This window comes from Strigops habroptila, chromosome 7 (assembly GCF_004027225.2).
Source record: "Strigops habroptila isolate Jane chromosome 7, bStrHab1.2.pri, whole genome shotgun sequence".
NCBI classification, from domain to species: domain Eukaryota; kingdom Metazoa; phylum Chordata; class Aves; order Psittaciformes; family Psittacidae; genus Strigops; species Strigops habroptila.
The window spans coordinates 53,457,626-53,745,983 of NC_044283.2; the positions used below are offsets into that span (position 1 = coordinate 53,457,626).

At 38.4% G+C, this 288,358-nt stretch overlaps 4 protein-coding genes and 1 long non-coding RNA gene across 11 annotated transcripts; 2 read left to right on the forward strand and 3 right to left on the reverse strand.

Moving 5' to 3' along the window:
- Positions 1–5,601: 5,601 nt before the first annotated feature.
- NPNT (nephronectin) lies at positions 5,602–53,729 on the forward strand. Its single transcript, XM_030492840.1, is given in 14 exon segments — positions 5,602–5,994; positions 7,399–7,499; positions 15,620–15,670; positions 23,445–23,537; positions 28,325–28,444; positions 29,245–29,364; positions 34,467–34,601; positions 35,684–35,806; positions 37,573–37,705; positions 37,707–38,182; positions 46,671–46,766; positions 47,149–47,247; positions 50,447–50,703; positions 51,764–53,729. Coding segments are annotated over 14 exon segments (1,971 nt in total). The 5' UTR covers positions 5,602–5,923; the 3' UTR covers positions 51,860–53,729.
- LOC115610820 lies at positions 51,843–73,946 on the reverse strand. Its single transcript, XR_003992346.1, has 6 exons — positions 73,130–73,946; positions 56,865–57,003; positions 55,475–55,580; positions 54,289–54,477; positions 52,505–52,667; positions 51,843–51,932 (listed from the first exon to the last, which is right to left on the reverse strand). It is a non-coding gene; the product is annotated as an uncharacterized LOC115610820 (long non-coding RNA).
- A 10,562-nt stretch (positions 73,947–84,508) lies between these two features.
- Positions 84,509–184,111, reverse strand: TBCK (TBC1 domain containing kinase). 5 transcript variants are annotated; one of them, XM_030492836.1, is made up of 26 exons: positions 183,996–184,111; positions 178,675–178,909; positions 176,145–176,217; positions 156,134–156,248; positions 154,325–154,398; positions 153,069–153,210; positions 151,764–151,824; positions 150,371–150,432; positions 149,582–149,643; positions 148,716–148,864; positions 147,649–147,787; positions 146,116–146,215; positions 144,134–144,183; positions 143,643–143,772; positions 143,193–143,291; positions 141,874–141,936; positions 140,870–140,996; positions 140,289–140,339; positions 139,455–139,538; positions 135,810–135,895; positions 128,207–128,243; positions 126,660–126,821; positions 115,518–115,693; positions 100,918–101,093; positions 95,955–96,114; positions 84,509–85,190 (listed from the first exon to the last, which is right to left on the reverse strand). In XM_030492836.1, the coding sequence occupies exons 2-26, from the start codon at positions 178,865–178,867 to the stop codon at positions 85,080–85,082; spliced, it is 2,682 nt and encodes an 893-aa protein (XP_030348696.1). In that variant the 5' UTR covers positions 178,868–178,909; positions 183,996–184,111; the 3' UTR covers positions 84,509–85,079. The 5 variants fall into 5 exon arrangements, with proteins under 5 accessions (XP_030348696.1, XP_032775959.1, XP_030348695.1 ...); XM_032920068.1 differs by lacking the exon at positions 183,996–184,111 and adding an exon at positions 180,587–182,126; XM_030492835.1 differs by lacking the exon at positions 183,996–184,111 and adding an exon at positions 180,373–180,444.
- A 218-nt stretch (positions 184,112–184,329) lies between these two features.
- AIMP1 (aminoacyl tRNA synthetase complex interacting multifunctional protein 1) lies at positions 184,330–222,083 on the forward strand. 3 transcript variants are annotated; one of them, XM_030492841.1, is made up of 7 exons: positions 184,330–184,407; positions 203,990–204,123; positions 204,857–204,970; positions 206,298–206,456; positions 209,838–210,049; positions 215,404–215,572; positions 218,963–222,083. In XM_030492841.1, coding segments are annotated over exons 1-7 (957 nt in total). In that variant the 5' UTR covers positions 184,330–184,405; the 3' UTR covers positions 219,130–222,083. The 3 variants fall into 3 exon arrangements, with proteins under 3 accessions (XP_030348701.1, XP_030348703.1, XP_030348702.1); XM_030492843.1 differs by having other exon boundaries at positions 184,337–184,407; positions 206,340–206,456; XM_030492842.2 differs by lacking the exon at positions 184,330–184,407 and adding an exon at positions 184,424–184,491.
- GIMD1 (GIMAP family P-loop NTPase domain containing 1) lies at positions 221,047–225,942 on the reverse strand. The gene is given in 3 exon segments (XM_030492844.1): positions 221,047–221,338; positions 223,891–224,306; positions 225,909–225,942. Coding segments are annotated over 2 exon segments (666 nt in total). The 5' UTR covers positions 224,284–224,306; positions 225,909–225,942; the 3' UTR covers positions 221,047–221,065.
- Between the last annotated feature and the right edge of the window lie 62,416 nt (positions 225,943–288,358).

Consider the following 288,358-nt stretch of genomic DNA (forward strand, 5'->3'; position numbering starts at 1 on the left):
GTATGAGTGATGCATAGAACCGTTTTCTTGTGTTCAAGTGTTTGGTTTCCCAAGGAAAGGAGGCAGCCTCAGACATTTGCTGCATGGTGTAAAACTGGACACGAAGAGCTGTAGTGCAATCTGCAAGACACATGCCATAAAGCTATAGGAGTTGTACTGATATTAGAACAGTGGGACCTTACAAAAATTATGTGGAAAACACTGTTACAGAAGTACGACTAAGCCAGGCTCCTTAGGAAACTTAGCCCTGCTTTTCACTGAACTTAGCTGGTTTGTTGTAAAGCTTTCCCAAAGTTTTTCTGCAGTAGAGCAGTGAATGCTGAGAGCTAACTGGCTGGAACAACCTGGAGCAGATAACAAGGATGCTAGTGAGTTATTGGAGGCATTCTGTTCAGTGCTGACAATCTGATTGCATAAAATAGTTTGTCAGTCATTAATTGAACAGGTTCCTAAAACTTTCTTCTCTTTCTCCCTTTTTCGAACAGAGTCAGAGGCCATATGCCTGTTTTTCTGCTCAGTCTGTGAAGGTAGATTTCACTCACAGGAGGAACTCTTCCCAGTTCTGTTCTGCTGCCTGCCTGCAGGTGGGGATCAATGCAGTGTAGTTTCTGGACCTGTGCACAAAAAAACCTCCTTAAGCCCGTTTTTTCCAGCAGTTGCATCTCTTGTTGCTGGCATCACTGAGAGGTGCAGGATGTGCAAGGCTGGGATTAGTGCAGGCAGTTTAGCACTAATTTTTGAAGTTGGCTGTGCTGTCCCGCACCATCTTTTACTGCATTCAATGATAGTGTTGCAAGTGAGGCCCAAGTAGACTGACTCCATAATGTTAAATTTGGGGGGGTTATTGTTCTTATCCCCTATGCAAAATACCTTTGGTACAAAAATCAGTAACATGGACAGTTAGAAATCTGTTTAAAAGACATGCAGAAGAGAATATGAAATTTTACTGTGCTTTGAAAGGTAAATTATTATTTGTTTACAGGGGAAAATAAATTCTTTACACTGTAACGAAATGCAGGAAACTTCAACAAGTGCCAGTATAGTTTTTAAAGAAGGATTAGGTATGTGTGGAAAAGAAATATTGGAAAGGCAAATTAATTTGGAAGGCCTGATGCAGAAAAAACATTCGGAAGCTTTTGAGTTCGTATTTCAGTGTTTATCTGTGCAGAAGGTAATTTGATACTACACTGGCTGATAGTTTTGATTACTTTCTTACCCTTTCAAGTAGGTTTACTAAGAGGGAAGTGGAGTACCAAGATTGATTTAGCTGATTCAATTGCTGGATTTTCTTGATGCCTCAGAGTTTTCTTATTAGCATGGAGCTGACAGAGATTGTTACCTAGCATATGACAGAGATAACACTCATTAAATACTACTTTTAAATATACCAGATATAAAGTTGGTTGAAAAGCAGAATTGCATAGCTGCAGGGGAAAAGTAATGATATTGAAAATTTTGAGGATAATTTGGACTTGGATTCTTTTCTTCTGTTCCATTTTGCAAGTAGTATACGTTACATTAGCATCACTAATGCTAATGCAGAATAGGATCATGTATGCCATTAAGTACGAGTGTTTTTTACATACATCATAGTGTGATTTAGTGACTTGCGGTAGTGTGGTATTTGTGGTTAACTTTCTTAGCCTCAGTGAGGGTGAAATACTTAGACGAGAGGAAGGATAAATTTGTGGTTTAAGTATGAAATAGGAAAATGGGAGATCTCTTTCTGGTTTGATGACAGATGATTTGATTTGTGGGAAAATCCTTTTCTGTTCCTTAATTTCTGCTTATGTAAATGGAAGAGTAACAAAAAGTATTGCCTGATTCTGCTGAATAGGGGAATTAATTCATTAATATTTGTAATGTGTTTTAAGACCACAATGAAGAAGTTAACATCAAAAAAGTGGACTTGGAAGAAGTTACTCATTTAATGCCTCCCTCAAAGAAAAGTTACCTGGCAGTAGATTGCCCTGACTGAAACATGTTTCAGTGGTGTGATTAAGTCCAATTCTTAGGTACCTGTAATGATGAAGATAAATGTATAGTTGTTTTTGTGGGATTTCTGTCATATCTGCCATATTTTATCATCTACCATTTCTACCATTATCTGTCAGCCTGGCATATCTACCACTTGTATCTTTTCAGCTCTTTATTTCTTAATATTGCCTGTCCAGTTGATGCCAGGGAGTATTCCAGAAACTGTTTTTGTTCTGTTGTCTTTTTCCCCACAGGAATGGTTGTAGCCACAAAGAGTGTATTAGAAACCTCTATTTAGCCCTGCGGCTGAAGTTTTAAACACTAAGACCAGTGGGTACAGTCTACCGCAAGTGAAGTACAAGTATTACTGTTAACGAGGAACAGATCCCACGCATACACAAAAGGTTCATTTCACTGGAGAAAACAAGTAAGCTTCATTTCAATAGAACTGGGTGTCCTGTTCTTTTCATGCTTTTTCAGTTGATGTAACTTGTATCAACAGCCACATGCATTGCTCACGGCATTGGTTCTTGAATGGAGTTTTACACTGCTCTGTATTGTTTTTTGGAAAAATCTGAGTGGTATGTTGAACTGAGCGGTATGTTGAACACATTCCTTTTTCATTGTACTGTGACAGGCATCACTCTGTCACACTCCCTGTCCCAGAAGCAGCAGTTGTCATCACCATCTTTACGTTCTGTAGCAGAATTAGCAATCCCCACTCTTTAGAGCACTTCTTCACTGTGGCACCTTATCACCAAAATTCAGTTTTGTGCGTACTTAGATGTGCCTTTATCACTTATGGGGTAGGATACTGCAACAGAATATATACCTAGGGCTTCATGTCCTGGGAAATTCTAGATAATTCAGAACCTAATGGACTTTCTAGTGACACAGGCAACTGCAAGTATTTTAGACTTTTCCTCTGCTCTCAACACAGAATATCTTAACACGTTTAAGGTCTTGCTTTTCATAGAAGGGTCTCAACACAAGCTAAATATATCCATGAGAGTGAAAGTCGGAGATGGCTAATGGTATGGCTTCTTTGGCACAAGGTATTATTGAGGGAATGGAGAAGAGTAAATAAGCATGGTGGAAAGGGTCACTATGCTTGTATAAAACAACTTTTCAGGCAAAATTTACTTTCCTACTTGCAATTGCTGCATGCTTTGTGACTTTCATGCACAAGGGTACAGCACTGTTCAAAGTACTATGTCTTCCTCTGTGTTTCTGCTTCACTGTTGCTAATTTGCAGCTGAAAACCTGACTATCACGTAACACTCAACCAAGTGTCTTATCGGTATCTTTGAAAAAGCTTTCTTGGATGCTTGTTCTTTTGCTCATATTCCACTCCATCCTCTGCCTGGGAGCTGGGTATGTGATAGTCATCCGTCCGAGTGCTTGATGCACAGCTGCTAGACTTTTATTGCTTATGTCTTGCTGAACATCAACTCAGCCCACGCTGTGGCTTCAGAATGTGCCAGGTTTTCACACTGCTTCGCAAAACATAAGGCACAAAAGTGCTTCTAGTAATATTTCCAACAACTTCTCCATCTCTGTCTTCTATATATCACCTTGATGCACACCCCCACAACAGTGGGGTATGGAAGACAGCTTTATACACCTTTAACTTGTCAAGAGATTTGGTCCTTTGCCAGCTCACTCAGTAATCCTTGTAGTGTCCTGGATATGAGAAACTACCTCATTAAGAAAACACCACTGGCATTGATAAAGCATTGTTAAATGATTTCAGAAATGACTGGATGTTCAGACCCATAGATGAGCATGGAAGTGCAATACGTGATCTTTCAATGGCTGGTTAACTGTTTTTTTTTCAGGCGGATGTTCCAAAGCAAATTGTAAAGGCAGAAGTTAACCAAGAGCAGACAATCATAATTGGAGTAGGCACCACGTCTGACCAGCGCGCTAGTATTAACGTACAAGAGTGCCAAACAGGCTGCTGAGGAAATCTTAAGTACTGAGTGCAGCCTGGAGAGATTAAACAATTTTACTGTAATTTGTGAGCATAGATGCTTTAAAGGAGTAGTGTATGCTTTAAAGTTGCGGTGTACGTAAGTCCACTGTGCATCTTTGCGTGAAAGGAATTGATTTTATGATATGTCCCTTTGGACATCAGAGGGAGAGTGTCAGGTTGCCCTAGACCTAATTCACAGTGACGTTCAAATGTTGCTTTTGGAACTTGTCCTGAACTTGACTGTGGTATAATTTGTGGACGCTTCTTTTCCTGCAAGTTGGGGAGATGCAGGCAGGTGCTGTTATGAGAAGGAAACTCCTGTGGTTATCACAAATAGGATTTCTCCCCTTTTAAACATAAAATCTTGACAGTGATTTCATTCTGCACGCTCTGTTATCCCACATCACACATACAAGAAAAAAAGCAATCAATCAGTCAGGAGCTGGAAATTGGCTCTGTATTTCAGCAAGAATCTAATCTGAGCCAGGTGCTCTCCTGCCTTTCCCAAATGCCACTGTGTTGTCTTCACTGTTTGGCTATCAGCTTCTAGTTTGAATGAAGGGAACCAGGTTTGGTCCTTGGTGCAAACCTCTGAGGGGGCTTGCTTGTTATCTAAGTGTAGGTAACAAGCACCTTTCAGAATCAGCATCTTGTAGCTGTTAACAGTTGTTTTTTCTCTCTGAAAAGTGCTGGGTTGAGGCTGTGGACAGAAAGCTTAGCATGGAGAACGCATGGTCCTGAAAAGGCGGCAAAAAGAAGGGAAGGAGAATTGGAGGGGTCTTTCTGCTGCAGAAGGAGGTAAAACCACTCTGGGAAAGGCTGTAATTTTCGGAAGCTTGCTGGCACAATTTGTATCTTGTGCAAAAAGTAGTTCCCTTTGCGTTGTGTTGCTTGAATTACCTGTGAAGCATTTTGAAGGTGGAAAATGCTCTGTACAGAACTACCAGCTCAAATCTAAAGCCTGAAGTTGTGTTTGGCATCCAAATGCTCCCTAAAGGATTTGGCTTTGTGTTACAGCACAACCCAGAAAATCTTTGTTTTCTGCTTCGAAGCTGCAGCCAGACCCTTAAGAGCAGCTGATGAGCTTTAGCCTTGATTTAGGCACAAATCAAAACCAATGCTGCAGCCTAGTCCAAGTTGTGGCCCCATCTGTCTGTAATCAAAGGGATCTCAAAGCAGCTCTGACACTAAATTGGTGACAGGATGTTATTAGAAGTGTCCCTCAGTAAGTCCTGAGAGCTGTAGTTCATAGAAATAAAAGTAACTGCTGTATGTTAGCATGTTGAGTACAGATGTGGTTGTTGCTATTGGCAGCGGTGTGAGGATGTCGTTACACACTGCATGGGTCATATTTAAACTTGTCGATTCTTTCTTCTGGACAAGGGCTGGGACAACTTTGTCACACACACCAGCATCCGAGAGCTAGTAATAGGAGTGTTTGAGCCAGAAAAAACCACATACACCTTGTAATTATTTCGAAAAGCTTTTTTCTGGGGGAAGTTTGGTTGGCAAAGGAAAGCCAAATCTTAATGCTCTTGGCTTTGGTTGTGGGCTGCTCGCAGAGACCAGTGGGTGGCCGCCCTACTTCATGAGAAGTCCCAGCTCGAAGAGCTTATAAGAACAAAGCCCACCCATCTTTGTGTCTTCACACCGGCGGTTTGCCTCGCCCGGCCCGTGTCGGCAGGAGCGGGGGCTCATCCCCACGACCTCCTGCACCGGGAGCTCACCAGCAGCCGGGGCCGCGCCGCTGGGCGCCCCTCCGCGGGGAGGAGGGAGGCTCGACCGCGGGCGCCTCTGCCGGGGGCGGCCGGTGCTGCCGCACCCCGTGCGGCGCCTCCTCCGCCCGGCAGCGCGGCGGGCGGGCAGAGGGACGGGAGCTCGCTGCCGCTCCGGAGCTGTGGCAGCGCAGCCGGACCCCGGGGCCCGCCTTGAGCGCGGCGGTGCGGAGCGCCTCCGCCACCGCTGCCGGCCATGGAGCTCTCCCTGCGGCTGCTCCTGGCTTCCTGCCTCTCCCTGGGGGCGGCCGGCGAGTTTGACAGAAGGTAGGCGCCGGCTTCCGCGGGGCGCTGGTCGGGGCCGGCCGAGCACTTGGTGCTGCCTCGGGCAGGTTGGAGCCCCCGCGGGGCGAGCGGAGGGAGCCCGGGCTCACCTCTGGCCGGGCGGGGGGCGCCGTCGGTGGTAACAGCCCGCGGGCTCCTGACCGCCACCACACCGCCGGGGCACGAAATGGCGGCGGGGGACTTGTTACTGGCCCCGGGGCTCCCGCCCCCCCCGGCCCAGGAGCGGTGCCCGCGGGCACAGCCGCCTGGCTGAGGGGCCCAGCGCCCCGTCCCATCCCCGCCACCGGCCGCAGGTGGAGGCGCGGGTCCGGCGGGACCCGGAGCCGCTCCCGGGGCTCCCTGACGGGCTGCCCCGGCCCCGCGCCCCCCGCCCGGTCCCCGCGCGTTGCTCGGCAGCCCAAGTACGGGTTGAGGTACAGAACGTTTATTGCTCCGGTGGGGTCGCGTCCTGCAAGAATTAAAACCGAAGCACTTTGCGTGCTGTGAAAATCAAATCAGTTTATTGACGCCTCGAGGCATTGAAACAGAATACGGTGAGGATCGCAACTCAAGTTTTAACATGAAGTGAGGTGAAAATGGATGCTCGGAGAGCGGGTGCCTCATGGGTCGTGCCGAGCGTGTCAGGTGTAGGGAGCGGCTGCGAGGCGGGCCGGGGAGCGAGCGAACCCCGCATGGTGCTGCGGGGAGCCGGCGCGGCGGTTCTGTCTGTGTGCGGACACATCGGGCAGCGAGATCCCCCCTCCAGGGATTCCCTTTAGGCTTTGTTCAAAGGCGGTGGGTTTCAACCTGCCGTTAAAAAACATTAACAATTTACGTCAATACTTTGTAATTGCTTGGGACTGTGGTGTCTTTTCCTTGGAACAAGGGAAGATTGTAGCTCTTCTGTTGTATTTAATTTCTGTTCAACAGTTCAGGAAGCTTTTGTTTTGATTTTTTTTTTTCCCCTTTAATGTTTCAGTGAGAAAACGTGGCCGTATGTTGCGAAATAAACCAATGCTGAAACTTTCTGATGGTGGTTTATTCCAGGTTACAAATTGTTTCAGACTTCTGGAATTATTCAATACCGGCCTGGGAGCGGCAGCAGTGAGCATACTGCAGAGCACGTCAGTTTTTGCAGGCTTTGTAGTCTCCCTGATTATCTTTTCCCCTCTTTGTCTATTGTCGTTTACATTTTCTGCACTAAACAAACAATTAATGATAGCGATACCATAGGCTCAGCTTAGAGCAGTTTCTGTTTTGTTTTGGTTTTTTTTAAGGTTTATATATCTCCATGCAGGAGAGGTTTTTGCTGGTCTTTGTCTTTTGGTTTTTTTTTTTTTTTAATCTAGAATAATTTTAGCTACTTTGAAAATGTTTCACCAGACTTTTTTGAACTGTCTCACTCAGGTGGCCCAGACAAATAGTCTCCTCTGCAGGACTGTGCCGGTTTGGGAGTAGAATTGACTGCTGCTGGGGCTGGGCCCGGTTGTCCTGGGGACAATGCCAACGTGAGTATCACTGCTGCTGGGGCTTCTAGTCACTTGTAGAAAAGGCTTGTACACACCTCGTCACCTCTTTCACATGTTCACACACATCCTTGCAACACAGGGCTTAGGCTTTTGCACGTGTGAGCCTGACTGACTTAGAAGGATGTTGTCATGTTAAAATTCTATCATTAACAGTAGTACTAAAAATCACTGTGATCAAATAGGGTAAACTTTAGTTGGGGCAAGGAGAATTTGGGGATTTCTGTTTGGTTTCTGCTTCATTTCATGCTCTGGTCTAATAGCCTGATGTAACACTACACTGTCATGTTACAAGCACTGCGGGGTGAGAATATTTGTGTCCAAGAAGGAAACCAAACTGTTGATATTTCACTTGGAAAGTCAATGGAACTGTTCCAGTTAGTATTAAGTTCAAACATTCTTTCAGTAACCCTAAATTAAGGGAATAAATCCAACTGACAGCATCCTTTTACTGGGTCACACGTGAAGAGAAACATCTCTGAGATTCTCACATCTGCCTAGAACCTTTGATATGATTGCAGGATAACTAAGGAGATAAGTCTTCATCATTAACTATATCTTCAAAAGGTATTCTGTGGTGGCAGCTAGCACTGTGTAGAAGTTAAAATTGTTAGGAGTGTCACAGAGACCTCAGCTTGTTAAAATTACAGCCTTTGACACCGGGAACACTTGCTCATGTGTTTAACAGTACATACATGAGTGATATCCCCTAAGTTTTTGCAGGAGTGAGCCTATAAATAGTAGTCTTTTTTATTTTATTAAGATGCAAATGTCTGAAAAGTAGATCATTTTCTGCCAAGTCATTTTCGAAGTAAACCAGGTATTAAATACTATCATTTGCTTAGTCTGCAGGGCAGTGACTATAGGTGGCAAATATTAGGCAGAAGATAGAAATAGCATTGGCAATGCAACTGTGGACTCTCAGCAAAGGTTTTGTTCAAATCTGTAAACAGCAAGGCTGGCTTCTTCCTTCCCAAGTGTGTTAAAAGCCTACAATGTTTAATAGGTATATAAGATGACTGGTAAAAAAAGCTTTGTAAATAAAGTACTTCTGGAACATAACATCCCTGATACTGGTTTTTGATGCAGAGTTCTCAGGTTGATATATCTCAGGCCATACCATGAATCATTTTGGTTTTTAAGGCTCTAATTGGTACCGAATAGTCAGTTCCTTGGGATGAATGATTATAGAGAAGGAAGGAGAATGTGAAGTAGGTTTATTGAGGCTACTCCAGAGATGATAGCATATATGTCCATCTTTTGTAGTGCAGTTTTATTTGAAAATCATTGAGCATTTAAATGTTTGAGGCTACAAAGGCTCAACTGGCAAGTATCAAAAATTCACATTGTTTTAAAAACAAGACCAAAACCAAAAAAACCCCAAAACATTAAAAGGGTATGTGGCCCTTTTGTTACACAAGTTGTCTCCTGTGTTGTGACCGTAAATTGCAGCTGAAAGTCAATTTCTCGCTATTACCAAGTCTGATTTGAGGTTGCATTTTTATGATCTTGGGAGACAGCACAAAAGTGATACAATCAAAAGATTCATGATTAAAAGTTGAAAACAAGACAAAAGTAATACTACACAAAAAGTATTTATCTTTTATTCTTTGAATTTTGTCAACAGGGTCACTTGTAATGCAAACTTTTTCAGATGTCATAAATGCTCGTTTTGTTTTTTTTTTAAGGCTAAAGCTGGGTGAATTCTCACCTCCTTCCACTGCATTTTAGTCCATTATTCACAGATTTGCTCTCCATGCACATTTCCAAGAAGTGCAGAGATGGATTTTACACGGTCGCTCCAGTACCTGGGACCAGACCTTCAAAAGAATACAATTATCACTTAGGTGTCTAAATGCATTTTTTTCCCATTTTTTTTCACGTAATGAGTGCTGATCATTTTCGAATCGCTGGTTCAGAAGAGTCTCAGATATTTGGGCAAAGACCTTATCAAAAACTTAGCAGCTCCTTCTGGTTTTTAAATGGGAGCCAAACTCAGCAAAATAAAGCAAGAAATCTGCCCCAGTTGTGGGTGGTGAAAATTCCAGTCATATCACAAAGTGGGAGATTACACTAAATGAAAGTGAATCTCTCTAGTGCTTGAAGTGAATCTTTCTAGTGCTTGCAGCCAAACAGAAAATCTGTAGTCAACTCTCCACCTTGGGAATGTGGCATTCAGTATGAAGGATTAACCTGGCACAGAAGGCAGCATTCCTGGCCTCAAAGGAAAACTCAAGTGTTTTGCTGTACAAAGGGCCAAGTACACAATTATTTCTCCTGTTTTCTCTATGGAGAAAAGCAGGCCGCCTAGTCCTGTCCCTCGAATGACATAAATGCATGTCAGACTTTCTCTACTAGATGTACCTTTTCTTTGCCATTTCTAGAGTAAATTGTACTTGCACAATGAAAACATGTATAGAGTCAGGCCTAAATATTAGTGATGAGACCCAGTTTACATGTGAGTCCAAAAGAGAAGCTGTAAATACTCAGGCAGTAATGCCGAGCTCTCCATTAGTAAGCTTGAACTGCTTTTCTCAAACTAGTTTGAGCCATCCTTGGTATGCCTGCAAGTGCTACACCACCTTTGGACTCTCACCTGCTTACTCATGCATAATTTACCATGTAGGCACTAATTACCTCCAAATTTATCTTTCTGACAACAAATGTAAGGTGAGAGCCATGCTGGAGCCAGAGCGTAACAAGAATATGGGCTCTGGTACGTGATAGGGTTGTCCCAGTTCAGAGACCTCTGAACCACGATGAGCCATGGAGTGGTGATTGTTAACATGCCTGGATACAGACTGCTGTCCAGCTGAGCTGCTCTACCAACCGTGTGTGGGCATGCCTTCTGCCCACAGTTATTGAGAAAAAGTTGCCTTAGTTTAAACCAACTGTGAGATTGAAGGTAATGGTTTAATTGTGACAGATGTTTAAGCCTATATATGTCAGCTCTTAACAGGGTAGGAGTGTGGCACAGCGAACAAGTGGTAACTCGTTAAGCCTTGGTAACTCAGTGTTCCTCATCCTCCATCCATAATCCATACATACAGTTGTGAGTGGAAAATGAACTGTATTATCTAAACTCTCTTTTGTGAAGTGTGGAGTAATTCCTTCTATGTCCCTTTGACTGACAAAGGAGTGCACATAGAGCATAATCATGCTTACTGCTGCTGGGTAACGCAAGTCAGCGTAACTCAGCTGTCTTTTTTACCCTTATAAACATGTAGGAAGAAGTTGAGATCAGGCTCCTCCTGTAATTTACACTCTTCCTTTAAAACATTCTCTGTCTCCCGGTAATAAATTAAGCCAAGACCTGTACATGTAAGGAAGTGATTATAAGTCTGATCTGTCTGTAAACTGTCAGTGTCAGCTGTAACATCTCAGCTAGTACAAATATTCTCTCTTCAGTGAGATGAAATTGCCTTCCCAATGCCCTTTCCAGTTCCAGCAAATGCACTTAGGTGTCCCTCCGACTGAAATGATCAAGACCTTTGAAGCAGGTTGGATGGGGTGGGTTTTTTTCTTCTTTCTTTCTTGCATGTTATGAACACCAAAGTGAGATCCACGTTTTAGACAACTAGATCCACTTTGAGATTGATATAAATATAGGCATATTTGCAAAGGGCATGAACAAACCTAACTCAAATTCATTGGCATTTCTTAGTCCCTGTAAATTGAAAATACATCCACACTTATTTAATGGCCTAATCTAGATTTAGAACTGTGAATGTATCTCATCACTAATGTAACTAAGTAGCTTTTCTGAGGTTTTGATCTGCTATGTAAACCAGGTTTATTGGTTAAACCCTGTGTGTAGAAAGGCTAATTTGGAAGCAGCAGAAATGTTGATAAGCAACAACTCTTAGTTTATGTAAAGTAACCTGATCATCGGTAGAGGTGATCCTTTACACTGGTGGACTCACAGCACCAGTGCTTTAAAGTTAGATGTTAAATATCCCAGTTGAAATTAGTCCAAAAATCCCATGTTGTGGCCCAGCCTCTGGGATTTACTTGCACCTTAGTAAGCAGTAGTGGGAATAATACCTGTAAGTGGGAGTAATCACACAAAAGCCTGCTTCTGTGAAAAAATATTATGTTGGTAAAATAGATGATGAGATGTGTGTAAAAATAGGGCTGTTGACTTGCACTTTTATGTGTTATTATTTTGCACACAGCAAGACTATAACCCAGAGCAGAGGGGAGGGTCAAAAGAGCTTTTCTGGATTTCTTCCCTCCAAGTAGGGGGTTTTGACTTCCTGTGACAAAACATCTTTTTGTATGAGCAGATTTATCAACAGTACCATTTTAATTCATAACTCCTTTTGCATTGTAAGGCAACTGCATCTCTGGTACTGAGTGTGTTGTCCTAACCCAGAACCCATTCAATGGGTTTTAAAGCATAAAGGGAAACCCAACTTGGGGCATGCATCATTGCATATATCTTGCACAAACACACTTTTATATGTGCTAGCAGAAAAAAATTGCCTTAGGAAGTTCATTCAACTGTTTTTGTTTTTTTGTTTTTTGTTTTTTAATATGTTATTCATCATTAATTTTCATTATTTGAAATACCTGGGGGAAGAGAACTTCGAGCAGTGGTAGGGCTGGCGCTCAGTTCTTGAAGCTGGATGAGAAATGTCAACAGCAGAATAGAAAACAGTTGTGTCCATTCCTGTGTTCTAGATACTGTAGTCTAGGAGACCTGCTGAAGCCTGTCATGTCATCCACCTAATGAGATGTCTGTGACAGTATTCTGCTGTCAGAGGTGGCTGTTTTCCAGAGTGTTTCTCAAGGAAAGGATAATCTAGGCCTTGCTGTCCAAGTGTCTCTGCTAGGTCAGAGGTGGGCCAAGCAGCAGAAAAGTCCTTGGGACCGCTGCTGACTGACTCTCACTGATAATCTGGTGTACAGAAATCAGCTGTGAATACATACCCACATAGTGAGCTCTGGAACCTGGTTAGCCTATCAGAACACTAAAATATGGGGTAAGAGAAGCACTCATTTCATGCAGAGACTTTTGTGAGAAGGAGTGTGATACTTTTTATTCTTCAGTATGAAAGTGGAGTTCTTTCAGTTTCCAACAGGCCATGCTAGGGGTTATCTGAAAAATGGTTCTTTGTGGACTTTTTTGCCACTAATCCATCTGGTTCCCTGAAAGGTGTTCTTAGAACTAATGGTCCACCTGCCTTGCTTTTAGCTGGCTTGCAAATATATCTGTAGTTCTCTTAAAAGCTGTAAAAATGGTTTCCACATGTTTGTCTTTCGTGAACAAAATACACCTGCTTTGCACTTGGCTGCATGTGTCTTTGTAATTGATTTGTATGCTAGTTATATGTTGTCAAGGCACAAAGATGTAGGCTGCCTTTTGCTTCAAAATTTCAGCTGCAGTTTAACAGCCAAGAACTGTAGAAAGAGATAGTAATTTAACACAGCTTTGAAAGGCCAAGCAAAAATTTTTTTTTTTTGCAGAAAAGCAATATAAACGATCTTGAATTCTCAGTCTGGATTACAGTTTGGACAACTCCTTTGCTAGAGGTGATGGCAAAAAGGGTTCCTTTTGCTGTGTTCACGTATGTACAAAATGCAAGGTTGGGTCTGCAGCTGCTTTAAATGGATGCAGATATACTGTCAGATCCTCAGTCAGCAGAGGATACTTTGAGATTCTGTCTGATGCATGGAAAGTTCAACCAACAGAAGATGCTTAATGGAAATGAAATCCGACTGAACATGGATTTTACAAGTTGTGATGTTATTTGATTACTTCACTCATTTCAATGTTGAATTCTTGTTAAACAATAGCAAAGTCGATAAAGTCTGTCTTGAGAGGGGGTTGTGAAGATGAATGTGCTCTATCAGAGCATGAATCTGTTATAACTCCATCTGGTTATCTCCCTGTACTGAAGTTTGACCTAAGGGAGCAAAACCAGAGTAGGTCAGCTAAGTAGTTTACCAGCAGCTTAAACTATGACAATTGGTTTTAAAGCACAGCGATAGAGCAGTCAAAAAGGTAGACAGTAAAATAGCCCATTAGTAAAAGTGGAAGTCAAGCCATCAGTTTACACCTCCTCTTGGCATTGCATCATTAAAAAATGTAAATTGAAGGGTGCCAGGTTAACATTTAGATTTAGGTGAACCTAGTGGGAAGCATATGATTTCAGGAGGCTTGTAATAGGACCTGCAAGAGGAACAGAGGAGCTTGTACAAGCTGATACAGCAGATGCAGGCATAACCAAATGCTTTGCTGGGAACTGTGCATGCTGCTGCCTTCTTAACAACACTTGTGAAGAAACTTACAGTGTCTATGCTGCTGCTCCTCTCCTAACGAGCTTAAAGACTATGTATCTGTACTGTGCAGAGCTGCTTACAGAGATGCATGGTGGTGGGAGGGGGAGGAAGAGGTGACTGTGTTCTCATTGATGCCTAGACTAAAGATTTTGTATAACCAATGTTGATGGGAGTTTACCCATATAAATCATCCTATACATCAATGGGAGGAGAGGCCATGAGCTGCTTAGGGCTTCTGTTTCTTGCACATAACAATGCTTTCAGTGGAAATGGCAATTCTGTATAGTCCAAGATGCACAAAAATAAAACCATTATTTCATCAATAACAAGCCATGAAAACACTGGCTCCCAGGAAAACAGGAGGCTGACCCACTAGCAGAAACCTCGTTAAAGTCAGTAAGAGTTTGTTCCTGAGTAAGTTTTTGTTACTGAATTTGTGGTTTAAGAATACAGTCTGTATTAATGCATCGTGTTGCCAATGTTTCATTAATATTAATATGCAGCATGTCTGCTTCTTATAAAATGACCAGTATTTTTGTGCATCCCTGGTACTTTTCAAAGAAAAGACATTTTATACAGAATTGCAATACTGCTTTAATACTGCTATGCAAGAAAAAAATGAGGTTTTGCTATTTTTATTCAGTTGGTTTTGTTTGAATTTGGTTTTTTGTTTTTTTCAGTGTACAGCTTCATGCTTTTAAAGCAATTATGACTCTACTGTGTTAAAGATACAGTATCCTTTTTCACTTCCTGGGCATCCCTCCTGCACTGCATACATAGAATGATAGTTTTGCAGTCCATTTTTTCTAAAGAAATCTCAACAGTAACATGACTTGACTACTTCCAACTGTAGTGTATTTGTATTTGGAGCTTCTCTCAAAGGCCAGCAACAACTTGGAAAGCCTCCATTTTAACAAATGCTAAGGGACTTTCTGGTTAAGACTAATTTAAACCAATATAAGTTGCAATCATATCAAACCCTTAAGCGTTGGTTACATACTACGTAAAATACAAAGAGGTGCTGTTGCTTAAGTCTCAGTCTTTTATAATAAGGCTGCGTAGCCTAATGAGCTATGCTGCTAACATTGATTTTATTGGCATATAAATTGATTTAAAATAAGCCCAAAACATAAACCTGTGTTTCCATCTTATTTAACTTTTGTAGCATATCTAGTTTCATATGGTAGTAAGAGCTGAAAAGGTCTCTAAACGTTAGTTATAATTTAGGTGACATTCACAATCTAAACATTATAAAAATGCCCAGTAAATTTATATGCCAGCATGTTTATTGGTTGCAGATGTTCAGATACTTAGAAATGGGTGTAATTTTAATTACTCTCAAATTAGCATCCGGATGCTAACCCTTTTTGTTTGCTCTGTGGAGATGCAGTATTAATATATACCTATATTTACACGAAAGGATACTGTCTCTTTAAGAAAAGCATTTATGTTTGGTTGATGGAAACATTGAACCTAAGCCATGAAACATGAGAATTTTTACAACAATGTACCAAATGAAACATGACAAAGTGTAGCTCCGTAGTTGATTGAATAAGAATAGCATCACGTCATTATATTTAATTACTCTTCTGTATCAGAATGTGTTTGTTAAATCTCATGATGAAATACTGATGTAAGGTATTTCCATTTTTAAATGTGTATCAGAATTTTCTTTATTTCAGAAAAGCTCTGAATGTTGAATGTGTGTAAGTCTCCAGGAATGTAACAAGTTGATAAAAGCCCCAGCCAAGTACATCCTCCTTCCAGAAAAAAAAAAAAAAAGCTGGAATTTCTTTTTTTGGATATTTGTTTTGCAGCGTTCCACGTCTTAAGGCAGAGAATAGCCAGCCTAAGGTGCCAGCCCAAAGGTTAGCTGAACATATTTCTTGAAATAATTTTGGCGAGATTATGACTTGGAGTTATGGCCTCTAAGTCATAAGTTTACATGAAAACTATAACACGTGACAAGAAGATGTAGATGTTCTTTTGTTCTTTCTCTTTTTTTTTCTCCCTTTTTTAAACATTTGATTTTGGGAAGATGAGAGGGGAAGGAAACCAACAGGGCTGCTTTATCCCAGTCACCTATCCAATACTTATTTTCTAATTTGTACTTTTCCCTTTTAACTCTTCTCCTTTTTCTTATTTTACCCTCAAGCCCTAGGCAATATTTTTTCCTTCCTGCAAATTGTCTATACTCCCATCATCATATTTACAATCTGTCACACTTAGGAGGCCTAATCTGCTTTCACACTATTGAATCATGTGCTGTGGGAGGTCATTTTGGGGTGGCTGAAGCACTTACTGTCCCCAGTGCCTTTTTTGCACCTCCACTACAGGGTGTCATTTCCACAACAGGGAAACTTTACAGCCTCTGCTCTACAGCAGTGTACAACCTGGTATGTTAGAGCAAATTAAATCAGCACTAGCTTACGCTGGTACCCAGGGCTGCAGTTTGCTGCTGCTTAGGAATTGTCCTTTTATTGTCCTCTGTTTACATATCCCTGTGGTGGGAGTACCAGTCTTCAGAAGGGGAGCAAAGTAGTCACCTGTTCAGCTGTCCCTGAAAGTCAGCTTTGTTACTGATACAGAAGTTACTCTGCTGGAGCCAGTGGGTGTTATATTCTAGGAAACAAAAGAGCAATAGGGCCCAGGTTGTCTTCTATCACCACACATAGACACACGCATGCCAGGCTGCTTCTACCTATTGGAATTCAGTAGACACACAGAAAGATTTGGGTAACAAACAGGCATTTGAGATGATAGAGCACCATTCTTTAAGCAATTATCATGAAGCATTTGAAATGCAAACATGAAAAGATTGGTGAAGCATGAAATACTACTTGCTTTTCTAATTTTGCATTCTGTTAGATCAAATTTTCACTGATTTTTAAAGAGTATTTAAGTGCATAAGCATAAGATTAACTTTCACTGGCTTCATTAAGACCTATTGATTTCAGTGTTACCCATGCTTAAGTTATGCATGCTTTCAAGTGCTGCTCTGAATAGCAAGGCATTCATGAACCATAGTCTGTGCAGTTTAGAAACACGTTTGGCAACAGTCATAACCAAGCAAAGAATTCACTGCACTGAATAGCCCACACTGGTTGCAGTTTATCATGTTAATGTGCTGTTACCAGAATCATACGTGCAAACTGAGTTACTGATTTACACAGGCAAAGTTGTGCATGAAAAATCGGGAGCTGCTTACTTAATGGAACCGTAAGTTTTAGATGGAAGCTCAAGGATGCATTTTGACAGCATTTGTTATCGTGAAAGTTACAAATAAGTACAAGTAATTTATGAAGAAATATTCAGACATTAGATACTACCATTTTATCTGATGATATTATTGGACTCTAGTTACAGAAGTTGGTTAAGGACATTTATTATCTTTCAGAAAATAGAGTAAAGAATGTTTTGCATATGAAATTTTCTGAAAATTAATAGCCCATTGCCCTAGTCAGGCTTATGAAGCTCTGCAGAGATATATGCTGTGACTGCTAATACACTTATTTGGGAAGCAAAGTTATTTTTTCAAAAGTAATTCTGTAATGTGAGTTATAAGTATGACATGGTTTTACCACCTACCGATAACCATGTGGTAGGTTAAGCTTTATGCATTCTCCTGTGTTTGTATGTAGTTGAACAAAAAGAAATATGTAACTCCAAAAGAGCTGCAATGATTTATTTTACAGATTAGCTCATACCTTTGGGATTGTAGATCAAAATCACTGTGAATAAGGCAGATTTACTTTCCTGAATATGTTTATGCAATTGCACAATTTGCAAAGAATGGCAAAAAGTAAATAGACACAGACATTGAGCTGAAGGGAGCTGAGGAATAGAAGTATAGAACTGGAGGCTGTGGTCTGTTAGCACCACAGGAAAAAGGGAGCCAGTTTCAGGTGAAAGAGGAAGCACAGAGGAAAGTTGCTTTCACCAACATGCAAGTCTTGTTAGAAAGTTGGCACTGGGGGAATGTAAGTAGTGAGCTTAAGATTGGAAGTCTGTTCTGCATTCAGCAGTGTAAGAGGATCCAGTAAATGTTTGTGAAGCTGAATAGTATGTAATCATCTCTGGGCTAATGCATAAATTACTTTCTGTGTTTGGGCAAACTGAATTTTAAAGAGCTGGGATTTAGTGTCAGAATAAGTAAGGGACTATATGTTGCTTGGGAAGAGAGGGCAGAAGCAAGGCTGTTCTGGCAGAGGGTCAGCATAGTTTGTTTAAGATACAGGTACTCTTATGCATATTTTTAGACTTCAGCGGGGTGAAAATGGAAGTTCAAGGACAGGCTGGACACCTGGCAGTCTGGCATTTTGAGGCAGATTTGAGTGAAGGGATGCAGAAAGAGCAATTAGACTTTGAGGAAAACTTCTGTTAATGAAAGCCTCTTGTGGGCATCATGCAAGAGAGAAAATGCAACGAATAAGAAATAAGCAATTCTAATGGAACTGTGTGCAGGGAGAAAATACAGATGAAATTTAAAAACTCAGCATTGCCGACCCATAGTGGATTGATTGAATGTGTTTTTCATTTGTTGTATTTGTACAACAGTTAAAAACTAATAATTCAGAATCGTTAAGTCATTCTCAGACACCACCAACAGCTAGTAGGGGCTGGGAAGACTGGTGGCTTCTGGCTTTTACACAAGCATAGTGTGTGCTAACAGCCAACACATGTTTCACCAGAAATTATTACTTCATCTCTCCCACACTTGAAAAGAAAAACCCCAACCCTATCCCAAACCTCTCATTCATGTTTCAATTCCTTGTGTAATTTTTACAGGAAGTTCAGTTTGTCCTGAAGCTTAAGTGAGACTTAAAATGTGGTATTCATCATCTTATTTTGGAGGAAAAGGTACTTCTTGCCAACGTTGAAAATAGGAACTTTGTTAGAGTTATGGCCAAATAAAAGGCTCTAGGATACCTGCTTGACTCCATGGAAGTTGGTGGGAACTGAGACAGAGCAATTCTTCATATCTGGCCCAAAGAAAGATTTTAAAATAAACTGAAATGAATAATTATGAGACCAGAGTTTATTTGCTGATGTTTCTTGAATGAATTGGGCAACAAAACTAAATGGAAAGTTTAGTTGTAGTTTATTCTGTGGCCTAGATGAGTAAGCAGCGGTTGACTTAAGATGAAAATAGTTGTGCTTAGGATTTCTTTCTGTTTATCTCAGTCCACATTACTACCTGATGGGAGTGCCAGTTTAAATCCTTGGAGGAATGGTAGGTCTTTGTTGATATTGATTAAACAATAAATTAGCAATTCAGATTTTAATGGCACTTGTCTGTACAAGTGTACTTTTAACATCTGTTTAAAGCAGTTACTATTATAAAGAGTAGAATGTTTTTGCTTCTTTTTGGCAAGCTTTTCAGACTCCAATCTTCTGAACTTCATTGCCCAAAGTGTGTAAGAGAGGTACTTTCTCAGCCTGGTGTAACTCTCCAATGTCTACATTTCCTTCTTCCTTAAGTGAGAGTTATTTAGCAGACTCAAGTCCATGGACGTGGCTTATTTCAGTCATTGCAAACACGAGCTGATCGGGGGAAGTGATGTTCCATTGGTTGTTGTGGTTGGTTCTGGGGAAATTTTTAAATTGTCAACATGCAAAGAATATTAGTTGGGAGACTTTTTTCCCAACTGCTTACAAGTCCAGTTGTGTTAAAGGAATGGATAAACTCCATGTGAGCAGGGCAACTGAAATACTCTATCTGGAATTCTGCAACAAAATAAGTAGAGTGGAAAATTAAAAGAAAAAAACCCAGTCACATCAGCACACATAGTGTGTGCCGAGACTCATACCAAACAGCTGAAATAACTGCCTGCTATTAAAAGAAATGCTGAAAGTTGGGCTCTATTTTATTTTTATACCTGGATCTCATTGTTGACCATGTTCAAACTGAACCCTTCAAGAGTCAGTGAGTGTATGTATCTGTGCTGCCCTGCAGGGGCAGCTTTTCCTTTGGAGAAGGGGGTACTTGCAGGCGGCAGAGGCTGAGCCACCCTGCCTCCCTGGCCTGGTGGCTCTGGTAGAGGTCAGCGGGAAGGGCATACTGATGTTCCTGGAACCCCAGCCAGGTGTGCAGGCTTCTCTGAATGCCATCAGGTTCTTAAGTCCTGAGCACCCTGCAAAGCCCCATTCAAGTTGATGGGAAGATACACAGTTTGGTGAGAGGGGCTTGGCTCCTGATCAGAAAGGCTGCGGGAGGTATCTGTGGCATTGGCTGAGCTACAGATGTTGCTAAGCTTACTGCGAAATGATTGTCTCTTGTGTATAGAAATCCTTCAGCTGTAACATTGTATTGAATTTCAGCAGCTGTGTATAAATAGATGCCTAATGCTTAAGTAGCCAAAGTGCGCAGAATGTACTCAAATAAACAGGACTTTTTCAAGTACAGTGTTTGGCAGCAAATGTAGGTTTCCAAATACCCATTTAATGTGGAAAAAAAAAAAGGGCACTTTGAGATGACTTTGACTTTATGGATAGTGGTTGCCAATCATTAGGAAACTGTGGCAGTAGAGATTCTTGATCTGCAGGCTGCTGAGGGGCTGAGATCTCCTTTAATGGTGACTTTTTAAAAACAGGAGAGAGAGATTTGTCATGTGATTTAATGCATTTCTTTATTATATCTTGAGATAGGAGGTAAACTAGATCAGGAGTTACTCACCTGTGTGTCATACAAGACATTAAGCACTGCGCAGTGTGGAGCTATGTTTGTTGAGATGTATTGGACTAGATGATCTCTTGAAGATCCCATAGATCTGATTGCTTGGTTTAATAACATGGCCAATGTTACAAGTTTTAGGTCTGTAGGCAGTTGTATATTGTTTTAAACAAATGCTAATATATAATTTTTGTTCCGGTACAATATCTGACTTGTTAACCGAGCGAATTAAGCAAAACATCTTATTCCCAGTGCAAACCTATTTGACCTTCCGAATTAGAGGAATATTTTCATTTCCAAGTGAAATGAAAATCTGATTTATTTCCTTACTGAATTCTGTAGCGTTTTCATCTTCAAGTATGAGATCTTTTTCTCTCTCTCTGAGCCACGGCTAATTTACAATCTATACAATTGAGGAAGGGACCAAGATGTTAAAAAAAGTCAGCTGGACTAAAATTGCCGCAGGTTCAGCTACTGAATTGTAACACTTCACACCAAGTTGATCACATGGTGCTATGTGTTTTTCAAAGAGTAATTATTACCTAACTGTATCCCACTCCACAATATGTATTTACTCTAAATTGCAGTTGGAATTTCACGGAAGCTTTCAAAAACATATTTGTAGTAATATCTGTTTCTTCGTATTTTACTTCTGTACTGTAGATCACATCTTTTTCTTTTTGTCCGGTGACTTCGAAGTCATGAAGTTGGGTCTTCATAGTCTTCATTTTGCCGCCATCACTTCTAATTAGACTTGATTCTATGATGTGAGGAAGACATCAGTGTCTACATGAGCTCTTACACAAAGAAGATATTTTTTTTTTCAGTTTATAGTGATTAAAAAAGCAGTAATTGTTTCCAAGTACAATGTTCTAGAAGTTTTTCATGATGTATCAGTTGCTCTTCAGTCAAATCTGTGCATTACCCAAGGGGATACTTTTGAAACATACCTTTTAGTGGTGTAAGCAGCCCCTTTCCCTAACTCTTTAACTGAACGGTGTTTCTGAATCTGAATCCTGTTTCTTTGTTTCTGGACAGTGTTTATTGGGGAAAAATAAATCTCTTGCATTAACTAGAAACATCTCCCTCTGTTACCTTTTAAGATACTCCCTTAAGATAGTTTTCAGAGAGACTGCACCATTGTGTTACAAAGATGCGTCCAGAGCAGTGCTATAGATTTAAAACAAGGTTTTCTTTTGTCAGGGGATAAAACTGGCCACATATGTATATATCTATACATATATCTATCTATATATATCTGTAGTGTTTAAACAAAGAAATGCCCTGATAATAAAGGGCAAATGCAATCCTAAAACTGGAGCAAACTCCTATGCTAACAGATGCTTCTGTGCATGTGTTTGTGGGAATTGCTCATTCTGGATGCTTTGAATCTTATGGAAAAGATTTTAGACCATCAGAGATGTGTTTGCATAGTTCTTCCACAATCAAAACTAATTTCTTCTTTGTGTTTTAATTTTGTTTAATTCAACCCTGTTGAACAGCTTGGCTAGAATGCAAGCTACATTTTTGAGTGCCTTCTGGCAGTTTTCTGTTAAATTACATCCTTAATATATCCAGTTATATGATACAGCCTGTTGTCAGATTAATTAATATTACAGCTGGATCTACTTAGTTACTTTGCAAATTTTAAATGATACTGTTAGTTTAGAAAATGAACTTAAAGCCAGGGTAAATAGTAACTCCTGATTACAGGGTGTTCAAGTTATGCCACGCTCTGAGTTCTGTTGAATTTGTGTCCATCTTGCTTAAATAGTAAGCACACCAGAATTTTGCATCTGTATTTTGTCATCTAATGATAAACAACATTCTACAGCATAGTAAATACTTTCATTTTCCAGTAAGTTGAAACAGTACATTTAGCAGTAGTAAGACATTTCTAATAAAAAAGACTTGGAAATATTGTTTAAAATTTTCAGTTCTAAAATAGTTTCCAGAGTTATGCAGGATTTGTTGCACTCTGAAATTATTCCTGTTAGCCAATCCTACATCTATAAATACATTTGTTCATGAATTGTATTCATTTAAAAGCAATGTTTGTTTTAAACCAAAGTTTTAAAAGTTTGGCTTATGAATTTTGTGTTATATTGAAAGAGGTACCAAAAAATGGCTTCCTAATTATTATTTGTTGGGGTTCTGTATTTATGCTCCATTTTCTAATTTCTCCATGGGGAATTAGAAGTTACCTGGCAAATTTGATTCTGAAAGCAGCATAGACCGTAACTTCACATTCTGAGAATAGATCTCTACAGCAGGTTAAGTAAGAAGTGCTCGAAGTGTCCTGAGAAGTGACTTGGAAGTGTGGAGTGATAAAGCAGCATATTACAGTCAGTGTTGCTTTCACTTTTACCCAGACCTTTTTGACTCCAAAAGAAAAAGAAGTAATTCTCATGCCAGAATCCAAACACACAAAAGGGAGAAATTCAGGCAAAACTTGCTTAGTAAGGGTATAAAGAGTGTTGCCTTATAGTCATAGAAGAAAACGGTGAATCCTGGAATCTCTGCTACTGCCTATCAGTGACTGAACTATGGCTTTGTTTGTATGTTGCCTGACACTGATGTACACATTTTCTATATAGCTGGGGTGTATGCCAGGTTTACCATATTTAATGGCATGGATCATAGTATATACATACAAGAGAGTGCAAGTGAAGCTCAGTGCCTGCTTGCTGATTAGGTATTAAAAGGGTTTAATATCCCAGAAAGAGCACAATGTAGTATTGTACAAAATAGATTACTAACAAGTATCTCGCTCTTCCCACGTGTATTGGGGTAGTGGTTGTTTTTGAAAGAGCACCTGGTGTTTGAACAGTGGTATTTAAAGCATGTAATGATGCTGAAGGGAGGAACATAAATGGTATGATTTGTTAGGTTGTTGCCATTTGTTTCAAACTAAAGCACTGTCAGCCATGACTGGAGTGGAAGAATAATGAGTCTTTCTCTATTCACAGCTATATGCCAGCCAGGATGCAAACATGGTGAATGTGTTGGGCCAAACAAGTGTAAGTGCCACCCAGGATACACTGGAAAAACCTGCAACCAAGGTAAGAAAGTGATGTCCAAGAAAGAGTTTTTAATATGTACTAACTATTTTAACAGTATCAACAGAATGCTGTGAAAATTGCTGGAAGCTGCGGTCTTGAACTAAACTCTTTGCTTTCCACTAAATGATAAGGAGGGAAAAGAACATGGTGATGAATGATTAAAGGAAGCCTTTTAGGCACTGTTGATCAAATATTCTTGCATGGTATTGGTAGCAACGTTGCCCTAGTAGATGTGCATGAGGTTTCTGAGGTGCCTGTTGACTGTGGTGTCCCAAATGTACATCAGTTCAGGTGACTACAGCCTATAGCTATTCTATTATCTGGTGAGACCCTTGAGTTGTGGAGTCAGGGTATGTGTTCTTGCCATGTGCCAATTCCACGTTAGGATGAAACCTGAAAGTGCATAGTGGATGCAGAGTTTGCTTCTGCTGGGAGGAAGTTCAAATTGCACGGGTGATTGTGACCTATGTTGTTATACTTGAATATAGCACCTATTCTCTTCAGTCTGTGGGCCATCTTTATCATTTCTGTTCTAGAATAATAATTAGCAATAACAGAAACTAGTGGTGTTGGCAGAGGAAATGTTGGAGTTCTTCCGCAAAGATGTGAGGCTTTCTAGGCTGTGTAAATGGTGCTGGGCTGTAAAGTGTGCTCAGGTTCTTGATGAAAGGCATTCATTGAGTGCAAGCACTGATGAACAAGCTTTATGTCTCATCTGTTCATGGGCCTCATGGATCAAGTTGTATTCCAGGGATCAATCCAAGAGAAGAACCCAGCGGCACAAGAGAACTGTTAAACCCTGACTGTGTGATGCTGCTGCTATAGCAATCTAGACCTCCCTTTAGGTCATTCAGAAGTTTGCACTTGTCAGCACTTGAGATTTATATATTTATATTTTTATATTTGGGTGTTTTTCATTTGTTTGGGTGTTTTTTGTTTGTTCTTTCCCTTTTAATGATGAAGTAATGCATATTACAAAGATCTAGTAATTTAATTTTTATTATGCCTTCTTCCCATCCTGTGAAGATGAGCAGCTATATACAAGTCCACCTGGTCAGAGCAGTGAAGCACTTCTATTCCACCCCCTGGATCATCATGCAAGAAATATAGCGTCAAGGGGTGAGATGGTGCTGTATTTCAGGTGGCGTGCTCCTTCTACCTGCACGGCTTGAAACACTAGTACAATTTCTTGCAAAGGGGTTGGAGGCTAATAGACCGATGGCTGTGATGCAGAAGCTGAACCTGTAGCGTCATTGGCATGCAGAGCAAATAACTGATTGTATTTCCTTGATGCTGTGTGCCTGTGTTCTGAAAAGGCTCGACTCTCCACCATACTCATGGTTGTAACTTGCTTTTATTTCTTTCCTCTGCTCTTCTTTCAGGGCCTGTACTTTTTGTTTGTTTTTGAGTTCCTCTGTAAAGAGTGATGGAGATTGTTTATCAAGTTAGGTAAACACAAAACTGTAATTTACATAAAGCTGGAAGTTGAAGAAAGGAGGGTTGTTAACCTCTGCATTTGGCAACTGTTGGTTGATCAGACTAAATGATGTGAACAAAACTCTCTCAGGGTGATACAAGTCTCCTCTCATAAGTTTGACATGGTAGTGTGATGATAGTTGCTGGAAATGAAAGCTGATCTACTGTTTATTGTAGGGTGGTAACAGTTTAATTTTTTAACTTGGTTTCTCATACGCAGTTTTGTATTTTCAAAGTCTTGAGTGAATTTCATATTGAATATTTGACTTCTGTGTTGTCTGATCCAAGTTAGCTCATAGGCAGAAAAAGGCAGAAAAGATCTGAGTGCTGGAATCTTCTGCAGAAGCTAATTAAAGAAGACAGCAGAGTGTATTGCTTCTTCCTAGGAATAAGCCCCCCATTGTTAGGTGTGCACTGAAGTCGCTCATTATCAAAGATCATGTGTGGTGCCACACAGTAGTCAAAGAAGTCACATCCGAATTTGCCAGCACAGCACTCTTTCCCTGCACTCACATTTTCATTTAATTTCTTTAAAAATAAAATACTTGTGCTCAGCAGCATGCACTTATGCTGTAGACCTGCTTTCCATAGTGCACACAACTCTCAGTTTGCTTTTATGTACAGTGCTGTCTTATGTTGTTTTGAAATTAAGAATACTGGTTTTGCATTGACTGTACAGCTGTGGGCAACATGGGAATTTAAGTGGCTGCACGATGAAATTCTCAAGTGCAGGACAGTGAGTGGACATTCCTGCAAGGAAATTAAATGGATTGGTTAAACTTCTAGAAGTGCTGGGCTTTATATTTTAATTTCCAGTGTGAAGGTTATAAGTGACTTAAATTATATTTTATTTGAAAGAAAAATGATGTAAAAATGTTATTGTCCTTTGAGTGTAACATTTTAGATTGCAATTTTTTTAGAGGAAACGTCTACTGTTTTCTCATTTCCTGTTTTGACGCATAGACATTTATACTGAGATGTCTTTATAGACATTGCTTTAAATACCTAATCGATAAGTGCCTAGCATTTGTTCAAGAACTATGATTTTTTGACTGCTAACATTAGCCTGAACCTGTTCTTGAAAAAATAGACTTTATTTAAGGAACGAGAAACATACAGAGTATATAAACAGCAGGAATGTTTTGACACTCCCCTAGACCATGTTCAGTACATCCGGACTCTTCTTAGGGAAGCATGATGTTAGAGATTATGGGTGCATGGAGCTGTCAGCATATCATACAGGCCTTTGTGTAGAACCAGTAGGACCTAGTCGTACAACGTGCCTCCTAGGAAACTGAGAAATGCTTGTCATGCAGTTACTGAGTATGTGCCTATCTGTGCTGGTGAGAAGAAGAAAAGTTGCATTTTTGCAACTTTTTTGGAAAATAAGACACATTTTTGGGAAAATAAGATGGGCTGAGCAGTATGCTCTTAACACACCTAACCTATTTACAGGCTGGCTTCTCTCTTAAGCAGCCATAGCACTGCCAGTATTTGTTTTCCTAAACAGTAGCATTCATTCGACTCCATAAGGTTAAAAATATCTTTCTCTCAATAACTCATTTCAAAGGCAAAATTGAAAAGCCGTGACCCATGAAGTTTCGGTTTAAGTGGAGTTGTGCTAACAGCCTAATTTATGCTACCTTGTGACCTCAGCTTTCCGTTACCTCAGCCAAGGTTAAAAATTTTTGACTTTTTCATGGCACATACTTTCAGCATGTTTTTTAAGATGTGAATCAAAGTGAGTCAAAAGCTGATGTAACGGCAGTTGTTCACAGGCAGGAATAGAATGAAGTGAAGGCAATAGAAATAACTCAGGCAAAATTCCACAAACAGGAAGCATGTGATGTGGTATCCTAATACAGTTGATGGCATCAACTTTTTAATATCAAGTTATTCTCAGAGTATGTTGCTAATAGCTGTCTATTTGTCAGCACCAGAGCTTTCATTTCTGTACTAAGAATATTTCATACCAGATGGTGGTGTAGTATTCAGAGTTCTATAGAAATATCCAATTATTTAAGGCTCGTAATGCAATCTATACTTTATGCAAGACAGCAAACTGAGAACAGTCATAAATTCTTATTGTTTTCAACTTGGATCTGTGGTTGTGGCTCTGGAAATAAGTGCAAGACAGTTCTTAAGGGTAAAGTCTTCAGGAGTATCTAAACTTAGGAGCTGACATGCAGTGGAATGTAAGCACTAGAAATTAGCCCAGGCACTGTTAAATTCCTGCTCTGTCAGCTTAATTTCAGCATTCCCTTTCCTCACTCTGTCCCTGCTTTTAGTTAAGTATTTTAGACTTAGCCCTGTTACACATTTATTTTGTAAAGTGACACTTGGTGAGAAAGTGCTTGATAGTGGAGATGGCTCTCTGAAAAATTCCTGGAAGTAACAGTGACTCCCTTACTGTAACAGACCTCCAGACATCATTGTGCAATATTGGAGATGAGGGTTGGTAATTCAGTTGTTTAAGTACTTGCTGGCTGGATTTGTGAGCAGATTTATTATTTTCACCTTTATTGCTATCTTTACTTATCAGTACACAAATAACTAAGTAACAAATTATTCTGGTTTATTCAGATAAACCCAACATGTATTCTTGGAAAAGAATTCTGAAGGAAATCCTCACTCAATCTTTACTTCTTGTTAGAAGCCTCGTCTACTAATATGAAAATTGTAGGCTGAATATTTTTGGTTTCAGTTGTGAATTCTGTATTAAACTATAATAGCCTTCATGGATAGTCCTTGACAAATATCACTGATGCCAGATACCTTTTTTCAGTATTTTCTGGATGGTAAGGAATAAATTTTCTCTGTAAGATTGTTTGAAGTAGGTTAGCACCAGCTTTCCTACCTTCCTCTGCGACTAATTTTGAAGCATGATAGAGAATCACTGAATCGCTATCAATATCACTGATAGCGGTGGCAGCAGTGACATTTGCTTTCTGCTTCCTCTTTCTCCACAGTTCTGGCTGGTCCTGGACATGGCATCAGTGTGAATAGTGGCAAGATGTGGGCAGCCTGAGCTTGTGCGTTCCCTAATGACACTTCTGTTGGTGTTTAATCTCATGCAGATACTGTCATTTTTGAAAGGATATCTGTGAAACAGATAATACATCACTTGGCAGGAGGGTGTGCACAGTGCTTCATGCAGGATGTTCTGCGCACTTGCTATCAGCTGGACTGCATATAAAAAGCTCATTGCCATATTTTTCCTTCTTTCCTCAGGAACTTGAACTAGTAGTTTTGTCACACATACTTTGTATGTTTTCTTTTCCCACCCCCTTCCCTTGTACCCTTAATTTTAGATCTAAACGAGTGTGGACTAAAGCCGCGGCCATGCAAACACCGGTGTATGAATACTTATGGCAGCTACAAGTGCTACTGTCTGAACGGCTACATGCTTATGCCAGATGGAACGTGCTCGAGTACGGCAAGGCTTGTTGCTTGCTTTTTTCCAAGCTCCTCAAGATCCCTGCTTGAGTTTCCCTGGGAAACTTTTATGAAATGAAGATGAGTAAAAGACTAATCTTGCTGGAAATTAGGCAGTTGCACAAGATGAGCTTCTTTTTTTCTAATGAAATTAGGCTGAACAAAACTAGAGCAAATATTTTGATTTTATTAGTTTTATTACAAGTTTCCCCAGAAGCATTCTTCAGTGCTGTAAATCATGTTAATTGGCCTTCAGGGACAAGTGCTTGCAGTTTTCATTGCGGCAAGACATCTGCAGCTCTGCTGTATTATGCCCTTATGAATGTAAAATCATTAAAGCTGCAGATGTTGGTTGTTTGACTGGTATAAAATTGTACTGTTGTCTCACTGGAGATCAGGTTCCTACTTGCTCCCATGAAAGTGGATATTTTGAGTGTTTGGACAGAGAGAAGGGGGGAGAAATTACTTTTAAGTAGAAATACTCCTATTTTAAAATGGCAGTGCCATCTAGGAGGCTTCATGTTCCTCATGGGGGCTGCATTCCATGAGGAGCATGCTACAATTGTGGCGATTTTATGTATTTTATTTTTTTCCCCTAGAGATGCAATCTGTGGAAAGTAAAAATTTACTAAGTATGTGTTTGCTCTTTAAAGCCTGAATGGATACATGTCAAATTTAACAAGCATTTTTCCTCTTCTGTCATAATTAAATAATGTCTTAATTCTCCAAAGCTTTCAGTCATTTTCTGGTACTGATCAGAGCCGTTACCTAAATACGTTCAATTATTTTTCCTTAGGTGCCCTTTCTTGCTTGATGGCAAACTGTCAGTATGGCTGTGATGTGCTGAAAGGGGAAGTGCGCTGCCGCTGTCCTTCTCCAGGACTACAGCTAGGGCCTGACAGCAGGACTTGCATAGGTAGGTGATCAAATGTAGGTTAATTTTCTTTTTCTCCAAAACGTTCTTATCCTTACACTGGATGCAGTTCCACAGAGTTTATCAGATGTATTTAGCATGCATCATACATGCAGTTTAAAGACATTACTAATGAGAACTGGGACAGGCATGTTGCTCAGGTGCACTCAGGTGGTGTGTGTCAGAGATCACCAGTGCTTTCCTCCAGTCCTGCAAGTTTCATTGACTGCTTAAAGCCTGTGCAGGCTGCTTGGTATCCAAGCTCTCAGCCCTTACCACTCTTGACACTGGGTCATTTTAAACTGTTGCTAACAGAGACTCCAAAATAACCCTGCATTAAAAAAAACCAGGAATGGGGAGGTCAGCTCTCCCTCATACCCAACACGGTGGTGCCTAGGCTCAGGGGGTGGGGGGATTTGAGTAAATCATTGAGATTATTCTTGGACAAGGTGAAGGTCCATGCACACTCCCAGTATTAATGAGATTGAAGCTACTGTCTTTCTTCCATACTGTGAAAGCTCCAGATTAATATAAACTCAGGAATTCAGACTGTCTGAAAGTGAAATGTTTTGTTCCCACATTCATGAACATGGAAAAGGTGCTTATGATTAATCAGGGCGTATTGTGCCACGCTCTACTATGGTCTGAAGAACAGCGTGACATGATTTCATTAGTTATTAACTATACGTCCTGAGTGGCTATGATGCTCCAGTGATTTTATTATTTTTATCCTATGCAGTGCTACAGTTCCATAGCCAGTAACAACACTTGGACTGAAAGAATATAAGAGAATGGATGCCCTAATCATCTATTTGGGTATCATGGCTGTCCATAGGGGAAGTGGTTCTCCAAGTGGCTGACCCATGCTGACCAAGAATTTGTTGGCAGAAAAAGGGACAGATTCTAGATCTTCTGATGTTAGGAGCAGGCTCAGCTCTAAGTCAGAGGCTTTCTGAAGTGCATGTTTGGCACGTCTGTCTATGCAAAAGAATGGGAAGAACAGGAGGAAAAAACCCATCGTTGTAACATGCTGAGGGGATTGAATTGTGATTAATCACTGGGGACATTGTGGCAGAGATCTTTGAAGAGGCCTGTGCCATGCCATAGTGAGTTGAATGATTTAAGTACAATCTCAAGGAAATTATACCAAATACAGAAATTTACCAGAAAAATACTTGCAAGATCCTTCTTCTCATTTTTATATTCAGGCAAACTTCATACTTTGAAATAAAGCACACTTTCAATGCCGAAGACTAGCACTTAAACCAGTCATATGAAGCTCTTTCAGTTCTTCAGTGTAGTTTTCAAAAGAATACCTTTTTTCCCCCAGAAAGGTGAAGAACTAGTGTATCCACATTTCAATTGCATGTGCATCATTCAGATTGAGCTCATAAACTAGTTTTTAAAAGTTCCCAAAAAAGTTTCAGAGCAGCCTTGTGCAATGCAGAGAAAGTAGTCACAGCAGGAGATGTCTGGCTGTTCTTTATGGGTCATAACATGATCTACTCCCCTTTTTTGCACCCTTTTTGTGTTCTCTCTCAAGTTTGAGTTGCAGTAAATACCTCCAGGAATTGAAGCTGTTTGGGACTAGGAACCATGCCTTTTCCTCACATGGGTACAAGCCCATCCCTGTTGGGGAGGTGTCAGCTCCAGTGAGGATCTGGATGTTGTTGCAGTACAAACAGAAGTGTAGATGATGGTAAAAAACCTGAAGTGCAGCTCATAAAATCCTTGTTTGAGGAGAGTCTGAAAGACAGCTGGGAATGTAATGCTTATTTTTAGCACAGGTGGAAATTCCTCTAGGCATTATTCTATTCTTAGTTTAACTCATGCTGATCATTCTCTTGTTAAAATGTTCCCTCCAGACAATCAGTAAAGAGCCACCAAAAAATTTGACTGTGAAGGTAAATTGTATAAACTAAGTAATGAATTGAAAAATAATTCAGCAAAGTATTGAGTGAAAATATGGATTAACTATGATTAATGACTCTTGAATCAACAAATCAATCAGTGTTACCAGCTTTTTGGATTGGAATTTTCATTTAATGAAAGTGAGCAGTTTACACATTTTCAGAAGGTCTGAGATTATTCGAGGACTGAAAAGAATTATTTTTACTGTAAAGTAAATTCTTTCTAGTTGTTTCTGTAAAGATGAAAATGCGGCCTTAGAATACTATTTTAAAATCAATCTCGTAGTTGTTTAGTACTTGTGTTGGTAATATGGTCATACAGCAAAAGAGAAGCAAGACTTTGTAATTTGACTTCTTTGTTGAACACTGACCATTACACTCATTAGTGCTGCCTGTATTGTGTGCCTTTGGAACGGTTCCCTGGCACTAAGTCTGGGCATGCACCTCTGTGGTAGACCAGGCTGAGATGAGAATACAAATCACCACTTCATGCCCTGGTTTTCAGAGGAAGCAGGTACGAGCCACAGCATGTTGCGGCAGACAAACAGCCTTACACCATTTGGTCCAGGTGTGAACTGGCATGGGTCCATGGACTTGAAAGAAGCCACAGTCACTGTATCTGAGTATCTGAGAACTGCAGAAAACCAATTTGCAAACACTTGCATACCATCTTCTAGCTAATGATTGAAAAGTGTTTTTTCCACCAGTAACAAGCATCCACGCATGTCTCATCATAAATGCAAGTGGTAGACTGTTCTATTTTCCACTATTTTTGTGTCAGTTTTCAACAGTGTATTGCTTAGCAGTTCAGTCCTGTATCTTTAGGATGTGTAACTGCCTAGAAAATTAAACAGTACCGCTACAATGCTCTTAGCATCTAACATACTTCTTGCCCTATGGGAATTTGCAAAAACATGAGTGTGTACAGAGGGAAGACAGACAAGCTACATTTGGTTTTAAAGAACATAATCCCTGCCATGATGAGGTCTATTCAGCAGCTAATCTTTTTCTTACTAGATTGTTTTTTGAAGTTGTGGTTTAAAGAATAAAAAAGCCCCAACAAAGAACCCCAACTAACATTAACCACGAGCCTGAAATTTGCAGCCTTGAAATAACATTTTAATAATGGGTAGAAAATTGTGGCTTGTAAATCAAATGGCAGTGAGGAACATGGTAGAATTTGTAAAACTGTTAACAATGTACTCAAAGACTAAAATGTTAATAATAGATTCAAATCAAGAGGCAGATTTATAGGGAGTTTCAGGCATGTGGAGAGATGCCCAGTATTGGCCTTGTTTTCTTTCTCATTCAGGCCTTTACCACAGCATTGCAGAAGTACTCTCAGTGGAGAGTAAAGGAGAGCTGCTATGTCAGAGCAGGCTGATGGGCCAGCAGTGTGGGAGTGCAGGGGGTGAATCCTTGCTGTCCTCAGTAATTCTTCATGAAAGTGGGACAGTGCCAGCAGGAGCCACTGGGAGAGCCTTTCTAGCCAGGGATTCATGGCTTTAAGTCACTTCTTTTGGCTGCGGGAAGCACAGCTTTGGAGATTCTGAAGCTACATCTCCCCTGCCTTGAGTAGCTGCTCTAAGGAACCAGCAGTTTTCTGGTAATGTTTTTTCTCTGCAGTGCAAGAGACTCAGGCTTCTCTCTGTCTCATTCAGGCCTCTTAAACAAGTAGCAGGGCATCAGTCACTCAGCTTTGTTTTGCACTCTTGACACCTGCAGCTGAAGTGCTCCTTTTGGGAAAAGAATTGCATGGAGAAAACCTTGCTTCGGCATAGATCAAGAGCCTGATAGAGCTGCAGAGCAAAGGCTTGAACTGTGCCCTGTAGATAACCAACAAACGTCCAGAGCAGCATGCGTCAGAGGCAGCCGTGCATGGCAGGTCTCTGCCTCAGTGAAGAATTAGGATTTAAGCACTCAGCAGACTTCAGCTCAATGCACCAGGGCTACAAAGTGAGTGATAGCGCAAGCAGCTTTTGCATGTCAGCCTGACCTCATCTGAGAGTTTCCCAGACAGTGAAAGCAGCACTGGGTGAGCATCGGCTGCTCCCTGGGCCTCTGCCTGGCTTGTTAGTCAGCATGAAGAGCAGTGGCTTCTGGGAGATGAGGGGCACCAGGCATTTACTGAGCGTCACCCGTGTCTTCCCGCTCCTCTCTCCTTGCCTGGACGTCGCTTGCTGAAGCATTGCTTCAGGTACTGCTGATAGCCCCTGGCAGGGCAAAGAGGAGCCATGTATATCAGCACCTCAGGGAGGTTTTAAGGTCATTTAGGTAACCAACTTCTCTGTGAGAGAGGGGTCAGCTACAGCGCAGGCACTGTGCAGGGGAAGAGATTGCAAAGACCATGTACTCAAAGAGCATTTTGCCTGTGGCAACTAACTGGTAGGAGACCCAGAAATACTGCACCCCTGGCATTAGCTTGAACTTTCTGTTTAGAGCAAGTCCTGAGCAGATGAAGATTTCCTGATATCATGGATTAGGGACACGTGAGATTTTTAAAAAACAAACCTCTTCCTGCTGCAGGGTGATGTACTTTGGATATGCGTGTATGATCTGTGCTACGGGAACAGTATTTGAGTCATGTTTCAGAAAAAGAACTACTGAGGTACTGTTTATTATTATTCTTTGCCTGTAAATCCAGGTGCTGCCTTTATAACCAGGCAGGGCTTAGTGAGACAAAAGAAAGTTATAGAAATAACAGAAAATAGCTTTTCTTCAGACAAATACCATGAAAATTTCAAGGAAGAGTGTTTTGAGGCCATGAAGAAGCTGTTGTGTGTTCTGTGGAGAATTAGAGAATGTCTCCTCTCCAAGGAGAAGGGTACCTTCTCCAAGGAGAAGGGTACCTTCACCAAGGAGAAGGATGGCAAGAGCATAGAGCAAGCATTCCAAATTCAGTAGCAATGCTTGTTATGCCAGTGCATCTCTTGTCACTCACAGTATTTGTAAAGGCTTGTGGCACTGGAGCCATAAAAATTAGGGCATGTGACCAAGAGCTGAACTGAGATGGCACAGCCAGAGGAAGTGGTGAGGTATTCCTGCTGGCTGGCCAGCTTGTAGCCAAAAGGACCTTATCAAAAATACTTTGCTTACTCTTCCTTAGGTTTTCATTATGTGAAACCAGTTTAATTTAGACAGTATAGATCATATTTTAACTGCTGTAAGAATAATGCAGTTCCTTTGTTTCCACAGATATTGATGAATGTGCTACTGGGAGAGTCATCTGTCCACAATTTAGGCACTGCGTGAATACTTTTGGAAGCTACATTTGCAGGTGTCATAAAGGCTTTGATCTAATGTACATCGGAGGCAAATACCAATGCCATGGTACTAACAACTTATTTCTTATGCGCATGTAATAGAGCTGTATATTCTAAACTGAAAGTAATGATTTAAAGAGGAATATTTACCTATGGTTGAAATGTTGAAGCAGGTTGTTTTAGGTTTTTTTAGGCCTTTCCAAAGCTTTTGTCCCCACAAGTTTCACTGTGCACAGGCAGTTCTGGGTTTGAAGCAGTGCATGAGCTTAGGCTATGTCTGAGCTGTAACACAGGTGTCCTTTGTAGAATGCCCCAAGATCCAAGATAAAATAATGTGGCTAGAGCAGACGCCAGCTCCCTCCAAACCTGGCTGCCTAACTTTCTTTCCTCTGAAGACAGGTGGGGAAGAGGCAGGGGTTGGGAAATAACCTGTCTTTGGACATGAGACTGGAATGCAGCTGGTGTATGACCTTCAACAAAGACGTTCCCAGGTCCCACTGTCTTAGTTTCCCAGTGCCTCAACTGGGAAACTGGTTATGGCCCTTTCACTGAAAAAAAGATCGTGTGGAGACAGTGAGGCATTGCTTTGTGTTTGTTTAAGTATATTTTTTCAAGAGAAATCTCTGTGCAGAGCACTGGAATTTGGGGATTTTTGCTTGCATCACTTACAAGAAACATGGAAATGCCATATGAGATGTTTCAAGCAGTTTCTACTTGGTGTAGAAACATCTACACAGATGTATAATAGAGGAAGCATTTAATGAAAAAACGGTTTGATGCCTGTGTGATTAAGAACATACAAATTCCTACACTCAATTTTTCTTTTCTTATCATGTCACCTGTAGAAGTGTTATTAAAATTGTGATCTGCATGATCTCAACTGCAGTCTACCCACAGCACATCATTGAAACTGGTGCTAAGATATAAGCTGAGCAATACCAGAGTTGCACAATTGTCCCTTTTACTCTCACATTTTTATCACCACATTGATTTGTGACTATCTTCCTTTTCCCTTTGGCAATTCAGTTTTATTAAACTTTTCAAAATCAATAATATTTTCCTAATGACCATACTTCTGTCTGTGTTTTTGCAGGGGAAAGTCAAGTTTCTTTGATGTAGATGATTTTTTTATGTAACTTTCTGTTGCAGATATAGATGAATGTTCCCTTGGCCACCATCAGTGTGGTAGTTTTTCACGATGTTACAATATCCCAGGATCCTACAAATGCAAGTGTAAAGAAGGGTACAGAGACAACGGAACAAACTGCATACGTATGTAACGCTCCTTTTAAAAGAAAGGAATTCTGAAAGTAAATGTGTCCTATGTTGTAAAGTTTGAGATACAGCACTATCAGGCTTAGTTTCTCTTACCTATTTTTAATACTTAATAAGGGGCCAGGGAATGTAGTCAGAGTTTTCTGAGTCTTAGCATGCCTTGTTAAAAATACCTTTCCCTGAGACATTTTCATAATTAGAAAGAAATTCACCTCTCCCTATTCACAGCTGGATTCTAGAGATTGCTTCAGGATGAGAACAACTGAGTAAGCAGGGTAGGTCTGGTCAAACGATACGTATTACTCATACCCTGTTGTTATGTACACTCTGCAACTGGCCCATTTCAGCTGCTCACCCCATCCACTCCCCATTGCTCCCCAGATGTGAGCAGAGCCGAGAGGGAGGATTTCTCTGGGCAAATTCCCTGTTGGAGAATTCCCTTCCTCACCTTTCTCTTGGGAGAAGCAGCCACCCCCCTTGGTACAGAATTGGTCACGCTTGACATCACTCCAGACTGTGCAGCTCTATCATATCTGTTGAATCTTTTTGAGGACTCTGAGTTCATATCTGAGTTTTGGTCTTTAGTGACTCACTGATCTCTTTGAAGAGCAGTACCATTGCGGACTTGTTTCCTTCGGCTATAGCTGTCTGGCTAAGGTGATTTTTCCCAACCTGAGTGCTTGCAAGCTTGCAATCATATGTGGAGACACTTCACACGTGTTACTGGACGTAGTCCCAAGGTGCATTTTAGATTTTAATGTACCATAATGTAAAAACCGCAGGGTATTCAAAAGAATAGTAATAAACAGGTGGCCAGAGAGAAAACCTTTTAACTTGCTATCATCAAACAATTAATTGTTTAACAAACAGTATTTCGTCATTTTAGCTGTGGGTTATACTTGAAACACTTGTACACAAAATATGTGACTGGAGTTCTTACTGGGGCTTTTAAGATCTCCGGTGTGATATAAAAAGCTTATTAGCAAATAGAAAATGATAAATAACAAACCAGATGTTCTTGTGTTTCATGTCTGCAGAAACTGCTCTTGTTAAACCAAGTTAAAATTTGTTGTCCTTTATAAAATACTGGGGAGATGGTACTGTAGGCACTGTCACCATGATGTAGGTGGTGCTCAGTTCGCCACATTTAATGGAGATTGAAAAAGTGCCATTTACTTAGTTTCCTAGTGTTTGGCAAAAGTAAGGATCTAAATGAAGGCTATTTGCTTAGGTTTAATATCTGTAAAATGATTAATACTTACTGACAAGAAGCAAAGTTTAGAAGAAGTGGGGAGGTCTGAAAGATAACTTTCTTCAGCCAAAGCTATATGCCTATCCATGACTAAAGTAATTGTAACGTTGGAGTCTTACTAAACTTGCTTCTGCTCCTGAGTACAAACTTGTCCAGTTTAGAGGGCTGCCTAACACACATCTTCCTCTCCATGCTTTTTTACTAACAGTACTTCTGGGTAAGCTTTGCCTCCAGAGAGCTAATCTCCAGAGAGCTGATGCTTGGGAGGAGGTGGGGATGGCTTTCAGCCATTCTAAATCATCTCTAAACTGGTGTAATGAGAAGTGCTTTCTAAACAGATGTGATAATTCAGCAGTGCTGATGCCAAAGTATGTTTCGAAGTAGTGGAAACATTCAGAAGAACAGAAATGATTTCAGCAAAGACTCTTGTGTCATAATGAAACATATTGCTAAGTTTCTGGAGTGAGAGATTCAGATGTCCATTTTGGTCCCATTTTGATTCTTTTTGCAGTTATTCCTAATGTTATGATTGAACCACCTGATCCGTATCATATATTCAAGGGCAACAGCATGCTCCCTAAGGGAGACAATGGTATAACCAATAGGATTCCTGATGTTGGAGGCACAAGGCAACCCCTCAGACCCTGTACCTGCTGTTGTTACAGAAAGACCAGTGGTCAAGCCAACGACTCGACCTACACCCAGGCCAACTCCTCAACCTACACCCAGGCCAACTCAACCTACACCCAGGCCAACGACTCAACCTACACCCAGGCCAACGACTCGATCTACACCGAGGCCAACAACTCGTCCTACACCCAGGCCAACAACTCGTCCTACACCCAGGCCAACAACTCGTCCTACACCCAGGCCAACAACTCGACTGACAGCAAAGCCAACCACTAGGTATGTGCCGGTGACAACAAGGCCAGTAAAAAGGCCTCCGCCTCCAACACCACCTCAACCTACAACATTAAGATCTACACTACCACCACAAACCACTCCCCTGATAACAACTGAAGAGCCTTCACACGTTCCCATTGAAACTACATCTTCCCAAGGAATTACAGATGACAACAGGATCCAGGTAGAGCCTCAGAAACCCCGAGGAGATGTGTTCAGTAAGTAATTTTACATATCCTTTCATTTATCAGAATTATAGATGCAGTGAGGTGAAAGCATGCACTGTACTGTTTGGGGGTTTTGGAACAATTTATCAAAGAAAACAAAGACATAAAACTAAAAATGGTCATAAGGTAAAGCTGCACAAGTAATTGATTTCATTACCTAACAAAAATGTGGGGAGAAAGTTCTGAATCAGTTCAACCCAAACTCTCATTTTTCTTTTCCTTCTGCGATTATTTGTGAGTATATTGTCTTGTATAAGTGGATAACCTAATTATGCCTTCAGAAAAAAGTTTTGGAGAAATGAAAGACATTTTATTGAACAGTATTGAAATGCAACATAACTCATAAATGGTCAATGGACTCAAATTCAGAGTCACTCTTAGCGTATTTCCATACCTTTAAGAATGGTAAGCAATGGGAGCATGTCTAATTACCTAAAGGCTGTTATATCACCTGTAGTGTATGAATTCAAATAGTTTTGGATGTTTATGACTAGATAGTGGGAAAATTGTGTAAAAATAACATAGAGGCTAATTTTATAGACTGCAGCTATGAAAACAGATACATGAAAAACTGAAGATAGTAAAGATTCTCATAGCATGAACACATATAATTTTAAGAGCTTCTCTGAAATCAGCAGCACCATTTCTACACCAGCTTCAGTGCATACCACGGAAGACATTACTGTCATATGCAAAAGTTACACATATCTGCCAAGAAATACTCAACACCCAATTTCTGCGTCTAATTTTAGAGACAGGGAGGACGGTTGGATCAGTCCTTCTTCTTCAGCTTGTTGTACAATAAAGCTGCTGAAGCAATGTAGTAGGAGGAAGTTTGCTGTCTCAGAGCAGGTGTACAAGCAACGTGGGAGTGTTTTTCCGGTTGTTTTGGCATCTGTGCAGTAACTTATTGGGCTATGCTCTTGTATGTTATTACACAGGGAAATTTTTTGTGCCTTGTAAGAAATGGTTTGTTTTCCCTGTTGACATTTTATCTATTGTAGACAGTTCAATAAATTTAAAATAGAGACAAAAGCTGACTTAGAATTTGTGAAGATAAATCCTGGTACTACTCGGAGCGCACTTTTGGTTTTTTCAATGTTATTTTTTAAACAATCTATATCCAGTTAAAAATACAAAAACATTTCTATGTAAGATTCTAAAAAGAAATATAGTAAAGACTCCCAAAACTTAATATATTTGGAACCAGTCATTAAAAATACAGAGTTCTTTGGAAATTATTCTAGACTCTAGCATTATGCTTCCCAAGCATCTCATGTTGGAAGTGTTATCTTGAATTCTAAATCAGAGGGATAGTTTTAAGCTATTTTCATGAAGTCATAACAATCCCCTGTATAAAGCTTATCATTTACAATTAGTCTTTCTGGATTGTCCCTAGAGGCTAGATTCTGAAGCTAATGCTTTCAGTACATATTCTTCAGATACAGGGGTTTGGGAAGCAGGAAAGTAGCAGTGTTTTAAGTTTGGTTTCTGACTGTAAGCTTACATTATGGTATACATAACAAACATGGGAAAAAATCATCCTTGCCAAGTGTTTATCAACTTTTTAATTAGGACAGCTGCCATACTTTGAGGTTGGTGATATACATAGCTTCAAAGCCTTTCTTGCACAATACAGCAGGATTTCAACAGGTCAAGCTCCGCAACTGTTACTGGCCTCAGTAGGTAATACAGGGACAGACAGCCCCTCAGATCAAGTCTCAATAGATAGATGTCTTTAATCCCATATTATTTTTGCTATCGCCTGCTAAAGATATACTTGATACACATGTGTATGTGACATAACCGTGTGACTGAAGGCATACTCCACTTGTGCTCTAGATTATAGGAGTTTGCATGATGATAGTAATGTGATCCTTAATGAAGCTGGTGCCTTTTCTCCTCTCTCTTTTATCTCTTATGCTCTCCTTTCCACTCTTTCCTTCCCTCTCTTATCTTCTGGCCACTTTGAAAGCATAATCTAGGTAGTTGCTGGGTCCCCTCCCACCTTCTCTCTGTCTAGAGGCATTTATGTAGTGAGTACATAAAAGCCTTTGTTTAGGATATGAAACCTACAGCTGAGTGCGAACCAGTTCTATTCCAGGAGAATGTGCTCCCATGTCAAGGAAAGCATTGCTTGTAGAGTAAGGTGTTACTTCACCTATTGAATCCTGATACTGTAGGAGTTTGTGGGGAAGGGCAGTAGGACTTCAGTTTTGTACAGTATTCAGAAGAATTACGGTGTCTTCTTAGATGGCTGCTTCCTCATGTGTTGCCGAGGGCTGTTGTATCCCAGAGAATCACAAGAAGTAGCATTTTATCACATAAGGATGGGCGAAACCCAGCACAGAGAGCACTGTAGCCAGCAACCACTAGCAATTCTGATCTTCCAGCTCTTAGCATCTGCTGAGGACCTCAATATTTAAAGTTGTGTTTTTAAACCAGGTTATCTTATGATGCATGGACTTTTTCCTTCCTTTTTTTCTCCCTCAGGCTCTGAACCCTTAGGCAGACTTAGACAAAGCAGCATGACAGTAAATGCTGCGTTGTGTACCTATCTGAGTAGGTGGTACTTCCATTGGGCAGTCCATGGCAAAGGGGTCGTTGGTGCGCTGTGCACTGATAGGTGTCCTACCGCAGTAGACCAAATCCTGCAAACATACTTGGTGGTTTAGGATTGCTCCGCATCAGGAGAGGAAGCATACCTGGGCAAGTGCATTTGTTTTCTGCAAGCAGCTCTCAAATTTGAAGTTTTCATTATTTAATCTTTTTCTGAGCTTACCCTTGGTGACTCGTTGCTCCCTGTTTTCTCCACTGTTATTTGACCTGCAGTCCCACACGCTGAGTAAACTTGTCCTAAGCATTCACTTCAGAGCACTCTTGAATATGCTGCTTAGCTTGAAATCAGTTGAGGACCAGTGAAATTGGTCTGTTCAGTGGCTGCAAAGGGCACAAATTATAATAATGCTGATAATGTTATCTAAATGCCTGTGGAATTTTTGAAAGGTACTGGGTTGTTGCTTTTCTTTAGATGCTTTACCCATTTTCTAAAGAAGCTGCAGTGACTTTGGGGAGCTCCTTTTTAGAGAACAAAAAAATGAGTATTTTTGAAAATCGAATTCCTACACTTGGCCTTTGAACCACTTAGTCAGATGCAGACAGTGGAATCTGGCACCAAGGATAATCTTCTCCTGATATGGATATGGGGGGAATGGCAATGAGGGAGGAATGCAGCAATGGCTTAATATTTAACTATTTCAGGGCTGATAGAAACTGCAGTGAGGTACAGAGGAATCTTTCCTGGTTACTCAGATGGATATAGAATGAACTGCTCAATAAGACTATGAATTCCTGCTGCCATCAGGATCTGGGTGATAAGCATTAAAAGCATAAACTTAAAGCATAATATGAGATATCAGCAGAACAAGAACAAAACCCCTTATCATTGTTAAAAGATAGTTCAGCAGCTTTCCTTCTTAGCCCTTAGTGGAGCTGAAAAGATTGGAATTAGGAGATCTTTCTCCTAACAGCTATTAAAAAAATTAAAGATTGGATTAAAACTTGATTCTTTCTGATCTCCTTTCAATAACTAAAAAGTCCTTACTACAGTAAATGCAGTTACATGATTCTTGAACCTGTTGAAAAAAGGGAAATACTAAAAACAAAGAATGTGGGGGGGTTTTATTCCATGGTACCAGTAAAGTAGCATCATTTTACAATAGCATTTTGATTGTCTTCTATTAAAGATGACATCTATTAAATAAATAATACATCTAATAAAATGTACTTGTCTTAGTATTTAAATATTGAAGATGATAGGCACTTTGTTCCTGTTTGTAATCTGGACCTAAATCAAATCATAAGACCTAGGAGACTTACATATGACACCCTCTGTAAATCTTCCAGCTAGATCTGACATGCAAGCTTCTGTAGACTACTTGTTTTAGCTGTGTTTCCCTGGAACTCAGGTGGCACTGTGCACCTCCTGAATGGCTGCTCATAGAAAAGCAGACAGGTTACTTTCCAGAAAATCTTCTGGAAAGATGTGTAATAAGATATTTGGTTTAGGTCAAAGTTAATGAGCCTTGTAACTGCCCGAAAAGGCAAGACTGGACTGCAGAGTGGTTGCACGCTAGCATCGTCTCTCCCCTTACATGCAAATGGTACTGTAGAGGGTGGGTCAGTCCATGAAAGCCCTTCCTGCAATAATTCCCACTGCAGAAATAGAGTCTGTGGAGTTTTAGGCAACATATCCTGGGCACTGCGGATATCCAGATATGTACCTCTCTGTTGCCTCTTCTTTTTAGCCCAGCATATATGAGTGTCTTCTCTGGAGGAACACAGGACGTATTCTTGTTTACCAAGTCTGACTGACCTCTGGACTACCCTTCCTTATAGCTATTTTCTGCTAGTTCTGCATGACATCTCATCACTTGTGGGGTTTTTTTTTTTTTGGAAGTGGAATTTAACAACTTTCAATTGTAACTATTCAGTTAAAAATCTTTGTCCTTTTTTTTTGGTTGTTTTTAACAAATGGGAAGTTTGGTCATGATTCTTGCATGGAATGGAATTGCGTAAGAACACAGTGATTGTTGTAAGGCAGAACACTGCATTCTTAGTAACAATTATTAATAACACAAAACTGCACTGCACATTTTGTTTTGGGATTGTAACACTAAAACAGTGCTTATTCTGTATTTACAAATAACCTGACATGTACACACTGTTTCTTATACTCCCAAACTTAGCAATTAGCAAGGAAATGAAAAAAAGTCCTACTGCTTTCCCAAAGGATTAAGAAACTGAAAAGAAAGCGGTCTTATGCAGTTATTAAATGTTCTCCCCCCACATTCATGCATCTGTGAAGAACTTAGCTCATGAACTTTGAGAATATGGTAGTGTTGATGTATTGGCTCACTCAGAGCTTATAAAATTCTCCAAGAAAAAGAGGCCAAGTTTATATTTAACAAGCTTTATCAAACCATTGAAGTTAAGTGAAAAGCACACTGATATGCTATATAAAGCACACAGAAAGGGTTTGGAAAGCTTGCGGAAAATAATTGAGCCAAATACTCTCTCCCACGATTGCCACTCAACATATTAGTCGTTACAGCAAAAAGAAGTGTACACATGGGTCGTATTTAGAGTCCTGCATCTCTTATGGTAACTCTTGTTTCATATCGAGCATACATTCCTTTAACTGGGTCTGAGCACTGAAGTGACTACCTTAAAGCTTTGCAAGATGTTCTTCTAGAAGTTCATAACAGCAGTGTTTGGAGAGGAATTTAGGGAAAAGTTTTGAAGAAATATTTTTTTTGTGGAGCTTTAATTATATAGGCAAACATATCAACTTTAATTTGGAGAATGCTTCTATGCGTGCACAGATGGAACTCAGATTCGTATAAAGTAGCAGTGCATTAGAAATGGTATTTTAGTAAGTAAACTGAAGTCATTTTGAAAACAAATTCCTAATATTTCCTGCAGTATTTTCGATAAACAAGAGCTATGGGGGAAGGAGATTGAGACTGTGACCCAAGTATCCTACAAATCTTAGAGCAAGGCAGTAGGTTTCCTCAATGCTCTCTTTCACAGTGTTCATTTAAAGCCTTGTAACTACCTGTCTGTGAGTCTGTGGTTTGAGCCTTTGGTCCCTAAGAAAAACTGAAGGTGCAGGGGAAGAAGAGGAAGGTACGGAGGTCCAGAGTGTCAAATTCAGTGTTAACTTAGATGAGAAGGGGATGCAGGCATCCCAACACTGGTGGTTGTGTGGTGGTCCGGGGGTGATGGCACTGTGGTGTTCCTCATGGGCTAGACTCCTCCTGGCAGCTCAGGAAGAGGGCAGCTTGCTTTCCTGCCTGCTCCTGTGGGCTGGCCTCTTTCCATCCCTGTGCCATGAGGATGTGGCAGATGTAAAGACACTTCAAGAAAAGGCTGTGTGTCCATCCCAGAGTAGTAGCCACAGTACATACGTACGCTATGCTCAGCAGTTGTGAAGCCAATGGCTGACTTGTTCTTGATAGTGTAGGAAACGTACAGGACCTGTTTACCTTAGTGCAGTCCAAGAAGAGGAAAAGCACAGTGATAGTCCCTGGGGGTGCAGCATAGATGTGTCTCATGCATGGGGACTGATGCATTCCATGGGGAGCAGCAGCCGGCAGCATGGTTGTAATGTGAGGTGAAACTCTGCTGTGAGGGCTTGTCTAAGGCACTGTCCTGCCAGAAATGGCCGCAGGTAACTTACTGGCTGGTAACTAACAGGCTGCCGTTGGTTTAGCAGGCTTTGTAAGTAAACACTTCTGCAAAATTTGCTGTCCCAGGTGGCTGCCCACAGTAAGCTCGAGGAATTGAAGTACCAGTTTTTAACATCCCTGAGCAAACCCACTGCAGCTGAATTTGAACAGTGCTCATAGCTGTTCCATGCACCACAGCAGTGGTGGTCTAGGCCACCACCTAGACATCTAGATACATGTGTGAACATGGACAGTTCACACATGTATCTACTCCATAAGCTCCTGCTTATGGTTGTCTGTGACTGTAGTGCAGTTAGAGCAGTGTAAGAGTGCGTATGCTGCTACACATCAGAAGAGCTTGTACCGCCGTAAGCACTGCTGTGCAGATGTGACTACAGCTGAATGATGTGCTTGTTCAAATGTCCTGCGTATACGAGAGAGAGTTCTTAGGACAGAGCAGTGTCCTTCTGTGAGGGATTAAAGGTGAATGATGGTTTCGGAGCATTCCTGTTTCAATTTTTTGCTGCCTGAGGTAAACAGTTGCTTTTTCTTTTATATAACTGAATATAGTATTTGTGCATGAATGTACTGCACACTTGTAAGGCTTCTTTCATGTTAATCTCAAAATTCTACTCATTTAAGCAAAAAAAAAAATCACATTAAACAAAACATCAAAAAATACTATTGCAAACAATTAACAGGCCTTTACTGCCCAAGCCAGCCTAAAGTCCTTGAGGCTGTGTGAGCATTAATATCCTAGACTGCAAACAGACATAATCTAAAATATACAAAAGATTAAAAAAGGAGATGTATTGATTCTTAAAATTACTATAATATTAAGGTGTTAATCAGTTTCCTACAGACTTCAAGCATTCTATTTAATTATACAAAATAGTATTAATTTTAAAATACATTAGCATTTGGTCAACCTTTTTATCGGGTGCTTATTTTGTCCTAATTCCAGAAAGCAAGAAACTCCTTGATTCTTATTTTGTGTTTGTCTCCTGCCTTTAGAGGAGCTCTTGGAGCGGCACTATTTACATGTTCTCCTTGTGCAAAAGAAGTTCCTTCTCACCTTTGATTTGATTTCCTGAAAACAAGTCTTTTATTTCAGTTTGGAATTGTAAATCATCTCAATTCTTGTTCTTGCTTGCCTAAGGAGCCTATAGAGACATGAAGATACTTAGTTTAGCAATGCAAATGGAAAACGTGTCAAGTTTTTAATATATATGTCACTTACAAATACTGTAGGTGCCAGAGGTGTCTGTAACATCTAAAGACATGTCTGAATTACTATAGTTATTAATTATGCACCAGGCCTGCCTCTAAAAGAGGAATTTCCAAGACAGCTCTATCCAGTGCAATCTGTTTCTCTCTAGCTGACAGCTATCCATCAGGCATGACATCGGTTGTTGTTTCTGGAGACTTAGCCTGGCACAGGGTCTGCAGAAGTAAGTGGAAATCTTTGTAGCCACCTGACTTTGGCAGCCATCGTTCCCACAAAGACCTCTTAGATTTCAGGTTGTCCTGGCTGCTGAATGCCTAATGATGACCTCTGGGCCTGTTAACCACGGAGAGTATTCCTTCTCCTTGCAGCTGAGAACAGCAGCTGAAGGGGAGACCATGCTGGAAAGCAGAAAGTATGGTTACAGTTGAATTCCAGTTTCCACTAGAGCCCCTCCTCCTCAGCTCTCAGTGCAATTCTGATCAGGATTTAGGGAGCTCTAATTCTTTGCAGCTAGATGGGTGTACCTTCAGCGATGTGCTGAAGGTTGGTTAGGTACATGTGGGCCCCTCCAAGTACCACTTCCTCTTGTTGAGATTCTCCTGTAACCATCTGTGGAAGGTGAGTGGATCACAAAGTTTGAGTGAGGGCTCTAATGTGGGTTTATTTTATTGAGAAATCACTATATTTAAAAGTGCATTTGGAGGGGAATAGTGTGTTTCAAGGTTAAAGCTTTATTCCTTTTTTCTTTTTTCCCCTGGTTCAAAAGGAGCTCTCATTTGAAGAGCCTTTAGCTGATTCTGGAATCACCTTTTACAGTGCTCAGGTAAATATTACACTGTAAATCATAAATCACATAGGCAGACAGTTTATGAATCTTCATGTCAAATATAATCAAATATATTGAATTCTCCATAAGAAGCACAATGCCCAGAGCTGCTCTGCTGTTTTTTATTAAAGATAAGGCAGTAAGTTACTAATCTCCTTTATCTCATTCATTTCTGAAAAACTGCTTTTCTCACAGTTCCACGCCAGCCTGGAGTGAGCAATAATCTGTTAGAAATACTTGAAATTGAAAGAGGGATTACCGCAGATGAATTTGAAGCAAACGATGACCCAGGTAAAGATCACATCTCCTGTTCACGGCCTAGGGTTTAGGATTTGTTGAGATTTCTTGGGGTTTTATATGTTTTTACAGGACTTCTACATCTTATGCCACTTGTTTAAACTATGCTTTAATAAAAAGAAAAACCGACCACATACATGAACCTTTGTAGTTTTATTTCCTAACAGATTTAGCACAAAAATAGTGTGAATTGTTAGTAACAATACTAGCATTCTTTTTATTGTTTTAGTTTTTCTTCTGCTGCATTTAGTTTTCATACTTAGTTGCTGGGGTCAGCCACAAGTGAAACTGCTGTAGTTTCCTAACCAAAACAATCCAAATCACTGGGGTTTGGGGTTTTTTAGGGTTTTTTGACTGTTTTCTCTGTTATGCCTAGGTGTGCTGGTACACAGCTGTAATTTTGATAGTGGACTGTGTGGATGGATCAAGGATAAAGATGATGACTTGCACTGGGAGCCAGTGAGAGATGCGTCAGGTAAGATATCTTTGTAGGCATCCTGTAGCGAAGAACCGCCCAGGCTTGAGGCTGATGAGAGTTCTCGCATTATGATGAGTTCCCACCTCTTCTGTGTGTGAAAATCAGAACTGAGGATTCCCAACATGAAAGAGCAATTGAGAATTTGCACTTTTATCATACCTGGTATCTTTGCAATAGGAATGTCTCTGAAGGAATAGAAATGTATTCAATAAGAGGTTATCTGTCTTAAAAGGATCAAAAAGAAAAAAAATGTGGACTAGAGAACAACTTTTATTTATGGCGAAACAAAGCTTATTTTTCAAACCACCACGCAAACATAATTATTTCCATATTACTAAAAAAATCACAGAATGTGCTGGGAATAGTCTTTGTTCTGCTGCCAGATATAATGTTCTACTTTAACCTCTCAGTTTGATTTTATTGAATTTTGCGCCAAGTTACAGCAACATGTATATAGGAAAACTGTTGAGTAAGTGGAATGAAGACAAGTTAGGTGCTCGTATGCAGAGACTGGGTATGTTTGGGATGGTATAAAGGGACCTTGCAATGAATACCAGAGGGAGCGTGTAGTTGCCACTTGCAGTATAGGTAGAAGCCAAAGCAGCAACCGCTTGTAATCGCTCACCTCTGCCACTGTAGCCCAGCAGAACTGCACATCTGCACTGCTGGAATTTGGTTGTATTTTGTCCCCTGCTGATTTTACTGTATGGCACTGAGAGGTTGGCTGTCCCTGCCTGCAAACCCTCCCCCTAGCAGAGCTTGCCCCACAGTGCTGGGGATTAGACACACATCTCTGGCTCTCCGTAATGATGGGATTACTTCATACCCAGAAGAGCAGCCTTTGAAGTGCACAATGCTTACATTATGTGAGGGGATGGTGGACTTCGGAAGGAAACGTGCTGTCAGGCAGTAAAACGTTACAGGTTAAGTTGAGAGAGGGTGAGGGCACTCAAAGCCATTTTCCTTATGCGCCACCACATCACAGATGTCTGCCTTACAGTGCCATTGATGGGACAGTCCTTTGCCACCGCAGCAGGTGACCTGGCACCTTTTCCAGGCTGTTTAGCTGGCTAAGTGGAAGTGCTATCTTCACTGACTGGGCAGGCCCCCTCCCCACCACATGCATGCTCTAGTCTCTCCTGTGCTGCTTATAACACTTAAAAGGTCTCAGGAATGACTCAGAGAGCTGAGCTCCTTCCTCCTGCAGATGAGAGCACAGGCAGCTGTCTCCTGCTTGCAGGTTGGCATTTGTAAAGATCACACATAATCCAAACATCTTTTTGATAAATGGATTTAAAACCACTTTGTGTCTGAGAAAGTCACTCAAAGCATGTTCATTACTTGTGCTCAGACATTGCTGTTAATACATATTAAGTTCCAGAACTATGATTTTTAACTGGGTTGTTTTTTTTTTTTTAAGCCTTTTTTTTTCCTCCTGTGTTGCTTCCCAGCCAGGGACAATCCCGGCTTTTTGTTTCCTGTGTATGTTCTGCTGCTGTTGACATAACCTGTTAAAACTAGTCCCTTGAAGTCACCCACCCACTCCCTCTGTCTGCAATACCTTGTTGCAAGGATTTATTTTCACAGCTTGTTCCCGAGTGTTTGCTTTCACCTTTCAAAGTTTGCTATTTATTGCTTTATCAGACTCTGCATTTTGAAAGGTGCCATGCAGAATGAAGCCTTACCGAGCTTATCTTGCATGCAGAAAATACTGATGTGAGGGGACCTTTTCCTGCAGGCATACGTTGGCTTTGTGCTTACCTAAATCTGTTTCCTATTGATTGGATTCAGTCACTGAAACTATCTGAAACAGATGCAGTTAATGAGTCAAGGCAGTAGTTTTACAGTGATATAATTGTATCTACAACAAACAGGTGCAGTTATTTAAACTCTATTATGCTTATTTTAGCAGTTAGTGACCTTGAGGCAAAACCAATGCATTAAAAGTACCCACAAAAAAAATCCACCATCAAAAACTCTAACAGCTCTTTGGGCAAATGTATCCCACTTCATGTCCAAATGCAGATCTGGGGGCTCAGACAGCACTATAATACCTCGCTTTGTTAAATCTCACTGAGACTGAAGAACTTAAAACCCTATGTAGTAGTAGGGGGTTGGAGACAAGGTTGGCTTTCCTTTTCAGTGTGCAACAAGCCCTGGTTCAGTGCCATTAAATCTCACACCTTCTGAGGAAAACTTTGTCGCTTTCAAAAACATAGAGCTCTGGTTGAGTAGTAGCAGGGTGACAATTTAAATGAAAAATATTTTACTATTCTGTAATTGAGTAAAGACTGTGTATGGTAACAATATTACAATGCCCCAGGATTTCTGCATCATTGGTTTCAATTAAGGAGCCTAAATGCAACCTTTACCTAAGATCATTAACCTTAGGTTTAATGGATGTTACCATACCTGAGATAATCTACTTTTCATGTTCATGTTCTAGGTGTTTTTATGAAGGCACCTTTACTTCATACATGATCAGAGATAAAAATAGGGTTTTGAATTAAGTATGCATGTTCACTGACAGCTTACTGTTAGAGAGGACTTCAGGGAGTGTATCAAGTTAACAGCCATTTGGAAACCAATATCGTTTCTAGCTTTCTGTATCTAATCCAGATTAAGAGTTTAAATTATGGTTAAATAAAAAAGCTGTCTGTGTTTGTGAATGGATACGCTTTGAGACTTAACTTGTTAACACAGTTCCCAAACAAAAGGAAAAGGAAAAAACAGAACTGTAGCTCAATTACATGGTATTGTTTATGCTGGCCTTCTCATTCATCTATCCAGTAGCAAAAACCTGCAGTTTACAAGGTGCGTAAATGTACACAGTAGCTTTAATGTCACTGTGGGTTCAAAGTCATGCAGTCACCAAGTGGTTGTCAGAAATGAAATTTTCATTTTCAAAAGAGGTTTTACTTGCTTTGTAAAAGAGAAATTAGATTGGTAAGACGTAACCTGGTACTAACGTAAACAGGAGAGTAGCGCTGTAAAAGTCTTATCCTGCAGGAGGCAGGTGCATCAGTTCTGGTTCACATTCCAGAAACTCTCTGCCTTATTTAAGGCTCACTGGACCTTATGGAGCCCTTTTTTTATGTTTTGATTTTTTTTAAATGACTCTTGCACATTTGGTCCTGCAACATAACAGAATTAAAAAAAACCCAACCACCACAACTAACTGGTTTTTCTCTTGCAGGCGGGCAGTACCTTACCATCTCTGACCCCAAAGGCAAAGAAGGAAGAGTAGCGCGTCTTATCCTGCCGTTGGGCCACATGGCTCAGGCCGGCGACTTGTGCCTGTCGTTCAGGCATAAGGTGGCTGGGCTGCATTCTGGCACCCTCCAAGTCTTTGTAAGGAAAACCGGTGCTCATGGACCAGCTGTCTGGGGAAGGAATGGTGGCCATGGCTGGAGACAGACACACATAACTTTACAAGGACAAGGCATCAAGAGTGTGAGTACCAATGCATGAGCTGCCTTTTGGTTTTTTACAGGAGAAGCTGAAGGACACTTAAGATGGGCGTAGCACTTGACTGTTTGTCTTCTGGATCCAATTTCAGCCTTTAATCCCTGCCAATGGAATCACATTAAGCATAAGAGAATCATTGTGCATGTTTTCATATTAGTTTTATGCAAAAAAATATCCCTCCTATAGCAATAGACACATAGGAAATGACAAATTATCTGTATTGAGCTACCTCATAAAGTCGGTTTTAAGGGAATCACCACGTAGGAAAGAGCAGTCTAAAGGACAATGGCCTGTATCAAGGTTCCTCATGAACAATGATTTAAATAATACAGCACCATGAAATAGGAAGAATCATTCCCTGTGGATTAGTAACTGGCTAAACCAGGGCAAAGATACTGAAAATGTCATTTTTGATACTGCTGGGAGGTTACATGTGCAATCTTGCACAGTTTTTTGCTCTTCAGTATACCTGCAGCTGATCTGGCCAAGGAGGTAAATGATGACCTAACTATGCCAGTAACACAAAATGGTTTAGCGCAATCAAAACAAGCTGTCTGAAGTACCATGGAGAATCTTTTAATACCTGGAAAGCTTAGAAACACTGGGTGATAAACTAATATCAAAACCTCAGCATTTTTCTTCAACCTCTGCTTAGTTTTGAAGGTAATTTCTATTTCAGATCTAAAGAAGGGACTGACTTAGGTGCTTCAGGACCTGGTTTGCTCTGACTTATATGTAAGGTGGTCTGAAAAGCTCACACATCATAATGTTCATGGTAGGAGCAGGCTACAACACACACACAGTATTTAGCTCCAAAATCAATATTAAAGCTGTAATTACCACAGATAATTTTCTAAAAACTTTACCTTAGCAATAGTAACAAAGAAATAGAAAAAAACAGACATAATTCTAAGCAAAAATAAATAGGCTTTTGTGAGTCAGTTCTGGTTGTCTGGGCTTTCTTACTTGTCGAGACATATCTTAACCAAGGCTTCTTTCATTTTGATTTATTTTTGCAGTCCAATTGTTCTATTTCTCTTCCCAGGTTATCTTCAAAGGGGAGAAAGGGGAAGGAAGAACTGGGGATATCGGACTAGATGATGTGATCTTGAGGAGAGGACGCTGCTCTGAAGATCATTAGCAAAGACAATGGACTGGCACAGTTGTCTCCTCTAGCCCTTCTCATGCTATTCCTACCAGGCTTTGAAACAGAACTGCACGAAAAAGAAGAAAAAGTTGGAGAGTTGACAACTTCTCAGTGGTCTGCTAAGTGCAATCTCACTGAAACTTCACTTAAAAACATGGAGGAGCATCTCCCAGGATTCAGGAACTCCAATCCCATGCCGGTTGTTTCTATTAATCCTTACCCCTAAATCATATTTTATATGTAATAAAGTTATCCCCTGTTACGCCTGGTGAGCACTTGTGAAAAAGGGAGAATTAATTACAAATGGTGGCAAAAGAAAGCTCCTGCTCAGCAAGTTTTAGTGTTAACTGATAGTTATCTTCCCATTATGCTACTCTTTCACTGATTAGATTTGACACAGTGGGATTGATCTAGCTTCAGTCACCTCAGATTAATGGGAGCCTGGAGCTGAACTTTGGCTTACTGCCACCGACCTCTGAAGAAGGGTTTGCTTCATATTCAATAGCATTTATTTTGGTGTTGCATCGGTATTAACAAAAAGCAGTTATAGAGAGTAGGCACTGCCTCCTGTAATATTGCTACTGCTGTGTTTTGTGTATATGTGTATGGTTATAACATATTTATGGTTTTAATACTTACAGACTCTAGTTGCAAGGTGATTGGCAGCTGTGCTTTCTTATTGTACAAGACAGGAGTTCAGCATGTTCTTTGATCCCGCTGGTCGTGCCAATAGATGCTTTACCAAAGTCAGTTAATGGTGCTTATTGAAAAACGCTGGTGCAGTTTTTCACATTGTAATATGCTGAAGGCAAAAAGACCAAACCCTTAGATGTAAACCAGCATCTGATTAATGCTGTACACGTTTGCATTTAGCTCAGGTGCAAGTCCCAAAGGGCTCTCAATCCCGCAAGGAACTCCTGGTTCAGTTGAAGACTGAGCAGCCTGGAGAAGAGAACGTGCTGCATCTTGTAAGATTGAGCCCATTGACCCCACCACAAATGTTCCCTTCCCACAGATGGCACAAGCCAAAAGGGCAGCCACAGTAACACTGCATGAACAATTCAGACCATGAAACGCCTTCAGTGATCTTTGTTAAATGTCCATATTCCATCCAACCCTTCTGTATATAATAAACACTTTATTCTTTAGAACTAGAACAACTATTAGACCTAGCTGGAACTAAATATTTATCAGAACTTTGGACTAATTTTTCAGTTATGTATCATGCGTGTGGTGTGCAGTTTCCCAGGGAATTCTGCATTTGGTTTGGGATTTTTTTAAATGAGGATCATCACCACCATTGCTGCTAATAGTTGAAATTTGACTAAGTAATTGTAACATGGAAGAAAATGACAAAAGATTGATAAAATGTTGTTTAGTGGTGCAGCCCTAAAGCTTCATAATGTATATATAGAAGAAATGGGTCTCAGATCTCTTAAATACTTAAATACAATATAAAGTAAATACCACTTTCATATCATGTTCTGCAATCATCATTAAAAAATATTCATGTTAAGCCTTGCACAAAGTCCACAGAGACAAAACTGCAAGACTGTTAGAGGTTGTATTCCCAGCCCCTAAGTACTGTTCTGGAAAGATTTCTGCACTTTGTCCCCTAGGACAAAGCAGGGTATGTATAGCAGAAGTTTCTTTGACCAAACAGTCTGCAAAACTGTACCAGCAAACATTTTGAAAAGGAAAAAAAAACCAATGCATTTGTAAACATTTTAAACTATTTTGCTTCAAATATGATTGTGATTTTTTTTCTTATGTTACTTTGTAATATGTCAGAAATATTTGTGAATAGTTGAAATACCTTGTCCTTATTTTAAAGTCATCAGTAAAGGAGGCTGTTACTTGTTACTAATTGGAAATCTTGTTTTCATTTCTGGGTTGAAACTCTCATTTTTATTGCAGTGAAATGAGCCAAAAGATGACAAGTAGCTCTTGTTACCAGACTTAAAAATAAAAGTGTATTTCAGTGTTTTCACTGTAATACAACGAGAGCATTATATGTATTATCCAAAAGGAAGAATGACAAATTTCAACCTACCTTTTTTTTAGGAACAGTTTCACAAGTAATTTAAGAGGTTCTGCGATATAAATTTTCCATTTTACCAGAAGCAGCAGCTACCATAGTTCCACACAGCTGCTGCACAAACTCTTCCATTCTTTGGCATCTTACATGCTTTTTGCTCCTTTACAAACGGCCCTTAGAACCCCATTTGAATGAATTCACAAGGTAAACAGAAATAAGCGCTCAGGTGCCACGGGGAGGATTTGAGGTCTCTGTTCTATTTCATCCTTACAGTCAAACAAGTAACACCATAAAGCCTAGTGACCACTGAAGTCTCTGCTGACAATGGTCAGTCTGTTTGAGTCTTGTTCTGCAGGAGCTGCTCTGGCTGTAAGAAGTCACTCACCTCTGCAGCTGGTTGTGCTGGGACACTGTATGTGTCATCTTCTTTCAGCGCTTCTGAAAAGGCGAGGTCGGATCAGTGGTTCTGCTGTGATGATCCTTCTCCAGCTCCTGCTGCTCCCACCCTTCCAGGCAGCTCCATTCAGCCACACACAGCTAGTACAGAGCAGATACTGCTGTCTTCGTGTCAGCCCTAGGGAAGAGATGGGAATATGGCCTGGGATCTTCCTCCGACGTAGGTTCTAACTGCCCTTCCTGCTTTGGGTTTTATAAATAGGTGACTGTGCCAAAATAAATTGCTGCTTAAATACTTAGGCAAGCAGAAGAAATTGCAGTAAATTAACATGAAAACATTTATGAAATGTACTGTATAACCTCTTGCTAGCTTAGAATTTAATGTTTTTAAATGATGTTAAACTTTTATGCCCCCCAAAAAACCTGAAAATAGTGTTTCTTCATAAGTTACAGGTACCATGACCAGCAGCAGTGTGTGCATTTACTGCATTTGCTGACATCAATGTGAGTACAATAAAAGAGACTGATACAAGCTTTCATTTACTAGTTCCATTCTATATGGTCACCTCACCCATCACCAGAGCCATGTTATTAAGTCACCAGTGAGTGCTTTCAATAGAGCCTTTTCATTCTGGAGAAAAGCTGCCCTGGGTTTCCTTCAATAAATTGCCCTACACTTGGAAGCCAAAGCATTAGTTTTAACATAGTTGGAGACTGCAATAACCACCCTCATGAGAGTCAGATTAGTCATGAGAAGAATGCTCATGACAGCAGCCACCATCATCTTATGCTGTCCTCTGGAGAAAAGATGCAACAGCAGCGCTTGCCTCTAATGCAAGAGCCAAGTCTCTCTATACACATCCCATTACAGCTTGAGCCTCCCTGAAGATGAGGCATAGTAACTGCCACAAAGATTGCTAACCTCAGAGACTTCAGCTCAAGCTGTGCCTTTGACAGTCATCTTGAAGCCTGTGCACTCTGCATTTAAAGGTAAGAGGTAAGAGGGATGCAATGAGATAAACTATAGCTGTCTGTCTTCAGGATTTTAACTGTGACTGTTGTTGGAGAGTCATTGTCAACTAAGGCCCAGTTAAATCCTATTCCATTTTAATTTAGTTAGATCCATACCTCAAACACCAAATTATCAAAGGTGTTCTGGTAGTTTCAACACTTACTTTCTTACTTGCTGTGTTATCCTCGTGTCCTCTAGTCACACACGGTTTTATGACTTCAGATTTTCCACACCAGTAGAACAGAGATGAGTGATACATTGGTGTAAACCTGCAATTTTAGAAGGAAATACGAGACATTTTAGTGGTAAGTTCCACTAGTGGCTTGAAAGAACACAGAAGCCTCCTCAAGCTTTGAAGCACGCCTTCTGCATCAAACTGACCTAGTGGTAAGTAAGTGAGGAAATGCATTCTGAACGTCCAGAATGCTTTATTTGGTTGAGAGGAAGAAGCCAACAGACTGAAGATCTTCACAGACCACAAAGACTACTTTAAGAGCACAGCCTGAAGCACCTATAGAGTTCAGACACCAGCTCCATGTAGGTTTTCAAGACCATAAATCCAAATTAATCTAATCCCATTCTAGCTGCTCTGCTTTTACCAATTCTCCTTGTGCACTTGTATGACCTTTTCCAAGCCCAAACCCTGCTCCTTTGCTTTGAAACAAATTGTCCTTAGAGAGTGCTCTTGCTGGTTGCTTTGGGCTGAGACAGCCTATTCTTTGGAAATCAAATGGTTTCTTTTTTATTTCTCTCTCTTCTTAAACTTGACAATCAGCCTGGGCAGCATTACTTACACCAGGGCAGTTGCTGCAATTACTGGATGCGAGTATTCACTGGACTGTTCATGTTAGGTTGCCCTTTTTCTCCTAAGGAATCCCTAATTTTACTCCAGAGAGTCAGATGGAATATTATGCTAACACATGCTTGATACATGTCCAAAGTATAGATCTATCCCTTATTTTCTTAATAACAAGTCAAACAACGACACAAAGTGGACCTGAATTACCTGAATAAAGACAGAAATAATTCCCTACTCTATAGATCAGGTCCTCCATCACTATTTTTCTTCAGGTTGCTTCCCAATAGTTCTTAAGAATAAAGCAATTATTTTTTTACTCTTAGTAATATGTAACTTCATTCTGTAGTACACGGGAAGATTTTTGCCACTTAACTGTTTTCCTGTAATCCAGCTGTTAAATGACTCCACAAGACACATGAAAAAGCCTCTGTTGCCATCAAACCATTCTCCTACAGGTATCTCAGACACCACATCTCTAGAGCAAAAGGGCCATCCCTACAGCATCTCTGTAGTGTGTACACTGAAACATGATGTATAATTGCATATACTGCCTGTGTGCACGCACACACGTGTGTTGTGCCCAGTGGGCTGAGGCCAGTCTTACATGTTGGAGCAAGGAAGCCAAGTATTTATCTAGCACATGGCATAAGGATGCTCCTCTCTCTGTGACACAGACAAATCCTGCCTTCCTCTGACCACAAGATACTACAGCACTTTCCCAGTAATTTTTGTTAACCTACTTCATGACTTTTACCTTCTGGTCAGGCCAGGAATAGTCATCTTCCACACTCTTCTCCCAGGTTTTTCCTTGTCGTACATTTTAACAGCCCATGTTCTCATTTCACACTCTCATCCAGAATTCTTTTGATACTCATTTCAAGTTTGGCAAGCGCCTGGAAAGACACAGTACAGTGTGTACTCAGAGAATGATTTCACTGCATTTGCATGCAACACCAATGCTAAAGTTTGGGATTGCCACTTCCATGGGGCTTCAGGGAGACACCATCATTGCTGTGATGCCCCAGCAGAAGGGGGGAACCCAGCCACAGCCCCATTCCGCACATCCTGATTTAAGCCATGAGAGGCACGCCCTCCCCGACACACTGCAGTCCTAAAAGACGTTTTCCTCAGACCCCATGTCTCAGGTTGTCACACAGCTGCTCCACGGTGGTTCTGCCAAAACAAAGGAACCGCTGCCAATTTGAAGTATGTTTTTACGTTATTCTATTCCCAGATGAGCACATTAATACATGTGTAGCACAAGTGCTCAGAAAGATAAGCAGCCAAAGTATACCCTGATATATGATTGGTAACAGATCAAAGACAACATCCAATTTTTAAATCAAGAAAAAAGCTGGCTGAGTTAAAGGAACAAATCTCTTGCCTATTACTTCACTCATTGGATCTTATTACCAGCATGTTGGGATGCCAGGTACAAGTAAACTTTTTCCCCTTTTCCAGATCTTTCCATGCAGATATGAACACTGAGAGTGGCACAGGGAAATGCACTCTCACATGCCTGGGTTCAGGTCCAGCACAAGAGCAAGAGCTCCTCATTTGGGAGCTCACACAGTGTGTGCCACCTCAGCTAGTGATGACAACTCAAGAGTCTTCAGCATCTTGACATCCAGCCCAATGTGAGCAGAGAACTAAACCCGAAAAAGCACTGAGCAGTGCCAGTTATGCTGTTAAATGAGGAAAGTACCTAGAAGACTGTCTGAGGTAAGAAATATGATCAGTAGGATTCAGAGGGGTGACCAAGAGAGACACTTTGAATTCCATCCTTCTGAAGTTCTGAGTTAGCTCAGGAAATGTTGTCATCTTTCCTCAGTTTCTTGGACCAGTTGGAGGACAGAAGAAGTTGTGATCCCATGGGGCTCTTCGAACTTTCCATCAGATGGGACGCTTAGTGTTCCCTCTTAAATATCAAATACACATGATTCTTGTTAATAGTCCAGGGGGATCCCTTTACTTACTCTGCCTTGGAGTGTATAAACAGGCCTCAAAGACACTGAAACTGTTCACTAATATTAACCACATATGTACACAACCGTATAGTGTACATCAATTTTCATAGAAACCAGGCACCTTTACTGCGTAGTTAGAGCTGTTATTAAACTGTGAGCAATTCACTCACCCTCCTGTCATATGCTACTGGTTCTATCCTGATTATAAAAGGATAATAATTGGCTGAACTCCATTACTGAAGGCTGATTGCTAAAACTGAGTGATGTTTCATTACCCACAAGGCACACCGGGCAGTTTTGTGGGGTGTTAGGAGACCTTGGCATTCTGGCAGCTTGTCTGTGTATCAGTGAGCAGCCCCGGCCCGCTCACATGCTCGCTGGAGAACTTCCTGTGAGCTACTCTGCCAGCTTTTGTTGGAGTAATTTGTCTGCCAAATAAAGATACGTGACTGAGGCTTGAAAAAAAAATAATTTCATTACTATGAAAAATAGGCAGAGAAAGTATGTGGTAGATCAAGGGATGCCTTCATCACCATATGGCCTTTGATCATGGTTTTGTCAGAGGCATGAGCTGTGCTGCTAAAGACACTGGGCAAATTCAAACTTTCATGTTCCCTGAGGTAGGTAAGGAGGAGATTTTCCTTCCCTGACAGGCAAGTCTGATTCCTTCCTAATGAGGGACCCTCAACAGAGAAGACCTGTTCAGTACCGCCCTCTGCACTAGCTGCTCCGACTGAAATCCCCTGCTTACTGCAAGTAGGTCCTAGGATACAGATAGCAAACTGCACAAAAAACCCAAACAGGGAAACATCCTGAGCATGTGGCAAACAGATCTGAACTATGACCCTCCAACAGGCTACTACAGGTGAAACCACAGGAGGCACAAATGGGAAACACAAGTAATCCTGCAACTGCACTCATCAGTATGGAACTGCAAAACAACTGGACTCCATTTCTGGCCCTGAAATGCACCGACAGAGACCTTGGCTGGTGAGCCTTCCAATGTCCATCCTGCCTGGAACAGCTGGGAACACAGCATCCCCAAACCACACGAGGCTGCCAACAGGGACAACAAGGTAATCTTGCAGCACGCAAAATAACATGCAAGCGGGACTTTCAAACCTGGCTACTAAAAACATCCTCAGAATGAAGACTGTGTCTCAGCTCTCAATATGCACAATGTTATATACCCGTGCTTTACGTCTCGGTGATGGCCAACAACTCCCTTAAGGGATGTGTATGGACTGCACAAACAAGCTCTACCCTTTGATGACTGCACTTTTAGGAAGACAAATGTCTTGCACCCATAAGGGAACTGTACAGAGCTGCAGCAGGACAGGTCACAGGCTGCACCGGCCTTTCAACTGAAGGGTGAGGCTGCCCTAGAGCTTCCCAAACATATTAAAGGGACTGGTAGGAATTTTCTCTCTGTACCTCTCCATCCCTGTTTATAGTGCTGTAAGTAAGGAGAGTAAACTTACTCACGTGGCAGATAAGGGAAGTGGGCAAACGCTTATATCGTGCACCCAGAGGTAGGCAAATGCCATTTACTTGAACCTACTCACAAATCCTACTGCTACACACTGTCCTCTTTGATACACACCGTCCTCTTTGATACACACCACAGAGACAGGTCAAGTAGCCTAACCTGCAACAGCAATTACTTAAAAGCAGTAGCACAATTAAAAGCCTCCATTATCCAGCATTATTGGAGGGGGGAGGAAGGGAAGCTTCTAAACAAGTTTGTCTGTAACTTCCAGAAGCCTGGACCTCCAACTGGTCATTTTGCCACTGCCACTGTCACAGTCAGGCAGGGCATGCTAAAAACAATTTGGACCATGCTGCCATTGTCTTGTGTGGCACAAGATCAGGTCCTTCATTAATATCAAACAAAACACCTTGCTTCTGATTTAAATGAATCCTCTTAGCTGCTCAGAAAAACACTCCTCCTTTTCTCCTGAAGGAATAGCTGAACAGAGCATCTAGAATGCCAAGAAAACCAAAAACATGTTACAAAGGAACTTGGGCAGCCATGGGACAAGCAAGTAGGTCAGACATTGATGAAACCACCGTGCTCTCTGAGCTGTTCATATGTGATTAATCTCATCTAATAGTTAATTTTTAACAGGCATTTCCCCCATCCCTTGCCAAGCAGTTGGCAAACTCACTGCAGAAGAGCCGCATGTGCTCCAGTAACAAACATCCAAGCCACATTTCGAACTGGATGTAGTAAATGCAGTTCTTACTCCAAGCAAGAAATGTTGTTTAAAATCCCATTTCTCCTGTATCTGAAAACAAACAAACTCTTTTTCCTACATCAAAGAACTGAAATGCAATATCCCTCCCTTCTCCACCATATTTGGTTTGTGCTACAGCTGTTTTTCTTCCTAACTAGGTACAACATGTCAATCCTCTCTCTTATGCAGAGCACTCTACAAAGCTCCAAAGTAGATTCCTTAATTAAGCAACAGCTACTGCCATTCAAAGTCTTTTACAAAGTGCATTTGCATCAACAGTAAACCAGGGTAGCATCAGGGCAAGACAAAGGGAGAGAGAGCTCTTGCAGCCTCACGTTTCAGCACACCACAGTTTTGCTGCAGAGCTTCCAGTCTAGCCCACAGTGACACCAACCTGTCAAAAGCTCTTCAGCAGACCTATCAGCAATTTTATAAGTGCTATACTTGAAATACTGGCACTCTCACATGCAAAATGCAAACCCTCAGGCTGTTTCCTCTGGTTCCAGTCTAGCGAAGAGGTGGTGCTGCTCACAATTATCCCAGCTGAGGGCTCTCATCCCTGGGTAGAGTGCAAAGACAATGCCTGCTGCCCAACTGCAGCGCCACAGCCAACAGTGCTTCTGCCAGCACCACTCTGGATGGGCCATGTTCTCCCAGTGGGAGCTGAAGTTTCCAGTGGGATAAACCAGGAGGGGCACAGTCTATGTTAACCCAGCTGCACTGCCCTGTGCACACACTGGCTCACCCAGGTGCCCCTGCATGGCATGACAGCAGCCATGGGCATCACAACACCCACACGCCTCGCCACAGTGCAGGTTCTAACTCCTGGCAGGACCTGATCCTACTGCCACTGCCCCTGGCTTCATTTAGGGCTGGAATTCCCAGTGTGAACAGATTCAAACCAAGTCTCTACAAATCAAACTGGAAGCCCCATTTGCCTCTGAGCCTTCCCGGTTGGGCAGTCCACAGGCCTGCACTACCTACCCCACAGTGCTGAGGCAGCCCTCACAGCAGGATACTGATGAGTACCCTCAACCAAGAGCAGGAGAATGGGCACTGGTGTCTCTTCTAACCAAGCCTTTGACTATACAGCAAGTAGCTAAGGCTTTGAATTCAGAACTGGAGTATTTCTTTACTTTGTCCATGGTAAATGCACGTGCGTTGCTTTGGAGTTGGATGCACTCACCGCAGCACACCACGTGGGGAGTGCTCACACAGCTCCCCATCCTCTGCATGGAGGGGGCACAGCTCTCCATCCTCTGCACAGGTTATTTCCTCTCCCCCTCTGCCTTTTCCTCCTTCTCACACAACTCTCAAAGGTTACCAACTGCACTTTTTCTCTTACCTTCCAGTTTGTTACAGGCCCCCAACCTTTTTTGCCCCCATCTTCCACTCTGTGCTGCTGCAGTCTTGAGCTTTTGACAAAAAACAGGCTATCAAAGCCTTTATCCTCAGCTGCATACTTTTAAGTTTAGCCCCCACCATCTACCAGGAAGATTCACATTAGGTATAAAGCACTGCACCTGGCAGTGTTTGCCAGGTCCTGCCCAAACAATAATAAAGTTTCTTTGCCTCAGGACCTTCTGAACCCAAAGACTGTTTTCTCTGGCACGAGAGACCAATTTACTCCTTGAGATGAATATTAAACAAACAGGATTTTTTTGACTGCGGGAACTAAGAAGCCAGAACTTTTTCCTGCAGCCACAGTCATACCCCTTGTGCCTGCTATTTTTAAAAGATTAATTCCTGTGGTGTTTTCCTAATAGCCATAAAGCAGCAGGGCATACTCTTAGACACGCTTTGCTATTCTTAACTTTGTCTATGCCTCATGAGTGTGGCCTTCCAAATAAAGAAAGATTAACCAGCTGTCACAAGAAGAAAAAGAAAAAAAGATGAAGAAGAAATTCTTCTCTTTGTAACCTTTCCTCTATTGCTTGTTTTCCCTGGGCAGCAGCTCAGACCTGGCAGGAAACCATCTTAGTTCCTGCCCTACGACTCCATTACATCTTGGAAATGTCCAAGTCCTGAATGTTGCAACACGGACCTTCTGCGTGCTAAAAAAAAAGAAAAGAAAAACCTGTACCTCTTGCCAATGTTTCAACAAGCAAAAACAGTGATCCAAACCCCAAGTGAAGTACTGTTGCCCATCCATGTAATAACTACACTTTCCATACCTGAAAAAATAACATTAGGAACTTCAAATGATGAAGGGGCCCCAACATCAGCCATTCCAATAATTATTCTGTTCCCTTCATCTCAGAAGATGACAGGTAAATTGAGTTTGTGACTTGCTAGTAATTCTAACAAAAGCATGAAGACCATAGCAAATTATGATACAGACCCATATTGGCTCTTGTTACAATAGCATTCAGAGGCACAGAGCAGTTAGCTGTTTTCTCTCCTCTGTACTTGTTCCGTGGTTTAAAATACAGAACATTTTTTCTAAGACTGTGTAAAGATAAACAAAGATTAAAATTAGGGAAACATCTCTTCCCCTGATTTCATTGTCTGAATCTTCATTAAACTCCTCAGTTAGCAAGGTCAGACCTCATCTATTTTCTGTTCATACACACAATTTATTTCTGCTTGCCCACCGTCCATGCCTGGTGAGAGCACTTCAAGCAACCAACCTCTCACTCCCAGCTCCTGACCCCATTTCTTTTCTCCCATCCTTTTACATTTTCAACCTCCTGGCCACCTCCTAATGCTAAAATCAGCTTTTTGCTGCCTGAGCCAAGACAAGAGGCAGTGGCAACATGCCCTTATGAAGAAAATACTGTCTCTTGCCATGTTTTCTGCCTGCCAGAGCAAGTCTGCAGCTGTCTGTCCTCTTCACCCTAACCCACTCTATTGCTGCTGCCCTCAGCAACATTTGTATGGCCACAAGATGTGGCAAGCTCTGGAGCAACCTCTCATGGCTCTAGTTTGCATCTTGTCACACTCATCCTGCTCCTGCACTCTGAGCCAAAAGCCTCTTTCAAGTCAAAACTGAACTTATCTGACACACAATGAGCCCAGCAGCTGTTATCAGCGGATTTTGAAATTATAAAGATTTCCCCTGCATGTTAATGCTTTTTCCCCTCTACTTGATGAGTCTGTCTTCAAACTCTGTCCTAGAGAGGTGGTGACAATAAGATAGTGTGAGATACATGCAGGTCAAAGCTTCACCCATTAGCACAGCCCACCTGTGCCACCTCCCTCCTGTAGCTCAACTACTGACTTCAGAGGCTAAGTTAATGTTACTGCTACACTATGAAAGTACATTTATATAAATTCAGGTGATAGCGAGGTTATAATAAAGGTTTTAGTTCAAATGGAGCTATGCTGATATCTCATCAGCTGATTTTCTGGCCCATGAATTTCAGCATCATTCATTTAATCAGAAATAATATTTAATTCTCATGCATGTCAGAATAACAAAATTTACTTTGCTTCTTCCACATCACACTTACGCAAAAAAATAGGTGATGGGTTGCAGAGCTCTCTCAAGCTGAACACTAATAATTGCTGGATGAGCAAACAATAGTTATTAACAATTTCTGGTTAACTTCAGAGGGCAAAAGGGAAGAACTTCATTCAACAAAAAAAGAGAGCAAAATCCCAAGAGAAAAAAGCATTTTTTCCTCCATTCAATATTGCTTCAATAATTCCAGTGGTTTATCTACATTTCTAGACTCTTTATTTGTTCTCCCAGGCATTGGAAATAAAAAATAAAATCAACTTTTGCCCTCCTCTGAACAAGCTACATTGAAGTGCAACAGACGACAAGCTGAACATGCCTCTAGAAGGCAGCCAATTCCAGTACTGCACCTTTATTTGTATAGGAGGAACAGCACATATAGACAGACATTTTTAATATGCATATTGCATATAAATATAAAAATATGTGTCTATGTATGCATTCAGGTATAATAACAAGGTTTGCTTGAGAAGTGCTGCCAACACTGGTCCGTGCTAGGCAGGCAGGAGCCGCCTTAGAGTTCCTAAGAAGGAACAACCTCCCCTAGTGCCAGTTTTTCCCCATCTCACAGGTGCAAATCCTCAGCAGTTTGTCAGGCTCTGCTTGTTATAAAACCCTTCAGCCTGCTGGCATTTCAAAAGGGTTCAAAGAAACATAACAGGAGCTAGTTAAAAATACACACCCACCCCACTCTAAGCCAAAAAATCACAGAGGCAAAGTCTGTACAGCCCAACAGCTCATCCTGCCTATCCCCCCCTCTTCTGCAGGACTCCTCTGAAACATCTGCTCTGTGTCCTTGCCTGCTGTGCTTTGAAAGCCCAGGCGAGCGCCTCTTCACAGCCCCTCTGCACAGACTGTACTCCTGTGCAGACCTGTGCTGTGCCTGGCACACAGAGGCTCTGAGCTGAGCTGGGCACCTCCAGGTAGTACCTGATGTAAACAGAAGCTGGAGAGCTCACGCTGCACTACTCTGCCTGACTTTCAGCCAGAATTTTTGCTACAGCTAATTTGAAACTCCTCCTCTTGGGAGACCACCCAAAACAGTTTGTACAGTTCAGGTCCTGCCTTCATCACCTGGACAAGCTTGAGTCCTGCAGCGCTTTTGGTCTTTCCTGGTTAATAAACTTCTTGGTCAGTTTGCAGTTGTCAACGCTGCTCTCGGGATCTGTCTCACATACAGCGATCTCATCTTACTTCAGAGCCAGGCAGCATGGTAACTGCAGACAACAGTGCCTTCCCACAGCTCACAGCAGCGCTCAGACAGGCTTACCAGCAGAGCCCAGGAGCCCATGCTGAGCTCCCTGTTGCTATTGCTAGGCTACTTTTGAAATTGGAACAAGATAAGGTCTGTCTGTGCTGTGTTGCAGCATGGATGCACTGTTTTATTACCAAATCCATTCCCTAACATAGGTTCACAGTTGTCTATCTGCTTACTTTGTGGCACAGACAACATCTCCCTGTAACTGCTTCTACAGCAACTTTCCATGTCAGAGGGCTTAGGCATACCCAAAGCCCGCTGCCAAACCATTCAGTTACGGCCATTGCTGCTCTTTCAGTCCAGCATCAATCTGTTTCCCACAATCTGGGCGAATCAGACCCAGGAAATGCTACACAGAGAAGAAGAAAAAATTACCAAGAAAACCACGAAAAATAACAACACCCAGGAAATGCAGGTAAAGCACCACTACCACCAGTATCCTGGCTCCTTGCTGGGCAAATTCTATGTACCAGATGTTCACTAACACTGAACAGTTACACAGTGGCAGCTTATATAAAAAAATAATGTAAACTATCTCACCAATAAAATAAGAGGAGGTTACAGACTGTGCAGTGAGTAGCCAGGCAATGAGGCTTCCTGCATGACAGTGCTGTTATTTTGACACTGTGCCAAATCCTGACAGCAGCCCTGGATTACTGCCTCTCAGCAATGCCTCTAGGCTGCTCTTCCCACCACGCAATTCATCACTGTCCTACTGTTAACATCAGCACGCTCTGAATGCCAAAGGCCAAGTTTTGGGTCAGTGTGTGTTTCACGCTACCTTAGTGCTGATGCAGAAGTGAAGCCACAAAGTAGCAGGAGGGGAGGCACCAGGCTCCCAGACTAGAAAACATGTAAAGAGCTGATGAAGAAAATCCTGTGCCATTGTAATACAAAGATTACTTTTGGAACATCGGTAATACCCAGATAAGGGATGCTACAATAATTAATAACCTTTTATACTGTGCTGTAGTGATCCATGAGAGATCTTACACTAAATGCTGTACAAACAGGGAGATTTCTTTCGGGGGAATCCCACCTACCATGTCATTTGTTTAAACAAACAAACAAAAAAAACCACCCCAAAATGGTGTTTTCATCTCTTCTCTAGGATATTTTTTATCTGAACAGACTCCTTTCGGATAAAGTGTTCTATGAAAAATGACTTAACCCTTGCAATACCCTCATGACAGTGGTACAGTGCAATAATCTCCCTCTCAGATGAACTCTGCATAGCCTGCTGACAGCACTTAAGGCATTGCTCTTTTCATTCACCATTACAAAATTGTTTGTCTCCTGAGTGTAAGAGTTTCATTTTAGGTCCTGCCAAGGCTAATATGCAGGATAAACACTCCCTGCACTCATGGCCTAGTGGGAGCTCTCTTAAGCACCTCAAGTTTGCTATGTAATACCTAGGGAAACATGATAATCAACATCTCATATGATACATTATGTCAGACTTCAGAATGCAAGGAGGATTTCTCTTCAGCTACCATGTCCTTAACCTCCTTTGATAGTGAAAATAAGTGATCCTCTGTAAATCTGAGACACTGTGACTCATGACACGAGAAAAAAGAAATCAGTCTTTCTTATAGGAATTGCTGTAAGCAGAGCTTTAGCTGAACAAGAGCTGTCCCACCAAAAGCACCAGGAACTGAGGAGAAGGAAAAAAAGAGAGAGAGAACACCACTACCCCCCCAAAACACATCCATTTAAAAATCATCTTCTCCTTCAAAATACCTTCCCTAAGAAGCACTTTTTTTTCCTTAAAAATATATATATATTCAATAACAACATTACCAGTATTTATTTTTGTTATCACTTTGCCAGTGAAACCCTGGGCCACTTTGTATAGTTCATCTTTTCTCCAAACAAACCCATAAATTCTTAGTTTTTATGGTGGTTGGCCTGGAATGAATATGCGCCCTGATACAGTGCAATGACATCTCGCTGAACTGTAAGTACTACACATTTCATGTGGCAAAAATATAGAATCTTCTTCTGGAAACAGTTTATAATTCAGAAATCTACATAGTCCTCCAAATGTCTTGGTTACTCAATTAAGTTCATAAAGAAAGAGAAGCCATTCATAAAATAACCTGTTAAGCCCAGAAAATTCAGTGCAGAAAATTCCTACCAGAGGACACACACCAAGACCTGCATGAAAAGATGATGTGAGTTTATCTTGGTTGGACTCTATCTGTAGAGTTTGTGTCAATCTGCAGAGTTTCACTGTCAGTACAGCTACTGCTGCCTGCACTGCCAAGCTAGAACAGACTAATTAAGTCTAGTTAACTCTGAATCCTGTCCCCGGTGTGTCCAACAAACCTCCAGTTAAGGAAAAACTTGCCTATTTTCATTTTCAGCAACAGTATCAGCTATTGAGACTTGTCAGAGATGCTGACATCTAAATATGCTTCACAAACTTCTGAGTTTTGACTGCTTCACTGTATTTCCTGAGTGCATTATGCCTGCAATTGTGCCTCTCTGAATCACACAGTTCATCTATGTCAAAATAAATTTATCACCTATTAATTTCCATTCTTCTGCTCACACAGTTATTTCACACCTCCAGCAGACAAGGGCAATGCAATCGCAGGGCATCAGGTTGGTAATTCAACAAGACAGAGGAGGTTACAGCATTTCCCCCCTCTGCAGTGTGTGCACTTGGCACTCTCTGACTGTAGGTTTCTGGCAAAACAGAAACCAGATACATTGTTTTCAGTTTTGAGAGAGCTCTTCCCTGAGTTGATGGACTTGGGTGTCCACTTTACCTCTTTCAATTTAAAGAGAGATGCAGTTTTTCTTGTTCTGCTGTGATTAAGGAAGGCTTTTTTCCCAAGAACCATTTCACAGGGAAGGTAATCCCTACATAGAAAACACTTCATAAATGACGGAAAGCTGAAAGCAACACAACAGAAAACAAGCATGTTTTAAAGGAGCAAGAGACAAAGGAAACTAAATCCATGGATCTGACACAGCAGTGGTATAGCTGGCTAGAGCTCCACTTCTTAACCATCCACATCAAAAACAAAAAAACCCCAATAAATCAAGACATTTGCTGATGTGGAGTAACTCAGCCTCTCACAGCAAAGCTCTCCATTTGATTAAAACCACTGCATGCTCTCTCTGTTTTGCTTTAACTCTAATTCTGCTTCACGATGCCTCTTTGTTACAATCAAGAGGGTGTATTTCTCCATGAGAAAGTACTGGCACAACTGTAAAGGAAATGTACTTATCATCACACTTCCACTCTAATGCCTGATTAATGCAAAAGCTGAATAAATTAGTTGTTTTCATATGTGGGAAATCAGGTGGCCAGCACCAGCTCTCTCCCATCCGAACATCATTTGACACTGCTGCCACTTACCAGTGAGAAGCATGGCTGCTCACTGAATGCTGCTCTGACAGCACAGCACTGCAGTCTCTCATTCAGAAGATGTTAATTCAATTAAGAATATTTTAAAACAGACAAAAGGCAACTAAAAAGCCTGTCAGTCATTGTATACAATTTCCCAGCTCCTGTTCTTTGAACATATGAGCTCATCACAGACCTGCCACTGATACAACATGCAAGCTATCAGTCTTCTGTCCACACTGTACAATGCCTGTATCACACAATAAGCAACCTCTTCACCTCATACATTTACTGAGCTCAGAGGCAGCATCTTCTCGTCCCCAAACTAATTTAAAAAGGTGATTGCTTTTTGGAAGTACCTTATAATGTTCTCAGCTTCCCAAAAAACTGTCCAAGAGACTTCAGACACTCAGACATGGTTCTTTCTAAAAATATACCTACAGGATTCCTTCTGTAGCATGAAAATGAAAGAGGGTTGAAATCTTGGATACATTGTGAAGACAAGTAAAATCTTCCTCCCAGAAATCCAAGTTAGCATTATTAGATGAAGAGCTATGCTTTGTCTACACCTTTCATCCCTGAGCCTTGAAGGAAGGCGTTCCAGGGGGACACGCAAACAGGATCTAGCACCGTGACCATTACAATGGCAGCTACAGGATTTATGTTCTAAGTACTGTAACAAACAGGTAAATGTTTAGTTCTGGATCCCTATACACACCACAGGGTGATTTAATTAGCAATACTTTATCTCTCTGCATAGAAAGCACAATACTGATGCAGTACTAAGGTAGTCCTCATATCCTTCATTTGCTGGAGATACTAGGTGTCAACATGAGGGGATCTGCCAACAGGGCTGGCACAGCCCAATCAGAACTTTTCTGTACTGTCGAGGGGGATAAAGTTCCTGTGGTGCACACAAAAAATTTGCTGGGGAAAACACTCTGGGTTATTCCTGCTTCAGTGTTTATCCCAGAAAAATAATCCAATGAAGGCTTTTAAAGTATTGGTATTAATTACCTTGAAACTGTAATATATTCATCATTCGAACTACAATAGCATCCAGAAAACCAACTGCAGTAGGACCTTACAAAAGCATATAGGAAAACACATCCATCTGCCAAATGGTATATGCTCTAAAGAGTCAGTCAGATCAAGCACACACTGGACAAAACCCAAAGTTCTAATTACATTAATTGAGCAGCCTCAACTGAGTGGCAGAAGCAAAAATAAACTTTCAGTCTTCCCAAACCAGTTTTGTATCCGTGTGTTCACGTTGTCTCACTGGTGGTTAAAAGAAACAGCAGTAAAGCATACAATTGCACAGCTTGAGCAATATGGTTCTCACAGCTCACACGCATCAGTTAATAGCACATGAGGAAACTTGAATATTGCTCTTCAATGCCCAGTCTGTTAAAGTTTCACGCTCAGATAACTCTACCAAAATTCTGGTATCAAATGACACATTATCGTATCATCCCATTGACTTGCACTGGAATACACTCCCTGAAATGCATTCAAGAAATGTCATAAATGCACACACCCAGAAGTTGCAAAAATAATACCCCTGGGAAACAAAAAAAGGAGGTAACAATAGCAGAATTCATTGCAGGAGCAGCAGCATATCAGAACAATGACATAAAATCAAGTCCTGACATGACGTACAGAAGTCATGCAGATCAAACATGACTGCTACCACTGTATTAAAAAGCAGGAAGGACAGGCAAACACTGGAACACATAGTCAAGTTTCCTCCTACAGTTCAGTATGGAAGTTTATGGCCAAAACAGTGTAATTTACTACGAGCTTCAGTACCTCACCTCAGTGTTCATTCAGGGGCAGATCAGATTCAAATGCATTTCTTTCTAACTGACAATTTTTTACTCACCATGAATCCTAGTAAGAGACACAGGGAATGAGACACATCCAGAAAAAACCCCAGTCTGAGTTGCTTCATTTTACTTTTCTCCTTTTGGGTTCAAATCTACATTGCTGCTCTTGGCAGATGCATTTACCAACAGGAGACAGTGACCAGATAGGTTGTCAGCTAAAAACGCATAATGATCGTCGCTGACTGCAGCTATCAGATTTGCTCTAGTGTTTTGACTGGGCAACTGAGATACTACTGTAAATGTAATAATTTTTTGCAGCTATTCACTATCAAGCTTGCTGCATTAATGTCAGAAGATTTCCTGTGTTCAATTTTAACTGTAAAGAAATCATTGGGCTTGATCACAGGCTGAGTGAGGATAACATTTATATCCTCAGAAATGGTAAAAGGAAAGAGAGGAGGGAAAATAACTGGCATGAAACAGAATCCGTGTCGCAGGGGAAAACTGAAGACTTGTATCCCCCTGGATTCTAGTTAGTACCCTGCCTGTCAGTTCCAAGCTGAATGTATTGCCACTGGAAGATACTGCAGTCTTGTTCAGTAGTTGTATACAAATCCCAAAGACAGTAAGGGAAACATGAGGATATGAAAGCTGGCTAACCCCTGAAAACCCTAAGCGTGAAAAAACAACACAGTGCTGCGATCAGTGATAAATCTGGTAAACAATAACTGAAATAGCCAATGGTTGCAAAAAGGGGAGCAAAGAAATTGGAAGAGAGAATCTGCTATATTGTATCAAATAAATTGCTTATTTCTCAAGAAATCTATATGTCATGAGTGTCCTATGGTGCACTTGTCATGTTAAATGACTGTTATCAAGACATAAGTGTATATCTGATAATCTTTTCTTTTGCATGAAATGTTCTGCATGTCATGTTTTGAACGTCTTCTGAGAATCTGAGCTGTTGGCTCACTGAATGAAAAGTGTACCTCATTCACGCATGACTGTGCCCAAGATTTCACAAAGAGGCCAGACCTACCTATGGGTCTCTGCAAAGCAAACACCAGCTTCAGTAAAGGCAGTAAACATGTGAATACCTCTTAAACAAATAATTACACTAGCGCAATACTGGGAGAACGGATGCATTCCAGACTTGCACTCAGTTGAGAGTTTCTGGACAACAAATTTGTTCAGCAACACTTGACATTAATCCCTTTGTTCTCTGTACATATTCAGTTGCTCCCGTGTTTTCTGTCGTTAACAGATGGACTCTGGGGAGCTGTCTGTTACTTGTGAGTACTCCAAATACTGAGGAAAAAGCACAATTTGTACTTTTTCTAATGGTAAAAAATCTTCTGTGCTGACAGTACATTATAAATACCTACACAAACATTTTACTTGACTTCAGGTTTTTCCAGGTTTCCCATAGCCCTTCTTTCCCCTCTGAATGGGTCTGAAGTTCAAACTCTTTCAGTAACGCATAACTGTAACTCCCACCTGCACTGCCAGTATTCACCAGCCCTACTGATATCTGCAGAGGCCTACTGGGAGATTGAAGACTCTGGATCTCTTGGATCAAGCTACAGCAAAATATTCTTTTTAATTAAGCATAATTTTGTATAATTAATCTGCACAGAAAGCATTAATTTTCCTTGCTATCTCAGATTTCCCCAGAGAAAAAAATCTTTACAGTTCAGACGACCCCCACACTTATCGTTATAAATCATTGTACCTTAATAACGCAGCCTGGAAGTACAAAGAGCTTCCCACAAACTCATTCTAATCAAAACAGAAATGCTGCCTTACACAGCATGCACACAAATTCCAGCCTTCAGTAAAAACAAATCCTGCCACAAGACTCTCCATAGAGCAAATCTGTCAGCATCACCGAGGCTCTCTCCATTCACAGCTCTGGTGTTTCACATATGTCAGCAACTCAGGAATCAACAGTACGAGCCAACTCAAACCACAACTCCAGTGACTAGGCAGTCTCGTTTCCCAGGCTTTGTCCTCTGTGGAAGACCATCCCCTAAAGCCCTGTTCTTATCTATCAAAGTCAAGGCTGTCTTCCACTTGTATTAATACTGCTCAGGATTTTGCCTGATGTAGTTAGAGATGTGCAGCACACTGTGTGCAGAGATGCCCACTTGAGCACCAGCTTTGTTAATTTGCCTTGGAGAAGGGAAGAAGTACTCCACCATGATAGCAACTTTGGGATTCATTTCATACAGCATCAACAGCCCTCATCCACCCTCCCAGTCCTGCCATTGTGTTGAGAATGATTACACCAGAGACAGAGGACAGTTCAGAAGGAAGTATTTAAAACTGAAAGGAAAAACACATCTCAGGCCTTGAGCGCATATTGGGCACCATACATTTTTAGGTTGTCTCTATTGTGCAGTCAAAGCTGAGCACATGCAGACAAGATACCATCATAGGTTTGCACAGTGTCACAATCAACTTTTCCCCAGCAGCTAATCTGTTTGAGTTGTGGGCTGGACAGACACCGCCAAGAAAGATGATTTTTTTGGATAAACGGAAATGAACTTTGGTCTCTGCTGAAATGCTTCTTTGTTCTTACCTCTTGACTAATCAGTCACAAGTTCTGAATAACCCTATATCATCTTCCCACAAGTAAGTCTGGTTTACCTTGTAGGGCAAAGTGGCATAATGAAATAACTATTCCCTGTAGAAATCATGCTCCAAAAAAGCATAGTAATTGCTTTCGATTTGGTCAGTATTTACTAGCTGCAATTTGTATACATGAGCGCAGCATCTTTTGGCACAACTTTGTGTGTAAGGCTCATCACTTTTGGAGAAGGGCAACAGCCTGTCACCCACAGCTGTGCTGGTATAACACAGGGGCAGCTGCACTAGGAAAGGTACCGAAATAGTTTCATGCACAGTTACCTGGTTTGGCAAGGACACCAGTGTATCAGATATCAGCAAGTTCACATTCTTCAATTCTTCCAGGAAATGCAGTTCCAGCATTGAGGGGACAATCCTGAAGAAAAAGGTAATAGGAAGTTCAGATTCTCCCTCTCTCATTCTCCTGCATGAAAGTTTCAAATTGTTATTTGATTTCAGAGAATTTGCCATTTATTGTTAATTGTTATGTCATTATGTCTGGAACTATCCACTTTTAAAAAAATAAATTAGTTATCCACTTGGAATAACAGATAACACAATGGCCTATGCAGACTCTATTAAAAGCTTTGCCTCTGCTTTCAGGGGCATATGTGCACCTGGGAAATGAGGCAGGCAGGGGAAGTATGCACGAAAAGACAGCCTATGTTCACATACAAGGAGAAGACCAGGAGTGTGCAGGACAGGCCTGAGAAAGAGATAGGGTTAGAAGCTGAGCACTTGGTGAATGATAAATTTTTTCCAAGTCTTTTTTCCAAGATTTTGACTGGCTGATTGACAAATCTGGGTAGAACATCTCTTATGCTCAGTATGTCTGTCTTTGGCACACTCATTTGTTTTCACTGACATGAGCTTTCCAAACTTTCAATCACCTGGATGAAAACAACATAATTTCAACTTCCTTAACACTTCACTTTTAAAAGCTACTATAAATAATGGCTTTTAGTCTAAATACTATTTTCTTTTAAATATTCAAAAATGTGCTGGGATAATTGTTACTGCTTGACTGCAAACAAGAACAACCCTATATGGGATGTATCTATGCATGAGAAATTCCATGGTTTCTAAAGCTACATGGTTATCATTAAAAAAAACCACCCCAAAACCACAAAACCCCCCAGCCACTCAAATAGGTGGAAAAGAAAAAGAAAGAGAGGGGGGAAGAAACACTTCTGAAATGCACTAAGTACATGTACACTCATACACAAAACCTACCTACAGTATGATCCTTCAGGAATTTAATTTATAGTTTTGGAGAGTTCTGTATGACCCAAGGTTATGGGCCTGTCTTGCAGCAAGACTTTGCCTGCCACTTCTGTGAAGCTCACACTGAACTAGACTTGCGTTGAGGGAGGATGATTACTTACTGTTTTGCACTCTAGGTGGGGATTGACAGGCAGGCTTTCAACATCAGCCAAAAAGCAATCAGCAATTACAAATTGTATTGTGTGACGAAGACCATGCTGTGCACATGTGGAACGTTCTGGCTGCACACTGTCTCCTTGCCAAGAGTTAATGAGATAATTTCTCTCCTTGGAGGCTATGCCACTGCTACATCCATGAGTAAAGGCAGCCTTTGCACAAGCAGTACCTCCCATTGAGCAGGCCCCTGAAAAAAAAACATTACCTAATTGTAGGCTGCAACTCAAAAGCGACAGCCAAGAAAGGCTCCTCCTGTCTCTGACAGTAACTGCTCCTAAGTGGGATGTATTACTTGAACGTGAGAAGCTACAGGATCTGTGTGCATACTGTCAAGGCTGTTTACATCCCTTCAACACACCTTTGGTAGGTGGCCTTCCTCTGTTTTGTTTTTGATTGTTTCTACCCCCTCCTCTTTCCCTCAAATACCATCATTATTATTATTCTAATTGCTATTGCTTAGCCTGATTAAAGACCTCTCTGACTATAGGAGGTATTTTTAATTTTGGTTTAATAAAACAAAACAATGCAGCAGAGAACCGTAGAGAACCCTCAGGTCTTTCAGCAGATTCAGGCAAAGCTTGATGTTTTGATCATCCCTGCTAATTGTTTCTAGCCAGATCAGAATAAAGCATTTAAGGTATTTAAGCCTACGCCTAACTTAAAGCTAGGAGTCATGACATTAGCTTCAACCTGACAGTGCCTCTGATCATCTGCATAATATCTTGCTGAATCAGTAAAACAGTGCAGGAAAGTAAACTGCATGCATGCTAGTATTTGAACTCCCTAAGATCTCTTAACAAAAAGCACTCCCCTGAAAATGAAATCTGAAACAGGGTCAGCAGAGACTTTAAGAGGATTTTGTAGTCAGCCTAAGATTTCACGAGGAAAATAAATGCAAGAGACAACTATTTTTTTTTAAATCAACTAAATGAAATCAGTAAGGACAAATCTCAGCAATGAATGCCCCATTTAAGCTTGTTCTATTGCAGAGGCAGAATGGGTGGTCTGCAAAACAGATTAACAATAAACACTAGAAGGATGGCTCTGTCAGCATTTCCCACTGAAACCATTTATGTAAATCCTGACCCTTATGAGGACAAATTTTCCAAGCTGAAGTCCAAATTTTTAAGTGTGTAGCAGTGAGTGTGGAGGCTAGATTTTCAGGAACTTGGGGCCCATTTAGACATTTAACGAAGGATTCAGATTTTTGCAAGTCCTTTGTGAAGTAACTGAAGACTTCTGAAAATTTGCTATGTGTTACAAGAAGCAGTTTCTGTTGCATGGAATAACCTCTACTTAACCTGGTTCATACCTAGTAGCACAGATATGTTTCCACACAAAACAGTGAGAGTCCAGTGCTGTAATAATCTATCAAGATCATCATGAACAGGTGAGGCTCTACAACAGGAAAACGCAACATTTCAGCAAGTGAACAGGTGTGCAGTGGAGATTACCCTAATCCTTAATGTAGTGGAACAATGGAGAAAAACAAAAAAAGGCAGCCAGGTTGTCTTTGCAACAATGGGAGGTGACAGTTCATGCCACTGTCTCAGGATATGATAACCCAACAGCAGCCCCAGTCCATGAGGGACATTGGTGCTCCTGTAACGAACAATGAGCAAGAGGCAGTAGTTTGAAGCACAGTCCTAGGTGTCAGTTTATTCTACCTTGTCAGGAAAGAGTAATTAGAGAATGCCTCCTGTTGCCTTCAACTGGCTCTTGCCACCCCCGCTGATTCTCATCCATCATCAGGAAGACTTCGCTCAGTGATTCATTATGAGAGGGCTGCCTTTTCAAGGGAGGCACTGAGGAATTTTCCACTTCTCCCTCCCCCTGTGCACAGCAGCAATCTCATTTCATTACAAGCCCAGGATCCTAACATCTGCGGCTTTGGGCATCTGCGAATAAGGGACAAGCAGTTTCCAGGAACAGGAGACACAATGTGTGCATTAAGAAAATCTTCTGAGAAAGAAACCTCATCACAGGTTTATGATAGGGAAGGTGAGCAAAAGGTAAGGGACTGTGAAAAGCTGAATGAAATCCTGGATGGAGGATGGAAGGGCCTATAAAGTACACAGCAAAAGCACGATCAGACAGGATGAAGGACAGCAAAGAAGCTTGGGCAAATACTGGTTTACCCACAGGACTTTAAGAAGAAAAGAAGGGTAAACATATATTTGCACATATAGTACCAAGAGGCACAGAGCATTTCAAAAACAGTGAGGATATTTGGAACAACTGAGCTCAGATAGATTGCAACAGCACTGGCTTCTAACTGCGCATTTTCCTGTTTTCTCCTTCAAAAGTAATTGTAAAATTTCTCTCTGCATGAAGTGGCAAGAGGACTTACTTATTTCAGTAAAGCACCCGGATTCATGTTTATGTGCATGCACTACATGTCTACCCAAATACTGCAAAGGAGGAACTGTCATTATTCCAGCTCCTTTGAGCTGTTCTAGCTAGGTTCAGAGGACCTTACAAAAAGAGCTAGCACTTTTTAACAGCACTGTCAGTTTAAAAAAAGCTGTTTGCTAACTATACTGCTATAGATGTATTTATTATACATGTATGTATATAGCATAGAGTTACATACTAAACTAAAGTCTGCATATTCATTCTTCCAGGTACATATTGTAAATGGGGCATCTTTCCAGACTTGGAGTAGGAGTGTCCCAGTTGATAAGCTGCCATTAGGCAGCACTGAAAACTGGTTCTACACTTAGGACATGCAATACTCCAGAGAGCCACTAAGTTCCTCTCTTGAGGACATCATCCTACATCTGATGTTACCTATCGTGGAAGCTGGAGAAACAACGTTGCTTGAAAAAACAGCTTTACTTGAAATGACAATTTAAAATCAGAGATACCAGCTCATTCAAGTTTTGAAGGGTTTGAGAAAAACTGTATTTAGAGTAGGAACAGAACCAAGGCAAATCAAATTAATTGATATAATGGCAAGAAAGTCAACCCTTTTGTGGAAGCTGCATGTTGTGTGCTCACTAAAAGTATGTTTCTGAAACTCCAGGTTTGAACAATACTTTTCAAGTAATTATAATTATACAGCAGAACACAGACTGTGCTACTCCTGTGCTCACTGCTGGAACTGCACGCTAAGCTCCCAAACAAGATAAAGTTCTTTCTGTGGATGCAATTGAAAAAAAAAAAAAACAGCTCTGACTTGTTTTTAGTCAACTTGCTATGAGAATGCCAAGTGAGAAATGTTTAAAGCTAAAACCCTGTCTTTCAAAGCTGTTAGAACAAGTCAGGAATAGTCAGAGGATGAATGTGTTCAATTTGTGTAAGAACACTGACAGTCTGAAACAATGGAAAACTAAGTAATGGCAGGATATCACATGCTAATTTATCTAAAATTACGACTGCTAGCAAAGGCTAAGTATCATATGGTTGTGTCCATGACATTTAGTTCTAAATTCTGGTCTAAATTTATCTGTTAACACAAATTATTTGTTCCTTATTGAATCCTTTTAATAGAGATCTGAAGTGAATAAGAAGTGGATGGTATAGGAAGAAAGAGATCCATCCAAAAAGCTTGACACTTCCTAGGTTGTGGTATTTTAGTGTAGCATATAAACATGTCAATAAGATTAGACCCCCCTGCTATACCTATGTGCAGGCCTCTGCCTATATTTCCCTATTGAGAAGCTGTGAGAAATCTGTTAGCAAATAGAATTTGGTGGTTTACTACTGCTGAGGCAGAATTTTTATGAGTAACAACCCATAGCAGGACACAAAAGCATTATGCAAACTGATCTGCTTCTCCTCTTCTACACATAACTTCTGTGCACACAACATAAACTCACTTGAATTGCTAAAAGAAAAAAAGAACTGAAAATTAAAAATAAAAGTACTTTCTTATTATACTCTGACCTCTGCTTTATAAGGCAGGCTATGATTTCATTGCTGGCATTCTAGGGTTACGAAGCCTGGTATTCCATTAATTTTACAGAAGGTGCCAATCTTGAAAAATCTAAGTATTGTAGTCATTGAAAACACACTATAATTTATTATGGCCTAACTGCGCCAAAGTGTTTATTACACACTGTTAACATGATTGCTGGATGTAGCTAACCAAAATTTATAACAAGCTTTTTAATACAAGGGCTTCTTCATCAGTAGTACTATATACTTGATGGATGCTGTGAATTGTATGTGGGAATGCTGAAATTCATTCATTAATAGCACTTACAAGTGAATGGATTGTTTACAAAATTAGTGATGGAGAACTCATGTTATCTATGTTTGGCTTCCCAAGAAAACAATTTGTTCCTAGGAGACAAGCATTTAGTCTTCAGTGTCTGCATTGTCCTCAAACTCACACATTTTAAGTGGTCGCAGTACTCACTGTATTTCTTTTTTTTAGACTGAGTAAAATTAGGAAGTGTAATTAGCCTCGGAACCGAGCCAACCGGATTATGCAAGACATACCAAAAGCCTGTAGCAAGGCAGGCAATAATAGCCTGATAACTCAAGCTACTGCCATAATCACTGGATCTCTTAAACCCCCACAATTATTTCATGTACCTGTTCTGCACTCACAGGACTTTTACTCCTTTGGCCAGCTCAGCTGGCAAGAGCTGATACCATCAGATGCCATGACTCTCTAGAATGGTGCAATGCCACATAACCCTAGAGAGACAAAGAAAAGACAAATTTAAGACTGCTTCAGTTAAGAAATATTAATTTAAACAGCAGTCTACAACTTTTCTCTGGATTGTTCCCATTGAATACAATGATTAACACATTGGTATCTGAGTTGCTCTACTGTATCTGGTTTTTCACACAGATTACTGTGTTTGGAAACTTGGTGTCTGTGCATTATAGAATATAGCTCCTAAAGCACATAAGGACCTATCACCAGGGAAGTAAAATATATGAATTACAAGAGTGCATGCACTGGGGTCTCTCTACCTTTCCAAGCAAGACCACTACCTGAGGTTAATCTGAACGTGGATTTACATTATGGTTAAACACTTTTTGGGGAAAAAAAACTTTACAAGAAGTACTTACAAACTGATTCCATGGTAATAAAACTCTACTGATTCTATTTTTTTTGATTAGTTTCTTTAAACTCTGCATAACATTGGTTTACTAAATGCTAATAGAAGATAACAGCCATACTGCAATATTGAATTATGTTTGATCACGTGCTTATGGTAGTACAAGATGAATTTGTCCACCTAAATTAATGGAATACAGACTCTGTTGTCATAGAACACAAACTGTTGTCCAGTAGGTATGTTGGTGTTACTATTTAAAAGGCACCACCAGTAGCAAACTTTGACCCTCATGGCTACTTGAAAGGCAAATGAAACACTATTTCTAAATCAGAAAGTGGTTTCTGGCATCAGCTCTCTACTGAGGCTGGAAATCTAAACAATGACAATACTAGCATTATAGCTTGGGATTCAAGGAAAACGGAAAATCTGTAGTTTTGCTAGTCTAATATACAAATCTGATGTTAGCTCAGTCAGCACAGATCAAGTTTCACTACTTGCCCTGGAAAGAAACACTCTTTTGGGAGGAATAACTCTTTCAGTCAATCTTCACAAGTTGGGCTAAGGAGAAAGAATTAAAAATAGCAAGATAATACTGATGGCAGTAGTTAAGTTTCTAACATGAAAGTGGGAGAGGCCAGTCTGACTCATCAGCAAAGAAAAGATAACTGGAAATGGGAGATTAAAAGGGCACACTCATTCCCACACAATTCCCAGACCTCCTAGTAACTCAATCTGAATGCTGTGAAATCTAAATAAAGATATAGCTAGTTTTTATATTAACTGAAGAAACTTGGTAAGCTACCAAAACTGCAAATGTAAATTAAATGTCCGGAAGGGATATTCTGGACAGCATTCACACTCTGCAAATAGGAGTAGCAAGCATGTCTCAGGTCACAAAACTAACAGGCTCTCATAGTACCTCCCTGAATAGTAACATGAGTGATAGAGCTGCTGAAGAGCTCATATTACCTGAGTTTTGGTTTGGGTTTTTTTTTTTGTTGAGTTTTGTGTGGTGCAGCTCTGAAGTACAGCTAAGAGATACTCCAGTATCTTGGGGTATCTTCCTTAGCTGGCTAGAACAGAAAGGGAAGACTAGATAGTGATATCCAAAAGGTCACAGAAATACCATTGCATCACTGTATTATGCTCGCACAGATTATGTCTACACAAAGGCATAGAGGGATAGCAAAAAGGAAGCGTAGTGGTTTTGTCAGTTAGCCTAATAATAGATTAAAGCCTGGAAAAAGAAACAAGGAAAGGATGGTACTGAAACCCTTTAGCCACCCTGACAAATTATTTAGCCCTTCACTTCTAGAGATTATTCAGGAGATTGGAAAAATAAATCACCTAAGTGAAAGAATACATCTCTGTCTTTGCAGAGCTGCTACGATTACTGTTTCTACTTCAGAAATACCAGAAAGAATGACTACCAAATACCTTAGACTACCAGTGGGGAGAATATAAATCAAAAGTGAAAACTCATGTTAAATTAAAGAAAAAAAAAAAAAAAAAGCAAAACCCAAACAACAAACCAGAAGTACCTGAAGTGAACCAGATTAATGGAAGCTAAAGTGAATAAACATAACTTCCTCCCTTCTGCTACATAAGGCAAGTTGTTCCCATCCTGAATTGGGAAGATACCATGGTCGTAGACGTCCTAGACTTAGAGAAACCAGGATGACAAAGGGAAACAAGATAGGTTCAGGAAAGGAGGTTCCTAGGATAAGAACAAATAGCCTTAGTCTTTGCTCAAAAAAGCAGACCAAATAGGACAAATATCCACCTGTAACGTCCCCACCTCCCAAAACCAAAACAAACCAAGCCAAAAAACCCCAACAACCCAACAACCATAAAACTTAGATGTAAAGTGTAATAAAAATCTCAAAGGACTATGTCTTGTCTAAAGGTGGACAGTCCAATGATCAGCAGGTCTGAGACTGCCAAAAAAGGGATTTGCTCTTTTTGCTCCTTTGCTCTGTTCTCCTTAGATGCCCACCTGGCATTCCTGTGGGGAATTTGGCTGTCCTGGCAGGAAGCTATCAGCCCAGGTGGCGGGAACAGATTCAGGATGTTTTTAAAATGGTAGGAAAAAACAGAGTAGGAGAGGCTGCCCTTTCCAGGCCAAACACTGGGAAATAGGATATTTTTCTGCTAGTAGTAGAAGACATCATAGAACACTAATATTTTTTTTTTCTTCCTACTAGATCTTATGGCATCCAGTCGCAGTCTAAAACAGATAATGACAATGGTACAGCTGGAATAAACATGGTGCTAGAAATGTACATGTTCAGAAAACCTGGCCTCCAGAAATCTTTCAAGAGCTCTACAAAACCTGACAACTGCTTGCTCCACCAGAGCAGTGCCAAAAATGGTGGGGTTACAGAGCAAATACATTTTGATGCTCTTAAACTTGGTAATACCTCGAAAACTAGACACAATTCTTTAATGATAAATCACCACAAAATGCAAGAGTTTTCCTTGTCTGTGGAAAAGGAAATCAGAAGCTAATTTTGTGACCAAGTGCTTGTCCTGCATAACTGAATTAAAGTAAGTAGGCATAGTATGCCTATTTATAGGCACAGTTTCAAAAATGCTGACTAAAGTAGTAAGTGCAGGTACATCAGAACCTGGCAGCCATAACTAGCTGTTAGCTACAGAACTTGCCAGGCAGTTCTATTCTCCCAGCATCTCTTAATCAACAGATCAGGAAAATCCCAAGTTGAATACTGTTTCTCAACCATTGTGGTTAATAGTGAGAAAGAGAGCTCTTCCATAAAGCTGCCTAATCCTTCTTTATGAGTATGTTTATAAACTGTTGGCCTCTTCTGGTAACAAATTTCATGTTTTAAGGTTGTACTTTCCACAAAAGATGGGATGTTCTATTTTGGTTGCCTCTTTTTCCAACTGAAGAGTTTCAGTCAACATAACTAACATTCTGACTCTGTTCTGTGTTCATTCTAACCCTGTGTATCGCATCTATGCCGTGTTCAAAATGTACCATAGGGGTTAATTCTCTGATGGCATAACTTGTTTTGTTAATTTCCATCCTCACAATCACTAATATCCTATATGGCTTTCTGGCTGCTTCATTTGAAATGATATCTGTCAAAAAATGCACTGTTGAATATGATTTAAACTGTTGTTCTCCAGGGCCTCATGTGTACTCTTTCATAGTGAATCTCTCTGACACTGAGTATCACAAGGTCTCTCCCATTCTGCATGCAGCCAGGCACAATTTGGATCAGCGGATGATTTTGCAGTATCAGGAAATTTGTTAGTAACCTCACTGTTCCTCTCTGTCTCCAGATAAATTTAAAGTTAGGGCCTCGCCAGAAACTCCTGTAGAATCCTCTGCTAACAAAGGAACGTGATGATCTGCCCCTAAGTTTCATTTCTGATCCCTTAACTCAGTCACTCTGCCAGGCATCTTGGATTTTTAAAGTCAAAAACTTCTTGAAAGCTTCAGTAAATTATGCTGACCTTAGACTAAAGAAAGCTCATATATGTATCAGCATGTTGTACTTGCACAGAGTTGTTTTAGACAAATCACTGCTAAAATAGAAAGCTAAAAGGTGTTTTCCTTCCCCCATACATTTTTTTACTCATCATACTTTTTCAATAAAATTCTCAAACCACAGCTGTGGCAAGACTAAACCTCCCTGAAGACAGCACATAATGCTAATGCCTAGCTTCTGAAGATTCAGGATAAAAACTGATCATCACACAGGCGAGAACAATGACTTCCTCTTTCAGCATCTTCTAAAAGGTCCCATCTTCCATGGTTCCAGTTAAAAAACCCCCAACCCAATCTCTCCTCCCCAAAAAAACGAAACCCAAACCCAAACCCACAGAACAAGTGATCATTTTGCCAATTATTTATAGAAACTATTCACAGCCTTCACTCCTACCTTCTCTCTCCTCTCATAACTGTCTGGTTTGGAAATCACTTATGACAGAAGAAAAATGAAATCACGTTAGCTGCTGCAGTGTTCCATTTGCCAAACTAAAAACTATTCATGCTATAAAATCCTCAGCTAAGGTGTAAGATAACCATACCTTCCAGAGCAAATCCTCATTACCCTAACAGTGCGGTTGTATCATATCAACTGCTGTGTCCTAGATAATGCTCTAATAAAGAGTATGGTGTCAAGTTCACAAACTAACAGACAACTGTAACCATTTAAACAGATCTTTGGTGCAATTTTGTTCATTTTATGAAACACATTTTAATCCATACATTTAAGTGATCATTAAGTGTCATGTCACACCAGTGTTTTCTAAACTTTAAAAATGTAGAAAGAGAAATCTGAAGTTTCTTGTCTTTCTTGTCTGTCAAATTCCCATTTAATTTCAGAGCCATACTGTCAGTCTCATATTATCACAACTGGGTTTGCTGGATTAAGGGTACTATTTTCAAGTAGCATTCTTGAAGACAGATTATTTTCTTTTCCTAGCCTTTTTTCTCCCACATTATTTTTAGAATTACGGACCTGACATGCTAGCAAAGCTAACCTGTGATTCTGAGGGGGAGAAATTAGGGTGGGTTTGTTTGTACATCTCCAGAAAGATGGTACTTGTCTGAATCAAATTTATATTTAACTTTTCAGCAACAGAGAGATGCCAATTCCTGTTTCTGCCTGTGCTTTCAATACTTTTCGTTTTGTATTGCAAAGTAATTTCCACATCTCTAGTGCACAGTCACCTTATGCCCTTTGTGGAAGCCTGCTTTCACTCATCCACAGCACTTGCATCCAGTTTAGTGTAGAAACAGGTTTATTGTCTTGATCTGTCAATTTAAAAGTTCATGTTTCAGGAGCAGGATTTTAAAAAAAAAAAAAAAAAAAAAAAAGGAAAATTGACACCACTAGCTGAAAGAGCAGAGAACCAAACAAAACTTTGCACCTCCACTTCATACAAGAGTGATTACTGTTGAATGTTTTCATATGAAAAGTAAAATTGCATTGTTTCTTTTTAAGGCATGAGACTCTAAAATGGGAAAGCACTGATATTTCTGGAGTATCTGATCTATAGTCGTAAGTCATAGTATTGTCAAAAGCCTACCTTTCTGGCAAATACAACTGTTTCAGACATTGTTGCATTTGCTGTGTTTGCGGAAATAGAATGTTAAATTCTCTGCAGAGGAGGCAGGCCTTCTCCACTTCTGCAGGATATGATATAGTTTGGATTGACTCAGCAGCAGCTCTTACAGTGACTTCCAACCCGGGACACATCTTTATTTCCAATCCAGATGAAAAAATGCTTTCTCAAAAAGAAAGTAGGTCACAAGATACAGCAATTACTCTTTAAAATATTCAAGAACACACTTTTCTCACAGGATACACACAGGCTACAGTTTCAGCTTGTAACTTTCAATATTCACAGTAAAATACTTTTGAAAAATAATCTATTTAAATGCAGCTTAGAGCCATCAAATGATAGTTTACTTTGTTCTGCATAAATATTTATAAGATACCAAATGTCAGCTGAGTTACTCTTTTTGTGTCCAGACTTGCTCAACTACTTGTGCACTACACCAATGCTGAAAAAGGTTTCTTGGAAAGCTTGAAGCTTCACAGTCTTCATCTGTTCCAACTGAAGCTCTATATCAAAGAATAAACACAAAGCTCCTGTGCTCTAGATCTGCAGGATAAGACACTGATCACCATGATAGCTTGTATAGTGAAGATGCCATAATGCCCTTTGGGTTTGGGATATCCATCTTGTATGGTAAGACTTCCATACTCAGACAGATTGTCCTGAACATTTACAGTCACTTAAATTTGCGGAGAAGGAACAGTGAGGAGACCAGTTGGCTTGATCTTGTTGATTCCTCCATCTAGGATGCACACCCTTGGGTACTTGTTTTTCACTAGATGAGCTGCAAACTGAAACAGACACATCATTAGCATGCCATACATTACAGTCCTTAAATCGAAATAACTTTGTATTCAGTGTGGCGAGTTATGCAAAAGAAAAAAATAATTGGGCCCTAGAAGTTCCTTCTTTGCACCAACTAGTCCAACACAGGAACCCAGGCCTGTGTTGAAACAGCTGGAATTAATTTGGTGGTCATGAAAGCATCGCTGATAACCCTGAAATTTATTTATCTCTGCTTAGGCAGCATTTTACCTCATTCTAACAGGATTTTCTAATCTTCAAGTAATCGCTGGAACTCCTCTCACAGCACGAAATAGCAGGTATTTTTCTCTGCATGAGTCTAATTCTCAGCTGTTTTCTGTAGAATCCCAAACACAAGCATCACAGTTTGATGGTATAGTATTTGCTTACCTGTCAAACTTGTCTAACGTGACTTGATTTCACAGATGTCAAATATGAATTTGGGGTCTAGCAGCTGCACTTCCCCTGCCCCCAGTCTGCCCATAGGTAGGTTACATAGTGCAAGCATATCTCCCTCCTCCCTCCCCAGTTCCTGAAAGCCTTTCTCCTCTATTAATCTATTACATAAACCAAACACAGCAGTTGCCAGTTTCCATGTAGCTGCTTCATGACAAGTTGCTACGCTGATGAAGGAACAATATTTTGTATATCAAAACAACAATAATGATAAAAAATATAAAAAAATACATATCAAAATATCAAAATAAAAAAAAAAAGGAACAATATTTTGTGTATCATGTCAAACTTGCCATTTAAATACTGACTGCAATATATTAAACAGCAAGCCACCAAAATGGATTAATCAGAGAAACTATAATACTTTTACTTTATTTCCAATAGCTGTGAGAAAAACTGCCCTGCCATGTCAGTCTTTGAGATGGTTGAAAAATTAGTACCATTTATAAAATCACTGAGTGCTTCCAAATGGGCTATGTAAAACACTTGTAATTCCCTTTTTGACTCTTTAAAATAATTTGAAATACTATTCCAGAACCCTGTGCAAATATGATGTGCAATAACTAACTTTGCACAAGCAACGAACTTCGCACAAACAACTAAATTACCAACTCAAGAACAGCAGTAAACACCCCATCCAAACTTTGTGCATGGGATTTCTTTTTACATTTACATTCCTTCTAATTACCTGTGATAGTATAACAGATACTAAGGCAGAACAAGATGTACTACATGATTACTTGATCAAGTACAAGTCCTGAAAAAAATCTCTTTACCAGGTAATAGTTCATAGGAGCAAAGTTTTAAACTCCTTCCATAGCCAGAACTTTTGCTTCACACTGAAGGTATTTTGTATACGCAAGGAATTTATTTCTGTTCACTATGTGTCAGACATAGCTACTGCATTCCTTTCTCTGTGTTTCAGGATGGATTTAACCAAGGAGTGAGGAACTAGTACATGATCTGTAACCACAGAAGACTTGTTGAGACAGAATAAGAGGTCATAGTGATCAGTCAAGACATTTCGACTGTTGTTTGCTTCAGTTACTTGCCTAAGGAAGACCAAAAAGAAGTTCAATCATCTCTTCCCCCATTAGTTTGGGTCAAGTCAGTACAGGATTCAAAGGATCAAATGAAAAAATCCCCATAATCAAACAATCAAACCAACTAATAGTAAAGTTAGACCATATGTGGATGCCATGAGAGCATATGGTGGATTTTCATGAGAAAAGTAAATGCCAGGCTTTTAGAGAGGCTCTCTGGTGCAGAGGTGGCGTAATATGCATAGAGATCACTAGGAGAGTCCAACTACCTCTTGCTATAAATCACAGTCCATGAAGTTATGATGTATAGTAAAACAGAGACAAAGATATTTGTGTTCGTCCAAAGTAGTGCTCAGCTGTGCATACCATGAGGTACAAAAATAGTCTCTATTCCTAGTGAAATACTCCTACCAGACATCTCTACTTCATATGTACTCATCTGTCACCTCACAGTGCTCTCCACCTGTGACTAATGGATGGCGCTCTGTCTCAGACACTAATGCTACCCATAACTGGCAGAAGTAAAAAACGGCCACAAGCGTTCAGACTGACAGGAAGCAGCATGTTATTTGGCAAGTACAGTGTCCCATGTGTCAGCAGAGAGATTCCATTCTCTCTGCTGACACATGTGTACTGGTAACTTTACACTTCAGATAATAAACGGTAAACTCTGCTCCAAGTTTTTGGATGCCCTAGCCATAATAAAACTACTGTTCCATGTAATCTGCAAAGAAAATATGCAAACAAATGCTTTGCATTTAGGAGTCGAGCATTAAGGCCTGTGTTCCACTGTATTTTAGAACTGCTTTAGTAACCAGGGTATGGCTGGAAATAAATTTTCTTCACTGCATATGACAAGAGGTTCCTTTATTAATCTTATGGTGAGGAATCTCTCACTTCTCACAGGGCCTCTGCGAAGCAAGCAACTGGAGTCTGTGGCTGTTAGCAAACGACAGGCAGAAGGCGCAAGAGCACAATGAGATGATATACCATGAGATGAACTGCCTTTTTTTTTCTTGTAAGTTGTCACAGAACAGTCTGCAGTTGTTTACCTATCTTCAGTGAGAAAGGCTGCAAATACAGCTCAAAATACTGCATCTCAACATCCAGCGAGGGAAAATACAGTAAGCAGAGTACTACAACTGGTACCTCACTACTGTGGGAATTATTTGCAAATCAGGAGTCCAGAGGCACGTATATTGCCATAAGCTGAGAGCTGCCATCATATTCCAAATATCAACCTCCAAGAGCTTTGTACATACACCTGTCTCCACAAATGCAAAGTGTCAAGGTTTAACTCATAGGGTAATAGGATTTGATCCAATTAAAGACATTCCTAGTTTTACCTTCTGCCTTCTCACATTGTGTCACTGAAAGTAGAAACAATACCTTTTAGTGAAGAGTAGATTTAGAAGTAGTCCCTAACTAGTATTGCAGTCTTCCTTTGACTTTTTATATAGTTCTGTTCCTCAGTACATATTTGTGCCTTCCTCTCCCAGACAGAGGAGTTCGTCTGTCACAGACATGAACAGGAACTTGTTCACCATGTTTCTGAAATGTTCCAGCACCACCTGGTAACTTTGCCTGCCAAAATATACTGTATGAAGCTATATTTTCAAAACACATGAAAGTGTTATTTCTGGCATGTGCACTTATGGAGGGACATGAGAGAAAGGACTATTTGAAATAGCTACACAGTTTTCTATCACAATGTGACCTTCATTAATGTTCAAATGTCAGTATCTTAAATCCAAGAAATTAATTAAAAAAAAAAATTTCCTAAAAAGTTGAAAAAAAATCAGTGATCCACAAAAAAGCTTAAGGTGCTCTTTTGAATTAATGCCACAGACTTTTTACAGCAGAAACTGACTCCTTGGACTTCACACATGGGCTCTATTTCCTTTCCAAATGCTATCATAATGTGCCAACTAGAAGTTTAATAACAGGTACCTGAACACATAATTTGTAGTCCACTAAACAACCTAATTTACAAAGGTGCTCTTAAGACAGAAGATAACATGGTGAGGAGATAAGCAAATGGGTTACATCATCTTTAGTAACCTGTAAACCACCTACATTTTAAAGAGAGATTTTCTGAAACCTATAAAAATAGTGCACAATTAAATTTCCACTATCGAGGTTGATTTTAACTAGAAACGGACCGTATGTCATTTACATAGTGATTATACTTTCTCAAATTTATCAAATGTTTGTGTTGACATTGCTTCTGAGATACATCTGTTTCCCCATACCGCCAATGGATCACAGTCCTCTGTTTTCATCTAGACAACACCACTAGTTGGAGGAAACGAGTTATGCTTATCTGAGGTAGAGGATTAGAGGGATGCTACAAGACCAAGCCTTTTTCGCTTTCTGCCTCATGTGGCCTTTCCTCAAAACACACTTCCCAAGAAAGTTCAGTTACTTACTGTGTTTTTACTGGCTGCATCTAGTCTTTCAATTGAACTTCCTCCTTCTACTTTCACAGCAAATATAACATATGAAAGGACGAATATGTGAGCAATTTGTTTAATGACTACTATATGATGGCCTTGGTGAAACGTACGGAAACACTGTTCCTCTATTAAGTAATGCATCAATTATTCGAGATAGAACAGCTTTCCTGGTGAGCATAACTGAGCCAGAAATTTGTAATTTACATTTGAAAGCATTCAGCTAAGACTCTTTTGGGCAGATACAAGAAGTCAGGCTTTCAAAGACAAGATCACAGCAAATTCATATCAAAATTTGGGCAAATATTAAACATTTTACCCTGTTTTGGTGCTGCCCTCAATACAAACAGCATAACAGGGCTGCTTCTTTTACTACCATCAAGAGCCTTAAGAATCTGCACGTCAGAACATTTATCGAAATGTTTCTACTACCCTGTTCCAAGCAGTGAAATCACAGCTTTTAAGTGTGCTGAATGTATTACACCAGACATGTCACATTTTTAGACTGTCTACAGCCTAATAATCCAACAGCTTGAGTGGCATCATTCCCAGCATCCTTCAGGCTAGTCATCAGGGTTGCTATGTACACATTATTCACCTTCAGACATTCTTGTGACAGGTTGTAATTAAAGGGCAAGTTGGGAGGGAAGGAAGAGTATCATACTGTACTGGAATACCAAAAAAGACTGCTGTGACAAATGTTACCAGGGTATAAATGTTAGTATCATACTCTGAAAGAGTCAGAAGAAAAAGAGATACTTTAGAAGCTGGAGAAGAAATATCAATCCAATTTTGTAGTACTTATCCATTGCCACAAGATTTTTAGTAGGTTTTAATTTATAAACACATGCTACACAAACCTCTTAAGGACTGCAGACTGTTTTGCTGCATGATTTCATTCAAGGCTTCACTCCGAAAGCATACCATAGTCAAGGTGAGCAGTCCACAGCTTTTTAAACAGCACTTTCCATACGCCACAATGCAGACCCAGCACACAAGATGCTTTTACTGAGCTACTTCTTTTACTTCTTATATTAAAGGGTCCAAGAGAAATGAAATGGCACTTGAACACCGTATCAACGAAACAGTGCCTAGTTAATGGTTACAGTAGTAGCATAAACTGAATGAAAATACAAAACACAAAAAGCACAGTTTTGTGCAAACACATACTAAAAAAAAGAAAGGGAAAAAAAAAAAGAAAAAAAAGAAAAGCTCTGAACTTACTGCTCTAATAAGATCAAGGAAAAATTCTTTACATGCAGACCTGGCCAAAAAGGAGCACTTTCCATTCCATCAGTACAAAAACACAGCAGTAACTTAAAGGTAACTTACATGCAAAGATTTGAAAACAAGCTTACTCAAACAAATATTTCAGGATAAATTTTACTGAGAATTAAAGTGAGAATAAACACATTTCTCCAAGTAATAAACTTGAAACACCTGCATTTCTAATTTTCCCCTTCAAAAATTTATAAATAAACCCTAACACCAGGCTGAGAGCGAGCACTTGAAAATGAAAACTCAATTGCAGAGATTTAGTTGTTGTAATGCAGCTAATTTATACTGACCAAAATATGTGCAGTGCACTCAATACAGTTGTATGGGTTGTAAAATTCAAATGCAGAAAGCAAACCTATTCTATTTTTGATTCAACAGAAAATAAAAAAGCTGCTAGTGAACAGAAATATGTAATTTTAGAGAGATACACAGCAGTTGGCTTGAATATAAAAATGAAAGCATAAGTCTTTCTGAAAGATTCTACCCCCCTCCAATCTAAAGACTGCTCTAGATATTGAAAATTGTTCCGAAGAATACTTGACAGTGTAAAACCTCTGTGATTTTCAGTACTTTTTACTAACACTACCCAAACTGCCAGTTTTGTCCTGTTTCTTCTTAAACTCTAGGATAAAAGTCTCTGGACCTTCCACAGAATGGACACATTCCCTCCTGAAGCAGTTAGCCAGTCCTCTTCAAAAGCTGATTCAGATACAGTTTAGGGAACATTCTCAGAGCTGAAAAACAGCCCCAGAAATTGATAATACTATGTTATAATGCAGTGGCCCTGAGTAATATGGATACAACCTAACCCATGCGAGCTCATACAAGGATAAGGGTGCTCTTTCAGATATGCAGCCCATGATGACAGTATAACTCAAGACTGACATGCCTGAATGAAACTCTGGATGCTGACAGCACCATTCCAGGATTTGGGTTCACCACCTCCCTCCCATCTTTCCTGTCCTTACAGATCTTCCAGATGATTGAGAAGAGCTGAGATCCTGCTTGCCAGCATCTATCAGAAGTCAGACATACTTCGTTAGGTAAGGTGGAAGGCTCTGCAATCCTTCATCTTGCTAACATCCAAACCTCTGTGTAATAAGGCACCCAGATGTGCCAAACAATGTCTACATCAAATAAGCAACTAAAATTTCCAGTAACTGTAGCCACTGGTCTCAGTAAAAATTAAGACAGAGAACCTATTTGGAGGTTTAGAAGTAGCCTGCTTTCCTTGGCACCTACTTCAGAAGAGGAAAAGGAACACTCAGATTCTGCTCCTGAGCCTCCATCTTTCATTTTCCCCCTTTCTTCTTCATACCTAGCTGGATGGGGGAATATTTAGGTCACCTCTACTATACCTTAGGCATTCAGAGGAAACTAACCCAAGCGAGACTGACAGGGGCAGCAGAACACTGCTCCTGGCTGGCAACCCAAGTATCTTTCTCAGGCTGTGTGAAGAGCAATGTACAGGTAACAGCAGCCTGGCTACTTTCTGTTGATGAAGGAAAACATGCATACATTATGCATGCTACAATAATACAGACTTTACAGAATAAAATAATGAAGACTTAACCATGTTTTGAGTAGAGTTACAACCAGCAGGATTGTTGCTGATTAACTAAGTCTTTCAGTCTCTTCAAAATACAAGTCTATTCTCTTCCTCTTTAAAGGCAACAAAGAGGCACCTGATGATTCCAGTAGTCTCGAGACTGAATGCAGAAGGGAGGGTGATGCCTTAACAAACAAACATGAAAAAACTATTCTGGGAATCATAAGGAGCCCCCTCCATCTCTGCAAAGAGAAAGTACCTTCAGTTTTCATTCACCTTGTTCAATCACTTTTCTGCAAGAAAATTTACAAGGAAATTTACAAGGAATATTTAAAAGGAAATGTAGAATCCAAAAGATGTATAGTGAAAACATCTAAAGAAATTTATAATCTAATTTCTATTTACTTTCACTCCAGATATTTCATTGGACCCTTCTAACTAAATGTATCTGTCTTTAGAAGCATGAATGCACCTGCCCTTTAGTATTCTATGCAACACCTAATCTTCAGATCGCCCTATGAAGATACCTATGGGTATCCGTTTGTGTTTTTAAGACAGGTTTGTAACAAGAAACCAACTTCAGCATGCAGGGACTTGCTTCTCCGGCAAGGCTTTTGTAAAAGGCCTGAGAAAGATGACAACAAAATCACTCAAATTCAGTGGTAACTGGACACTTTAACCTATGTGTATCAGATTTCATATAAGAAGAAATGCATTTTTTATAGTGTACTGAGAGAGAGAAAACGTTTCTTTCATACAGAAAATATAGGTTTTTTCAGGCTAGGAATATGCCATACTGAAAGAATCTTGAACCTGACCCTCTCCCTCTTGCCTTGAAAAGGGTCAGAAAGATCTCATGGAAAATCAGGACTGCTTGTCTTTGCTTTGAAGATAATTCATACATTTTATCTATTAGCTACTGTGATGCAATAAGAATGACTACTTTGCTTCAGTAACTTGTAGAAATTGTCTAGGCAACATATTCATAGCCGAATAACTTATCTAGACAAAAAATAATCAATGTAACAATCAGCAGTTAAGGTTTAGAATTTATTTCCCTGCTGTAAAGACACATGTTTTTTAAGCTCTGACTTACAATTTATCTGTCTTTTTCCCAGCCAAGAAATAAACGAGTTACTAATTATTAGACAGATTAAAGCGTCCTGTGTACTTTATTCTATTACAGCATTTAACTGTCAATAAAACGCATGTACCAAACCACAAGGAAACACATATACATTAAACCACCACATCACACAAGTAGAAGTGTGACACTGTCAAAACTGAGATGTTGGAGTATGATTTAATAACAGGCAAGGTATTTTCCTGTTCTAATTTCAGTCAACACTGTGGTAATAGAGGCAAAAAGTTGGAAATGAAAACAGATAATGGCTAAGGACCTCAGAGTTGACTAAAGGAGGGGAGATGAAGAAGTAATGTCACCCTTCCAAAAAAAGACCCAAAACCCAATTCCCATCCTACATATGCATAACTACCATCTGCCTTTGCACTTGCTGTATCTCAGACTTTGAAAGTGTCAAAAATCAGAAGACATGCTATTTGCCATACACCAAAAAAAAAAGCAGCTACAGTTCAGCACTCATATAAGTATTATTCTCCCAGCTGTAATGATCCCTTGCCTATACTGGAATTTACAAGGTACTTATCTATCAATGGATGTGGGAAAAGGGAATTTAATTCACTTAAGAGATGCTACCACTTGAAAGTTAAAAAGCAAAATAGAATCTGGTTGATTAACTCCAGCATAATGTCTTTTATGTAGAGGTTTCCTGCTATTTTCAGAGACAAACAAGTATCTGCTCAGTTACCAAGTGCCCAGAATCCCTTAGGAGAAGAAAGGCTGGCATGAAGTGAGAACCAACCTATCGGAAGGAGTATTCCGTAGAGAAGCACAAGCCAAGCACCACAACACAATGCCCAGTGCAAGCGCCTCTTTACAATACCTTTATGCTGCTAATGGCACATTCAGTAAGGCTCTTGTACATCAGCCAATCTATTCATTTAGCTTTAGGGTAAATTAAATGGTTTAACAAGCAGGATCACTCTGTTGTAATTCTGTCCTAAGGAAGCGTTCAACTAGAGCCAGAGCTATGCTGAAGTCTGTGGCACTCCTGGCTTCCTTTGCCTCCTGCTGGAACAGAGCCGGGATGAAGTTTTCAGTTTTCCCTCTTATCTATCAAGTTCTAGATAGCTTTTTCTTTCCAATTTAAATGTTTTATCATCTGGCACCAAATCAAATAAAAAAGACAGAAATAGAAAAGAAGTGCAAAAAGGGAAAAAAGGCTTTTTCTACACAAAGTTCAGTAGACTCAACTTTGCTTTTAAAAAATTTTTAATTTTTTATTTAAATGATGCCAAGTAAGCTACTGATATGAAGCACAATTGAAAGATTCAACCTTCTAATTATAAATAGCCCCATAAATAATCAGTATTTTTTCCACACTTACCCCCACCTCTCTCCTTCCTGCATAAATTTGAACCAAACATCTAACAGTGCCAATCTCCATATTTTTAATGGGAATAAATAGCACTGAATGCTTCTGAAAAATTCTCCTTTATGGTGGAGGGTATAATTTATGGCTCATTCCTTTTCAGCTGGAAATACATAACTCTGCTTAGAAAAAGTAAATTTTAAGCTGAGTATCTTATAACATTTCTTTGTACAAAATTGTTTGGTTTCCAAGCATTCACTTTTGCAATTTTTCGTATGATTGCATTACCTAGTAAAATTTAGAAAGTATCAGCTATTGTTTTCGTCAAGCCTCCAGCTATATAGTTTCGGACTGGTTAAATTTGTGAATAGTGGCAAACAGTTCTATGCAGTCACGCAGAGTAAAACTGTAACTGGCCTTAAAAAAAAAACCCACAAAAGGAAGGCATTCTAAGCTTTATCAACGCAGTCAAATTGAGGCTGGTTTTATATGTACTTTAAGGGTGCGATAGAGGTGGTGAGTCCCTACTAGTATTTAGGGTCCAGTATTTAATTGATTTGTGGTCAAACTGGTCAATCCAGTATTTTGTTGCTATTTAAAACTCTACACTCTTTAGTTAGACTTTCAAGAACTCTAAAGGCAAATCAAGAGGCAAAGTAGCATTTCTCTTTCATGGAAATGCTATAATATTGACAATCCCAGTTAAACTGGGTCAACATTGTCTCAGCTGCAGAAAGTATGGGTTTAGAGGATAAGCAGCACCCTTTCCCATGACTGAAGTACCTGCGTTTACTAAGCACACTGAAAGTTTTCTTTAGCTGCACTGCAAAGGAAAGATTCAATTTTCACTTAACAAAACATTTTTAAAAAAATCTGAGTTTGCATAAGAAGTCACTACATTACAGGAGAAAATTGTATCTTCTTAACTATGGTGTAACCCACAATCTGCACTGTTAAAAGCCTCTGTCTTTTCTGTCCGCCACACACTTGTTCCAGGTTATTCCTTTGTTCTGTTTTAGACAGACTACTTACAGTTTTCCTTTGTTTCAGAAAAAAACATTTCTGACTGGTCCTGGAAAACAGCTCCTAGAAAATTACTTGGTAGTATGTGGGATATCTCCCATTGACACTCATTAGTGAATACCAAAGCACTATCTTTTTCCTGTTCCTATTCCTCAGAAGGTTAGTGAATGGTTTGGATCTTACTGAGATAAATTAGGATGTTTGGTGTTTTACAATGTAACTGTTGAAAGCAGCTGCATAACCAACCATCAAACAGGTAAGGTGTCATTGAAATAATCTCCGTTTGGCTCTTGGCATTTTATGCACTTAAAGAGAAATATGTCTTGGTCTAGAAGCAGAAATGAACAGCAACAGAAAAATCACTCTCAATCCTGTCATCATACCCAAAGTTACTAATGAGAATTATCCGGACTCCAGCATTTATTGACTATTGTCTGCATTCATGCCATTGATGTATTTTTAAGTATAAACATACACGTTATAGTAATATACTTACAGCAGCTGTGTTCTTCACTGCATTTCCTACAATCACCACAACTCTTCCTTTAAAGCTCTGGAGTGTGGCAGTTGCTGGGCACTGGACAAGATCTCCTTCTGCAGTAAATGCTGATGCAAACGGGACATTGATGCTGCCAGAAATGTGGCCACGGTTAAAGCTTAGGAAAATCAGTTAAGGACATCTAAAAGGCAGAGAAATCTGTGGTACACGCAAAGCTGTAGAAGAAACCTACTCTTCATCCTGGCTGTCGTGATACAACAGTGCTGGTCCTTTGTGCTAGTGTATTTTGACTAACCTCTTTGACTATTTACTCTTATGCAGAAAACAACTTCTGACACTACCTAGAAAAAAAGGATGGAATGAAGAGTAGTTTTTTCATGAAGGACAGAGCACAGCACTACAGAAACTGAATGAAACACTTGGTGCTAAAGAACCAATATCCACAGTATACACATTTTTGTGGATTTTACTTCAAAACAACTCCAGTCTGATAACAGGAGCCAATTACCAATAAGCAGCAGGAGCACCTCTTCCAGAGAAGCTTTATGCAAAAGGAAGTACTTGCAATGAGAACCAAAACTAAATGAGGATTATTGGAAAATTTCTTTAGCCTTCTGACAACTGCCATGAGTCCCCTGCAATTTTGATCCAAACTGAAATTCTAATGTGCATGCACTCAGATTCCCAGACAATGAGCATCATGTATATTATCTGCAATCCCAGTAACAGTGAGTTCGTATTGGGTATTGAAAAGAAAACAACATACAAGTGCAAGCAACACTGAGATATAGTCAGTTGTACTTCACTCTCAAAGGATGATCATTCAATAAGATTTTATGAACAAATACTGAATGTGAAAGTCTCTTCCATAAAATTAAGCTGGATCACTACTACCCCACTTCTTATGAATTTGAAAATGCACTATGACCTTGACAAACCTCTGAATTACTTTCATGGACTGTACACACAAGCCTGGGAACATTCCCTTTCCCCAATAATAAAAAAGAAGAGCTTTGACAAGATGGGAAACAGCAAAGTTCTGCAAAAAAATTTACAATATCAAATACCCAATTAGTCACTCTTTACAACTGTACTTGCAGAAAGCTAGTTTAATTTATAATTAGATTCCAGACTCCTTTTTAAATATAGGAGGTGCCTTAAATGGAGGTAAGATTTAATTGACTTAGGTTAATATTAGCATGCTTTTCTTGTGATTTGTGTAACAGTTTCAGCTTTATGATCATTATTGTTATAGTTTGGGAAAAACATGGCTATATAAAAACATTTGAAAGAACAAAAGATGATCATGTACCATTCATTAATGTTGGTAGTTTGTTTCTATTTTGAAGGGGAAAATTATGACATCTCTCCTTCACTAATCTGTGCCAACCCCCTTTCCTCAATCCCATTTACAACCACATCACTCTCATTGCTACTGACCACAGTAAAAGTTCTGAAACAATCATCAGTTAGACAGAAAATTACTTCGGACAGATTTAGTTGCTCACACTTATGCCATGAGTATGCTTAACTGCTCAGAGAAACTTGACGTAATTTTTTAGAAAATAAATACATTTGACAGCAACATTAGTGCCAAACTAGATAGATCCAAAATGTATTTGCTGTCATTCACACACTCCCTAACCTTATGTGACCATTTAAAGCATTCCAGTACTAAGACAATTAACAAAAAGGCCAAGATTTTGTGCTATAGACTGAGAGACCGTAAGTATGCAGCTATAACTTTTGTAACAGGAATGGAAAACTGCCAGTATTTCTGCTAACATGCTTAATGAAATGAACCTTAGATGAATTGCTGGCCGACACAGACACTGCTTTGAGTATACTACCTTTCATTAGAAAGTTTTCTGTTACAAAGCTGTCTACTGGGGAAAAAGGGCCAGTAGCTGTTGGCCTTGGAATGTGAGCTTCATTAAAAAAAAATGCCTTAGCTTTCAAGTGTATCCTTATATGAAATATGAAACATGTTTGATACTTGATGAAAGTCCTCTCATGCTTTTTTCAAATCACACTGATAACAAAGTAAGAGTGAAGTTTAGCATTACAGACATAGATGATGAAGATGACTAACAACAAAACATATAAAATGACCCTATTTTTTAAACACCTCACAATGGTCTGTCATATTTTAAAACACACACTGCAGTAACAGAGACTGCCTGATTTTATTGTACAGTTTGCTGAAATTTTGTAACACAAAGACTGTTGTCTTACTGTGAGAACTGCACACAGTATTCCTATGTTTTCCCATGCATATGCAGAACCACTGACAGTTCAACAGCTTTCTACAGACCATATGTTTCCTTCTACAACTGCCATACAAGCCAATTCACTCAAGAGGTAATTTTCCTACCTATCAGGCTGCCTTTTTAATGGCATTCCCTACCTCCTAATATGAGATGGGTATGAGGATTTAAAGGACAGGACATTTTAGTCTACCATAAACTCCAACCAGGTGAAAACAGCAGCAGTGATTACAGCGCACTGTTCAAGCTATGAAGATTTTCTCTCCAGCATGCCTCCTTGTCCTGGTTTTGGCTGGGATGGAGTTGGTTTTCTTTATAGCAGCTAGTACTGTGCTGGGGAGTGGAGGAGAATGAGCAAGCAGCGGCGTGGTACTTCGTTGCTGGCTGGGCTTAAACCACGACAGCCCTCATTCAAGAAATATAAATGGAAAGTCTGACTAAAATTCTGCATTATGAAAGACAGCCTCATAAAACTCTTTTCTTCATAGCAGTCCAATGATTTCAAAACAATTGAAATTTTGAATCTACTCTGCTAGAATAGAATAGGATTAGTACGACACTAGAGCAGAACCTACTATCAAGCTATTAGGAAAGCTATAGAAACATTTAAGCAAACACCTTGCCTTTGATCCTGATAATAACATAAATAAATCCATTACTGTACACATATAACAGCCTTTCAGTGCAATGCCTGTAGTCCAGGCATTTCACATTACTCGCCCTCCTTCTGCATTCTCCTTGATGATTTCTAGGAAGTAGCTTAAATAATTAATAACAGAATGATGTATGTAGAAATAGAAACTTTATTTAACTTGGTAGTATCAAAGCTTTCTATGCAGTAATAATAAGCTTTTATAGTTTTTAATTTCAGGGAATTCTCTTTTAAACTGAGTCTGAAAGTATTCTCCCTTGATGAAGAAATTATCTCTCAGAAAATAGCCTGCATTTTTACTGTTTTCTGAATAAAGAGGATCATGTTTCAACAATCTAGATCCAGGAGTAAAGAAGCTGCTGAAGTCCAGAATACAAAGAGTCAAACTACTCAGACACACGTATCTCTACTCAACTGGAATCCCTAATTGATGCGTGAAATTAATACATGCAAGCAAAAGAAAAATTACTTTCTGTGTTCCTTTGACCATTCTGTCTTAACTACACAGCAGATCACATTACACATTCAAGTTTGGCATACAATAAAATTGTAATTCCTTGAAAAATAACAGATTTAATTTGGAATAGTCCAATTATAGTATTCCATTTACTATGTAAATAATAGATTTACGTCTACATATTAAACCCAAGATTTATTTTTCTACTTCACTCTACTTTGTAACAAATATTGCTAAAAATTTAATAGAGAAAAATGTTAGTTATGCAGTTAGTTAGTTATGCACTCTTACGCAGTGTTTTTCTGCATATACAATTACCTTTAAAGTGGTATTTTTACAAGCTAGATGAAAAATATGAAATTGAAACATTATTTATTTTAGCCCAAACATTGGCATCAATCCACCATTCACTTCACTGTCTTGAATTTATACTTTTCTAATAAGCATGCAGTATGTTAGTAGCATTTGTTAGACATTGGAAGATCTTTTCTAATCATACAGGTTTGGGTGCTGGTTGAATCTCTCTTATCGGAGATCTTTAAGATCAAACCACACATGTAAAACGAACAATTCTCCTTTCTGAAAGTAAAAGGTGGACTAACACTCATTATTCTTTTGCTATTTTTCCATTGAGTATTGTTTGCCCATTAAGCTAAAAACATTAATTCTTAATAGGCAAATGTAGATATATAAATAAGGTGTTTTTAAGCTTCTGACACACCAAGCTAAGAGTACATGTACCACAAAATCAACTTCTACATCACCTTTGCTATTATGAAAAGAGCAATGCTTAAAAAAAAGATACAAACCAATAATAAGTATATTCCCAAATACTCAGTATAATGCTCAGTATAATTACCTCGACTAAATCTTGTTATTAATCCCTTTTTTAGATGGATGTTGATGAAGATCTGTGTTCCTGGCAAAGTACATCTATAAGGGCTCCCCTTTCCAAATCCCAAACAAACCCAGTCCCATAACTATGCTACTTCAGAAAAACAATTTAAAAAATACTCTATATACAAAACCCTGTGTATTTGAAAAACAATAAATGAGTAAGGTGTTGATAAAAATATAGCTTCAAGATACCTTTAAGACTTTTCTGGTTATAAGCTAACTAGAGAACATAAGGCAGCCATATGGCTGCATTACCTGACAGTACCAAGAAGGCATTCAATAGGAATTGATTTTCCACTGAGGGACTGGCAAAGTAATGAGCTATCAACTTTTCTTTATCTCCCCTCCACTTAATCGGAAAGCCTCACACCCTTCCAAAATACTAAATGAGGAAGGTCTGCTGACAACTCCTGTCATAAAAAAGTAGCATTAAGGCACTCATGCTACTGATACAAAGCGGTTTAATTAAACCCACAGCTTAAAATGGGAAGGCAAAAATACATTTGTCCTCTTCTCTGCAATCAGGTCTTCCATGACAAACAAAGTCTGCCATTGGTCCTTCCACTGTACCTCTACCACATCCCTTTCCATTATCTATCATTCTAACATTTCACTGCCTGTAGACAATGAAGAAGTAATTAACACAAGCATGATTTGGCAAGGCTGGCACTCAGATTTGAAGGATACTCTTCACTGTTACGGATGTCCACCACCAGCAACTTTGGCTTGCTAGACTTTGTTTTCTTCACAGGTGTTTTGGAATGACTAGGTCCTGTCAACTCACACAAATCAATCAGATCTTCTGCCGAAATTCGTGGTGACACCTCTGCCTTCAGGTCATCCAACTTGATGGAATCCCTAGACTTTAAAAGAAGAAAATTAATCTTAGAGGTGATAGAATACATGGTGTTCTTTGAAACTCCTATTTATTTGACAACCTCAAAGTGTAACAACCCAGTTAGACAGAAACAGATCTTTTCCTTAGAACTCTGAAATAGTCTGTGTTAAAACTATCAATACAGAAAAGCTCCAGAGCAGTGTCAAATGCCTATCTGCCAATTATTCTGCTGAAGTTGTTAAAAATTAAAACTGATTGACAATCTGTGCAAACTCTTTCAGTTTGTGATTTGTTAACGAATTATTCACTGTGGCCGAGGGGGTTACAAAACGCACTAAAAGTTTCTCAGCATCAGAAGTTATGTAAATTGGCTAGAACGCATACTCTGAAAGGAGAAGCTGAAAGGCCTCATCCTTGGAGTGGGAAAAAAGGGTAGCGATTGTAGACTTGGCACAAAACCTGCATGGATGCCTCTGTAAGATACAGAGCTATCTAAACACCAGCTATCACCCCAGCCAAAGACCAGGCACAAATCAGGACACTAGAAGTGTAAGAAAACAGTCCTGTATTATAACCCAGAAAATTCATTCCTCAGTTTTGGGCGATGAGGAAATTGGGGGACAGAACTGTTTTTCATAAGAGAGCCTTAATGTGAATTATCTCAGAACTATTTCTAAGTGCTAGCATTTCTTCACTTTACATTCTTAAAAGATCATGCATATCTAAATGAAGCAAAAAAACCCAACCCCAAACCCTCCTTATTTTTGTGAATAGCAATGCAGATATCCTGTATTTTCATTAATTACCAACACATACAAATCTCTGAACTGCAGAAGAAAATAATTAAATACGGTCACCATTAGCCAGTTGTGAAAGCCATTGTCTCCACCTACCTTCGGAGATTGTTTTACACAGCTGAAACTTTTAAGTGCCATTACAACTACTTTCACCCAAAAGAATTAGCTTGACTCACACAAAATAAAACACAAGGGAAACCTCCAGCTTGTGCAAGAGGGTCACACTTGGATTCTTTACGAGCAATAGGCATGACCTAAGGCTTTTGTTCTTGGGAACATCAGGTTTGCAAATCTTATGTGAAGATCTAAAAGTCAAAGGACTGCTACAGTCACCTTTCCTATTATTACATACACAAACATGAGACTTTTTTCTTTAATCTCCCAGCTACCCTGGTGGGACTTCCAGAACTGTGTCTTCACTAAAACGTCTTTTTTCACTTCAAGTAAATGTTGAAAGTGCTTATTTTTAAAAAAACCTTTCATATACTATGTAATTAAAAATACATTAGCATGCACCATGGTGTTAAGGAGTTAATTTATCATCTTCTGCAACTTTTTTTTTTGTTGGTGCCACTGCCTCAATCTGAAAAATCACAGGTAAATAGTGAAGTTTCCATTATGCTTTAATCCAGCAGGTTGGCTACATACGCAAAAACAAAAACCCACCAGCAAAACCCAAACCATTATGGAACTCAACTTATTCCAAGAGTTATGTATATCAAAGATACACTCATGGAGCTTAGTCATCTTACAATAGAACTGGTTTGTCTTGAGCAACCATTGTGCTCTGGTTGAGCAGGAAGTCAATTATAGGCAACAGCTGTCTATAATTAAGTCTATAGCTGTTTCTAGTGAGTTATTCTGGCTTGTCAGGAGACAGGAACAAACAGAATGACTAGAATCAGGGAGCATCTTCTGAAAGATCTTCAGACTGTTTTAATGTCTTATTCTTGAGGAAGATGACCTATATTAATGAAATAGCTATTTCATCATGAAGATTTGCTTCTGCACTCTGCAGCTGTTCAGAACATGAGCACAGGCATACAGAAATGGACTATAGAAAGTAGAAAAATAGAAAGAATAGAACAAGTAGAACATTATCATATATTACCTTTAAGAATAAGTTATATATACAGGCAACATACAGGTCTTTCTAAAAGTACCAGAATGGCAAATTTTCTGCTTTGAAAAAATATCCCATTTCTATAATCTTATTTTAGATTGCAGTGATCAGACTGATTCATGACACTGTGCATATGGCCAATGGAAAGAAAACCCAAAAAAACCCCCCAAGAGAACAGGAGTAACACACTGAAGGAAATGGAAGCATTACTAACTGGTATTAGCCCAACTGACTATTGGTAGCTCTAGCTTTGTTTCATTTTCTAAATGTGCTAGTTTCTCATTTAACTTGAAGACTATTCCAAGTTTAGAGAACATGCCAGCGAGAACAGGGGTGCATACACATATTTTCCTGGATTATATCTCAGAAAAAAAAAAAAAAAAGACTTCTTAGTCCTTCTGCAGTTAGAAATGCCTTTGTTGTAAAGCATGTTACCAAAATGCACCCAAAATTACTCACAAAATAGGTAATTGTACTTCAGGGAATATATTAGCCCACCAAACTGCCTTTTCCATTATATGTGACAGTATTCAAAACAACAGAACTTACATATTGCTACTCTCAGCACATAATTTACTCCCAAATTCAGAATAATAGAGGTCACAATGCCTTATAATCAGAAAAATGCTTGATTTTCTGGATAATGTGTTATTTGTTTCAACAGAACAGCCAATGCCCACAAGGGAGACCTGTTTCTATAAAAATAACTGTGAGAGATGACATGGCCAACTCCCAGTTCCTGTCTAAAGCCCACCCCCCAGTCAAGTAGCTGGATTTCCCCAAGAAGAGTCCAAGGAAATGAATTGCATCAAAGGGGAGGAGGAGAAGAAAGAAAAAAGTCAAACTCTTCTCACAAACTTCAGACTTGCCAAACAAATTCAGCAGTTCGTGTCTAGGGGATTCACAGCAGGCACAAGCTTGCAGTATCCAAGAAAGGCATCAACATAGAAGGAGTAGTGATTACATAAATACACATTTAACTGAGACAGCTTAATTTGCCTGATGACTAAAACTGGCAGACATCACTACACCCTCCTCACGTGACACTTCTTCCTCAGGAGAACATTTGCGGAGCAACACTGAGGTGCGAAGGGAAGCAAGTCAGCTGCAAAGAGAGTTCAACCCTTGAAGTAGGGTCAGACGGTTACGAGTAACAATAAACGTGGTAGCAAAGTCAGGCACTATGAATGTGGACTATGCCAGTGAAGCTGGCTGAGATGAAATAATACAAATTAGGGCTTCTGGAGAAATATTTACATTATGATGGAGACTAATTACACAACTGCTTCTTTTATTTATATAGTTCTTGTCTAATTCAGCAGACGGGATGAATGCCTCAGGAAACAATAAAAGTTTAAGAGGAAAGCATGAAGTCTACAGCAGAAAACAAACAAAACCAGTCAAATTTTTCCTATACTGATAAAAAAACATTTTCTCCTTATCTGAAAGCATAAAGCCACAAGAAGTGCTCCACAAGTAAACACTGTCTGTCCTGTGAATAGGTTTTAATAACCAGGACATTTCTTTAACTGGGTTGAAAGTAAGGAGAAACACATTCAACTGTTAATTTTACAATCATCCCTGCTTTGACCTAGTATGTCCAGATCTGCTTCAATGGCATATTTAGTGATACAATTCCTCTATGTAGGCTTTGAACAAAGCTGCAGCCTAAAGCTCCTGTGGGAGCTCCTATTCAGCTCCTATTTTCCTGTGGGAAACAGAATTGCTGAATATTTTTTTTTTTAACAACTGTTTTATCAGATGAATTTATTTCCTTCAAATGCACAGTGAAATATATGAATGCACTTATAAGATCATCTTTCCTAACTATGTTTTAAAAATTGACTTTATCTGCTGTATCTGGTAACAACTGTATTTCATGTCAGGCATGTCCTCCAGGAATTTTCTAATGAACTGTCAGCACAAGCTAAACACAGCTAACAATAAACTGTCAATCCTTCTACCCGGTCCACCTCACACCTCTGTTTCATACCACTATTCTGCTATGGATACCTGTAGTTTGGCACTGGACTCAAGTTCAGGCAGTGCTTGAGGCTGTCATGGCCCCATAGCACCTAAACCTTGCCGATTCTTCTGAACCTTTAACACCCTTCCTACTGCCCTCTACAAAAGTATTTTAGCTGTTGTCTTCCATGTCAGTTACTACTCTCTGCCTCAGCCTGGCCAGCTAAGAGGAGATGCACGAAATGCAGGCTGACATGTTAGATAGGAGGCTTAATATTTGCCCTGACTGGTGGTTTCAATTCCCTGTTTAGGCTTTATTATGTCATTGCAGGCATCAGTTTCCAGCTGTGAAGAACCAGAAAGAACAGTAGGTGAGAGAAGGGCGAGGACCCACTTGAGATCACATCCTTTGAGGCTCTTGGAAAAGTTTAGGGCACTGATAGTATCTTCGTAATTATTTACAAATATCCAACAAATTGTGAACAGGCAGTAGTATCCAACTGAGATTTTTAGTTTCCAGCTAAATTAAGTTGCAGTTAGTTACATCTCAGGACAGCTGCTTACATCTTGTTGAATTTATCATCTGTGCTTTTTTGTTATAAAACATGAAGGGAAGGTGTAAGGATTATCCCACAAACCAAAATATCCATGCTAGTAATACTTATTAGTCTATTTGGGCTGCAAACAGGACAATTAAAAAAAAATAAAATAGCCAGCATAACCACTGGGAAAAGCTTAAGTCCAAATAGCATATCACATGTAAGGTGCTTGTTTCTTCCTTTTATTCATCCTTCTCCTGTCATCTAATTACTCTTTTCCAAGGCAGACATGGTACATAATTTCTAAAAAATCAGCCCTCACTCTTTCTTAAAAAAGGCAAAAGCTCTACTTTGAGCACAGTGTCAGAGGGTAGGTAAAAGTCCAGTTACACAGTTGTGATTTTATCATATCCTAACTTCAAGCATGAATCTTGCTTTACACTAGTCAGCTATAAGAAGTTGCTCATCAGGGAAGATTGCTTCATCAGCAGGCTGGTAATAGGAAAGAGTACTTACACTTAAGTCTGAGGTCTACTTGCCTTCCAGAAGTTTCTCTGACAACACCCTAAATTCTTTACTTTCAAAGTACTTACTCTTCTCACCCCATTAATTTTCAAATAGGCCTGGGAATTGCTGAGCCATATGCATTTACTGCTCTTAATAAGAAGAAATAGGCATTAAGAATTTATTATTATTATTTTTTTAATATTAGGAATTAAAGCTGCCTAAGCATTCTCCAATTAGAAGTCAAGCTTCAGAAAGATTAAAGCACTCCAAAACACGAGGCTGGCACAATCAGAGCTCCTATCTCTTTCTCCATTAGCCTGTAATCTCTTATAAGCATTTCAACTTGGCTATTACATGAAGATATACACTTTTTTTTTTTTTTTTTTAAATAAGCGAGTATCTTTAGTTCTGCTGAACCTGAACTGAACAGTCCCACCTGATAAAACACTGAGGCTATAAAGCAACTTTTTATCCATGGAAAGGATAGCTTTATCTGAGTAGAAGCTTTTGTCTTTGAAGTTCGTGAACCTTATTGCAGCAAATTTAACACAGAAGGAACTTCACCATGAAAATCATCATAATCGAAATCTGGGGTTCAAGTAAAACCATCTAGTCAAAGTATCGAAGTCCTTCATTAAAAAACCCCATTCTCTATGGATGATGTCATTCCAGGGATTTGGAATATAATGTTTTGTTTCTGAAACCAATGTATGCATGTATATCTAAAAGTAAGACGACAAAAAACCTTTTAAAACCATCTTAGAAGATAGTGGTTTTGAAGACTTGATCAAACAGAGGAAGAGACAAAAGCAGATTCAGACAGCAACCAAACAGATGCAACTCCAGATCAAGGCTCACACTAATTTGAAGCAAAGACATTTCTGTTTGTGCTTTTTACTTTAAATATCCATGATGGAAGAAAGCTAATATATTTTTTACAGTGAATTCCACCTAAATAATACTCAATCCCATGTTGCCATCATATAAGCTTTGTGATAAATATATTTTATATGTAGTAGCACTATTTTATATCAATTAAAACACAGCAGTCAGAAGAAAACTGGTAGAAGAGGGAGAATAAGCAAGAACAGGACACTTCAGGACAGATTTATAGGCAAAGCCACTGCTATTGGGCTCTTACCTAAAAAACAATTTTCAAGACAGTTTTCAGGAAGTATCTAAGAACAAAGCCAATTAAATAAGAACACTGGATTTTAGCTGCATCATCCAAAAGTATTTTATGACTGAAACCAATCATCACCAGCATGTTTGCACTCAGTATTTTCCATGCAAAAGTTTTTGCTTATATCCTTCATAATTAAGTAGATGAAAGTAGTACTTTATTCCCTAGGAACATTGTCCTTTGCATGTTTATCTTTGGTGGGGTGTTTTTGTTTGTTTTTTAAACAAATAGAATGACTACCTTGAATTCTGATGGCCCAGTAAGTTCTTAACTCCTGTACCAACTGAGAAAGAATGACGCTTAAATTCACTGTTACTGACAGAAAGAAGCCTAAACAGGCAGGTAAGTATTCTAATGATCACAAATAAAAATGAATACAGGTCTTTATACACTCCCTAATTCTTCTCCCTCCACCCCCACCATTTTTTGATGATCATTATTAGCAAAAGGTAATACAAAAAGGCTGCAATGTTTCTGATATTCGATCAGTATTATTTATACAGGAGGAGCAACCAAATGTCCAGATTTTAGGAACTGTTTTTGAAAATTTTCCAAACACTTTAAAGTTCTCAACACAACCACTCTAGCAAACTCATTCTTACACTTCAGTCTTCCCTTACCATCATATTCTGCTTCTCATATTCTCAAGTCAAGACATTGCTGCCTACCTTTGCTATCCTCCCTACCTCCCTTTACTTCCTATTTCTGAAGTTTGCTCCATTTCATTTTGCAAGCTGTACTTCTCTACCCCCTCTCCACCACACTGACTCCCCACAAAGATCTCAGCCCCAGAACCCACACCTTAAAAAGGAGTGTGCAAACAGCAACTTCTAGCCAACTGTCATCCATAAGCATCCTCCAAATGTTTTCATACATCATTGTAGGCAGTCTACAGGAATGTAAATGAGCTCTGCTTACCAAATAGCTCATTATTAAGGAAACCTCTCTCTCTTTCTCCCTGGAATAACATAATTGAGTGAGTAAGCTGAGTCAGTAGAGCAGAAAGACAAGTTACTCCTTGCATGCAGCTAGGCAGACATGCTGCAGTTTCATTAATGCTTCTGATACGATAAAACAGGTAAACACTTCTCACCAGTGCAGGGAACCATTTTAAAATAAAAAGCTGATCCATAATCCACTCATGCCTGAAAATACCCACAAGATGCTTTAACATGAAATAAAACTTGAAGTAAAAGCAGCAGCAAGAATGATCTTGCAAGCCTTCCCCACTTTACAACAGTGCCTCTTTTTTGACTCTTGATAGATGCTCTCTCCTTGACAAGAAATTGTATTATTTTGCCTTGAGAAAAAAAATACTACAGAATCTTAAACTGTCAGATTTCCTTGCCCTCTTTAAAACCAAAATCAACGGGAATTTTATACCACATCTCAATGCAAACTGTAACTGGAAGAGGAATTTCCCTTTCTCTCGCAATGTGATCACATATGTTACTTGGTGTCAGACAGAGACCTGGGGTTTAGGCAATATATCTTTTTTCAGGATTCAACTGTAGTTGCTATTTATCCATGATTTCTGTTCTCTGAACTGGCATTTGCAATGGCACCATTGCTCTGGGACATTTTCAGTTTGCAGGATGGGCTCTGTGGCTACCTTTTGCTGAAGGTTCAACTTTGCAATCAGTACGCACTTTTTCTTCTAGTTACGTTGTCACATATATTTGAAAATCAGGTTTTCCACTGGTAAAAATGACAGATGAGGAAAACAAAAAATATATATATATATATACACACACAGATGTAACAATTTTACTAGTAGATTAAGATGATGTTGACGCAATCACACAAACCACCAGACAATTTGTACTAGGCTATTAACTGCAAGAATGCAGCAATAGCACCAGGCAAGAGAGCTGCATTCAGGAAAGTCTTTTTCATCCTCTCACTGCACTTCCTAATAAAGTTAGATCATAATGACACTGCATCCTGTCTCAACCGAGAAAACACACAGCACTTAACCTGGGCTGAGGTGCATTAAGACAGGGATGCGATGGAATCCTGGATCCCAGGTTAGCCCTAGGTGGGGTCCCATACAGACCTATGTAGAGAAAAGAAACTGGGTAGGACAGAGGACTGGGGAGCAGAGGAAAGAAAACACCTTAGGCCTTTGATAGAAGTATCTCTGACATAGTACCCCCCCTCCCCATGTAATGAAATTAATTTCTATTACATTTTCTCAATAGCACTGTTACACAGCACTGTGCTCTAAGACGTAACTTTCACAGCAGTAATATATGGCATATATGTGGAGGAGTTAGTGCATGCTGGAATGAGAGTTGCTGTGAGTGGCAGGAGGTAGCTATGACTGTGGAAGCATAGTGTGTGAGATAAACTACTAAGATCCCTAATATATAATTGATCAAAGGCTACCAAACCCAGAATCTGATTTTAAAACATTTTCAAAACCAGACCCACCCCAACCCCCCCCCCAAAAAAAAAACCATTCCCACAAGATGCAGAGAGAGAGAACTGGGTAGATTTTTTCTTTTTCTCTTTTTCTCTTTTTTTAATTAATTTTACAGGTATAATTACCTCCCCCACCCCAGCACATTTGTTAATCAGTCATGGAATCCCAATTGTGTGAGGTCAAAAAGGTCAGATACACCCAGCTTTCAACTTCAAAGCAGGTATAATCACAAAGGCTTGTGAGGAAGGACTAGAGAGACAATCAATGAATCCAGAACCTGAGCCTACGGCTGCAGCAGAGAGTGCTCTGGCTGCTCCAACTGCTCCATTTACATTCACAGCAGACAAACATGTCCCAGGGAGACTCGGAAACTAAGCCTGTACAAAATATGTTTACAATCCTTGAATACAATCTAAGTGAGTGTCTAATGAACTATTAAAATCTCACATAAATAATATTTAGATTATTATAAACATACTCCTTTAATTCTGCCTCAACTAATAAAAAATACAGCCCATTTGTTTCAATAAGTTTACATTCAATTAAAATAATTGCTATTTATATTACAACCTTAAAATCCCACAACTTTCATTAGAGACTCGTAAATTAACATTTAACATCAGTTATTTCTTAAGCCATATATTTCTTGTTTTATCCACTCTGGTAACTGATTTAATGCCTTATCGTCTATCAGAAAAAGTTCTAAAACATAAGAAAATACATTCATATTTTTAAAACCAAGCAGAGTAAAGAAAATACTAAAAAGGCTTCCTTCACCTAATTTAATCTGCAGAAACAAAGTGCTGGAAGCAAGAGGTTTCCTTACACTCCCCACTTTTTGTTTTCTGGCTGCCTGGCGTAGAAGTATGAAAAAAACTTGGAAAAGCTAACATATACACAAAGGAAGTTCTGAAGCTTTCAACAATTCCTAAAAATATTTGCCAGAATATGATGAGCTTATGACATGCCTAAATAGTGAACTGTTTATTCACTCACAGGAGAGAGACATAAAAGTTTTAACCCACTCATCTCAAAAATGACAAATAAACCCAGCTTCGCACTCAAGTCAGAAAAACAGAAGCATCAAAGGCACATGCAAAATAAGTTAGAAGCATTAACTCAGATCTTGATTGGTTAATGCTTTGCACAACAAACTAAAGACAAATTTGAGGAACAGCTTTCTGCTGAGCTGTTCCTAGTAGAACAATGTTCCTAGTAGAATAGTAGAACAATGGAAGAAGAAAACAAAGACAAGTTCCCTACAAAACCAGAACACAAACCTGAAATAGGTCAAGGCAGTCAGAAGACCCTTGAGGCAGAAGATACATAACCACCATTATGAACAGAATAGACACTTCATTGCACTTTAACATTTCCTAGCTTATACACTGAAACAGAAATGTTGGTATACACTACTCATCATGATGCTTTTAGAAGAATAGATGGACTTTACACACCACTTATTAAAGGACTCAGTATAAACCTCGGCAATACATTTTTTATATGGACAAATATACCCTAGGTGCACATGGGAAGTTAGAAGCAACTGAGTGCTGGTATATTTATTGCCAATAGGCCCAAATTCCCATCTGTAAGAAGTCTGTCATGCAAGATATCCTTGATTATCTGCAAAGAAAAGTGAACCACCAGGAAAATTTGCTCATGCTACTTGTCCTGGGTTCAGGACACGACACTACTTTTGATAAAAACAAGTATTTTTCATGTTTGTACTGTTTCATCAAGCCATTAAGTCACCTTTCCGCTTAGGTATTTCTCCTACTTCACAAAAAATCAAAAGCTGAACTAGACTGTTGGCATTGACATCAGCGCAAGGAACAATAATCATCCGGTATACTATTCTCCAGTTGAATGCTTTAATTCCCCAACATTCAACAGGAACTCTCATCCTTGAAAAGGAGATTCGTAGTTGAAGATCAAGACAAAGGCATAATTGTATCAGCTTTGAGATTTCTGGGAGTCCACCTGCCACACCTGAGCAGACATTGATAAAGAAATTGCATCACTCTTGCTTTTATTTAGAAATATACAGGTAGCTGGAGAGAGTGTACACCTACCATGTCTATAATAATGGAGATACAGGCATAGAAGAAAATTGCTACATGACAAGTGTTATTTGGCTCTGTGACTCCTGCATATTCAAGAAAAACACTTTGGGAGTTTCCAGGGGAAGAAGTTCTTCAGGGGGAAAAAAAAAAAAAAAAAAATCATCTGTGCACTGCTCAAGAAAAAATGATAGACACAAAGCTGAATAAACTGCTATTAAAATCAGTGAATTTGAAGGGTTTTTTTCCATTCGTATTTTTGATACTTTATCTTTCTCAAAATAAACATGCAAACCCACTTAAGATGTACATTCATTTTCTCTGAAACTACTTCCTCCTTGAGATTTTATCTCAGTAGAATTATGCTTACTGGCTGAAAGAGTAAAAGATTAAGCAACACAACAAGTCCAGGAGGGAAGAGAGCACCCAAGCCTATTTACAAAGTTGGAAATAGATACCACTAAAATGAAAACTAAGTCACACTAGTGATAAAAAGAGTCAAAACAATTTTGTTTTGCTGACTGCTTATTTAGGCAGAAAAGTGTTCACCCAGGGGCAAGTACTTCTGATGTTATTATTAACCAAAGCACCATAAAATGTAGATATATACAAATACATGAGTAGCCAATAAAAAGCACTTAAGAAACAAACCGAAGCAGCTTAGAAAGAAAATACAGGTATAGGAGTAGGAGACAGCTGTGGTGTTCAGAATTGAATACACTGAACACTTAATGTTTCAAGAAATCATAAATTAACTTCAGCAGCAAACCCACAGCTTGCTTTGTAAAAGGAATTTTTTCTTACCTTACCCACTTTCAAATACAGAGGTGACCTACAAATATAAAACGAAAAATGCAGGGAAACAGCAAAGTCATTTTTCAAGATCTAGACTGACCAGCAAGGACACAATGGTGTTTTAGAAAATGCATTAAAGGCTACTGTGCATACTAAAGATTGAACTCAGATTCCACTGCTTTCAAGTAGGAAAAAAATGTTTCCTCATGGCAGCAAACACCAGTAGAGGACATGTCTGAAGATAGTTCCAGGATTAAGGGTAAAAACCCCAACTAACCACAAAACCCCCCCACCCAAAAAACCAAAAAAACAAAAAACCAAACCACCCCCAAACCAAAAGACCAAATGTTTTTTGGTGCAAATAGTACATTTCACCAATAATTTCAATTTTTTATTTCAGCACTGTTGCTCAAAACCCTGAGAAGTGTCATCTTATAAAGACAAATATCCAGAAGTACAGAACTGGTCACAACTGAGAGGTAGCTCATTAATGGCACATGTTACACAGGATTTTTGAAGTGTGAACCATGGCTCCTGAAAGAACCATAACACTCTCAGCTTATATGTATCTGTCTCAAAATCCGACACACAGAAATACAGCAATGAGGGCAAACACATTTGTAGACTGTAACTTAACATACGAATTGTCTTCTTTCTCATTCTGGTGTCCATGAGATAAGCTTCCTCTTTGCTACAGAAAAAGCCTGAATACGTTCCCCATTTCTGTATAAATTTCATAGTGCTGCTCCATATGATAAGCTAACCTCTCTGCCCCCAAAAAACCCACCAAGAAACAAAAAACCCAAAACCAAAACCAAAGCAAAACAAGCAGTGTGCTGTGTGAGGTGCCCCTGCAGCATGGCAGGGAGGTTGGAACTAGATGATCTCAAGGTCCTTTCCAACCCTAACTATTCTATGATTCTATGAAAAAAACCCTACAGTTCTACCCAAAAGATCCAATACACTTGACCTTCAAAAGAAGTTAAACCATCAGTTACACTACAGTAAATTAAAAGTGCTTTGTTGTTCAGTAGAAATGAAAGAGAAGGCAATAGATGTTACAGTATTTATTTTTCTTCTCTATAACATACCAAAACCATTAGTTTAATTTCTTGGAAACTGTGGAATAGATGAGCCTAGTTACTGGCATTGTAAACAAACACATTGTCTGGAATGAAAATAAAATGACTATCAGTAAAAAAAATACCCAACAAATTTCTTGGGAATTCAGAAAGAAACTTTGCTTGACCCAAAATAATGAATTTTTATCTTTGCTACAAATATAAATCTTTATTCTATTTACCAGTTCAGTAGACTATTGCTGCTTTCTCCCATCTCCGTCCTTGCTATTTCCAGGTCCCTTCACCCTGCTTGGCACAGCACATCCTTAGGATTGAGGAGACTTGCCGTTTTAGTCTCTTGTCATAATGTTAAGAAAAGCTAGCACATATACAAAAACATTTTCACCATTAGTACCTTCAGGCATCGGACCAGGCTGTCAAGAATGACTGCATGATCTCTTTCCCTGGAAGTTTTCATGATCTGACAAAACCAACCCCCGGGCAACCCCATCTGAATTCAGTATTGGGATTGTCTTCTGCAGGAATTTGTACCAGATGACTTCCTAAGGTCCCATCTGAACTATTCTATGAATATGCAGCCCTTAGCTCCTTCAGAAAATCTCTACATCTCTCTAGAACAGCACAGCAGCAGTTGTGTTGGCTACAATTCCTGTACGATGATAACCAATATTCTCCTCTCATTTTTTTTTCCAAATGCCTTTCTAGATCCACCTATCTCTTAAATCACTGTAAGTGCTTTGAAGTTTCCTTTTGTTTTGCATTTGCATGTCTAGCACTTGGAGCCCTAAATTTGTGGGTAAGGCTTCCAGAACATACAGCTATACAAATAAAATCAAAACAAAAAACGAAGAAAATTACTGAATATCAGATTCAGGTTTAAGGACTACTTAAAAAGTAAGATCCACACTCAAGTGTATCTTACACTACTTAGTTTGTTAGCCAATACACTACTTAGTTTGTTAGCAGTTGGGAAAACAATGGAAAGACTAAAACCTAATGCAATTGACCAAATAGACATCAGGTCTATATATACTACCCCTAGTATTGCAATGTACTCATGTATTCCAATTGTAGGAGAACCTGGAGGGAAAAAACCCAAATAAATAACACTGTTTAATTTTTAAGAGAATGACTAGATTTATACTGCTGAGAGGAAGGGAAGCAATCATTTCAAATCACCATTCTTAAGATGGTGTACCTGGCAAGAGAAACACCCATCAGATTTTACTGGAGAGAGGAGGGAAAAATATTCTTGCTAAACTGAGTATCTATTTAATGCAGATATACTGTTAGCCACTAGATATTCTTTGCTAAGACAAACACAGGCATAACTCATATACCATATACTACCTCTCATGATGACTTGAGCCATACCTTTGACCTGACATGCTAAGATGGAAAAAGCAGACAGAGTTGCCTGCATCACTTTCCAGTTAGCTATTTCTCACTAGCAAACTGTTGTTTTTACTATTTTTCTCCTAAGATAAAGCCTATTTGTAGTTTTACAGATGAGTTGTGGACATTGTTCTATTGTGGTAACAAACACCACAGAGCCAAAGGAGCATGAGTTGGGAGAGGCAGAAATACAGCACAAGAAGAAATAATTTTACTGGCATATACATCAAAGAAGTTGAAGTTCAAAGCAGTTGAGGTTAAGAAAAAAACAAACCCAAATAACCTTTCAGTTAATTCTCATTCACTGTATTGTTCATTAAAATTTATAATATGGCATAGGCTCTAATATTGTGGACTTACTGACAAACAAATCAGAACATCTGATGAATGTGTCAAACCCCTGTGCTTGGAAGTGACAACATAAATGCCAGTAACTGAGATTTGGTGGGTATTGTCTTCCTGTTTAAATTTTAAAGAGGTAAAAAAAAAAAAAAAAATCAAAACCAAACCCACCTGGGGCAGGAGAAACATGCAGTCTGAACAATTGTCCCCTCTCCAATTCCCAGGTCACTTACTAGGTCACTTCGAGGTGCTTCCTGATAGTCAGCTGAAAAGCAGGACATGGAACTTCTTGTGCCGTTGCTCTCACTGGCTTGCCGTGGAGGCTGCGCATATTGCCTGTATGTAGCACTCTTTGGGGTCCAGCGAAACAGGTTGATTGACTCACGAACACAACGCTCAATATCAATCTCTGATCAGGGATTTAAAGAAAAAACAAGAAATGCAAGCATGAAAAAAAATCAGTAAAGCCAATTAACCTATCTATGATATTGTTAAACAGACATATATCCATTTATACTTCTGTGTCTCTGCCTCTCCCCTTTAAAGGGCGCATAAATTTCAAAAATATTTTCCTATAAAAAAACACTTAGAATTTTTAACGAAAAACTAGCACAGACATTTTAGGTATTAATTTTATCCCCAGTTATGTATGGAAATCTGTTTAAGAGAAGTGTCACAGAACTTTGACCAATGCAAAGACAGGAATATAACAGAAGCCTAGTAATTGTAAGGCACCTTCATTAAATGTTTTTGCAAGTCAGACTATTGACTCTTGTAAGTATATAAGTACATGCAGTCCATCAAAAGTACATTTCACGTATGGACATCAGGATTTTTTGACCAACCACGTTTCTTATTTGTCGGTGCTAGAGTCAGACTGAAAGCTTTAAGTTGTCAAATGTTGTGTGGCCTGCCATTTTGACATGTTACCTATCTGGTGGAAAATGGGAGTTCTCAGCATTAATTTGTGTTTGATGGCAAACGCGATGGATTTGTTTTAGAGCTTTATTAAAAAAGCCAAATCAAAACAACAAAGTAAAAAAACACAGTCCAAACCTTAAAAAGACATTCATAGTGAAACATTTTCACTGAAGGAGTAAAGTGCTGTGTATGACAAAGCATTACTCAACCTGTAAGGAAAGCAGACACCCACCAAATAGGATGCATTCTAAAATAAGCTGTGGTCAAACAAAAATTACCAAAGCATACTGAAAAAACATGCAAAACAAAAAAGTAAACCTATTACAAATACAATTTTTGCAACACTAAGCATCCTGCCTATGTCTATCATCTAACAACATGTAACATAAAACTCATTAGTTTTGCATCTCCTGCCTGAAGTCTCATGAAAAGAACACTTATCCTAGCCTGCATTTAATGACAAACCCCGTGTAGTGTGCCAGACAAACAATGGGAACATTAGCACTACTTGTGTCTGTCCCAAGAATCTGTGGATGATTCATTACAGCACTCACAGTTAAGGTGGAAGCATCAGCTTCTATGAAGAAAATAGTGGCACTGTAACCAAGCTTTACATATCTCAAGCAGATTTACTGAATTGCCATGGATCACTCATTGCCACCAATAGAATTGATGCATTGCCATCAATCAGGCAGTTCCTCCAGAAACGTCAGTCATCTGCAGGGTGGTGAACGAATGAAGCTGAAATTGAAGCTTTGGCAGAATATTCTAGCGGGACGAGATTACTTACTTTGCTTAAAATCTGAATGATGTGATCTATTAATCTCCCATTCAAAAAGCTGACTGTATTCAGGTAGGATACAACCTGCAGCATATTCTTTAATTCCACTGAAGACAACATGCTTATGTGCTTCCTTTTGAAAAAATCTGTGACTAAAACTGTGGTTTGCCCGATTTTAATTCTAGCTCTAAAACCTTTTTGTGGCTGCAAAGGTAAATCACAGTTTTACTTACCCATTTCAGATTCCCAAGTATTATTGGGATAATACTTGCCAGAGATAGACAATGTGGTATCTCAACAGTAACTAGCGATTCATTCTGTGATGACAATATATTAGATTTTTCATTTTGAATATACTGCAATGGAAGATTGTTATTTAGTATCATTCCACGTAACTGGAGAATTTGACACAATTTCTAAATTCAGATAAAGACAGCAGTTACCTTTCACTGGTTGTTATTCCTAGAGCTCAGAATATACTCTGAATCACGGTCATTACAGTCGCTTTCTCTAAATTTCTAAAGACTCATTTTATTCATAAAGTTGAGAATTTCAGTTCAAGACTGTAGCACGTTTATGGCTTTTGTTTTTTTTCCTGTAAAGAGACAGCTATAACTGTGGGTTATAGCCCTGTCTCCTGAGATTCTTAGCTAAGGAAATGTCAGCAGTACTTTTGTAATATGTGAGATGAAAGCAGAATTTAGCCAGTAAAAAAAAATATCTGAACAACAATAATTAATAGCATGAGAAACATTTGGTTGTGAGAGGGCATAACAGCCTACAAATATCTGAAATTGAAAACAGAGGACTGGGGGATGGAATAGGAATGCTATGTGCAGTAGAAAGTTATGAAAAGGCCGAAAGCAGAAATTGAGATTGACAGAGCTAAACATTGTGACAGACTATCAAAATATTTTACCTAGTAACAGCTCTCTAATTGCAAAAGGAATCAATTTAGAGAATTGGAAAATGCAGCAATGGGTTTCCCTAAAAACGATATTCAGTTCTCACACACCAGGGTCTAAGTAAAAAATGTAGGAGTCTGTTGTTCTGTGATTCTTGGCTGTTTGGCTTCTCATTTCTTCTAAGCAGCACTTCAGGAGGGCAGCGGCCACGGCTGAAAATGACATTCCATGGAACAAGAGGGAATTTTAAATGGTTTGTGAGGGAGGCCATCAAAAGCCTAACACCAATTTACAGTCTGCTGACTAATTGATCTGCTTCTAAGTAATACAGAATAAAAATATAACAAGGAGATTGTGGTTTCCACAAATACTAAAACAAATAACAATGCATGCACATAGGCACATGTATGCCTGTATTTGGGAATGGTCAACATTTATTACCGAGAAGGGAGACAAAACTATTGGTAGTGAAAGAATTTACTCACATTCTTTTTCTTCTTTTTTGAAAAACAATTAGTTTTAGGATACTGGAATTACTACATTAGACTGGTGTAAATATTTACAGAATATTTATTAGTCACATTACATGAAGAGCCGTCACACTTGAGTAACCTTCAAGCCTGTTTTTACCCCTTGTTTGAAATTTCAGTTTAAGAAAAATCACTTTCTGTCCGTAATTAAAATGCAATGCAATCTTTTTCAGCCTTGCTGGATAAGATCTTTTCTCCTCCTTTTGGAAGTGTCTGCTGTGCTACTTCAATTTTAATTTCTTCCCATGCTTTTTCACATATATAACAAATGAGTCAGTCTCCAATTAAATGGCCATCTTTTGTTATCACACCAAGACCTAGCATTCACACAGTATTAATCCTGCTTGTACTCTTCCTGCTCCCAAGTAACAAGCCAGAAAACACTAATGCTTACACCTTATTGAAAACGTACTGTTGGTATGTCAGAAGTGTAGATATATCAAGTCAGTGCCAAGGTTCTTGAGCAGGACTATGAACAAATGAACAAAGAATACCTCCCCAGGATGCCAGACTACTTGACATGTGCGAACAACTTAGAAGAACATCCTTCTGAGAGCAGTCTCTGCATAAATCTCAAGCAAGAAAAGAAACATTCTGAAAACAAGCAAGAACAGAAACATTAGAATGGACAGGGAGGGCCTGCTCACTCATGGAGATGTATATGTAACATCTCTGTGCTCTCCAAGGTCCCAACACCGAAGTGTTCTGTAGTTTAAAAAGCATGTCTTCTAGTTTTATTCATACAAATTATTTTGCTGGAAAATCTGTAACAAAAACATGCTGACATAATATGATGCCATTAACTGTGAAGTATGCGCTAAAAAAATTTAAGCCTAACTTTAAACATAAAATAAATACCATAAAAATAAGTTCTCATTTCAGGATTTAGCATGTCTTTAAGCAGTCTCATTTTCAAAAAGTGCAGAGTGCCTTCCAAAAGCGAAAGTTGGCACCTGAGTATCTAGGAACTAAAAATCACAAGTTTCATTTTAAAACATTGGTTTTAGGAGTTCTGGCTCAACAAAGCTTAAGTATTTCACAGCCAGCCTGCAATCAGGCTTTACGAGAAACAGTTCCATGGCACCACCTAATTCCTCCATTATCGGGCATCAAAAGACTTTTCCTGAGATTTCTAAATATGCAAATAATACAGGAATTGAAAAAGGTGGGAGTGGAAAAGTAAATAAAAAGTGATCTAACAGCAATATCCTGGGTTTGCCATGGCCCCATCCTAATATTAAACCTATGGAAATGTTTTATTACTTTTCTGAACTAAACATCGTGGTTGCTCTAAGATGTTATTAATTTTGCTCTGTTTGTGCTAAATTATCATTCCCTACCAAGCTGCCACCTTCCTCTGTCAAGAGCCTCAACTGAAAAAGATGGCTCAGCCTGACATAGCTGCTTTTTAAGCTACATGTATATAGTGTTTATTATTAATTACAGATACAGGAGAGAAATAGACTGCACTTTAATGAGATGTTGGAAAGCAAGCATCAGTTTAAAGGCAATACACCTGTGACAAAAGCACACAAAATTTTTTAGTTTTACAGCAAAACTGGACATGCATACATTGTTCACAGCAAGCGAAAGAAAGTAATGGAGAAAAACCTAACACAAATGATTCTTTCTTAATGAAAATGTACACAGACCAAGTCTTTGTGTGCACTTAATCAATTCCAGAGCCTTTTCCTTGGGTAACAGGACACCAGTTAAGAAATTTGGCCAAAATAAACTGCTTCTGCATTTTGCAAACAGCTCAGATTTATGGGCTTGGTTTGACCTCTCCATCACAAATACTTTACTACCACCCTGCCAGGCAACATCAGCTTTCACCACACAGCCACATAAATAGGCCAGAAAACTTCTGTACTATAAAAGCTGGGAAGCTGAATAGGTCAGCCAGTTCAATCTCCAATTCCTGCTCTCAGAAGAGAGTGAGTGGTGGAAGGCCACCAGAGAAGATGCATCAGAGAAGCATCATCTTTGATGACACACAAAAAGATACATTAAGCCTAGATATTTAAAAGGACAAATCTAGGAAGAGAAGTGACATTTTTGTCCAACTTCTCTGTATCTATTATTCCTAGAAGGTTACTATAAATCAAAAAGTCAATGGAGAATTATTCTCTATATAATTTATTTCATACATTACAGGATAGTGGTGTTACTTCGCTGTTTTGAGGATACTGATTTGCTCTTACTTACACACATCAGCATCCCTTTCAGTGCATCTTGGGACAAAATTTCAAAGGCAATGTAAATATCAGTCATTAATTTATAACTCTTCAGCTCATATGAGAGAAGTCTTCATTCTTCTTTCGACATGGATGCTAAGTGTGTCTCTTTAAAGAGCTGCTGAGAGGACAAGTGCTGTTGGTCAAGAAGCCATCCTATTTTTTATGAAATGCAGCAGGTTTAAAGAAGTTGCACTTAGCTAGAAAAATGACTGGATACAGAAGCAAAGAAACAAACTATATACTGTGTCTTCAGACAGACTGCATGTTGCACGGCTGTAATAAGGATCAAAATTTCAATGCTGCATTAACAGGCTACCTTGTCTGAGAGCACATTACAATTCTTTCACTATCTTGGAATTAAAAAAAAAAAGTCTCCAGACAGTTTTCCACAGTCAATATTCTTTACTACCTCTGGATGATATTGCTGTTTTTGTTGTACATGCAACAGCTGAGCCTGAATGCCCGGAAGCACTGGTTAGTATATCAAAGTGAGATGGTCCAGGCCCTAGTGTCTAGTGCACACTCTTGCTTCCGAAGCACTAGCCTGATCCTGAACCAGTTGTAATGCTCATAATTTTAATGACAGGGAAGGGGGGGAAAAGAAAAAAAAAAAAAAAAAGAAATGGAAAAAGCAAAAGGAAGGAAATTATCTATTTACACATTTGTAAAGAGAAAAAAAAATTTCCCACATCCTGGAGCAAAGCTTAGATGAGAGTGGCCTGAATTCTGTCTTTCCACGCCTAGAAATGATAGTATTTTATTCTCTTATGTCCGCTTTCCCTATGAAGAGTACATATAGGCTCTATCAAGGAACAGGAGACATAAGCTGTGCATCAGTGATTTTAAGAGATGCACTAGGAAAGTTTTACTGATGAACTCACTTTACCCTTTTTATGAAATACCATCTCTCGAGACAGACAGTCCTTTGCTAAAGGATATTTGATTTTCTTCTGCCAGTGACAATTACAGACTAGAAAGAACACTAACATGAATACAGGATTTTGGTATATTTTCTTTAATGTGTCACCCACCAGTGTTTCTCTTTAGTCTCAAGAGGATAGAATCTATAAATAGAACTGCATTTTGTTCATGTCACTACAAGTGGAAAATGTGAATAGTTAAAGAATTCACAGCTTCAGGTAAAATGACATCAATCTTACACAATTTGACACTACCTAACAGCCTTGGTGAGCAGGTATGTCCCAACAAATTGCTCTGCTTCTGTACCAAAGCCAGGTCCCAACCCAACGGCTGTAAGCCATAAAAACCAAACCAAAACACACACGCACACACACAAAAAACAAATGGGGTGTTGCAGGGTGGGAAGGGGGAGGAGAGGAGAAAGGAAGGAAAAAAGCAAAAAGCTCACTTAATAGCAGCTACCCTCAGTTTATGCTTCATAAATGCCCCTATTTAGCAATGATAATCTTCAGGAATTGAATTGTAAAATACACCTGTCTCTACAGAAAACCATCTAACACAGCAAAGATGAGGAATATGTACAGAAAAAGATGTTTCTATAAATATCAGCCTGACTTACATCTTTCAGGAAAAGAAAACTGGAAACATGATTTCCTTTTTAATTCTGATACCTTTTTCTATTTCCAATCCATTTTTAATGTCATAGTTATAGTGCCATTATCATGTTCATCATGTGACAGAGACCAAATTGCTGATTTTCTTCAGCTATACTGTAATTTGGGAAAGCAGTCCAGCTCTGCTTACTCCATGGCAAATCACCTTTCAGTGTCATCTTCCACAAGTGACAACAGTTTTGAACTTGGGCAAGCTACAACAAAGCCACATGTCAAAATTTCACAGCTGAAGTTACAAAAAAGGTTTCATTTTAGAAGAGCTATTATGACTTCTCTTCCTCAGAGTCTTCATCTGAGCAATAGGACGTTTTCAAAACTGTATGATAAAAAGTCAAACCCTAATCAAATCACTCTATTACCTTTTCTTTTCTGATGCTCACTGGCATATAGAAGGCCCCACTGTATCTCTTTCAGTCTCTTCAAAGTTAGTGTTTTGATCTCAGAACTTACACTTTCATTCAAGAAGTGGTGAAACAATGGGAACAGAGACCAAACACCCACAAACAGCATGGGCTAGGTGGACAACTGCCATTTCTTCCTCCTACCAAACCGTAATTAACTAGATGCTGAACCACCAGAAATTCTGGCACAATAAAAACGTATGAATCATAGATGTGGGCAGACAAAGGATTTTCAGGAAGAAAAACAACAGAAAGAAAAATGGTAGCAACCTAAGGTCAGACATGTATCTGAAGTAGAGTCCTCTGATGCGTGCCTAATTCTGCTGCTGCCAGCAGAAACACATCATTCAAAACTGCACCATACAATCTTAGTGTAGAATTTCACTAGTTTTTAATCTATAGTCCATTTCTGAGCTGGATGTAATCCTTCTAATTATTTATTTGGTTTTCACCATCATGGGACTCAGCATTTTGGCATGTCACTACAATGGCAACAGATAAAATTGTTTCTCCTACATTTGAGAAACTCTGTTCCTTGAAGAATCATTTTTTTTTGTGGTTTGGCGATAGCTAGCTCCTTGACTACATGTTGCATCTTAAAGCTACATGCCTATGTCCTACAAAGTAGAATCCTCTATGTTTTCCACTTCAAGCATTTTATTGTAGCTCCCTGTTGCACTGTATTGCTTTTCCACAGCTAGTTTTTCTGGAACTCTCATCTGAGACCAAGGTCAAAAGACAGTTCTTCCAAAGAAAGAACTTTGACCTCAGATGAGAGTTCCAGAAAGACTAGCTGTTGAACAGCAAAGTTACAAAAGATCAGCTTATTACGTGAACTAACCTAAAAGGCTTATTTGAAACTATGTTTTGTCTCACATCTAGGCTTAGTGTTTCCCTATTCTCTAACAGCATCCATCCCCATCTTTTTGTTAGTTGCCCTATGCCTTCTGTAGTCCATAATCTCCCTATGTCAGTGGTGGTATTGGCATGGATCTCTGGAGGAAGATCTATCTACCAGGCCCTATATAGCACCGCATTCCAGGTGAGAGTGAGGTGGTTTATGAGATCCTTCAACTGTTTGCAAAGAGGTATACACATCCAGATGCTTCCTTCCTGGGTTTGTTTCCTAACAAAAGCTGCTGGTGACTCTGTACTACTTGTACAGGGGCTAAGGAACTTAGTAATCAAACCCAGCTACAGTAATCAGTAATCATAATTTTTGAGCGGCATAATGTACATTATCGACAAATAGAGCAAGATGCTAAAGACTAAGCTATAAGAAAACCTGCAAGTTTTAAAGCAAAGCTACCTATATAGCTAGCCCTCAATGCATGAAAGAGTCTTCTGGGTTGCAAATTTGCTAATACGCAAGATGGAAACATACCCAAACTGGCTTAGTACAAGTCAGTACTGGTCTGTACTGCGTCTGTTGCTGGTAGATCAGGAACCACATCATAGTAGTGCCAGTTTCATCATCCTCATTTTCCTGCCACATTCTTCCAGTACGTGTCAGATAAAAGAAAACCAAAGGTAACACATCCTGCAACTGCTCTCTTGCATCACCTGAATAAGATGAAGTTTACCAAATCTCAAAACTACACATAAAGAATTAGCAACGACTCCAGGGTTGGTTTTGTTTGTCTCAAATAGTATCTCCTAAATCTTCTCTGGTACTGATATGTTTAAATCAAATTTATACATAACAAAGCTCCTTAGACACAAGGAAAAAAACCCTATGAAAGAAAAAATGAAAGAGAATAAAATAACCCACCGGGGGGTAGTAATTTCCCAAACAACCTAATTCTATTTAAGTAATCAATAATGGCACTGTGCCCTTCTTTTTCTTCCCATCATTATCTTTTTTAAACAGTAACTGAAACTTTGTTACATGTGTTTCCAGTGAAATGGAAATAAAGCAGTGGGTTGGTTGGTTTTTGGTTTTTGTTTTTTGGGGTTTTTTTTAAACAAAACTTTAAATATACATTTTTGGAAATAACTACTGTAAAAACAAGAAATCTTATAGTGTTCCACAAAGTTGTATGATTGCAGTAAAATAGCCTTATCAGTCTGGAAAGCAAGTCACTTTCACTGGCAGCCTGAGATAAGCCATTCCAGTGCACAGAAAGCTTAAAAACCGCAGGAGTTTCAGATTGTTGAGCAACAATTGATTTTAGATTGAAATTATCACAGATGTTTTGAAGAACATAATCTCTTCCTCAGGGTGACCCAGTTTCAGGTGAAGGTTATTTATAAATTACTTTCAGAAAAATTCTCAGACATGGCACACAATTTATTTTAACCAAAATAACAGAAGTCCCATTTGGAAGACACAGGTGACAAAAAGTCAATACCCCTTAACCAGAAATAAGCCTCAGGTCAGAAAGAGAAGGCACAAGCTATCATAACTGTATGTTCAAAGAAGTTACTGATTCCAGAAGACTCAGCTAGTCCAATAACATTTGTCTTTTAAGTCACACTAGGATTGTCTTCGATCCCGATTCTTTTTTTCACTTAGTAGTTGATTTATGATACAGTTTGAACTAATCTCACAATATTCAACTGTGCCACTATTGGCATCCAAAAATAGTGTAGACATCACCAACATTAAAACAAATAAATCTTTTCAGAAACACCATTCTATCAAAACATTTCCTACCAGAGTATCAGCAAAGCTGTCCTAATCAGCAGAAAGCATGTACATTATAATCCTATGGATTTTAGTGATTATTGTATAAACAGTCATGTATTATGAGAACCAATGCATTCTTACACATGACCTCAGCATAAAGTACTTCAACTGTCAGTAAATCAGCAGGTTCAAGATAAATTGGAATATATGATTTAGAACCACTCAAGGAAAAAAGAAAAATAGGGTGAAACTACCGCAGGCAAGAAAATAAATATTAATGAATCTATATTTAGCTAAGACATGCAGCTAATAGATGGGGGGGGGGGAGGAAAGGAGGAGAGAGACAATCTTTCAGTTTAGCTCCTACCTTTTGGACCATCTGAAAATACCCAGTTAAATTTAATAAGAACATTTGAAATGACTAAGTATATAGACCGAAACTGAAAAATCCCACACCATAAGGAATGGCCTAATCAATTTCTGATATATTGAAAAATACAGTAGCAATTCCATTGTTACATACTGAACTCAAAGGTAGCAATAAAGCAAAATTTTGAAATCTGGATGCATGCTCAAGGGTATACAGTGGGAGAATTTGTGACAGTAATATTTAGAGAAATTGCAGAGCTTCATCTCTGACAGCTCACTGAACTCCTGAGAAACTGATTTACGCAACTATGAGCTTAGCTTCAGCCTGCTTGCTGCCATATCCTAGACTACTGCTAACCTCTGTAAACTCTGCAGTTGTGGAGACTGCCACACTTAAGACCTTTTAAACTTAAATGCTCTTACAAACTTGAATCTCTCATTGAGGTTTGGGCTTTTTTTTAGGGTTCTTCTGACGGCTTTACATTTCAAATGGAAACTGATTTAACACAGAGCAATACCAATGGCTTCTATACTGCTTTCCCTAATCCTTCTACATTAATTGCATCCACAGCAAAAGTTTAATCATTTTTGAAAGTAAAACAGGCTAGTACCAGCACCAACGTGGAAAAGCATTGTACAGAACAGCACTGATTTTTTTTTTCACTAAGAAATCCCCATCAACTGGATTGTTTCTATATACAGCATGTCTACAAACAGTTGCTTAGGAATTACTCAATATTGTTCTAAATTTCACAAGAAAGTATACCTATCTACACCTGGAAATAATAACAAGCTCACCCAATTCTTGCTGGTACAGCAAAAAGACTTCCGATTTCATCAAACTGTAGTTAAGACCTACATACTCTGACAGCGAGTTCCCTAAATCTACCACGATTTCCAGACACATGCAAGATTTGTAGTATATATTCACTTGCAAGCACATACTTTCTTCAGCAACACACTGGGGAGGACAGAGGAAGAGAGAAGAAATATTTTTTCTGTACCTGGCAAGTCTGAAAAAAGAAGAATGCATTCATTGAATCCATTAGCCAGAAGACGATCCCTCAGCTGTTGAAGTATTGCAACTCCAATACAGAACGGGAAAGAGGAATTTCCAAGCAGTAATGTATCCCACAAGTGAAAAATTTTGTGCAAAGGAAAGACATCTGCATGATGAACAAGCACAATAAAAAAAAAAGAAAAAGCTATAGGTATATAAGTTGATAAAAACATATACACACACAGCCTTTCTAATTTTTCCTCTCTTAGGGTTATTTTGCTTTTATTTGGCAGCAAAAAGGACTCAGCCTGTTCAGAAACAGGTTTGTCTTCATATGTAGTTTGATTATTCTGGAAATCATTAGTGTCTTCTTTCATTATTAAATATTTAGAAGTGTTCAGATTTTCATATTTCAAACACACAAAATTAGGGAATTTATTTTTCTTTTGGCACAGTACAATTATGCATTAGGACATGCATATCAGTTTTTCCAACAGTATGAAGACATTAATGAGTTAATCAATAAGCTCAACTACTTAAAATTAAACAAGAAAATGAGCAAAACACAGCAACAATTGGCAGAATAAAGAAAAGACAAGGAGAAAGGTCTGTAAAAAGTAGAGACATTTTACATATAAAGCTGAAGTTGGCTCTCCTAAAAGAAGCCATCTTCCAGCAAAATAGTCCTAACATTCTATTGCAATTCATTGCCAAGGAAACCATCTCCTTGGTTTTCCAAAGGTAGTGATTCTTATGAAAGTTCTTATGAAAGAATGGACAACTGCAAGAACCAATGCTTTACAGTCAATATCTTCAGAAACTGCAATCAAGAATCTCACATTAAATTCTTTGATATTTCATCAGAGATATAATCCATCAGCTCTTTTCAGAGCTGCCAATTTTTTTTTTAATTCAAAGTCTGCCAATGTTGACATGACATTAAAAAAAAAGTAATCAAAGAGATCTTTGAGGAAAGAAGGTTTTTAATTGCTTTCTGGACCTGCTGTATTAACTTTGTCCTTTTTCATTAAAAGCTTACCAAATTAGAAAGCTGTTTTAGTTCCTAACACACATGCACAAATCTCATAGTAAAGTAGTGCTAGTAAAATGACAATGCGTCAAAGGGCAATGAAAAAAACCCTTGTTTCACTGATCTTCAAAACCAAAGTTACTCTCTTTCTTACATTATTCGGGTGAGGGCAGGGGAAGCTGGTGAGGTTTGGTTTTCTTTTTTAACTATAATTGTATCTTTTTTCCAGTAGATAACAGCTTCCTTTGCACACCCCCTAAATCCTGCATGGGTAAAATAATCCAGTTCAAACTTAATAAAATTCTTAAAAAAAAAAAGCTAAATATTGTAAAATCATGGCACAAAGTATGTGAGAGGCACTGTTGAGATTCAAACCACAACACATATGCTTGCAAATTATAAGTGACCTAGTAAATGATAGACACACCCCACCAATTAGGAGGAAGTTAGCTGAAAATGTGAGAAAAATTATGCTGAAGAAATTTTGAACATTTAATCAGAGAAAAAGGGTGCATACTCACGTGTGAACATTGTAAGAAACCAAGGAATAGCATAAAGCTGCAAAAGGTGGTGATGAGGGAAGAGAACAAAAAAATGGTTTAAAAGTTGAACTTATCTGTGACAATTATCTTCTACATTAAAAATTGCCTAACTTGGCATAAATGTATCTAAAATAGGAAATAACAAGAGTGGCAGAACAACTATCACACAACTTTTAGCCTCTCGGAGATGCTCTTTCCTCCCTCAAGTTCCCATTCGCATTTCTTTCCAGTTATTAGTTTGTGATACTGTACTGAAAACAATAACAAAAACAACCATCACCCTCGCTAGGCTTATGTTTGCAAAAAATAACCCCCAAAGTCTTAAAGAACTCAGAAACGTGCTCTATTACACCTTAACTGTTCTCACCTTACATATATATACTGCTAAGTGATAACAAGCATAAACCAACTTCCATATATCTTTTTTACTATGGAAAAAACCCCTGGTTCTATATAAATAACTAAAAGTGCAAATCACAATTTCCAACAGAAAAATTAACTGTATCTACCTTTTTCTCATATGTTGGTATTTATTAAAAAGTATACTTGGCATTGAACAGCAATAAGAACAGTTTCATTCTCAGAAGCATATAGTGCCAGTTACCAACACCTAAAGTATTCATGTTGTTATACTGTGACCTTCAAAGGCAGGTGTCATCTGATTTGAGGCTGCTTCAGCACTTATACTACTACGAGACTGTCTAAGAACTTGTGCTGCTGCAATGGCTACAGAAAACCTTTAGTTTCTGCCAACTTTCATTCTCGTAACATCATATAGAGAAAAATTTAGTATGTATTAGAAAAGCTAAGCATTTATGTTACCTTAAGAGTTTCTTAATTTTCAATTAAACATTTAGCACGTTGAAGGCAACAGAATCTATTTTCCTGAAACACTGAACTGCATAGAAAGTCACCACAAATTAGGGATGCAAGAGCGAGATGATCATTGTTAAATTTTACTCAGTTGCATAGCTCATGTGCTCTGTTTTCCGCTTCTGAAGATTTACAGTTAGACTTAAAGCTTAATATATTACTTTTTAGCTCATAAAGTGCAAATTAGTCCTTCTATTGAGCTTTCCCTGGAAGCAAGCAAATGAGAAGCAGAAAGCCTAACTGATATTATGTTAATAAATTACTACTTATTCCATAAACCCTTAACTGGGTTATGGCACTGGCTAAACGATGCACACATTTGCTGAAAAGCTCTTTAGCACAGCTCTAAGTTTTATTTGTATGTCTTCATCTGAGCATCTAATAATATCTGAACCACACTGTCCATAAAACTAAAAAAGTCATGATGACCAGAGTGTTCACCACTTTCAGTATTCAGGAGGCTTTTATAAAGCTTGGCCTCCAACCAGCCAATTGATTTTAATGGTTCAAACTCCCTTAAACCGCCTGAAAATGGTGATATTTCTATTAGTGTTTTCATCTTCTAACACATTCATACTATTATTTCACCGAGTATATCTTTGCATGCCTTCAATAGATGGTTCTCTGCTCAATAACAACATACCCTGTTCCCTGAAATACCTCCTACAGTGGTTATGATCAGCCAATACCTGTTTGTCTGCTTGCTTTCAATGCAGTAGAAAATTAAGCACTCCTAAAAGCCTGAGGCTCCTCTTTGCTTCGAGGTACATATTATGCGGAAGTAATTTTGAACTATATTACTTCCTTGGTATTTAAAAGCAACTATTTCCTCCTTTTCATACATTTGATTAATATGCTTAACCAAAGCAGATCCACACTTTCTCCTAATTTCACAAACACCTCTATCTTTTATGCATTTACATAGAAGTATACAAGAAAATACACAAAATTTGAAACATTAAGCAGATTATTAAAAGGTAACCACACGGCAAAGCACCACTTTGCTCTAAACCATCATCACCAAACTTATCAACAGTGACATGAAAATATAGGTCAAACTACTTAAGTAGAAAGTATTAGGCAAGTTTTTATTGAAGGGATTTTTCCATCTCATTTTTGTAATGTTCTAAGATGAGGAGGTCTTGGTAAACCTGAAGAGGTTATGATTACTATTAATAAGCAAGCAAAGAAAAGCCACAACACTGGTCATATTATTCCACCATACAAGTCAAATTGAAAAACACAAACGAAAAGAACTGGACAGAGCCTTGAACCACGTGGTTTAGGGCAAGGTGTCCCTGCCCATTGCAGGGGGGTTAGAACTAGATGATCTTAAGGTCCTTTCCAACCCTTACGATTCTATGATTCTATGATTCTATGACTTGAAGTCCTTAAATAAATAGGCTACCAAAGTCTTAGTGAAGTGATTGCACTTTTAACATATTATTAGTAAATGCTGCCCTCTAGCAACCACTGGCTGGAACAGCATTGGGCCATGCTTCTGTACTAACCAGCTGCTAATGTGGAAGTCTTCAACCTCTCACTACTGAACACTGAAACATAATGGGGCTGTAGGTTTTACTGACACTTGACTCTTCGCAGCTGGGAAACATACCTAATGTTTAATCAAAGTATCGTTTGAACTCCTGGAACAGCCTGAGAATAAGTCACATTAAAATAAGAGCCTGTAAAACTAATACTAAATTTCTTTTAGAGTGAACTTGAGATCAGCAATGCCATAACTATCGTTTTGCTTTGCTAGCAAAATTCAAGCTCTTTTTTGGATATTTCTTATACATTAAGAAAACAGAAGTGCCCTAACAGAAGTTCCCAATCAAGCAATCTGAATAAATCCACATGGTTTTTTTAGTTACATTTGTCCTTATGCTTGGTTTCCTTCTCCATCTTTCCCTATCTCATTTTTCCTATCTAAAGCTTCTTTTCCAATAGTGCTCTGCTATAACAAATTCTGATCAATACCTGACCTTGGAGACGCATTTCATTGTTTTTCGACAGGGTGAAAATGTTTTACTCGCCCATAGTGAGATGGGCATATTTTGAAAAGAGTGCATCTCCCATTAGACACTCAAAGCTCTTAGAGATACTGGCTCAAATCTTGATGAAAGCCTTTTCCATGAGGATTTCATTAATTCCCTCCTATTACTGTCTGGATTGTTTCATATTTGACCGTTCCTCCAGAAGATGAGAGCTTTACACACTTGCGTCTACAGCAGATTGAGATTTCAGCTGCAAAGACAGTAGTTTTAAAGAAAATTAGGCTCAGGGGATTTTGATTCTAAAGATATTTCAGAAGAAATAGCAAGGTGAAAATGAGCGTTAATGTTTGTTGTTGGGGATAGTAGGGAGTATTAAAAGGCACACACAAGCTTCTTGTTCTGTGAAAAGTCTGTAAGAATTAAGTGGCTGTATGTTGTAATCTTGTATGATTCAAGTGTACCTTATGAACATTATAAGACAGCTACAGTGAAGATATGTACCTTTCCACAGGATAATGAAAATTAATTATTTAAAATTGAAGGTTTGAGTTTTCAAAACATCAAAACCGCCAACATTCTTCACAAGTTCTTGCTTCTTATGCATGTATGTAATACTTGAGTTTACCAAAAACCTTTAAGAAAATTCAAAAATCTCTAAGATAAAGTTCACCTTCTACACCTCAGAGGATTATAGAGCTGAGATCAAGGTTAAATAACTACAGTTTTAAAGATAACAAACACAATAGGAGTAATCATTATTCTTGCAGTCTTTCATAGAAGAATCCTCTCCTGACCATTTGTCACTCCGTGCAGTGTGTTATTATAAACTGGTAAACTGTCACGTCTTCACCATTATAAAAATGATTTATAGATGGATAACAAAACCCCTAATACATGCTAAAGCATTTATTTCACACTGTTTTCAGTAGTCAAGACTTTTTTATGCTGGAGCCTTTCCTTCTCAAGGCTGAAGTCACACTTACAGGAATATAAGAACTACCACAATCAATGGCAATGTGGGCAAGTATTCTTCCTCCAGCAGTGACTAGCTCATTTGCTCCAGGAGGAACAAAATTTTCTGTCTGTGAAGTTGCTGGGGTTTATTTGTTTGAGGTTGGTTTGGGATTTTGGTTTTTATTTTTAGTTTTTTTGTTTGGTGGTGGTTGTTTTGTTTTGCCCGATTGATGTATGTGTGGAACAATGTTGTCCAACAATAAGCTGGAATTGTCCTAACAACGCTGCCTCCCAGCTACTGCTTTTTGTTTCGACTGTCATTTGTAAAGAAAAAAATGTTTTTGCTCTCTACAGTTCCTTTAAGAGGGGAAGTGGAGAAGGAGGTGTTGATCTCTTCTCCCTGGTATCCAGTGATAGGACATGTAGGAATGGTTCAAAGCTACACCAGGAGATATTTAGACTGAACATTAAGAAGCATTTATTTACTGAGAGGGTGGTCAGACACTGGAACAGGCTTCCTAGAGAGGTGGTTGATGCCCCAAGCCTGTCAGTATTTAAGAGGCATTTGGACAATGCCCTTAACAACATGCTTTAACTTGGTTGGCCCTGAATTGGTCAGGCAGTTGGACTAGATTATCATTGTAGGTCCCTTCCAACTGCAATAGTCTATTCTATAAACCCCTGCTCTTGCACCTTTATCTTGTGTCTTCAAAATACATACATACATACTTAGGTTCAAGCCTTTATGGTGCCTAGACAATTAGTCATAAGTTTAAATGCTACGGAAAGGTGTAAAAATGTTTTGATGACTGGGGATGCAAAGAGAATGTAGATTTAGTTCGATTTTTAGCATTAAGATTCTACCCACCTATATGCACCTACACAAACAAAATTTGAAGAATGATCACTTTCCTCACAAGATAAATACACCTGCAAGAAATCTCTCCCCAGGATTCACCACTAGGTAATTGGGTAACAGAACAGAGATAAAGTACTTCAATTGTGGGATTTTTAATTCTCAGATGAAGACCTATTACTAACACCTCCTGCATATTGCCGAAACCAAGCTAGGGTATCTACTGATGACAGCGACTCCAGCACAATGTTATTAGCGACTGCAGCCAGACTTTGTCATCTCTGTTCATGGCCACCTGACAGCTGTGTCTAGTTTCCATAATTTGCAGCTGAAAGCTCTTCAGATTAATTTATAGCCATAGTTACCCTTTTAGTAATGTAGCACACTTCCTTGTTTTTCTTCAGTTCAAAATTGTCTGCTGTTGATGTTAGAATTATGCAGTAAAATACATAATGAGTTCTAAAGCATTATATGGGGGGAGAAGAGGGAGAGATGATAAACTTCAGGAAAGTGAGCAAAGAACTGTAAGATTCACCATATATATCCCTCTGTTTACATGTAAATCACATAGCCACAGCAATGTACTTAATCCAGGCCCTGCATCAGCTATTCAAGCTTCAGCAGTGTTCAATATTCTGAGAGCTACGTGACCTGAAGCAAATGAGACGGGTGCCAGGAAACACAATCTTTCCTGCAGCAGAGCCTGCACTTCAATGATGAAACACTAATCAGGGTTTACTTTGATAGGATTAGTACTCAAGCACAAAACTCTGGTTCAGATCACATTACTACAGTGCATATCCTTCACCTTTATGGATCCTGTGCTATCTTGTTAGAGGTACAAAAATCACTTCTCACTAATCTAAAAGGCACAACAACTTTTACTTGTTAAAAACAAAAAAGACAATTTAGAAAGGACAATGTCTCTTCAGAGGCTAGTGTTAATTTTAGAACTATCATTTGTACTCCATGAAAGTTGTTTTTTTTTAATACACCTCTGTTTTGTAATTATTTAGTACCTTACCTAATCATCTCTAGACTTTAACACTTAGAGACATTTGACTCTCACATTTCACTATGTATTGTCCATTGATTAGCACAACACAAAACCTAAAACATAAAGAACCATGCGATTTTAAACTATTCCATCTGACTTGCACCTTGAAGGTTTTCAGTGGAGAATTTTAAATGTATAAGGAGACACTAGAAGCTGCTGAAAGGTCAAGCTAACACGCAAGAGAGGCTGCCACAGAGTTCTCATGTAGGTTAGTAGCAAAAATGGGAACCTGTAAGATGGTCAGGGAAATTACATCTCTACTTCTTCAGTTGGAACTGGTATCCTGGACAAAATACACAGAGGAATTGCTTTGGTCATCCACAGCCTTTACAAAATAAGTATCAAGTGCATTTACACAGCGATGCTGCAAAACTGATTCTCCATCAGGAACTTAAACCATGCTCTTCAACCCCCAAAATATTTAGACTTTCTACATAACAATGTTCTCCCTTCTGTTCTCCCTTCTTCCCACCTTTCCTTTATTTCCCCCCACCTACCCTCTTCAGATGTGGGCTATCAGCAATACATGCGGTCTTCTCAAACATCTCTCTTTATAATGCAATACATTGGCTTTCTCTTCTGCTCATTTTAATGCCACAGTATCTTTTAAATTTGTATCATTCATAAATGACACTATTACATTAAAAACAACTCTACAAATGAAAGCATGTATCTGCTTTTCCATTACAATCTTTGTAAACAATGATAACGAGTATCTGCCAGTCCTGAAGATATACACAAATTCACCCAGGAATTGGTGAATTTGTACGACAAATGACTTTCAGACGCTTAGCCTTGCAGCTTCAACTCAAATTATTTCCTAATAAACATAAGGCTTTATACTGCTTACAGAAGAAATGCATATAAATTTCTTATAAAATTTGTATTTCTACATCAGCATCATTTGACTTCAATTCCCTTCTTCCATTTTGACTTCTCAGTCATCATCTCTTCTTGTCATTACCAAATTTCTAAGTGTCAAACGTAACATGTTATAGACAGTATCAATTAACAGTGTTCTCTCTATAGCCTTGCCTAAATCTACTTTTCAGAAACATCAATCAAACTTCAATGATGCTACAGTAGGTTGACAAACGTTTCTATAGTGTTATCTTGGCTTTCTGGACTATATATACCTCTCTAAACAAAGGAGGAAAGCTTCACTATTTGCGGTGATAGCTAAAAGCAAGCCTTTAAAGAAAGCCTTCTTTTGCCTTTTCCAACATACCCCTCCCTCTATAGCATTTTAGCTAAGTTCTCAGTTTTCATTTTCCTCTATCTTACAGACTTCTTCCAATGAAAGCATAAAACTTACAGACAAGTTATGCATGTGTCCGAGGCTTCTGATAGACTATAACAAATGACTGCTCAGCATCTTCCAAAGTATGACATATCTACAGATTAACCATCACTTATACACATTTTTTATATTATTTGCAAATATGCGTGTCGTCTGTGTTAACCAATGGCATTTAACTAGTTTTCAGAAATTTAGCTTTTAGTCATTTATGGCCATATTAATTTTTATACATTAATCCACACTTTATAAATAAAATTACATTACATAAAATTATATCTTTTAAGATGAATCTTTAAGTTATAACTGACTATTAGTACTTTCTTGTATTTACTATGCCAATGGAACAGGAAGGACTGAGGTATGTAAAACAACAATCAAAACTTTACCATTTTATCAGCATACTTGAAAAAGTCCATTAGTATGAAAGTTTCACTTATGTCAAACTGCTACTGAAATAGTCTGGAAAGGCATCTCCTCCAATTTGCCCTCATTTTCCATTTTTTTACTTCCTTTGAACAACACTTATAAGAATGCTTAGCACTTACATCTGGAATAAAACCAATTTCATTAAGGTGGTTACTCAGCTCTGGATCATGGAATGCAATCATCTGGGAAAACACTGTCAGGTATTCTGAAACAACAAGCAAATTCAAGATCATTGACAAAAACACGAGCCACCACATGCTGTTAACTCACAGATGAGCTGTAGAAAAGGAGTAACATTATTTTTTTTATTTTTTTTTTCCCAATCTAAAATAAAACACCAAGTGAATACCACTACTGCCCTCCTTGTCACCATTATATTCAATACAGAGGAAGAAATTATACATTTCTCTTCCTTAGTACTTCACAATCTGGATTTTCAACAATAGTTTACTTGGTTCATATTCAGGTTGTGCTGTTCGTTCAACATGCAAAGTTAAAGACTTTTCAGTATGACTATGACCCACAAGATACTGATGGAAGCAAATCAGAACAGGACTGTTCCAAGGATTTTAAATCTCCAAATTGTTTTAATGATAGACAAAGTTTATACTCTTTAAATTATATTCTATATGGTTTCTTTTCTACAAAGTTAAATTTTGTAATTTGGAAGTTTAAGGCAATGGGGCTTTAAGGTAACCATTTCCATGACCAGTAACACCTTGATATGTATTTTTTGGAATAGATAAGGAGAAATATTTATTGTAAAAGATAAAATGTATTACATCTTCAGCATGGCACATTAAGCTGACGGATACAATTTAATTAAGTTGTCTAAATAACACTTGCTTTTAATTGGAAGAGAAGCAGACAGCAGAACACAGACATTGACAGATTTCTCTCTCTCTCTGTTCTGCCCCTCTTCCAGTTTTGTCCACACTGTCATATGCTTTGTTAGAAGGAAAATGAAGAGGCAATAACATTGTAACTTTGTAACAGATGGCAATTCCTTTTCCTACATGCTCCCAAGAAGAGAGTAATGAGGGCCCAGACAGCTAGTTGAGGGGGAGAAGAGAGACAAAGAATGCGAATCCTCATCCCACGTCAGAATATGTGGACATCTCAGTGCATCCCCCAAATATAAGACCCGAAAGATCAAGTCCGCACAGCTCCACAAATTAACCATCCAGAGTTGCCATTGTTTTTTTAAAGTCTACTGTAAGGACTAGATGCCTACTACTGTCTCTCTTGGGGAAAGCAAATAACTCCCTATTTCTCAATTTGTCTTCACCCCTGAAGGGACAAAATCAAATTCCAATTCCACTGCTAAGAAGCACAGAAGTGGTTCTGCTGGGATAATTCCATGCTTAGACACCTTTAAGAATAGAAATGGGTCTAAACATTCAGTTGTTTACAGACTCTTATCTTACTCAAATCTTCATTATCTATACTCAAGTTAGCTCCTTTCAGGTTAAGCCGTCAAGTTAAGAAAAATCACTCTGTAAAATAATTCTATATGGACCACAAATTTTAAAAGCTGATTCTGCCTCAGGAGGACTGATCAACAATGCTCTTGTAAGAGCACAAGGGAAACAAGCCACAGTCCTACTGCAAATTATACTTGAAAGGATGCCTAATTTTCCAAGGTAAGTTACAATAAAAATTAAGATCTCTTGAGCCTCCTTCAGAAATTTCACAACTTTTTCTTCAAGCTGCAATGACAAAGCCCCTGCACACTAAACCTCTTAAGAGGTTTCTGGCATCTTATGAGTGCCAGCCTCTCCCCTCTGATACTGCACCTCTCTTATGCCACAGATGCTCTGGCAGCACTCAGATGAGGAGGTAAGTGGGTAAACAGACCCATACCAGGTTTTGTGTCACCACGGTGAGACTGCTTTGGAGCTACTCACATATCACATTTTCTCGGTTTCAAGCCAAACTTATTCACATGCATACAAGTTAGGGAGATAACTGAATCCATGCCTTAAATGCATACCACGCTACATTATTAATCATTTTCATAAAGTGCATTTCACATCAGTTTTATATTATGAAACAGCCAGTAATCACAAGTAGGGTACAGTAAACCAGTAATTCTACACAACCATACACATTCAGCCATATGTTGATGAAAACAATTTCACTATTAGCTTCTCTGAAGCACATTTATTTTAAAAATGAAGATTCATGCCCATGATGTTTCTCTACAGATACAATACAGGTTGATAAATATCACCTTTATTTGACTAGCCAGTGTCATGAAATATAATTAGTGGATGGGATTACGTGGTTAATTAAGAGTTTTTAAAAACACACAAATCTTCACAAAAATGTACCACTCACGTCCAGCCAATTGCTTTTGGCTAGAATTTCATTATATGATTTTTTTGTTTTGCATAATTGGGCATTCCGTACCCAAACCCCTCTAACTGCTCATTTCCTATTTTATGTGAGGAAATATATCTGATAAGCTGAGAAAAAACACCTGTCTTCATAATATAGGACAAGTTAAGAAATTAGGTATATTGAACTCTGCAGTTCAGAAGATTCTTCCTGTCCACCCCTACATGGAAGACACAAAGAAGCTAAGAAGCTAAAATTGCAGTAGGCAGTTAAAATGACACATTAACACTTTCTTCGAACCCCAAAAAGCAGGGAAATTACACAGAATTTTCACTTAAAACTGCCATTTACACATTGGCATTTGACATACAACCCCCAAAAGGATTAAATCAGGATACTGAATGAATCCTAAAAGGTCTCCCTGAGTCCCTGATGATGTCAGATGTTGCACAGGAATTCAGGAATGCCTACACCACTTTGGTTCACAGAATCCTAGTGAACTGTATTTCTAACTTTGGCCGATCCATATTTTTATAAAGCCCCTTAGGGATAACATCAGTGAACTCTAGAGAGCAAAAGTATTATTTCATGGAAGAATATACTCCTTTGAGAAAAGTCTTTATCAAGCTATTAGTCTTGAAGTCTAAAGAGGTTGTCTCCACAGGAGCATCTGATATAATACAGTTACTCTGTTCATCTTTAGACCTTTACTGCCCCTTTTACCCAGCAAGCACTCTTTCTTTACAGACAAAAGGATGCAAATAAGTTTTATTGAATAGTTTTTCCAAACTATTATTTTACATATTCAGTTCATAACACTTCTTACTCATTGTCTCTCCTAACAACTGCGTTCTCTCCTTATGTTAGCTCTCTCCCTATTATCCGGTACATAACTGCTTTTACGTCTAATTATATGTTGTCGATCAGTTCTTAATTTCACTTTGTTTTTTGAAGAAAAAAAAAATTATAGGCACTGTTTCTAAGTTGAGGACTTTCACAAGTTATATACAAAAGAATTTCTTTAAGAAAAATACAAGGACAGGAAGCCATGCTGAAACCCAGTATTCAGTAAGTACTCATAACTGCTTTCAATTAAAACCATTCATTACCACTTGGGGTTTTTTTGTGTTTTGTTTTTTTTTTTAAACTATTAATGGCTTTTCAAAAAGCTTACACAGAGCATTTCGGGTTTTTTCTCCTGCCTGAATCTTTACCCACTTGTTTTGATTCTATTTTTCTTGCACAGCTGTTGTTCTTACTTACCTAAAATAAACCTTTTGAAATAAATAGGTGGGTATTTCTACAGTGTGATTCTAATTGTGTTCCAATTTTGCAACCACTTGAAAAAGTGCATTTATAATCCAGTAATAATTCTACTTCTCTCAAAAAAAAGAAAAATTAAAAAAATTAAGGGACAGACTTACCTTGAATAACATGAGAATTATCCTTCAAAAAGAAGTTATACAAATACTTGGGGATAAAAGCAGACATGCAGGCATATGCTAAAGCTGAAAGAATTAGAAAAATAAATGCAACTACAGAGGTAGAAACGTAAGTATATCTAAAAGTTCATTATTAAGCAGGTCATAAGCATAAACTCTTAAATCAATCTATACACAAAAACGATTGTATGCACAGTAGCCATAATAGGAATCATTGTCCTAAGAAACTAGTTTTCCCCCCCACAGGCCTTACATAAAGAAAGCCAGGTGCAAGAGAACAGAAGATTGGACTACACTTATTCTGAACAAATCACATTCTAAGATGATAAAGGCCACATATCCAAAGGTGGTCGGATAAGCTTTTAGACATTTAAAACAATTATCAGCTTTTCTGATTAAAGCTAGTCTGGAGAGGTTAACAGTTAGGTTAGAAATTACACACTCACATTAAACAAGGCTGAATTACAGCTTCACTGAAAAAGACACGTACTAGAGAAACATTACTTGCTTTTCTATAATCAAAGTTATTTGTGCTTTTTATTATATATTCATTATTCTACTCAACAATTACGGATTATGTATTCATTATTGTATTCAATAAATGCAGGGTTTGAACCCCTGCTTGAAGAGTAGTACTCCATGTGTACTTTTCAAAATCCAACTGTTTCTTATGACTTGCGGCAACAAGAGCTTTAAAATTCCTTTGTAGCTACAGAAAGTTTCCATTTATAAGTGGGTGCACGTGTATATGTCTACAACTAGATAGAGATGACAGATTATGCTTCCCCTTCACCCCCAGCAGAAAAAGGTACTCACCTTCATTGTTAAAATTCAAGTACAGAAATGGTGCACACAGAGAGTCAAGACCTAAAAAGAGAAGAGCCACAAAGAAACAGCATAAAGAGCTCATTTATAACAATGCACAAAATAAATTTGCACTCCTGATACGGATTATAATTCTGCAACGTCAGGCTTCACCTGTAATGCTGAAAGCAACTGTGAAATCAATGCATGAAAGAAGATGTTGAACTGTAATGCTGAATTAATTATTCTGCTCAACGCTTCCAAGAAATGCAATTTACCATCCCAAGAACCTGCTCAGTAACTTCAGCAGTTTTATCTTAGAGCTGAACAATAAGCAACAGATTTCTTGTTTAAGTGACTGAAACTTCAGAAGAGTAAATATATAAGAAAGAGTGAGGTGATTTTTCATTACAAATTAAATATAAATTATTAGGATCTAAATTTGTAATAATCCACAGATTCCTTCTTCAAAAGAAACAGAAAGGAAAGTGCTCAAAAAAAAGCTTACATTGGGGGTAGGGAAAAAGGTGGAGGTATTTTTAAGTCAGCCATAGCTTTCCAGTTATCTGGCCTTGCCAACCAGTCAAACTCACCTTGCCAGTACACCAAATCAGGATGGGAAACGACCCAGGCCTTCAACACACGTCTAAACTTCGCATGACCCTCTGGTGATGACAGCAATTCATCATACTGATGGCAACGAGGAATATCAACTTCAATCTACATCGCAGCCAAGCATATAATATAAAGAGAAATCAGGATAAGTGGGGTAGTACTACAGCAATCTTGCAACGCTAGAGGTGGAAGTGAGCCAAAGAATGTAGGTCAGACCACCATCGTAAACACAATCAGCTTCCTCTATCACACTCAAAATCAAAACTGAAAGGGGACAGAGGACTCTAATAGCCCTGTTCAAATTAAAAAGAGGGATTTTTTTTTTTTTAATTTTTCCAGATTCATGTTTTTAAAAAGCCTTGAAAAAGGCAGAACGCAGATTACAGCTATAGCTTTTTTTCTGACCCAACTTTAGGACTCATTTCAGGTGCTACCATTCCTTTGCTCTAAAGGATAATCAAATCAGAGTTCTCAGAATGTTGTACCCAATTTGATGTAAAATATTTCTTCACCCAGCCAAAAGGAACAGCTGTCCCTTGTGATGTCTTTTTATGTCTGGCAAGACTTCCTGGAGAACCAAATTGCTCAAGAACCTATTTCTGTGAAGCACAGCTCACCTTACAGGATCTCAGGGTACTCGGCACTATCTGGTACAAGGTCCAACATGCACAACAAACATTCGCTAAAAACGGGACTTAGCAGTACATCAGTAATACTGTTCACTACACTCTGTTGCTGTTACAGAAACAGTGATTCTGAAGTAAAAAAGGAATTTGCTTTCCACGTATTATAACTTCAGTTAACTACCCGTTCCTCTCTGTTTTGCAAGATTCTTGCTACAGTATGAATAAGGTTAGAGGACAGGGGGAACCCTTTTAGTACTATCAGCCATATCTGTTCTAATAGGCAAATGTCTGTGGCTCTTGCAAAAGATCTTTGCATTACTTCAAGTGACAATATATGATAACACCAGAAGTCTTACTTGTCTATCTGTAGGAATCGGTGTGTCTTTATCAATGGCATCATATTTTGCTTGTATGGCACCCTAAATGTGGAAGAAGAACATCTAAATTTAGAAAGCCATTACTAACATAAATGCATATGACAATGTACACACTGACATACAGAAGTTGACTGCTTTTGTTAGGTCTTTTTTTTTTATTCCCCTGAAAAATATTCCCTAAATACAGAAAATTCTGACAGCTGAATTTTAAACAAAGCCATCTTTATTCTGTTATCAGGACATATAAACCTTTTTATGACCTCCTCAGTATGATCTTCAATGATTTTCAGTTGCTTATGCAGAAAGCTGTATACTTGATACGGTTTTCCATTTTCAAGTTAAAAGATGCTCTTCAATTTAAATTAAATGCTTATCTAAGGCACTAGGAAGTGGCTTTCTGCAACATCTCTGTAAAGGCACTGAATCCAGCTATACACATCCAATATACTCTTATACAGCCTGTCCTCGCATGAATCCCAAGAAAGGCATGTTGACAAGTCCATCTTAATATTATGGGACAGGGAAACACTATCTGCATTGTACAGAAGGTAAACTTATGAAACATGAGACCTGCCTCATCTCCCAAGACCCGGGCCACAACCCTGAGCAATAACTGCTATTTGCCTTTACAGATTTTTTTGGGGTCATATTATATAGCACTCAGCAGATCACCTCCTAAGCTAAATATCCTAAATAACCTGGATGTGTTATCTATGAGAACCTCTTTGCTGCACTAGTGCAAATTGCAAGCAGGGTAGATGCAAGAGCTGAGTAGTCAAGCAACCTCTGTGACGAGCTGTCATTTCTGGGACATTCCCTTCTAGTCCTTTGTCCAAAAGGGTTATATTTATTTATTCTCTAGTCTTTAGAGAAAGTGCATTGGTGAAAAAAATACATTTGATATGTTTCATCCTGGTTTGCCCAACTATTGCTGACTGCATTTGTCAAAAATATTAAAAATCAAAACAAAAAGGAAAAAACCTGTCAACGACCAATTGTATTTAAACAATCTAGTAAAATTTGACTCTGTAAGTAGTATTTTTCCATCCCATAATCAAAATTAAAGGCAGTCAAATTTGCATACATTCTCCGAAATCAAATAATATTAAGAAACAAAAAGCAAGTCTGAACATAGTCTTCGTTCACACAATTTCGTGACTCATTTTGTTTGAAATTCTAGTAATTCTACCTGACAAATCTTCAAATCCATTCCATCTTCCCTTTCAAATCCCATTCCTACCCCATTCCCTCCCCAATAAGTACTGGAACTTCTGCAAATGCCCTCCCATTACCCTCACCTCAACACCCAACAGGGCAGCCCAGGTTATGCCTCTCAGAAGAGGAGGGATGTCGACCCTGGCTTCTTTCCAAATTTGGTTTTTCTTATATGGGTAGGCCTTTAGAGAAGAAATTAACAGAAAAAGAAAAAAATGTTACCAAGTAATTGAAACAATTCACATCCCAGTTCAAATCCCCAGTTTGGGGGATGGTCTTTCCCCCAGAGGACAAATGCTGTCAGCCTAAACAGAGAATGGCAGTTGTACAAGTTAATTTAATTCCTAACTGGAAGGCGTAGATGGAGGACTACTGTTTGATGTTAAAATACCCATTCCTTCTCATTAATGCATTCACGTGCTTTCCCACTGTGGTGTCTTGATCTCTGCTCCCTTTTTCAATTACTTGGTCCTTTAAAAATCCTCAAATTAACAGATCAAATCTAATTATCCAGCATCAGAAAGGTTACATACCTTCAACAGCCTGTCAAACAGGACAATTCTATTTAGCTGGTACTCTGTGTCCCTCTCCCGGATGATGAGAGGAAGACTAGCAGCTGCAGACAGCTCTTTACTACTATTTGAATGAGGTAAAGTTGACTGTCTGAAAAAAGAGTTAGGATAGCAGCAGTGAACAGCAAGAAATACAAATCACCATGAAAAAAATTAATATCCTGTGATGCATTTCTGAGTCATAAACAAGTTTAAATGGATACTTTTGAATATTCAGCACAAACAGTTGATTTCCAGAACAGAGAAATGGGCTAGGATCCTCAGTTTGGTATCAGGGCCGTAAGTCCATCAGTGCAGTGTTTATCAGTCCTTGAGTCTAAGAGCCAAACAAGTACATGTTAAGTTTGCTTTTGGAAGTCAGTTGTGCCTAGCTGTGCAGTATGCCACTCAGATAAAACTAGTAATTCAAAATTCAGGCCCTTATATATGTACAAACTTACACACAAACTTACTCATCTTCAAGCAGTGGATAAAATGCTTCCCCACCAACATCTTTCAGTCTCTGAAATGAAGAATAAAAATAATTCATTATCAGAAAGCTGCTTGGAATTCAAGTGGAAATATTTAGTGGAATAAAGATCAATTAGTAATTTATTTGCCAAACTTCCTAGCTTGCCTTGAGACCTAAGCATTAGCTCAGTCCTCCATCAGCAAAGAAACGTACAGCCTTGAACACTATAAACTTTTGCTAATAAAGGCTTTTTGAGTTGATGGAAGTTGTTCTGCCTGAAGATAACACTCTTCTCATTCATAAACCTGCTTACAGACAAAACATAGTTCTGTGAGTCATGGATTAAATGGACAGTTAAATGGAAAGTTCAATTCTATTATATAGTTCTTTTCCTCATTTTTCTACATGGACTTCCTATTCAAGTAGCTGCAAAGCAGCTGAACAACTTGGTTTTATATTTTTAATCAGTTCAGGAGTTACACAAATTTGAGTTCCTCTCAGCATCTGAAAGCTGCACTCTCTGGAATGGTAAACAGACAAACATACATGGACTTTTGCCTGATGTTTTCAGGTATCTTTGATGCATCAAAATTAATGTTTAATACCATCATCCCTCCAGTGTTCTGTTTTGTAGTTCAACCCCTAACTTAAAGGCATACAGTACATTGCCTGTGCCTCCTGGGATTGACAGTATGGTTCATTCTCAGTTCATTCAATTATCCTCTTTTGATTATAAGCATTAAACTCTGCTCTATAAAATGTGTTTGAAGAAATACGTAAGTTCAAAAATTTATTTCAACTAACACTGCAAGGTTCAGGCTTGCATCTTCCCAAAAATCAAACTTCAGTATATACTTATTTGTTGCTGCATTTATAGAAGTAGGCAGTGATACCCAAAATTACAGATTAAAAAGTTTTTAAAAAAGCCTTAAACTACCCCTTTTGTAGGAACAAAAACAGGAGATGCAGTTCATACTACCTTTAAAATAGCTGTTGCATATTCTTAACCTCCCCTGCCTGCTTGCCCCTCAAATCCCACCAACCAAGCTACAAAATAATCTAGTTATTTGGTCTGTTTTCATGCGTTTGTGTGAAGTAATGCAAAGTTCTACCAAAGAAATATGTTTACACAGTATTTGCCACATTGACACTAAAATTAAGATAACAGTGGCAGAGATTAAGACTTCAGGAGTCACCTTCCTTTCTGTATTAACCCCTGTAATCATATGGAAAAGTTCTTTATAAAATGACTGCGACAGAATTGCATTCATTGCTATAAAAAGCAAGCTGCAAACAGCACAGCATAAATTTTTAATTCCATAGCAATAAGCTTTATGTGTGCAGAGACATGAACAATTAACACATTTCAGTAATATATGCAGTCAATCTTGCAACTGATCATTACATCACGCAAAATTATGAGTTATCTTATGTTGATTTTTCCACAGAAGATGAAAACTGCATTACTGCATTCTGGCAAAATGCTTTGAAGTGATCTTTTGAACTAGTTGTTTAATAGCTACATATTCCAAAGATTAGTAATTAACTACTAGAAACTCGGTACAAAGGCTTTCAGGAGCTGCAACTCAAGTTTATCTTTCTTTTGGCTCTTGTGTGCCACCTACAGAAAGGAATTAAAGAATGCAAGATGACATTGTCCAATTAATTTAGCAATAGTGGAGAGTACCAGGTACCACAGAACTATTTGGGATTCACCAGAACAAAGTAGGTAACAAAAATAGAGAAAGGGAGGGACACATGAAGGGGATGGAGGGACAAGAGATAAATCATATTTAGTAAGCTTTTGCAGACAAAGCAACCTACTAACATAAATCAGAATCTGACTCACATGCTAAGAAGTCTTCTCTTAGAATCAACAATGCCGTCAGTTGAAGGAAAGCAGTAGGAGCTGCTGTTACATATTCCCTTTAAACAAATGTTTCTACAGTGAAGACAAGAACAAGTGCACAATATTCTTCTTACGTTTCGGAGCTGGCACAGAGACAAAGTCACAGTCGTGTCATCTAGGAGGGAACTTCTATCTCGTCCTTGCCCAAAGCTCTCACCATCTTCTAATAAAAAGCTTCAAAAGGGAGAAAAAAAAGAAAATTAGGCCATTTTAAAACATAAGCCTTGAGTTAGAAAAAATAAAACATTTTTACATCTATCAATTTCCTCTTTAAAACAAAATACTAGTGCTTAGAAGTATACTGTATTGACTCTGTATGACATGAAGCCTGCTATCAAGGGAATGTACAATTGCCTTAAATTATCCAAACAGTTTTTGCAGTAAAAAGGCACATTTCAGGTTTTCTATAACTTTGGTTTGCACACGAAGGAACAATAATGAGATACGGGATTAATATTCCCTTTTATTTGTTGGCCTGGCACAGACCAGGACTGCCATTTATTGTGAAAAGCAAAAAGAAAACATTATTGTCATCCAAAAGCCATTTCCCATCATGACAAAAAACCCAAGCAAAAGTCTGACACAGACCTTTCCTGCTGCAGTCCATCTAAGGATACAAATCCATACAAGAGAGCACACACAAATTGTCTATTTTGTGATATTTTTGAAGCCGATCACATGAAATTGATTTCCAGAAATTAAGCTAGCATTCTCAGCATCACTTAGAAGATGGACTTAGATTGTACTTTTGAAATTAACACCTCATCTTCAATGTAGATAGTATGACAAAAGTATTTTCCCCTCATAATTCAAAAGGAAACGCATTCACCTGCGGGTACAGAAATAGGCAATCCCTTGAAATCCACACTAATTCTGCCACCAAATATCACATAAAATCTCTCTCTACCTTTTTATTTTCAAGTTACCCCATTTTGGCTGTACACTGACTTCACGTGCTTTTAAAACCCAGAACCAGCAAACTGATCTATATGGACACGTAAGTATGCTTATTAAGATCAGCTTCTAAGATTAAAACATGAATATACTACATAAAAAAGCAACATGTGCAGCAGTAAGATAAAGGTAGTAACAACTAAAATGCTGTCACAGAACTGTAAGTCATAAACCTAAAACTTTTTAAAAAAGTAATCAGCCAATCTGGTGAATGACTGGGTTGACCATTCAGCTCTGCTGCTCTGCAAAAGGGATTCAGAATGTGAGAATTTGCTACAGAATGTATTGATTTAAATTACAGTTACAAATACACTGTTGAAGCACACTGAGACATTTTTACTGAAACTTAATAGTATTGGAAAGTGTGCTAAATTTAGGGACTTACATTTCAGTGTTTTGCACTTCACCTACATTTCTTCAGATTTCAGAAAACAATATGAAGTGCAGGCAGGTGACACATACAAGACTCTCAAATAATGCCACAAATTGGGTAAGAGGGGAAGTGACATGATTTCCTGCTGTTCAAGAATGCCATTTTCAATATTTTTCATGAATACAGGTCTTGAAACTAAAAACCAAACCAGAATGTTTTCTCAGATCACTAGCCTTCTCCATCCATCCTTCTTTCCCTTAAAGTGCTCCTCCTTCCTTACTTGGGAAGTGTGCAGACAGGTGGCTTTGATCGAATGATTTCCTTGTTGACAAGTTCTTTCTCCAAGTCTCCTCCAGCCAAACACCACAGGTAATAAACCTCTTCAATTGATCTTTCTGCTAGGTAATCATTATCTTCATCTATTAGAAGAAACCACATAAAAATGAGTTACAGCTTTTTAGGCAGCCTACATTTCTTTCTACCACTCTAAACACATACTGTTGAAAAAAAAAAAAAATAAAATTACTATGTTTTAAAGGTCCTAGACCTTAATGTGAAGTTAGCAGAAAAGTGATCTTCACTTTGCACGTTCTCTTTAGGAAGATTTACGGAAAGAGCAGATGAGCAGAAGTCAGAAAAAAGTAAATATTTTTGCAGTTAGCCTTGGTACCAGAAAATAGTACCAATTGGAGAAATACACTGAAGTGTCGACTTTTATTTCCTGTATGTCTTTACAAAGAAAAACCACCACCACAAACAAAAAAGCCTAAACCCAAACACTATCTTAGTCTCCCAAAACTGTGACGGTTTCTAAACAAGCAGAAAAATCTGAAGAATTCAGAAAAAGTTAATGAGGACTTCAGAGCGGTAACACTTTCAGCATACTGCAGTTTTAAACTTAGAAATGTTGTCTTTTATTCTAGAATGTGACCTTTTCCACAAGGATTTCCAATACCTCCAAAAATCATGCTATGATCCAGCAGAATCCTCTTACCAATTCACAACAAAATTTAAGGGGGGGGGGGGGAGCCAACCAAAAACTGACAAAACAAACCCTTATACATGCACATGTCCAAATTCCGAAGGCAAAAATACAATAGTCCAAGCTGGACTTGAATACTAACGATAACTGTTTATTCCCTGAGATTGATGCGCAAAATCAAGATGCCCTCCTTTGACTTGCAAATATCCCTCAAAACATGCTTGCCCATATCGCTGCCCATCAAACAACTTATTACAATAATGTTGTATTGTAATATTTAATAGTTTCCCCTCCAAAAAAATATTAAAATAAAACATGAATACATTTTATTTTCCTTCCCCCTGCAATGACATTTATCACAATACCTTTACATAATTGACTTATGTCTTCAGGAAGTGTTAAATTAGCACATCTTGGAGAAGATGAGAACAGACCAGCAGGTTTGTGGAAGAGAGGATATACTGAAGATAATTCACTGAACAAGCTGTCATGCAGCAATTCCTCTGGAATTGGCCTTGAATTAAGAAAAGAGAATAAAACACAAAGAGTAAAATGCTTTCAGAAAAGTTACGTTTAAGTGAGAAATGTTCCCAGTAATAAATATTAGCAAGTTATTTTAAATTATATTGGATTGTAGAAATTTTAATAGCAAAAATGTCTCCTAATTTTATTCATGATGCATAACACACTACGTAATCTGTTTACAGACCAAGTTCAGATCTTGCCTTCATTTAATGTACACAGCAAGGGTTTTATTAATTTCCCTTTAATTCCTTTAAGCAGAGATGGAAAAATGCAAATGTAAAGCCTTGATTAAAGAACAAAAACATACTTCAGTTTTCAGAAGAAAGTTGTGGTAGACTGACATAACCAGAAAGTACTTTGAAAGAGATTTGAAGAAAACAGCCCTAATTCTGGCTACTTTAGACCTGCAGTAACCACCACCAACTTCCAGACATGGAACTAAAAACTGTGAACTTAGAACTACAAATACCTGCATAGTTTTCCCCCAAAATACTTCGATTTTATCTCCAAGTTTTGCACAGTTGATTCCTGCACACACACCCCGCAATTCTTTTCCTTTAAACATTGAAAAGTAACAAAACCAAGAATTTCTGATCAATACCATAAAATCATCAGCATTCCAAAAAAGGTTCAGCAACAGTTTTTCTAATTTCTAATTGCATAGTATCTCAGCAAAGTTTGCTAGGCATTTGGACTGAATACTTGCCTCTTAGAAGGTTGGAATGTAAGGCATTTCTTCAGTAAAGCTGTGATATTTTCAGGAAGGTCCTGGAACATAAGAAAAATATGGAGGTCTCTATTACAGTCTTAATTCAGCAGGCCACTTAGCTCATACTTAACTTTTAACATACACTGCCCTCCTTGAGGGCAATAAAATTTCCCACCTACACATATGAGGTTAGCTGTGTCTGACCAAAATGCTGGAGAAGTAATTCTCACCTGCATTTGCTTGGAAGGAGGCGGGGTGTGTGTGGAAAGAGAATCTGAAAAATTTGCAATGTATGTAGCTTTTTATTTTTAATTTAGATATTCTGTACCCAGCTTGAAACAATGCAGTACTTGGAAATTATCTTCTGCTAATAGAATCCTTTCACAGAACGTCTCAAAACATACAGACACTACAATTCAGTGATTAATTGGGGGGGTGGGGAAGAGTTGAACTGTATAAACCTCCACTATCAGAATGTGTAAAGTGAAGACTAAATATCTAGAAGAAAAATACTTAACCCCCAACAAGTTTACAACTTAGTAAACTATCCAGAGAGCATTAATATTGACTGAGATTGACAGTAATTTTGGAAAAGAGTGAATATTACCAGTGCTGGCTATTTGAAAGGATCTTACATATGTAGTTTATTTTTCCTTATACTGCAATACATCAAGTGACCAAGTAAGTTAAAAAAAAAATAATATATATATATATGTGAAATACTGTGCAACGATATTAAAATATTTTGGATAAGACAGCATGGAAGAACAAACTAGTTCCACAAACCTTAATAATATCAAGGCAACCATGTTCTTCTGCCAATACAGTTACAATATCATCTACACAACCTTTGAAAGACAAACAGAACAACAGAAAGTTAAAGACTATGAAAAAAGTGATACTAATTAAACAGGATATCAGATAAAATCTCACCCCAATAAAAAGCACTTTGGCTTTTTATTGACATTGTCACATCACCTGAAAGTGAATTCTCAAAGTTAGAAATTAAAATTATTATTATCACCTATGCAGACAGAAAATTGAAGCCTAAGAAAGTTAAGCAGCACATCTAATTTAACAGTGCAAATCTTTTTGCAAGCTTAGTAAATTCAGATTGTTAGTCTCTACCAAATAAATTAAAAGTCTTTCCACTAAAATAAAAACGAACAACCAAAAACAAACTTGAAAGAACTTAAAAATACCTGCACATAGAAGCTTGAAGTAATTTCATTTTGTTGCTACTTGCAGTCAATACGTAGCAGTATTTTATAACTTGTTTTCAACACTTTATTGAGAAAATAATTCCCAAGTCAGGACATGAATGTTTTTCAGTGGGTAAAGGTTACCAGTAACTTGCATTCAGCTTGAAGGGGATTGAAATGCTTCAGGAAGCTTTATTAACAAATCACTTACCAGAACACTCAGAATTTCAGCATGGGAGCACTAACTGCTGAATGAAAAAGATGTTTCTACTGACAGTAACTAACTTTTACTGTATTATCATTTGCTCTGGATAATAACGACTTCCTGATAAAGCTTCAAATTGCAAATTTATGCCCTTCCCCTACCCAGGGCTTACACATTAACCCCACAAGAAATCAAATTTTGAAAGCCACAGAACAGCATCACTTTCAGGATTATATGCATTAAGAAAAAAGTCCATGTCTACAGTAATGTTTTAGTTTGTAGGTGACACCAGAAAAAAAAGCGTGGATCCAGTAGCACACTTCTGAGCTCTCTCTTTATTTTCTGTCTTCCTATTTAAGTCCTGCTTCTCCCTGCTTGGGATTTGGTACACAAGCACTACTAGTGCAGGGGAAGCCTTTTTTAGTGTCATGTAATTCCTAACTCGTTTCATAAACCTCCTGACACAACAAATATCCATCAAAATGACAACCTTTCCTGGGGTTTTGTTTTTTTTTTGTTAGTTTGTTGTTTTTTTATAGTCTGCTTTTACTCTAACACACTCATAGCTCTTCTGATAAGTTATTTTTCCTGGCATCCACCTGTGTACCTTCCCTAGACAAGCAACCATGCTTCAAATGCCTATTTAATTCTGGAAATGAAAGTTGACAAAAGGTAAACTGCCTTAGGTCTGAGCATCACCAGCTGCATAGTCTGTAAAGCTCTAATTATAGAACTGCTTGGAAACTTGAAAAATTGATTTAGTGCTACTTACCTAACGTAATTATAAATTTCAATCTTTCTGCTATCTCCAAACTCTGGAATAATTTTCTCCCCTAAATGAATAACAAAATCAAATCAACAGTTGAATGCTACTACATAAAAAAATTAGATAGCATACATACCCATCTATACATCAAGACAGTGAAACAAGCTTCTACACCTGAATTTTTGATTTAGGAAAACTATCTGTTAGAACAGAAAACATCATCTACCCCAACTATGGCAGAAACAGTTTTATGCCATCATAATGAAAAAAATATATCATTTATAATGTCTCTTAGTTGGAACAAATGCACCACCCCCCCCAAAAAACCAAACCAAACAAAACAAACAAAGCCCCAGGCTGCCTTAGCAAACCTCCAGGTTTATTATTAATTCAGTATCAGGCTCTCAAAAACTCTATTTTTTTCCAATGTGAGCATGAACAAAGGTAATTACTTAATAAACATGGTAATCATGATAGCTTGTATTTCTGCACAGTGCTTTTGAAAAGTCATCTGAAGATGTTTCAAAAAATGTCATTATTGCTTTAAGAAAATATATTATTCAAAACAATAAATAATGATCAATGAACACTACACGAATTTACAGAAGAGCAGAATATGCCAAAGAAGACTACTTCTAGTATCCTGGTCTAATCGTATATAAAACACACTCTTGACCATGCAATTGTCTGACAATTTAGTTGTCTTATATGAGACTAAATATCCAGGAATTTGTTACATTACATATATCCCTATAGAATGTTGTTGTCTTTGAATGCAAGAAGCCCAGCTTAACATATACAAATAGTAAAGATTATTCTGTCATAATTTATTTCAACTTATAGAGTTAAATAAGCATTTTCCAAGCAAACACTGAATTCTGTACAAAAGTTCCTTAAACTCTGGTGATAAGACAGATTCTCCCTTCTCTTGCTTTCTGTGAAACTTCTAGCAGTTTCTCATCCCTTCCAAGAAGGATGAGAGCATGACAGCAATGGTTATTTCATGCTTAAAAGCACAATTAAAACAACCAATTATCCAGAGACACTTCTTGGTTCAGAAGGTATTACTCATTAGGAAGTAAATCATGCATTCACAGCTGCCTTTCATGGTTAAAACATATACTCAGACCAAGCCAATATGCATCCTACTACTTGAACCACCACCAACTCTGTCCAGGTAGCAATGCTAACATATTCTGATACTTGGATTGGGGTGATGGGCAAAGTGTTATTAACCTGATACTCAAGAGCAATCAAGTTAATGTAACTACTCCCCAAGAGTCACATCAAGAGAATTATCCTCTTACATACCATGCAAAGCTCAAATAATATTATACCAAGAGACCACAGATCTGATTTAGGGCCAGAAGGCAGACGCTTCTCACACTGAGTATGATCATTTGGTTTGACTATTCCCTGCGCAATTACTTCAGGTGCCAGATATGATGGGTACCTAGAAAAATGCAGCAACATTAAGTAATATCCTGTCTGTCCATAAAAACTACATTTCGGTTACAGTAATCAAAATAATTTTGCATTGTGAGAAACTAGCAATGCAGGTTCTTCTATTTTATTCAGTCAAAATCTACACATTGCAGCAAAGTTTCATTTCAATTGCAAAATACATAGTCCCTACTACATAAAAGGTCAGATCTTAATCACTAACTCTGCTTGTTTTTTTGAGAGGAACTAACAGCAGCTTTCAAAACTGTATGTCTGCATATCTCAAAGGAAACATATATTGAGTTCCAGCACTAGCACATTAAATAAATGTATCCTAGACCCATAATTGGGGCCGGTGGCAGTATTCCCCCTCTATTGACAGTGTTCTCATCAAATAACTTTTGAATTTGTAAAAAAAAAAAAAAGTAACAAAAGGTGTTGAGGACATATTCTACCTGCTGCTAGATCATTTTAAAATAATGTTATCACTTTTGGTGTCAACAATTCATTGTAATACTTACAAAAAAAAATCTGAAATCACCCTTCGAAGGGAAACAGCATTACTTCTTTTGGGCATCTTTAAGAATCAATTTAGTATTTCAATTGTAAACAGCATGCTACCTCAAAAAAACCAAAAAGTGGCAAGGAAACACTGCAACAAAGTGTATCATTTTGGCTAGACAGTAAGATAACTTGAAAATATATCACAGAATGCTAAAGAGAAGAGATGCCTACAGTGGTGTGCAATAGCGAAGCACTAGTTGTGCTTTTTCCTAAATTTGAAATTAGATTGTCGTTCCAGAATCTGAGTCATAAGGAACTGCTAGCATTTGAAGGAAAATCTAGGCAATAAGAACTGACATCACAGTTACAATAACATGCTTGCATGGCACCTGCTCTCTGTTTTTCATTAATTTCGCCTAGTCAGATGATAACCACTTCAGTGACATGATTAGAAGCTTCCGTGTAACAGGTGTATGTACCATACAGGAATTAAAACAGCAACCTATATAACCTGTGCATACCACACATTTTTGAAGATGATGCCTCAAAACATAAATATATTTCCTGAAAAAAAAATAAAAATATCCCTGATAAGTTTTTCCATGTAGCTACATTCTTACCCTATAGGAAAATCAACATCAACACCTTGAGCAGTCATATGGTAGAGTCCAAATTTAGCCAATTTCACATGTCCCTGAAGAAGAAAAAACAAACGATCAAGAACAGCAAAATCTGACGTTGGAAGAATCTGGTTTTAAGTTAAAAAACCAACAACAAACCAGTAAAACAAACAAACAAACAAACAACCCACCCAAACCAAAACAACAAAATTAACATTTGAACTTGCTTTAGCTGCCAGAAGACAGATACCTATTAAAAGTCACGTGTCTCATCTGTTATGCAGAACTGCACTGCAAGTTAATAAGATGCTTATTCCTAATGCTTTTACTTTCCAAACACATTAAGTAATCACCTTGTTTGGAACACACAGGAAAATCAGAACTTTGCAAGTTACAGTATATTTTCAGTAAATAAAAAAGGCTTAAATACTCTATTGAACATTTTTCCTGTTTGAAAACTGTTCAAAATGCTGTTTGAATATTAGAACTCCCTAAGCATCACCACTATTCCCTCACCTTTTTCATTAACCCAGCCTTGCTTTTCCAGTCCTTCCAATCAACTCATTACTATCTCGTTCTCATTAACTGTATCAACATATATTTCAAAGAAACAAGTTTTCCAGGTGCTTGTTTTTATGCTGTGGAGGCAGAAAGTTAATACTGAAACAGCAAAAACCAGGCATAGAAGTTAAACTGAGGGATTATTTCTGCTGGGTTTTTGATTATACTCATTCAGCCTGTAGATGGTGCAACTACATCAGCAAGCTATTCAAAGTGCAGGGGGAAAGTTTTCAAGTTTATTGTTTTCATGGCCCATCTTTTGTTCTTTTATCGATTTTAGGAATATCTTCAAATTCTAAAGTACTTTTGCTGTGAGAGTATTATTATGATTTTCATTTGTTTACAACTACATAAAAAGTAGTGTTCCTTCCTTCCTTCCTTCCTCCTCTCTTTTTTTATTGTCTTCCAAGGGAAGGATCTAGCTATTCTGTCTAAACTCAGTAAAAAGGGGAAGGAGAGAGGAGTTATGCAGACAGGTTAAGCTCTTTAGCTGTCAAGTTCAGATAAAGCAACTGCTGTGAGTACAACAGCAGCTATTAGTTTCTCTCAGCTTTTATGAATGAGGATAACCTATACGCCACACTGCCAACTCAACAGTCTGTGACAGAACTGACAGACACTAGAATTTTAATAATCCAACATGAATAAAGAAATATGTTGATATCTTAAATGTCAAGTATCAGATCACCATGAAATGCAGGAAATATTAACAGCCAGTTAGCCAGAAAAAATACTTTCCTATTCAAACAGCTAGGAAGGTCTTGCAACTAATTACAGTGATGACAAGTACACTTAGATGTACTACCTTGTCATTAGTACTTGATGACAAGTACACTTAGATTACCACCTTAAGAAGAAAAGAGTGAAAAGAGTGGTTTGGGATACAAGAAAATGGGAAAGGAGAAAAATAAAATCTGAAATACAGTCGAAATTTAGGAAATGGGGGGAAACTAGTTTAAAACAAACAAACAAAAAAAACCCCCAAAAAACCCACCAACAGTCCCCTCCCCAAAAACCTGAAGCCAAACCAATGTTTTCAGATATGCAATTTTTTTCCTCCATCAGAAAGACTGTGACTGCTCAATCTCCATAGCTATACGTGCGTGTGTATATATATATACACTGCCCAATCTCCATATACTACGTGTGTGTGTGTATATATGCATGCTATTTGTTGGCATCAAGAGTTAAAAAAAAAAACCAACCCAAAACCAAAACAAACCCACAGATTAACTCATGTAGCTGTACCTTTCGATCCAAAAGAATATTGCAAGGGGAGAGAGCTCGGTGGACCATTCCATGTTCGTTCATACATTGCAAACCTTGCAAAACTTCATATGCTATGCATAAGATCCTTGAAGAACTGCAGGAAAAAGAAAAAAATATGTTTCCCTTTCTAATTTGTAAAAATTCCACAGCTATTCCAAACACAAGCAAGACATTTACAATTCCAGAACAGTTTAAGGAATTAACATTGAATATGGTAGGCTATGTTCAGTGCCATACACAACTTAAAATCCCGTAAGTAGGTTTCTTCACCCTGAACTGGTCCTTAAAAACGGCATAAAATTGTGACAAAGTATAAAACATTCTCTGTCATACAAACTGTGAGATATGCCTTTATTAATTGGGAAAAAAGCTCCCAACCCTCCCTTATTTTTATTTGTTCTTTCTAAGTTTGTTATTGCTCTTCACAGAAAAGTTGAATTGAACACAAGTTATTGAAACTTGGATGTTAACTGCAGCTTATCTAAAAATACCGTAAAGGCATGGCTAGATCACACTCTCGGAAGCATCAACCTTACTGTCTGTGGAAAGAAACAATGAAGTTTACCATCCAAACCTCTTTGACATAACCATGTACAAAATTTATCATTTACCGTAAGAATTGATAGCCTTAAAAATCAGTTTCTGTGAACAAGAGAATAGGAATTTGTACGGAGACCACCAGTACTAGCTTCCAAAGTGCACCCAAAATAAGAACAAAGGTACAGATCTAATGTCACCCAGAAAAATTCCTTTTAACTTTTTACCCTTTGACACATTTCAGGTCCATTTGGCAACTTTATCTCTCAAGACACTGGTTCACAAAATGTCAAGAAAACAAAGCATATCTACTTACAAAGGCCTAACTTATTTTAAAGAATAACATACAATAACATTCTGGACAAGACTCACCACCATTTCTTGCTTATTAAAAATTTGTGCAACAGCAAAATGAGGGGGAGCATTACAGATTGGCAAGAGTGATAAGCCAACAAGTACATCACGAGGTATTTTAGCTTAAAAAGTGTTTCTTTGTATTAAAAAATAAAGTACAATTTTGTGAGGAGTGAGTGCTCTCTGGTGGCACCAGGGGGCCTCAGCCACTCATTTATTCTCCAGTTTCTCTTGCAATTCATAAAATCAGAACCAGGGCAAATGCCTGAAAATACCGCTTTTAGGTTCTTTGCTATTTAAGATAAATCCTCCATGGCATTACAACCACCAGCAACACACGAATGATACGTGGTTTTCACTGCACATAACTCTCAGTGTTCTTAAACTACTGCCACCCCACTGGGCAGAAGTGTTCAGCCAGTACCTCACCCGCAAGCTAATGCACGTACACCACCTCCCCAGGAGAGACGGAACCCTGTATAACAAGCTCTTCCTAGTGCTGATGCACATTCTCTAGTTCTTATTTTATTTATTAGGTAAACCACAGTGTTTGTGGTTACTGCCCATGAGATTTGCATTTAATTGCAAAAGGCATGACAGCAACAGTAGTTGCTGTTACTGAGCACAAGAGATGTGTCTGATTTAAACTCCCCAAGGACAAGTTTAACAGCATTCCCTTTCCTCACTGGAGATGCCTACCACAGCTATCTCCTTGCTTCAGTGGGCTCAGCCCTCCCCCAGTTTCTACATCAATGTTGGTGGTAAGGTCTGAGCAGATTCATAAACTTTTCCTGCATATCTGGAAGTCTGTTTTTCAATAGACTAGCTAGCATCCAACTATGATAGATCTAAAGAAGTAGTTTAACCACTGGGGCTCTTGAATCACAGAGGTTTCAACACCCTCCTTTAACAGGAGGCGGGTAAAAAAAAAACCAGCAGCAAAAGCACTAGAAACAACACAGGAGAAAAGGTGGCAAAATGGAGGTGTGGCAGGTTCAACACCAACCCTGCTACAAGCCTGACCTAATGACAGTTGTGTGGCATGATACCCTGTTCATCTCAGCAGCTGATGATCATGGCTGTGACTTTAAACTACTATGAAGCAAATCAATCCACTGCTCTAGGCAGATGCGGTAGGAGGTAGTAAGTAAGATCATGACAGTGAGATACACTTCAACAGCTGACAGATCTGAAGGGGCACTAGTCATCTCCAGTTTCCTAACTCTCCTAACAAGACTTGTTTCAAGGTTCTTCTCTCCACCGATGGGAGAAACAGAGAAGCAACGTGAGTTTCTCTGTAAAATGAACATATCACAGACATTTAAAAAAAAAAAACAAAACCCCAAAAAAACCCCACCATAATCTCTCTACAACCACCAGCACATTTTCAAGGAACAGGCTTCGTTTTAATCCTTGGTCTGCTTACCAAAAACTTTACAGTTGTAGCCTACTCAGCTAGGCTTTTGAAAAGGGCTTCTCTTTTAGTGGAAGAATTACACTGACGTAAAAATCAAACTGCTGGGATTTAATCATTGCCTGCTTTTTTCCTGGTTTGAAGAAGAAGAAATGTAGCCATGGAAAGGGGCCATTTTGCATGCCTTCATTCTAGAAATGAAGAACTAAAAGAATATAAGGATTAAAACCTATATCAGGTTTAGGTCTGTAGCTTGAATGTATAGAACCATAGTAAAGGAAACACAAAGGATAATAAACTCCTCCTTCAGAAAATTCATCTGTAAGTAGGAGGGGAAAAAAAACTCTGTACAAGTTGATATGAGCAAGTTCAGCCAACATGGTTAAGAAAGGCATGTGCATGGCATTTGTGGGTGGAGAGAGAAAGGATGATGACTTAGAAACCCACAGAAATGAGGATTGTTTTATTACCTCCAGAATTTGTCAGACCAAAAGCTATACCAGACAAATGACTAATTTCCACACCGTAATAGTATACAGGTGCTGCACTGTGCCTTCACAAAAAACATTAACTTTTCCACTTAGCAGTCAGCCTGATCTCCAGCCTGTTGAATTCTTACTGTTAAGGACACAAAGCTGTTCTCTGGAAATTTACTTCAGGAATAATGAATCTAACCTGTCAGGAAACAGATGTTTTAGCAGAATTTCAAACTCCTGTGGTGCTGCAAACCCACTGATGAACTAATATGATTGCTTAGGGCACTTTTGTCACTTTTCCGATTCAGACAGAGGAAGAATGAAGAATCATCGTAGTGCACCCAGTACAATCTTCCATCTGACTGAGAACACATTCTGGGCCAGGGTGAAAGGGAAAAGTTGTACTAGAAGAAATTTGCATACAAAGAGTCTTACCTTTCTTCAAAAGGATCTGATGTTAACAGAGAGAGGGAGAAAAAAGGATTTATCAGGAACCAAGTAAAGACAATAAGGTCCCAAAATAATTAGTGGAATGAAAACTAAGAGGAAGAGTACTCTCCAGTCCTACCTTGTTCTAGAGAAAGCAATCTCCCTTTTTGATAACTTTGACCCAAGACAGCTGTAGCTATTACAGTGGAGTTAACCAGAACACATAGATGTACCTGGACAATAGTACTGGGGCTCTGTCCTGGTTAACCCCAGCTGGCAACTAAGTACCACACAGCTGCTTGCTCATTCCTCCCATCCCCAGTGGGATGGGGAGGAAGACTGGAAAAAAAAGGAAAACCTGCGGGTCGAGATAACAACAGTTTCATAATTAAAATAAAGCATAACACAATACTACTACTAATAATAATAATAATGAAAAGGGAAATGACAAGGGGAAAGATCTAAAACTAAGAGGGGAAAAAAAAACCCCAAAAACTCCCCCCAAAAAAACCAACCAACCAAAATGAAACAAAAAAAAACCAGCAGTGATGCACAATACAATTGCTCACCACCCACCGACCAATACCCAGACCAACCCCAGAAGCGATCTGGGCCTCCTGGGTAACTCCCCCCAGTTTATATACTGGGCATGACATGCTGTGGTATGGAATACCCCTTTGGCTAGCTTGGGTCAGGTGTCCTGTCTCTGCTCCTTCTTGGCCTCTGGTGCCCCTCCTCACTGGCAGAGCATGAGAGACTGAAAAGTCCTTGATCAGGGTAAGTGCTACCTGGCAACAACTAAAACATCGGTGTGTTATCAGCATTGTTTTCAGACTAAAGCCAAAACACAGCACTGCACCAGCTACTAGGAAGAAACTTAACTCTATCTCAGGACAGGCTAGAGGCAAAGGGGAGGCAGCAGGAAAAATATTGGGGAGAGGAGAATTATTTCTCTATGTGGCATTTGGTTATGGCCAGCTGTAAATTACACTTGCTTTTATGCTCTTTTAACAGTCTACATGGAATACCTAATCCATTTTGTAGAAGAAAGCAAGCTGTGCCTGGAAAGTACTGACAGGACAATCAACACTTCATGGACCATTTTGAGTAAGAGTGTTTCATCTAGTGAAATAAACAGACGCCCCACTGGACACTCAAACAGCACAGGACTGGGACCAGAAAGCAAGCCTCATCATCTACAGAACTACAGACAGCCCTGTGATTTTTGTACCAACTGGAGACAAACATGTGGACTGGTGTTAAGTCATGCTTCTTCAACGCAGTGGCAACTTAAGGCAAGAGGAAGTTGATATCAAAAACTGGAACTAGGCCTATTTTGACTTTCCTCAGGAAGGCAGATCAAGACCAAATGGGATAAGATTATGCTGATGATACCATGTTCCAGAGTTTCTCTTTCCTCAGACTTACAACTCATGAGTACATACACAGAAACACATGCCTAAGGAAACCCTTGATCAAATCTGTGCATCTTGTTCTAACATTGTACTATTGCTGTAAACAAGTAAACTCTGGAGGAAGAGAATCTCAGCAGCCAGGAGTCTTAAGAAGCTTATGGCACTGATACACAGGAGCAAAAACACAGGTTCCTCTTCCAAAGAGGAGTGTCAGACAGGGTCTGCCCTGAGGAAGCACACCAGAGCAACACAAACCAGGAATGTCATCAATCACTATCCCAGAACTTGTGAAACTAACACGCATTTGGAATTCAGGAAGGAGATTCATCACAAAAAAATTGTGTCTGCTCAAAGTGGAATGGAACCAGGTTGTGAACAGATGTAATGTTTCTGAACTCATAAAAGTGACAATATATCAATACAAGTAAAACTATAAACCAAAGAAAATGACACTTGCAGTTAGTTCCATTACTGCCAACAATGTGGACATACTGGTTCAGGGTGGTGTGGCCAAGTGCTTACAGCAAAGGATAAAGTTTGGGTATAATCCCAGCTGAGACAATCACTACACTGACCTCAAGAAAGCCATCTGACCTCCTTATGCCTCAATCAACCAGCTGGAAAACTGGATAAAAAGCAGGTCTGGGTTGAAAACCAGATGTGCAGATAAATTGGGTCTTCCTGGATAAATAAATTACAAAATACCCTACACAGAACATAAAGAGTTTAATGCAGGTGGGAATGGTTTATTTAGCACTTTATTATGTGTTTGATTAAAAAATGGCACTGGGGACTGAGATTATAAACACTGCCAATTTACTTGGAAATACATTCACATTATCAGAATGAAATGAACTGGAAGGGAATGCAACAAGCAGAGAATACAAAAAAATGAATTTTATAGGCAGTCCTCAGGAAGTCTCTAACTCATGCACAAAGGTATTTCACACAGGATATCTTCAACAAGTTCACGTTGCCCATCTGAGGAAACTTTGAAAGTCCTTTCATTCCTTTTTTAAAGGTCTAAGCTGTAAGCATGATTTTAGAAGCAACACAAATGATGTTACATTTTTATGAAGGTCTCAACTTGTAATGTACAATAAAAAAGTCCATAAAACAATGGATGAAGGCACAGATAAAGAACAACTTCATATATAGAGCAGATTTCACGCAAAGATTTTTAACAGACAGGTGATTTTTCAGATCATTATCACTCTGAATGATATAAGTCTATCTGCTCCTCATAAAGCAAAAATTTTGAAAACATTGCATCTTGAATTCCTTTAAGACATTCAGCATTCATTCCATGATTTGGGGGAGCAAATGAACAAAGTCCTTTTTAAAAGTAAGCACACCTTATAAAGCACTATCTTAATGGAACCTCTAGTGCCATCTGGTTTAATGCACAGAAGGGGATAGACACAGCCATAATCCCAGTTTTTGATCTTGCCACTGATTAACTTCTGAGAGGTAATATTTTACATCTTAACCTCAGCTGACTCATATGTAAAAGGCATAATAGTGATACTTTTAATTGCACCAGAAAGTGCAATGAAATAAAATTTTAGTCACCACATGTAAAGATCAGGTGAAGTAGCCCTCATTTAAAACCAGATCTCAGACTCTGCATTCTTATCACTGGCATTCTGAGGTAACTAACATAATAGAACTAGACAGTGACAATAACAGAACAAAAGCTAACGGGATGAAAACCAAGACAGTGACCTCAAAATACACAATAAAGAACTTAGCTTCAAAAGCGTTATATACGTGTACCATACGTCACACTGCCCACACTTAATTAAAGGAAAAAACACATCTCACATTCTCCTCTCCTTCTCCAAAAGGAGTGAACTGGTAAAATACAGGAGTAGAATTAAGATCAAATGAAGTCAGATCTCCAAAAAATCTTTATTGTGCTTTCTTTCAGACTTCATATAAACATATACATGCACCTTTAAAAGGCCACACATTTCCCGATCAAGAGTCCTGGCAAGGTCAATTACAATCTGACAGACTCAGGAAACCGATCAGATGACATTCAAAAAGCAAATAAGGGAATTAACTGCAGCTAGGATACTCTTCCTTTACAATAAAAGGCAGTAAATTGGATCTTCTGTTGCTCAGGAGTGTCTTGTTTAGTTCCAAACCAGGTATCAAATCCTATGCTCTAGACAAGGACTATAATTCCTTTGTATCTATCTGAACATATCAGCATCTAAATTTCTTGGCATAAGGTATGTTAAGTTTCAGCTCTCTAAAGTACAGAGGGCTTGACATTTGTCTATTAAACATTTACTATGCAGTAAATGGTACAAGTAGCAGTATTATCAGAGCCTTAAACCACGCAGTCATTGAAAAAAAAGTGACTTTCTAAAGATGCATGATGAATGGTCACACAGTAGGCAGCATCTACTTCCTAAACTTTCTCCATGTTATAGTAAAAGTTGTACCTGAAAAATAATTGCTGCTTGCAGGCCAAAAAGCCAACTGGCAATGATAGATCAGCATCTGACTCAGACCCTATGCTTTTGAAAACATCTATGCAATATTTTGAAACTATTTCTAACATAAAATGATGACTTCGATTGGACTAAATTTACACAACACCATGCTTCCACATTTTCATTTTTGCCCTCAAAAACATATTAATGATTTAAGAAAAAAATTATGCTTTAAAAAAGTTTACATCACATTATGTATTGTCTCTTACATACCTATTACTTAGTATAATGTAAGCTTTTTTTTTCAAAAAAAAGAAAGGTCTGATTTTTAAGTATAAACATTGACTTAACATCAATTATGGCAACACTATGTTGACCTCAAGCCTGTTTAAAGTACTCTTTCAAGGGGAAGACCATGATAATTTTTTACAGTCATCACAATCATTCACTATAAAGGTTTTAAAAAGTATGATTTCCACTCTACCTGTTTATAGTCAATTCATACCTTTAATGATTGCTGAATTCACACCAAGAAACAAAAACAGTGTTTAATGCCCATGCATTAATTTTTGATTGAACCAGAGTTGTCAGAAACTCAGCTTGGTCAGTAATTAACCAAAACTGCCCATCCTGCATTGTTAGCCTAACCAAAGAATACCCAAAAGTTACTCAAAGCTTTCAAATACTACACTTAAAATAGATATTACCATATGCTTGTTCAGCAGCGATTCTGTAAAGTCAGCAAGTCTCAGTACTATTTTGCATTATTCACTCAAAATTACTGCTTCAAAGGTTTGCTGACAGGATACTGCTAATTAATTTCATCACTGCTTTTCTGCCTCCTCCCATTAAGAAAAGAGGTAATATTGCACAGGGTTTGCTAGCATGGTCTTTGCCAGGAAAAACGGGAAGTGGAGTGGGTAGGAGGATATTACCAGAACTGCCTTACTGTGCTGCAGATAACTTAGTGCAGCTTCTTTCTACACGCCAAGGCCAGAAGGAAGATATTTTCTTAATCAAAGGCACAGACATGTACATATGAAAGAACAGTATCAGAGGGCCACCTTAGACTGTATGTTTGAAGAACTGTCTTCAAACAAATGTTCATATGTTTGAGATGTGTTATTGTCAGATACTAAAATAGCCTCTTTTCACCCTGAACTCCTATACCCTTCAGGCTCAGTGTCCTGGGTTCAGCTGTAGCAGTCATTTTTCCCTCCAGCAGTGGAGGGGAAGAAGAATGCTCTTAGCTCCAGAGGATTCTTCTCCTGCCATCACTGTCTTTATCCAGACAGAACTCAACCCTTATAAACTGGAAGCTATAACCTTATATCCGCTTCATAAAGATAACTGTGATTTTACTATCACTGAGGATTTTCTGCTACAAAGATCAGTCTCACAGCATTATTTCTTCAGAAACAAACACCAAGACAGCAACATTTTGAAGTTTTCATTTTGATGGGGAGTGGGTCATAATTTGCATTTGCTCTTAGAACCAACTGTGCAACCACGTCATTACAAAACTGAAAGTCCTATCATACCTCCAACTGTGAGCAATGGAATTATTTTGAGATCACTACTAAGACGAAGCTTTCCAAGAAGATTTTGCTTAAAGTGACATTATTCACAAGAAGAAAAAGTTAAAGATATTTTATTTGGAAACTATACTTTTGGTTGAGTCTTTCAGAAGGGGCTTTCATTCCTATATTATATAGTTCTTGGTCTGTAGCAAGATACATTGAAATAAAAGTGGGGAATATCCACAGAATTACAGGTCTGCTTTAAGCATTCTTTATTAAAAAAAAGCCAATCCATTTTCTTTCCTTAAGCCAATTTGTTTGCATATTAGCTTCTCTGTGTATATGAACATGTCTATGCACAGCATACACAGTGGACTGTAACAGTGGCTTTACAGTGCTAAAACTTTCTCCATAAAGAAAAGCAAAACCAGTGTTTTATTACTTTTGTAAGAGCCACACCAGCAAAACAGCTGAACTTGGCTTGTATCAATTGTTTATCATCTTCGATAGTATTACAAGAGCAGAAGAAAAATGAGATTTCAGAAATCACTAGAAAATAAAATCAAGATAAAGTTGTCTGTTCAGGATTTGATGGAAATTTTGTACAGAAAGGAAATGACTAGCCATAACTGAAGTACAGGAAAGAAACATGTCTCCAATGCTCATCTAATTTTTCATCACCATATTAAGTCTGCAGATCTCTGAAGATCAAAGTGTCTGAAAAGCTAAAATAAACCCCAAACAAATAAACAAAAACCCCAACAACCCAATGCCTAGATTTCCTTTAGTGAGATTTAAACATGAATGACTTCTGAAGACTACAAGATATCACTAATAGCAGACTGGAAAGAGTTCACATGTCTGCCTTTATATTTTATCAGAAACTTGCACAAACCTCAGCTATGTCTGGAAGCCAAGCATAAATTAATCACAGAGCAAGCAGGTACTGCACAATCCAGTGTTTTCCTTATCTTTGAACCTCTTCCAGCTTGGACAGATGTGCCACTCTTCACTATCCTGGAAGCGAACAGATGAGCTCCTGGAAATCCAGCTTTCATACTGAAGCACCCAAGGAAAGGGGCTCCCAACCATTAAAATATTGCCTGAATTCAAACATCATGTATTACAGTTAAGAAAGAAATTGTTAGTAGCAATGGGATTCTCAACACCATGTCTTCTGCTCCTGCAAAAATCCAATATTTTTTTTCCCTTTGTTTGGGACTTAAAAAAAAAAAAAAAAAAAAAGTTCAAAATCACTCAAGTGCACAAAAAGTTAAAAGAATTCGCAAAACACTCAGACCATAAAAAAATAGAGAGCTCCTCTTCTTCAAATACCTAACAGTCAAAGAACTGAGTTCCCTTTAAGAATTTAGCTTCTCTGCACACAACAGTCTTCTTGCACACATAATTTAGCGCAAGAAGCAGCCAAGGAATAATCTTCTGCTGAGATTAAAGATGATCTTGTGAATATTGCATGAGAATCATGAAGTGGGGAAAAGGAAGTCTGCATTGAAAGTAGGCATTATCATTCTGTTTAAAGAAACCAAACACACACAGAAAAAGGTTTTCTATGGTAGCGAATGATCAAGATAGTAACATAAGAACAATCGTTTGGAATTTTAAGAACTTGCATGAGGGCTATAAATGTTATGCCATTTTACTATAGTGGCTCAGGACACAAAAGTGAGCAACCTCACAGGTACTACATAAAAACTTAAGAATATGTAGAGATTACTGAGGACATACAGCGACAAATAATTATCTTTTCCCCCAAGAAGTATACACAAACACACACAAAGTTGTACAAGAACCAACTATCCTCATTTACTTTCAGCATCCTACCTGTAATTCTATTAATATAAAGCAAGAACTATCTCCCACAGTTTCTAGCTTCCCCTGTTTCACTCTGCACCGAAACACAGTAAGTATTCCATCTTTGAAAATTAATCATACCTGTGAGGAATTCTGAGCAACTAAGAAGAAAGGAGAAGCTTGACTCTATTTACAAGTTACTTTGCTAATCAGCAAATGGGATACATAAGCTGCTTATTTAGGGCCAACTCAGCTTTTCTGCAGCTTATGCAAAACTGAGCTTTATTTAAGTTAAACAAATGAGAACAGCAACCTTCAGTTTCGTGTTTGCAGTAGAGAGCTCAAGGCAACCTAGGGAGTTCTACATTAAGACTTCAGTTTGGATCAGAGCATACTTTTGAAGTATACCCTCCTACCATGCTTGATTCACAGAGTGGTTTCAGAGCACACAAACCAGATTCCTTCTAGATGAACCAGAAGGTAGGATCCAGAACCTGCCTACTGCTCTGCAGCTGCCAATGGATATTTGGTCCAGAGCAGACTGGGGATATATGGAATCAGCACCCCTAAAAGATGTATAGCACACTTTGCTTTACACATCTGTTCCTACTGGATCACATTACTTTGTAATAAAGAGATAGCCTGGGAAAGGTCCCTTTCTCAGTACAGGTCATCCAAGGCTTTTTTTAACCTCATCTGTGGTTAAAAATATGCTCCTGGGTGCCACAAAGACATGCTAGCACTGTGGGCAACGGGGAGTACAGCCAGACTGTACATAAAAGCCATCCCCACGACTGAGCTAGCTGCCAATCTAGCTCAGAAAGACAGCATTTCCTGTATGAACTCCTACCCGCAGCAGCAGGAAGGCACAAGCAGGGGCAGAAGTCTCAGCTGCAGCTGTCCACAGCTTCTTCCACTGCAGCCATACATAGTTAGCTTCTCAGCGTGGAGGACTCTTGCCCTACTGCAACTGAGAGCCAGGTAGAGGCAGATATTTTAAGGTCATAGGGGTGCTTTTTCCCATTGAAGGTTACAATAGGCAACTGCATATTTTACTTTATTTTTAATGAAGACCTGTATCTATGGCATGAGAACAGTTTTGCTTAATGTTAGCCAGACTTTCTCCTTCCCACTGCAACAGAAGTGATGGGTCCCTAACTTCATTATACAAGGAGATGGATACTCTCGTTCCTTCTGTGGTGCCCCAGGTGGACCGGAAAAGTCTCATTAACAATCTATCAATGAAAATTTTTAAATGAAAAGCTGAAGATGAAGTGTAGTTATTAATGCAGTTATAACATTATTGCAGCTGTGTGGCAGGGTGAACTGAACTGACAGCTCTAGAAATCGTGACTAGCTAATAATAAATAATGCTGTCCTTGCAGCCAGACAGGATTGATTTTTTGTTATTAATTTCTGCAGTTCTGTGAAGCACTGCCAGTTTAAAAAAAAGAAAAAAAGGAGCAGGGCAGGCCTGTTGGCTACTTCACACTAGAGTAGCTGCAGAGCTAACACACTAGAAGATAATTAACTTAAAAAAAAAAATTAAAAAGGAAAGTAATTTCAAAGAAACAAATATAACCACTAACTCCAGTAAGTACAAATATGAGTAGGAATGATAACAAAGCATGTTTTCTCTTTTATGAGTTACTGGGTAGCAGGAAAAGCAGCTAGAACTTTGTGTAACTGCACTAAAGCAATCTCTTTACAAATTTCTCAGCCTTTGAGAAAGACTGCACTTTAGGCAACTCTGCATGAGAGGATTAAGCATTAGCAACAAGCCATATTACTAATTAAAGTCCTGCTCCGCCCCTCCCCATTTTATAAAGGTGCAAGAGAATTTTTAAAGCTATGAGCAAAAACTGCAATAATGCACAGCTCTTCTCCTAAAGCCAGGCATTTCCTGTAGATCAGTAGACTTTGCAACAGTGTTCTTTTAATAAGCAACTTTGCTATACCACAATTAAAAAAACTCCCAAACCTCTAAATATCTAATGTTAAAAGCTGTACTTAGGTACAGTTTAGCGGTTAGCTCAAAAAATCTGGATCCCTATATCAATGGTACAGATGCTACTCAAAAGTGAAACAGAATGGAAAGTTCCAAGAGAAGAACAGTCTGCAAATGCAGGTGATCAAAGGGACTTTGCAACTAGGCCAATAAGCAATAGTGCTTAGGAATTTCATCACTAACAACTAATATTCCAAGAGGCATTAGAAGTGCATCACTTTGATCTGTATCCCAATACGCGCCATCACAACAGGCAGGAAACACCTATCTAGAGAGGTAACAATAAACTTAAGTGTAGCCAAAGCAGATGCCTGTGACTATAAATTAGAATTGACACATAATTAGCATTAAATTTCCTTGAAATTGATATGAGAAATGTGATCACCGAAGGGGCAAGCAGAGATAGATATAGCTGCATGTAGGAGAAATCCACACAAAAAAAGTTGCCAGACAAAAGCACAAGAGAAGCACAGCAAACTGTAAATATGCAAGACATACTCCCAAATACCTAAGAAGGATGACTGGCAGAACATAAAACAAAACAAGCAGTACTGGGAGTTTAGGAGACCACCACTAGTTGGGGCTGGAGCATGGTGATAAAAACATCAGGCATTAGATAGCAGTAGAAGAAAGACTGGTCCATACTGGTTCTTACTTCACTCACAGAGCTCTCAAGCATGATGACCTTGACTTCCAAGAACCACCAAGGGCCGTTGCTACCACTGTTAACTGTACAGCATCAGTTCTGTGGTACTGTATACCCACAGCTAATTTACAATACGTGTTAAAGACTAACAGTGTGTACACAATGATGATTAATAACATGCATGAGTTAACCTCTAACAAGATGTGTGCTGTTAGTGAATGAAATTAACAGTTTTAAACCTTGAAACTAGCCCAATCTGTCAGCCTTCTAACCTTCTAAACACTCCTATCAGAGCAATCTTCAATTCCATGGTATCTATCTAGCTAGAAACACATATGCAAGTGCATATATTCAGACCCAAAACAAGTTTCTTCTGTCTGCACATGTATCTGTCCATCTGAAGGTCCTGTTGGTTCAGGAGCCAAGCAATTCAGTTAACTTAGTGCTGTGCCCATCATATGGTGCCCAAAACAATTGCAGGTGGGAAAAAAAATGGCTATATGATGCTTCCCATAACATTATATTCTGTGAATCTATTATTTCAAGTCTGGCACACCACTGATGTAGGGACAACATCGAACTAACACAGCTTCTAGGCAGGAAAGGAACTAGCTTGGGTCTGCAACTGTTTGCACTATAGAGAAGAATTTGAAGGAGAGAGCATCCATATGCACAAAAGAAACGATCTCAAACCACAATGACGTTAGAAATGTTTGCAAGCATACCAATGTATCTAAATAAACCAGCTGCCTCATCACTAATTGGTGACAAATGCTCCCTTGAAGACATTGCTCAGTAGTTCCAAATGCAACAACTTGCACTTTTAAACTATAATCTCTTTCTAGAAGCATATACTACATAGCAAGTTTAATGAGTGTTAGTTCTTCCTTTTTTTCCTTCATAGAAGCAGGATGCAGTGTCGAACACTGTATTAAGTTAGAATAACCCTATACTAACCACATCTTCCTCTCGCAAGTCTACAGCAATTTTCATTCTAAACACAACTATAATAAATCAACATTAAGATTACTAACGTGCCTCAAATCCAGTAAGATCTGCACAGTACGAATTTGACATTTGGTTTTTCAGCCATTAGCTCATTAGTAGTAGTTTGCCCATTCATGCAGAATGGAATCTTAACACCGATCCTTACATAGTTCCTTCCAGAAATGTCTCTGCAGGATGAAGGCACCCTCCCACTGAGGATGGCATTTGGTCTGTTTGAGAGAAACTCATCATCCTCTTTCACTAGGTACTAAAGACTCAAAACTCTCTGCTATTTCTGTTCTCAATTAACTCAGCATAACTCATCTTTAGCTCAAGATCTTTAATACTGCTTTTAGCATGGAAATCCATATGAAGTATCTACAACAAACTACAGAAGCAGCATAGTAGAGCAAAAGGTTGAAATATTATAACACACTTTTTCCACATCTACAGATTTTACGTTGTATGCAGCCATCTCATCTACTTTTTAATAGCAAGAAATAGAGAATAATATATCCTCAAAGAGTAGGATTCTCCTGTTTTCTTTTTTTCCTGGAAGAGAGTAAGCTAAGAAACAAGCGTGTACCCACTGTTATGTTTCACACATGAGAGAGACATGGGCACATGTTCTGGGATGTCTTTGTGCTGCCATCAAACACTGCAACTAACTATACAAAGAATTTGGTTCCATACCTAAAAAAGGTCCCTCAGCCATCAAGATCAATAATGTTCACCTCAACTACCTCCTGAAAGTTACATCCCTTTTCTATTTCAAACTAATGCTTTGTTTCTGTGAGGGGAAAGGCAGCAACAGGAGACAATCTATGCTAAAAGGAACACTACGGGAAGACTTGCAGTCAGACTAAAGATTACTTACAGGAATAAAAATACTCCTATATGAAGAAAAGCATCATTGGACAATACATAAACAAGTCTGGACTAATGGCTAATCTTCCATCATAGCTTTGGAAATAAAGCATTGGCAAGAAACTAAAGGAAAACTCTTCAAACGCTAAATGCCCAAACTAGAGACTCTCACACATGCTTAGGAAAATAATAATTTTAAGTTTGTTTATTAATGCTACTTCATTTTACTACATCATTTACCCTTGCTAAATGCAGGCTCATTATGACATATGGATTTCTCATGTGAAATTCCAACACAGACTTGATTCAAAGCAGAATACACTCAGCCCTTGAAGTTCTGCTCATACACAGCTCTTCTAGTCAAATCGTGTAAAACCTTCAGCCTTTTGATGACTTGCACCTGTCTTACAATATTTTTGAAGAATCCCTGGATACTCAGAAATTGCTTTTCCCCTCACCTAAAAATCTCTTTTGCAATGTAGTTTCACTTCAAGTTTGCCAGAAACACACCAACAGGAAGGATAGCATAAAGAAATCTAATCCAATCACTGAGCAAACAACTGTGTAATGCAGTCAAATAAAATGTACTCATCTGAATCAGTCAGATCATGTTTTCTCCAAACTAGTAAACAGCTGCAGCCACAGTCTGTTTCCTATCAAATGTTCCGTGTATAACAAACTATACCTTGTACCTCTGACGGTTCACTAGTAATTTTTCAAAACCATGACTTTCAAAACATATGACAAGTATGTTTTACTGAAGAAAGGAATAGGCTCAGATTGCCCAAGCCGTAAGTTGAAGACCAGTCCAGAAACTCTATTTTAGTGCCAAAAGTCTGCTGAATGTCAGTATTTGCCAGCATTTTTATTACTGTGAATACAAGTGCAGACCAACTTCTTCAAAGAAGAAACACACTTCAAGCGTGACAGAGAATGAAAAGCTCTCAACTCGTATTATAACAGCACAGGAGCAGAGAAAATAACTCTACCACTGTCTGGAAAAGGTATCCCAAAGGAATAGTTGTAGATGTGTTTAGAAGATGGAGAACCTTAAAAAATAAAGGCACATCTGACATTCAGGTCTGTGGTATCAACAGTGCTAAAATAACTGGCAACTTTGAACAGCTAGTAAAATTTTGACGGCCACAAGCATGAAAACTACCCTTAATGAGACTGTTGCAGTACAAAACTCCTTCTCATAATTTTTTGTGACTTATTTTCAATTCATTCACAAGAAAATATCCTTGCATGCACAAGGCAATACAGAAGAAGCCAGCCAGACCAAGACGTTTTCAAATCTCTGAACAGCATCAAACTATTATGAGCTTAAATCAGATACTTATTATTTTTTGCTTGAGTACCTACATGAATTCCTAGCCCTTTAAAATTTAACTGACTCCTGAACATGCTTCCAAGAGCTGATTTTGCACTAATGCAACTGTTATAAACTAAAATTAAGTGCGTAATTTCTCTAACCCAGAGTAACAACAAACAGAATAATAAATTGGGAATTAAACAAACAGGAAACAATGACCCAGATGATAATCTCTCACACAGAGGACAATGGAGACTGGTCTAGTAAAAAATGAGACATCAATGCCTAAAATTCTTATCCTACCCTATCCTATCCTAAAACTCTTATCCATGGTTGCAGCCTGAGTTCCCTGTGGCACAGAACCCCAAAAGAGCTTCCCTGCTGTTATTGTGATGCCCTGTGGAAGCACAGTAAAGAGATTTGGAGTTAATGTCACTTTTAGAAGCATTAATTGTAGTTATGATGTCTGTATGGCATAAAACCTTGAGTAAAAACCAGAAAACACTCAAGAACTGTATTATATTCCTTCTCTGCATCTGGTTACCTATGGTAAAAATTGCAAAGAGCCCACTCATTTCATCCATTTGAGAGTTCTTGAAATTTACCTGATAAGAGTTCTAACTGCAGCATATGCTCCTTCTAGGTTCCCAAATATACATCACTTAAAAGAGAAAATAATCTGCTCATAAATTACCCCTTACTGGCATCACCCTTCGAAAGTGAAGTGGAACATGTTAACTTTGAGGACAACGACACACTGTCTTTGTAATTCCTGGAGACTGCTGTCACAGTATTGTTGGGTAATGAATGAATTCTTGCATATCATAAATAACCATAAACCCAAGTTCTATAAAATTTTTGGTGGTATGCTTAGTAAAATGACTTACTGCACTGTGACAGAGCAGATAAGATAAATGGTTAGAGCTCTGATTTCTAGTATTCGGCCCCTATGGGCAACTGATGCATTAGAATCAGAAAACTTGGTGAGACTCTGAGGTTAACAGAACAAAGAACTCCCTTGCATTTCTTTTTTCTAAATATAATTCATATATTAAGGAATGTGTGCTACACTTGATGCATGACTTCAGGAAAGATTAACTGCAAATAACTAGCAAACAGCTGTATGGCCTGTTTTCCAGTATGTATGGAAAGATAGACAGTCCATAATGTAATGTCTTGAATTTCAGCACTAACATAATAGAAGATTTCCTGCTGATTTTACATCAGCTTGTGGTACAGGTGCAAAGGACTTAGGTTACTGGCAAGCATAAGGAAAATTAATCTAGAAAACAGAAGAGCAGCTTCTTACATTCCATAAACAGTTTATAAAATTAATTGCAATAACACACACATCAACTCCGGATGTGTAACCAGCTATGCTATCATTGACAATACAATCAGAATACATGGAAAAAGCCAAATACTTCCCTCCAAAGGTAATTGATATAGACAGATCATATAACCAGTAACTGGGAATTGGCCCATCCAAGTTATTTCTGGAAATTTATGGGTCGCACATAAGAACCAAAAATGTCTGTTTTCATTAAAAAAAAAAAAAAACCAAAAAAAAAAACAAAACCAAAAAACAGAAATAGAGGAAAAACATCAGTCTTGCAAGAAGCTTCATTTGAAGTGAACATAATTTATTTTTTAGCTACTACTGCAAAAGCTGTAATTTACAGTAGATGAATCACTAATGCCTCCTAAAGCTATGAACATAAATACAGGCTATATTTTAGCCCTATGCCTTAGGTGTTACAGCTTCCTGAAGAAATCCTAATTGGCTCATTAAAAAGAAAAATCAGATACCAGAACAACCTACTTTAGTAAAAACTCTCACAAGCCAAGAGGAAAAAATAAAGCCGAGCTTTAGGCATCTACTCTTAACAAAGCCACAGCCAAATAGCTGAGGAAACTGTTACAAACTAAGTAACTTCTTTTAGCATGTAAAAAACCCAAACTGCGTACCCTAGCAAAGTATTTAAAAAGGTCTCAAAAATCTTTCTGGATGCCACAAAACACATCCTAGTACAGAGGGAAATAATGGATATGCATACAAACCACAACTACTACTTGAGAAAGTTTTGTTTATAGAATTACAAAGAGAAACAATTTTTTCTCCTCTCAGAAAAGGTTATCTTTCCCCATGCAATACTAAAGCTGCAGGATTAAAGTGCAACAGAAGTTAGAGTATCTACATAAGTATACTGTAACAAGCAATTCAAAGCAAATTAAAACAGCTCCATGCATGCTTTCTCCAAACACTCAAGAGGCAGCAGGCAGCCTGGGCGGCTTCTCATCTGACACCAAGATACACATGCTCAAAGAACAGTGTGAGAACTGAATGAAAAAGGAAAGCAAAGAGCTTATGATGCTTTAACCATTTCTGGAACTTTCCACAATAGTAACCTGATGCAAAACCGTGTGAAGGTCTGTAATCTATATCATGCATGAAAAGCCCTTTACACCTGAATACCTCACTATCTTAAGAAAAAATGGAAGCCATATTTGCCTAACATTCCTCAAGCTATAGTCCTCTGCAACACGTAACATCATACAAGCTTAAGTTCACAAAAAGCTAACAAGCAGGCACGGGGCATTTTGCACTTAGATTTACCTCTGCCAGACAACACTGTTAGCATCCTATTGACGGGTTGCAAGGCTCAAAAGGCTACAGATCCAGCATTACTCCTTTCATACAAATCTAACTTGAGATGAGCCACGTGAAGTCTATCTGGATAGCTCCTGATCAGACAGATTCCACCTGAGACGCCCAACATTAACTGGCATGACACATAAAAAATTGATGATTATTTTACTGAGTAATCATCATTTCTATGTTTTCATGAACATCAAGAGAGATGAAATCTAATGTTTGCTCTAAACTGTTCAGAAACTAGAATTAAGAGACTTTGGATTTCTCTAAATGTGTTTTGTATTTATGTATTTGTCTGTTTTGGAAATAACCAGTTAGCCTACAATGCCTTGCTATTCCAAGCTGAAATAATGTTTCTCTTTTTCCACTCTTTGCATTTTCTGTTACATATTCTCTAGGACAGGAGACCATTTCTTTGCTCCAAAGGTACTAGTGATAGACTTTTAAAATCGCAGTTAACACGTTTAGCAACAAGTCTAATGGGAATTTTGTTTGTTTGAATCTTTAAAGATACAGCTCGACTATTCTATACATCCTAGTATGAAAGCAAACATTCTTGACATTCAGCCTTTGGACTTAGTTTTGACCAAAGCCTTGCTGAACTGACTGTATTAACTCAAATTCAGATCACTTACTAGCACCCTAGCATATGTATCTGACATTCTGTCCACTTTCTAGTTAATAAATTAATACATTTTTGCATATGAAAAACACACAGATTCTGTCCTTTCTAGTGAAAAGTTGTATTTCATCATCTGGCAGGCATACAGTCTTCAAATTCATTCTTAGGAAGATACTTATCCAGTCATAGGTTTGATTTTATTTTAAAGAAGAAAACCCAAAACTAGTATTACAAGACAGACAGGATGAATTACAAACATTTCAGTTTTAAGCAAGTTCCCCATAATTCTTTTAACTTTTAGAGTTGTATGGAAGTAAGTACTCCCTCTTACAGGCACATGTTTTATCTGATAAACAATGTCCTTAGGTTATACTTTAACAGAGTATAATTTATACAAACCAGTAAAAGCTATAAAAAGGCCTGGGACTCTGCCATAGATGACATATGAAACTACAGTGAGTGGACCTGAGTTTAGCTTGGCACCTTACCTGACTGGCTTTCCTTCTCGTAGCAAATCTTCCAGACTCTCCTCACAGTGCTCAGCTGCCACAACCAGTCTCTCTAATTGAAAAAAGTATAAGAGGACTAGAATCCAAATAATGCAATGGGAGTACAGGCTTCTCAGTCTACCTATTTGGCAGATCTAAAATATTTTGTATATTGTATGGAAAATTACACATAATCACACATTAAAAACGTACAACTTCTGGATATCACCACCATTTTCATTCATGGGATACAGAAGATTATCTTCCTGTTTCCTCATGCAAAGTACCGTCAATCCATCTATCCAGTAACCTCGTAACAAATGCTGAACCCCTCAGTCAATGTCAATCAAATTTGACTTAGGATTCGAGGTCTCAAGGAAGACAAGCACTTACAAATTTGCAGGAACCTGTGAATGGGTTGTTGCGAGAGAGACTCAAAGGAATGCCAGCTTTGAGAAAAGGGACTCGGAGTGAGCACAGGAGTTTTAGTCCTGATTAACCAACTAGCACATTACTAGCTCTAGTATCATCTGCCCAACAAATAGTGACAGGACTGGCAGGGATCCCACAAGTTTCAAAGATTGATGGGCTGGCTCTGAATACAGAGGAAAAGACAAAACCATTTCTGCACTTAAGACATCAATTATAAAGTAGGAAAAGAGTCTAAGATGTTACATAGGGGTGCGAGATAACTCCTAAATAAGCTAGGCTTTGCTCCTTACACTACTCATAGAACAGCTAGTAGTAAATGTTCAGATTCAAAATGTCATCAAACTATTTAAAACATATTCTTGTAAGAAGACTTACAGTAAGATAAAGATGGAAAATACTTTGAGGAACACAACATCACATTAAAGCTGAAATGCTTGTTACTCAACTATGTTTCTCCTTTCTGAAATCAAAGGACCACTTACAGTTTCTTTGGAAGAAAAATTCTGGGATTGCCTTCTACAATGCTACTAGCAAAGATTTGCTAGTAGTTTAATGAAAAAAAAAAATCTGCTTGAATGTTTTTCTATTACTTTTATATTTACTTTTTCAGGGTCTTTGGCGGGGGGAAATGTATACATCTAATGTTTGGGGGTTTTTTTCCACTGTTTTCTTAGTCTGTTTTTATATTTCTCTATAAGAGTAGAAACTGACATTTACAAGAAAAATAACAATAAATCACTATGCATAGGGTTCACAAGTGAAAAATTCTTTCAGTATCAGAACGATCAGATCTGCCACCAAATTTGCTATATTATTTGAAAACGATTAACTGCTACTTAAGCACTAGAAAGAAAACAGTCTCCTGACTTCATGGTTAGACATTTTATTTGCTATCCTTCAAGTTACTTCAATTATCAGAAGATTATTTCTCCTTCATATTTACACACACCAAACTTTCATGTCATTGACTCTTCACTGCCAAAAAGGCCAGGTTTTCCTATTTAACTGTATCTTTTATTTACTAAATGTTAGCTAATGTTTCTTAACCTTTCATCCCTACCAGTGTTGTAAGAAAATCCCAATTTCTGTTTCAAAAGGTACTAGCAAAAACAACATGAAAATGAAGAAACTTTCTAGATCTCCTGATGGCAGAAAATGAAAAATATACAAGCTTGAGAGCAAATAAAAACACATAAAGAACCCCTCATCCCACAGAATACTTCCGTGTTTGGAGTTGGCAATATTCTAATTTTCTAAAGATTTGAAACATCCTCTCATACTACATTCTAAAGGGGAAAAAATTATTTTCTCTACTTTATGAAAGCCTGTAGGTAATCAAATACATATAATCCATTTTCATATGGGAACATTGTGATTTAGAAGTTAAAGGTGGCAACCACTTAAATCGTCACAGGTGTTCCAGCCTTTTTGTGACAATTAAGTGCTGTATTCCTGCTGAGCTTGAAACAGAAGAAGATTATCTGGAGTAGGAAAAAAAACCCAACTGAATCCTATTTGAGTTAACTATAACTGTGATAACAGTTCTTAAAAAAAAAAAAAAAATCTGGACTAGAATAAAGTAATTGTTAGTGGGAGAGATCTTAAAGAGCTAGAACAGAAAACAAAATAAAAAATACGGGAAGCTTGCAGCTAAGACACAAAATGACTGCAACAGCTAGGTCAGCTGCAACGTACAAGAAACCTATGACATGAAAATGTTCACAAGATTAGATTATGGGTGTACGAGCTCAGCGTCAAAAATAGATGTATTTCAACGTCCTACACAAAAACATGGCACAGCAACTGAGCACAAGAATTTTAGTGAGGTATAAAACCAAGAAAGTTCTTGGCTTTTTTCACTTAGCATATCACAGAACAAAAGAGGACAGACAACTAACCTCTGCCTTGATTCTGTATAGAAGAAACAAAAGCACCAGTACCACCAGTCACAGCAAATGTATAGAGTCATTTTGAGACTAAAAACCAGCCACTTTCTGGTGCAATAAAGCCAATATTCTGCTAGGTCACTGTTAGATACACTGTCACAAAAATATCACTGTAACCATACATAAAATTTCCTTATTAAACAGATACTCACCATGTTTGCCTCTGGTAATGTCAACATACTGGCAAAGTCTGGGATGGGTGATTGTTTTAAGGATTTGAAATCTCCCCAAAATTTTGATGGAGTTAGGTGTCAGAGGAAGTCCATTACTTCCACAAACATCATGTGGCAGAGCAGAAGCAAAAAAGGTGGAGACACCCATCTCTGTGTCTTTTAAAGGAAACATCTTTTTTGCACAGTCTTAAGTCCTTCAGAGCAATTCGTGTTCCTTAAAAAGAGAACACAGAGTAAGAATTTATCTGCAAAATAGATAGATTCTTGTGACTGAGCTTACTAGTTGTTTACTAAATAATGCAATTTAAAAGGTTTGGGGGAATGAGACTTTTTGCATAATAAAAACAACAATAACAATACAATGCTGCTGCACCATAAGCACTACATTTGAAAATCAAAAAACAGTGATAGTTTTAAGAACAGATTTAAGAACCAAATAAAACTATTTTAAAAGCAGATAAATGCTTTAATACAAGCAATCTTCAGGTGACTACCGTGATAACTAACAGTAACTTCAGTAGGTTATTCATTACTAAGTAACAGTAGGTTATTCATTAAAAAACAGTCAAGGCATGAAACAAAGTCTTCTAAAATACCTTGTTCCCAGCACAAAATTCCCAGTAAAAAACCTAAAAAGTTTCTTCTGTGACTCTTGAGTGACCCCAAGACAAGTTACACAGAGATGCTTAGACATGAAACATTTATTAAGTTTATGAAAATGGAAATTATGGAATGTACCTTCTGCTTTAACTAATAGAGTCCAATTTAAAACACAAAGCAAACACAAGACTGTCTCATCTGTATTTTTCCTCCTGAATGCAGACAGGAGATATGCACATTTAAATGCTAATACACATTATTATATTAAATATGAATGCACAGTATTAAGCAATCAAACTTCAAGGAAGAAAATAAATCTGAAACAGCATTGAGCATTGGAGTTTTTCTAGTAGTATTTTTGGTATTAAAGGTCTCATTTGTAAAGCTACAATGCTTTCATATCTCATGAATATTTAATATCTTCTGGAAAGGATTTATTTTAGGATGCCAACAATCCAATTTAGAGTTAGAATGTTCCATTGGAAAGACATAAATTGGACTGAATGCAAGCACAAAGACTTATTGGCATGCAGCAAGTTCCAACTGGAAAACTTTAACTGAGTATGTGTATTAAGACCCACATTCCTATAAAAACATCATGTCTGCCAAATGAACTACCCGGCTTCAGAAAGAAAATACATATTAATGAGGAAGAAAAAACAATAAATCTTGATTTAAAGGATGAATTATAATCTTGCTTGGCACAACAGTTCTCTAATACTTGCTCTAAAAAAAATAAAAAGTTAATATGATCAGAGTTGAGGAGAGGGAGAGTAAAATTATGCCAAACAGCGAGATGCATTATGTCTCTGAAAAGCAAAATACGTAGGGTGCAATATTCACTCAGGTAAGAAATGTTTTCATTTTTACTGTAGAAAAATAATATCCTCTATAATACTTCTCTAATACACTGCATTTGCATTCAGTGGACATTTAGAAAGGAATTTTTATTCAAAATGTTAAATACCAAGTCAATAATTATTTTGAGAGATTAGACTTTTCTTGCACTTGGCCTACAAGGATGAATTAGGCCACCTGCAATGCTTTCAACTAGACAACTGCAGATTTATCATTTACCTCCTTTGGTTAGGAAGCACACAGGCAAAAAGGAAGACATGATATAAGCAAACAATCTATCTTGTCAGCAACCTAAAGGAATCAATAAAGAATTTTAACATGTATGCATTAAAACAAGTTCTCTTATTACAGAGTTCATTTTGTGCAATCCTCTAAAACAACAAAAAAAACCCCTCTCTGATGATGGAGAAGAGCTAGATCTGTCGATACCTACCTTCACAACCAAACTCTGCTCTCTGCCCTTAATTCTCGACTTCCACAAATTCCAGGGGCTGACTTGAAAAATAAATCAAGTAATCACAAAACCTAAAAACTTAATCCTTCCAACACCTTTAAAAAGGGCCATACGTTACAGCTTAAATGAAAGGGTTTTTTTTAATGAAATTATTTCAGTCTAGTCATTTATCCAGTAACTTACTGACATTTCTAAATTCAAACAGAAATGTTATAAATATTTTTAAATTTCACCTGAAAAAAGATCTCATCTAACTATTTTTAAAATGGGTTTTTTCTTTTTTTTTTTTTAATCCACATCAAAGTCTGGCACAACTATAAGCAGAGAGAATGCTGCACATGTGAATGCATGCGATTTCACACCCTAAACTCACCTTTTCTATATAGAAAAGATACATATTGCATTAATTTCATGATTTGGAGGAATGAATTATGTCCTGTAGAACTTCCTTATTACTTTGGAATAAAAAGAGGAAGAGAAAGGTTTGTTATTTTAAAGTGACACCGGAAACAGCTAAGGTAAATTCAATTTCGGAATTCTGAAAATTCAATTCTGATAATCCAGAACAGTGAGAATGGAAGAGGAAACAAAAACTTGTCTTATTAGTGTCATCTAAAATTACTGAGCCGTTGTTTCCAAAGTACCATTTATTCCGTATATGACAGTCTATCACATCTGACAAAGATTACAAGTCCAGAAATGGCCTGTTTTGCATCCAACCTCTCAATGACCTTCCCTAGCCCACTACCTCCACCCAAATCTCCCTTAGCAACCTTTACAGTACGCAAAGCCACTAATCAATATTCTCAACAAAATCCACCCTAAGCAGAAGACCTTTACAAATTCCTATTTAATATTCAGATTAGCTCTACTTCAACAATCTTCCACTTGATAGCTTTTCCATGCCCAACACTGAGAAATAAAACACAAAACCCCCTCACCTACTGAGCAATTTATTTGCTTCTCCGAATACCTACTGCTCTCAAAGAACAAGTATTTTTTCTTCAGAATTCAGCATTTTATAGCCATCATTTACAACTTTTTCACTGTGGCTGTGCTAAGGCAGTTGAGTCAATAGACACGAAAAACTTTGCCCTTAAAATTAACAAAAAAAAAAAAAAAAAAAAAAATCAAACCATAAATTTGGCTCTCAGAAGCAAACACTGCACACACCAACCTGAATGAATCCATCCTGTGAAACACACCGTGAAACACATCTATGGTTTATAAAGGATCCACATGCAGAAATAAAGACAACTAGCCATGTCCTAATACCTGTTAGCAATTTGAAATGGCTAGTTATTTAAATGCCTCCTGAGTATCCAGGTGTAAATGTCCCTTGCCTAATGAAAGCAATTTTTCAGAATTAAAACATAATTATAATCAATACTGCTATTGAATTATTTTTAAAGCAATTAAGAACAATTTCAGGAGAGCAGGTGACCCGAACATCCTATGCTTACACGGGTCTTCATTAAAACACAGAATTTTCAACAAAGCAGGCTATTTCATATGAAGAAATTCTTTCACAAAAATATCTTTTCTTCTGCTCTTAAGTCTTAAAATATTCCCGTTGCAACAATAGTAATTACTAATTTGATAACATAAGTGAAATAAAAGGTGCAATTTTAGCAACAGTGTTACTACTTCAGAAAAAAACAAAACTGTGTGATTTGCCTCCCTCTGTGCAGCATCACTTTGCTATTCATAAAGTCTATTAAAGCGCACATAAGAAATTGAAAAGTTGAATTCAGATTCTTATGGAATGGAGCACAGAAAAAAAGTATTTGTTAGGACGACCACAAACAGTGCGCTGGGACACATTCACTTCATAATAAAAAGTATTAACTTATCAGCTTAATTTTTGCAAGGGGTGGGGAAACTGTGGATTAAATTTAATTTACCTCACAAACCTTTTTTTCATCTGCAGTATAAACACCATAACGTTGCTTAAAAATCTAAATGAAATCAGAATTGTGTTTAATCAAATGTTTTGTCCTGTGGCATAACATCAAAACGTTCTCTTTTACAAAATTGTCTAACTTTTCTAAAATTCATTGAAGTAAGAAGTACTCTACCTATAAATAAAGAATAACAATGGAGTCATGGGCAGGTAACTACAGACTATATACACATTAGGCATACTTTAAACACAAACAAACAAATTGTTGTTTTGTCCAAACTAACAAATTCAGAGCAGGAAAGACACTTCAGATCACAGTTACACCAATTCAGCAATAGATAAAATAAATAACTACGCCGGAATTTCCATTATAATGCTATTACTTTAGATCAACAGAAAATGCAAACCAGATTTTGACAAGGCTCCAAAGTCATTATTTTGTCTTCAGCAAACAATTTTGAGGGGAAAAAAACCCCCCATAGAAGTATCACAGTGTTTCTGGCACATGTAGCTAACAAATATTTGAGGAGTTATTTCATGAAAATACTAAATGGTAATTCTTTTCCCTACTGTTATGGGGATAATAAAGCATCACTTCACTCAAGTGAAATGTAAGTCAACAGGAAAGATTAAAAAATGCTCTATCTCAGTAGTGTTTGGAGAATTTTGTGAAAGATACAGGAAAGCCTCTGTATCCTCTACAGGTGTTCGCATAAGAAGAGTTCCTGGTAGTTGCAGCATTTACAACGTTACAGCATAGATTAAGATGTTGCTGCTCTGAAAGCCAGGCATAAGGGTTAGTGAAACTTACAGACACCTCGAGTTTCATATCTGCAGCTAGAACATTTAACTAGTGGGAAAAAACAACAGCACTTGGATAGCACGAAAAAACCTTATCGCCTAATTTTGAAAGATCCAGATAGACTTTTGGTCACATCGCTCTGTTTTATAAACATATTCTTTCTTTTACTTGTTTATCAGTGTCTTTTGGTTACTGCTAGCCTGCCTGTTCTGCTACATCAGTGTCCCTATGCACATAAAAATGTTATGTTACCACTAGATAGTGTATACAGTACACACTGCTGTTCAGGAATTAAATCCAGTAGAAGTCAGACTTAACCAGGCTGCTAAAGGACTGCTGGAAGTGCCGGTAACCCCGAGCCGCTCCAGCAATCCTAAGGCCCTATGGAAACAAGAGCAGAGCCCCCCCCAGCCCTCAGGCGCTACACCCAGGTCACTTCGCAGCTCGACAAGCCGCGGAACGGCTGCGCTGCCTTTCCCTCCGGCCCCGCACACCTCCCGGCGCTGCAGGGAAGCGCTCGCCCCGCACACCACTCTTTCAGTCCCTCCATCACCCACCGACCACCGGCGAGGGCTGCCCTCAGCGGGGGGTGCCGGCCTGGGCACAGCCAGGTGGGAGAAGGGAAGGAGAAGAGAGAAGGAGAGGAAAGGAGGGAAGGAGACGAGGGCCGGGGCCGCGGGTACCTGCCCAAACGCCGCCGTCCCCGCTGCGCGTCCCTCCCACAAGCGCGGCGCCGGCGCCCCCGCCCGCCCTCACGGCTCCGCGGCGTCACTCCCCGCCTCCAGCGCCAGAAGGACCCCGGCATAGAACTGTCTTGCGCGGTGCCTGACCTTTCTCTTTGTTTGGGCCTTCAAAAAGGCAAAATAAAAAAGAGAGTTTAATAGTTCCCCCGCGCTGTTTGTGTGTGTGCTCTGTCAGTACTCTGGCAAAGATGTGTTGGGCACCTTGGCTGTAAAAGCTATGCTTGCCACGGGTAGTGAGGCTTTCCTAGGCGCCTTCTTTACAAACCTCAGGCGCTCGCGCAGGCAGTCCGAGGGGAGAGGGTCCTTTTTCCCTCAGCGGGTGGAGGTGTGTGGCGGCGGCTGCTTGGTTCATGTGAGTGCCTCCCGGAGGGGCCCAGCTGAGTCCCGGCACGGCGCGGCGGTGGCCGTGTCCCCTCAGCGTGCTCCCAGCGCGCCCGTGCGTGACGTGGGTCGGACGGCCCTCGCTGCTGGGGCCTCCGTTGTGGCGGTCTGATGCCCTGGGGCTCCCCCGCGGGCCGGGCCGAGCTCTCTGGGGAGCCAGACAGGGCTCTGTTTGCCGTGAAGGGGACTGGGGGGGGATGTCCCTGCGGGCTGTGTGCTGCGGCGGTGGTTGAGGGATGCCGCTGCTGTCCCTCTGAGGGCAATTCCCCTGCAGTGGAGAAGTAGCATAAGGGTTTTAAAATAGAGGAAATCGCGTTCGTTGTTATTGAATTTGTATATGGGGTTTAATCACGGGGCTTAGTGTGCCCTGTAGCTGTAGGGTGGCACTGCAAATACAGATACCGCGCTTTGCGGGAAGCGTGCGCGTGAGGTGGTTCTTCCGAAATCAGTTGCGTTCCTTTATTTAGCCCATCGACTGAAATGACAGTTTGGAAGCGGTGTAGTGGTGGGCTGTTAAGCAAAATGCTGTAATAGCTTGGGAAGTATGTGTGTATAGAGTTTTGCATAGGACCGGCTGTTACTAGTTGAAAAGTAGATGCTTTCTCTGTTTTGGTAAATGGTATATGTGTTTCTTATGCTTTTGCATAGACTTCAGTGAGTGAAAACCAGTTTTAGGTCAATCCTCAGTAGAGATACTTGCAAGACTTAATATGCAGGAAATTCTGTACAGGGATGCATGGATTGGATAACAGAGATGAACTCATGATTTGTTGCTTGTTAGATTATGATACAACTCCAGAGCTAAGCAGCATATGGCAATGTTACTGAAGTATTATGTATCTTGGACTACTCAGTAAGTGGTTTCGTGTTGGGTTTAGCAGCTGGCAAAATGAAAATACTACTACAAAATATCCTTGCATTTCCTGATCTTTCCATTTCTTTAACTCAGATTATTTTTATTTTTTTTAATACAGTCATTGCTTTTCACAAGTAGTTTTGCAATTCAGGATACTTAAATGAAATTTGTGGTAAGGTGTGGCAATGGTCATTAAATATAACATCTCATTTTTGTATGTCCTTATTTTCACTTACAATATTATTCTCAAGTTACGTTTAAATAAAATATGTTATTTGACAGACCTCTGGGAAAGTAAGCCTAAAATCTGTAAAATAAAACCAAAGTCCTGAAACTGAATTTTTAATACTGGGTATTATTGAAAGGGATAAGGCTTTAGAAATAAGTAACAGATAGAACTTTGACAAATCTTATCAAATAGTCAGTACAGTGGGTTTTTTCGTCCTTTTGGTTTTGGAGATGTTCTCTGAAATTACTTTTCTCCTAAACGTATTTTACTGAAGTCTGTTTAATACAGTATTGTTATTTCAATTATATGTGCTATCCGAGAAGACTAGCAATGAAGTTAACTGTATGCCACGGTGTGAGGAAGCAAGCAACCCCCTGGGACTTCTTATGCTTTGCAAAATCCTTTAAGTCAATTCATGGCCTTTTCTTAAAGTTGTTCCTGAAAATCAGTCAAGGGATTCTAGTCTACTACAGTCTTTGGCTTTCTACTGACCTGGAAATTTCACAATACTATGCTTTAATGAAAAGGAAACTATAAAATGTCATGTGAGTAATGCTCCATCATACAAGGCTCATGGGTGGCATTCCTCCCTGATCTTGTTCTTTCTAAAGTCGCCTGCTTAATATCCTTGATAGAATCACATTTTTGAAGAACAGAGTCATAATTTAGAGAATGTTGAAATATATGTATTTACTGTAATGTTAGTCACTGAAATTTCATGCTATGTGCTTGACACGCTGAATTCCTAATTCAAATGAAACATCATCACAATAATTTGATCAGTGTTTCCAGATTATCTCTCATGCTTTTGTTTGTTTTTCTTCCATAAACTCTGCAGAGACCAGGTTGTTTGTGATGTGTTGTGTGTGTGGTGGTGTTTCTTAAATTATGACTAAAGTAGACAGTAAAAAATTTGATTTTTGTATTAATCTGTAACATACTGAGATACAGTACACTCATTTCAGTTGACATGAAGCTTTAAAAATAGTTTCTGGAAATATTGTCAAAATGCCTCAAAGTATTTCTATATATAACACACTTTATACTATAGAACTCTGCTAGGTTGTATTATATGATAGTAGGTCATAACAAAAGGTAATAATCAGCTGTAGTGATTTGTGGGCTTGCTTTTTAAATCAACAGACCACTTCTGAAGTTGCTGCTTTGTGTAAATTTACTAATTAGCAGTAGAATAAAATTTAAAAAGTACCGGTCTCTCAGCTTCCCTCCCACGAACATGAAAGTAGAATAAATAATTTTATGGCTGTTATGTTACTCTGTTCATTTCTGAAAAAGCCCAAAGCGGCAGCACAGGTAGCTTATACATTCTGGAGGACAAGAACTCAAATAATGGCATCAGAATGAAGAGCAGATCTTGAACTGGCAAGAAAAAAAAATGTATTGAGATGCAAAATAGGAGATAAGTGTTATCTGTGACCTCTCTAGACCAACAGTGAAAAGAAAAAATTGAACTCTTGGGTGTCTATAAATCCCACTTACTTTGCAAGTCCCCAGAAGCATACTGGGAAGATATCTCTATAATAAAAATAACGGAAAGCAGTTGTCGTCAGAAGATGATCAAGTGTGCAGGAAGACAAATCTGGTATCTACCATAACACTTTTGAACTTTTCTGATTATGTTTTGATTGCTGAATGTTGCAGCTCCCATGTGAATGAATTAATTCATGTTTGTCTCTTCAAAGGGAGTATTTCCTAAAACTTAAAGAATGTCAAATGTTAGACAACACAGGTAAAACTGAAGGGTCAGCATAGAGAGCAGCTGCAAGGAACATCAGATGTGAGTAAAGTAAATAGCATCTCTCATTTCTTGTATAGTGATATTAATTATATGATGTCAGTCCAGCAGAGACCCCCGGAAACCCCTGTTGATTTTCCTACTAAACAGTTACCTGTATGGTTCTTATTACCGTCACCAAGAAACATTTCCCTTGTTAGATATCCTGTCATACTGGGGTGAGGGAAAAATTGATGTTTGGTTTTCATTTCCATGGTTGCATTAGTGTTAAACAGTAGGGGGGAAAATATTTCCATGGTTACGTTAGTATTAAACAGTGGTGGAGGGAAGTCTCTTATGACTTTTTTCCCCTGTGTGGTGGAAGCCATCCTTATTCATAATTTAATATGGTTTCAAAAAGATTTGGCTACTTCTCAAAGCAGTTTTCTGCTTTCATTGTTTGGGTTTTGGTTTGGTTTTGGCTTTTTGTTGGTTTTTGCGTTTTGTTGTTGTTTTCGGTTGTGGGTTTTTTGGTGCTTGGGGAAAAAGTGCTTTCCTTTAAAAAAAAAAAAAAATGGCGAAAACTGAAAAATGGTTGACTGGCTGGGCTTTGTGACCACAAATCAGTAAGTCATCAGTTAAAATTTTCACAAGTTTCTTTTCTCTTGGAGAACAAGAAAATATAGTGCTGTCTGCATTATGACATCAGAGGTCAATTTCTTCAGTGCGAGTGTAAACCTAATGCACTGGTGTTATGCTTCACAGGTGGTTTCTTTATCCTGCTTTCACAGTTAGCAAATCTTTGATGTGTGTTTTGTTCTCCCAAATAATCACACCTCAATATGTGGAAATGTCACATTTAGAGGGGTAGGTTTTACTATGTGTTTTTTGAAGTTCAATAAAGTGCAGGGATATAAAAGAAGGAAGTATTACTGGCTTTGTAATGCTGGATGACCTTAGCGGAAGAGGAGCAAAAGATCTCAAATTCATTCTAATCTATTATACCTTAATCACTTCTGACAGATGTTTGTGTAACCTCTTTTTAAAATCTTCCAGTGATGGATATTCCACAACCTCCATAGGCAGCCTGGTCAGTCAATTACTCTTAATTGAAAGGTTTCCAAATGTCTAACTTAAATCTTCCTTGCCTTGCCTTTTCCTGTCTGCAGTAGACCTGGTGAACAGTTTAGTCCCATTCACATACCAACTTCCTTTGTATTTGAAGAATGAGACCAAGCCTTCCATCTATCTTCTCTTCTGTAGACTAAACAACTGCATTTTCAAGCTTTTTGATCTTCTTTGAAGTGTCTTTAAGAAGTTGAGAGACAGGAAAGGAGAACCTGGACAAAAGCAAATCTCTGTGACAGTTGTGGGGGGTCTTGAGTATGCATGAGTGCAATGTGAACGTTGCTTGGGAAGCCTCCTGAGCAGCTGAGACAGTTTGCCTGTAATAAAATGTGGCTAGTCAGGCCTTTCCTGACTTGCCTCTCCTTTATTTCGTCCTGTCTCCCTCACATTTGTCAATAGAAAAGACAAGTTTGAGCTGATTTCCCTGCTCCCTGTTTTTCTTTAAACTGGAGGGGAGATGCATGACAAGGTAATAGATTTCCAGATGAAAAGTTGTTCTTCTGTGTACTGTTTGTTGCGTTGTGTTAATTCATTAGTTAGTTGCCTTTACACTTTTTGAGCCATAAAGTCTTCTAATGGTGAAGTCTGTAACAAGTACGACACATTCTGCAAGCAGGTATTTCCCTGCCTGAAACTGTAGTCTCTGTAGCTCCAGTTTGTTGTATAGACCTGATAGACAGAACAAGGGAAAGCACTTATTGAATATAAGAAATATAAGCTTTTAATTTGCTTGGTTAGTGTGATGGCTCCAAATATTTTGAGATTGTCACTGTATTCGAGTATTCCTAAACTGTCCAAGTTTATAGTTAAATAAGGAAAGTTTGTTGCCTGAGCATGCTCTGTGCTACTGACAAAATGCTTGTAAATTTAGCATGGTTAGAAATTTGTAATTAATTATAACTGTGGTTTAAGCATGGTAGTCGCTGGCATTCCTGATGACAAAATTTAGTGTGCCAGATCCCTGTTCAGTTTTCTAGGAGACATGCAAGTCATGACCTACTCCCAGGTAATACTTTTATATCAGGTGATCGGCCAACACAAAACCAAATTAGTTTAATTTGTAGGATTTTTTTCTGAATGTCAGTTTTGACCTTTTATTTTTCCCCCTAAATAAACTATCTCAAAAATGTCATGCCTTTCAGGACTGGCAGATGGCGGCTGTTAGTGTCTTCTTACTTTCTTATTGCTAGCTTGTAAAGTAGTTTGCAATTTTGGTTTTCAATATCACATTTTAAATAACTGGCTGGTTCAAATGGAAAAAGAGAAGGAGCAATTCAATCACTTGTTTGTTCCTTTGTATGTTATTTATTTGCTATGGTAATTAGTCTATCTTAGTAATTCTAATGCTGCTGCTTACAGGCTAACATTGAGCTGCATTAGCAGTAGTGTGTGACCACCAAAGAATCAGTTTCTGAGTCATCATGCGTATTCTTCTTCTTGAATGTCCTTGGCTCTGTTCCTCTTCTGTTACTCAGAAGTTCTTGTGTCCTACCATGGGATCAGAGCAAGAATGGGGGATAAAAGTAACTAGGTAAATAAGTCAGCATCTGAATATCAGAATAACTTTTTTTTAAGTCTTGGAGCAGAGCACCTTCCAGTTACTCACTTTCGTGGTTTGTTTTGCTTCATTCTGTTTTGTCAGAATATGGTCAATTGATCAGTGGCCTTCTGGTAAGGTCACCCATTCTGTCTATAGAAACTGAGGAGGGGATGTTTGTCCAAAAAACCCTTATTGCTCGTGTGGAGTGTAAGTTTTATACCTTTAAAAGTAATTCATATCTTTATTAATAAGGTGAGGGAATCATCTCTGCCTACCAATATGAAAGATAAGGTTTCTCTTCAGTTACATTTAAAACCTAGAGTCATGATAGTCTGAAATTGATCCAGTTTGGTGATTAAATACCTCAGTGGGAGTGTGTAACAGCAGCTGTAGTAACTTGCTGACACTTGTTGTTTCTAAAGAAAATGGCTGATACCTTACTGAAATGAGAATTAGATAAAGTCCTCTTTGCTGTGTACAATTTTCAGAGAGAAATTCCAGAAAAGAAATGCCTTTTGCTGATCTAGCTTTTGTAATTTTTGTTACACTACACAACTTTGTGTACAATTCTTAAATTCTTATGCCACTTTATATTAACAGCCTAGAAACTGTTCCTTGACTTCTAAAACTCTAGAGATGGAAGCTTAAACTAGCATTCATATTAGAAAGCAATATGTACTGTATTTAACCAGCATCCATTAAATACAATTCATGTAGAAGAACCCATTCTTCTTTTCTCAGAATGCTGGCAAAAAACCTGACAGAGATTCTAGGCTGAATTAGAGAAAAAATGAATTCCTCTTATAACTGCTTCCCTGGTGTGTTGTCTCATATCCGAATTAGCTGAAAGCAGGCCGATTCTGAGATGCTTTTTACATTTGAAAGCAGTTGGCAATCCCTAAAACATTGTCAAAAGTTGCCTTCAGTTAGCAAATCTCTTCTTGAGATCATTTGGTTCAATCTTTTGGCGTAAAATTACCCATTATAGAAGACTTTTATTTCCATTTCCTTCTCATCAGGAGCTTTCCCGACATAACTTCAACCGAGTATGAATTAATAGTTTAAAGATTAGTCTCTGACTTCAGGACCCTCTCTCGGAAACGATCCATGGCTGTTGGATCTGATTTCTATCCCAGAGTGTCTCTCAATTACAGTTTAATATACAGCTTTGTAGCAGCGTCTTGTTTCAGACTGAACGTGAGTGAGCAGATCATTTCAGCAGCTCAGTTGGCCAGGGCAACTAGGGACTGCTCTTCCCACAGAGTGCACAGGCTTGTGCATGGCATGCAAGAGGCACTGCATTTGGTTTGGTAGCAGCTGCTCTGGAGCGAAGGCCATGAGTTCACATTTGTGCTTGTCCTACTGTAAGAGCTACTTCTGTGTCAAGTACTCCAGTAATTGGTAAGTCACACTAAGGAAGTCACTGTTGCCAGCTAGGATATGACACTGAATTGTACACCAGGGAAATTAATCTTTTCTTAGGGGTTGAATTACCCTGGTACATCACAGGGGGTAAGTAATTTCACATCCATATGACCATCTATAAAATGATAAGAACTAGGCACAGATTATTTTTCCACCCCCTTTACATATAGCTTATAAAATTAGCATTTACTGAGAACTTACCTGCAAATTTGCAGGTTTTGAAGGTGCTAAATCAAGGTATTTTAATTGAAAATAATTGGTTTAAAATGGTTGAATTTTTAATAGGATAATTTGGAACACAGCAAACTTAGAATTTAGCTCAATTTGTCTTAAACTATGGGAAAAAAAAAGCAGCTTTGAATCTGTGGGTGAAATATGGCTGTTCCCCAAAAGCTGCTTGGAGAGTTTTTCTGTCAGATGCTGTCAGTCTTACAGCTGACATCAGCCTTCTCAATGTCCAAGATGAGTGCATAAGGGTTTTGGTTTGTTGTTTTTTTTTTCTCTGCACAGATTCAGTATTGAAAGAGAGGAAAATAATTTTCATCCTAGAAGCTTTAAAAGCTGTGAACCTCAAATGCTTCTCTCTACATGAAACTACAAAGAAGGTTTTGAAAGGCAATTACAGGACTGCCTACCTTTTTGGTACCATTAAAATATGCAATATTGCTGTGCTTTCTCTCAAGCAGTACTTAAGTATTTGTAGAAGATGTGGTCCAGAAGTTTTACCTCAACTAACATACTGCAAACTCAATAACAATGTTGCTATTCTGGACTGTGGCCAAAGGACTAGCGAGTATATTTACTTTGAAATCGGGTTATCAAGTGCTCATAAACAGGTATTTAGTAGCAGTGATGTTCCTAATTTAGTTCTTTTCAGCACCAGTGCATAAGCATTTTAGTGAGAAGTTACTCACTACATTATGCAATATTAAATTAACAAGGGAAGTAACAGCTAGAGTGTTGCAAGGATTCTAAAAGGTAATCCAAAAAACTCTTGATGTTACCCTCTAGTTTTAGAATATAGAAAACAAGTCAGGCCGAAAGTAACCTTTTCAGGATGGTTTGGGAAGGTAATTACTGTGCGTCAACTAGAATAACCGCAATAGTCAAAAGTGTCTTTTGTTTGCATAGGGTTTACATTAGCCTTGGCAAACTGACTTGCTTTTCAAAATGTGAGATAAGCATATAAAATCTGAGTGGTGGTTCTCTGTTAATAAGAATTAAATTATTCTCATTTTGAAAAGAAAAAGGCCTGTGTTAAATATAAATAGCATTTGCTGTATAGGAAAACGTGGTGTAGGTTGGTGGTTTTTTTGTGGTTTGTTTTTTTGGGGGGGGTGTTTTTTTGGGTTTTTGTTTTTGTTTGGTTGGTTTGGGGTTTTTTGTTGTTTGGTTTTGGGGGGGGGCTGTTTTGTTTTGGTTTTTTCAATTTGAAGGGCACCCTTCTGGAAAAATTTGTTTCAAATCAGTAGAAGATCTGAAATAGCAATGATGTAATATAACCTTTTGGTGGATATCCATGTCTGAGCAGAAGCTGGCATTTTGATTTCAAGCATCCTTTGAATTTTTACTTTTTGCGCTTCATTTAGAAATGATTGACAGGTAGTTGCTGTACAGTCTTTGCTTCAGAAGTTGTTTGGTTTGTTTTCCTGCTGAGAATAGTGAAGTCTTCATCTGCAGAAATGCAAATCTACTGAAAACTTTTTTTCTTCAGAGTTTCTTTCTTTTATCTCCAAAGGGGAAAAAATATTCTTCATATTTCTACCACACAAGTTAAAACCATTGATCCAAAAGGTAGTTGGTTAGAATAATTAATAGTTATATCTGAAGGTTTTTCTAAGTACATGAGATGCTTGCTAGGAATTTTAAGTCTCTTCACTCTACGTCGTGAAAGGAAAGCCCTATGTTTTGAGGCTGATGCCAGGAATATGCAGTAATGAATACTGCTGGCACGTGGTTTGAAGTGACATGTAACTGCTTCTGGCTGCTGAGGATTAGTTGTTGTCAGCCAACTTTAGACAGCTGAATAAATAATTTTCTCTGCGCAGGGTAAGTTAGTATTTTTGTATAATGTGTGTGAATAAATTCAACACTGGAAAGTACAATTATTTGTGTGATGAATGAAACTGGGTTGTTGCATATGCGTGGGAGGGTTTTGCCTATGTAAATAAGATACTGCAGCTGCAGGAGTTCAGCGAGGAGTACTTTTCCCCTTAGAGCTTTGTTGTTCCTGGTTAAGAGATGTTTGCCATTCTTTCGTTGATTACACGCAGACACATGCACACATAAAACCACACATTTTCAGGTTTAATTTTCTTCACCTTTTGCTTGGTCCACATAAAAGAATACCTAAAGTTTCTGCCTTAGTAAATACCAGCAGTTGTTAATGTGGTTGTTAGATAACGCTGATTCTTTTGCTGTACATCTGCATGATGTCTGCTGAATGTTTTCCTGAATAAATAATGGTTATTTTTAATCTTAGCACTTGCTTTAACTGAATGGTTAAATCCTGGTTTCCTTTAGCTGTGCTACAAGGTACTAGTTTTATATATAGAAAAGCTGATACTAATGTAAAAAGTAATAAATTTCACAGTTGACCTAAATAAGATAACTAGTAGGCAGGTTTTGGACGTGAAGAGTATTGTGAATTAAAACTGAAAAGGGGGATCAATGTTGCTGTGAACTAGCTAACCAATGCCATTATTTTGCAGACTATTGCTGACATAAAATGCATTGCTTAAGAGTATTCTTATTTCCAAATTCCCCAGGTATTTGAGGAGAAGGTATCTTTAAAATGTCTTTTTAGCAGAGAGGTTTTTTGACAAGGGTTATTATCCTAACTGCTCTGACAGACCCAAAAGAAAAAGATTGGATTTTGAGAGAGACTTTTAAAATACATTTTTGTTCTTGAGTGAGGCCTGTCTTAGGGAGAGAGGGTAAACATTTTTCTTCTTTATGTTTTTATAACTGCTGTGCCTGCTCTTAATTAAGGAGGTAGTATGAATGCTCGCCTTTTTAAGATAAAGTTACAAAAATAAGTGAAATACCTAAGAAACAGTGTTCTACTTGGTATCAACAAGTAGATTTCAGAGCAGTTCTGGTTACTGTTCTGCTATCTGATTTATGGGTATTTTACCATGTAGTTATGACAGTAATCTAAAGCTTTCACTCCCCAGTAAAACCCTAGAGGGTAAACTGCTGTACAGATTCTTTGAGTTCCTGTCACATGCTGACCCTGTAGACATGTACAGATGCAGCAGAATCTGCTTATATTTTTGATTGTGTAAGCATATGTGTGTGTCTGTAATTGTAAAGTCCATCACCTGTCATAGAATCACAGAATGGTTTGGCTTGGAAGGGACCTTAGAGATTATCTAGTTCCACCCCCCAACTACGCCAAGTTGCTCAAGGCTGCGTCCAGCCTGGCCTTGCACACTGCCAGGGATGGAGCATTTACTGCTTCCTTCGGCAGCCTGTTCCAGTACCTCACCACCCTCACAGGAAAGAACTTCCTTATATCTAACTTAAGTCTCTCCTGTTTAAGTTTGAACCCATTACCCATTGTCCTATCACTACAGTCCCTACCGAAGGGTCCCTCCCCAGCATCCCTGTAGGCCCCCTTCAGCTACTGGAAGGCTGCTATGAGGTCTCCACGTAGCCTTTTCTTCTCCGGGCTGAACAGCTCCAATCTTCTTAGTCTATCTTTGTATGGGAGGTGCTCTAGGCCCCTTAACATAGAATCATAGAATCAACTAGGTTGGAAAAGACCTTTAAGATCATCAGGTTCAGCCTTTTTATCATTCTCGTGGCCCTCCTCTGGACTTACTCCAGCAGTTCCATGTCCTTCTATGTTGGGGACACCAAAACTGCACAAAGTACTCCAGAGAGTAGAGTAGAGAGGCAGGATCACTTCCTTTGACCTGCGGGTCACACTTCTTTTGATGCAGCCCAGCACACAGTTGGCTTTGTGGGCTGCGAGTGCACACTGCCAGCTCATGTTGAGCTTTTCATCAACCAACACCCCAAGTCCTTCTCTTCAGGGCTGCTCTGAATCTCTTCTCCGCCCAGCCTGTAGCTGTGCCTGGGATTGCCCCGACCCAGGTGTAGGACCTTGCACTTCACTTTGTTGAACTTCATGAGGTTCGCACTGGCCCACCTCTCAAGTGTGTCAAGGCCCCTCTGGACGGCATCTGTTCCCTCCAGTGTGTTGACTGCACCACACAGCTTGGTGTTGTCAGCAAGCTTGCTGAGGGCGTGCTCAATCCCATTGTCCATGTTGCTGACAGGATTGGTCCTAATACCAGTTCTTGAGGAACACCACTTGTTACTGGTCTCTATGTGGACATTGAGCCTTTGCATTTTATGGGGTTACTTGGAGGCATGAGTAGCAGCTACTGTTTTTATTTTGTATTCAGTGATAGTCACTGGAGACACCTTGTTTCAGAAAACAGCTTTTATAAATTAAAAAAAATCCCAAACAAAAAAACCCACAACAAAAAACCACAAAAACCAAACAAAAATAAACAACCAAAAAACCGTCCAAACCAACCAAAAAAAACCACACAGAACTTTTTAATGTAAGCTTTGTAATCCAAATAATTGGATGTATTTGGGGTTTGGAAATCAGTGCTTAAGGTCAAAGAAATAAGGTAGCATTTTGTGGGTGTTGCATCTTTTTCATCATGGGATTTATGTGAGAATTCCTTCTGCACGTGGTGATCGTTTAAGATTCTGATAGAACCATTAAAATATTAATGCAGTAGGATCCAAAACTTACACAGTGCTGAAAAAAATACATACGGCTGTCCAACTGTTTTGGCATATGAGCTGCTACTTAAATTTCAGACGGCACTATAAAGCACAACCAGATGAATCTCTACTGCCAGGGGACCTGGCAGATGTAGTGGGTGTGTAACCTGTTGAGGCTTAAGTCAAGCAGTGCAAAGAAGTTGCTTTTCTTGAGCCATGTTGTGAGCCATCCGTGTCTAATGAATTACTGGGCAGTCGTCTTGGATTAATAAATCATGTACAGCTTCGTATGTAGTCTTTGTGACAGGCCACATCCAAATCGCTTGACTTATCTTGACCTGGACAGAGCTCCATGTAGTCTCTGCTTTGTTTAGTCCTTGGGGTGTCTGCTCGGAAGTGGGAAAGAGTACAAAGTTAATTCAGAATTGGACTGAGACAAGCACTAGTAAAACTTCTCCCTGAATACAAATTTAGCACAAGCTTATAGCCAGGATGTGAATGAAATTGCAAGTACTCTTAACCTTTTGACTGTTGCAGCTGTGGTCTGTTAAGATACGATGAGGTTAATTAATAAGTTGTGGCATCTACTAAGTCTTGAAAGGCAAACTTGAACAAAATACCAAAATAATTTTTACTTCTGACTGTTCAGTTTCTAATGATCTCTACCATACAGATCCAAGTGGTTCATTTTAATTCAAAGTAAGCCTGTCATAATACTCTTAAAGTAAAAATTTCTTGCTTCTACCCTTATTTGTTCTAACATATGCTTGTCTTCATTCATTGCTTCTCCTAGATTTGATTTTTGCCTGTTTCATTAGTGCTGTGGCTTGCTTGTGACTTTGATACATCATTCCCTTCTAAGACAGTCTTGTCTTCATGTTTAAAAGTGATCATTACTGAGTAGCTTCTATTGTGTCAAAATTGTTACCAGTGGATGGGCCTTTTTTTGTATGTAATGTTCCATCACATTAAAAAAAACCCCGAAAATCTTTCATGTTGCAGTGTTTTTCAATATGAAAAAGTTGGGTTGTGTGTGTTTTTACTATTTACAGCCCTTTAAAATAGGGAGGGGGTAGGCTCTTAGGACTACTAAAAGACCTGTCTGCAGCTGGGATTGAGCCTGATTTATCTGGCAGCCAGAAGGGTTGGACTGTGGTCTCCAGAGCTAGCAGATCATTCCTTAGGGCTGGCACTGCTACTTGGATGGACTGTGTTATACATGTTAGTTGTTTGGAATCTGCAACGCAATTATTCTGACTCTCTCAGTGCAAAAGATGTGAGTTGAAATAACATATGGCAGAAATGTACAACTTTGCACAATGTGCTGCTTGGCAAATTGCTTTCAATGCTGACTACACAGGAATTTATAGTTAATGAATACTTTAAAAAGTCTATTTAAGTGCTAAAAAAAAAACCCAAACACGGCTGTTCAACTATTTAAAGCCCCAATCATAGCAATCACTCAATCACTTGTTTGGGAAGATGAGGAATTATAAGTCTGCAAAACTGTATTGCCATACTTTACAATACCATATTACATTTTAGGCTGTAATTCCATTTTACTCATATTAAAAAGAGCATTCTTTGTTTAGCAAAATACAAGGGTTTTTTACAATTTTTACAAGCGTTTAAATTCCATTTGTCTTTTATAATGCCACATTTCTAGTACATGGTAGCAGGTCACTGATCTAGTACTGTAAGTCAAAAAGGAAGTTCCATGATGATTTAGTTGATAATAAGTTATAGATTTTGAGTTTATACACAGCAATTTAGCAATATTGCTCAAAATCTTGATTAAAAAAGTATGTGGTGAAGCTCTGTGTTGGGATTGGGGTTTTTTTGTTTGCTTGCTTTTAATCGTTCTATCATTGTTAGCTGTTGCCTTTAAGTGTTTTAGCCGTTGCCAAAAATATTTTGGTAGGCCTCCTTTGCGGTATGCAGAGGAGGATGTGGATGAGCACCTACATTTTCATCATTGACACATATTTACTTAGGACCTTAAACTGTATTTTTAATTATGTAAACTTACTTCAACAGTGTGAGATTCAGTAAACTTAGGTTTTTCCCTTACAGAGCTAACAATATTCTTAATTCTGGTAAATAACTGATGTGTGTTTGTCTTTTCAATGTGGGTGGAATGATACTTAAGTGTAATTGGGTGCACTAGGTCTTTTTCGTCTTTTATTACAAGGGAAATAGTGCTTTGATTGTGACTAAAATGTCTCAAGCAATGCAGAAGTTATATCTAATATATCTAAAATACTTCTGTTTTCTTTCTCAGCATTACGCTGCTGCCTATGATACCTTAGCCTATTTGTATATGGGTTTAAAAGTCATGTTTTTTTGAAACCTGTTTGTGAACAGCTTCATGTTTTTCTTTATTTTGCAATTAAGGAATTATATTTTTCCACAGATAGAACTGTGGAAAACCTGTGTTTCTGATAAGAAAATCTGATTCTTCTATGTCTTTTGAAGCCTAGAAATATTTAATATTTTAGAATTATATTTGCTGAGAAGGAATATAAAAGGCATGATTGCATTTTGTGACATGTAACAGGTATAAAACCAGTGAAACGCCCAACTTTTTGGGGTAGTGATAGGTAAGTGCATTGAACTTACTAAGTATAGCTGATTTCCAAAATGTCCTAGCCATAGAACTAATCGCTGCAAAGTTGTTACTAAATGTTAGTCTGTTGCCTCCCTAATGAGAAATTGAGAGCTGCTGCTGATGTTCTGTGCTTTAATTAGAATAAGGTAGGGAGATGATCAAGTAAAATCTAAGATTTGATCTCAAAACTCATGAGTTGTAACTCTCCTCAGTTTTGTTTCTTTTCTTTCTTTTTTTTGTTAGGTTTTGGTTTTATTTTATTTTGTTTGGGGGCTGGGGGATTTTTGTGTGAGGGTGTGGGGTGTGTGTTTAATAGATGAAATTTACATAATTTTGAAATCTAAATCTGAAGTTTTATTACCAAAAAAGTTAAATCAGAATTATTTTTTTTTTTTTTAACATGAATCCTGATTCTCTGGAACAGGAGGTGGGGACAAGTTACAACAATTTCCTAGTTACACTGATACTTTGGTTTAGCAAAAGTTAACAGTTACACTCTTTTTTTCCCTTCTGTTTTGATCTGCTTGCTACTGTTCCTTACTTTGCACAGCAAAAAGGTGTGATGTGAGATTCTTAAATATGATTCACTGTGTCCTGACAGTTCGTAGAAGTGCAAAGCACAGGAGAGCAGAATCTGGCAAACAGCTGGCACATTCTATTTATGGGGTTTTGTAAGATTGCCTGCCAGAAATTGCCATACCCAAGAAAGATGCTGAGATAGAAGTCTTTGAACACACTTCTTGAAGAAACAAAGTGATCATTGATACTTTCTATCTTACAGAAAGTAGAATACTTTGCTATAGGAGTTGGCCACAATAAAGCATCTTGAAACATCTCATGGAAGAGGAAAAGGAGTTTGAGAGCTGCTTGAGACTTAAGACCAAAAGCTTAGGAAGAGAAATTGCTATTAAATATTTTTCTATAGTTTAGATTAATGAACTTTATTTAACATTAGGGGTAGTACCTTTGTGTCATTGATAGCTTTTAGAATAATGCCGATTCCGATGGTTCTGCTTCATAATGACAAGCTTCTAATTTTTTACTTTTCAGTTAAGAATTGTAATTCTCAACTGAAAAGCAAACATGTTTTTGCAGGCTTTTACTTTCTCCTGTAATGTTTCCTTGCTTTTGGTCTTGGTTGATGGCTATTCGGAAACATGGTATTCTATGTAAGGCATATGTTTATGCTGTCCGGGCTGTCTTGTGATTGCTATCCGCTCTTTGCTAAAGATTGGTAGGATTGGCTTTGACGTAAAAATGCTTGACTCCTCCATAGCTAGCACAAAGTGAGGAGCAATGATGGGTCAGAATGATGTTGAAGTTTACCCTCATATTGTGGAGAAGTTAGTGTTTCTGTGGGAAAGGAAGAGAGGAGTGGCAGGCAGTTGTGGTAATTTTGTTTCATTTTACATCATTTGAGATTAAATTTGTCAACTTTTTGTCTGTACACATGCTCAGGGTGACCAACTGAAATGCACATGGTATGTGGTTGTGTTGCATGAAGGCCCACATTGAGAACAAGAAATAAGATGCATGTTACCTAAGTAAGCAGTGTAAAAATTTACTGAATTGAAAATGCTGAAATAAAGCTGCATCACTGTCATATATGTACCCGATACATACATGGACAACATGTTGATCTGTAGGCAGTAGGTCTTACTAAGCAGGCTATGCATTAGGTCTCATAGTTAGTAGTCTTTATGTGTTGACATTAACAAAGCATTGCAAGAAAAAGCTGAAAACTTTGAAGTACTGAGCTTTCTTAAACGCCCGGCTGCAAAAAGGAATGCTTAGAGCTGATTATTTTAGGTTTTGGGAATCAGTTGGCTTCTAATTTCTGGAGGTTTTTTTATTACATGATTGCTTTTCCAATAGTGAAGAGAAATTGGTTACATGTTCAGACTATGGCTAGATTCCAGACTCAATTTCTAGAGTTTAAGCTTTAAATCTGGTCATTAATTTTATGGGAATTTGGCTTTTTGTTGCTTTTAAAACAAAAAAAAAAAATACTCATATTGCAGAGGGAACTACGACAAGGTTTATGTTTTTAGCATCTTCTTGGTGCGTTCAGTTCTTGATCCGGATATATTTTAAGGTCAAGGCCAATGCGAGTAAACCAGTATTCGTAAAACATTGAAATTTTGGGGTAATTTATACTATATGAGTCCTGATTTACTACGGAGTTTGCCATTTTGAGGACTCTTTCATGTTATGTTCTAGAGGAACAAAGTAGAATAATGCTCGTTTTCGCCTGTGAGGGTGCTGCAGCTACTTAGAAGACTGCAACAGGCAATGTTTTCCATTTAAAAAAGATAGGCAACTCTCTTGATCAGCAAGTAGAATTATAAGAAATTAATAATTTTTATGTCTTGATATGTAACTTACTCATTAATAACTGCAGGACTTGAGTCTTTCATTTGAAGATTGAATTCCATTGCAGTGGAGCAAGTGAGTTTTGGAGCGGTTCTGAACATCTCGTAGGTAACAAAGTAGTCCTCAGAGGTCTAAGATTGCTCAGCTAAGGGAAACTGTTTAACCAGCTAACTCCAGTAAGTTACCCTTTTCAGAAGGTCTGAATATAGCTACTCCTTACTTGGGGTTTTTTTCAGAACTATTTTTTGTTTGAAGAGAAAGCAGTTCATTAGGCACATTGTATGAAGTGTCTTTATTTTCAGTTGGCCTCTGGAACATGTTCTGCAACACAGGTCAGAATGTATCTTTAACAAGGTATGATTCAGTTTTTTTTATCCCTGGTTTTCTTTCCTTTTTTTGCGTATTGCCAATAAGAGTTGGTTGGTTGAGGGCGCTTTTTTTTTTTTTTGTGTGTGTGTGTATGTGTGTATGTGGGGGTATTAGCATAATAGAAAACAAAAGACATAGGGAAAAAGTTAAAAAAAAATTGACTGTAACCTTTGATTGTTGCAGTGCTAAGGTTTTTAATGTGTTTTGTAATAAAGGGTGGGTCTTAACTATTTTTTTTAGGTACCCTTTTTAGATACAGTTTTGTCACTCTGCTGGATGGGTGCCTGTGCAGCTGTTTATTTCAGCCTGTTGGCTCTTTATATTAGTATCGGAAATACCTGTTCCTATGTGTTATTGTTCTACTAGGTTTACAGAAATTTGTTTGACAACTGGGAAAATGTCTACCCATTGTAATCATGTAACTTCATTTCCAGATCTTCAGTTCATTAGCCAACTTGGCTAAAACCTATAAAATATACCGGTCCTATTCACTTTGAAGTTTTAGTAGCATTTCTGTTGTTGTTGGCAAAGTTTCCACTGTTAGTATTGTGTTTCCCTGAGAGAATATGTAGCTTGCAAGACATCTTACTGGTATGCAGCAGACAGTAATACCCCAGGCTTTGTATTATGCTGTTTTGTGCCATAATAGTTTTATGTCTATTTCCATTTGAAAACTGAATCAGTAACTTATTGGAATAACTTTCCTTTTTAAAACCCTCTGTTTTCAAACTGCACGTGAAACAAAACTTATCTTCTTAATAGCAGAGATTAATTTGAATATTAAAATTAATTTAATTGTCCCAGTGAGATTATTTTACTGCTGCTCTCTCCCTGAGAATCTTTTTCTTTTAAAAGAAAAAACTGTTGTGGAAGGTGTGATGGCAGTAATGCTCTTGCATCTTTAAGTGAAACTGTGTGTGTAAAACAGACTGTGATTGTATTAGATTGCAAAGGAGTCAAGATGTTGGTTCATTCATCTCTTGTGCAGGAGCAGTATACCCCATGCATCGTCTGACTACTGTATCTCTCTCATTATGAATTTTACTTTGGGAACTTTTAATTAGACTGCGTCTTATTGTCTTTTGCCCTTTTTTTTTTTTTGTTTATTTATTTTTTTTAAGATTTATAGCTATGGAGAATTAAGTTCTTTGTAATAGAAGATCAGATATCAAATATAAGTTGATACTGAGAGTGCAATAAGGTGATATGTTGACACTGGCATGAGTGCGATTTTATCTGTTCACCTTTGAGTTATTTCTAAACCTGTTTTGTTTTCAGCATGGCTTTTGTTGCAATTCCTAACAGAGCATATTGGTATGTTAATAACAGATTAGGTTATAGTGTCAGAATAATCTTGCAATAAAATGGGAAGTTTTCTTGTGCTTTGATATGGGAAAAGGCATTTTTGGGCTTTGATAAGGTTGAGGAGCCAATGCATGCATCTGGATTACCATTTTCTTACCAATTCTTCCCTTGGTTGCAGTTGATTCAAATTCACAGGAATTATATCACTGTTGCTTGTGAAGATCTGCAAGGTGTCTTTTCTTCCCACCTATAATCAGTTTTCTTGATTTAAAGATGTATCAACTTTTAGTACAGTTTCTTTGTTCATCCAGATACTGATAAAGGATCTGCTGCAGATACAAGCGACTGTATTTCGTCATTTTGTTCACACTATACAAGCTTTTATGGTTAGACACAAATGTTGCAGAGAAGGAAGTAGGCCGAATATGGTAGCTTTCATGAAATATGGGCTATACACAAGGCATAGCTAGTTTCTGGAACATTAGAGAAATCCAATAAAAGGAGTTGAACATCCTAAAAGAAGGTTGGACAGCATTTATTTGTGCCCTTGTCTTTACTGGTCTTCTGTGTTTCCTGCTTTTTTAATTTGTTAACTGTGTGCATAGCCTTTCATTCTACTGGAAACAAAATAAGACAATTGAAATCAGTGCTAAAATAGCTCTGAAGGTGTAAACCTGCAATAAAAGTTGTATCAACCCGAGATGAGCAAAAATACTGATGAATTCTGCTTAAAAGTAAAATAACAGGAGTTCTTAATGTAGACACAACCACAGCATATTAAGTATTCAGTATATTCTGAATAAATTTATTTGAAAAGTTTGGAAATTTTTGTGGGATGTTTCTATTTTCTTAGTCTCAATAAAATTCTGCATACACTTAATAAATTATTCAGCTGAAACCAGGACACAGTATTCTGCTGTCCAGCCTTTTCTCTTTTATTTCCTTCCTCCCTCTCCCCTGATTTATTCAGACCTTTCTGAGAAGGTGGAATTTTTTCTGTTTCATGAAGGAAGAACATGTTTTCTGCAGCTGGGAAGAAACGTAGCTTTTCTTCTGAAATACTTGAAAGCAGCTGTCAAACATAGATTCTGTTCAACATTGCTTTTTGTTTAGGATGTGGTAGCCCAGCTTCTTCACTTAGCAAATTTCCTTATCCAGAAACTGAATTTAGGTGAGAGATGGCAGCATTATTACATTAAGAAGTCATTAATTTTAGACTGTCTGTTGTTTGTCTAGGTTTTTAGCCCGTTTCTTGGTAAAGATGGCAGCCAACAATGCAGTGCTGAACAGACTGGAGCAGAAGGGTGCAGAGGCCGATCAAGTTATTGAATACCTCAAGCAACAAGTTGCTCTGCTGAAGGAGAAAGCTAGTAAGGAATTATCTATCTTGTGATAAAGTCGTTAACCAGATGGTTAACATTAACTCCTTGTAGAAAAAAATGAGAACATGGACAACTTCACTGGTGTTGTCAGCCTTTTAAGTGTGATTCAAGTTTTCCAAGATAAAGATTGTAATAGTAGCACTGCTTCACTGTTTGGTGGTTTGTGGGTTTTTTGAAGCTGCTTATTCTGAAGTTGAAAAGGCACGAATGAGGAAGGATTAATGACACAAACAGATAATGGAAATTCAATAGGACACAATTCTATCTGGGGGGAGAAAGGGAGTCAGGAACAATGTGAGGCTGTGCATTTGCCTGAATGTGTTACTGCTTTTTCACCACTGGGATTCTCTCAAGAGTATCATACCTTCAACTTTTATATTGGTATCAATGAATTAAGGTGCTCTGTATTATAAACGTGAACAAGCTTTTTCAAAGAGGTTTCTTGGAATTTTTTCTTGTGAGTCTGTTTGGAGGATTGAGAAGCTAGTATATTGAGAGGCAACTTGAGTACATAAGTATTGTAAAAAATGGCTATTTCAACAAAAAAGGGTTACAAGATATTTCTGATTACATGCACCTTGAAAGCTTCCACTTTTTTGTTGTTTTGCTTACTGTGTTTCACTTTTCTTAAAAAAAAAAAAAAAAAAAAAAAGAGAGGCAAACCCTCTGTTTGCCAAATTATGAATCCTAATTATTGGATCCTAATGATTGAAACCTCTAGTCTTGCAGGCATCTCTCCGAGAAGAGAAGAAGCTCCGTGTGGAAAATGCTAAACTGAAGAAAGAAATTGAAGGGCTGAAACAGGAGCTGATTCAGGCAGAAATTCGAAATGGAGGTGGGGGAAGAGTCCTATCCTTGTACAACATAGATCTATTTAGCACAAAATATGATCAAAACTATCTTGATATTTATCTTTTTCTATGTGACTTTATGGCATTTCTTACAAATTCTGGATTTTCCTATGTTCCATGCCTATGACAAGTTATGTAATTCCAACATTTTAGTAGGTGCAAGCCTAACATGCCAAACCTTAATCAGACATGGAACTGGTTCTCTGTATGATTTTGTACAGTGACTTTTGTAATTAGCCATGAATTTGATTGATGACAATGACTTCTTATAATACCTTAGAAATTGCTGAATGTCTAACACTTGATGCTCATGAGTTTTTAATCTGTCATGACTGACAAATCCCTATGGAAAATCAAGCCATAGTTCAAAGTACTGATAGGCAGTGACTTATTAGAAAATCTGTGGTAATATAAAATTAGAAACAATGTGTTTTGAATTTTTGATTCCATACTTTAGTAAGACCAGCCTTTCATTGCACTTTTTCCTTTTTTCCACTCGCCTGTGTAGCTCTGTTCAGCTCGCACCATCTTTATATAATTCATAGTAAAAAGAAAGGAGAAGAAACAGAACTGAAGTGTTTCAGATCATGCATGTTTTGTTTAAAATTATTTCAAAAGAAAGCCACTTCTGCCATCAACAGCTATTACTATTTTTACCCATGCTGGCAGAGATGGTATCCAATTTAGCTGGATGCTAGCATGCAACTGTACTGAATGTTTATTCTGGCAAAACAACACATGCCGTCTTCAAAGAGATGAGCATTATATAAATGCAGAGAAGTACTTTTCTCCTTTGGGTATGAATAAAGCCCTGTTATCTACTAAACCAAACCATTAGTTTATATTTCTCCACTGTCTGTTACTCTGCAGCAATTCTTGACAGGTATAGGATATTTCACAGAATTTGTTATGCTTGAGAGAGGTCTCAAGGATTATGTTTTTTCCAAGATGGGAAAACCAGCTTTATTTGGCTGTTTGATCTAAAAGGTAGTAGGACTAAATTAAGATTTTTTTTTTTTTTTTTTTTTTAAGTAAATTAGTATATGCTACTTTGACAGGATTGAGTAGTTGAGCACAGAAATTAGATGAACATAGTCAAAGGCATTGTTCTTAACTGATCAGAGTAATCATATATAGATTGAGTTCTGAAATGTGTTTCATAATGTTGTGCTTCACTATTCAGCAGTTATGATGTAGGTATTTTAAGCAAAATTCTCAGTTCTCTCTTTTTTTCACTTTTGTCAGAAACTTAAAATGTCGTAGTGTTCAAAGTTCTGGTAATCCTTCTAACTTCTGTGGTTTTGATTTTAGTAAAGCAGATCGCAGTTCCTCCTGGTACAACCATTTCTACAGCTTCGTTTTCAGATGATGATCCACAAACTACAGCAGTCACATCATCTACTGGTTCCAAAGATGAAATTAAAGGTGAAGATGAAGAAAAGAAAAAGAAGGAAAAAGGAGAAAAAAAAGGTACTTCAGTTTTCTTAGCTGTGGTAGACAGTTGAGGCATTTAATTTATGCAAGTATTTTTACATCATTTTGGGTACACAAAAAACCAGTTTCTACAGCCACAGTAGGAAGTGTCATGTGCTAGCTCTTGAATCTTGGAAGTACTTGAAGTTGATGAAGGCTGTCAAGTAAGCTGAAGATTCTTAATTACATGGGATACATGCCAAATTTCTTTTAATGTGACGGAACTCCCTTTTTTAAAACAAATAATAATGACAAAAAAACAAACCCTCCCACAAAGCACCCAAATACCCCACAGTAGAAAAAAGCAAAATCAGAATACACACACAAAGGGCGGGGGAAAAGTAAAAGGGGGAAAGAGAGTGGGATGAAGATGAGGACACAAAATTTAGAGAGGTTTGGCAGACTCTATGGCTTTCTGTTCTGAGGCTTAGTTAGAATTTTTTTGTGCCATGGAAGCAGTGCAAGCAAAAGGTGAAGACCAGCTCAGCAAAATACATTGCAAACAGTAGTAGCATAATGTAGTACTAAAGGAAGAGTGCAAAGTATGCTGATTTGGTTTTTTTTTTTTTTTTTTTTTTTCTTTGTTTTGGGTTTTTTTTAAGGGTTTTTTGTTGTTGGTGGTTTTGGGTTGGTTTTTTTATTATTCCTGGAAAATTCTTACAGGTAGTAAAGTTCCATTAGATCAGATACATCCGTGTCAACATTGGTGAAATCATGTGGCTAAGAGTAAGTGTACTGGGGTAAGCACGTAGGCAGATAGCATAATCTGGTTTTGGCAACAGGGAGTAAATGTAGGAGAAGGGTATGTAGCCTTCCTAACACCTCTCGTCCTCCTTTTCTTTTATAGCAGTCTGTATTGACTTTTGTTTAACCAGCTCTCTTGATAGAAGAAAAGATCTGTCTGTTACACTTGCACAGAAGTACAGATGTCTGTCTTTGTAACTTAAACTGATGTTTTACAGTCATTCTCTTAGGCAAGTTATTATTTATTAGCTATTAGCTTTTCACAGTTTGGATATTATGCTGATAGGGCACTGTGTCTCTGATTTTTCTGGTGAGCTGTATGCAGACTTATAAGCTTCTTCATTTCTTTTGATGTACTGCAGCCTTTGACACATCAATATTCCACAGGGCTGTAAATATAAAAGCAGAGGCCATATGTCGTATCAGGCAATTAACTGTTTTCTTCAAGTATTCAGTGGCTACAGAGCAAGCATGTAATTGGTAAGGAAAAATAAAACTTTCTTGTATTGTGTTTCCTCTCATTTTGCATAAGTAGCTTAAATTTGGAAAGCAGTCTGTTTGGCTTGTTCCTTCCAGTGACTGTATTTGGAAAAAGGTGAAATATAGTATGAACATTAAATAGTAGCCTTGAACAGGTTATTTCTGGGCAGTTCAACGTCTGTTGTAGGTATAGTATTTAAAAATCAAAGTAACTAATAAAATTTGTTTTGCAGTCTTGAAACTGATGAAATTATGGAATATCTCAAATCCCTTCGCTTTCTGTCACCTGTCTCACCTGTTTCCTCTCTGGTTATTCCCATCGTCTTTGTTCAACTTCTTGCAAACCTCATCTATGAGGCTTCTCTGGATATTGGTCCTGGGCTGATGCCAACACAAGCCAGAGAAGTGCTGTTCTCTCCTTAGCCTGCAGCACTGAAATTGATGTTTTCTGCACATCTGTATGTATGCTATGTACAGACATGCTTTGCTCTTTTCCTTATTTGGTAACAGACTACATTTCTCTAAAGTAAAATAAATAGGGTGCTAGAAGCTGATTTTTGTGGCTCCAGATGATTATCATAGAATCATAGAATGGTTTGGGTTGGAAAGGACCTTAGGATCATCCAGTTCCAACACTCCTGCCATGGGCAGGGAGACCTCCCATTAGACCAGGTTGCTCAAGGCCCTGTCCAACCTGGCCTTGAACACTTCCCAGTGAGGTTTCTGTCAGCCCATTTCTCCAGCCTGCTTAGTTCCCACTGGAGGGCAGCATGACCCTTTGGCCTGTCAGCCACTCCTCCCAGTTGTGTATTATAGAGAAATGTCATGAAGTGGAGAACAGTGAAGAATGATACCAAGGATAAAGATAACAGGTCTTTTGAAATGATCTTAGACATTAATTGTTAAGTATTTTAATGGTATTTTTTCAGTTTCTTTTCAATTATTATGAATATGACTGGTTTTATTAATCTTAATTACATTACAATTAGATTAATAAACCCCAGTCATAAACACCAGAGCTTTTTATTCATCATATATGAACTGAAATTTTTTTAAAGAGCTACTGCGTATGTTAATAATAAAAGGGCAGTGTTTTTCTGAATCTATCATGTAATTTCAAGCTTCTACTAGAGCAAGGATAATGAAAAATTACATGCTGTGTCCACTTTTTCCTTTTTTGCTCCCTAAAAGAGGGAATTCAGTTTACGCTAATGAGTAAGCTATCTTGGATGAAGGAATAACAGAATATGCTTATTTTAAGTAAGTTTTCTTAAATGTGTCTTAGTCCCACAGAGATTATAGTTGTTAAGCAAATCTTGAATGTCTTTTAAACAGGACAGTCTTACATGCAAACTGGATGTAGCTTGCTCATCTTAAAAGGAATATCTAAATAAGCAGCTAAGTATGGAGAGTGTTGCTTCATTGATGTTTTATACTATACAGTATGTATAGGTAATAATAAACCCTTGCATTGCCATAGAATAAAGACTGCATCAGTGGAACCTTGTAAGCCATGAGCATTTTCGCACACTAGTGTATTTGGTTAGTGAAGAACGTTAGCTAAGGTCATCTTGAAGGGTCGCTCTCGAAGAGAGTCTCAGAGAATTGGGGTGGTTAAATTTGAGAAGAGAAGGCTCTGGGGAGACCTTGCAATAGTCTTCTAATACAGAAAGAGAGCCTACAAAAAATCTGGAGAGGGACGTTTTAGTAGGGCCTGTAATGACAGGACAAAGGGGAATGTGTTTAAACTGACAAAAAGAAGATGTAGATTGGATATTAAGGAAAAAAATACTATGAGGCTGGTGAGACCCTGGCACAGGTTGTCCAGAGAAGCTGTGGCTGCCCCATCCCTGGCAGTGTTCAAGGCCAGGTTGGACGGGGCTTTGTGCAACCTGGTCTGTTGGAAGGTGTCCCTGCCTGTGGCAGGGGGTTGGAATTGCATAATCTTTAAGGTCCCTTCCAACCTAAGTCTTTCAAGTATAGTATGATTCTCCACTGGAAACTAGTAATAAAGGTGCTAACTCTTTACTCTTCGTTTGTGTTTTGCACTTAAGCTTATTTCTGAGATTGTACCTCGCTTTCCCTTGCAATAGTCATATACATTATTTATGCTTTTTTAAATGTTTATTTCATGAACTAAACTTTCTTTAATAGGTGACAAGAAGGAGAAGAAACAGCAGCCAGCTGCTGGAAGTAGTGATGCAAAACCTGTAGATGTTTCTCGTCTGGATCTTCGTGTTGGCTGCATTATCACTGCCAGAAAGCATCCAGATGCAGATGCTCTATATGTTGAAGAAGTGGATGTTGGTGAAGCAAGCCCAAGGACTGTTGTCAGTGGCTTAGTGAAACATGTTCCTCTGGATCAGGTATTGACAAAATTATTTACTGATAGCTGTTCCATTCCTAAAGTATCTTAAGACCTTCATAAACATCCTGTTTATAGGATGTGTTTTCATCTGCTAAAAGATTGTCGTGGTCATGAAAACAAAAGTAAAAAGCAAATTCAAGTAACACTTAACAGTGTTTGCTAAAAAAAGTACCCAAAGTACCCAAAAGTACCCAAAAAAGTACCAGTGAAGTACCCTTCCCCTAGATCAGTTCCTTTCTGCTTCTATTCTGGGATCTTATCCTGACTCCTCTGTGATGCCATTAATACACAGTGGGCTCCTAAACCAAACAAATGTGACTCTTCCTTTAGGTTTCCTAGTATGTAATAGAGAACCCAGAATAAATTTTTTTGCTATCAGGCAAACTTTTGAAACCTTTGCCTTCCAACTTTCTTCATAGCCTGTTGAAGTGTTTGGCATGGAGTAAAGCAAAGAGCATATGAATTTGACTTAGATGGTAGTGAGTGGCTTAAACAACAGGAATAGAAAATGTGTATTTTTACTTTCTTGTCCAGAGTAGGGTCTGCCTCTGTGCTTTTTTCAGTTGATACACTTTGCGTTTGATATGCATGGTTTATGTATGTCTTGGGAACAATCTAACACTTCAAGATTACATTTTCCTTTTAGAGAAACCCTCCCTCTAGAGGGTTCATGGAAGGGAGGAATTGACTGAAGGCTGCTTTTAAATTCAAATGCAGGCTTGGCAATTAAAGCAATGTTGTGTAGAGCAACTGCAGAATGGGTCATGAAGGAATTGATCTTAGTGTGGAAAAGCAGCATTTTCTCAAGTGGCTTTTCAGTGCTTATTCATGCCGTGTCCCTGCGTTAAGACTGCAAATACAGAAAGCAATTAAAATTGTGATTGTTGTTGTTATGATGCAGAAAGTTATTGAACTGAAAAAAATTAGTAAATACACTAACTGTTCTGTGCTGACACCTGATAGTGTCCAGTTACTGGATTTGCAGTGGGCAGAAATTCAAATTGCTAGCAGTCAACTTTCAAGAAAGTACGTATGTAGAAAACACATCTTTAAAGCCTTTCTAAATAAACTTAGGAACATGAAGTGTATAGCATGCAGTGGCAGTACCGGCCTTTTCTCTTGAACCTGCTTTCTGTCTGGAAAAAATAATCCAAAGTACTTGTTAACAAAGAATGAGAGATCATTTTTGCACATTCTTTGGGAACAGTTAGCTTGTGTGTCTGGTTTTGGTTTTGGCAAGTCTCTATTAGTAAATTCTTAGGGGCAAGCTTCCATCTTTTGTGATTTTTTTTGAAGTGTTCAAAGACGTGAAGGCCTGCCATGTGACTACTGACACATATTTAAATAAAATATGTACGTCAGATCAAGGACTAGGGACGTAATTCACAAAAAATTCAGCTATTTATGATTGCAGTGTTTGATGTTCAAATTTAACAGTGTTGTATTTGTACCATCCGATTTTACTTTTGCTTAAGAAGCACAATGTATATCTTCATTAACATTTCGGTATGCAGTGCAAGTTATTTATGGGTGTGAAAACTTCTTGCATGCCCACGTCATATGTTGTACATTGTGTTTTTGTGCACCACTGATGGCGGTGAAGCCAAGTCAGAAGTTGCACTCCCAGGTATCGTTTATAGATGGTAACAGGGATACGGAACTGAAGCATGAGGTGGACCATGCTAATACCAGCTCTTCGAGCAGCAGCTGGGGACAATTGGAGAACATTCTGAAATGTCAGCAGGAATAGACAGCTTTGCTGCCATTGCATCTGGCTTTTTGAAGTGGACCTCTGTGTACTCCTAGCATCAATACCTGTCTCAGGCAATTATTCTTGAAGTACAGACCATTCTCAAGTATTGCTTTTTTTTTGCCTCCTGAAATCCCCTTTAACCTAGGAGATGCTCATGTCAGTGGTCTAAAGTGAAGGATGAGAATGCAGGGCATGTATCTTTAGCCTAGCAAGAGGAGAAGAGGTCATAATCAGAAACGCTATCCTACAACCATTCTTTGTGAGAGGATGCATTACAGCTGTATCTGTTAGGAACTGTATAGTCTCATTTTTGTACAGGAAACTTTTCCTTTCTATTTAAATGGCTTCATCTTTTTTCTTTCTAGATCATTATTTAAGGGTTGGTGTTGTCCACCCAGGAATTAGCAAACGGTACTGGAATTTACATTTCTTATTCTTAGATAGAATGGTAATTATATTCTTTATACATACTCCTGATCTTCTGATTTTCCTTGTCTAGTCTGCACGGAAAACATGTTTCTGTAAGTCATAAAGAACCGTGACTACAGCATAACTGTAAATGTGTTGACGCATTCTGTGTAATAGAAGACACCTTTCTTAAACCATTTTTCCTCTGCTTTTGTAGCATTAGGCTTCAAGGGTATATTGAATCGTACTGTGTTTCTTTTCAGATATGAAACAAATAGAAATCTGTGTAAACCAAGCTTGTGACTTGTAAGTTACCTTTGCTGGCAAATTTAAGATACAGACAAGAGTGTAATAGATTGAGGAGGGCTTTTTGTTGGTGTTGGCATTGCAGTTTGCTCTGGTTTTAAAGCAATCAGTGTGTTGGTTTTAACTCGTGTTCACTAGCCATTGCAGTCTGGCACAGTATCTGATTTTGAGATAGAGGGGGATAGCTAGTTGATAATAAGTTAGATGGGTAACTTCAAGGATTAGCTAGGGAAAAGAGCAATTTAACATTTATGTTTCAAGGGTAAGGTCTTGGGTTTTGTGTATGGTAAACTTCAGGATTAACTTTTCCTCAGTTTAATTCCTGTGCTTTATTCATGTTGGGAAACTGCATTGTTTTATTCTGAATGTGAAGTAGCTGTGTATCCAACCTTAGAAACTGTCACAACTAACATTTTTGCTGAAACTAAAATGAGTTTATCGCTAGTTAAGTTGTCAGTTTTGAAGTTCCAGGATTTCTGAAACAAAAGGCTCTTTGGAAGGCCAGCAGAGGTTGTTACTGTTTCTTCAAGGAGATAACATTTGAATATCCCTTGCTTAGTCTCAGTTCATTTATGTATCAAACACGTCCTGAGCTATCAAAGCCCTGTCAGTTCCCTGTAGACATAGACTTGCTTCTGTTTGCTTCCTTTTAAGTGTAGAGATTTGCCCTGTTGTTCTTAACCAGAATTTGCTTTACTGGATAATAAGAGTTATGCAGAAGGAAACACTCTCTCTTGTCTGTGTCACCTTCAGCTGCTTTCAGTAATGCCCTGTATTTCTGATAGAACTTTTCACATAATGGGAGTCAGGTTTCTTCTTTATTTTTTTCTGCCCAATCTTATCTATCTGTCAGGAAACTCCTCAATTTATTTTTACATTTAGCTTTGAAAAACTACATTGTTTATATGTTCCTCTAATTTATGTGGTTACAGTGAGTGGTTATCAGTAGAATTACTGGATCTGACTCTTTGTAGCTGACACTTTCGAGGGTTTAATTTATCATTTACTGTATAAAGATCTCCAAAGAGCAGTGCAGACAGAATGACACCTGAACATCAACTTCCTTGACAGAAGGAATGCCCGAATACAGAGGGGTTGCTATTGTAATCAAGGCTGTGTTTTCTGGAACCCACAACAGCTGAAAACTTTTGCATTGTTAGGAAGCATTTGTTTAGGTCTAGTTTCTTTTTTTCTCTATACTTAGGGAATTGTCATTTTTTCTGAAGACAAGTTAAAAATTGAACCATTTATAATAAAAAGGGAAAAAACACCCTTCAAATAGCAGTGTTCTGGTTTTGGCTGAACATCTTGGGGTGGGATTTTCTATTTGTTTTATAAAAATATTTATTTAACCTTGTGGGTTTCTTACCATTAATTTGTGAAATCAATGTGAATCTTAGAGCAGTTTTTCAAGAGCATTTGAAGATACTTCCTAGTAAAAGTGACAGAATAATGTGTATCTTTGAAATGCTGATAAACAGTTCTTAATTTTGTAATAGTAATCAACTTATACAAAAATATCATGCAATATATATAAAATTTGGGCCACTGATTGGAGAGGAGGGAATGATGTGATGCTAGGTTGGTTTTCTCTCCTGTTAGTTTGCTGAAGATGATGATCTCCATTTCTGTATTAATACAGTCTGGTTTTGTCAATTGTATAATCTGTGATAAAAAAAGCAATGCTTTGAAGTCTGGAATTTTTTCCAGTTAGTCAAAACTAAAATTGAGTACCCAATGCTGAAATCTTGTTTCTTCTATTTATCCATTTGCTAATTTTTATTCAGTGCTAGATAATAGCTACAATTTGCACTTTAGAGGTCACTGACATCTTACAGCCATTTCTTGTGCTTTGGGCGATTTATATCTGTAACAGTAACTGAAGAAATTTTCAGACAATGGGCTTCCTTTAGAGCTTATGCAAGAGCAACTTTTCATTATAACTGCTTCATTTTGGATATTTATACTTTTTCTTTTTAACTTGTTCTACTTAGAAAATATGCTATAATCAGAATACTTAATAAAACTCATAAGATCAAGTATTAATCCTGCAGTTTTGTTTAAAGTTTATTTTGTAATGAAGAAAGACCAAAATACAGAAATAGAGAGATGTGTAGTAGGATTATGGGAAATAAGGCTTCTTACTTTCTGTCTGTCTCTTAAGGTTGTTCTAGGTTTAATTTTTATTCAGTTTGAAAAGGTGGTGTTTTCTAGGCCTAAGTGTGGCAGTTTCCCCTAACCAAGTATGTTTTCTCTGGTTTATTATTTTTATTAAAATAAAAAAGGAAGAAAACTAGTTTTACAGTTTTGTTCTAAGAAACTGCAGTGCACAATATATGCAGCCATATTTAGTGGCTAAAAAAAAAATTCAAAGCATTTGGGTTAAACAAGTAAAATTTGAGGTTTAAGTGAGCTGATTATATAAAACTCCTATATGTTTCCAGTACAGAATTTGAAATTTTTATCTGTGACCTAGCCTAATTTGTAGGATGGGTTTTGGTTTTTTGTTTTGTTTTGGCTATTAATATTAAATGGAAATTGCTTGGTTAATAGTCCTGTATTGAAAGTAGACTGAAGTGCTGATGAGTAAAGGTGGAATGTGAGTGAAATGCATTGCCTGGTTTGGGGATTTCTGAATTGCACATTTTGTATTTCCATAAGTATTGCACAATTCAGCAATTACTCCGTTATTCCCTGGCCAACTCTCAAGTGGTTTAAATGTTGTTTCTGGTGTCCAGACATTAAAACCGTGCACCTGTTTCTGTATGATTCATGTCCATATTAAGGTATCTTCGTTGTAGTTCTTTTGCTGTAATGAAATAATTGGAATCCCCAAAACCGTGTGGCATTTAACTTCTCACATCCTTCTGTTTTCCTCCCCCAAGATGCAGAATCGAATGGCGATACTACTCTGTAACTTGAAGCCTGCAAAGATGAGAGGAGTAGTATCTCAAGCAATGGTGATGTGTGCCAGCTCCCCAGAAAAAGTGGAAATTCTGGCTCCCCCACCCGGGGCAGTACCTGGAGATAGAATCACTTTTGATGGTTTTCCTGGTAAGTAGATATTTGGGAAAGTGGAGGAAAGGGGTATGCAACGTGACCTCAGTGCTGAAGCAGATAAAACAGTATTTAAAGCTGGTTGCATTTTTTTGTTGAAATTTTCTCATTTAGTTATATTCAAACTATTTTATTATTAGCATACTAAAATTGTACAAATAAAGGATTGAAAATACTTAGTCACCTGCCAAAACTTGGAAGATACAGGGAAGTAACTATAACTTTTTGTTGCATACTTGTCTTTTGCATACTGGCTTTGTAAACTAAGATACTAATACAGATCATTAGGTTTTGTTCAGGGGTTTTTTTGGTTTTTGGTTTTTTGGGTTTTTTTTTTTTTTTGGTTGATTGGTTTGTTTTGGTTTTAGTGGGTTTTGTGGGGGTTTTTTTGTTTTGTTTTTTTTGTGGTTTTTTTTTTTTTTGTTTGTTTGTTTCTTTGTTTTTGTTTTAATTTCTTTTAGCTAGAGACCAAGATTGTTGCTACTTACCTTCTCGTCCAAGTGATTATCAACTTCTGGTTGGTTTGGTATCTCCTCAAAGGCAATCTGGCTCTTTATGGTACTGTAATGAGGCGGGTAGAATCCTTGCTGTGTCAGATGTCATTTAATTTCAGTATTTGTAATTAAACATTTACATTCTGATCAAGTTATTTTAAAGCATAAAGGTTCAGTTTGACTCCTTGAAATGAAAATTGAAAGGACAGCTGGGTCTTCTTTTAGTTTGAAGTATGAAAGCCTATGAAGCAGCAGCAGCAACAATATGAAAGCAAGAGAAGCAGCAGCAGCAACAATAAAGCAACTCTAAAACACATGCAGCTGTCTATCAAGCAGCTTGGAATCGAGTTATTTTTAAGCCTTCTCTTTCACCATAAAAAATATTCATGAGATACAGGCTAATTTTCCTTGGTCCTTTTAGTGAAAGTAAACACATGGTGTCTTGATTCAAAGCAATTGGACTTTTTTCTGCAGAGACTTAAGAGTTGTTTTCTTAGAACTATCTTTGGTGTTGTAGGGAAGTGATTTGATAAGGAATGCTGTTGTCTGGAGGAGTGTTCTTTTCTGTTTGTTTGATGTTGCCCTTAAGTGGACTTGGCGCTGTCTTATACTCCAGTACCTGAATCTTCAAGATCTGTTGGACCTTTCTTTATATTAAGAACTTCACCAAATTTCTGTCCTCCTTCAGTGGTCCAATTTATAAGCCATTAAAAAATTATTCCATTGTATGTCTGTAAGTACTGTACCCTCCCACACAGTAATTGCCATAAGACAGCAATAATTCTTGGAGTTTTTACAGCTAACTGCCAAATCTTTTTTATAATAGCAGTATAATTGACACTTTGACAAAACTCTTCAATGCAAAAATGTCACAGGACCCACAAATCTGTGAAGTTATATAATAAAGTAATGATTCTGGTCTAAGAAACCCTGGCAATTTAGTAATAACTATCTCTTTAAAAAAATAAAAAGTGCTAAAAGTGGAGTGCAGTGGTTAGCCTGTATTTAACAGGTTTCTTTAATCAAAGCTTTGGTGGACAGATGCTTTCCTTCAGTTGTATAGTTATAATCCACAGCAGCTAAGCAGTATTAGTTTTTCATAAGGTCACACACATCACCCCATCTTTTTGCCCCTTCTTACACATTCTTTCAATAGCTATTGAGCTGTTACAAAGCGGAGAGATTTCTTGTTTATTATGAGAAATTCTTCTGTAATATTTAAACTGCCAGACCAAATGACATGTTTAACAAAGTTTGGGACCTCTTCTTTGGTTCTTTTTATGTAAAGAGAGTGAGAAGCTTATTAAGCCTGACAAGTTTCAATCTATTTATAGAAACCCTTCTAAAGAATATTTTCTGGGAAGAAGGAATGCAATGAGGAGAATTTGTAGGCAAATGCACAGCATAAAGCTCTGGTAATATTTAAAATTGGTGCCTATGCTAATCTAATCTGAGCTCACCACAGATCCCAAGGGAGCTTGACATAGGATTCCAAAGAAACATCCAAAGCATGGTTTTTATAATAAAAGTCAGGGGTTTTTTCTTACTAAAAAAAATTTGCTTGGTTTTTATATTTAAGGAGGGGGAAGGAAATGCACAGATTGTTTGACATTCTGTTTAATGATTTTATTAGTTTGTATGCATTCACTTTGGTCTAAGTCCAAGTCTGTCTTTATTTATGAACTTGAGCATTAAGCAGGATCTTTACTTTTGTCAAAATGCAGACTTAGCTCTAAATGTTTAATTCATTAATGGTATTACTGATTTTTCTTTTAAATATTAAGTTCATTGTGGTTGTGAAATAACTCAACTGCATTATTGAATTTTGCTCTGGCAAGGCTAGCCTACTTAACAGAGAAATCTGGCCTGGTCCACTTCTCTTACACAGTTACAGATACAGAAGTTAGACCTCTCTACAGGCAGAAGTAACTTACTTTTGCAGGCATTGAGAATATGAGTAGATTGGACCATTGAAAGTATCTGAAGGAGAAGAACAATAAAACAGGAGGAATGAGAGTAGTTCATTTGACCACCTGTTGGTCATCCAGTTAGGAATACACCAAGCAGTAACGAACTTCAACCAGCTACTAGAAACACATACGTTAAAGTCCCTATAGCCTTATAGTTGGCTTGTGGTCATTAGAGATTCTTAAATAATTAGATTTGCTAATGTAGTTAGACTGTCAATACCTCTAGGGCCTATGTAGCTTATCATGGTGTACACACAGGAACAGGGAACTGAGACTTGCAGAGACTGAGGCCATAATTGCTGAAATACAAGCTGATTGCTAATGCTTCTGTTATTTTAAGCACCAGAACTTGTCATCAAATAGTACAAAAAGTAGAAGAACCAGTGTTGAAACTGGTGTCAGTATCCTAATTTTGGACTATTTTTGTGTTAGTTCGGTGTTTCTCAACTGTAAGGGCATCTGCCAAATGCACTTAATATTAATTGCTTACAAAAATTGATTCATTCCTAAATTTAAGATGTAGACAAACCTGTGTCAACACAGGTGAGTAGTGTATTTCTGTGGTCCACATCTACTTAATTCTTAGGAATCCTTTTGGTCTCTACTAAATTGTGTAAACCAACAACTAGAAATGGTTTGATTTCTTCCTTTTGACAGTATTTGTAGTCTGTTACTTAAAACCCTTTTTACCCTGAAACATGAGCATTTTAAGACATGCTCTGGAGGTATTTCTTAGACTATCCCTAGTTCCAGTTAAAAATATTTATTTTGAGAATTGCGAGTAACGTTTGGGGTGTTTTTTCCCCCCACTTAAAAGTGTGTGTGGTGATGTTATGTACACATCTGTGACAGCCTACATACATAGATCTCTTGCTGTGCCTTCTGTATTGTGTGCTATTAGGTTATTCTTTGTTTTGACACAGGAGATCCTGAGAAGGAACTTAATCCCAAGAAGAAGATTTGGGAGCAAATCCAACCTCATCTTCATACCAATGACCAGTGTGTTGCTACATACAAAGGAGTTCCATTTGAAGTGAAAGGGAAAGGAGTCTGCAGGGCAGAGACCATGGCAAACAGCGGAATTAAATAAATAAATGGTTGTTAGGAGCTTTTTCAGATGTTGAGATGGAAAGTAATGCAAGCACAATAAAAAACATGAAATGCATGGCTAATACCCTTTATGTTTGACTGCTCTTCCAGAGGGTACGCAATGTGTTATGCCTCCAACGCTTTCACACTTCACTTACCATGCTTATTGTCCTTGAGGTTAAGTATTGTCAACAGTCATTAACCACTCAGTGCTCAAGACTTCATCACCAAGGCTTGTTCATGGTAGAGCTACAGGCAGGCAAACATACTTTCTGGACAGCTAAAAGGTTTAGATGATCTATGGAGCAAGAGCACCTCAATAAAGAATAACTTCTGCCGTGTTCCTTGTGTGCTAACTGCTCTTCAAGAGGTGCAGGACTAGCAGTTAGTCAGTAAAGACCACCGTTGTCTTCATTCTTCTTGTTACATTTTAATAGTTTTTCTCCTCTTCATACAAGCAGTTTTCAGGTATATTATAAACTTCTTCAACTTTGCTCTTGGCTGTGTTGTCTTAGTAGTCTGCAGACAGTTGTAATGGGAAGATTAAACTATGGCCCTTTGTGCCCTAAGATAGACAAATGGGTGTCATTTCTTGTACCACAGTTAAGCTGTTATCATGTTAGTAAGATCAAAACTGTCATTTTGCTGAAATAGTTATCTATCTAGTCCATTTTCATATTTCCTTCCAAATGATGGATAGTACTAAGAAAGAATGAAGAGCAAAGAGGTTGCCAGAGCTAGTCACACACTACCATAAAAATATCTATTTCCAAAGTCCAGACAGGTATAAAATGAATTGATTTTGTTTGTTTGTTTTAATGTATTTTTATGCAGTGATATCTTATAAAAAAAGATGCTTCGGTTTTAACAGAAATAGCTTCTTCAGTTGTTAGAATTGTTCCATAATAATATAGTACAAGCAGTCATGGTTGCTGTGGTAATAGGCTCAAAGTGCTCCTTTTAATTCCTGCCTTTTAATAATCTGAAAATAACTATTTTAGATCAATTTACAATAACCTTTTTAAGTAACTGTTTAGAGATAGTTCAGATACTTTGGCATATAATATTTAGTTAACTGGTTACTGTCTAACCACTGAAACAGTAAGTGCTTTTTTAACCACTGAAATGAAAAAAACTTAGCCATTCTGTTTTTGTAGGCTTTGAACTTTATCCAGTAAACTGGTTGGGAAAACAAAATGACAATGATATAAAATTAAAAGGAACAGCCACAAAAGAAGAGATGAATGGTTGGTTTTTTTTTCAAACGAGTTTTGTATGTGCCTGTAAACCATATTAATTTTTCATGCATCTGGGAATAAGCAATAGTATTGGTTCTTTTAAATGTGCTGAATAGTGTTAAGCACATAGGAGCTATTTTATCTGCTGTGTAAACTACATAGCCAGTAATGTCTTATTAAACAAACTTCTTGAAGTTCAGAATCTCAATTCTAACTAATTCTTACTCAGGGTAAAGAAGTATTCTTACAGTAGGTAAATCTTAGCATTTAATACTTGAAAGCTCTTCATAAACTTTGGAATTCAGAGGAACTCCTGAAAACTTGAAGAATTGAGCATAGAGGCTCCCTTGCAGTCTGAACTCATGTTCATTTTTATGTTTTATTTTCCTCTTCCAGATCTGTGTTCTGTATGAACTACAATATATAGTTTGGTGTAGAATGAAAGCTAATTTGTGACTACATATATATTAGGACTGTGATTTAGAGCACTAGCTTGTTTGAATTTTGTGTTTAAAGCTACAATTGTGGATGTAGTAATGTGAGGTACTCTGAAGGGCAAGTAGTTTGGTAATCTAAAGAGATATTTCCAACTCCATTCAGAGGTATTTGGTATGGGTGTGGACTTTTTCAGTTCTCTTTTATTTCTATTAAATATTACCTACTATAGCAAATAGACAAATGAGCACCTGAAAGCTAATTTTATGCCTTGCTGTGTTTAAGTGAAAGCACTTGATAATTATTTTGTTTTATAAAATTCAAGAGCTTTCTTAAGACAGTAGCTCTTTCCTCCTTAATTATGCTCTTCTGGTTGTCTAGGAAGATGTATTTATGCTGTACTGAGCTCAAAAGTGACACCAGGGTACTTGAGGCACTGTGCAAGTATGCTTCCTCACTGAATCCAGCCTCTTCTGCCTTGTCTGCATGAGTAAGTAGAACTGCAGTGAAATCATTCCATGTGGGACCCAGAAGTTCCTGTAATGAAAAACAAATCCTAAATAGTTATCTCTCCTTGTTCCTCTTCCCCACTCCCACCTCATATGCTTAGGCATTAACAGACCATGATACATGTTCTTTTCGTGGCAGTAATCCAGTTCATGCTATCTGAGTTGCTGAAATTTTTGGGGTTTTTCACCTTCCCAAGACATTGACATCCACTTTCAGTGGAAATATGTGGTTGTGCAGTACTAGCAGTTCTTTGTTCTCTTACTACAGATGTGAATAGTATTTCTCCGGTTAAAAAACATCTATGTAAATAAGGAAAAATGGTTGTTTAGCTGCGTTACACATTTGTTTAAATCATTAGTTTACTCATATCCATATTTCTACAGTTTTTACAGATATTTGAAATTTGGTTTTCAAAATCACCAGATTACCTTGTGTTGAAAAAATAAATTATTAATTTCTATGTAGGACTAAGTGCAGTTCCAGCTGTATCCCATAAAATCGAACTATTCTCAACAATTCACGAAAAACACAAATCAAATGCATCAACATAAGTGATGGGCCAGAGAATTTGTCTGTGACCACTGTGGTTCATCTGATGGAGGGGAATGGAGAAAACAAGCTGCTTTTTGCAATGAGTATAGAAAACTTTAATGTAAGTAAGTGCTTGGGTTTTCATTTGCAGATGTAAATGAAATTACAACTTCAGTGCAATCATGATAACTGCTGTGTGTGACAAGTAAACTACTTTGGAATAAAGTCCACTTTGCAAATATCTTAAGTCTGTAGCCTAAATACCAAGGTGTATAAAACTGATTTAAAGGATATCTTTCTACTTCCAAGGTAAGCAGGGAGTTAGAAAAACCTGTGTATTGATAGTGTTAATCTGTTTTAGACAGCACTAGGGGTGAAAAAAAATTATACCCACACAAAAGTTTGGGGTAAGCTGTCTAAGGAAGTGTTGGGTTATCTGCTTGGAAGAGAAAGGATAGTGCCTTGGTTTGCTAAGGACTCACAGGCAATGCTAGTGTTCTGAAGTCATTATGAATTCATTATACTATGATACTGAAATAAAATCCAGAGAGATTTAAATGCCAGTAGTCTTCTACTGATATGCCATCTTCATTGATACGCCATCTGTAATTTGCAGAGGAACGTTGTGAAAACTGCTGATTGCTAAAGGTAGTCTTCATGCTAACGTCTTCGTGGAATACTGAAATATAATCAGTGCTGTTTGTATTCCCAGCACCCAGGCAGCTGTCCTGCCCTAGATGTGGCTGATGAAATGGCAGCGTCTGGTCTGTTGAGTGGAAAATAACTAAAAAGCTGACCATTATATAAGCTGAGAGTGAGCTGTAATCATGAAACAGAAGTGTTGCTTTCTCATCATTTTTAAACACGCTTTCTTTCCAGTATGGGTTTTAAAGGTCCATTTAAAGAGAAAAGGCATAGTGACATCTCTTGTGCTTTTAATGCCCACATGGATTTGATGCAGAAGAGTCTCAAACTAAGGAGCATGATGATTTTTCATTGGCTCAGAGTAAAAATAGTTTGAGTAAATACTGCTTTCTCTTTAATACCATGAAGTATAGAGAGATAGAGAACTGTATAAGGGAAAAGGGTAACGCTGAAAACAAGTATATGTAAACTGACAATGAGTAAGAGCGTTGAAATTAGAACCAACTCTCAAACTACTGGAAAAGTGAGGAGTAGCCTACTAATAGAGAGTAATCAGAAAGTAACAGGAAAGCTAATCTAGCACATTTTGAAAGCTATTTTTCTATCTGTATATGCATCTATTGGTATATTTTTAGCAACATACACATGTTGTAGATGTGTTTAGGTAATACCAGTTACAGCAGGTGATAAGACTTGATGGACCACAAAGTCCTTTCCATCCTAAAGATTTTTAGTAAGTTCATTAGTGTAAGACAGATGCAAAGTGTAATGTGACTTTGGCAATAACCAAAATGCTTTGTTTCTTCGTAAATAATACAAACGTAGTTCATCTCATCAGACAGATAAACTGGGCAGTATCAGTTTGTTAGCATCTTTTTCATTTTACTTTTGTGAGTAAATTTATGGTAACTTTCTAGTTATTTTGTCTTACAGATACAGCAGTAGTAATAGTGCAGGGTAGAACTGAGCATCCTTGTCTCAGGTCAGTCAGATTTTCCGTGGGATTTTGGATCTGTTGCTCTGCTTTGGTCTATACAGGGTGCAGGAGGGTGAGGTGACTTGACTTTTGCTTGCTTTAAAAGCATTTCTCTTCAATAAGCTAGAACTTTCATGGTAAAGCATTAACTGATTTATGAGAAGAAAGCTTACTTTGAAAAGTAAATTTGGTTCCTAAAGTCCTTTGGGTTGTGTCCATGTACAAGGGAGAATAGTTCTTGCCTCTCTGTTTTCAGGTTTAGTGTAGCGATGGTGTTGGGAGTTGTGAATGGTGTGTTTCGACTGCTGGGCTAGGAAATGTTTTCAGCTGCACTTCTCTATTTCACTTTTGCAGTCAACTCTTTCATAGCTATTGCCACCTGAAGACAAAAGAGTTGCCATTAGGGCAGTGACTATTTATTTGTTACCTGGATGAACTGAATTGTGTGATAGCTTTCATCCAGACACAGAGGCAAGTCAGCCCTCAGGACCCAGAGAGCGAGATGCAGGCCTTCCTTCCCGAAGTGGTGAGCCAGGGCTGAGCTCACTGTGTCTCTCACCTGCTCTTTGCTCAGACTACTGTGAGGGTAGCCTGGAGTGTCACGTACTTGAACATGGAGAGCTAGCTCACAGCCATTTCTTCATATAATCCCCAAAATGCAGCAGCTGCAGCCAAGGCTGCAGCATGTAGTCACAGAGCTCAAGGAGTGATAACTGTTAAAGTCTGAGCTGCCCAGCAGGCTATTCCCAGCAGCTCTTTTGCCACTCTGAGATCTTCCAAGGACAACAAGGTTGATGGTCATCTCATTGCTGCTTTCCATTTTCTATGCTTTTATCCCCAAACCTGTCGTTAGGTGAAGAACAAATAACATGAGCTGTTTCAGAAGATCCAGCAAAAAATTGCAAAATTCAATGTCTTTTGAGTGTCATTCCGTGCCTGAAATGTTTTAAGGAGTGTGTGGTGTAGCTAGACATGAAGTACAGCACATATACCTCTGATCCACAGACAGCTCTTTGCTGCCCTTCTTAGTCTGCTGCTTAGAAATAAGACCCCACAGAAGGTGTCACAGGTACAAGAGCAACCTAACAGGCTGCGTTCCTACGCTGGCAGAAACTGAAGAGCTGGGAAAGAATCGGGTGTGAGAAGTATTTGGGGAACAAGTAAAGCAAATAAAGCTAAGGAGAAGCAACAGGGAAGGGAGGACTTAGGAAACAACCATGGAAAACAGGATCAGCATGCAAGGAGAGTTGGTTATGAAAAGGAGGAAAGCTAGGGGAGGAAGAAGAGAATGGTGACAAATACATGCTGCTCTTATTAAGGGACCATGTTTCAAGAAGTAAATCTTTACTTAGTTTTTAGGAAAAAAAGTGTATAGTCAAGGAGAAGCAGCTTTTAAAGGAGCACTTTTTCACAGCAGAGAACAGCTTAGAATAAGCCTTTCATCAGCTACCCCTAAAGTTGAAATAGATGGTAATCTGAAAGGACGTTCTGATATAGATAAGAAGTATGTCCTAATGAAAAAAGAAAGAAAATCTGAAATATCTAATGCTGCAGGTTCTAACCCCGTATGAAATCAGAACTTTGCGAGTGTATACTGTACAGACTTTTAGACTTACGGCACAGTTAGTGGAAAGAAAAGCATAGGCTGGTGGACAGGGATGAGTGATGGGTATCATTTCCAGTTACTGTAATTGTTTATAAATACACTCTCTCGTTCTCTTTGTACTTTTCTGTAATCCAATATCTGAAGGAGTTTTGGTGCACGTTAATTGTCTAACAGGAATACTGGCTGATTAAATAAATTCTGAGGTGTTTCCAATATGGAAAACTATATTGGCAAAGAAGTAGTTGATTTCAAGTTATCAATGACAACTGAACTTGAGAAAGTTAGGGGGTTTTGTTGGTGGTTTGTTACTTTGTTGTAGGGTTTGTTTGTTTGTTTTTTTTAAATATACCACACTCAGGCACTCAAAGAGATCCTGGATAATTTTAGAATGGGATTTGCTGTGATTAATTTATTTAGATTCTTGCACGTGCAGTTCAAGCTTTCTCCCTCGTATTAAACCCATGCCCAAATCAATCTTTTTGAAATAACTTCAGTACAAAGCCAAACATGCAAGACCTATAAACATACTAATTTTGTTACATGATGATTCTCCGTACTGAATTCAAGTGAGGTATTTGTGGATTTTTCAAGGATCGGTTTACCTTTTTTTTTAATTTATTTAAGAATATCTATTAAAAAAGACACATTATGAAATGGTTGTCATCAGTTATTCATCAGTCTAGATGTGTGTTGTATTCTTTTTCTGTAGCATAATAATATGACATGGTGAACATGCATTTGTGCATTCTGTTTTTAAATCATGATCAAGGATTTCTCTTCTTTTCCTGTAAGCAGTCTATGCTTAAATATTTACATTAATTTCATATTATGTCACTTACCGTATTTTCCCTTAAATTCCTCTTTCAGACTTCATGAACCACGTGTGCAGTGTAAAAAGAAGTTCGTATGTGAACTTTGAAATCAACAGCAGCAACGTACCACACTAAGACTGTTACATACACATTAATCTGGTTAATCTATTACTAATATATCTCCATTCCATTGGTTTGGTCAGTAATTGACACTAAATTTTTGCAACTTAGCTGCAGATGCAGTTTTTGCAATCACTTTAGTGATTGTATAAAGTTGATTTTCCTTTTTTTTTTTTTTTAAAGTTGCTTGAGCTCTACCGGCAGTTAAATGTGAGAGTGGTAATGGAGGAACAGGGGTTATTTTGTGTTGCGTGTTCTTGAATGGTTGTTCATATATGCATGTGAAGAGCAGATACACTTTCTCTTATTATTGCAATGAATTAATAATTGCAATATTTTCAAAGGACAGTGTAAACCATATGCAGATGAAAAGCTGTTTGCCTAACAAAGATGGATTAAAATAATAAAAAATTGGATTAAAATACAGAAATTATTTGCGAATATGGAAGAAAACTGAAGACTTGCACCACTGCCAGTCATGTGCTGTTGGCTTGCTAGCTTGAAACATTAGGCAGGGGTGCTGGGTCTAGATGATCTTAAGGTCCTTTCTAACCCTAACCGTTCTATGATTCTGTGATTTCTCTTGCAAGCATCATTCTTAGCCATGCTATAGTAGCACTAAAACCAGCAATAAAAAGATTGTCCAGTAAGAACCTATCACTTGCTTTTTAGACAATTTCCCACAAGGGAGAAGGTAACTGATTTAAACTCCTATGCCATAATGGAGAAATTAATATAAATTTGTGCTTTAATGACCAGGTTGTAGTAATAAAATGAAAGAGTGGAGTAAACCCTTGTCTGTTCACAAGGAAAGGTTTAGATAAGCTCCCTCTCTGACTGTAAATCCCACATGGGTGAAAGCATATGTTTACTCCAGAGGTATTAAGGTATGTGTCATTACAGTAAGAACAGGAATCTGGTACAAGGCTGTCTGTGGTGGCGGGAAAAGAGAAGGGTGTTTTCGAGAGGCCAGTCCAGCTGGTGACATTGTCATCCAAAATGTAGTTCTATGTGGGAACCCGTAAGTATTGGTTTACTGCAGTGCCAGGGCTGTTCCTGCCTGCCACAGCAGTGGAGAGAGACTTTAATTCCTCTAGAAGCCTGTTGTTTCCCACTGTGGTACCACAAGCACAGCTGGTGCTTTAGCAGAAGGTAGTAGTTAATGGTGCCTTCACATCCTCCTCATGTAAATTCACATCATTCATCATGAAAGCATTAGTTGTTTGTGCTACTTGGCTGCAGATGGCTGTGTAATAATTTTGTTTCTTGGTGTTTTAAATTTTAAGAGTACATAGACAAGTTAGTTGTTTTCAGACAGTTCCCTGCTCTTGAGCTTTACCTGTATTGCATGTGTAGCCAAGGCAACTACTGATAATTTCCATTGTGAAGAGCCTTGCGGCTCAATCCTGTGCAAGCCTTTGTGTATCTAGCTTGTATTTATATATGAAGTGTATAGCAAGGTTCCTTCATTTGCTAATGGATACAAACTCGAAGTCTGGATGAAGGGTGACTCGCAAAGCAAAATGGTAGATCCTTCTCATAAAACTGTGGATAAAATCCACATGCTTGCTTTAATTTGCCTGGAAGTCTTGACTTTGGTTAAATTGTCACAGTCTAGCTCTGTACTTTTTATCAGACTGTTCTTATGCACAGTAATGCCTTTCATGACATCTGAAGCAGTGGTATGTCCTGGCAATCACATCCAACTGAGCCAATAGCCTGCCAAGGGGATAATTTGAGCTGTGCATGGGCAAGGATTTAGACTACCAAGAAAAGTAGAATCCCAGAAGCAGAGGAGTGTTGTATGCAAAATACAGCTTGCCCAGTTGCATGCAGAACAGGGCTTTTACGCTAGGAAGATGGCTGTAAAATTAAGAGAGTAGTGTAAATGAAGCATTGCCTAAATGGTGACTAAAACATGGCTAAGCAAACTTCCCCACAAAAAAAGGCATTTCTTTCAAGCATTATTATGAATGTAATACAGTCCGACTTGAGACGCATCTAGAAGATCTTACAACAGCACGGGCAGAGGATTTTAAGAAGTCTTTCCTGGGAGTATATGACAAGGAAAAAATCAAACTGATTTATATGACACTTGCTGAGGCTCCTCAATGTACGTGGAAAGAGTCTTCCCCAAGGTGGCAGTATCAGCCTGCGCCACAGGTACTGTAAAACTCAGCTGGGGTCTTCCTGCTTTGGAGTCCTCTCCTGAAATACAGTACCAGGTCGGAAATGAGCTAAAGTGTTAGAAAATATAGAATAATTACAGGAGTCTTCAAGCGTGTCCTGAAATAAGAAATGTAAAAAGCATTTGTGTCTCCTTTGTCACAAGAAACATTTTTATTCGATATATAAAATGCAGACAGCATAGCACTTCAACAAATTTGAACAGCAGTAGTGGAAAGGTAGCAGGTAAGAAACTGGAAGTGTTACTGTCCCTTATTTGATTCTTTTTCTAATATAGACCTTTGTTTTCATTAGCTTTTAAGATGAATTGGGGACATTTATTATGGGGCTTTGGATATGAGATCATAAAATCTGCTATCACAGTATGCATTTGAAAATTACAAGTACAGAGTACAACAAAATTGCCTTGGATGCTTTTTAGCAATGCTCACTGCCATTGGGTAAGCTTTTAATTTTGTTTTCTTTGTTTTGTATAACTTCATTATTGAAGTGGCAGAGAGAAAACCAAAACTCTGCCTATTACAGATTGGCAAGCAGGAAGGCTTCCTGTAACTGATAAAGTAAGCCTTGTACTGCTCCATAGAAATACCAAACAAGTCTAGTAAGGAATTGTCAAGAATCTAAGGAAGTAGGCTCCCTGAAAATAAGCAGCATGTGTATCCAGCTTCTTTAGTTGTCTTTGAAAAACTAAAGCTAAAATCATTTGCAAGTAGCTGTTGAGTTTGTGTGTATCTACAGAGTAAACTACAGTTGCAGTGCATCTTAGCGACATTACTGTGTCAGCTGCTGTTCTGTGTAGTCCCTGTGATCACCCAGTTGGTTTGCATGCACCCTAAACAAGCTCTCCGTGATGCTTGTTAGGGTATGCCAAGCAGGCTAGACCTTGTAAACCGAAATAGCATAGTTTCTCCTTAGGCACATGGCATGTCTTACCATGTGTCATCTTTCAGTTCCCACGCCTTCCCATCCCTTACAGCTTCTTTCCTGATGTGGACTCTCATTTTAGTTCAAGATGATGCCATAATAAGTAATTTAAGATGTGCTTTGATGAATTTCTATTACTTAGAGAAAACCCAGTGAGGCCATTTTATGGATTGCCACACACAAAGGCAGGCTCTTAGCCTTCCCAAACAACATGAGAAATCCAGAAAGGTATGCAGTCCATGTTGTCAGTATGGCTTCAGTTCTGCTAGATGTGTCATTTCTAAAAAACATGAAGCACATCACTGGTGAGAGATAGGACAGACACGTCTACTGATGCTCTACTTTTGGACTGCGTTCGCAACAAAAACGTCTGTGCTGATCTTAAAGGTAAACACACACAAAATACACTAATGTTTTCTTAAAACAGACCTTTTTTTTTCATTCCCTTTGCTTAAGCCAATCCCAGCATCCTTAGTATTTTTTAACAAAGTGAGCACTTATCAGCAATCTACAGGATCATGTTTCTCTTTGCGGTATAGATGGCTGTGTAGCTTATATGCTACTGCATTGACATTGCTAAGGGGAAGGCAAGTGGGGTATAGCTCCGTGCTAATTCTTCAATTGCATCAGCTTTCAGACAATGTCTGCTTGTACAAATGTGGAACCAGCTCCCTAGGCTCCCACTGTACTTCTTACACTGATACTGCTGGCAGAAAGGCAGATCAAGGACCACCTTGTGTTTAAAAGGAGATTGAGCAGAACTATCAGCACAGTGAGATCAGTCAGACTTTGCACCCCCCATGCCCCTTCACTCACTGAATCATCAAGATCCACAAGATATCCTTTTCCTTCATCCTCTGCAATTAATAGATAACGTCATCCTAGAAACCAGTATCGGTACATGCTGATCTGGTAAGTCTCTGCTGTGGAAGTATTCTGTCTCTTCAGTTGGCACGAATGATATTCTTCCAAGCACTCTGCTTCAGAGTGCGCTAAGAACAGAGCACTGTAGTAAGCCACAAGAGCGCAGTTTTTTCTTGTTTTCTGTTGTATGGTTTGGTGTGACCTGGCTTTTCAAAATGCTGGAGCATGCATTGTAAAATAGAGCACATCACACCGTCACAGCTTGCCAGTTTCTTCATTCTCTTACTAATTCAAACATTCTCGAATTTAACTAATGATTTTCCCATATAATTTTGGGGGACTTTTTTTTTTTTAATATATTTTTTAATATAGAATATATTTTTTGTTTTTAATATATTGTGCTAAACTGTCTCTTGAGCAGATTAGAGATATTGAAACTGTCTGATTTTTACCCATGTTGCCAGGATATATTTTCTTTAGTATAAAGGTTGGACATAAGTCACTGGTGTGCAGGTTTAGCCATAGGACTGTGCTTCAAGTCTGACACATTTGTGTCTGTTCACAGCTTCATGTGAAACATGCCAAATGTCCAAAGAAATAAAGCTGATATTGCAAGTAAGACTATACATACATGAATAATATAAAACCCCCCCACAACATCCCACCTCTCCCACCCTGCAATCATAAACTTGATTTCAAAGGCATATATTTCGGAAAGAAACAATAATCAGAAAGTATGAAAATACAGACGTAAGGAAGAATCCTTTTTCCTTTATACATACTTAGCTGGATGAACTCTGTGACTGGCCTCATACCCATTCACCTTCTTGTGATTAGCCTCAAAATTCATCCATGTGTGTAAAAACATTTTGCATCTGGGGCAAAAGTCCTGTGAATGGCAAACATATCTGGAAGTTTAGGAAACCCAGATCTGGCTGCTATTTCTTTAGGACTCATTCCCTTATTCTGAGAAGCTGCACAATTTCTCATTTTCCTCATCTAAATAGTATGGGGAGTATTGACCTCTTTTGAAGATGTGTGGTAGGATTGATTTAACTGAAGGGAACAGGTTTCTGTAGGGCAATAACAGCATTGATTGCATTTTAAAAAAGTATTTTTATCATATTGTAGAATGCTCTATAGGGACCCAAACGACTTAAGATCACTTTCCAAAAATATTCCCACAGTGCCTGAAAAGGGTATAGGCATTCTAACGCTAATAACCAGAGAAATTGCACTGGTACACAGGGTTAAACTGGTCACACTGCTACTCTTATGTACTCTAATCTTTAAGAGATGTTTCATAGAATGCCAGGAATACAGAGTTTATAAAGCTTGAACTCAAGGATATGTAAAAATGACACCTTTCTACTCAATAGTGTGTATTCAGGACAGATTTAGTACTCAGTTCCTTCATTTTCTTATTTTTTGCAGTGTCTTTGTATTTCTAAGGGTACATACAACACGTGTTAAGGACTTGTCTTAAAATACCCAATAACTAACAACTTGATATTTTTTATATTTAATTCTGATTATGAATCTTTCCTGTCTTCTTTTTGTGTGCTTATGCTTTAGAAGCAATATGCTCAATTGCAAAGAGCATTTCTTAAAAACGTAAGTTTAAAAAACTGGAATACTAGTTAGAAGTATTTTTGGTTTTGATAATCATGATAGCTTATGGACATAAGCCTGAACAAATGCTTTTTGTATTTTAAAATATTCCAAACAAACTGAATCTGAAGACATCTTCCAATATATTTCATGATGTCAAGCCACTTGAACATGTAATGTTAAAATTATGCTGTAAAAGTTGTCTTACGAGCCAGTGTGGCTTGCTTTGGCAATGCAGTTGCTTAGAAAAGTAGAATTGCTGTAGATGGCTTATTAAAATTCTGAATAGTGTGTGTAAGGAAAGAGCGCAGAATATATGGTTACAAAACTGGTGTGTGTTTTGGGACTGTGAGCCCCAGATTCAGTAATTGACCCCAGTGCTTGTAACTTTCCAATATCAACTGTCACAAAATACTGTGAGATTGGAGCTTTTTTAATCAGTGTCCTTTCTGCAAGAGAGGACAAAAGGGGCAAAAATTCCCACCTTCCTTTCACAGTGGAAACGATTTAAGAAATTGGAATATTTCTGGTCTTTAATGCTGTGTGTGCTGTAGCATCTGCAATATGCTGTGTTCAGGAATGTGGTACTTCTATAAATTGTGGAGAGTATCTAGGATCTTTGGGGCTTGAAGTGTGATAGACTTTATTCAGTGGCTGGAAATCTGCTTGTTCTTAATGCAAATACAGAGCTGCATCCCTGCTTGCTCTCCTGAAATTAAAGTTTTTTAGGTATAGACAAAAAAAAAAAAAAGTCTGCAAACACTGAAGACCTGAAGCCTAGTTCCAGTGAGCACTGACATAACTAGAAGCAATGGAAGTCACACTTGATCTTCAGAAACAGCAGAGGGCTGAGAAGTTGCAGGTCTGTTGGATTTTATCCTGTGTACAAACAGGAGATGGTTTTTATGTCAGTGCTTGACACACTGAATCATCTGCGCACAGTGGAAGCCTTCTGCCAAGTACCTTCAAGAAAAACAGCCCCAGGTCTAGTACTCCACATGGCACTCAGAAAATGTGAACACAGTTCCTTCTCATGGCATACACTTGACCTGTTTAAGTCCCCAAGATTTAAAGGCTGGAAATTTTAAAGGTATTAATGATACATGAAAAAACAAATAGGAACCAGACAAAAGTTGCAAGTTTACATTGTTTATTGTTTTGGGGGGTTTTTGGTGTTTGGTTTTTTTGTTTGTTTTTTTTTGGGGGGGGGGGTGGAGAGGACTGTCCTTTTTTTTTTTTCCCTAGAGGTCTGCAAACCAGTTTGTCACTACAAATTCAGTGAATACACTCTGCTTCTTCTGGTTATCAAAGTCTTGATTAGAAGACTGCCTGCCTCCTTCCCCATCTAGGCTTGGCTTGTTTCCTTCTCCATGCGACTGTCTTTCCAGCCAGGAAAAGCTGGGTACAACTTCCATCCGTTAGATTCCTTAGTTGACAGCAGCCTCTGTGCCCCAAAGACAGTTTGTGAGGTGTTATTTAGTTGGTTTGTTTGGGTTTGTTTTTCCTCCTCTATCAGACACCTGGCATCCTCGAATGAGTTGTTTCTTGCCAGTGATTCCAGTTCTGATGCAAGCCTGAGCTCCGTGTGCAGAGGGGGATTAACAGGTCGGAAGGGAAGGCTGATGATTATGTGGCCTCACTAGCCTACTATCAAATTCATGGACTATGATAAAGTAAGATAAAGTATTTTTTCCCCTGCATGTAGTTAGCTATGTTTTTTTCCAAATAAAGTCTCTGATGTATTTTACGATACAGTGCACTAAACCATGAGACGAGTTTAAAATGTGGTGTCATGCTGTGAGTAACCTCTGTGGGAGAGATGGGAGTATTCCATCTGTAGCACAATGCAAATGCAGCACTGCTGGTGGAAATTCAGCTATTACTTACTGTCATGCAATGTTCAGTAGGCCTTTTCTCAGAACAGAGGTGCACAGAGGACAGACGTATAGCGGAGACCAAATGATGACTCCCAGTAGGTTAACAAAATTTTCTGTCTCCTTGTTAAGTGAACCAGCAGGAATAATTTAGGGCTTCAAGTGAAGTTTAGTTTTGAATTGGAAAAAATAAACTTCTATAGTGAATTTACATTTTTACATTATCTAAACTGTAGCTCAAACAGTGCTTGCCCATTCTCAGCTAAGGTTTTACAAAACCTTTTTTTAGAGTCAGCACAAAATCATCATAAAAAACAAACAAGACAACTAATTTTTTAAGTCTACGCCCACAACTCTTTCTTTAGAAATCGTATTTGTCTCAAGCAAGAGAACAGATTTGTTGGGGTTTTTTCTAAGGAAAAACGAAAAAAAGAGATGGAAATTGTAATGCGGGAACAAAACCTTTCAGCTGTCAGCATTTCCGTAACCTCACAAGACCCGATTTTCAGGTCTTAATTTATAACCTTGGTGTAAAGAGAAAACATGTTGTTGTTTTTCCTGTTTCAGATTTGAATAACTGGATTATTATATATAAATTTACTGCATTTGTGCATAAGATGTGCTGGTTTTAACATCTGCCAGAGAGCTGCATCTTAAATTCCCTCCCATGATCATCCTTTGGGTGTTATTTTCTGGCAAGTTTGGGACTGTTTTTGAAAATTCTTACTGTAGCAAGAAGATAAATCCATCCATGTTCAAGGAAGAACTCTCTCTTTAGCAAGTATACAATTAGAATTCAGTGGCTAAATTATCAGTTTCTTTAGAAAAGACAAACTAGTGACAAAATTCAACAGTTAGTTGAGTTTTGGTGCTTCCTGAGGGATCTCCGAAGGCCTGTAACAAAGCCTTGTGAAATGTATGTTAAATAGGTTGCTACAGAGAGCCAGCCTTAAACAGATGGTAGAGAAGTCTTTCTTTTGATTAGAAGTCTCTGTGTAGTGATTTGGTACATCTTTGATGCCATCACTCAAGTTCTTTGGTTATAAAATAGCTTCTGTCTTCCAGTAGGATGTGAGAGAGTTCACTGGAGGCTGGGAGAGTGTGGTGAAGACTGCAGTCATTCTGTAAGAGCTCCAAGTGTGGTGTTTCTGCTATATTTTTTCTATCCTTCAAACACATAACTTCCCTGTATGAATAAATAAAATAGGTGCTTTCTTAGAGACCGTAAGAAGTAGCTTCTTAAAGCCACAATTCTTAACCTACCTTTAGCACCAGATTTCCACAGGCAGCATGTGGAGCTGACAAGCTTTGCAAATGGATGTTGCTGGGAAAGGCAGACATCTACCAGAACATGCTGAGAAAGCATGAGAAATCATAATATAGAAATAGTTCACAGAAAAAGAGTCTGCTTTAGTAGATGAGAGATTCAGTGGCTGTTTGAAATATGCACTGTATCGTACTGACTTGTGGTGCATTGTTAAGTATTAGTCTGCAAAATTTGACGTGCTGTCTCACTCCCCATGATAATAACTGTTATGGAAGATTCAGCTTGTGGACCTTGGCAGCTGAAAAGAGGAGTTATGCAGATGACTTCAGTGTTTAGAATTTCTGCATTTAGGGAATATTACGGAACTGCTAACAAATTAGTCTTCTTTTAATTGTAGTGTCATGTATGCATTTCCTGTCCCAATGTCTCCATGCTTATTCGTAGCACATCAAAATAATTAGAGATTTTTTTTTTGCCTTTGAATAGAAGCAATATGAATAAAGATTATTTTCTAGACATCAAAGAGAACGAAGTCAAAATGACCAAACACAGAAAACTGAGCAGAAATCTAAATATTGGCCTGTTTCATGCCTTTTAATGATAACAAGACCAGCTATTGAAGAAAACAAAGAGGGAAAAAGAAAGGGAAGACGGGAGTTGCCCTCAGTTTGTATTTAATCATAGACATAAAGTTGGTAGCAGAATTGTAATTTGAGCTGTAATCTGGTGAAAATAGCCTTTTTGGACCTTAGTACAAGGATAATATAGTAATTCAGACTGTAATTTGAATAAGACATATTGGGTACTTAAGTCTGCCCTTGCACATGACTTTTATAGTTTTATAGTAGAGGTATATGTCGTCCTTTTATATGAGGGAGTGCTACACATCTGCAGGCCCAGCAGAAAAGGATAAAGTGTTGTCCAAGTGAGGAAAATCACCACAAAGTGGGGCAAAAATTATGAAGAGGAATATATGATTAGACTGGGCGATGCAGGAGAATGACTCTGGTTTGTTTGTTGGTTGCTTTATTGGTTGGAGTATTCTAACCTGAGTCTATATAAGTGTGAGGAAATGAACTTGGTGAAGCAAATGGTAAGATTGTACAGCTTTGTGTTAAAATAATGCCTTTTTCTATTTTGTTTGGAATATGTATTAAATATGTATGTCTATTTGCATCTGATATCAGGAGTGAAAATTCAGACTATCTATCTGCAAGATTAAGAAAAGGTGGAACTTCTGAGGCTTAGGATAAGAGTGTCACAGAAGGATGCTCCAAGTAGTCTGCTCTTTGATAGTCTTGTCCCCTGAATAAGGTCTCTCATTTCCAGAAGTGCTCAGCATCCAAGAATTCTCATTGGAGTCAGTAGGAAAGGACAAATGTTGCAGTTTTGAACTAGAATTAGGAATTTAAGTGCTTAAATGTGGATGTAACAACCTTTCGGTCTCAATAAAATAAAATAAAATATGATATGGAAGTCCCATGTCTCCATTCTAAGCTGTTCCTAGATAACAGTGCAGAAGGCAGTCTCTGGGCTTGGGAACCTGACTGCAGCTCCAGCAAATCCTGCATCATTACTGTTGGAAGGCTTTGCAGAAGTGTGTTTCAAAGAGGAGACTTCCTTTGAGTGAAAGGCCATATGTTTACAGGAACTTGGATCCAACTTTCACTAGCATAAATGGGAATTTTAGCACTGAATTTGTCTGCTTTTCTTCCAAATCATACAGTTTATGTCCTTTTCTTGTGCATTTAGTTTTTCTGTTCTTTCTTAATCTGAAAATAAAGAACATCTAGGGGCTACCAAGCAGTGCCCCTGTCCAGCTCTTTCCTGTGTTTGTCAGTCTCCTTTGAGTTCACCTTGAATCTTGTAGACTCTATAGTCTGCAGCTTTTCAGATCCACCAACTGAAAAGACTTTCAACCATGAAATTGTGACTGTAACAGTAGCTGAAGAATACTGACCAAGCTTTAATCCATGGAGGTATTGAACAAAAGCAGGATGGGAGACTTCTGTGTAGGCACTGTTGAGTTACTGAGAAAAAAGCAACTACATTGCTCTTGCATTGAGCCAGTAGAACATGACAATTGACCAATGAAGATTAGTTCAATTTCCATGCATAACAGTAACTCATGACTCTTGCAAATACAGCAGATCAAATTCCTTTCTGCTGTACTCCGGAATAACTCCATTGGGTTCATTTCCTAGAACTACAACAGTGCTCTTTTGGTTGGGCATGCTTATAAATCATTTGAGCAATGCTGGTTAAAACTGAAATAATATTGATGTAAGCGAGACCTTTCACTTCAAATTGAGATGACAAAATATGTTCAGCCTCTTGAGAGGAAATGACAATGAGGTATGGCATACTAAAGGAAAGCTGAGCATTGCAGCTCTTGGGATCACATTGAGAAACTCTTTGTAAGGCCATGGCCTCTCACTTCATATTTTCAAGTGTCCAAACTGACTTTAATTCTGTTCAAAAGGAGGACACACAGACTTTCATTTTTCCTGCAAGTTTGTGTTCTCATTTCTCTCACTTTCACAAAGAATGTTACCTCAGAAACATTAAATGGGAAACATGTGCTTCAGGGCTAATGGTATTGCTGCTTTGTAAGGTCAGCTCCAAAGCCTCAACATAAAGGCATTCTTAATCTAAAGTGAAATAAAAGCAGCTGTCATAAAACATGCGATGTATAAACTGTCATTTAAAGTTATATTATATTCCTCTTATTATTTTTAATAGTCTGAATTGAGAGAGAGAAAAAATATTTATTGAAAGGATAAAAAGCAGCACATTTCTAAACTTCTCAAGAAAGGGGAGAAATATTTTGTCACTGATAAAAAGACACTATCTTTAAGCACCTTTTCCTCCTCTCTGATACTCATATCTCTTGGGTCATATATTCTGTCTACAGAAGAACAAGGAGTGTTGCTGTTCTGTAACTGAGAATAGCAAACATCTTTTTCAAGCTGATGAAAGAGCATCTTTCTTAAATTCTCATTCTATCACTCCCAGTCAGGGATTTGATTTTGGTTGGTGGTCCCAAGCAAAGGAATTCTCCCATGTTCCTACTTCATTTATCTGAGAGTTGCAGTCAACATTAAACAAAATCAAGCATTGCTGTTCACGTCATGTGTTCACGTCATCTCTGTGTGTTGATGAATACTGGTGTTTCTCTCACTGCAAATTTAAGTTGCTTCTGTCTTCTACTGCCCCCTCCAATACCTACCTCATATCTCATTAAGACTAATGTAACGAGGTTGAGTTACTCCTTGCTATAAATGATCATTCAGTCTTTGTTGGAGCAACTTTAGATGTTGCACTTTGAGGCCCGAAGGAAATGCTTCACATTACAGAAGCTTTATCTGGGATATTCAATGGGAAAAGATGTTGGGTTGCTTGACAGACAGTTCCAGCTATGAAGTCCATGGATTCTTACCTGCCAGGACAGTGGGTCAGCAGTTGCTAGATATGAACAGCTATCTAGATGGTTTTCATTTTAGGATTGTACCTATACAACTTTTAAATGCAGAATGTGGTATGTGTACACATCATGAGAAAAGCTGCTGCTTTTTTAAAAACCACAGGTCACTGTGTGAGTCTGATTCTTCTCTCTAAAGATTCTTTTGCAAATGCATGTATTAAAAGCAGGACCCTAAGACGTAACCCGAAGGCTAAACTATTTCATCAAGAACTAAAATCTTCTTGACAAAGGTAAACTGTGAAACTGCAAACTGAAACTGCCTGCAAGTGTTGGGTATAAACTTTTTCTGATACTATAATGATCATTTGGCTTTACCAAATTACATTACAAAAATGTGTAGAAATGTGTGAGCAGTTTAAAAGATGTTGGCTTAGAAAAGTGCCTCTTAATGTATCTCAGTAAGAAAAGAAATAACCGAAGAATCCTTAAACCATATTTTTTTTCATCACATTGCTGGTCCTCATCAAAGCTATTACCTTGGCAAACAGAAAATTTAGGGAGAGAAGTTTGGGGCTTTTCAAAAAGTATATGTACATTTCTCATATGTATCTTGGATGTTTATTTTTGTCTTCTTGGTTGTTTTGGTTCTAGTGCAGAACTTTAGTTGTGATATGGCTATATAGTCTCTGGTAACACAGTCAGCAGTAAAATTTAGTGACAGTTTGGCATTCTACAGAGAAAAATAAGAATAAAAATGGTATTAGTAGAACACTAAACTAACAGCGCTTTCCCTCTCAGTTTCAGCTGCCTTTCCTCTTTTTTAACTTCAAAATTAATTTCGGGGTTTGTCTTACTTAATATCTGTTTGATGTATTTCATATTTCCTACCTCCAGCAAATGTTTCTGCATTAATTGTAGCTTTTTAACTGAGTGTAGTTTTATGACAGTATAAAAACGCCTTTGTTTTCAGTGTAAAATTATACCTGTTCTTTATAGAGCTCATATCCGTTTCATAATATACATCTTGAGATACTTGTTTTGGTGAACTTTAACTGGAATATCCTCATATCTCTTTTATAACTCTTCTAGGTATCTTTCTTTTGTTTTTCTTTTTTCTTTTTTTCTTGGGGGGGGGGGCGGAAATCACAGTTTCTGTTTTTAAAGTTCTTCAAGAAATCAGAAACCTTATTAAAACCTGTCAAAATGGAAAAAACATGTTCTATGAAGCCAGAAGATCTGTCTAAGTGTTTTTATGGTTCATTCTTCCTTTTACACGAGATCAAAGCATCAAGGAACAAGAAAATAGGGTGAGAAAAGTCAATCCAAGCTTGCAGAAATCATGCTCAGGCCAAATATTTATCCAGTGATTCATCAAAAATGTTGCAAAATGTAGTACTGGATCTTTAATGATCACAGGTTTTACTGCCAGTTCTTGTAGGACATCCTGTTTTGGTGCAGTGTTTAAAAAAAAAAAAAAATTTTAAACAAATGAAGCAAATACACTAGGTCAAATCATAATTCATGGACAACTGAAGCTGTGGTTTTCAAAAGAATGTAAATACTTATATTGGTGGTAGAAGACTCACATTTAATCTGATGGTAGAGAAATTTCTTGTAATTGAACAAGTTCCTGTTTCTGCTCCCAGAATAAAAGGATTCTTCAAGAGTGAGGCAAGTTTGGAAAAGAAGTGATACTGGCATGACAGTGGTAATCTCTCTCATTTCAGTTCTGCTAAAAGAAAAGGTGAAATTTCAGAACTTCAAACCACGAGATGGTGAGCAATAGATTACTTGTTGAAGGACACTGATGTTGCTTATAGGGATCCTTGATTTGTGGAACAAAAGGATATACAGGAGAAACAAACAGACCCTGAGCTCTATTGGCAAATTAGGTATTGGTTGAGCAAGACACAGTGATAGTAGAAAACAATAGAACAAACGAGGTAAAGCAGACTCAATATCAAAGGTGTTGAAGGACAAAATAGCTGTGAATGCTGGTCAAGGTCTGTGTAACAATTTAGCAAGTACAACTGAAAGATGTCTGCGTGAAATCTACTATTTTGCTGAACTTTAACATTTACAAACCACTAATACAGAAGGGTTTGTTCTAATGCTTTTTTTCTTCCTATCAGGAATTGCTGTATTCTAGCTGGCTGCCCTTATTCCCTCTGTAAGTTGCTGCATTTCAGGTATGGACCTGTTCCTTTTATATAAGGAGTAACACTACAGGAAGTGCTCAGCCTATGGAGGAGGGGTCTTGAGAGGCTTCAGGTCCTGAGGTACTTTCCTGAGTGCCTTTCCAACTGCGCTCTGCATAAAAATGAAGCCAGTCCAAACACCACTGGTTTTTTTAGCCTAACTAAAGATACTTTCCACCATGTTTCCTACAATATCATGTATGAAAACTTGGTTTTTTTCTTGTTGTTTGTTTTTTCTTTTTTAAGTGAAATGTATGTACAACCATATAGCCTCTATATTAATGAGATAAGCTTATAGACAGTAGCAGAAGAGAAGGAGACACTAAGAGGTAACTTCAGAAACTCATTTTTTTGTTTGAAGGAGCAGAACTGCTACTGAAGATAAGTTTTGCTAACAAAGCATAGGATGGCTGCTATGCAAACTGTGTATCACATGTGTGTATCCACAACTCATTCTGCAATTTATTTTAAAACTGATCCATGACCTTTTTTTCATATGGTAGTCTTAAAAGTGAGAAGACATATTTCAGTGCAATGGACTGTAGTGCACAACCACATATAACCACAAAGGTTATATAGTAATGAAGGTATAAAATAGAGAACAAACTTGGAACGAAATGCATGGGAAAACTTTGGCTCTCGTACTACACAGAAAAAGACAAGCATGTCTCTTGTGAAACATGAAGGAAATTATGTAACTGAAATTTTAAACATACAAGTTTCTTGGCTTCTCCTCCTTCTAGGATTACTGAGGTAATGAAGATGGGATTCTACACATATTTTTCAAAATGTTATTAATGGCATTCCTGATTGCCAATGGAAATATCTCTGCTGACTCCTGCTAGACTCTATTAATTTCTTTTGGAGCTGTAAAACACTGACTGTTCTCAATCATCTTGAAGGTGCACCTTCTCGGTCACTCCAGGAGACAATTTCCAGGGAAAAATCCATCAAGCTTAACACAGTGTACACACCTGTGTGCATGTAAGCAAGGAAAAGTGCCCAGCCTCTCAAATGTGAAGGGAACCCACAGAGAAATGAGCACATGGTGCTTGCCACCTTCTCTAGTGCTGCTGGTTAGGCAGTGCTTTCATGTTCATTGTAGAGCAGCAATGAATATTATAGTAATGGGGTATTTTCAGCCTAATGCTAAAAGTATCTGTGCCAACAAAACATGCACTTTAAGAAAATGTAAATTCTTACTTGACCATAGTTTTTCCACATAAGAAAGCATGGAAAAGTATAAGGAAAGTGCCTCAGACTAAGTTGAATATGAATTAGAGAGCAGGAAGAAGGCTAATTCACTTTGCTCTTTTGGGCTAATCCTTAAGACCAGCAGAAATACAGTAGAAAAGAAGATTTATCAGAGAAGGAAACCTGATTCTCACAGGGAAAACTATAGTCTTCTTGCAATTTTTTTCTTTAGATAATGCACTGAGAGGATTCAAGGAGAGGTTGGAGAGTTTGACAGCTCTGGGAGGAAAGACCCTCTCTTCACTTTTAAAATAAACAGTTTTGTTAATATTCTTGCAGATAATATGTAGTTTGGTTTGAGACATGCACAGAACCATTTATTGCAGTTGTAAAGCGCTGTTGGTATGAAACGGTTATCTTTTTGAACCAGCAAAAATGTGGCTGAGTGGTAATTTAGGCTTTGATTCCTACCACCTGTGCTACACAGGTGATGGCATCCAAACAAGAGGTGCTCCTGTAAGCTGCTGGCATGTCATGGGAAGGCTTTGTTCCCTTATTTGAGCATAGGTCTTCTCTAAAGAAGCATAGTAGTTGTTGATTTACAGTTAATTCTTTTACACTGCAAAAGTAAAAGAGAAGCTGACCTCTGGTGAGCAGCAGCCTCTGTTTTTCTGCATTGAATAATGGAGGTAAGTGACTGGATGCTGCAACAAAGTGGGTGTTGAGGTGTTGGAATTACTTATTAAGGTACAGAAAGAAAGAGTTTTCTAAATGTAGACTGGGAAAAAAGAGGATATGGATTGGGATAGTGGAGAAGTGGTGGTGTTTGATAGATTAAGTGAAGGATGCGTAGATGAAATTCTGCTCCCTGTGCACAAAAGGGTCTGGGCAGCCCTGTATCCACACAGCTATCTTGGAAATTTCTGGTACTTGTTGTCTGTGAAGGAGGTATTTGTACTTGTTTATCTTGATATATCTGTGCCTTTTTGTTCCTCTGTCGGATGAGTTGGGATTTAGAGAGCTTGCTACATTTTTCAGGAGTGTCTGAGACTCTAAATCTGATTAGCGAAGCAAATTATCATCTAGACTTGGGAGTATTTCAATTAAGCTGTTTCTGTGCATGTCTAAGCACCCACTCTCTGCTACCAAATAGCTTTAGTCTTTAGAGATTTGTCCTAACTTGTAAGCTTTCTGGGGAAGGAATTGTCAATTTGGTTTTCAGTTGGGCAGTTATGAAGAGATGCAAGCCATCTGGATCCCATGCATATGTGGCCAGCTTTCTGGGCAAAAGCTGGAGGAGAGGAAAGGCACAAGAAGCAGAGTTTGGTGATTTGTGGAAAGGTTAGTCTATCTGAGAGCATGGCTGCCATAGTATTGAACTAAGACCTGACAGGGAGACAGGTTTGCCTAAGGAAGAGTGATTTATTCCTCAAACTGTAGAGGTCTTGGAGATAAGTTTGATGTGCTATATAGCCTGAAGTAGTACATGCATTTTGGTATGTGGACTGTCAAATAATCTTCCTAATAGAGTTAAATGCCTCATCTTGAGTCTTAGTAACCCAGAGAAGAATACAGCCCTGGAGGTACCAAGCAGAGAGTGCTTTGGGGTCACACAGCTCTGTAGTGTGCTTTGTGTCTGCTGATGTGTAGGGAAGAGAAAGCTGGTGATGCTGTGGCTGAGTTGTTTAGAGGAAAGTAGTTAATGTCTGCCACTGTAGTCCTTACTGGTCTCTGTCTGTCAGGGGCATTTGGGGAGTTGGAGGTGGTGGAGCTCAAAACCTAAAAGGAACTTACATGGATGTGTATGAAGGCTTTTCAAAGAGTTACACCTTCTCTGTCCGTACTGATCTTAAAATGTCACGTATGAATGGGAAATGGTTAGTATACTTAATTCTTTAACTCCTATATTCAGTGAATTTTGAATTTATGCAAATAGGTCAGCCACATAAGTAGTTTCATTTTTTTGCTCTTTCTCGTGAGGAAGAAAGAATTTCATGGAGTTTAAAGCAAAAAGAGAAGTTTGTATGGAAAACTTTAGGTTGGAGTGAATGAGTCCAAATATTGCAACAGTTTTTATTCCAGATGAAATTGCACTAGCTTGAAGACCAATGCCTGAAACTTGTGTGAGGCAGGTGTGCTCATGATTAGAGTATGGACATGGTGTGGTTGGTTCTGCTGCCTCAATGGATCACTCTAACTATAGGAGGCAGAGAATCAGCTGGTATCAGTTAGCCATCAAGATGTATGCCTCCCGTTGGCTTGCTGCCTGGCACACGCCTTTGCAGTAACAAGAGACAGGCAGGACTTATGAGTGCATTAGGAGACAATTTGACACAGAACCGAACAGGCAGTGCAGAAGATGAAACAGGGAGTTTTAGAGGTAGGCGTAGAGTAAATTACCAAAGCATTTCTTTTTACCATGTGTTTAATTTGAGGTCTGACTTCATAATAAATGATCCCATGTGGCGCTTCCTTAAAGTAATACGTACCTATTGTAATCCTTTAAACATTTTGAGATGCCTGAAGTATGAAGTAATTTTAATCTATTACCTGGAATGTACTAATCACACTCAACAAATTTTTGAACTGCTATTAAATATTTGAGAGTCATTTTCCCTCCTCATTCTGCTCCCCCACCTCCTTCCCTGGGCTGGAGTCATTACTGTTTCTGCAGCAAGCCTGGCATAGATACAGCTGTATCACATATCCCTGTTAGTGGTGAATGGTGGTTGAATAGAATGTTTTAGTTGAATGTGTATGTTTGGACAATGCAAATCAATGGTCTAATATAGTGAGTAACTTTCTCCTCAGTTCAGCTGGTAGTTTTTAGAGAAAGCATTACTACAAGGGGGGCAACTTATTTCCTCCCCCCCTCCCCCCTTTTTTTTTTCCTTCCATCAAATGTATGATAAACATGAGGACCGTTGCTTTTTGCCAGGCAACTTGTGTAGCCCTGGCTTGACTCTTGGCTCTTGATAAATGTCTTGAAACCTCATTGGGTTGATTGTATTCATTTTGGGGATGTGAAACAAAAGAAACAATGTTCTGTGCTTGTAGGTCTCTTTGCAAGGAATAGCACTGAGAATCTGAGGTATGCAAGAGTTTTCCAATAAAAACATCACAGTAATTGCATTAAAGGAGTGAATCATACATGTAATCTTTCAAATATGCTGGATGGATTTTATTAAGACCGACTGACCTGGCTAGTATGATAGGTGCTATAGTAAAGAAACACACCTAATGACAATACAGAAATTGTGTCTGACCTTAAAGCAAGGTAGGGCCAAGTGGGGCTAGGTCTTGGACATGAAACCTCTTGGGACACAACAGTTTGCAGAAGCAGATGATTTTTATTTTGGGAGATGCTGCACTGCTAGAAGTGGTCTAATTACCATCATGATCCTGGCAATCTAGTGACAGTAATAAAAATCCGCCAGGTTGGATGGGATGTTAGGAGGTTGCCCATCACTGACTTCAGAATTAAGGAAGCATAATCATTTCCTTAGAAAACTGGTGATGCTCTGCTTGGTATGGCTGCATATGCTGTTAGCCTTTGTTCTTGCCAGGTTGTGTGGGTCACTAATGTTTAACCTCCTGTCCATCAGACTCCAGTCTTTGCAGTGGAGCTGCCAGCCACTTGTCCAATCCCCATTCCAGACCTTGTACAACTCTATCCTTGTAAGAGGAGAACTGGATTGCTTGAACTAGTTGCCATGTTCCACCACCAAAAGAATTGCTTTTAGGTAAGAAGCAATGGCTGTATAGTCTAGACCTGAGAAAATGTGAAGGAATGCACATAATCTTGGGGAATGCTCTGAAGCTTTCTAAATGAAGGACACCAGAGCAGAGCAATGCATTGGTGCATGATCCAGTCTGCTGGTGTCTCCAGTGCTACTTTCACTCGTAACAACATTTTTCTTGGAAGTTTCCCATGTACAGCTCTTGATCAGCTGTAACCCTGCTAACACAATATCACACAGTGAGGTGTTTGGACTTATGTAGAAGCTTTTTACCCTACCATTTGGTTTAATTTTCTATTTTACCCTAATTTTTCTAAGACTCATTTTTATGGGATTCTCTGTATTTTAACACAAACAGTTGAAGTTTCCATTTGAATACATGGCTCTCCAAAACTGATCATAAAAGGGGACTTGCTTGTAATGAGTAATAAATAAATAAGAGCTTGATTAATCTGAATACAAACCTAGAGTCAGAACGCAGGTTAATAGTGAAATACTGGTTATTCTGTATACTAATATCTATAATGCTATACTATATGCTAGGAACTATTCTATGTACATAGAACACTACACTATATCGCATGAAATTTACAGTTCATGTTGCTACAGGATACAGCATGTGATTTCCCCCCTAGTGAAGCAGAAATGCCTTTAAAACCCCAGATATTCATTTCTTCATTTGCTACATGCATCCAGTGATGTTGTAATTGTGGAAATTAATCGTTTTGGTATGTTTTTTTCCACTTCTTTTTGAAATAATACAAAAACTATGCTATTTTCCATTCCTGTCTCTTTCAGAGGTATCTTTAGTGCAAATTCTGATTACGTATTGCTTGATTAGCTCTTGATGCTGAGGGGTGGACATAAGCTAATTGTCCAGTGCTATTAATTGAATGAAATGTGGAACTTAAATACCTTTCTCTGATAAGTTTCCAGAAATTAGTTTAATCTTCATCTGGTTTTTTTTTCAAGCAATAAATGAGTAGTGATAATAAAAAAGCCAGTACTGATCTAGGCTAGAAAATGTTAAGAATGAGACACTACAGTCATCACTGATGATAGTCATAGAATTGTTGGATAATTTTTTTTTTATGGAGACCTTGCTTATCCAATTGGAACCCTATAAGGCTCTTTTGGAAGTGTGTGAAAGAATCTTTTTAGATAATAATCATATTTAACATGTCTTTCCATTGCTTCATCTACCTGTTAGGGTTGATGTCAATGTGGCTGTTAGATCTTTGCCCTATATTCCCCTTGTTTACCACATGTATTTCTTCCTGCACCCTTGTGATGTCAAGTGCTTTGTATGACAGGGTAGCTGTTGAAAATTATTGCAGCTGTTACCAGCTTAGGTATACAGTAGTAGAGCAGCTCAAATCAGGGATAGTTTTCTGTGAGCTATCTGCTAACGCTTGGTTCATGCAAGTACTTATTCATACTTGCTTGGTTCATGCAGTCCATTGCTATAAATAGTTCAAAGAACTTCAGTGGCCCTCTAAATTGGCTTAAAGAATGCTGGAAACATGTCAAAATCTGATGTTAACTGGATTGTCTATGTTCTCCATTTGACATTGGTTTACATGTTTTTTAAGTTGTTGTATAGCTATTCAAATAGGTTGGTGTTTAGAGACGAGTGAAAAATAATGGGAAAAGTTAACATTAATTCAGTATTTGGAAAAGATGGAGTTTAAATATTTATCCTAACTCTGCAAAGACAACTCTGCATTCCAATGGACTGTACAATAGCATTTTCCTTATGCTTTTCTGTCTCTTAGAGTAACAATTTCTACTAGATTTTTTTTTTCTAAATATGTGCAGGAGAATGAGAAATCTGTCTAGTTATCTTAGTCTAAAAAAGTTGGTGGGAGGGGAGAAGAAGAAAGTAAAAAAAGAAAAACCAACAAACCACCACGCTCCTCCATGCTTTTCTTTTGAAATGCCCATGCCTCTGTTTGTATTGTGTAATTAAAACAGGATGTTGGCTTTTTATAGGAAATTAGGAAAGCAATCAATGCATAATATGATAAATTACTTTAGGACATGTTGAGAAATGCCTTAAGAATGGGTGAGGTACAATGTTACTCTTGGAAAGCAAACAAAAGTTCTGTCCCCTCTTGCTACAGAGAAATCGTGCAGTCAGTTGCTGAACAAGGGAGATCTAGAATTGTTAATTCTGGGTTCTCTGAAGAGCAGGGGTCCATGTAGCTGGGAAGTGGAGTAGGACTACTGAGTGCAATGTGAGACAGCATTGTAGAGCTGATATTGCCATAGGTAAGAGGCACAGGAGGGGGACCATGGTTTGCTGCTGGCTAGACTGGCTCCAGAGTAATTTGGGTTTAATATGTGGTAGATTAATGGTTTTGAAGACAATATTGTATGGTTTGGCCACCTGGAAGGTTAGTGACAAGAATCATCTAATTAAGTGGGTTTTAGAGACCAACAGTGAATCTTGAAGGGAGCTTGGTGTCTGTCATAATGCATGAGGGTGTCTTGGAACTCTGTACAGAGCCCTGGAAACGCTTCTGACCATCTGGTTCCTTGGGGAACAGAAAGACAGAGAAGACAAGATAATATTGGGAAAAATAATATATTAACTGTACTTGCATTGTGCCTTGATGATTTCTTGAAAAGTCCTGTCAGACAAAAATCCAGAAGCCAAAGTTAGCCTATCTGAATGGGAGCGGGGGTAATGGTTCCATCAACTTCCTCTCTTTATAAAGACCAAAAATTGTACTTTTTTAAATAAGAATTTAGAGGAGAAAAATATAATCCCCAAACCCACAGACAGTTCTTCCTTTTGGATTTTATTTGTGGAACCGTTAAACCAGCCAAACCCCACTCCCGGTAACTTACATGCAACCAGCTCCTGAAAACTGAGTTCCTGAAAAATTTAACATAATTGCAAGAAAAAGAGGCTTGTCATTCTTAAATTTGATGAGCAATTAGGTCAGTGAAAGTCTGGCCACTGTTGCACTCCTTCAGTCACTGATTTTTAATATAAAATGAGCCTTTAAACTGTGCCAGATGAAGTATAAAACTGTCTTACCAATAAGGCTGCTAACATGAAATATCTGAAGTAAATGCATATATATTTTTAAAGCAACAGAAGAATGTTTTGATACTGTGTTCTTAGCATGGATACATTGAGCTGTCTCTCACTGCCTTCTGAGAGAAACTTGCCTGTAAACTTTTTCTGCTAACTTCGGTGTACAATGATGGCTTCATAAAAATCCAAACAATTTTGTTCATTATCAGAATCAGAAATGCTCTTCAGTTTAATTTCAATTGTTCTGTTACATAAATGAGATGGCTTTGACTGGTGTTTGTTGGCTCAGCAATAAGTGAAAGCAGTGTCAGCTGTTGAGCCAACATTTAGCGGAGCAAACTGATAAGGGAAGCTGCAAGTGGTAGAAAGCAGCATCCCATATAGCTAGTGGTCATTTAGCTAGGTTGAAATAGGAATCAGTTTGCCAGCCCACAGTATAAGTACAGATATGGCCTAGTATTCTAATGTCTCCTTCATCTGAAAACCTCAAAAGAACAAATTATCACCATTAGGAATAATATTTTTTTCTTTATGATTATAAAAAGACAGGTTTAATATATAATTTAAAAGTGGTGGGCAGACAAATTTAAGCACAGATCTTGCTGGGGTCATTCAGTAGTATGACCTAAAGATCTTTTTTTGGGGCATATGATCCGTAAAAGAAAAAGTCGTAGTAGTAACCTAAATGCTGAGGTGCTACCAGTTCTGAAAATTACTCTTAGCCGTGTTGGCATATCTACTCATATCCAAGTTTCACACGAAATACACATTACAAGTAATGTTAATCAAGGCAGATGTAGCTACTTGGAGTTTCATCTGAGTTTAAAGAACCCCCAACCAAACAAAACTACCACTAAAACTGTGTTTTAATTTCCAAAAGCATGAAATAATTCATATTTACTGGGAGAAGAAAAGGCAAGATGCCAGCAGATTCCAAGAAGACTGTCACAAAGACTTGAGGTTTAGTGAATATACTGGGTGTTTTCAGCAATGCCTTTGAGGTTCACCCGCTAACAGTACTTCTGAAAAATGTCTTTAAAGTCTGCATCTTATTCTTCTGATGGATTACCAGAATCTCAGTCTCATGCTTGAATTTAGTGCAACATAAACTGCAGCTAAGGCAGAGAATGAGGAAATGAGATGAGAATGCCTGAAGAAACTTTGAATGTCTTTGCTTTGACGTATTTCACAATCTTAGCATGACTTCATAGCTGGCAGTATACTATATGTACAAGACTTGGAGATCCAACACAGCATGACAGCCTGAAACAGGAGTATGTATTGTATATCAAGAGAAAAGTGAAGTAAAGATGTCAGGAATAACTGCAAAGTTCAAGCAAAGTTGTTACAAGAGCACCGATTGTGGCTCCGTAGTTATGAATTGACTTGTTTTTCATTTCTGAAGGAGCTATTAGGTCCCTGTGATATCTAGAAAGAATTAGAGCACTTTCAGGTTATAGCAAAGAAAAAATAAAGGTTACATTGCTTTGCTATATAGTGTGCATACCTGCCTGGATGTTCTTATGCCTTCTGAAATAACATCTTTTACTTATTGTCAAACTTGGGAGATCTATTGCTTGAAATGAACCTCTCTAATCAACTTCTAGTTAGATCTAAGACTAACTGGAGACCTTGCTAGACAAACATGCTCTAACAGAGATTGTTAGACACCCTGAATATTTCAGGCAGAAGAGTAGCCAGCTGAAATGTATTTTGCTATGTAAAAGTGAAGATTGCCATGAAATGAATGTTAAACATGTTCTTTACTACTACTTCAAAGAGCTGCTTTCAGGCATATATTGCTGTGATGTATGCCTCAACCACATTTTGCTAACGAAGTTAAACATCAGTAGGCAGTTGTAATGAACTTTGAGTTTTTACATGGCCACCTAATCTCAGGATGACTGTGGAAACTTGTGCATCAGAGGCCATTTGCTGTCAGTCATAAGCCTGGATTAGTCATGGAAGGTGCACAGAAAGATTTCTTCTTCTTTCTTTTTTTGCCTGAAAAAGTAAGCACAGTAAGGGCGTCACTGTTTCTGCCTTGAAATTCAGCAGATCTTTGAGTGTTCAGGGCTTCTGAAGTTCGGCTCTTTTACTAGCAATCCTGGCACATTCTGGAGATTTTGCTTTTCATCTGTACTTAGATCTGATTGCTTCAGTGGCAAAAATGTTGGGGTATTAACCACATTTTAAAAAATACTTGCAAACACTGGAGAACTGACATTCCTAAGATGGCAAGAAGCTGCTTCTTGATTGTCTATAAGTGGCAATTGTTACAAAATCTGCTTGCTCACTTTTGTGCAACAGGATAAATTCTGGGAACAACTTTGGAAGTGGAATTAAAAGAAAATTTGACTAGCAGAATTTTTATTTGGCATATAAGGTGGATGAACGTTTTGTTCTTTCTGCTTTCATGTCGACTACTAGAAAATACAACTTTATTTGGCAACCTTAGAAATCTGATCTGGGATTCCTCAAACTTCTTTTTCACTTTCCTGCATGTGTTTGTGCTCAAATGGGTGTCCAACCTTTTAACAGTAGTGGAAAAGTAAGGTCTGTCCTGATGACTTCAGTGGATGCTTCTATTATACTGAAAGAAAAAGGACCAAGATCTCTGCTGGTTTTACTTTACAGACTATAGTTCTGTTTCATCTGTAAACAATTTGGGTTCAGGAGGGAATGCATGGTCCTAAAACAGTACCGTACAGTAACCAGCACAAAGGATGAGATGTGATCATGGAGGCTGGTCTGTTCTTGCACTGTAAAGCTGGAATCCTCTTTTGGTGAAATATAAAGATGCCATTTGTTACCTTTTACAGCAGTACTTACAGTTTGATTTCCGGCTTCTCAGCCAAGTATCTGTTGTCAAAAGCGTTCATGACTAAGGTAAAATAATGAAGGATTTTGCCAAACAAATAGTAAAAATTGAGACTATCCATGTTCATTGTTGTTCCAGATGAAGATTATATTAAAGACATGCTCAGGTAGCATGGGTAAACTTTTTTTTGGTATTTTTATTTAAAGTGTAACTTGCCTTTATAGTACATCTTTTTTAATTAGCTAGTTAAATCAACACACTATATGAATTGTTTAAGAAACAGCATATGATAATTTGAGACAAGTATACGTAACATCTTGAATGTAGCTGCCAGTCCTTTTAATTCATTATGATCCAGTATATCATACTGTGAGGGAGATAGTGAGAGATGCAATGATGAGCAAAGAGTTTTCTCTTTGAGTTGAGTAATCTTATCCATTTTATGCATAATTCAAAATTTATAGCAAAGGTAGAGTAGAATAGTGTTAAGGTAAAAATGTAGTCAGCTGTACAAAGACTGAAGCCTAATATGTGAGCATGGACAGAGAGAGTAAAGACTAGGCTTTGGCCAGATAGGAATTTCTCTTTTACTCAGAGGAAGGAGGCCTTATTCCCTGAAATGGAAGTATTCTGTTTATTTAAAAGTCATTAGGAATGCACTAATCCCATAGTTTAAGACTACTGAGTTTCCATTTGAAAATCCAGCTTTGTGCACAGTGGCAAATAGAAGAAGTGAGCTCTGCTTTGATGGAGAATAGTAGCTGTATGATTCCAACAAAACATCGGAACACAGCTCCCTTTTACTCTCTTCCAAAGCACATCATAACTAATTCTTAACCTGCACAAAGTCTTCAAATTCTATTATGTTTAGTGAATTGTGTATGATGAGCAAACAACGCTGAGGAGCTTTTTCATGGAGGAGGTGATGTGGATCTGTGGCATTATAAGCTCTTATTCGCCTTTTCCCAGCAAGATTTCAGTAGGCAAGCTTGACATCTATAGCAAATGCAGAATTTCTTTCTTGTGCATTTCACAAGTTCATTGAAAAAATTATGATGATAAAAGTTTGTGGTTACTTGTAATAAGAGAACATGTCATCCAAAGCAGCCTTTGCTGGAACTGAGTGAGGCATGTTATTCCTCCTTTTGCTTTTGCCTGTACCTCTATAGGGTTTAAAATAAAATTGTTTTGATAATAGAAACTGCTGGGTGACTTGTGTCTGAGAATGAAGTAAAGGATTTAATGGATCTGACATGGACTTAGAGGATATCTAACACTCGGTCTAGCAACCTGATTTTCATTATAGAATCTTTGGATTCGTTCCCTGTCTTGATAGTGTTTGTTCTTGCAACTATGTTCTCATAAGTTACCGTAAATTCCTTCCTAAAACTTTATAGAAACTAAAAGAATGCTAAACAGTAGGGGCCAATCTGTTGTTCTTGTAACATTTTGCATGTGCATTACTACTTCAGGATTTCCAAACTGACTCAACATCCTTTGACAAACAAAATGCAGTCTTGATAAAGAGCAGAAGATCAAATCAACTACTCTTCCATTTGAACATCCACTGTTAACTCATTGACAGCAATCCAAAATATTTCACTGACCCACTCAATATGAGTAAACAGAATGTGCTCAAATAGGAGGAAATAATTTTGGAGAAAAGTTCACCAGGAACTCATAAGAAAGTGTTGCATTATCTGACATGCAGATGTGTGATGACTAAAATAATAACAGAAGAGATTAATAAAACAGTTGTGTTATGAACTTATCAAATGTCAGAATAGTCTAGAGCAGGGGGGAAGATGGTCTGCATGTACTTGGAGAACTGCGCCAAATGTAGCTTACAAATATTTCCATGGGGAGCAAAGGGCTGAGCTGGCTTCAGAGCATCCCAATGGCTCTGTTGTAAGTGATATGTGTCAGATCTGGAGAGGTTGTTGAGTGGACGGTCTGGGTGTGAGATGGTGTACTTCTTTCCAAGCACTAGTAGCTGTGAATGGCATGGTGACAGAGAGGGTGTGCAGTGGTGTATTTACCAGAGAAAGCAGTGACATATCTGCCAGAGAAAGTGTGTAGAGGCATATCTGCCACCAGAAAGGCTGATGTGAAAAGTCACATTTGCAAAGAGTGGCCATTTGAACCTCTCTGGAAAGTTCACTGTAAAACTCGGTTAAAATACTCTGCAAGTTTGGATTCCTGTATTACTATTAGGTTCCCAGGCCCCACCATAACTGGACCATTTTGTGTACCTGAAGTGTCTTGTATCTTTCCATAGTATATGTGCCCTCAGTTCATACTATGCTGCTGCTGAAACAACCTTGGGTTGGTTTATTTCCTTGACATTCCTCCCCTCCGCCCCCGGTGCTCGTACTGTCTGATGTGTTAATCCTGTGCTTTCTCTTTATCAAAATATAAAATATCTGGTGGCAGCAAACATGCTGAAAATTTGAATGGAGTATTGTCTCACCCCACATGCAGTATTTGGCAGCCTCAGGGTGACTGTAATCACAGCTGCTTTCAAACCTGCATTCTGTCAGAGGATCTCCCACAGGCCCTGTGAAAGCCAACACATTGAGACCAGAGCAGGAGCAAAACTGCTGTCTTCCATGGTTATAGGCATCCCAAAGCCTACTCAAAGATGTGCTTAAACTGTGACCAAAATCATCACTTTTCAGTTGGAGTTGCAGACATGGAAAAAACCCTTTCCCTTGATATTGTTAATGAATCAGTGTTGAAGAAATCTAGAGTATAGTGATTTACTTACCTGGCTTAGTATCTTCCTTCAAAATTCTTGTGCTGGGGAAATACTGATTACAGCTATCACCCTTTTCCAGTCTGTTCAACTGCAGAACTTTTTGGGAGACAAACAGCTTTCTGTCTGTAGATGTTGACCCCCCTATTCCGATCCTCATACTTGTAAAATTGTCGGTGTTGTCACCCTATAGTAATTTCACCCCACAGGAATGTTGTGATCAGACTCATTAACAAGTGGGACTCTTGCAACACACTGAACATATAAGCTGAGCCAGTTACTCTTCCTGAAGAACTTGTGAAGTATGGGTCTTGAGAAACCCACACAAATGTGCCTCCTTTTTTTTTCTTTTTTTTTTTTTTTCTTTAATGGGGCTAGTTTTAAAGTTGTTTTCTTTAAGTAAATAAATAAATAAACCTAATGAAAAGGGCTGTCTTTCTTGACAAGTGGTTAAATCCCACTGCTAGAGAGGATGTAATCCAGATGACTCTTTCAGGGGATGGGAAGGACTTTTGCCAATATTCCTATATTGCTGAAAGATTCATCAGGCAGCCTTCCTAGCTGGGAGGAAACATATTACTGCATCGCTGTTAGTTTTACCTCCATCTTCCACCGCCAATCCCCCTTTCTTAAATCTTTTGAGAAACAAAAAGGCAGCAAGAGTTCAAGTGAAGACCTGGAAAGGAATTCCGCACTTGTTTTAAAAGTTAGCTTTGCAAACCTTTGGTAAAGCAATTAACTGAAACTTGCCGTTATACAGCTTATTTTCATTTAGCAAGGAAATGATGTGGTGATAGAGTAATGCCATTTACCAGAATGTATCTTTAGCAAGAATTAAAAAAGTTTTGATTTGAAGAAATAAAATTTTTCCAAATTTAACATCTGATAATAAAGATTTTGAATAGTTGAACTCATGTCTTCATGTGGTGTTCTTTTATTTATTTATTTATTTGTTTTAAAAAACCCCTAAATATTTGCCACAGCTTTTATATTTTTGGCTTTATTTGTTCCACACATTATTCTGGGTGGGGGGGGTCAATTATGGCTTCAAAATATTACACCAATTTTTGCCTTTTTAAAAAATTAACATTTTCTGAATCGCTTTTGTGCTTGCATGAGTTGTTTAAAACATGGTGATTAGCATCATACCTACTGAGCATAAATCACAGTTTCCTCATCGAGCATTTTTTGCTTACATCTTATTTATTCATCATTCAGTATTGCCAAATTTTAGTAAGGTTGTGAAAATGTACCCTATGAAGTTCTGTTCACTTAAATTTCTTTGAAACATAGACTTTAGACTATATGAGAAAAATGTGAATACATAACTAATTGTGATTGCTTCCTAAGTCCCTTGCTTCAGAACATCTTCACAGTTTAAAAAACCAACCAAACAAAAAAACCTTCCAATACCATTCAGTTAAAAGGGAAGAACTTATTTTTGCTCTTTCTAGACATTCTCTGTGCAATTGTGTATTCTGTGCTTTGGATTTTATTTCATTCATCTTTGTTGCAGTGTGTATTTACTCATGTTATATAACACTTTCCTACGAGCTAATCTGATGGTGAGCAGTTCCTAAAAGTAGCATTCAGATGAATGCTCCTAATCTGGTCCTCTGTGAATTCAGAGGTAAAATTAGCACAGATTAATATATCAAGCCCATCACTCTACAGCTAGGCATTATATGAAGTATAGTAAACAAAAATACAGCTTTTGGGGTCTTCTCAGCAGAGATCAGATAGAGTAGTTGGAAGATCAAAGGCAAATATCTGCTTTCATTCTGGCATTAACTTGCAACAGCTCATGGACTATTTTAGGAATCCTCTTTGCTTTGTTGGGGCTGAGTTTCAAATACTGTTGCAGAGTAATGAGTGCTCTTGGCAGGCAGAAAAATCCCCTGAAATTGGAAGTGAAATTAGATCAGCATAAATAGTGTTACAACAATAAGGTTAATCAGGTAAGGGAATAATTTGTGGGAAAGGATCATTAAAACATCAGTGCCAGAGATGTTCCTGGACTGCACAGAGTGTAGACGATGCTTCACTGGAAAGGAAGGGTTGGGAAAGTCTGTTCTTCCTCAGTAACTGTCGCACAAAGAACTGCTGCTTTTGTGCTTGTACATTCTTTTTCATTTAGCAGCAAACTTCTTGGTGAAGATCAGAAAAGTCTTTAAATAACCACTTCCTGGTATGTCCTTGGGTTGCTGATAGCTCAAAAGAGAATCTTTTTTTAAGTGTGAGTATTCTGTTCCTGATCATGGCTTGTGTAGGACTGTTTGTGACTGATGAATATGTATAAAGTATAAGTAAAAATCTTAATGATTTGTGTATGTACAAAACTATGACCAAATGCCTTTTTCACTGTCAAAAGTTATCATACAGACGTGCTTAGAAGTGGCCACCTGATTTAGAAATAAATCTTGGACCTCTTTAGTCTGATATTCTGTCTTCCTTTTTGACTAGGACCGGACTGAGATGGAGATGCATGAAAATCTAGTGTATATTAAAGTAGGACAGTTTCCTGTAATAACTGTAAGTCCTTTTCTCAAAACCTACTCAAACTACGTAATTTTATTCTGAACTATAATACTGGTATTTTGCACAAGGATGTGTCACCATTGTATAAGGAAAAAAATAAATGAACTTGGCTTAAGGAATAAAATTTCATAGGTTAAAATCAGGAATTGAACGCGTAAGTAAGGAACTGCTGGCAGCCCTTCAGTTGATGTTTCAGAACAGTGAGTTGATAATTTTATCAGTTTTATCCATGGTTTTTCACCTCTCTGGATAAACAGATGAGGAAGAGTTGTAGTATCCATAGCCAACTCCTGAATGTGTCTGGTTATGGCTGCACAGTTTCTTCCTTGATGAAATTATTCTTTGACAGTGGTAAAGGCATGTCTAAACTGCAGGCCTTTGGAGTGCCTTCAAACTACTGTACCACAGTGCGTAGTTGGATGATTTCAAGCCCATTCAGGGTAGAATGAGGCACAGTGCCATTCCTCATCCCTTCTTTGCCTCAAAAAGAAGTCCAGGCACTTGGGCCAGACTTGAAGCGTATAAAGCCTCAAGTCAGGAAAAAAAGCCCCCAACAAACCTCAGTATCCTTTCCATGAAATTGTATTTGTGTTATCAATAACTAAATTTAAAAGAAAAAAAGAAAGCCAGTTGCATTGAACTTTAAGTGTTTCAGAAAACAAATGCTAGTTTCTAACCAGCATTTCTGTTGCTGGATTATTAGTCCCTGACTACTATTGCATGTCAATGTTAGGACCTTCAAAATAGCCTAACAATATTGGTTCTTTCTTGCATGGATCTGAGGTAGCAGGGGAAGATTAGAAAGGGCCCTTTCCTTGAAAGAAAATTCTGTTGGCTACTGGTTGTCCTACAGAGGCTTCAACAGCTCATCTGGCAGTGAAGCAGGGAGAGACTACAATAAAATTAGGGAGATACCTAATAGAAGAGATAAAAGTTGAAGAAAAGAATACTTTCTTTTCTTCTTTCATTAGAGTCCTTGTGCTTCTTGTTTGTTCATTTTGTGCTTCAATTGTAAAACTGGAATAGGGTAGTGTTAGGGATTTATGTTCTCTGTTAATATGAGCTGCAGTTAAAATCTCACAAGAGTTGAAGGACAGATAAAGGAGAACCAAACAAACCAGGAACTCCTTTGTTTTCATAACACAGTGGGTCACAGTATTACCCCAGATAAGGCAGAGGAGAAGAAAATTGAAAACCAGTACTACCTTCAGGAGACTGAGACTGGGGTGGTAAAAAGCTACAGGTAAAATAGCATTTGATTGTTTTATACTAAATTTTTACATTGGCCAGAGTCCCTGATACAAATTCTTCACACTGGAAAAATGTTTCTCAGGGGAATCTATCTTATTACTTCTTTTTTTGCTCACCCCTCCCGCCCCCCCCCCCCCCCCTTTATGAAAAAGTAATGATTTGACGTGGAAAATGTCAAGTAAAATTAATCTAAATATTGGCCTCATGTAACACAATAGAAAACACATTTCACTGTGCTGTGGTGTTATCCACTAAAGACCTTAAATACAGGTGTGCCAAACTGTCAGGACATTTTTTTATACAACCGATCGATTTTCCTTTGCTAGAAAACACTACTGTCCCTAGGGCTTGTTCTCCCCTTGGACCATGACCTAGAAAAGTTTTTAAACACTTGTGGTACAAGACCCATCACTCCATTCCTTTTCATACCTATATAGAGTCCCAAATGGGGATATTTTCCATCTGTTTAGTGTGGCCTTATTACGGCAGCGCCTAAGGATCTCACCAGGACCATTTCTGCTTTCGCAAAGAGAATTGCATGAAAGTGAGGGACAGACACCATAGAGCTAGTGTGACAACTGCAATCTGGACATAGATACAGTTTGCTTTCATTGCATGTCTACAGCAAGTCTGTTCTGTGTGTGTCCTATCCCCAGTGTATGGAAGTAGAGCAGGAACCCAAGAGCCATTTGGAGCAGGTAATGGAAGTCTGCCACTGAAGTCTGCTGCCCAGATTCCCTGACGTGTCCCTTGGGGACCTCACTAGATAGAAGAGAGTTGCCCAGCATTGGTAAGGCTAATATGGTACTATTGTACTCCAAAACAGAGAGTTTCTTATTTTATTAACTGAAAGGTAGAACACATGCATGCTGATGGACTTAGATGCTTCCAAATTAAGCAACTACTCTTTTTGATGAAAATTTGATGCTAAGTTTGTTAACGTTTTTGATTTTTAGATTTTTGGAATCCCTTTGGTAATGTAATCCAAGATACGCTGGAAACCCTTGTGAGAGCAAGAAATCAAACCCATATTTGCAAGTTTTGGCTAGTTTCCTAAATGCTACAATGTCCTCCCTCTTGGAGTGTATTTTTCTGAAACTCAGCATTCCTGATTATGTGCTGTTGGATGACAGCTTGAGAAATTTGTAAGTGTAGTGAAGGGTGACCTACTTGCATCTTAATTTTTTTTGCGTTCTTAGTGAAGATGTTCCAGTTTAGTAGCTGATTTTAATTTAATCACATGTGATCTGAAACCTCTTTGTACCACAAATAGCTCTTTTCCAAATAGAAATCAAACAACTCTTTAAGCAGAATATGCTTATACTAAAATAACTGCGACTGACGTGTCCATCATTGCTACATAGGTACTGATGTTTATATACGCTTTCCATTGTTTTGAAGAGCCATATTGTCTCGGGTCACCTTCAATTCTCACTTAAAGAGTCTTTTAGGCTTTCACTCTGATGGATACCTATCTTCTTTATTAATTTTTAAACTTAATCACATTTATACACATACATATTAATTGTGGTCAGTGGTGAAAATGGATTTTAAGAATTTATAATAGCATTGTGGCCACAGTGTTTGATTCTTTCAGAGTTAGAAGAATACTTAGTGCCTGTCAGCAGCATTTTTGGAGGTATCTGTTTCAAGGTCCATGCCTTTGTTCATAAATAAACATCTCTATGCCTATTTATTTCTGTCTGTAGACTTTGTTGTTTGCCACTGGTAAGAATAGCTGGCTTACCTTCAATACGCAACAAGCAGTCAGTTTAAGTACAATTCAAATTTGCTTCTGTTTCTCTTAGCTAATGAGTAGCAAGTGATGTGCTAGCCCTACTTATGATAATGTGTTTCCAAGAGGCACAGAGAGAATAAATGCTATTGAATTCTACAGTGGCTTAAAGCAGTTTGGCGTAACTGTGTTTAAACAAAACAAAATGCAGCCTCTCTTTGTTGCATGCAGTTTGTGGTGGCAGCTAAGAGTTTTTTGTATGAAAAAAAGGAGGCAAATGTCAGATAATAACTGCCCTGCAGAAACACAAAGAACTAGTTTATTTTTATTTGGTAGGGTTTTATTTATGAACTCTTCAGAAATGCGTATGTCAGCTCTCTGATGGGTGTGATCTTCAGGGTTTTGCAGTCAACTGAGAAGGTTGTATAGAAAGTAGAATCAAAAACTGAGGTTCTGTGTTGCATATCCTCAAGCTGAGTAGCACAAAGTAAGTGGGCAAAGAAGAGTGTGGGTCTTTTTCAGCTGGTTGTGTTTTTTTGGTTTGTTGGAGTGTTTTTAGCATAGTGATGTGAAATTGCACTGACGATTCTATCACCTGCAACTTGGTTATGTGGCATGTGAAAAATAACCTGTTTAAGTAGAGCAAATCCTTTCAGACGGTACAGCTGGCTTGAAATGAGCTGTTAGAGAGGATTGTTGTATAGGCTGTTTCATACAAAAATCTCTTTTCCTCTTTTTATCTCCTCTTTTATTGAAAATGTATTAGAAGCACTGAGTTTGAGCTTTCCTTGAAAGCTTTAAAAAACCTTATGTTCATATAGAGCAACTTATGTTTTCCTTATGTAGCTCCTGGTGCCAGAGGAATTTATAAAGTGCTTTTAGTGACTTAAAAGCCCACAAACTGTAGGATAATCCCTCCCTGTCTTTAACACAGTCCAGTATTCCTTCATCAGCTGTCCTAGTGGAATGGCTCCTTATTCTAGTAATATGTCTTCTCCACTGTGGATGTACTCAGGCTTGTAGATAGCTTGATAGCTGTTCTGACAAATGTATCTTATTTTTATCTTTCTCTTCCTTCTAGATCTAGGATCTTCCTGAGGCGTACCTGGTAGTACCAGTGTGATAAAGCCATTTGAGTGTATGCACATGTACATGAATTCTTCTCACTTCTCTCTCGATTTTGACATACTACTTTACAGGCTTTCCAAATTCATGATCTGCTGGCATGTACAGCACACAAGTACCAAGCATATTGTGCTGCTTTGAGCCACGAGCAGAGACTCCATCACTCCTGTCTTCTACAGGCGATTTTTTGCTGCTGATTCACATGTTGTTTTGGTTTACCATTTGGGTTTGTGTCCTACTCTTAATAGTTCAAGTATCCTTAGAAAGCCTCATAATCGTATTTTTCACTGCCAGAAAAGAAGCTAATGATTGGGTATAGCCACACATGAAGCTCTGTCTCCATCAGCCTAACAAGAAACTAAGGCTGGAGTTGTACAGAAAGTATTTAGGAACTTTATTTCATACACCTAAAAGAGATTTTGGGAAACCCTATTGAAAATCTTGTAGGGTTTTCATTCGCCCTTTTGTTACGTGTTTCTGTACAATTTTCACAGACTGAAAGTAAAGCAGGTAAGTTAAAATCCTGGTCCAGCAAAACACTTACTGAAGTAAAGCACTTCTCTGGATTGGGATGTGAACCCTAAACTCCATTGAAGGTTTGGTACCTACTTAGCCACCTTTTGAGCGTCGCAATGTGGGTGACCTGTCTGAAGATGGTGTTGCTATAGCACCAGGATCAGAATTTGGGAAATTCTGATTCACCCTTGTCTATCAACAGTAAATGATAACATCTCTCCCCTCACTTACACTGAATGGTAGTGGTGTCTTTTTCACTCCATATGGAAAACCCATTTCACGCTTTGTCTTACCTTGTGTTCCAGACAATGGCTGGGGAAAGACTTCAGAGTGGAAAATATAGGAAAATTGGACTCTGATACTGATCTGAACTGAAACAGTCAGGAAATACCATATTTTTAGCTTAGTGGGCGCTGACATTTTTTTTCTTAAAGAGATTCTTAGTCCTTAATACGACCCATATTAAAAAAATATCCTGTTAAATTCATCAGCTGTTCCCCACATGGTCTTGAAACACTTTCTAAAAAGGTATCTGTGAATGTAACTTTTTTTTTTTCTTGTTTGAACAGATTATTTAGTGTTTTCTTTTACATGTCTCAAAGTTGAATGTTTATATGGAAAGGGAAAACTCTTCAATAGTAGGTAGTATTCCTAGATTCAAATAACATGTTGTGATTTGAAACTTTATTCGGTGACGTAAAATAGAGTGATATTTACTAGTGTCAGATTTAGTGAATGGAATTTTCAAACTTTAAACACAACCCAAAATGTTACACATTGAAAAAATGAAGTTTCTGTGATTAGTTAGAAGCAGCGTCTTCAGTGTTGGGGGTGGAGGGGGAAGAGGAGGGAATCCAGTTTCTGAAAGTAAAAAAGTAAAATCTAGTTTTATTTTAGAGTTGCATTTCTTTTCTGCCTCAGAAAATCTTTAGGCAACAGATACATTTCAATGGATTTGCCTCCAATTTATGAAGAAAATACTGAGTTATAGCCAACCAAGTTATGTGACTGTTTTTCTTGCAGCTGTCAGAGGCTAAAACTTGGAATAAAGCACAAATCTCCCAACTCTTTTGTGTGTCATGAAACCAGCTTACTACCGTGTCATCTATAGCGTCTTCTCTAGCACCTTCCTTTTCACTGAGCAGGGACGTTAACCTTTACCTGATATTCTGTTTGGGTGGTCCTTTTACATATGGCAGAGAGATAAACAATGTGAAAGTTTAGCTGGTTCAAGGAACTATATTATATTACAATGCTTGGTTAGTTTAACTTTGGCACATGATCGAATACAAGGGGTAATTATATTCTGGAGTTATTCAATATTTGAACAGCTTGGAAAGGACAATCTTCAGGGAGGTGAAGGGCTCAGTTTGATTATAGAGCTGCCTTATTTATGCCTTGTGGGACTACATTGTTTGCTGATTTGTCTCTGATTTGAGGTGCAAAAGAAATAAAATACTGACATATAGATTTGAGTTAAAGTAGCTGAACACCAACAAGAGTATTTTGTTGAGCAATGAATTTGATGAGTAGTGTTTAGCCGTATTCACAACAGAAGGCATGGTCTTACTATTCCACATTCTACAGCTTCCTTGTGAGCATGTGTAAGAAGAGGAATGAAAGACTGAATGATAGTTCTTTACTGAAAAATCAATTAAGCATTCATTCTGGGTGTATTGCCTGCCACCTCAGGCTGGCTTACTGTTTCAGTTCCTACTTATGACAGCAGTTTGCTGCAGGAATTAGCTATGAGGCCCTAGATCCATCACTAGAAATTTATGGGAAGCATTTGATCTGTCAAACGTATTTAAAAATTAATGAGTATCCAAGTAATCCAGGCAGTTCTGAAAATCCTATTTTTAATGTTTCAGCACTATGTATTATCTTAGTTGTGGTAAGATGCTGTAGTCATGAGTGGCTGAGGGCCTAAGATAGATATCCATCATTGTTTGTCTTCCATTTTGGCTATGTAAGGTATGTTGCTCTGTTTCTGGAACTGTGTTTAATATGTGGTAATGTTCACTCCACCTTCCCAAGTTCTCTGAGGTAATGCTAGAAAACAACACATTGTCCCCTAAGAGGCCAAGGCAGATGACTGTTCGAGGGACATGAACCACATGATCTGTCCTGCAATGAACATCTGTTTCAAGATTTCCAGTATGCTGGGAATGATTAACGAGTGTTTTTAAAATACATTTACCTTTGTGAGTATCTGACTGGCACTAAATGGCTGTCATCTTTCACTTACAAGATATCACAGCATACTCCTGAGCTCTGAAGTATTTACCTTGGTTTTCCTCTCTTCTTCTGCATTTGAATACATAAATGTGTAGCATACAGCACTGTTTCGCCCCTTATGAATTCTGAATGCAAACTTTCTGTGGATGTGTAGGCTTTCAGGGAATCGCTAAGTACAGAAGGTGACTTTCCAAAAAAGTTTGACATTCTTGAGAATGAGGAGAAAAATATTTGTTTATCATTTGTCCGGGGACCCAAGTTCCTGAGAAAATGGAGATTTCCTGGCTAGATTGCAGGTAAATGAGGAATTTCCTAGCAGCTGAGCAAGTCAACAATGTGTAGCTATTGAATGCCCTTGACATGAGTAAGGGTCTCATTCAGGGTGGGTTTGCATGGTGCTGTTTTGCAATCTGAAGGGCCAAAGATGAGGCAAGAGAGATGGCAGGAAGATATGAGTTAATGCTGTTAATTTTATTTTTACATAATAGCTAGAACCTCTGTGGCTACCTCTAGAAGAACACCCATCATCATCATAAAAGATTTTGATCAGCAGCCACAAATAGAATTCCCTGTCCAGTGAAAGCTACTCTGAAGGGTGGGAATCTATGAGATGGTCTTGAGGAAGAGGAGAGGAGCAGAGCCATGAGGCTTTATTATTCTCATAGCACTGCATAAGATCCACCTGGTTTTGTGTGACATGACTGTTTGGTAGACATCAGTGAAATCTGGGAATGCAGATGGAAAAAATACAAGAGTATGTTCAGCACTTCACTGAAACCATTTGCAGCTTCACTGGCAAGCAGACAAGGCATTTAAGGTCATTGATCTCTCTCACCAGCTGGACATCCAGACAATAGTTTTCCTCCTCCTACTGTCCTGAGGAAATATGATGGGGAAAAGCTTTAGTTCTGCAGTGACTGTAATTTGGCTATATAAGAGGTTAATCTATCTGTTCCAGTTCATAACTGTTCTGCAGATTTTTTAATTTTAGCAGAAAGAATGCTTTCAAGGATGGAATCTATGTTCCTGCCATTCTCAGACCCAATTTTGCTGTAGCGCTAGTGCGTGTGTGTATGTGGCCCTAGTCTGCTTGAAATGGAGATGTGTGTGGCCAGTTGATATGGCCCATTGTGTTCTTGCAGTTGCTGGGAATTAGCCACCTGAGACTAGGCAGTAGATGGACCCTTTTCCTAGATCCAAGGGCCAAGTCCCATCACTGACACAGTGAGGACAACCACTTTCCTCCCAGGTGATTCTTTGTTCTTTACACAGCAGATCCTTTTCCACTGCAAGAGGCCTTTCTGTGCTGCATGAATAGCGTCAAGACGGAGCCATCAAAATCAGCTCAAAGCCCTTAAGCCCAAGATGTCACATCTGCCTTACAGAAATTACAACGGGAAAACAACATGATCTTAAAAAAAAAAAAAAACAAGCAACAAACAAACAAACAAACAAAAAAAAACCCAAACAAAAAAACCCCAAAAAATCCTTTCAAAACAAACACTGTAAAAACTTAGTGGAAAAACATCTGCAGTTTCCAGACCATTACAGCAGTTTATCAGGAAGGTTTTGGAGAATTTTTGCATTTTTCTCTTGAATTTATTATTGTTGCCTTCTATTTCTGAATAGCATCATTTCTCACCAAGAAAGACTTAATATACACTGATGTCAGCAACAGCATGTTGCTGTTAGGTGAGGTATACAGGGTGTCTGAAATACTGGGAAGAATGCGATAATTACGACAGGATACTAAATATGAAAGGCAACCTTTATACAGGTTTGTTCTTGTAAATTATCTTAGAGGATGGAGATGCCTGGGAGAAAAAACAAAACAAAAAAACAACAAAACCAACCAAACAAAAAAAAACAAGCCAAAAAACCCCTGACAACAAGAACTTTCCAAGCTGCTAGAGCAGTTAGTGGAAGAAGCAATGATGCCTCTTTACATCGAAACAAAAAATAGCAAGCAGGCTCACATTTTTGATCATTAAAAAGTGTTACAATTATGGCTGCATTAGAAAGGGCAGAATCAGGTAAAGATGTATTGTGCCTGGATTTTGTTGCAGCTTGTTGGAAACCACTTAGCTAAAGCAGCATGGCATGGGAGGGTTGTCTGTGAGCTGATTATGTCAAGAAGTAGAGCTGATTCGATCACACTGAAGCTGGCTGGGAATGCTTTCCCTAAACTATCTTGCAAAAGCTAATAAGATGTCTTACCAAAACCGCACTTTCCTGGAGAAACAGAGGCAACAGCAACGCTAAGCAGGATCAACAGAGATCTGACATGTGAGTGCTCATGCTGTTAAATGTTTGCATAGTCACTGGTAGGACTTTGGTCCTGCAGACCTTCCAAAATGCTTGCTTTCTGTATGAAACGTTTGCCAGTTCTGCAGATGTGATGCTGGAGAGGGACTCTTCATCAGGGACTGTAGTGACACAACAAGGGCTAATGTGTTCAAACTTAAACAAGAGAAATTTAGGTTAAATGTAAGGAAGAAGCTCTTTACTGTGAGGGTGGTGAGGCACTGGAACAGATTGCCCAAGGAAGTTGTAAATGCTCCATCCCTGGCAGTGGTCAAGGCCAGGTTGGATGGAGTCTCGGGTGACAAAGTTTAGTGTGTGGTGTCCCTGCCCATAGCAGAGTGGTTGGAACTAGATGATCGTAAGGTCACTTCCAGCTCTAACTGTTCTATGATTCTGTAATATTGCCATTGTAGCAGAAGTGTTTGCTATCTCCTCCTTTTGTAGATGCATAAAGGGAAAGATTTAGGTGTGTCAGAGATGCCTGAAACAGAATAGCGGAAGCTTAAGTCACTCTTAGTAGATGCTTGTGCACGTTCAAAATAAGCTTTCTAGTCATTAGCCCTTCTATTATGCTTCTATTCATTAGCATTGAATAGAAGCACTGTTACTGTGGGAGTTGAGTCAGTGTTTAAGAGACAGTATTGTAGTGACTGGCTTAAATCAAGTCTTTAAACTTCTGGTGTAACTGAATGCAACCCAGCCCATGATTAACATTAAGCAAACCTGTCTCTTTAGTTGTGATGTCTTGAAGTACTTGGTATAACTTCTTGTGAAAACATAAAACTTGTTGACTTTCCAGTGCCCAATGTCACATATGGCTTTCTGAAGCTGACGGAAGGCAGACACTGTTGTACTCAGACTACAAAACTGAAGGAGGATTGATTGCAGTGTGAAGGATCAGCCTAAGTTTTGCTTGGGGCTAGGTTATGAGAGTGCTCTTTGAAACTAGCTCAAGGCTCTTCCTCAGACTTCACATGGTAAGTGGGAAGCCTGTAACAAATCTAGTAGGATGTGCTTTAGTTTTTTACAGCTGTAAAAAAAGAGATGAACCACCAAACAAGCAAGATGTCTGATGCTAGTGTTATATTCTATTACCCTGTAATCAGCTGACACCCACTGATGCAAAGCTCTAAATAACTCTGTATGTGCAGAACTCACTCAACATGCAGCTGAGAAGTCCCCTTAAAGTCAAGAGGAAGTGAGCTTATTAGGTTTGCTTAGAGTTACACAGGTAATGCAAATGCAACTAGTTTACAGTAGTCAACTTCCATACCAAGTAATGTAAATTAATGGGAAAAGATGGTAGCTTGGTCTTGATAACACTGCACAGACACAGAGAATTTTCTCAGATATTTGTCGTTTGGCCAAATTCAAGTAATTTCTACCAGCTGTTTTTTGGTAGAGATCCTGAATTTCTCCATGTGTGGTGGGGAGGAGTCTGTACTCTGCTATTTAAAATAGTTATTTAAAAGTAATTGTACATGCATAGCTATTTCTTTGGTGGACAGGGAGTATTCATTGTTCTTTTTTCAGGAACACCTTGCAAGCATTTTTCCCCTCTGATTTTATATACCTGAATACGTTGTTAAGATGAGGTCAGGTGGGAAACCTGTGATCCGTCTTCAAAGTGGTGAGTTAGAAATGCTTCCAGCCACGCTTAATGCATGAACTCTTGTCTCCTTTAAACTTCACTTAGCACATAAAGCAGCCCCTTACTGTATGCTGAAGCAGGTGGCCTGTGCCACCAATGAATGCAGCCCCAGTGGGCTAGGGGCAGAAAGGCTGCACCATTCTGGGATGGGATGTGAAAGAATTACCAGGACTGCTTGGTGCTAATGGGAAACTCCAGGGCATTTCACTTGCACTGAAGTGTATAAACTGCCTTTATACATTGACAAACTGTCCACTGAGAGCCTGGACAGCATGAGCTGGGTTTGGCGTACCAGCAGCAGTCTCCAGAGGGGTCCGTCTCCACCTGTAGTGCCACTAATTTCTGAGGCAAAAGAGCAAGATAATGGGAGTGGGTGTGTGCGTACGTGTGAGAGGGTTGTGTATAAGCTGATTGTGTTTGCTCCGTGCATAGGGACAGACTCAGAACTGGAACGTTGAAAGAGTCAGGCAGAAATGCTGGGAACCTAGTTTTGTTCTTGCTGAAGCTGGGAGAAAGCAGCCATTGAGAGAGAGTTGAAAGGGGAAACAGGGAGCAAGAGGAAATGAGAATGGAGACATACTCACAAGCACATATTTATATCACATGTGTATCTTGGATTGCTGAAAACATTATTGCTTCTACTTAAATTCAATCAGTGTTTACCGGTTTACAGTGAAACATTGAAGTGTCAGTGCCTCAGATATCAAACCCATCACTGGGTGTGTGCATAATCATAAAAGCCAGCTAAAGTTGCCACTATCAGTACAAAGAACTAGTGGCTAAAATAACAAATTCAAGGGTGCGTGCATAAAGTTAATAGTGCATCCAAGCTCTTGCCTGGAATGGTCTAGAATTTAAACACTGTGAAGAAAGCCCAAAACTTGCATTGAATTGATCTAGTTGTAAGGAAATTCTAATGCATTTATCAAAATATTTTGTTTTGTTTATGCTGATAAGCACACCCCTGCTAAAGCAAGGACAATGTTATATCTGTATGGATGAAATTTAACACAACCCCAAATGGAATAAAGTATCACCTTTGCAGTAAATTGGAATATGTCGATGAGATGTGGTTGACCTAATTTATAACTGAGTCTTCTCATTTAGTTAAAAGGCTTTCCCCTCATACCAAAAATGCTCTATTCAGTCTTCCCAGATCTACTCCCATGCTCTCTTTCCATATTTGATACCCAGAGTTTGGATGATGCAGAAATTGGGAATGGGCCTCTGCTGAATTATCTTCCCTTTCTCTTTTTCATCTCTTTGTTTCTCTTTCGTTCCCTCTCCCAGACTGATAGTGCAATCCACAGTCAGCAATAGCTTGTAACGTTTTCCCATTCTGTGGTTTGGAACTTCCCCTTGAAGTTCTGAAAAAAACACAGTTAAGGAAGAACCTGGAAAGAGTGCTTAAGCAGAATGTATCCTTGTGAGAGCAGCAGATGCAGCAAGCTGTAGTGCAGGTGATCTTTGCATGTAGTGATCTATCTGAAGTTGTCAGATGGAACTCCTGGTCTCTTTGGGGAGAGTCAAATATGCCCTTGGGGAAAAAAAAAAATCAAACACTCCACAAGTCAAAACTGGTGGTTTTCAACCTCTTGTCTGTGAGTTATTCCAAATAGAATGCAAATTTGTAAGATGGCAGTTGTTGAGATATTTTTCACACACAGTTATTCCAGGTCCTTCATATTACAGAAGAAGCTGAGCCATATGAGAATATCTACTCACAGTGAACAGATCCATGAATTTGGAAAAGTAGTGGAGATTAATAAAATTAATATAGCTGCTCAGTGTTTCCACAATTTCACTTCTTAAGATAAACTAAGCTTTAAAAAAATCTAGGACCTAATTTATATTATGGAGGGAATATACCAATAGCATTGGAAGGTTAGTTAGTCTGGAGTAACGTAACTGAAATTCCACATGATGTCTTCGGAAAGTTATTTTCCTGTATGCTGAGTGTAGGGAAATGCTAATAGCTTAAGATGCTCTTGTGGGAACTGTGAATCTTTAGTTGCACTCTCTATTCAAGGCCTAATAGTTGGATCTAGCTTGCAGTAGGTGCTCAGACAAATGTCAGTGGGTCTTGTTGAACTTATGAGAGCTTGGGATGGAGGTTATTGAAACCATAAATAAGATATTAGCAAAAAACTCTACCATTAGGGGTCTCTATGAAACAGATCAGCAGACACAACCTCAAATCCTTTCTTGCCTTGTGAATCTCGTCGTTTGCCTCTGGCTGTAGAGTTGCTTCCACATCCGCACTTTTGCAGCACATTGTGCCAAGTCCTGTGCACTCTGCTCATGTGAATCATCGCATTGGCCTTAGCTGGATGGCTCCTGTGAGCAAAATGAACACAGTCTGGCCCACTGCCAACACAAAAACTAATAGCTGGTGACTGTATCTGGACTTAAGTTTCCTTAATATTTTGAGGTACCTTATTCCAGCTGCCAAACAAGGAGTATCTGAAACCCATGTATATTGTTACTTTAAGGCCAACAATCAGGCAATCCTGAAGACTGTTGCACCATGGTGGTTATCCCAGAAAATGTTCCATATTACGCAAAGGCCAAAGATTCCATGACTTCTGTTGTGGGCTCTCTTTCAAAATATGTTTTTTATTTCAAGAAGACTATGTTTCCTAAGAAAGCTTTTAGTGACATATTTATTCATGTTGGTTAAAGGAAAGTCACGTGGCACACCTCCCTTTCTGCTGTGGTGAGCCATACAGTGCCTGATATAATCCTACTATCTTGTGTGAAAAAAACAACAACAACAAAAACCCCGACCAAAAAAATCCAACCAACAAACAGCTGAATATCAGATGTGCCTGGTTTGCATGTCAGTGAAACAGAAGGCATGTTACACAAGTCACCACACTTTGCAAACTCTATTTTTATTTTGGAACAACCCTCCCTTCAACTTTTTCCACTCTTTTTTCTTAGGCATAGGGTGAACCCAGGGCTTTTCCTGATGTAACTGTATGAAAAGAACACATAGACACCAGGAAAGACACATGAATATCCCGAGTTTTCATGCGGTTTCCCATGTTTCTGGGATTAGGTGTACTGACTGGTTAGCTGATTTTTATGCTCTGGAGTAAACATATGAAGGTGATTTCTGTAAGGGACTGTTCAACTGTTCACTCCAATATGGGAAAGTCAAAACTCAAGGGAAATGCCATAGCTCCAAATAAATATTTGAATAATCAACCTATTTATTAGCCTTTAAAAATAAGTATAAGTCTTAATCAAAGTTATCCATCGTGTCTAAAAATAGAGAATTTGGAGACCTTCGCATTAGCACAGGTGATATTTTGGTAAGGCTATCCAGCTTTGCTTCCCCACTTCCTTCCTACCATCGAGAGAACTTAGCACTGAGAAAATAAGATCCTTTTTTTTTATATGCAAATACATACATACCTGGTCTAGGTATCTAGTAGGTACATCTGATAAGCTAATGAAAAAAAATGATGGGACAAGGTGGCCTGTGATATGCTATGCAACTAGGTAACTGCTGAGCGTATGCCATGTTTATCAGCTTGGTCTGTTACTGCCTGGTTTTGACCCCTTTTTTTTTTTTTAACTGACTTGGCTAATTCTCCATAAAGTTAGACATTCAGGTATCCCATTCATGGTGGCTAAAGAGAAGTACTGAGTACAGCTGAGTGACACCAGCATGGAAATAAGTGTTGAGTTAGTAAAACTGAACAGTGGATATGAAACAAGAGTATCCCAAAATGATGACTAATCCAAATGACTACCATGTAGAATGAGAGGGGCTTTTTATGAGAATACGAGAAGCATGTCAGGTGTATGAAGCAAAAGGTTAGAGAAGTCCACATATGCAGAAGATGCTGATGTGTGTGCTGAAGGGGAAGAGAATGGCCATAGCCCCTACTATCTGAATTGCTCCACTGATGACTGCATTGGAGGAATGGCAGGAGAGGGACAAGGTCTGTTTGTTGCCTTACCGCCCAGAGTGTGCATTCACAGAAGGGGTTGCATGATCTGGGTAGGCAGGAGTGGTGCCTGTAGATGCATCAGTTTGGGTCATCCTGGAAGTCTGCATCTTCCTCTTGATTATTTCAAAACAAATTGGATCACATTTCAAGCTCTGCAGGTGAACCCATTCAGTCTTGGGACACTGCACAATATTTATTTCAGGGCAGAATTTGTCCATGAGGTTTATTTGTAAAAGATCTGTTTCAGACTTTTAAGACTTAACTACTTCGCTTGCAATGGATATCCAAGTCTGAAGCCAGCAGGTGAAAGTGCTTGGCAACTTAGAGTACAGAGGAAAGCTGCATTTATTTCACCCAGTGCAGTGATGACTTGCAGTTAGCAAAATAACAAAAAAATCCTGCCATCCTGCTGCTGGGAGCTTCAGAAACCAACAGAGAAATAGGAGAAGGACAAAGGTGCCAGCTCATGGGAACACTGAGATTCTGGTTCTGAATCGAGTCTGGTTTTGTTTCCTTATTCATGCTATGCCTGAAACTCACAAGTTTTCATGAGAACAAAGAAATTAAGTGAACTTAAACACAGCTGGTTATCCCTCTAGGTACCACTGGGTACATTTCAGTGTAATGTATTACTAAAAAGTGAAGGATGTTTTGTTTGATAGAAAACAGACAAAAAGAGGGAATTAACATCATAAGTGAAAGAAACGTGCTTCCTCTTAGCCATGGTATTGGGCTGCTGCACTCTGGACGTGACTGTTGCAGTACATGATGCTCCCTGTTTCGAGCATGCCCTGGGCAAAGAGCACAGAAAACCACTGCTTCATGAATGCCGCTTCTTGTGAGCAAAGAGCTAGAATGGGCTATTTTATGCTGTCTTACAACTGACCTTTGAGCCTGGAGTTTTGGTGGGAACTGCTGCCTCCCTGTCAGAGGATGGGGTATGAAGAGTGGCCAGGTGACTGCTGCTGTTCAAACATGTTTTGTCATCATGTTATAACCTGCTTAAGCTAGAAATCTTAGCTGGTTATGCAAAGCAATCTGAAATAACTTTTCTTCATGGTATTCTTGCTTTCCTGTCTATGATCAATCTGTGCAGACCACAGTAATTTTACTAGTTAGTACCAGTACAGTATGTGGTTTTCTTCTTCCATGAGATGAAGGAGCTGGGACCTTTACTAAGACCTTGTCATTAGTTCATAACCGAGCAGCCGTGGGCTTGTGCTTTTAGGACTGGGGTTTTGATACTTTCTCTGCCTCTCTCTTCCCCCACCCCACTAGACCCTTCTGTATTATTAGTTCATTGGGGTTGGAGGGAGAGCGCACTGTACGCTTTGTGCAATACTAAGCTATAGGCTGCTTTTTTCTGTTAAGCTCCATAGAAGTGAGCTGATATAGATCTGTTGCAATATTTGAAGTACAGTACTGAGCAGAAAGTTCATTTTAAATGTGAATGGATCACTTGGTCACACAGCCAAGACATCTCCTGGTAGTCTTGTGGTACTAAAGCAGCACTTGCGCATTTACTAAAAAGAGGAAAACAGGGTGCGCTCATAAGAAAAGTTACCCAAAACAGAGGAGTTTTACTATTTTTCAAATTCGAAAATTGCACTGCTGCAAAAATCAAATGAAAAGTTGTTTTATACTTGGAAGTGTATCCAGAGCTGGATGACCCAGCGGCTCCAGGAAGACAAAGCTGCTGGTCCAATCCGGTTTATTCTGGAATTTCTTTTTTTTTTTTTTTTTTTTTTCCTTCCCCCCCTGCACACTTCATCAATTTTTAATATGAAAACCAAACTGTTTCCTTATTTTCATCGTTTAATTTGGAACTGGATGGGACTTCTCTCTGTGTCCTCAGAATGATGAGGGCAGAAAGCTCATTTATCAAAGCTCTTCAATGAACAAAGCCAGAGCAGAGCAGCATAGGCGTAATTAACAAGGAAAAAATGGAGCTTGTGGCTTGATGTTGATGGATACAGAATGTGCCACAAAGGAAACAAAGCTTTGAGAATGCTTTGAGCATAAAACCAGCCTCACGGGATCAACCATCCCATGCCAGAGAGTAAATTCAGGATAAGATGGATAAGATCCACCTATCATGATGACCAACAGCCATACTGCTGCAGCAGCAGAGGAGGATCTAGGTACTTCCTGGTCATGTTTTGGGATTGTTTTGGAAGGGAGGAGCCAATTTACTTACTTATTTTCCCTAGGAATGCTCCAATTGGATTGATCATTATTGTTAGCTTTATAACAGCAGAAGTGTGTGCCGCAAAAGGATTTGCCCATAGTGAAACGGCATGTGTATGTCTGAGTTGTCATCAGCTTCTCTCTGTAGAAGACCCCAAAGACAAGACAGATGTGGTTAGACTGGCTCTGTTTGCATATACAATCACAAACCTACTGTAGCTTGACATGCAACTGAGCTCAGTGTTATGAATAGCATGTCACTTTTCTCACCCCAACAGTCCTTAGCAAAAAATAAAATCAAATTCCATTTGACTGCTTCTATGAAGAACACTTCAGGAAGGCTTCAGGGAAGCAAGCTTTTTAAAATGTATGTCTTTTCCCTGCAAAGTGTTGCTTTTATGATATTCATTTTAATTTTCCTGTTGACTTAGAAGTCCTTAGTACCCAACTCCTGCAAAAATGTGCTTGCATATACCTACATCTACCATCAAGTGTTGGACTAATCAGTAACAGTTGCAGCATGTAGAGTGGAAATTGCCCTGGATAAGAATAAACAAAACTTCTCTCCTGAATAATAAGATGGAAATATGATCATGCAGAACAGATCTAGAGAGTAGGCTGCCAGTCCTGCTTGGTGGTAGTGCTGGCAAGATCAGTGAGGATTACTATAAAATCCTCTGAGACTCCTCTATTTTTAAGATTGTTAACAAGATTTAAAGCATCAAAAAGGAAAGGAAATGGATCTCAGTGCTGCATCTGTATGAAATACAGCTGAATGAGTTAAATATAGGGCTGTGAAAGATGAGGAATTCAATTACCTTACACTGACTTATTAATGTCTTATTTTATATGGATAATCTGCCTTGACGAAGTCAGCAAAACAAGCATATGATTTAATGAACCTGTTCATATCAATTTCAGTGAACTAAAAATATGCTATTTAAAGCAGTAACATGGTACATCATGGAACTTTTCCTACTTCTGAATGCTTATGAAACAGGATCCATATTTCAAGACAAAATATTGGTCCTCTGGAAAATAATTTGTTCAGTGTTGAAAAAAAAAAAATCAACTTTAAATTTCTCAAGCATTAAAATGTTTGTGTTACGTTTGTTGGTTTACGTGTATGTTTACAGATCACCTGTGTCGTGGAACTCATCTGTATTAATGCCAAATTTGAATTCTGATTAAAACACTGAAAGGGGCCTATGCAGGTCTTAGTAAGTCATTAAAGTCCAGAAATTTTCATGGTGGCCTTGATGATGTGACTGTGCTGTCTTTCTGCTTTTTTTCTAAAATGCCTTTAGGTTTTTCATCTACTGTAAATATTTGTGAAACATAAGCTTGTTTTAAAAGTTATCTATTCTCAGCTGGCTTGCAATTGCAAATCTGACAGTCTGTTTTCTTTTGCCGTGTCTCTTCTTTTCCAATTCCCACCAAGAATTTCTTAAAAATTTCATAATGATTTTCCTAGTGTTTATTTATGGCTTTTGAGAATCAATGCAAACTGTATGTTTCAGTGGGGTTATGTGACAGTATTCTCTTCTTTATACAAAACCACACGATTTTGAATTTCAGCACATTTCCTCAACTAATGCTTTGCTTAAACCTGCCTTTTTTTTTTTTTTTTTTTTTTTTTTTGTGCCCGCTGTATTCTCATAGTTCTATTATGAGGAATATTTGGAAAAATCTAAGTCAGGAAGGCAAGGGGGCTGAGAATAAAAATAGGAGATATTGTTTGTCTAGTCACAGCTATGGTGCAAGCCATGAAATGTGAACTCTAGGTTTTTTTTCTTTGTATACTTCTGACCCAGGAAGATACCTGCCTCTAGGGGAAGGAGCTAATTTAATTTCAATTTATGTCATTTGTCTGCAAAAAGGCAACAGATATATTTCAGATTCTGTGGGATCACGCATTTTGCTTTGGTGATATAGCATGTCTCTGCCATGAGATTTAGGTTAGACCACCAAATTTCATCTGCTTCAGACCCTTGGGTGAACATGAAACCATACTGTGTAAATTTAAAGATCTTACCCAGTAAAGAGTCCACTTACCCGTTTAGTTTTTATTTTACTTTGATTCTTTCATGAGTAAAATAGGATAACAAAAGATCTCAGGAAGGATGAGGGCTAGAGTAAAAATGAGCAGGGCAGAAAAAGAATAGGAGGCACAGGCTGGGTTTTCTGTTTTGTAGTCCCTGTGCAAAGGAAAGGGATAAAAATTATCCATCTTAAAGGCTGGTGTTTAATAACTGGAAGCTATTCAGAAGTGTTGTATGCTCAACATTATCCTGAAAGAAATGAGTTAGCTGAAATTCCTTGGGCAAATTACGATAATTTCATTACCAGTTAGAGTTCAGGGGTTTTTTAATAATTAGTTCCTGAAATCAGTCAACCTTGCCAAATTCAAAGTACTGCAGTCTTCTCAGATGAATTGTTAGATTCCTAGAATGAATTTTAGTCTTTTTCTTAATGTTCATAGCTCCCTCTTCAATAATTTAAAACTGCACTGTTGGGTCTTCCCTCACTTAATACATTTCTTCTAAGTAGAAGGAACTCTTAATTCAGTGTAAAGACTTGAAGCCCTTCATGAACAACAAACATGCCACAGACTCACAGAATGGTTTGGGTTCCAAGCTCCCTGCCACGGGAAGAGGCACCTTCCCCTAGACCAGATTGCTCAAAACCCCATCCAACCTGACCTCATTGATGGGGCATCTACAACTTTTCTGGGCAGCCTGTTCCAGTGTCTCACCAGTTTCACAGTAAACAATTTCTTCCTAATGTCTAATCTAAATCTCCTCTCTTTCAGTCTAAAGCTATTCCTCCCTTGCCCTATCATGACATGCTGTTGCAAAAAGTCCCTCTCCAGGATTCTTTTAGGCCTCTTTTAGGTACTGGATGACTGTTACAAGGTCTCCCCAGAGCCTTCTTTTCTCCAGACTGAACGACCCCAACTGTCTCAGCCCATCCTCATAGCAGAGGTACTTCATCCCTTTGATAATCTTCATGACCCTCCCTTGGACTTGCTCCAACAGGTCCACGTCCCTCTTGTGTCAGGGGCCCCAGAGCTGAATGCAGTACTGCAAGTGGGGTCTCACAAGAATGCAGTAGAGGGGAAAAATTACCTCCCTTGATCTGCTGGCCATACTCCCTTTGATGCAGTCCCGGATACAGTTGGCTTTCTGGACTGCAAGCTCACACTGCAGGCTCTTGTTGAGCTTTTCATCATCCAGCACCCTCAAGTCTTTCTCCACAGGGCTGCTTTCAACCCATTCTCCACCCATCTGTAGTTGCGCTTGGGATTGCCCCAACCCAGGTGCAGGACCTTGTACTTGGCCTTGTTGAACTTTGCATCAGTTTTCGGTGACTTACAGACTGTCCTAGTTCTAAAACATGTAAATAAATTGTATATCTAGAAGCACTGCTGTCTCTCCTCAATGAGAGGAGCACTGCTCCTCATCAGACAAGTCACATTTACTTAACTACTGTGCATTCCTATACGTGTCACTGCAACAAAATGGTTCTGAGTACATGAAGAAAACATCCTGCACTTTGTTCAACAAACAAGACAATTATCTTTATGCTAAAACCCCGGATTGATTCTTTACTCCAGTCACCAAGTTTCTGCTGAGGAGGAGAGTAAGAACCCAGAACAAAAATCCCCAAATATCAGTTCTGTGTTGCCTCCCTGCTTCCCTGACAAGTCTTACATGCACATGGGAATTCTCAGGTCTTCAGGTGAGAAGGCTGTGTTCAGTTTATGGACATCCAGTTGGTGCTCACCTACTGCCTTGCAGGTGAGGCTGTAATGGTGGAGACAGGCCTGACAAACGTAAAATTTGAGATGTTGCCATGTGTTCGACGTGTTGCAAGTGAGCTCAGGGTGGAGATAGAAGTGAAGATACATCCATAGTCTTTCAGAATAGCTCAAAAATGTCTGGTTTGCATTTTCCAACTTAAAACCTTCTATTGGTTTACATGAAATATGGGCAGTTTTTGACTGCAAAGACAGTTGTCACAAGGTGGTAAGCAGTACCTGAATATCAACACTGACATATAGGAAAGCCCTTTTGTGCACAGCTTTTTGTCTTTAACTGTTTGGTGGACTCTCACTTCTTTGGAAATAAATGGGCTTCTTATATATTTAGGGTTGTTTTGAGGGGTTTTTTTATTTATTCAAAGAAAAGAATAATCAGCCTTTAAAACCCAAATCCTTCATAATTGTTTACTCTCTCCATTTCATGAGGCACATTAAGTCCTCAAGTCAGCATAGCCATTATGAGCATGTATTAATGCAGAGGAACAATTCTCCCTAGCAAATGAGGATCTCCTGACTGTAATCTACAGGTACCTTTGGGCCAGTAGGACTCTAATATTCAGAAGCAGTGGAGCACTAGTGAGTGTACTGGTGCCATCTCCCATAGCTGATCCTAGAAACTAACGAACTGGGCCATTTGGAATAACAGCCAAACTAGTCATGGAAATAAATGTAACTGCTTCACTGTCTCAGCTTTCCATGGCTTCTAGCTCTTGAAGTGGCTTTTATTCTTACAAAAAGCTCTGTAAGGTGACCAAATTGTCATCAGTGTGCAGCTTTATCGTGAGTGTGTGTTTCAGCCTTTCTGAGTGTGATCTAATCTCAGGTAACCTTATTGCTATGTTGACAGTAGGAGGCTGAGGTGCACCTGTGGGGTTTTTTGGTTGGTTTGTTTGGGTTTTGGTTTTCTGGGTTATTTTTCCCCCTTTAATTTCCTGGGAGTGTCTTACATGGTAAATTTCATAATAGAATTCAGAAAATGCATATAAAATATCTTATTAAAATGCTGCTGGAGACATATAAGCCCCCGGGCATAATGCAAACATACAGATGTGTTAGCAGTCAGCCAGGAAGCAATAACTTGCTACGTTTGGAATGCACAAATATGCTGAGATCAGGTGTTCAAAGCATTGGCTGTTGTGTACCACTCAAGTTTCTGGCTGTACCTGGACAAGCTTGCTCTGTGGGATCATGTATTTGAAGGCTTGCTAGTAATTGCAGGACTGGGACTTCTTGTCCATATTCACACTGAAGCTCATGCTGTAAATCATTGTGGGTGTAGCACTGTTCTGTTATTCAGGACAATGGAGGATTTTATCAAAAAACTCTTCTTTGTACTGGGGAGAAGCTTCTCTCAAAGCTCCTAGCTTTTTGTGGCTTTTGGTTTGAGTTAATTACTTTTACCCCAGCAATGGTAAACCAGTATTGCTTAGTGTTTCTCCTCTACAGCCAGAGGACTCCTAAAAAGTGACTTTAGATTTCTGTGTGTAACATAGGGTTAGGTCATAAAGTCCTGAGAAGTTTTGCTCTTAGAGTTGTCACATAGAGTGCCAGGAATACAAATAAGTGTAAGCAGAGTGTTATCTTGGCCTATAGTCTCTCGGAAAGGAAATATAAAATATATATTATTTTATATATTATGTATATGTAATGTAAAAAGAGGATATGAGTGGCATTTTGCTTTTGTGATTAGCGAGTACATACAGAAGTTAGGTTTCATCTATTTTAATACTATTGTAATCATGAATAGGAACTGAACTTGTCTTAGAATTAATTTTTTTTAATAAATATAAAGCTGTGAGGCCAGTAATTGTTTGGCAGAAATGTGTTCTGGTTAAAACAGACAATGAGATGCTAGATATTGTATGTATAGATAGATAGTATGCACGGTACATCTAGTTGCAGTGACATTTCACATTTTCTTAAACACTAGTAAGGAACTTTCTAAGCATAGGAAATAAACATGGTCATTTTTAAAAAATTGGATATCCTTTCATGATGATATTGTACAATGAAACATGTGGAAGCCGTAGCAAGAAAAGTTTGAGATATAATGATGCAGCTTTGCAGAAGTATTGGACATGAGACACTTCTGTTGGTCATTTGGTCACCTTACCTTAAATTATTGAGGTCCCAGACCCACTACAAAAAGGTGGGAATTCCCTCTTTCCCTTCTCCCCCACTCCTGCCAAAAAAAGACATCTTGCTGAAATACCACTCACAGCAGGAGGCCAGAAGTACTCTGTGTGTGTAAATCCTTCTTATTCATCTATGTATGGGGTAATGCAATGCTGGAGCATAAAATTTTTTAGTTCTGGCCAAGCACGCACAACACCATTGAAGATTACATATTCAGGTGCGGAATCTGCAATAAAGGGAGAAACAAACGCACAAGTAAAACCTCATGAGACCAGGCTGCCTGTGCTCCACGGCTGGCAGAAACATAACTGTGTCAACCAAGCAAGATACCTTTTACGTAGTGGGCTGACATCCAGCTAAAGACATTGTACGTCAATTGAAATGTCATACTTTTATGGGACAGAAAATTGTAACACAATTCCCAAGTTTATGACAGAAATGCATCACAGCTGAGAAATGGCATGTTTAATAATAAAAATTTCTTTGAATTCTGCTCAAGCACACAGCATCAGTCCTTTTGTCAGCTTGTCCTAGTTTTATCTCTGTCACAGATCAGGTAGTACAAAAGTGTTTTGCTTTTGGTCTTGTTAACACACCAAACGCCTTTCTTGCAATCACTGCAATAGGCTCATGGATTGAGCACATCACAAGCAAATAACCTAGATGGCTCTACTTGCCAGTTCAATTAGGTGGGGGAAATGGCATGTGCTCTGGATCAGTTGTTAAGGGGCAATGCAGGTCCCTGACCAGGCTGGAGTGGAAGGACTGCAGGATTGGACGTGCTCCTGTGAGCAGAGTTCATGGTCACCCTGCCGGCTCTGCAGAAATGTTGGTTGGTGAATGGTACCCTAGATAGCCTTGGTACTGCCCAGGTATTCATCCTTCTATCTTTGTTCAACCATACTATTTTAACCCCTGGGAAAAATATACATTTAGAAGCTTTTACTTATAATCCACATACTTGATTTGCTTTAAATAATAGTTTTCTATCTGTTTTATGTCTAAAAGAAAACTATTCACCTACAGCTCATTAGTGTAGTTACAGTATGACAGTGAATTGATTTTGTAGATGTGCGTGTGTCTACAGCATTAACTGCATGGTGATAAAGTGTTGCGAAGCTAACTAAAGGGGGATTTCTGAAATACACCTGAGTTTTCTCTTACAAAGAGGAAAAAAAAAAATAAAATATGAGCAACCATGTCCTAGTGTGGTGAGGGACTTTCTGAGCAGTGAAGAAAGATTTCATTATGACCGTAAAGGATCATGTCTGATATCAGAGCCTTCTTAGAGCATTTTCTCTTGTGATTTGTTCTCCGGATCTAGCAATGTTCCTTGTTGATCACCTCTTTCATTCCTGCTTGACAATGATGATTGAAGGACTATAGCTTAGCTCAGCAAAGAGGGAATTTTCCCCCTTGAGCACAGTAAATTTAAATCATGTACTTCATGTATTTTATCCCTTCCAGCAGTTTTAGGTTGGCTTATATTTTGATGAAGCCAGGTCTATTTTGAGGAAGCACAAAGACAAATACCAAGCATCTAGAGAAACTAGTTCCTTGAAAGTGATATTTATTTCTATACTATTATAGCTTTATTGTCCTTAGTAAATTGAACAGTGATGTGATGGTGATATAGAATTGATAACGTTCAATCTACCCCTATGATTGCCAAGCACTGAGATGGATAATAGGGGAAGAAGAGTAGAGATGTCAATAGACATTTTCTTAATTAAATAATGACGAATTAGACTATGCAACTTTGATATGTATCCTCTTTAATGCTAGTAGTGTACTGTTTTCACTTATGATTTAATTATATGACTTTTAAGTAGCAAAAAATGCATTCATTCTCCAGACAAGTGGTGAGCACAGACTTTCAGAGCATGGCTATGTGCACATCTCAACTATACTACTCTCTGGAAACAGGAGGACAGCAACGGAAATGGTTATGCAATGGACCCTGGGCAGACTGGGTAACCACCTCAAATGAGACATCTTCTTTTTAATAGGAAATATTGCTTGTGCTGGTTTGTGCTGTTACTGTAGACATAGGAATTTGCTGAATGTTTTTGTCCATACCTGTTTAAAGTTAGGGGGATTGGAAGGAGGGGGTGTTTTTTGTTTTTCCGTTTCTAGGTTGACTTTTGCTCCAGAGGAATTGTGACTGAGGCTTTCAGTTACTGGGAAATATTGGGTCTTTCCAGTCTAACCCATTGAATAAGGCAGATGTGATTCTTGCCTGGTTTATATCCATGAGGAAATAAGGCTCTTGTGACGGGGTTGCTGTGAAATAAGGGACCTTAGGCACAGAGAGCATGAGCTATATATGTTTTTACATATTAATGTAGAATGATATTTTCTGTTTTCCTCTATGCTTGCAAAATAAGCCTTCTCAGTTATGCTTTTATGGTTAACCTTAATCAGCAGCAAAAACCACACAAAACCTGATTTTCAGAACCTGTAACTTGAGTGTTGCAGCTGTGAAAGGGTGTGCTGGCCACTCTTTCAAGTACAAAAACTGTAGCTGTGATGTTAAATAAGTTATGTGTGGGGTGTACTCAACTATACGTACTGTAACCACCTGTAGCACAGTATGTGGCTATTTGCTCAGAGAAAGAAGTTACAAACCATCATAAGTAATAAAAGTCACACTTTGCCACAAGTCAGACTTCTTTCATTTAACCTGATTTCTCAGATCTGTAGTGCTTGTGCCTTTTGTGTCTCTGTTTAGCCATCAAGATGACAAGAAATACTTGGATTGGGTCATCCAGTTAAGGTGGGCAGGGATAAGAGCATTATTGAAGGCTTTCTTTTTCCAGTTGGGAAGAAAAATGAAGTAAAGTGTGTGATACAATGTGGTGTGGTTGCCCTACAGAGAGGCCTTTGTTGAAAAAGGTAGTCAATAGCAGGTTTCTGAAAAATTTAGTGGAACTGACTTTAGACAAAGATTCAGAGGGGCACGGAACAATTTCTTCTCACAATTTGTTCATTACTCAGAAATGAGTGACAGTCAAGACTGTGTAGATGGGGCACTCTCTTTTCCCCTGTCCCTCCCACGGCTGTTTAGATGGAGTCAAAGCCCAAATGGCTTAAGCTTCATGGTAACTTGAAGTCTAAAGGAAGATGCACCATTACGTTGCATTGCAACTCCTAAAGAGCCCTGTGGTCCTCAGAGCTAGGAACAGGATAGTTGTTTTCCACTGACTGTTTCATTTTAATTCCTGAGCCTGGGAACCAAATAACCAGTTGAATCTGGTTTTTATGTCTAACACCTGATATGTATGTCATGGTTTTCTCTCAAGGGTAATGACTGCTTCTTATTTACTGCTTAGGAGTGGATAATTAGTTAACAGGGGTGAGAATGTGCACACTTGACTAGACACTCAAAAATCACATAAGTGATTCCTGGCTTTGAATAACAGTGGGTGCTTTTTGTGCCATAAAACAGCCTTGAACTGGAAAAGTTCTTTTGTGAAAAGTATGTGCTAAAAGTTTTATGTGTATACCATGATTTATTTTTATTACAAATAATGCTTCTGTTATTCTGTTAAGAAGAATATTGAATCTCTACGAGTAAAATGGAATAAAATCTTAGCCGCAGTTATTGGTGGCACTTTATTTCAGCCATAGTACTGGTGTTTCTTTACAAGCTTAGTAACTAGTTTAGATGCATGGAGGTAGGTACATAAGTAGGCTCTAAGTGCTTGTTCTTTAACTAACTCTTGTAAGAAGATCTTGATGAAACATATGGCTCTTTAGCCAAGTGGACAGGGCCATCAGTTTGCAAGCTGATGTTCCCTTTGTACTTACAAGTACAAAGTTTAAAGATAGCTATGTTTAAAACGTGTACCAGCAGAATTGTCTTCTTATAAGTAAAATACATTTTGACTGAACAACTTATTTTATTTGGTTTGGTGATGTTTAACTTCAAAGCTACAGCGATGGAAATTAATGGAGGGTCTTTCATGGGGGAGAAGCTCCGTTATCCTGAGCCTATTCACAAGCTACTGATAATTGCTAATTAATATCCAAGACTCAGGAAGTCATGAGTCTGTGGCTGAAGACTAGAGTTACACCACAATGCTGTGAATGTTGGTTTTAGTTAATTAAGCATAGTAAAATGTTGGTTTTAAACCTCATTGTTCTTGCATGATCATGTTTCATTGTTACGCTCTCCAAACATTCTCCAGAGAGCTATATACTGAGAGCTCATCTGTGACAATTCTCTGGCTGTGGGTTTTCAAACAGGCTGCTTGAGTATGTATAAAAAAGCTGGGGTGAGCTTGCGGGGCAGTGGGTCAAGCACAGTCAGTCATGGGCTTCTGATGTGAGAGCACTCTCTGAGCTTGGTGGTTTATGTGTCCGGTTCCAAAAGGATCCATCGCAGATGTTGCAGTGGTGTTTATGACATCATATTTCTTCCCAACACAGATCACTGAAAGTGGTCATAAGTAAGTGTATGTGTGGGGAACACTTGCATGTGTGATTTCATGAGGGAGGCAAGTCAACCATCACATGCTGGAGGAACTTGGCCAAGTAATATACATAAAACTGGACTATATCTCAGTGCTATCCCAAGAGGACCTGCATGCAGATGTTAGTGGGGCATTTGCAAAATGAAATCCCATCGAAGAGAACTAAATCAAAGCTGGACTGCTGAGACATGAAGCTCAAGTTCTTTGTGGCATGGTTTCCTCAAGCAGTTTTTATAAACACTTCCTAAACGTTTTATGAGCTATGAAAACAGTTGGGGAAACTGTAGAGCCACAGAAAGGTCACATGCTAAGTACATTGCTGGAAAATGTTCAGTGGAGTTTGAGAACCAGCAATTCACTGACAGTGTTATGGACCTCTGACAAACCTCTCTGAATTGCCTTCTGCTTAATTATTTTTATTAAGACTTATCTGTTGGCATTTCTTTCTTTAAAGAAAATGGTCCACTCACAAGACACTTGTCTTAAATTTGTGTTCTTTTAACTTGATGCCAAAATTTGTCCTGAATGAGAAAGTGAAAATTGATAGGTTTCTGCCTGTGCCAGTGTATGGTCTAGATTATGGAAGAATGGTTTATTAATAAATAAATAAAATTCTTTTTTAAAGTGCTATTTTCTGTATTTGATTTATGTTTGCAATTTCCGTAAATGCCAACAGCTTGTATTGTGGTCTCCCACTCCTTAAGTTACTGGAGTTTCTGCTAACTTCCTTTGGGTTGCCTGTGAATATTCTTTGATGTGACTGTACAGAATTTATTCAGTGTGCCAAAGCCTTCTCTGGGCTCAGCTTTTTCTAGTCATCTCTGCTAAACAGGTGTCTTTTGTAGACATCTCGTGATGGTCTGCCCATGTCAGACAGGTCCATTTCATGGAACTATGAACAAAGTTGAACTAATATCTGAGAAGACTGCAGTGCTTGGAGGCTTCCAGCTTGCTTTTTTTCTGCAGTATTTTCTGTACAGGGAACTGTGACAAACCAAGCCAGCTCATCCAAAGAGTAAACTGAATCCAGTGTTATTTTACATGGCACATTTTATTTGAATAGAGAATAAGCAAAAAACATCCAAAGCTAAGTACTAAACTGAGACATCAGACAATCTGTGCTCATCTGCCCTGCTTTCTTGAAGATAAGGTTTTGAAATGGTGGTAAGTAAACTAAATGATAAATCATCAGATGTTGGCAGTTTCAGAAGCAGCAGCTGTTAATTGTGCTTCAGGAATGCTTTATATTCATGAACAAAGTTTGTATCATAAAGCTTGTGCGGTTAGCCATCACTTTCTCCTCTAGATTTTAGCCTTACTGCAGAAGCAGTGATGTTAGCTGTGGCCTTTCTTCACCTATAAAACAAGAGGGAAGCTGAAGGAGGGTTAGTAACTGTCTTTTGGAGTGATGTCAGGGGCAACTTAATCATCTTCAGATCCCCACATAGCTTGGTGACTGCTGTGTCAGCCTGTTAGTAATTAGGACAGACCCCAGTTGCTATGCAGGGTAGCTTTGGAGTGCCTGCTCCCCACCTCCAAGAAGAGCCAGTGTGGGGCCTGGCTGATGCATCGCTACTCTCCTGGGTCTTTCTCTGAAGTTAGGATCACAATAAAGGAAATATCTGGGTGGGGGTTGGGGGAAGGAAGAGCCCACCCCTCTAACATCTCTGTGAGGCAAAAATGCTGTCAAAGAACTATGTGCAGCTATTCAGAAAGTCATATATTTTAGACAACTTGGTCTCAATATTAAGCTCAAACAATACTGAAATTTTCAATAACCAACTTCTGAAAGACCTGTGTCACCCTGATTAGAAAGATGACTATACAGCAAAGACAAACTGGGTAGAGAGACTCAATTTCCTTTTATGCATTAAAACTATTTTTTCCTTTGATTATTCTCAAATGTGCATATATGAGAAAGAAGAAGGGATATTTGGTGAATATGCTCATAGTTCCCTTGTTCCCTATATGCTTCCTTTTCCCAGTTCGTTTCCCAGTTGCTGTAGTCCTTGAGACTTCACTTACTCAAAAAGCAGCAAATGCCACATGTTGAAACAAACACAAGCATATTTTTAATATTCCTCTGATTTTCTTCAAGACGTTCAGGGTTTACCTGAACTCTTGCTTACTGGAAAGACTCATAAATCAAAGGAAATAAGATGCTCAGTGGAACCTTGCCGTGTGGTTGGAAATTTCCAAGTGAATGGATGTGGGACTGAGGCATTTGGGAAGCTGTGACTGTTGAACTGAAATTGAACTTTGAAGGTGAGCACTTGTGCTTAACGGATGTTAGTGTTCAGTATTTCAGTAGCATCAATCCACTACAAATCATCTGTTTTGGGCCATTAGGCACCACTGACACAAATTTTTAAAAGCCCACTTATGCTTCAGAAAAGTCAATGAGAGCAAAGATCCTCAATCCACATTTTCAGTGCAATTAATAGGCACTGATGCAAATACATGCTAATAGGATTTAGAGAGTTCTGTAATTCTACCCAAGGAGGTTATATACTTCTGAAATCAATGGGTGATTATATATCCATGTCCTTTAATGCTTTTTGAGGGTCTGACAAGATCCCTTCCTGTACCTATGGGTATCTTAGCGTCTTTGGAAGTTTTTAAATCAAGTTCTTCAAACTGTAAGGAGTGCTTATGGGTGCTCTTACAAATATTCATGGACTGTATCTCCTGCCACACCCACAGGAGGCTGACAGTTTGAAAGTGTTACCACTGCTTTTGCAAATATGAGGAGAATGAAGAAAATGGGTGAATCCTGTAGTGTCAGAAACCACCACTGGCAAGTCTTACTCTTCTCTAGAGTCAAATAAAATTAAAATCATGCACAAGTCTGTGTATATCTATAAACAGCTTGGCTGCTTGGATCCCACCAAACAGGGAGAGGCAGGAAACTGACAAACATGAGAATGATTTAGTGAGGATGGAATTGATCACTTTTATAAAGAGGGCAAAGAGGAAGACAAAAACTACTGCTTGAACTGCTCCCATATTTAACCTAAATTGAGGCTTGAATGTGCTCCCATTGACGTCAGTGTTTTATCATTGGCTTCCCTGGGAGTAGGATAGTGTCTCCTGTTTACGTGAAGTGTGGACTGTTTTTCTTCTCACTGTTTATGTTGCTTTGAGGTCCTTACCATCGAAGTCTGAACACCTCCATCAATGTGACTAGAGTGATTCCTGTGCTATGCGTGCCTGTGAGTCAGATGTGGTGGTCTGCCACTTCAGAGGATGTGAAGTGAGGCACAGAGGTTTTGTGATGCTGTCTCCAGTAGATTGCACAGAAGGAGTCTGGCTGGCTCCACTTGCCTTTTTGCAGATTGAAATTGGCAGACTACTGTAGTTATCCTCAGTAGAATTTGAATGTGAATGCTGAACTTGGAGGTGAAAAGCCCTAAATATTTTCTGCGGTAAATTCTGGACTGTTTGCTTCATTGCTTAACTATTGACTTCATTGCTAAAAGAACTCAAAGCTCCTACTTGCTACAGCAGAACCAGGATTTCCCCCTAAAGACTTCATTCAAAGCCCATTGAAAGATATTTTTGGTCTATTCAATTAAATGTGGGTCCAAAAACCTGAGTTCATGCAGCAATTTGTTATGCTGTTTGTGTTAAGACTGACATTTGCTTCAGCTCTTTTCTAGCATATATTAAATTGGAAAGCAGTCCATACTTTGACCTTTCCTTGACGCATCTAATTAAGGCAACTGAGACCTAGTAGCTTGGGTGGGGGAGTGAGAATTGGAAGACCTGGACTTTGGTTTTAGGTTTTACTGCTTGTTTTAGACCTATAGAGAAGCTAATTTCAGTTTATTTTCCTGTAAACATTGTAAGCTGTTAACCTTGTTATACCAAATATCATTTTGATGGAATTTCCTTTTTCCCTGATAATTTTTGTTGTGATCTCCTCAGTAGGAAAGGGTACTTGGCTCTTTTCAACTTCAAATCCTTATAAAGCATTTAGCAAGACTAGAAGGCCCAATCTCAACTCCCAGAAGGTGTTTCATTGCTAATGGTTGAAGTGTGTATTCATGGGGAGATGCATACCACAGAAGAAGGTAATAGTTCTAGGTGCTTTGCAGAGTTACCAAATCTTAAGAGACCAAGCCGCAGTGTGAATATTTCAGCATTTCCTGTTTTCCATAAAGTTAGCAATAACACAAGGGGTAGCCTTTTTTGTGATTTATTTATACTTCAACTTCTTGGGTAAAACAGCAATCCATGAACACTTGAAAGTGGCTGGAAAAGATGAATAAGATCCTTTGATTTTTTGGGATTTGAAGGATGAAGAGGGAGATCTCTTGGATTTCATCGGATTGCTAGATGAAGAGTCTTTATCCTACTGGCTGAAGGGTCTGCAATTTTTTATTTGTGTATTATTTGTAACACTTTGGAAAGCAGTGTGACAAGACTTAGTGCTCATTTGGTGTACGCATGAATAGAACGCATACACAGCGATGTTTTACAGCTCCTTTGTGTATATCTTGATGCGAAAC

What these genes read in the sequence shown, in the direction of transcription:
- TBCK (XM_030492836.1), bottom strand. Translation starts at nt 178,867, where the DNA reads ATGTTTCCTTTAAAAGACACAGAGATGGGTGTCTCCACCTTTTTTGCT. An exon ending in TAATTCTCATGTTATTCAAG is followed by an intron (nt 135,896 to 139,454) that starts GTAAGTCTGTCC and finishes TTGTTGTTTCAG; the next exon opens with AATACCTGACAGTGTTTTCC. An exon ending in CAGTGAAGAACACAGCTGCT is followed by an intron (nt 85,191 to 95,954) that starts GTAAGTATATTA and finishes TGTCTGTTTCAG; the next exon opens with TTTGCAGCTCATCTAGTGAA.
- AIMP1 (XM_030492841.1), top strand. An exon ending in AACATGTTCCTCTGGATCAG is followed by an intron (nt 210,050 to 215,403) that starts GTATTGACAAAA and finishes TCCTCCCCCAAG; the next exon opens with ATGCAGAATCGAATGGCGAT. An exon ending in CACTTTTGATGGTTTTCCTG is followed by an intron (nt 215,573 to 218,962) that starts GTAAGTAGATAT and finishes GTTTTGACACAG; the next exon opens with GAGATCCTGAGAAGGAACTT.